The sequence below is a fragment of the Pleurodeles waltl genome, chromosome 9 (genome assembly GCF_031143425.1).
Source record: "Pleurodeles waltl isolate 20211129_DDA chromosome 9, aPleWal1.hap1.20221129, whole genome shotgun sequence".
Taxonomy (NCBI): Eukaryota; Metazoa; Chordata; class Amphibia; order Caudata; family Salamandridae; genus Pleurodeles; species Pleurodeles waltl.
This window is the reverse complement of record NC_090448.1, coordinates 843,884,532-844,172,889: the sequence shown is the minus strand read 5'-3', so window position 1 is coordinate 844,172,889 and position 288,358 is coordinate 843,884,532.

Sequence of the window (288,358 nt, the reverse complement as noted above, 5' to 3'; positions counted from 1 at the left end):
ATGTACAATCCAGAGACCCAGCCTAAGCAGATGAATTACTAGAAGGTATAAAAAAGGGCGACACTGCGCTGGTTACGCTGGGGAGCTCAAAGGGGCAACCACCTGTCATATGGAGGCACCGGAACCTGGCCTTCAGGAGGCCTAAGGTCCGCTCTATAATCCTCCTAGTCTGCCCATGGGACTCATTGTAGCGTTCCTCTGCCCTTGTGCTGGGATTCCTCACTGGGGTCAGTAGCCATGACAGTTTGGGGAAGCCAGAGTCATCTGCAAATGGCGAGGGACAACTGTTAGACATACACTAACTCATAGGGACATCCACAGACCCAGACAACTATTCCCACTGTAATGGGTCCATGTGCTCACCTAATAGCCACACCCGGTGCCTCTGGAGTTGCCCCATCACAAATGGATGCTGCTATTCCGCAGGATGTAAGCGTGATGCACTGAGCCAGGGAATTTGGCATTAACATGGGAGATGTTCTGGTCTGCCAAACACACCATCTGCACATTCATGGAATGGTAACTCTTCCGGTTTCTGTACACCTGTTCACTTGTGCCGGGGGTACCAAGGCCACATGTGTCTCATCACTGGCACCTATGATGTTGGGGATATGTCCCAGGGCATAGAAATCACCTTTAGGCAAATCCTCCACCTGAGGGAAAACGATGTAGCTCCGCATGTGTTTCAGCAGGGCAGACAACACTCTGGACAACACATTGGAAAACATAGGCTGGGACATCCCTGATGCTATGGCCACTGTAGTTTGAAAAGACCCACTTGCTAGGAAATGGAGTACTGACAGCACCTGCACTTGAGGGGGGATTCCTGTGGGATGGTGGATAGCTGACATCAGGTCTGGCTCCAAGTGTGCACACAGTTCCAGGATTGTGGCTCGATCAAGCCTGTAGATGATGATCACATGTCGCTCCTCCATTGTCGACAGGTCCACCAGCGGTCTGTGCACCGGAGGATGCCGCCACCTCCTCACATGCCCCAGCGGACGGTGCCTATGGAGGAGAACAGCGAGCAGAGAGTCAACCAACTCTGAGTTATGTAGACACAGCTTACTCTGAAAATACTAGCAATTCGAAATTTGCCTGTATGAGTGTTTAGGCAAGGCCTACATATGTGTGACACAGTCAAAAATAATGCCATTTGGGCCCATGAAATGGCGGCTGCCTGACCTGTAAAGTGGGACAAGGGCATATGAGGTTACTGCGCTGGTGTTGTACACCATCGCGGTAGGCAGTCGAAGACCGCGGCACAATTCTGCATTGGTTAACATTGGACCGTATGGGTCCCAGGAGACAATGACGATGTACACCGGCGGTGACGGTACGCACCCCCGCGGACGTGACCACCATTTTCTCTCTGTTTAATCACTTGATACCTGATCTTCGACAGGAGAGGAACTACACTGCAAGTGCTGCTGTGACCTCAGTCTGGAAGAGACAATGGCTTGTGTGTCTGGGGAAAGGGCCCCTGCCTTCAGCACAGAGAAGTTGGAGAAACTCATGGATGGGGTCCTCCCCCAGTACACGCTACTCTACGGTCCTCCAGACAAACAGGTAAGTACACTGTGAGCATGCTGTATGGGCAATTCCTGTGTGGAGTGGGGTGGATGAAAGATAGGGGGGTGAGAATGAGGCGTGCATGAAAAGACGGTGAGTGCATGTGCGTCATGGCAAGGGTAGGGATGCGGGCCAATGACTGTGACGGTGCGGACGGTAATATTTTCTCCTTTTCCCCTGTACTACTCCTGTAGGTCAGCGCCCACCAGAAGAAGGATATTTGGCGTGCCATCGCCAAGGAAGTCCAGACCCTAGGGGTCTACCACAGACGGAGCACCCACTGCCGGAAAAGATGGGAGGACATTCGCCTCTGGAGCAAGAAGACGGCGGAGGCCCAGCTGGGGATGGCCTCCTAAAGTGGGAGGGGTGCCCGTCGCACCATGACCCCCCTGATGTTCAGGATCCTGGTGGTGGCGTACCCGGAGTTGGATGGGCACTTGAGGGCATCACAGCAGCAACAAGGGGGTGATTACACTTTCATTCTGCTCATTCAGCACTCATTGGAGGTGTCTGGGTGGAGGAGGTGGGTTGTGGGTTCCCTAGGCCAGGGTGAGTTTAGTAGGCAAGGAACCTACTTAAGGCAGGCCCTGTGGCACCCCACCCCACCTGTGTACAGTGCCAACTACCCCTAGTCAGGCTCCTGTGACATCCATGTGTGGAGAAATCACCCATAGCCTTGTAATCCATGTCCCTGGGATTGAATAGTGGACTCCAAGTGCGCAGCGTAGTGCAGGGGCCTTCTGTGTGTGTCGTGTCTGCCAACGGTAGCGGTACTGCATGCATTCAACATGTCATTCTTCTGTCTTCCCCCCCCTTTTTGTTGTCTCCCTGTTCTTGTGTGCATTAGCATCATCAGGCGGAGGAGCAGTGGCACCGGAGCAGGATGGAGCTGCATCCCACATAACACTGGAGCGCGAAACTACGGAGTCTGAATTCAACAGTGGGACGGAGGGCGAGGGGAGCTCCACGGCGGGGACAGGAGCTGACACCAGCGAAACGGACTCCTCCTGTGATGGGAACTCCCTTGCGGTGCCGGGCCCATCTCTGCCCCACGCATCTGCAGGTACAGCCGCCACGCCCCCTACCAGCACCGCCTTCCCAGCAGCCCCTCAGCTTTTGCCCCGTGCCCGCTCACCCAGGAGGGTGGGCATCACCTTCGCCCCAGGCACCTCAGCCCCTGCCCCAGTCACCCCTGCTGCCCTCAGTGAGGAGGTCATTGACCTCCTCAGATCCCTCACTGTTGGCAGTCTACCATTTTGAATGCCATCCAGGGTGTAGAGTGGCAGTTGCAACAAACCAATGCATTCCTGGAGGGCATTCACTCTGGTCAGGCAGCCTTTCAGGGAGCATTTCAGACTGATGGCACCCATTGTCCCTGTCTCTAGCCTCCCCCCTCCAACTTCCTCCACCCAGACCCACACCCCTGTACCTCAGCCTATCCCAAGCACACCATCAGACCAGCATGCACACACCTCAACACACAAGGGAAGCTCAGGCAAACATGAGCACCACATATCCCACAGGCACTCACACAAGCATCAGACCCCTGCAGCCACACCAACATCCACTGCCTCCACTGTGTCCCCCTCCTCCTCGTCTCCCTCCTCCCTCCCTGTCTCGTCTCCACTCAAACCTGCATTCACTACATCCTCAGCCACTACGTCCATCACCAGCACTCCCACCACCACACCCCGTTCACATGCAGTCACCACCCCCACTTCCAATCACACGTCCTCTCCCAGTGTGTCTGTGAGGCCACCTCCCAAGGTACACAAACGCAGCCACACACCCACCCAACAGCCATCCACCTCACGACAGCCTCCAGCCCATGCACCTTCACCCAAAGTTACCAAACGTACACCTCCTACTACCACTACCTCTTCCTCCACTCCCAAACCCTCTCAAGCTCTCCGTCCCAGTGTTCCGAAGAAACTTTTCCTGGCCAACCTTGACCTCTTTCCCTCACCTCCCCCACCCCTTGAGTCTCCTAGGGCCCGACTTTCCAGGCCCCAACCTAGCACCTCAGCCACAACATCGGCGGGACCAGTGGTGCCAGTAGTCACCGGATTATGGAGTGCACCAGGCAGCAGGGCAGCCAGTATGGCAAGGAGCCAGAGTACAGACAGTCCCCCACCTGTCAAGCATAAAAAGTTGGCCAGTGCCTGGCGGGAGAGGGGAAAGAAATCAGCCACCAAAGCCGGTCCCAGGGGTACAGTTGGGAGTGTGGAGACAGCTGCGACACCATCCAAGCTGGGGAAGGGGCACATTAAAACCGGCAAGTCTGGGAAGATCAGCACAGCGGCCAAGACCGCCAGCAGCCCCGCTTCCAAAGGCAGGATTGCCAGCAGCAGCTCCGCTGCCCAAGAGAGACCGCAAGCAGCAGCCCCGCTGCCCAAGAGAGGACCGCCAGCAGCAGCCCCACTGTCCAAGACAGAACCGGCAGCAGCAGCCCCGCTGCCCAAGACAGGACCACCAGCAGCAGCCCAGCTGCCCAAACAGGACCTCCAGCAGCAGCTCCGCTGCCCAGGACAAGAACACCAGCACCAGCGCAGGACAGTGAGCGCCAATGATTACTACGGTACTGAAGCCGCCACGGGCAGGATGAAGCACTCTGGGCACCAAGCCCCCTCCAGAACCAGTGGAGATTCACATCCACTACCCCAGTCCTTGGTAGGATGAAGCACTCTGGGCACCAAGCCCCCTCCAGAACCAGTGGACAAAAGCATCCACTACCTCAGTCCTTGGCACGATGAAGCACTCTGGGCACCAAGCCCCCTCCAGAACCAGTGGAGATTCACATCCACTACCTCAGTCCTTGGCAGGATGAAGCACTCTGGGCACAAAGCCCCCTCCAGAACCAGTGGAGATTCACATCCACTACCTCAGTGCTTGGCAGGATGAAGCACTCCAGAACCAGTGGAGAAAAGCATCCACTACCTCAGTCCTTGGCAGGATGAAGCACACTGGGCACAAAGCCCCCTCCAGAACCAGTGGAGACTGTTATCCACTTGAGAGACTGTGGCTTTGCACTCCCCAGGATTGAACAGTGGGCAACCCACCCACTGTTATCTACTTGAGAGACTGTGGCTTTGCACTCCCCAGGATTGAACAGTGGGCAAACCACCCACTGTAGAGACTTGAGAGACTGTGGCTTTGCACTTCCCAGGATTGCACAGTGGGCAACCCACCCACTGTAGAGACTTGAGAGACTGTGGCTTTGCACTCCCCAGTATTGAACAGTGGCAAACCACCCACTGTAGAGTCTTGAGAGACTGTGAGTTGCACTCCCCAGGATTGAACAGTGTGCAACCCACCCACTTAGAGACTTGAGAGACTGTGGCTTTGCACTCCCCCGGATTGAACAGTGGGCAACCGAACCACTGTAGAGACTTGAGAGACTGTGGTTTGCACTCCCCAGGATTGAACAGTGGGCAACCCACCCATGGTAGAGACTTGAGAGACTGTGGCTTTGCACTCCCCAGGATACATCAATGGGCATGGAGCCCCCTCGTGGATCTGGCGTCGTGCACTCATCCGGCTGAGGTGCCCCCCTCTTCCCTTCCCGCTGAGGTGCCTGTTTTATTTCTATCTGATGCCCCTCCAGTGTTCTCTCCATCTTGTTCGGGTATTGAGTGTGGGCCTCGCCCATGCCTTTTGGGCCCAGTGGTGCACGGACTATGATGGTGGAATCCCTTGGACTTGTGTTCTTGGTGTATATAATTCACTGTTCATAGTGTAAATGTGTATATATGTAAATATTTTTGATTACTATATTTTAATATATTACAATCATTCAACTCATTTCCTTTTGTCCTTGCATTCTTCCAGGGGGGGTTGGGAGGTGTAACTGTAATGTATCATGATGTATTTGTGTGTGTGTTGTCGTGGGTGAGGGTGGGAGTGGGGGTGTTGCGTATTGCGTGTGTGTGTCACTGTTTTTTACCTCCCCCCTCCCCTGTGTCGTAGGTGCAGTACTCACTGTGGTCTTCGCCGCCGGCGTTCGTGCTCCTGGTAGAGGAGCAGGAAGATAAAGGCTGGGAGAATCTGAAGTTCCGGCTCCATGGTGTCCTGATTCCTCGTGGGGTGTGAAGAGGTGAGCGTTTTCCCTTCGAAGTCCTGTTTCCGTTGTGTTTTTGTTAGCGGTGAATCCGCCCCCGAAAAGGTGGCGGATTGGACTGTTGTAATAAAGTGGGTGGAACCTTGTCTTCCGCCTGTCTGTTGGCGGTTACCGCCGCGGTGTTTGTTTGTACCGCCGTGGCGGTCGGAGTGTTAAAGTGGCTGTCTATGTTGGTGGTTTCCGCCACGGTCATAATTCCATTTTTTTTTACCACCGGCTTGTTGGCGGTTTTACCCCGCTTTAACACCGACCACCAGGGTTGTAATGACCACCTATGTGTGTACAGGTCATAATTTTAATACAAGAGGGGTGGCGATTTTATTTAAGCGGCAGGTAAATGTATCGTTGATAGGAGCCAAAACGGCAGGCAGATAGCTTTTGGTCACCCTCCAGTTGGGAGGAAAGAAATTCACATTGGTAGGGTTTTATGGCCCTAACTGTGATGATATAGAACCTCTGCAGAGGGTTTTTTCTAATCTCTTGGATTACATGGATCTGGTTATTATGGTTGGGGATTTTAATGTGGTCCTGGATAATAAGTTGGACAGATCAACCAGTTCTAGGTCAGTGGGTACACCAAGATCTCAACAATAGCTTAAATTAACAATGAAAGGGTTCCACTTATGTGACTTATGGAGGCTAAAATCAGGGAAAGACTGGCAATTTTCTTTTCACAAAAGAAAGTACGGCCATGCGTCACAAATTGATTATTTTTTTAGTAGATAAATCTGGGTGCACCCTAGTAAAGGGTATTACTTATTCTCCCTCACATTTGTCTGATCATGCTGCAGTGATTTTAAGAATTAATTGCCCTAGGGAGATGAGCGGGAGAAGGTGGACTCTTGATAGGACTCTGCTGTTAGAAGAAGATATTATAGGCCAGCTTCGGAAGGACACCAAGGAGTTTTTCAGAATTAATTATGGTTCAGCTCCTATAGGGGTAGTGTGGGATACTTATAAGGCAGTAATGAGGGGAAGGATTATATGCATTGCTAGCTATAGAAGAAGGCAGTATAGGGATCAGTTGGAGGGTATTGAGAGGCAAATACTGTTGTGCAATTTGGATTTAGAGAAGAGAGGAGACGAGGAGTTCTTGAATAACAAGAGAAGGGACTTGCGGCAGCAGTTGGAGTCGGTCTTACAAGCTAAAATTGAGAAGAGATGGGAGGTAAACAAGCAGACTCAGTTTGAGATTGGAGATAACATGGGGGAAGCTACTGGTCTGGAAAATTAAGAAAGATCAGGTCCGGGGCAATATAGAGGAGCTTGTGGATAGTTATTTGGGGGTCAGATTGACATCCCCTGATAAGACAAAAGAGGCCTTCCAAAAGTTTTTTGTATCTCTATATAGGGAGGATGGGGAAGTAGAACTTGAGGCAGCTGAGAATTGGTTAGGTATAGACGTCCTCCCCAGTCTTACGCAGGACAAGCAGTCATATTTAAGTGGACCTATCATGGAGGGAGAGATAAGGGAAATTCTTATAAAAGAGTAGTAAGGGGAAGGCGGCAGGACTGGATGGTATCCCAGTTGAATTCTATCAGATATTGGGTGTCTCTATAATCCCTCAGGTGGTCCAATTATTTTTGGGGATTTTTGAGGAGGGCGTTTCACCACCAGCTTCATGCCGTGAAGCTACTATCTCTCTTATTTTAAAACCAGGAAAATCTCCAGTGAGGTGTGAATCATATAGACCAATATTTCTGTTGAACACTGACTATAAAATCTATGCTAAGGTTTTAGCAAATAGGCTGAGTTGCGTAATTGGTGAACTAAATCACCCAGATAAGAAAGGCTTTATACGGAATAGGTTTATGTATGAGCAAACATTTAACCTAATTGGTGCTATTGACTAGGTATCAAGAACCGTTAGCAGTTATAGCCTTGGATGCTGTGAAAGCGTTTGATAGGGTTACCTGGAATTACTTAAACTTAGTTCTTGAACGGAACAACTTGGGTACTAAATTTTGTTGAGCAATTTGGTTGATTTACCAGGCACCAGAGGCAAGGGTGTTGGTGGATGGGGGACTTACGGATCCGTTTGAGAATACTAGAGGTACTAGACATGGTTGTCCTCTTTCCCCTTTGTGATTCAATCTGTATGGAGAGCCCTTTGCAGGAAGGATTAGGCAAGATCCAAGAATTTCACCCTTTAGCAGTAAAGGATGGGTGAAGAAAGCTTTGTTCGCTGATGACCTTTTAGTTTACATTTCAAATTTATCCGATTCTTTTCCGGCATTATTGAGTTTGGCGGAGGGTTTTGGGAGGGTTTCATGTTACTATATTAATCCCGATAAAACAGAAATAATGGTATGGAACCTGGAGGCTGACAATTGCAGCACAACAAAATCTATGAGATACTTAGGTTTGGTAATAGACCAGGAGGTGGAGCCAAATGCAGAGGTCAATGTTAGGTCTGTAGTATCAGAATGTAGTAAGTTAATGTTAAGATGGGCACACTTGCCTCTTACATTGATTGGGAGGGTAAATTTGGTCATAATGATGATCCTGCCTAAGTTGAATTTTCTTTTCAACTCTATCCCATTATTAATAGATAGTAGGCTCTTGAGTATGTTTGAAAAAAGTTTAATTTGTTTATTTGGGCACAAGAAGATTTACAGATTGCATGGAAGAAACTGCGCAGAAGAAAGGAGAAAGGATGCCCTACACTTCCTGATTTACAATAATATGCATGGCCATTCCTTCTTAGGAATGTTATAATGGTATTTTCTGATCCAGATCACTCAGCGGTTGGAGAAATGTTTAATTGTATGGTAGCAATAGTAAAAGGGGCAGCCACTGACTTCCTGTATAAGTTTGGGGATCCCAAGTTTTTTACGAAAGTGAGACTGAAGATTTTGCAGGATGCAGCTAAAGTGTGGTATAGGGTATGGCAAGTGGCAAGAATTGAGTGTTATAGATTTTGGGCACCGGTTTGGGAGTCCCCAGGGACGCCTGAATGTCTTATGGATGAGTTAGCTGTGCCTCTCAAGAGAGCGGAGATCCAATAACTGGGGGAAGCTAGTCAGTAGTTTTTTGTTAATATCTTGGCAAGATCTTATGGAACGGACTGGGCGAAATTTGTCAAGGTTGAAGTACATACAATTGAAGAATTGGTCCTATAAGGTTATAACTAATTTGGGGGCCGAAAACCAGTTTGTAGGCAATATAATAAACAATCAGGCGAGTATAGGGAAGGTCTCTAGTTGGTATAGGGCCCTGGTGGAGGCGCAGGATGGGGACTTTAATTTGCCGTACTCTCTTTGGGGGGAAGTTATGCCTGCAGTTCAAATACAAAGATGGTGGGGAGATTCAATGCTTATTGTATATAAAGAAGTCAAATTAGCATCACAATTGAGGAACCACCTCTTTACTTTGCATATTTTTGTTTTTGTGTTTTACTAATTGCGAATCTTTGTGATTCACAATAAAGAAATCACAAACAGCTATGTACTACAGTGTGTTTTACACTGTTCCGATTCCCAGTGGGTCGCAATTGACCTACCTTGTTAATATTCATGAGGTAGGTCGCAAATTGCGACCCATTGGGAATCACTAAAAAAACATGGATGGTGGCCTGCAAAGAACAGCAGACCACTATGCCTGTGTTTGCTTTTAAATAAAGCAAAAAAAAATTAAAATACAACCCATGTTCCCTAAAAGGAAAATGGGATTTGTTTCAAAAAGAAAAATGAAAGATTTCTGTTTCATTTTTTAAGATTTGGCAGTGGTGGGTGTGGCTTGATGACGTTTGAAGATGGCTGCCTTCCGCTGAGCTCCGTGACCGCGATGAGAGTCGGAAGAGCCAGCTGATATTCTTGGGCACTTTTTCATACTCCTGCAGTGAGGGAAAGTTAGGGGAACATGCATGGAATGCATTGTTCCCCTTAAAAGGACTTAAAAGGTATTTTTTATGCCCTATTTGCTGATTTTCATGGCGGTCGTGTGAGGAATTCATTGCAACCGCCATTTTGTTTTCTGTTTTTACCTTACAATTTTCTTTTTTACTTATGCTTTGCTGCCTGAGGGAAACTTTTTGCACTTTTTGACCTAAAAGTGTATGTTTATGCTCTCAGCTCACTGTACCTTGCCTTTCAGAAGATTTTGTCCAGCTTTATTTTGTTTTTCGCTCTACTCTCTTTTCTGAGGTGCACTCTTGTTTCATAAAGTATATATTTTACTGCATTTTGGGCAGAATTATATATTTTTGCTTATGGGCATATCAAGGAACCTTCAGTTGACTACTAACAAAGTACAGAGCATTAAAAGTTCCGATAATATTCCTTTATCAAACTCTTTTGCTCCTTTATCACATATAAAGACTTCTCTTGATGCTACATCTTCAACACCTTTTTCTCCTACTACTCTTGTTAATAAAGTTTCATCCAAGCTTCCGTGTGAGAAAACAGGGCTGATTGCAGAGGCCCCCTAACTTTTTGCCCCCATTTTCTACTTTTTGCTGGTGTTTTCCTGACTCTGATGGTGCCCTGGTGTAGCAGTGGGCCAGGTGATAATAAGGACTCGGATGCTTGAGTGGGTGTGAAACTGTGAATTTATTTATACGTCTTTATAGTCTTTTGTTTTGTCAACAGTGTAAGGGGGTTGTGCTTCTTCCCATAGAGTGTCTCTTCGCTTTCTTTTCCCAGGTCCCCTCTGGACCGGCAAAGATGTTCTGTCGTACTCCCAGACGCACCGGAAAAGAGGAACGAAAATGAAGGTAAGTCAGGGTTATATAGGTTAACAGTTTGTAGATAGGAGGGGGAGAGAGAGAGAAAGAGAGAGAGAAAGAGAGAGAGAGAGAGAGATAGAGAGAGAGAGAGAGAGAGAGAGAGAGATAGCTACCAGGTGCATAAGTGTTATTATATAAGCAAGTATGTGCAAAGTCACCTCCTTGTGCTTTTCCCCGTGAATATGACTTTTGTTTCACGTGCTCTTTAGGGTTTTTAAATGAAGGAAGTCTTGTAGTTTACATCCCCTTTCTGTAGTCTTTCTCATCTCCTCTCTGTTCCCTCCAAGCCTCTCCCTTCCCTCCTCCCGTACCGTTCCTCCCTTCTCCCCTCCTGCCGTAACTCTCCCGTTTCGTAAGTATACTGTCCTTTAAAAAGGACCGTACCTTCGTTAGCCACGTCCCTCCTGGGGTGTGGCGGTATGCGCGTGTGTCACCGTTCCTTTCTGTTCCCCGCTGGTCGGCTGCTTCCGAGGGAACCGCGCTGTTCCCGTTCCTCCTGCCGTCGTCGTCCTCCTTCCTTTCCTCATTCTCGGTGTTTTCTTCGGTCTCCTTCCTTTCTGTTTTCTCCGCCTTCTCCGCGTCCTCCACCTTCCTCAAGTGTAGTCCGTCCTCTCTTTTAGTTCTGTCGGGAACCCGGATATCTGGGTTCCCAAGGGAGGTTCCGGCGTCTCCGTTGCCCAGGGAACAGGGCAAGCCGTCTTTCTCGCAGCGAACGCCGCGCGGCAGCCGCCACTCTGGGGCGTCATGAGCCAGGTCCACCAACAACCGGCTACACACCCCATCCCAAGATCGGGACTGATACAGTACCGAAGGATCCGGAAAACGAGACAGAAAGTCCGCAGGACCTTGGAGAGCACCTGGAATATGCCGGATCTGAAAGGAAAAGGGCTGAAGTTCCATAAACCATCGAAGTATTCGGGAGTTGGAATCCTTATGAGAAGCTAACCAAGTCAAAGGAGCATGGTCTGTAAACAGCACGAAAGGGCGGCCCAGTAAATAATATTTCAGGTTGTCCACAGCCCATTTAATAGCTAAGCATTCCCTGGGAAGCAATTTTCTACTAATGTAAACAATAGGGTGGTCCCGTCCCTCCTTGTCGGGTTGTGAGAGTACAGCCCCTAAACCCACATCCGAAGCATCCGTGTGGAGATGCAAAATCTTGGAAAAGTCAGGACACTGTAGGACCGGCTCTGAAGTGAGGCATGTTTTCAATTGGTGCAAACTAGATAATTGTGTATCTGATAGGGATGGCAATTTTGATGGGAAGTTTTTCTTGAGGAGATCAGTGAGGGGGGCGGCTAAGGTAGAATATTGTGGTATAAAGCGACGATAATACCCAACTAACCCCAGGAAGGAGCAAAGCCCCTTTTTGGTAGTGGGTATGGGGACCTGTTGGATGGCCTCAACCTTGTTTTTCTGTGGGCGTAGCTGGCCTTTCCCTATGAAATATCCTAGGTATGCAATGTGATCGTATCCTAGATTGCATTTCTTTGGATTGGCTGTGAGACCGGCCTGGTGCAAAGTGCGGAATATTTCATGGAGGTGCTTCAGATGGTCATCCCATGTGTTGCTGAATACTACAATATTGTCTAAATATGCGGCAGCGAAAGTTTGGAATGGTTTCAAAAGGTGGTCTATTAATCTTTGGAATGTGGCTAGGGCCCTGTGTAGACCGAAAGGGAGTACTGTAAAGTGGTACAATCCTGACTGTGTGGAAAAAGCTGTTTTTTCTTTATCAGCTGGCGCGAGTGGTATTTGTCAGTATCCCTTTGTTAGGTCTAGGGTTGACATATAACGGGCTTTTCCCAATTTTTCAAGTAAGTCATCAACTCTGGGTATGGGATAGGTGTCAAATAGTGATATTTCATTCAGTCGGCGGAAGTCAATAAAAAAACAGATTGACCCGTCAGGTTTTGGCACTATGACCACTGGGGAGCACCACGGGCTCGTTGATGGTTCTATTACTTTCAGTTTTAGCATATTTTGTACTTCTTCTTCAATTAAGTGTTTACGGGCTTCGGAAATACGGTAGGGTCGTAATCTTATTACTTTTCCTTCAGGGGTTCTTATGTGATGCTGGATTAAATTGTTTTTTCCAGGACTTCCTGAGAAGAACTGTTGCTGATTTTTTAATAAGTCCTTTAGTTGGGTCTTCTGACCCTCTGTAAGATCGATATTGATATGGGGAGTCTTAACTGTTTCCTCTGTGTTTGCAGGATATAATTCTATGCCTAGGGGTTCTTCAGGGGTTACTAAGAAACCTGTAGCTGATTGCGTTGGGGTCCCAGTAGGTTCTTCCCATTTTTTTAACAGGTTAACATGGTAAATCTGTATTCTTTTGGGGTGTTGGGACAGTTCTATCAGGTAAGTAACTTGGGATATGACTTTTAAGATGGTGTACGGACCCTGCCACCTGGCTAAGAGTTTATTATCAGAGCAGGGTCTTAATATCAGGACTTTATCATTCGGTTGAAAAGACCGGGTTTTCGTTCCTTGATCATAATATCTCTTTTAGTTAATTTGGGACTTTTCTAGATGTTTACAAACGTCTTCCCATACGGACTGTATGTGAGTTTTCAATTTATGTACATATTCTAACAGAGGCTTTTCCTCCCCGCCCTCTTCTTCCCATAATTCCGCTGCCATGTCTAATAGACTGCGGGGTTGTCTCCCGAAGACCAGTTCAAAGGGGCTGTGTCCTGTTGAAGCCTGCTCGTGTGTCCTTATGGCATATAGGACTAAAGGGAGCTTTTGATCCCAATCACGTCCCGATTCAGAGACTGTTTTCCGTACTAGTGTTTTTATAGTACGGTTATATCGCTCAACCAACCCATCCGTCTGGGGGTGATAAACCGAGGTTTTTAGTTGCTTGATCCCAAGGATCTTACAGATATTATTCATCAGTGAGGACATAAAGGGCGTTCCCTGATCAGTCAGGGTTTCCTGGGGAGATCCAACCCTAGAAAAGAAAGTGATCATAGCTTGGGCCACTGTTTTAGAGGTCATGCTAGAAAGGGGTATAGCCTCGGGATACCTCGTAGCATAATCGACTAACACTAAAATATAGGTGTATCCCTTTGTGGAGGGCAAAAGGGGACCTACCAAGTCCATACCGATCGGGGAGAAGGAAACCTCAATGATAGGAAGGGGTTGAAGTGGCGCTTTTCTGTGGGGTCCCGGATCTATTAGTTGACACCATGAGCACTGCGCACAGTATTGTCTGAGTTGAGCATACACCCCGGGCCAATACAATCTCCTCAATAGGTATTCCTCGGTCTTTTCCCTACCATAATGTCCCCCTCCTGGTTGGTTGTGTGCCAAAAAAAGGACCTGTAAGTGATATGGTTCTGGTACAACTAGTTGTCTTTTTTCTATGTTGTTGTACTTTATGACCCTATAAAGGAGATTATTTTGGATAATAAAGTAGGGACCCACCTCATTAGTGGACTCGGATTTTGCTGTGCTGTCCTCCAAGCATGACATAATGTCGGGTCTTCTCGCTGACCGACTCGAAACGACGGAGGAGGGACTGTAGCATTGGCCACCACTCTCTCTACGACCCTTCCCTTTCCAGTGGCCTGATATGTCTGTTTTACTTGTCTCTTTTCTCGTCTAGTAAGTCTTGTGCGACATGGGTTGTTTTCGGTGTGACTATCATGAAATGGCGCTTCTGTCCACCAGTCTTCGGACAGGGTCTGCGATTTTACCCTGTTTAAGAGCTCAGGGAACCGTATATAGTCCGTTCCAAGAATACACTCTTCCACTAACCGGTCCATAACCCCAACAGGTAGTAAATCCTGGTTCTCTTCCCATTCTATGTGTACGAGTGACAGGGGGTAGTTGTTTTTGTCCCTATGTATGCAACAGATTGATACCCATTCACTGGTGTTTTGGTCTGTAGGGTTTAGCACATCTGCTCGCACCACAGATTGGCTACATCCTGAATCTATGAGAGCCAGGAGTACCTTTCCATTCACTTTAATTGTTTGTTTGTACTTGGGATTACCCCCACCGGTACACAAGACCCTCCCTCTGGTGACCCCGATTTCCATGGGTTCCGCTCTTTCCCCTTTTCTAGGGCACAATCTCGCTATGTGGCCCCACTCGCCACAGCTATTACACTGTGGTTGCTGCAGAGGTGGGTTTTCTCCAGTTCTGGGAGGTCCTGCCTCTTCTGGGGGTTTTCGAATAAAGTTCCTGAAAGGTACAAAGGTCGGTTTTGGTGATATCTTAGGGATAGGGTTCTTGAAGTCGACCGACCAATGGTAGGCACAAGCTAAGTCCACAGCCATATCGGTATTAACATTTGGGTGCTGCCTTATCCAACTTCGAGTGGATGAGGGAAGAGATTCCAAATATTGCTCCAATATTACGGCCTTTATGATATCCTCCCTCCCAGTCCCTAGAGGTCCCAACCATTTCAAACCGAGGTCTTTGACTTTAAAATAAAAGATCCTCTGTCTGTCCCCACTTGATCTTCCGGAAGCGTAGATGGTAATATTCAGAATCATGGCCTACTCGCTCCAATATACTTTGTTTGATCTCTTTGTAGGGTGTGGTACCACCCGGGTTGGCGGCTTGATATGCCGTTTGGAGGATACCGGTTAATAGCGGTGCGATATACTGACCCCAACGCTCTTCTGGCCATTGGGCAGAGGAGGCCACTCGTTCAAAATTAGTGAACAAAGCGTCAGGATCCTCACCGTCCTGGAATTTCTGCAGCACTGAGCTAGGTACATTGGGGTGGACCTTACTAGCTGCTATGGTATCCGTAAGCTTTTGGAGGGCCGTCTCATGCACTAATTGGTTATTGGTCATGATGGTGGCTTGGCTCTTTAGTGCACTCTGTAATGCTTCCCGGTCCTCCTTCGCCTCTCTCTGATGTGCCTCCCATACTAGCTGAAGGTGTCGTTGTCCTTCAGCTAGCTGTTGTATCATGTCCTCCAGTGTAGGTTTTTCCCCCATGGTTTCCTGTTTATGTTTATCCTTTTATCGCCTTTCACAATCCCACTTCTGACACCATTGTAGCAGTGGGCCAGGTGATAATAAGGACTCGGATGCTTGAGTGGGTGTGAAACCGTGAATTTATTTATACGTCTTTATAGTCTTTTGTTTTGTCAACAGTGTAAGGGTGGTGTGCTTCTTCCCACAGAGTGTCTCTTCTCTTTCTTTTCCCAGGTCCCCTCTTGACCGGAGAAGATGTTCTGTCGTACTCCCAGACGCACCGGAAAAGAGGAATGAAAATTAAGGTAAGTCAGGGTTATATAGGTTAACAGTTCATAGCAGGAGTAGATAGGAGGGGGGGAGAGAGAGAAAGAGAGATAGAGTGAGAGAGAGAGAGAGAGAGAGAGAGAGATAGCTCCCGGGTGCGTAAGTGTTATTATATAAGCGAGTATGTGCAAAGTCACCTCCTTGTGCTTTTCCCCGTGAATATGACTTTTATTTCACGTGCCTTTTAGGGTTTTTAAATGAAGGAAGTCTTGTAGTTTACATCCCCTTTCTTTAGTCCTCCACGTCTCCTCTCTGTTCCCTCCAAGCCTCTCCCTCCCCTCCTTCCGTACCATTCCTCCCCTCTCCCCTCCTGCCGTAACTCTCCCGTTTTGTAAGTATACTGTCCTTTAAAAAGGACCGTACCTTCGTTAGCCACGTCCCTCCTGGGGCGTGGCGGTATGCGCGTGTGTCACCGTTCCTTTCTGTTCCTCGCTGGTCGGCTGCATCCGAGGGAACCACGCTGTTCCCGTTCCTCCTGCCGTCGTCGTCCTCCTTCCTTTCCTCGTTCTCTGTGTTTTCTTCGGTCTCCTTCCTTTCTGTTTTCTCCGCCTTCTCCGCGTCCTCCACCTTCCTCAAGTGTAGTCCGTCCTCTCTTTTAGTTCTGTCGGGAACCCGGATATCCGGGTTCCTGAGGGAGGTTCCGGCGTCTCCGTTGCCTAGGGAACAGGGCAAGCCGTCTTTCTCGCCGCGGACGCCGCGCGGCAACTGCCACTCTGGGGCGTCATGAGCCGGGTCCACCGACAACCGGCTACACCTGGGTACTGCTAACCAGTCCCAGGGCCTTTGCTCTGTGTAAAATCAATTTGCACATTAGGCTAATTATAATTGGCTAAGTCAACCTACCTATAAGTCCCTAGTATATGGTAGGGCATGTAGGTTTTGGGACCACAGCATAGGTGGTGCACCCATAGGTGCACTGCTGAGGTGCGCAGTGTCATTTTAAAGGCAGACCTGCTTTGCTCGCTGCTTTTAAATTAAAGTTATATGCAAATTCGACTTTGGAATTAAAAGTAGTTCCAAAGTCTTAAACTATCTTATTTTTACATATAAGTCACCCCTAAGGTGTGCCCTATGTGCCCCTAGGGCTGCGTGCCATGTAACTATAAGCAGGGACCTTATAAAAGTAGTTTTATAAGCCCTGGTGAGGTAAAAACAGCCAAATTTGTTTTTCCCTCATTGTAGTGAAAGGCCTTCATAGGCTAGAATGGGGAGACTTTATTTAAATTTTGAAGGCCCCTTAAGTAATGGATACCAAGAGTTTGGTATCAAAATAATTGTTATAATAAATCCCAGAAATTCCAGTATTTGGATTTAATATAACTTGTTCAGGTAAAGAGTTTTAAACTTTACCTGAAAAGTTGCCAATTTCAGCCCTCCATTGTTTTTGCTGCTGTGTCCTGATTGGCCAGCCTCTGGCAGCCTGCCCAGGCTGCCTTGATGAGGTGTGAAGTGGCCTGGCTTCACACAAAGAGATGTGCCTGTGGGAGGGAATTTCCCCTCAGCAGATGGTGAGGCAGGAAGGGGGAGGGCTGCCAAACTGGTCTTCAAAGGCAGAGAAGGACATTTGGAGCACCCCAGCAACTCCCCCACATCCTGCAACCCCAGACAACTAGGTGCCCCCTTTATTAGATTAGGAGAGGGCAGGAGAGGGCAGGAGAGGGGTGTGTTTATGATTTTTAGCCACACCAGTGGGTGGGCTCAGCCAGATGTAACCTCCAAAAATCAGATTCAGCCATGATGGATTTTTGAAGAATGTTGCCTCCTGGGATTGATTTTTGCCACACTTCCCAGGAAGTGGTCATCACAGGGGGAAGGACCCTGCACCTGATTGGAGAATCAGGACCCCCCTGTTTTATACCCAGGAGCAAGGATAAAACTGGCAGACCTGCACCCACACCTCAGTTCCCTACCACATCCAACAAGGAAAAACCAAAGGAGAAGAAGGACTGCCCTGCTGGACCCCTGGCCTGCACCTGGAACCTGCACTCAGAAGGACTACACCAGCTGCACACTTGGGCTTCACCACAAGAAGGACTTTGCCTGGCTTCAACTGGTTCAAGGAGGGACTCCCTGTTTGCTACAGGTGAAAAATTGCTAACCAGAGTCCCCTGCACCAACTCCTGAAGAAACCGACCAGCTGACCACTGTCCAGTGTCCAAAAAGTAGTTTGTGCCAGGTGCATTCTGGGAGTTGTAGTCCGCACCCCCAGAGATCATCTCAGCGCTTCTGGACCCTTGGGGTGAGATGTGGACCCCAAAAGAACCTTAAAAGAACATCTGGGAGAAGCCCCAGAAGTTTGGAGAAGTTTGGAGTACTTTTGAAAAACAAGTTCCATAGAGGGACCGACCCGCCACAGCAACTCTAGCCGGCTTGCCTCAACCACGACCCGGCCTGATTTGCAGGTTCATCCCGGTAAAGAAAATCTCCGAAAAAGAGACTAAGGGGGTCATTCCGACCCCGGCGGGTGGCGGGCGATCTGCAAAAGATCGCCCGCCGGCCCAGCGGGAAAGTCCCAGCAAAGATGAAGCTGTCTCCGAATGGAGCCGGCGGATTTGCTGAGGTGCGACGGGTGCAGTGGCACCCGTCGCGATTTTCAGTGTCTGCCAAGCAGACACTGAAAATCTTGCTGGGGCCCTGTTAGGGGGCCCCTGCACTGCCCATGCCAGTGGCATGGGCAGTGCAGGGGCCCCCAGGGGCCCCACGACACCCGTTCCCGCCACCCTCTTCCTGGCGGTGTAAACCGCCAGGAACAGGCTGGCGGGAAGGGGGTCGGAATCCCCATGGCGGCGCTGCTTGCAGCGCCGCCATGGAGGATTCCATTGGCCAGGGGAAAACCGGCGGGAAACCGCCGGTTTCCCTTTTCTGACCGTGGCTTTACCGCCGCGGTCAGAATTGGCCAGGAAGCACCACCAGCCTGTTGGCGGTGCTTCCGTGGTCGTTGGCCCTGGCGGTCAATGACCGCCAGGGTCAGAATGACCCCCTAAGTCCGAAGGTAAAAAGATTACCGGGACCATCCAGCCAGCGTATCCGAGGAGGGCTCCAAGGACGTCGGATCAAGATCCAGGTTTACTGCGGTCGAAGGATTTTCACCTGAAGTCCGAGGGTAAAAATCTCCACCGAGGATTCCTGCGACGCATATCCTGAGAAGAGTTCCTGGAGGACGGATTGGACTGGCAGGTTCGTCCCGCTGAAGAAAATCTTCAGAAAAGAGACTAGGGGCCAGATGTAGCAAAATCCGATTTTGCGACTTGCAAATTGCGAGTCTCAGCGACTCGCAATTTGCAAGTCGCAAAATCGGATGCAGAATGGTGTCTCAGACACCTACTGCGACTCGCTATGGGGTCGCAAAGACCCACCTCATCAATATTCATGAGGTGGGTCGCATTTTGCAACCCCATAGCGAGTCCCTGCACTCACAGGGATGTTGGCCTGCTGTAGTCAGCAGACCTCCATGTCTGTGACTGCTTTTTAAATAAAGCAGTTTTTTTTTTTCTTCATTTTGCAGCCCGTTTTCCTTTAAGGAAAACGAGTTGCAAAATGAAAAAAATACCAAAACCATTTGGTTTCGTTTTTTTCAGAGTAGGCAGTGGTCCATAGGACCACTGCCTGCTCTGAATTTTTTTTTTTTTCGACATTCACAAAGGTGAAGGGGTCCCCTGGGGACCCCTTCCTTTTTGCGAATGAGTTATCACCAGTGTGACACTGGTGGTAACTGCGAGTTGGTTTGCGACCGCATTCGCGGTCACAAAGCAACTCTGAATTGCGATGCGAGTCGCAAATAGGAAGGGAACACCCCTTCCTATTTGCGAGTCGCATTCCCAAATTGCGAGTCGGTACCGACTCACAATTTGGGAATGAGCATCGCGTGAGGCCGTTTGCATGGCGCAAACTGCGTTTTTCGCAGTTTGCGCCATGCAAACGGCTTGCTACATCTGGCCCTAAGTCCGAAGGTAAACTTTTGACCGAGGCCTCCCGCAAGCTGTAGCCATGCAGGGCTCCATCGAGGTCGGCCTTAAACTTTGACTTTGCCCCGGTCGAGGTGCAACCAGGTGACCCGATTGACACTTTTAGTTTTTAGGTGCTAAAAAAACAATAATTCTTTAAAAATTAATATCTCTGGTTCCCCTTATCCGATTTTATTTGTTTTTGTGTCATTTTAAAGATAATAATATAATCTATTGTTATAAATTTGTTTCGGATTTTTAAACTGTTTCCTGTGTTTAATTTTATTACTGTTTTGTGATGTTTGAATGCTTTACACTCTGTCTCCTAAGTTAAGCCTTGTCGCTCGTTGCCAGGCTACCAAGCGTTGAGCTGGGTTTAATTTACTGAGACCTAAGTGGACCTAAGTGGAGGTTAGTGGCCTTTTGCTAAGTGTAGGTACCTACCTGCCCTTACCAATCACCCATTTTCCAACATTCCGGTAACCGTTTTGACGTCCACGAAAATAGAGCTAAAAAGGATCCTCCATCTCCTATTAAAGTTGCAGATACCATATCTATGGAGTTACTCCTTGAGAAATAACAGTGTTTAAACCATAAATGGAAGATACAAATGAACAATTACAAATATTGGACGACAAATGGTATCTTGTGGAAAAGAGAGTCTCTTCTGTGGAACGAAGAGTGAAAGTGCTTGAGGATTCAGTTGCATCTATTCAATCTCTAAAATATGAAGTTACTATTTTGAAAAAGCATGCAGAGGATATAGAAAATCAGGAATAATCTACGTATTTACGGTGTACATGAAGGAATTGAAGGTTCAGACTCTATGTCTTTCATTTATGCATTTATGCCCAATATTCTGGACCTGCCTACTTCTCCTGCGTTGAATATACAAAGAGCACACATACTTGCTGATCCTTCACATTTGGCTTTGACTTCAAAGAAACCAAGAGGAATAATACTTTATTTTTTGGAGTATGTAGACTTGCTAAAGGTTCTCAGAGCAGCAAGAGCTAAATGTCGGATGACATGGTCAGGTTCAAATCTCTTTTTTGCTCAGGATTATGCTAAGTCAACAGCAGACAAACAAAATAAATTTCTGGATATGCGTCCGGCATTAAAGTCGGTTAATGCTCGGTATGGTCTCTTCCATCCATGTTTGTTCAAGATGACTTACAATAATAAGGCCACAGCATATGAAGATCTAGTATTACTTTAATCAAATCATTAACATTTATAAAGCGCGCTACTCACCCGTGCGGGTCTCAAGGCGCTAGGGGGAAGGGGGTTACTGCTGCTCGAAGAGCCAGGTCTTGAGGAGTCTCCGGAATGCGGAGTGGTCCTGGGTGGTCCTGAGGCTGGTGGGGAGGGTGTTCCAGGTCTTGGCTGCCAGGTAGGAGAAAGACCTCCCACCCGCCGTGGAGCGGCGGATGTGAGGGACGGCAGCGAGCGCGAGGCCGGTGGAACGGAGGAGATGGGTGGGGGCGTAGAAGCTGAGGCGTCGGTTGAGGTATTCAGGTCCCTTGTCGTGGAGGGCTTTGTGTGCGTGGGTTAGAAGTCGGAAGGTGATCCTTTTGCTGACTGGGAGCCAATGCAGGTGTCTCAGGTGTGCGGAGATGTGGCTGTTGCGGGGTACGTCGAGGATGAGGCGGGCGGAGGCGTTTTGAATACGTTGCAGACGTTTTTGGAGTTTTACGGTGGTCCCAGCATAAAGGGTGTTGCCGTAGTCCAGGCGGCTCGTGACTAGGGCGTGGGTCACGGTTTTTCTGGTGTCGGTGGGGATCCAGCAGAAGATCTTGCGGAGCATGCGGAGGGTGAGGAAGCAGGAGGAGGACACGGCGTTGACTTGTTTGGTCATGGTGAGCAGAGGGTCCAAGATGGAGCCGAGGTTGCGGGCGTGGTCTGAGGGGTTTTGTGCAGTGCCAAGGGCCGTGGGCCACCAGGAGTCGTCCCATGCGGTCGGGGTGTTGCCGAGGATGAGGACTTCCGTTTTGTCTGAGTTCAGTTTTAGACGGCTGAGCCTCATCCAATCAGCGACGTCCTTCATGCCATCTTGTAGGTTGGTCTTAGCGCTGGCGGGGTCCTTGGTGAGGGAAAGTATAAGTTGAGTGTCGTTGGCGTAGGAGGTGATGATGAGGTTGTGCTTGCGTACGATGTCGGTGAGGGGGCTCATGTAGACATTGAAGAGTGTCAGGTTGAGCGAGGAGCCTTGAGGGATGCCGCAGATGATCTCAGTGGGGTCTGGGCGGAACGGTGGGAGGTAGACTCTTTGAGAGCGGTTGGAGAGGAAGGAGGCGATCCAGTCCAGGGCCTAGCCTTGGATCCCGGTGGAGCGGAGGCGGGTTGTTAGGGTGCGGTGACAGACGGTGTCGAAGGCAGCTGAGAGGTCGAGGAGGATGAGGGCGACTGTTTCACCGTTGTCCATCAGGGTTCTGATGTCGTCTGTGACTGAGATGAGGGCGGTTTCAGTGCTGTGGAAGGTTCAGAAACCGGATTTGGAAGGGTCGAGAAGGTTGTTGTCTTCCAGGAAGTTGGTAAGCTGTTTGTTGACGGTCTTCTCTATTACCTTGGCAGGGAAGGGGAGGAGCGAGATGGGGCGGAAGTTCTTCAGGTCGCTTGGGTCAGCCGTAGGTTTCTTTAGTAGGGCGTTGACTTTGGCGTGTTTCCAGCTTTCGGGGAAGGTAGCAGATGAAAAAGAGGAGTTGATGATGGTCTGGAGGTGCGGGGCGATGATGTTGTTGGCTTTATTGAAGATGAAGTGAGGGCAGGAGTCCGAGGGGGCACCGGAGTGGATAGAGTTCATGGTGGTTTTGGTCTCTTCAGTGTTGATGTGGGTCCAGGCGTTGAGGGTGATGGCAGGGGGTGTGGGTTCGGTGTTACTTGGCTGGGTCTGGTGTCCGAAGCTGTTGTGGAGGTCGGTGATCTTGCGATGGAAGAAGGTGGCGAGGGAGTTGCACAGGTCTTGTGAGGGCGTGATGGCGTTGGCGTTGGGGTTGGAGAACTCTTTAACGATGCTGAAGAGTTCTCTGCTGTTGTGGCTGTTTTTGTCCAGTCTGTCGGTGAAGAAATTCCTTTTGGCTGCGCGGATCAGGTGGTGGTGTTCGCGGGTCGCGTTCTTGAGGGCGGTCATGTTGTCAGCGGTGTGGTCCTTGAGCCAGGCTTTCTCGAGGGCGCGACAGGTTTTCTTCGATTCCTTAAGGGTGTCAGAGAACCAGAGAGGTTTTTTGGTGTTGGCCTGTCGATGCGTGCGTCTGAGGGGAGCAAGGTTGTCTGTGCAGTTGGTGATCCAGTTCGTGAGGCTGAGGGCTGCGTCGTTGGGGTCGTCGGTGGTGAGGGTAGGTTGGTTGACAGTGAGGGCGGAGAAGAGCTGTTCTTCGGGGATTTTGTTCCACTGTCGACGAGGGATGGGTTGAGTGCGGAGGAGGCGGGTCTCGCGTCGGAATGTGAAGTGGACACAGCTGTGGTCGGTCCAGTGTAGAGCAGAGGTGTGGCTGAAGGAGACGTGTTTGCTGGGGGAGAAGATGGGGTCAAGCGTGTGTCCGGCGATGTGGGTGGGGGTGTTCACCATTTGCTTGAGGCCGAGGTTGGCGAGGTTGGCGAGCAGGGCGGTGGTGTTGGGGTCGTTGTTGTGTTCCAGATGGAAGTTGAGGTCGCCTAGGAGGATGTAGTCCGGCGAGGCGAGGGCGTGCGGGGAGACGAAGTCGGTGATGGAGTCGCTGAAAGGGGCGCGCGGTCCGGGGGGACGGTAAATGAAGGATCCTCTGAGGGTGGTCCTGGGGTCGGTGCGAAACTGGAAATGCAGGTGTTCTGCGGCGAGGGGGGTGTCTTCGGTGGTGACGCTGATGGAGTCTTTGAAGACGATGGCGATTCCTCCTCCTACTTGGTTGGTGCGGACTTTCCTGGAAATCTTGTAGCCTTCGGGATGGCTATGGCGATGTCTGGGGCCGAGGAGGCGTTCATCCAGGTCTCCGTGATGAAGGCGACGTCCGGTGCTGTGGAGTCCAGGAGGTCCCAGAGTTCAACGGTGTGCTTGTGGACGGAACGAGCGTTGACCACGATGCATTTGAGGTGGTTGATGGCGCGTGGGCTGGTGGTCATAGTAGTTGCGTGGTGGAAGATACGTTTGCAGGAGTGGCAGGCGAAAGGTCTATGGGTACGTTTTGGGTTAGCTTGGAAGCAGGTGTTGGAACGTCCTGGGTTGAGGGCGTGGAGGGTGGTGGGGTCGTAGCGAAGCAGTGGGGTTTGGGAGTGCTGAGGACCAGGGGTCGTGGCGCTGGGCGCGGGCCAGGCCGGGACGGGCGCAGACGGGCTTGCATCTGGCGCGGCAGCGGCGCGGTCGCGCAGCGGCCGCCATAAGAGGGAGGAGGGGGGGGTCAGCTGGGGGCGAATGGGAGCTGGGGGTGGGGCGCGCAGGAGGTGGCGGCGGGAAAGCAGAGGGAGGGGGTGACAGGTAGAGGGGAGAAGAGCTGGGGGAGGGGGGTTTAAGGGTGGCGGGGGTGAGTTTTAGGAAGTTTAGGAGTTTAGGGAGAGAGATAGGAGTGAGGTTGGGAAGATAGGGGAGGGAGGTTGTAGAGGTGGGTGAGGGTGAGAGGTAGAGTGAAAGGATAGGAAGATAGGGGTGGTAACAGAGGGGGTGGCGAGTGGGGGGGAAAGATAGAGAGATAGGTAGATAGGAGGAGGTGGTGAGTGAGGGAGATAGATAGAGAGATAGAGAGATAGGTGGATAGGTAGATGGGAGGAGTGAGGGAGGCAGATAGCGTTAGGGGTAGATAGGGGTGATACAGAAGGGGAGGCGAGTGAGGGAGAGAGACGAGACAGGAGCAGGAGGACAGGCGCGGGAAGAACAGAAGACGAAGAACAGAAGACCACAGAAGAAGATAAATAAGAAGAGGGGCGCAGAAGACAGAAAAATACAGAAGAAGGTGAAGAAGAGGAGCGCAGAAGACAGAAGAATACAGAAGAAGGTGAAGAAGAAGAGGGGCGACGAGCAGCAGAGGAGAGAGCCAAGAAGAGGGACAGAGGAGAAGAGGCACACGCAGGTCACGGTGCGAAGGAGAGAGAGAGAAGCACACAGATGAAGAGAGAAGACGGGGAGCAGGAGGGACAGAAGAGTACAGAAGAAGACTACAGAGGAAGAGCGCAGAGGAAGAACAGAGAAGAAGAAAAGAAGCAGGAGAGAGGGTGAGTAGCGCGGGGCAGGGCGAGGGGCTGGGAGGTGGGGGGGGGTACTTACTGCGAGGTAGCTGGGCTTGCTAGGAGGTCTCAGGGACCTGGGCTGGAGGAGCTGGAGGAGCTGCAGCGGCAGGGGGAGCGACCTACCCTTGGGTCAAGGGTGGCTACCACTGTCGCGCAGCGGCCGCCATAAGAGGGAGGAGGGGGGGAGGGATCAGCTGGGGGCGAATGGGAGCTGGGGGCGGGGGCGTTCAGGAGGTGGCGGCGGGAAAGCGGAGGGAGGGGGGACAGGTAGAGGGGAGAAGAGCTGGGGGAGGGGGGTTTATGGGTGGTGGGGGGTGAGTTTTAGGAAGTTTAGGAGTTTAGGGAGAGAGATAGGAGTGAGGTTGGGAAGATAGGGGAGGGGGGGTCGGAGAGGTGGGTGAGGGTGAGAGGTAGAGTGAAAGGATAGGAAGATAGGGGTGGTAACAGAGGGGGTGGCGAGTGGGGGGAAAGATAGAGAGATAGGTAGATAGGAGGAGGGGGTGAGTGAGGGAGATAGATAGAGAGATAGAGAGATAGGTGGATAGGTAGATAGGAGGAGTGAGGGAAGCAGATAGCGATAGGGGTAGATAGGGGTGATACAGAGGGGGAGGCAAGTGAGGGAGAGAGACAAGACAGGAGCAGGAGGACAGGCGCGGGAAGAACAGAAGACAGAAGACGAAGAACAGAAGACAGAAGAGCTCAGAAGAAGATAAAGAAGAAGAGGGGCGCAGAAGACAGAAAAATACAGAAGAAGGTGAAGAAGAGGAGCGCAGAAGACAGAAGAATACAGAAGAAGGTGAAGAAGAAGAGGGGCGACGAGCAGCAGAGGAGAGAGCCAAGAAGAGGGACAGAGAAGAAGAGGCACACGCAGGTCGCGGTGCGAAGTAGAGAGAGAGAAGCACACAGATGAAGAGAGAAGACGGGGAGCAGGAGGGACAGAAGAGTACAGAAGAAGACTACAGAGGAAGAGCGCAGAGGAAGAACAGAGAAGAAGAAAAGAAGCAGGAGAGAGGGTGAGTAGCGCGGGGCAGGGCGAGGGGCTGGGAGGTGGAGGGTACTTACTGCGAGGTAGCTGGGCTTGCTAGGAGGTCTCAGGAACCTGGGCTGGAGGAGCTGGAGGAGCTGCAGCGGCAGGGGGAGCGACCTACCCTTGGGTCAAGGGTCGCTACCACTGTCGCGCAGCGGCCGCCATAAGAGGGAGGAGGGGTCCGCTGGGGGCGAATGGGAGCTGGGGGCGTGCAGGAGGTGGCAGCGGGAAAGCGGAGGGAGGGGGGGACAGGTAGAGGGGAGAAGAGCTGGGGGAGGGGGTTTAAGGGTGGTGGGGGTTAGTTTTAGGAAGTTTAGGGAGAGAGATAGGAGTGAGGTTGGGAAGATAGGGGAGGGGGGGTTGTAGAGGTGGGTGAGGGTGAGAGGTAGAGTGAAAGGATAGGAAGATAGGGGTGGTAACAGAGGGGGTGGCGAGTGGGGGGGAAGATAGAGAGATAGGTAGAAAGTAGGAGGTGGTGAGTGAGGGAGATAGATAGAGAGATAGAGAGATAGGTGGAAAGGTAGATAGGAGGAGTGAGGGAGGCAGATAGCAATAGGGGTAGATAGGGGTGATACAGAGGGGGAAGCGAGTGAGGGAGAGAGACGAGACAGGAGCAGGAGGACAGGCGCGGGAAGAACAGAAGACAGAAGACGAAGAACAGAAGACAGAAGACGAAGAACAGAAGACAGAAGACAGAAGACGAAGAACAGAAGACAGAGGACCACAGAAAAAGGTACAGAAGACGAAGAACAGAAGACAGAAGACCACAGAAGAAGATAAAGAAGAAGAGGGGCGCAGAAGACATAAAAATACAGAAGAAGGTGAAGAAGAAGAGGGGCGACGAGCAGCAGAGGAGAGAGCCAAGAAGAGGGACAGAGAAGAAGAGGCACACGCAGGTCGCGGTGCGAAGGAGAGAGAGAGAAGCACACAGATGAAGAGAGAAGACGGGGAGCAGGAGGGACAGAAGAGTACAGAAGAAGACTACAGAGGAAGAGCGCAGAGGAAGAACAGAGAAGAAGAAAAGAAGAGGGAGAGAGGGAGAGTAGCGCGGGGCAGGGCGAGGGGCTGGGAGGTGGGGGGGGTACTTACGGCGAGGTAGCTGGGCTTGCTAGGAGGTCTCAGGAACCTGGGCTGGAGGAGCTGCATCGGCAGGGGGAGCGACCTACCCTTGGGTCAAGGGTCGCTACCACTGTCGCGCAGCGGCCGCCATAAGAGGGAGGAGGGGTCAGCTGGGGGCAAATGGGAGCTGGGGGGCGGGGGCGTGCAGGAGGTGGCGGCCGGAAAGCGGAGGGAGGGGGGGACAGGTAGAGGGGAGAAGAGCTGGGGGAGGGGGGTTTAAGGGTGGTGGGGGGTGAGTTTTAGGAAGTTTAGGAGTTTAGGGAGAGAGATAGGAGTGAGGTTGGGAAGATAGGGGAGGGGGGGTTGTAGAGGTGGGTGAGGGTGAGAGGTAGAGTGAAAGGATAGGAAGATAGGGGTGGTAACAGAGGGGGTGGCGAGTGGGTGGAAAGATAGAGAGATAGGTAGATAGGAGGAGGTGGTGAGTGAGGGAGATAGATAGAGAGATAGAGAGATAGGTGGATAGGTAGATAGGAGGAGTGAGGGAGGCAGATAGCGATAGGGGTAGATAGGGGTGATACAGAGGGGGAGGCGAGTGAGGGAGAGAGACGAGACAGGAGCAGGAGGACAGGCGCGGGAAGAACAGAAGACAGAAGATGAAGAACAGAAGACAGAAGACCATAGAAGAAGATAAAGAAGAAGAGGGGCGCAGAAGACAGAAAAATACAGAAGAAGGTGAAGAAGAGGAGCGCAGAAAACAGAAGAATACAGAAGAAGGTGAAGAAGAAGAGGGGCGACGAGCAGCAGAGGAGAGAGCCAAGAAGAGGGACAGAGAAGAAGAGGCACACGCAGGTCGCGGTGCGAAGGAGAGAGAGAGAAGCACACAGATGAAGAGAGAAGACGGGGAGCAGGAGGGACAGAAGAGTACAGAAGAAGACTACAGAGGAAGAGCGCAGAGGAAGAACAGAGAAGAAGAAAAGAAGCAGGAGAGAGGGTGAGTAGCGTGGGGCAGGGCGAGGGGCTGGGTGGTGGGGGGGCTACTTACTGCGAGGTAGCTGGGCTTGCTAGGAGGTCTCCGGAACCTGGGCTGGAGCAGCTGGAGGAGCTGCAGCGGCAGGGGGAGCGACCTACCTTAGGGATTTATTGATCCTTGTAGAGGTGAAACAATGGACACTTCCAAAATATCAGAGACCTGACTATTGTGTTGGTTTTTTGTTTTTAAATTTTGCTCTTATTTAATGCATATGCCCATTATTGGTTCATGGAATCTTAAGTGTGTTCGATTATCTAAGGGATTTGAATGTTTCCTATGTTCCTCTCGTTTTAGATCTTCATGCATTAATGTACCTGTCTTTTGTGGGACCAACCTGTGTGGCTGGGTCTCTCTTCCCTTCTACAGTATATCTGCAGTCGTGGAGTGAAGGTTGCGTCGTCTTCCCTTTGTGGTTTCACCACCTTCACGTTGTTTTTGTCTTATAGGTATGTTTTTATTATTTGTTCTGTGATTTTTCTGTAGTTTTCATGTTTCCTTCTCTATTATATTCTGTTTTTTTCTTTAACTTCATCTCCTCTGCTTTTACTATTTTTTCCTCCTTTTATTTTCTTATTTCTATTTTCTCATGGTCATAGTTCTATTTTTCTCTTTCTGTACACCAAATGTTTTCTTTTGGTTCTATTTCTCCATACTCATTTGTGGTTTATGTGCATTAATTTCATGGTCATATTACATATTCTTTATATTAAATGACAATTAGATTTCTTTCATGGAATGTTAAAGGTTTGGGATCCCCAATAAAGTGTTAAAGTGTTTTAACACATATTTTAAAATTGAAAGCTTATACTGCTCTGTTGCAAGAGACTCATATAACAGGTGATGAGGTGGCCAAACTTAAAAGACAACCTGTAGGTCATGTTTTTGCATCTCCAGGTACGGGGAAAAGAAATGGGGTTACTGTGCTGTATCATAAAGCTTTGAACATTTCTGATTTTTCTCAAGATTCTGATGAGCAGGGTAGATGGGTTATAGTTTCAATGAATATTAATAAAGTACCTTTTCCTATATTTAATGTTTATGCTCCAACCCATGCTGATAAATCCTTTTGGAAGGAAATATTAGCTAAGTTAATGACTCTTTCAGATGAATATTTGATTTTTGCAGGAGACTGCAATATGGTTATGAATCCTTTTCTTGATCATAAATCCAATTGTAGATTTGTACTATCCACCATATTTTCACAGTTTACCTCCATGATTAAACAAAGAGCATTAACGGATGTTTGGAGATTGTATAACCCCACATTAGTGGAATTTTCCTTTTATTCTCCAGCACATTCTTCCCAATCGAAGAGTGATTATTTATTTGTCTCAAACATCTTTTACAACACATTTTGAGTTCGGAAATTGGTTCCACATTAATCTCGGATCATGTTCCAGTGAGTTTGGATCTTGATCTTATGGCACATAATCAGCCAAGTAATAGATGGAGATTTAATAATTCATTACTTCTTAATACTAATTCTGCTCAGCTTTTTTAGAAGTTTGCTACACAATTCTTTGTAGAAAACAATACCCCTCAGCTTTCTCTTCAGATTATTTGGGATGCATTCAAAGCGGCCTCTAGGGATTTTATTATTTCTTATGTTGCCAATAAAAGGAAAACGGCTAATAAAAAATTGCTAAATTTAATGGATCGTATTAAACAGTTAGGAAACCTATATTACTCTTCCAAGTCTGCAAGTTGTCTTAATTGATTACTTCAAGTTAAATTTACTTTCAATAAAAACTCGACTGATATTGATAATTCTTATCTTCTTAAGTCCAGTGCTATTCATTGCAGGGGCCAAAATAAATCAGGGAAACTGCTAGAAAATTATCTTAAAATTACAAAAGATAGAACAAAGATAGAATCTATTTATAACTCTTCCCACTTTTTACTATACAAGAATGAAGACATTTTGATTGAATTTGTTAATTTCTTCATGCAGTTATATACTTCTGATTCTGTTCCCATGCAGGACCTTATTGATCAATACTTGTCTACCCTTAATCCACCTGTACTTCCCTCTTCTGAATTTACTGCTCTTGATAATATCTCTGTTAAAGATATTCTCAATGCACTAAATCTGATTAAAAAAGGTAAAGCTCCAGGCCCGGATGGTTTTACTATTGCATTATATTTAAATTTTTCTAAATTATTAGTTCCAAGATTATTTAAACTTTTTACTTATTTTGTTAACGCAAAATCCTCTGGACGGCCTTTTCAAGAGGCTTTAATAGTTCTTATACCAAAAGATAATAAAGATCCAAAGTTTTGTAAGAATTATAGACCTATATCTTTAGTAAATTTGGATTATAACATTTTTGCAAAAATTATTGTTATGTGTTTGGAATTGATTCTCCCAAGGTTAATTGGTAAAGAACAGTCTGGCTTTATTAAAGGGCACTTATTATTTCATATTTTAAGTAAGTCTGTGACGTATAGGGATTCTCTCTCTGCAATTGTTCTAGATGCTGAAAAAGCTTTTGATCGTGTTAATTGGTTCTTTATTTTTTCAACACTTTCATTGTTTGGCTTTGGAACTAAATTCATAAATCTTATCTTATTATTATATTCTTCTACTGAGACTGCTATTTTTCAAAATGGTCTCATCTCTCCCTCGTTCTCACTTCATAGAGGTGTTCATCAGGGATGTCCATTGTCACCGCTTTTGTTTGTTCTTGCCTTAGAACCTTTTTTATTGAAACGTAGTGCTAATCCAAATTGACATGGTTTCCGGTTTAGGGAGGGACAGATACAATTTTGGGCTTTCGCTCATGATATCTTACTTTTTTTGTCAAATCTGAAATCTTCACTTCCTTCTTTTCTTTTCAAAGTACAAAATGGTGCTTCTATTCCAGGGTATAAGTTAAATAAAGAAAAGTGTGAAATTCTCCCTTTAAATACATTTTGCCTTCCTGATGATTTTAAATCTTCAAACTTTCACTGGAACGATGATAAAATTAAATATCTAGGTCTTTGGTTTAAACCTTATTTTAAAGATACAATTTCTTGCAATTTTTTGCAATTATTTTCTATCCTTGATTCTCTTATATCTAAATGGAACCCTTACATTTTATCCCGGTGGGGTAGATTAGATTCTCTAAAGATGATGTTACTTCTTGTCATTCTCTTTTATTCATCAAATATTCTAATTAATATTCCAAATATTTACTTTAAGAGGCTGAACTCTATTCTAACTAAACTCTTATGGAATAATAAGAGACCCAGAATGTCCCTCCAAAAATTGACCTAAAACCCGCAGAGGGGTTAATTTTCTGAATCTTTGCTCCTATCATATGGCTTTTTCTCTTAAGCAAGCTTCATGTCTCTTGACTGAAGATGTTTCTGTTTTTTTACCTTTATGGGTTGAAGTTGAAAAGTTTTCGTTGTTTCTTTTACGTTTCTGGAGGTATTAACTCTGTCAAATAAACCATCATCTATATCCTTCTCGATTTTGAGAAATTCATGCAGAATTCTGCAGCCTATTATTGCTTCATACAATGGAGACAGAATGCAATTTCTAAATTCATCAGTTCGGTACAACAAACCCATCAAGTTGAATAATAGAACCATCTACTGGAAATCGTGGCATTTGAGGGGGTTAAGATGGGTACATCAACTATTTGAAAATGATTCCCCTCTTTCGTTTGAACAAGCACAATTTCTTTTTTCGTTTCCATCCTCTTTTAATAAGAAATGTGATGCTCTAATACATGTTGTAAATAATTCTTATCAATCTTTTTCAGTTCTGCAAACACCTTCGGTCCGCCCTTCTCCAATTAAGAGTCAGCATCAGCTTCTTGTATTTATCAAACATTTACAGCTCTTCCTGAAGATAGACCTAAATGATTAATAGAAATATTTGGATATTTCACTTTCATCTTCTTTGTGGAATAAAGTGTGAATTAAAATACGAAAATCCTCAAGAGCAGCTAATGAAATTCAAACATTATTTTTTTATATATAATAGGTTATTAATTACACCTTCATCTTTACATAAAATTAATTCTGATCTTTCGTCCTTTTGTTGGTCCTGTAATAAGCCGGTTTCAGATCTTAAACACATGCTTTTTTCGTGTCCATATACATTTCAATTTTGGGTTAAAGTATGGAATCAAATTAATACTATTTTTAAAACTCAAATTACCTTAACCTTTCCAAATATATTTTTAGGTAGCCTTTCCTCTGACTGGTTACATCTTCCAAAAAATTCTATTGTTGGCTGTTGCTTTTCAACAAATTACAAAAACTTGGAATGACTCTTCTTAATTATCCTTTCTGACTTGATGGTATAGTATATGTTATAATCATCGGTTGGATAGAGCTTATGTTTATCCTGTATCCCTGGGTATTAAAGGAGACATGTTATGGTTACCTATTACCTAACTCTTTGGCTTATTCTTCATGAAATCATTTTCCTAGAAATGAGGAGGTTTCTAAACCACCATGAAATGTTTCTCTTTACCTTTTTTATTGTACTTAATTCTACTGTTTATAACTATTTCTCCTAATATATTTAATATGACCATATATACTTATGATTTAAAGTATTAATATATTTATTGTGCTCCTCGCTAATGTGCTTCTTAGGAACTTGATCTGCTATTGTATTATATCTTTCCTGTTATTAAATGTATTTATGTCATTTAAATATTGTACTAATCTTCAATAAACTTTCTCTTTAAACTTAAAAAAAGTTTAGGCAGTGGTCCAGGGCACCACTGCCTGCCCTTAAAAAAAAAAATGTGCACTCATTCACTAAGGCAAGGGGTCCCATGGGGACCCCTTCTCAATTTCAAACTGAATTTGGAGGTAAGCAGCAAATGTTTTGCACCCACAATTCTGTTGCAAACCATTCATACATACCACTGTGAGTCGATAATAGGAAGGGATGCCGTTAACACACTCCGTCCTAATACCATATCGCTAACCTATTTTGTGATTTGGTAATAGGTTGCCAAATCGCAAAATAGCATTTAGTACATAGGAAAATGCTGTTTTCTGGTCGCAAATGGGTCAATTAAGCAAATCGGGCTGTTTGCGATCTGAAGAATGCTATGCATATCTGCCCCTTTGTCTCTTATCAAGGGACAAGCATCTTGGAGCGTGAACATGCCTGTAAATGATTTAGCTCTGCATCTGTGTTGTGCAAAAAGAAAGAAATAGTCATGCAATAGCCCACCACATGAAGATAACCATCTCTCTGTCATACAAAGCATTGATATTCATACATTGGTCAGAACAAGTGACACATATCTATATTTCATTTAACCCAAATGAATTGTGAATTTGGCTTGGTATATTCAGCCCTGCACAGTTGTTCCCCATTTGGCAGGGTTTAACTCATAACACGTGGATAAGTGTGTGGAGACACCAAGTAGTAACTGGAATTTTCGCACATATAACCATCTAACTTGTAATCAGGGCCTAAGTGGTTATCCTGAAAATGCATCATGGTTGCCTCCCATGGACCAACAGAGAACTATCCTGATTTAGGTAAAGTTGCCATCTATAGAAAACACAGAAGAGGGAAGAAAAACATATCACACCCTATCCAGTTCACCATTTCTGTCAGTTCCCCACAGAGCCCAAGAATGTGCATGCCCTTATCTACCTAAACAAATTTCACATTGGAATACACAATCCTATAGTATAACTACAGCAACAAGAAGGATAAACACCTCAAGTAAAATTAACCTATAGGTAATTATGGGCAAAATGTAGCATGCAATCCAGTTTTAATTATATTGAGATGGAAGATATTCTACCTTTACCCTATTTTGACAGATAAGAATGTCCACTCACTCTAGAATCTCCGTATGATTAGTGAATTTCATCAACATTGGTCTAAAAGTATTCTAGCATGGATGGCTTGTGAATGAGACATCGGTAGGAGGAAGTTTAACTGCAAAGGTTTATGATATAGTTTTTCAGTTGATAACTGTATAAACAGAAGAAACAAGTTATAATTTTGCATTCAACGCTTCACCAAATTCCATTCAAATAACCTAATCTTCATTTACCTTCCATATGTAGAAGTGGATTCAAGTGATTCAGTCCGTAATGTATTTTATACAAAAAAAACACTGACAATTAAAAACAACAGTTCAGAGAATCTGTTGAATTCGAAAAAAATTCCTACTTTGTAGACAGTCAAAATATTAACCCCTTAGCTGCTGGGCCTCCTAGTGCCTAGTGCCCATGACAGGAAATGTCCCGAAACGCAACATGGACACATCACATTTTTCCATTGAAAACTGACGTGTTTCTTTACAAAGTGCCTAGCTGGGGATTTTGGGCTGTAGCTCGGCCGGCAGTTACGAAGTCTAGAAAACTCGTACATTTTAGGAAAGTAGACACCTAGGGAAATCCAGGATGGGTAACTTGTGGGGCTCTCACTGGGTTCTGTCACTTAGAATCCTTTGCAAACCTCAAAATGTGTCTAAAAACTATTTTTCCTCATATTTCAGTGATGCAAAGTTCTGGGATCTGAGGGGAGCCATAAACCTCACTCCACCTAGCTTTCCCCCAAGTCTCCCAATAAAAATGGTACCTCACTTGTGTGGGTAGGCCTAGTGCTGTCAACAGGAAATACCCCAAAACACAATGTGGACACTTCACATTTATCCAATGAAAACGGATGATTTTTTTGCAAAGTGTCTAGCTGTGGATTTTGCCTTCGAGGTCAGCTGGCACCTAGGGAAACCTACCAAGCATGTATATTTTGGAAAACTAGAGTGAAGTATAAAAATGTTTCCCCTTGGAAAGTAGTCTCACACTACCAATACCATTTCACACCAGAAAATTCCTGCCACCCTTCTTTAACACTCAAAAATGATAGTAATAATAAAGGAATACCAAAATTAAATTGCTTATTTAATAAATTATTAGACCATACAATACTATCACATAAAACAACAATATAGTACAAAAATCCAGAGAGCCACAATGGTACCTTTATAGTGACTCCCCACAGTATATAAAGACAGAAATATCTAGGAGACAAAATATCTAGGAGACAAAACAAGAGACACCCTCCCTAGTCTTGCCCCCAATCACTGTCCCGCATATGATGTCAACATGCCAAGTGACTTAAACATCAATTTTCCAGTCTCATCCTGGCAAGTCCCAGTGGATCCAGTCTTCCAATTGCGCCAATGCATTTCGGCGGCTTTCACAATTCACTCACCACCTTCCTCAGGACAATCATGTAGTCTCCAAACAAAATTAAAACATATCCGTATAAAACACAAATTAGAATGAAATGTAATATAGCAATCCATGTAGTAATCAATAACACAATAAATTGCCTTAAAAATGACAATATATAACCTCTCATATACCCAATAGCCAAAAATGATTTATGAGAATAAAAATAGTTTTTTGTCACAAAGTGATAACCACCTGGTAAAAAACCATTGTATTCCTTTATTAAAACATCACATGATCAAACTTCACAAGACTGGTCACTGTTCTCAAACAATCACCCATATGTACTCCCAAATCTATCAAACCAAACCAAATTACCATCTCATTAATTTAACACTCAATCCCATTCACTCTCTGAAATCCATAGATACCATACAACACATAACTTTCCAACCAGTTTTCGCAGATTCATGTCCAAGGAGAGTTCCACACTTCTCTTCTTATAGTAGAATAGTCTTTCTATCAAAAACAAAAATAGATTCTGTCCAATGATCACCCCCTGGTTAGGATAGGTCGATAGGTCACCAAAATAAAAGTTGCTAAAAACATTCTCCCTCTTAATTATAATCTTGTATGGGGATAAATTAATTATGATAAAATATCCTCTAAAATCTATAATATCCATCATCATTATACTTTTGTGGAGGACCCAACGTAGACGGTGAAACATAACTACAACACAATCTCTTTCTTGAAAGCTAAAGAAAAACCCCATTGGGGCCCCCCAACCAATACTACTAAATATCTACTGTGCTCTTCCCTCGTGCAATCCCCCGACATTTGCCAACCCATCGAGAAGCGAACAGAGGTATCAATAACCACCTTCGTGCATCAAAGGGAGCAATCAATCATTCCCAAGGGTAGGTTGCTCCCCCTGCTGCTGCAGCTCCACCAGCCCAGGCTCCTGAAACCTCCAAGCAAGTCCTGCGAAAATACAGTAAGTACTCCCCCCGCCCAGCCCCTCGCCCTGCCCCGCGCTACTCACCTCTTCTCCTGTGCCTCTGTCTTCTGCCTTCCGCTCTCCCCTCCTACCTCTCTCCGCTCCTCCACCGTCCTTCTTCCCTTCGCTCTCTGCTCCTCTTCTGCAGCCCTCTTGCTGCGTGTTCTGCTCTTCCTCGGCCCCGCTCCTCTTCCTCGCCACGTTATCTTCCTACTTCTTTCTTCATCTTTGGTCTTCTTCTGTGTTCTTCATCTGTATTCTTCATCTGTGTTCTTCTTTCTTCCCTGCACCCCGTCCTGCGTGTTCTTTCTTCTTTCTTCATCTGTGCTCTTCATCTGTGTTCTTCTTTCCTCCCTGCACCCCGTCTTGTGTGTTCTTTCTTCTTCTTTGTCCTTCTTCTGTGTTCTTCATCTGTATTCTTCATCTGTGTTCTTCTTCTGTGTACTTCATCTGTGTTTCTTCCTTCTCTTCTGCACCGTGACCTGCGTGTGCTTTCTTCTTTCTTCATCTGTGTTCTTCTTTCTTCCCTGCACCCCGTCCTGCGTGTTCTCTCTTCTTGCCTGGTCCTTCTTCTGTGTTCTTCATCTTTGTTCTTCGTGTCCTCTGCTTCTCAGGTCTCTCCTCTTCTGCCTGACTCCTCTTCCTTGACTCTTCTCTCCTCCTCTTCTTTACCCTTCTTCTTGGCTCTTCTCTCCTCTGTTCTTCTGTTCTTGACTCCTCGCTCCTCTTCTTCTTTACCTTTCTTTCTTCTTGGCTCTTCTCTCTTCTGTTCTTCTGCTCCTGACTCCTCGCTCCTCTTCTTCTTTACCTTTCTTTCTTCTTGGCTCTTCTCTCTTCTGTTCTTCTGCTCCTGACTCCTCGCTCCTCTTCTTCTTTACCTTTATTTCTTCTTGGCTCTTCTCTCTTCTGTTCTTCTGCTCCTGACTCCTCGCTCCTCTTCTTCTTTACCTTCTTCTTGGCTCTTCTCTCTTCTGTTCTTCTGCTCCTGACCCTTCTCTCTGTCCTTCCTTACTCCCCTCCACCTCTGTAACCCCCCCTCCCCTATCTTCCTATCTTTCTTCCCTACTCCCCTCCACCTCTGTAAGCCCCACTCCCCTATCTTCCTATCTTTCTTCCCTACTCCCCTCCACCTCTGTAACCACCTCCCCTATCTTCCTATCTTTCTTCCTTACTCCCCTCCACCTTTAACCCCCCCTCCCCTATCTTTTCTCCCCTCCCCTCTACCTGACCCCCCCACCCTCCGCTTTTCCGCCGCCACCTCCTGCTCGCCCCGCCCCCCCTGCTCCCATTCGTCGCCCCCCCTCCTGCCCCCCGCCCCCAGCTGACCCCTCCCTCCCCTCCTCCCTCTTATGGCGGCCGCTGCGCGACAGAGTTAGCGACCCTTGACCCAAGGGTAGGTCGCTCCCCCTGCCGCTACAGCTCCACCAGCCCAGGCTCCTGACACCCCCCAGCAAGACCTGCTAAAAACAGTAAGTACTCCCCCCGCCCAGCCCCTCGCCCAGCCCCGCGCTACTCACCTCTCTTCTCCTCCTGTACCCCTGTCTTCTGCCTTCCGCTCTCTCCTCCAACCTCTCTCCGCACCTCCGCTGTCCTTCTTCCCTTTGCTCTCTGCCCTCTTCTGCAGCCCTGTTGCTGCGTGTTCTGCTCTTCCTCGGCCCCGCTCCTCTTCCTCACCGCGTTCTCTTCCTGCTTCTTTCTTCATCTGTGGTTTTCTTCTGTGTCCTTCTTCTGTGTCCTTCTTCTGTGTTCTTCATCTGTGTTCTTCATCTGTGTTTCTTTTTTCTCCTCTGCACCACGACCTGAGTGTCCTTTCTGCTAACTTCATCTGTGTTCTTCATCTGTGTTTCTTCTTTCTCCTCTGCACCGCGACCTGCGTGTCCTTTCTTCTATCTTCATCTGTGTTCTTTATCTGTGTTCTTCATCTGTGTTCTTCATCTGTGTTTCTTCTTTCTCCTCTGCACCGCGACCTGCGTGTCCTTTCTTCTATCTTCATCTGTGTTCTTCATCTGTGTTTCTTCTTTCTCCTCTGCACCGCGACCTGCGTGTCCTTTCTTCTATCTTCATCTGTGTTCTTCATCTGTGTTCTTCATCTGTGTTCTTCATCTGTGTTTCTTCTTTCTCCTCTGCACCGCGACCTGCATGTTCTTTCTCCTCCTCTGTACTTTTCTCTGCGTGTTCCTTCTCTTCCTCTGTGGCCTCTCCTCATATTCTGGACGCTTCCCCTCTGCTTCTCAGGTCTCTCCTCTTCTGCCTGATTCTTCTTCTTCTTGACTCTTCTCTCTTCTCTCCGGACCCTTCTCCTCTTCTTCTTCACTCTTCTGTTCTTGACTCTTCTCCTCTTCTTAACTCTTCTTCTTGACTCTTCTCTCTTCGGTTCTTGACTCTTCTCTTCTTCTTTACTCTTCTTCTTGACTCTTCCCTCTTCGGTTCTTGACTCTTCTCTTCTTCTTTACTCTTCATCTTGACTCTTCCCTCTTCGGTTCTTGACTCTTCTCTTCTTCTTTACTCTTCCCCTCTTCTGTTTTTCCTTACTCCCCTCCACCTCTGTAACCCCCCCTCCCCTATCTTTTCTCCCCTCCCCTCTACCTGACCCCCCACCCTCCGCTTTCCCGCCACCACCTCCTGCTCGGCCCGCCCCCCGCTCCCATTCGTCGCCCCCCACCCGCCCCCAGCTGACCCCTCATCCCCCCTTCTCCCTCTTATGGCGGCTGCTGCGCGGCTGCGCCACTGGCGCGCCAAAGGCACGCCAAAGGCAAGCCCGTCTGCGCCCGTCCGCACCTGGACCGCGCCCAGCGCCACGACCCCTGGCCCCCAGCACTCCCAATCCCCACAGCACCGCTACAACCCCAACACCCTCCATGCCCTCAACCCGGGGCGCTCCAGTACCTACTTCCATGCCAACCCTAAACGCACCCATGGACCCTTCGCATGCCTCACCTGCAAGCTCACCTTCCACCGCGAAACCACCCCGTCCGCAAGCCATCGCGCCAACAACCACCTCAAATGCATCCTGATCAATGCACGCTCCGTCCACAAGCACGCCGTTGAACTATGGGACCTCCTGGACTCCGCCGCACCGGACGTCGCCTTCATCACTGAGACCTGGATGAACGCCTCTTCGGCCCCCGACATCGCCATAGCCATCCCCGACGGCTACAAGATCTCCAGGAGAGACCACACCAACCAAGTAGGGGGAGGAATCACCATCATCTTCAAGGACTCCATCAACGTCACCACCTCCACTGAAGACACCCCCCTCGCCGCCCAACACCTGCACTTCCAGATCCACACCGACCCCAGGACCAACCTCAGAGGAACTCTCATCTACAGACCCCCTGGACCACGCGCCCTCTTCAGCGACTCTATCACTGACTTCATCTCCCCGCACGCCCTTGCCTCGCCGGACTACATCCTCCTTGGTGACCTCAACTTCCACCTGGAACAAAACAACAACCCCAACACCACCGCCCTGCTCGACAACCTCGCCGACCTCGGTCTCAAGCAACTGGTGAACCCCCCCACCCACATCGCCGGACACACGCTCGACCCCATCTTCTCCGCCAGCAACCACGTATCCTTCAGCCACTCCTCCGTAATACGCTGGACCGACCACAGATGTGTCCACTTCACCTTCCAAAGCGAGACTCGCCACCTCCGCACACAATCCATCCCACGCCGACATTGGAACAAAATCCCCGTGGAACAGCTTCTCTCCACTCTCAGCGATAACCAACCCACCTTCTCCACCGACCCTAACGACGCAGCCCTCAGCCTCACGCATTGGATCACCAACTGCGCAGACAACCTCACTCCCCTCACTCCCCTCAGACGCCTCCCAAGACAGACCAACACCAAAAAACTTCTCTGGTTCACAGACACCCTCAAGGAATAAAAAAAAAACTGCCGCACCCTCGAGAAAGCCTGGCGCAAGGACCACACCGCAGATAACTTGACTGCCCTCAAGAACGCTACCTGCGAACACCACCAACTGATCCGCGCCACCAAAAGAAATTTCTTCACAGACAGACTGGACAAAAACACTCACAGCAAAGAACTCTTCAACATCGTCAAAGAGCTCTCCAACCCTAACGCCAACGCCATCACGCCCTCACAAGACCTCTGCAACTCCCTCGCCACCTTCTTCCATCGTAAGATCACCGACCTACACGACAGCTTTGAACACCAGACCCAGCCAACCACCACAGAACCCACAACCCCAGCCATCACCCTCAACGCCTGGACTCACATCAACACGGAAGAGACCAAAGCCAGCATGAACTCCATCCACTCCGGTGCCCCCTCGGACCCCTGCCCACACTTCATCTTCAACAAAGCCGACGACATCATCGCCCCGCATCTCCAGACCATCATCAACAGCTCGTTTTCTTCTGCCACCTTCCCCGAGAGCTGGAAACACGCTGAAGTCAACGCCCTACTGAAGAAACCTACGGCGGACCCCAGGGACCTGAAGAACTTCCGCCTCATCTCGCTCCTCCCCTTCCCTGCCAAAGTCATAGAGAAAACCGTCAACAAGCAACTTACCAACTTCCTTGAAGACAACAACCTACTCGACCCCTCTCAGTCCGGATTCCGAGCCAACCACAGCACAGAAACCGCCCTCATCTCAGTCACAGACGACATCAAAACTTTGATGGACAACGGAGAAACAGCTGCCCTCATCCTCCTCGACCTCTCGGCTGCCTTTGACACCGTCTGCCACCGAACCCTAATATCCTGCCTCCGCTCCATCAGGATCCAAGGACTGGCCCTGGACTGAATCACCTCCTTCCTCTCCAACCGCTCCCAAAGAGTCTACCTCCCACCTTTCCGCTCAGACCCCACCGAGATCATCTGTGGCATCCCACAAGGCTCCTCGCTCAGCCCGACTCTCTTCAATGTCTACATGAGCCCCCTCGCCGACATCATACGCAAACACAGCATCATCATCACCTCCTACGCCGATGACACTCAGCTGACTTTCCCTCACCAAGGACCCCACCAGCACCAAGACCAACCTGCAAGATGGAATGAAAGACGTTGCAGATTGGATGAAACTCAGCCGTCTGAAACTGAACTCAGACAAAACGGAAGTCCTCATCCTCGGAAACACCCCGACCGGCTGGGACGACTCCTGGTGGCCCATGGCCCTTGGCACCGCACCAACCCCATCAGACCACGCACGCAACCTCGGTTTCATCCTGGACCCACTTCTCACCATGACCAAACAAGTCAACGCCGTATCATCCTCCTGCTTCCTCACCCTCCGCATGCTCCGAAAGATCTTCCGTTGGATCCCCGCCGACACCAGAAAGACCGTGACCCACGCCCTCGTCACGAGCCGCCTGGACTACGGCAACACCCTATACGTAGGAACCACTGCTAAACTCCAGAAACGTCTGCAACTAATTCAAAACGCCTCCGCCCGCCTCATCCTCGACATACCCCGCAACAGCCACATCTTCGCCCACCTGAGACACCTGCACTGGCTTCCCGTCAACAAAAGGGTCACCTTCCGAATCCTCACCCACGCCCACAAAGCCCTCCACAACAAGGGACCCGAATACCTCAACCGTCGCCTCAGTTTCTACACACCCACCCGTCAACTTCGCTCCGCCAACCTCGCTCTCGCCGCCGTCCCTTGCATCCGCCGCACCACGGCAGGTGGGAAATCCTTCTCCTACCTGGCGGCCAAGACATGGAATTCCCTCCCCACCAACCTCAGGACCACCCAGGACCACTCCGCATTCCGGAGGCAACTCAAGACCTGGCTCTTCGAGCAGCAGTAACCCCTTCCCCCTAGCGCCTTGAGACCCGCACGGGTGAGTAGCGCGCTTTATAAATGTTTATGATTTGATTTGATTTGATTTGATTCCCTGAGCGTCACCCCAGATTTCTAAAAATGAAAAATATACAGCACAGAATGCCCATGGAAATACATTAAACCCCAATACATTAATTCACACCCCAGTGAATTGCATAAGCTTCTAACTGCAGTGTAAAATAACACTCAGATATCTTGATATCAATGGTCACACATCCAAGGGAGCATCCAATCATCACCAAGCATCACCCAAACTCTCTGAAGGCAGTAAACAGACAACAAAAAATAGCCCATTGGTATGAGATAGAGTCCCCACATATCAATGCCTCCTCTGTAAACCCATATGGGCTTCCTACAGTGTTCTGGAACGGAATTCTCGTCTCAACTTTTTTCAAATCTTTTATCAAATGACACACTACCACAGCGCACTTCCTTATATGCAACTATAACCCCTGATCGGAATGCAATGTAGCCAATTCGCTGTCACGTTTATTGGGCCCCTATATCCACCCACCACTCTGACCTAATCTTCTGTGCTCTCTGAGCCAAAACCACGATACCGCTCAACAAATCTCACCAAGTAACTAACTCAGCGCCATAATAAAGTTACCTCCCTGCCATGATAGTTTTTACATGTCATGCATGACTCATATGGCTTCCGATATAAGAACCATCCAGGCATTTGCAATGCTACTGCTCTTCTTATCTCAGGCTAATCATGGCGCCACAATCTACACGCTCACCTCAGTATTATAGTTGATACTCACAAGTGCCTTCAGTATTATAGTTGTTACACCCCAGGCATAAAAATATCCCCTCTAATATTTCAACCATTCAAACCTTAGGGTACCTTTACCATAGATCTAACACATGCTATGTTCTTATTTTTCTTTTCTTCCCTTTTTTACTCCATTACTAAATCATACAATAGTCCCTCAGAACAACTACTTGCTGCAGCAACATCTACAAAATGTATCACACTTATGGCTCATAGTTTCCCACTCATGAGATCACCTTTCTTGGGGCCACTACCTGTGGCTTTACAAACTGGGCATAAAACCTTTAATGATGTACAGTTCCTCCTAAGTCCTAAACATTGCACAAAAAAGAATGCTATTCTTCTGCGCTTTGAAGTGGAAACTAGAATAGTGGAAAAGAGTATTTGAGTGAACAACTCTACTACACGGTTCCCTTCATTGTCCTTATTAGAAATATCTAAAAAATCAACCATGGTATTGCTCACATGGGCTGTAAATTTCAGGTTGATGTCACCCAAATTTTGCCATTCAAGAAACTCATCCAATCCCTGATTCAAAAAGGTATTTTCAATAAAACAATACCAAACTTTCAGATTTTCTAAAAAGAGGGTCATCTCATTGTATATATGCTTTCTCTCAAATTCCCATACATAGAGGCAGGCCAGATTCGGGGCAGAGGTGGATCCCATACTGGTCCCCTTCAATTGCAAATATTTATCATTTTTAAACAAAAAAATGATTTTCTTGAGGACCATAGTGACACACTTAACAATAAATTCCCTATTTGTTCCTCCTATGTCAGTACCATCCAGGACACATTTCACCAGTTTGATAGTATTGTCCTGTGGGATATTCGTTTAGAGTGCTTCTATATCAAGGGTAACCAGCAGTTGCCTATTGCTATCAAACACCCTCCTTCAGCTTTAGATATCATATGGGCTGAGTTACTAGTGTTAGATTTCTGTTCTTTAACCAATGGTTTTAGAAATCTGTATATATATTCAGTCAAAGGTTTTAGCATCAATCTTACGCAGGATATTATTGGTCTTAAGAGAGGATCGCTCATATTTTTGTGTATTTTGGGAAGCCATAAAATATGGGGGTAATATGGTTCTCGCTCATAAGGAACCTCCCCTCCTCCTCACAAATCCATCCCCCTCTAAATGCTTCCTCTATTACAGTCCCTACTTCCCTTTTGAGAGTTTCTAATTTAGACATAGGTACCCTTAAGTAATGTTCCTTAACTGACAAAGATTTCTCAGCCCGTTTTTCATAGTCCAAAGTATCAAAGATCACCACCCCACCCCCTTTATCAGCATGTTTAATGGTGACCCTGGAATCCTGCCAGAGGGCTTGAAGAGCACTTCTATTTTCTTGAGAAAAAATATTTGGAGGAGTGAAAGGATCCTGAAGGATTTTCTGAATGTCCATCTCAACCTTACTCTCAAATGTCTCAACCTCTTTTCCTACCTGAGCAATAGAGGGAGTAAACATTGATTTAGATCTGAGACCTGAGCTATTGCACCCCTCTCTATTGAATTCCTGACCTGCAAAAAAAGTATTCAGTCTAACTTGTCTAAAGAAAGCCCGTAAATCCCTCTGCAACCTTTGGGGCAAAATTAAGGGCACGCCGAATTACAATTCCTTTTTATCCTATGGAACTTTTAATACAGGGCGGGATATCTGTCACATTTGAGATGTAGTAATCCATCCGCCAAGGTCGTAATCAGGCCCTAAGTCTCTTTCCTAAAACCTCTTTTTCTGCATTGGTCAGAATCTTTTGGGATAGATTGACAATAGGAGCTCTATCTACCACCAATATCTCTAGCTCCTTGTCCTCAAATATTCTTGTGGGGGTTTATTTCTCTGAAATGAAACCCTTCCTCAGCTCCTTCCATTCCTCTGTCCTTGTTGACGTGACTTTCAAAAATTACTTTGTTCACTGGTGCCCGGGAATTTCTTTTTCCCTCATGTACCTGATCTTCTTCATCACTACTTGAACTTGAGGACTCGGAGAAGGTAACATGTATTTTCACTTCTCCTCTCGAGTACACCGATCTATTCCTGAGTGTCATCTCCCAACCCTGATCTCTCCTCCATTGATGACAGTCCTTCTATAGATAGGGATATGTTGCTTCATGATTAAATCTACTTATATCCTTCCTCAATTTCACAGTTTTCTTATTTCTGAGATATTACCTATTGCCATCCACCTTCTGATTCAACTCTTCCAAGATTTCTTTCGCATCATCAAGGGCCATACTATCTTTCAGGGCTTTCTCTAATTCCTCTATTTCCTGTTTCTCTATAATCATCATTTCCTGTGCAGTTTCAATAATTAACAACATCCAATCATAGCTGCATTGATTTGCTATTAGAGTCCAGTTTTCAATAAATGTTATATTCTCAACAAATAGACCCGGTTCATTTCTTACCTGGAGTCCTACAGGGATTGTACCCTACTTCACATATTCAATCAAGAAATTGGCACATAACTCTGCACTAATCATCTTTTTCTTTAGATTTAACATCGTATTCCTTTTATCACTATCATTAGGAATGATCATTACTTTACTGCCAATCCTTCCATTGCTCCTGATAGTCTTATTCTGTTGATCTTTATTAAAACCAAAAGTTTTAAAAGCATCCATAGATGTCTTCTAGGTCACACAAATCTCTTCAATGAACCAGTTGGACCACACTCTGGAAACAGAGAAAGAGAGGGTCCCCCAACAACAAGGGGACAGAGCACTGTACCACAGAGAAGTATAAAAATGTTTCCCCTTGGAAAGTAGACTCACACGACCAATACCATATCACACCAGAAAATTCCTTGCACCCTTCTTTCAGACTCAAAAATGATCAGTAATAATAAAGGAATACCAAAATCAAATTACTTATTTAATAAATTACTAGACCATACAAACTAATGGTGGATACCATCACACAAAACCACAATACAGAAAATAACCCCAGAGAGCCACAATGCTACCCTTATAGTGACTCCCCAGAGAATATAAAGACAGAAATATCTAGGAGACAAAACAAAAGGAACCCTCCCTAGTCTATTACCCAATTACTGTCCTGCATATGATGTAAACATGCCAAGTGACTGATACATCAATTTTCCAGTCTAATCCTCACAAGTACCGGTGGATCCAGGCTTCCAAGTGCATCAACGTGTTTTGGTGGCCTTCATAATTCTCTCACCACCTTCATCAGGAAATCAGATAATCTCCCAACAAAATGAAAACAGATCTGTATAAAAAACAAATTAGAATCAAATGTAATATACCAATCCATGCAGTAATCAATAGCAGTCAGTGTGACAATCATTTTTTGTGCTCCCCCTCCCATGACCTCCTTCTCGAATTCCCTCACAACCACCGAGCAAAAGTACCTCTCATCTCTCCAGATAACGCCTGGCTTTACTAATCCACTCAGCTAAATGCATATCCTTTGCAGAAGGCATATAAACTATCTGCACTACTTTATGGTGTCAAAACTGACCCTAGACAAAAGTCAGATCTATATAGAGAGAATCTATCTCTAGAAAAAAAATCTATAAATACATAGACATATACAGACACACACACATGCACACACACACACACACATACATATATATACCTATATGTATATATATATATATATATATATATATATATATGTGTGGTTTGCCTGCGGCTGATCATGGCTCCAGAAAAACAACACATGTAAAAAGTGGTATATATATTTATAGAGAGATTTCTATATAATATATATATAAGTGTGTAGAGAGAGATAATCTCTCTCTATATCACTTTTTTTATACATGTGAAATGGGGCTGCTCACGACCCGAGGCAAACTACACATGAGTAAACAAATATGCCCCCATAGGGGGTCAGCCTGTCAGGAGTGACGAGCCCAACTTTTTCAATTATTTATAATTTTTTTAATATCCCCTGGGGGGTCATGATTGCCCTCCAGGGGAAACCATTCTTTTTTAAATAAAATTAGGATCCGCTAGGGGGACTGCCCATGTCAGAGGGGTTAACACTGCCATTTTTTTAATTTTTTAATTTATTTGTTTTTATTCCCGGGGGGTGCGATCGCTACCCCGAGGGAAAACCGGTGTTTAAAAATAAAACAGCCTACTTACATGAGGGCTAGCCCCACCAAACAAGATCTCTGGGGCCTAGGGCCATTTCCAGGGCCATGGATCGCAACCATGCTGTGGTCCATGGCAAGGAAACAGTGCCCGGAAGGCAGCGATGGAAAGGGGAGATTCTACCTTTCCATCGATGCCTCCTTGGAATCTAGGAAGCCCGTTTGGCTTTTTTTCCCCACCGGAGAGGGGAGAGGAGACTTATCTCTTCCACTCAGCTGCTCCAGTGGGGAAGTGTGACGTTAGCGTGCCTCGCGGTGCGCTGACATCACAGATGGGTGGGGGAGATATGGAAGCTCTTCTGCTTCTCCCAAGGGGATAAAAAAAACTTACCTGGCATCGGCCAGTGATCGCAGCCCACAACAAGGACAGTGTGCTTGTGTGGGCTCATTGGCAGACACACACACTGATATGGTTAAGGAGCTCTAAACTGGTGTATGAGTGTAAACACTGCTACTGCTCTTTGTGTATCTCAAACTTGTAATACTCTCACTCTATGACATAATCTCACGTTTGGCCACCATTAGCCCCACACAAACAAATAGCCTCACTTTCTTAATGCTCATTTAAGATGTGCATACTAAACATCGAAATCAGAATATCGACGGTACTAAATATCGAGGACAGAATATTGCCAAAAATATCAGCAGATAATGAGTCTAGATTTTCTATACTTAACTTGACATATGTACCTATGTGGTATAAATATCTTTAGAGTATGTAGAGGTGAAGTTAGGAAGAGTAAATCTATACCTCTCTACATGCACTTACTTTTCGACATTTTGTCCCTCAATATTCTATTCTTTATTTTCTTGTATGTTGATTTTCTTCATGTCGATATTTAGTAGTACAATTCTCAGCTGTGATAGATTTGCACAATAACAGCACTTCTTATAACACTTGCAAGAACAAATGAATCTCTGTTGTCGAATAGGGGAAGTACTCTATTTTTAAATAAAATGGTTAGAAGACAAGCATTCAGATTTGATTATGTTGATAATGATTTACGTGGTATATGTAGTAATACATACCTCAGCTTCAGCTGCTATCTTTGTTGCATGAATGTGGAGGTATCAGGTCCACAGTGGTCACTCTGCTACTTTGATATCTCCCTGGTCGGTTTCAGGCCAGAAGACTACTGCTTTCATTGCAGGCTGGGGTGTCATAACTCAAACATTCTTCAAGGGCCCCAGCTAGTCATGGGCCTTTGGAGTGCAGGGCTGGTTTGAACAATTTAGGGCCAGATGTAGCAACCGGTTTGCATGTCGCAAACTGTGAAAAACGCAGTTTGCGACCTGCAAAACGGCCATCGCGATGCTCATCCTCAAATTGCGAGTCGGTACCTCCTCGCAATTTGAGGATGCGACTCGCAAATAGGAAGGGGTGTTCCCTTCCTATTTGCGAGTCGCACAGTGATGTAGAATTGCTTTGTGACCGCGAAAGCGGTCGCAAAGCAATTTGCAGTTAACACCCACTTGAAGTGGGTGGTAACTCATTCGCAAACGGGGAGGGTCCCCATGGGACCCCTTCCCCTTTGTGAATGTCGCTGAAAATATATTTTCAGAGCAGGCAGTGGTCCAATGGACCACTGCCTACTCTGAAAAAATGAAACTGAATGGTTTCATTATTTTTTTGAATTGCAACTCGTTTTCCTTTAAGGAAAACGGGCTGCAATTTAAAAAAAAAAAACTGCTTTATCAAAAAAGCAGTCACAGACATGGAGGTCTGCTGTCTTCAGCAGGCCACCATCCTTGTGAATGCAAGGACTCGCTATGGGGTCGCAAAATGCAACCCACCTCATTAATATTCATGAGGTGGGTCTTTGCGACCCCACAGCGAGTCGCAGATGGTGTCTGAGTCACCTTTCTGCATACAATTTTGCGAGTTGCAAATTGCGAGTCGGTATGACTCGCAATTTGTAACTCGCAAAATTGTTTTTTTGCCACATCTGGCCCATAGTCACGACTGAGTTTGGGTTCCAGTCTGACCCTGAGAGGCTTCCTTTTAGAGAGAATGGATCAGCACACTTAAATCTGATGAAGTAATGGAAAGTAGATTTAGGGAAACTTGAAACAAAATGTACGTTTGAGACCTCATTAGGAGTGCCTGACTGGGAAGGCGATCATTATCGCATCTTTTAAAATCCAATACGCCGGGTATCGGAATGTAATGGTGCAATAAGTATTACCTATTACAAGTGTGCCCTTTAAAATGAGGCATAACATGCGGAACTGGTATTTAGCACACCGAATTCTGCATGTTTTGACCTTTTATGTACCTTGTTCATCAGTTTGCAGGTTTGACCTGCCGGAATGTATCATGAGACAACTCCGAGAGTGCGATTATCACAAAGCTCAAAATTGGGATTTTTGTGCAAACCCGCGTTTGCACCAGTATCAGAATTTAGCCCTGTCCTTGTAATCAGGGCCAAAGTGTAAACGAAGAAAATGAGCAGTCGTGAGGGGAGTAAAGGTGCAGCTGTAGTTGTTTATTTATGAATTACGAAATGGAGACAACTCAGGCTTGGCCATAGGCATGAGCAGTTTGGGCAGCTGCCCGGGGCCCCACACTCAGCCCACCATCACGGAGCACAGTCTCAGACCAACACAGCCTGGCCCCAGCACACTAGTCCAATTCAAGTAAGAGTGTGGTGTCTGATAGCAGTTGGGTCCAAAGGGCCTCCCCCGGACCTTTCAGCCATGGCATAGCGCAGTGACAAGTAAGGGAGGGGAACCCCCTCCTATGGTTCCCCTGGCACGGAGCCACATTCTGCAGATCTGTCCTGCAATCAGTCGCCATGCTGCCTCACAGAGGCACCACTGGAAACCCATAGTGCTGCGGTTTAGCACTCCACCAGTTTTAACCCTTTAAGATGACAGACAATTCTCACAACTTCAGTTCTTTTTGAGCTGTAAAAGAGACGCTACTAGGTGGCTAAGAGAGAGGAGCCTGAAGCACAGGAGGGGTCTACACAAAACAACCTCTGGAGTAGGGTCATCCACCGAGGTGCAAATAGCCCAGAATGTGTCATGTATGTACATCAGAGAGGCCTCGCACATTGTCGATCTGCCCTGAGCCACAAAAATCTTGAAACCGTCCCTGAGGCAAGCCCTCGTTTCTTGTCACATTTCATCATTTTGTAGCCACAGTTCTAAATCTCCTCACAGTCGGTTTTGAGTTCTGATCCATTGACTGACAGCCCCAAAAATCGGAGGAAATTACTAACAGAAATCGCATTCTATTTTTTGGCAAAACTGTAAACGAAAGTTTGGATTAAATTACTTGGCAATGTTTGATAGAAAGAACAGTGTAGAGCATTCCTGAGCCTGCTTATTAGATCTTCGAGCCGTGGATTAGTCTGCACTTAAACCCCATGCTAAACCGTGAATAAACTGCCTGTCTTTTGTTTTGGTTGCTCTGGGCAGGCAAGTCAAAGCAGGTACACTACATCCCGCTTACTTTCCATAAACAAATTCCCCAGTCTTCGTCAAGCAACACGCCTTTTACGGAAACCACTTTCATGGTCTGTCTGCTCAGCCAGGTAAATGCCATGTGGTTTTCCGACCGGTGGCTCTGACACAGAACCAGCGACCAGTACAAACACGACAGGGCATATTTGGTGAATGAAGAGACAGGAACACTAAACAAGTCACTGGCTGCTACCACTGTGAGCAGGTCACTCCCGTGCTGGGAGATGCAACACTAGACATCCTGCAGCACAACTCTGCTATGTGACTATTAATTAACGCGGATAGTTTTGCCTTTTATATGTCGCTTTATAATTTGCTGTCTCTCTGACATAAAAATCTCTAATGCACTACGTCTAGAGTTCGTTCTGGTTTATTTTATTAATCGCATTTGACCCTCTTGGTATGTATTGCGCACGCTTTACGTATGAATGAAAATTCTGATCGAAATGTTCTCTCACTCTAAAAATAAATTATATTGATTTAAATAATTGCTGTTTTAGGAAACAACTGCGCGGTGCAATAATTATCACGTGAGCAAAACGTTCCTAAATCAAGGCTCAAATTATGAACACTTTTACTTGAAAGATTAACAGCAGAAAGAAGTCTCTTATTTTTTTTTTACTTTTCTCTCTCCCAAAGAATGGCATAATTAAGAATGTTGCGTGCTTCAGAAGTAAATAGAAAATAGCATAGCAGCACATTCACATGAAATAAGATTATCGCACGAAAGACAGACCTTGTAATAACAAAGATGCAGTATTTCCAAGAAGATTGGAAATGTGTGAAACATGTCATTAATGTGAGTATTTGATACTTGAGACATCTGTCAGATAATTCACTTGCTTCTTAGACATATTGCTGAGCAGAACGTTTTAAGCTATTTGAAGAAAATGGGTCATGGTTAAAAACTAGTCCCTTCTTCATTTTATGTCACCGTTGAAGGCAAACAGAATTGCCTAGAGAGTTAAAGAAGTAAGAACAGAAGGTATGTTTGGTGGTGGGGTCAAAAGTGGACCTGTTGAGTTTTATCGACCCTTCAGCAGGGAGGCATTAAGGGAGGGTAGTCAATGGGGTCCCTCAGACAGATAAGAAATCATGCTGAGCGTCTTGTGCTGTGTGTCATGTCTGTGTCTTGTCTGATTGTGGCTTTAGTGTGCACTGACTTCTAATGTGTGCTGCATACGTTTGCTGTTTGGTGCTCCCACTATATAGAAGGCTCTTACACTCTCTGCTTGGAGTAGGCAGGGTCTCCCAAGACACATCCTACCATGTTTCGGGGACATCTACCATGGCTCCCTGTACACAAGAATACTCTGGTGCACTTGGCAGTGTTGGTTGTTCAGCGCTGGAACTTTCAAGTCAGATAGGTGCAAGGGGAGAGGACTCATCTGGATGAAACACACACGATCATTCAAATAAATATCATTGACCATTAATGACAGTTGCTATTAGGAGATTTCTCAACAGGAGAAGAAACTACTGTTCGGAATGCATTGAGAAATGTGTGATGCAGTACTGCTGGGTTAACAGAGAGATTACGCTTGAATAATTAATTGGGGGCATAGATGTAGCGTATGGCGGCTAATAAACATGCATTTTGAAAGCTTAACAGAGAAACATTATGTAGAAACTAAAACGTGTAAGTTTAAATTGTGGTGGGCAAATTGTGCCTTACCTTTTTATTTCTGACACCACATTTAACACAAAAATATTTTACCTTCATAAGTGCGTGAATTAACAATGAATATTAACACAAGAGTATTATTTCTAGGTAGAAACAGTGGAAATGAAATGTATTTTTAATAAATAAATGGATTTCGTCATTAATTTTGTGTTTAGAAAATAATGTACACTTTTAAAATTGCTTGACATAACATAAATAATGCTTCAATAATAATAATTTGCTATTGCATATTTGATTTCAATTGAAAGGTGAGCAATAGGTTTGTAATGTAATAACTGTATTAAATGTATTAAATGTGCTTCAGCTTTCTTATCTTGACTAGGACCGAAAGTTAATTTTGCAAGCAGTCGTGGAAAAGTTTATTTGTCCACTTTATCCTTTAACATGATTTTTTTTCTCTCTGCAGCAAAAGTGATGTTGAATGTGCTGGTGTATTCCAGGTGAAGAGCATGTTTCAAGTTTAGCTAATGTAACAATATTTGTTCTAACTGCTGAGTTACACAGGAAAGTTCATGAAGCTTATGTGAAAGAATATTAGCTTGGTTTATTGTGTGCCATGGGAAAGGAAATGTTAGTTGTCGATTATTAGAAATTTTAATATTTTAGTGGAACCATCTGAAGTCGTAATAGAAACAATATTTGTTGAGAGAATTTCATAATATATAAAAAATTAGTGGTGCCATCAGCAACAATTGGATGCTGAAATCAACGCCCAGTGTGTTTATTGGATTTTGGCTATTTTAATTAGCGAAGAACTTTGGAATAGAAGTCACATCCCCCAATGAACTTGCTTGATGTCGGTCCACTATTGTCTTGGAGCTGTCCTGATCTCTCTCTTAAGACTGCTCTTTCACATTTCTACTCTGAGTTTCCTGATGAGTTTTCTCATCATAGTCTTAACTGACCTATTCTGTTATGTGGTTCAGTACTAATAGCCTCAACTAATTCTGAACTACTGCTCTGTCCATTGTGCAGCTTGTGTTCTGCTCTGTCTTGATGCTGCTGCCAACTGACACCAGAAGATGGTGAATATTCTTCTTATGAATCAATGCTTACTGTTGTATCATGAGGAGAGGTATAACTAAACGTGGCTTCTTGTTTCCCTGTTTCAGTTAGTAACTTACACCAGCATATTTTTGTAGTGAGTTATTCTAGTTAGATGATTTCCAAATTATTTTTGTCTTCTTTTATTTTTGATATATCCCGCATGTGTTAGCACGTTTAAATGTGGCACAGGAACCAGTGATTTATCCTACAGTTCCAAATGTTAATACAGTTCAGAATGTTCCAGTTCAGGTTATGCCACAGCAAATTGAGGATGCAGGAATAATTAAATTTAAGTCCACACCTAATGTACAGACACAGGCACAATTTGTGAATCGGAAACAGACCATGCCGATGTATTCCCCATTGATGGCACCGCAGAATGTTGCCCAGAAGCAGTCAAATCAGATGTTTGGTACAGTATTGACAGGACAAGGTAAAGGATTAATGTTCCCACAAAATCAGACAAATCTGTCATGTCCAAAAGCATTAACGGTTCATGTAACTATAGGTCCATTAGTCCTGCTGTATGCCCAGGGTAATAACAAGAGCAGTCCCCAGACTTCAAATCCAGTATCTGCGATGAATTCCTTTTTGGCCAACCACAGAAATGGAGAGACAGAGCACCATGGTGCTGGCCATGACCAATATGAATTCCTTCAGTTCAAACCAGACACATAATGGAGTTGGTCCACTGATTGATGTGAAATGTCCCCCAGGCACAATGGAATCATCTGTGATGGCTCAAGAGCAGGCTATAAGAGCCACATGTAATGTATCTCAGTTTGTTTCCTGAGGTAATGGTAATACCATTAGTTTACAAGGATTGACAGCCCAACAATTCTCTGAATAGTTAGACAATTTGAGTGGAACGCAAGTTTCAGGAAATATGCCTGAGGGAGAAAGGACATTACAAATGGCTAGATTAAGATTGGAATTAAATGAAATCTTTGAGGGACCCCTTGAATTAGACAGATTGGATTCTTACAATGAGAATTAATTGCCCTTCATGTGCAAGGATGTTACTTTTAGAGCAGGACCTGATTATGAGAAATTAGCTAATTTGGATGAGAAATATGAAATCAAAATGGAGAAATACAAACCATTGAAGAGGAGTTACAGATTAGAATATTGACTTGAGAGACATTGCAAACAAGAGAACACCTGGAATGAAAATTCACATTAAGGTATTAATTCAAAGCATTTAAACATGGGACACAATAGTTAAATGGGAAGGCAGATGTGCAAAGAAAAGAGATCAAAAAGAAATAGCCGACTGCATCTTCAAATGATGCACAGCAGGCTGAGTTAGTTGTAAAAATGGTGCCAATGAGAGAAATTCTGGGAAGGAATTTTGCTCATGTTCCTTGGAGTAGAAGTGACATATTGTCATTTACAAATGATTACAAAAAGTTGAGGGATAAACCAGTGGAATGGTACCAGCAAACAGAGAGGTTTGGTAAACTTGTGAAGTGCCTGTGTGAAGATTTGAATACTTTATTTGAGATTGTGGCTCCAGCAGATTTGTGGGTTGAATGTAAGAGGAGTGTTGATTGGCCAATGCATGAACCGCTGAGCGATCCAGTAACAGGTGCGCTGTCTGAAGAGGTGATTAAGGCTTGTTACAAAGTTATTGAGTTTTTGAAAACTAGGGTTTCCCATAAAGACATTGATTGGCAGAGAACTCACAGGACATCTCAGGAGGTAAATAAGTCTGCTCATGCCTACTATGAGAGACTGCTGAAAGCATACAGACAATACAGTGGCACTGAAATTATTGAGCCGAGAGACATGATTAATTTTGTGTTTAGATTTGTTCAAGAATTGAAGCTTGAAATTAGCTACATGATTAAGAGTCATTTGATTTGCTGGCAGGGAAAGCCAATTGATGAAGTGCTGCACTATGCAAAATACTGAAATTGATATGAACAAGAAACATAATGGTGCTGTAGATAAAATCTGTTCAACAGCAGTAATGCAGATATCGCAAGGTATGGTGAATGTAGGAGGAACGCAAAGCAATATTGTGCCTCAGTTCAGAGGTAGAGGTCATGGAGTTCAAGTAGATCCAAATGCGAATAGGGATGATATTCAGAACATGAAACAAATGCTGCCTTGCATGTGTGTGGTGGCGTCAGACATTGGAAGTGGGAGTGTCCCTATAAAAATGTAAATAATTTGGTGCAAGGTGATGGTCTTGCGCAGATAGTTGACAATAGTCACTTTAAAAAAAAAAGAGTTCAAAGTCCCCAAAATCAAAGCATTTGGACTGTGCCTAATGGACCAGTCCAAATGCAGGTTCCCCGGGAACAACTACAATCTCACCAACAGCAAATTCATGTCCCTCAGCAGATGCAGATTCCACATACTCCGATGTCAAAGCAACATGTGATGGCTCCTCAGCAGAACGTAAACCAAAGAGTAAACACAAACTCCAATAAGTTAATAACACAGTATCCATTGATTGTTTTAAGTGGTGATGAAGCAAGTGAGGAATGCATGAGTGAGAGTTCAGAAGAGGAAGAATGTGTGTTGGCTGCCTCATTGGAGGTAGATCAGCGGGGTCCTTATGTCAATGTGAGTGTGATGAGTCATGATGTTTCATGCCTGGTTGACACAGGAGCAACACGTTCCACTGTTAGATCTGCAGAAGTCCCTGATGTGTCCCTTTCAGGAAGAACAGTTCAGGTTATAGGAGTAGCAGATGAACATTTGGTAAACCCCATTACGGAGCCCATTCCAGTCAAGATAGGTACCTTAGAAGGTTTACACCGATTTGAAGTTTGCGATTCAAGTCCTCGGAGTCTGTTAGGATGAGACTTGTTATGCCAAATAAAGGGCCTTATTATGAGGCTGGCAGTCATGAGACTGCCAGCCTCGCCGTAGCTGTCCTTCTGCTGCGGACCCAGCGGAAAGGACCACCACATCACGTGTGGTGGGGCTTGGCAGATGCCAAGCCTTCACAAAATCACTTGGCCCGTCAGTGTGGTCGCACTGCCGCGGCTGTCGGCTAGCACCTCCAACCCAGTGGCAGGCCTCAGCCTGCCGGCTGGATTACGAGGCTACAAACCTCCAGGCTTTCCATGGGGGTCACCCCACCACGAAAACTCTGGCAGTCACGCACCCAGTGACTGGAATCTCATTTCCTGTCACTGGCACACACATGCACACATGTCCCCACACATGCACATACCCCCCCACCTGTCCATACACCCACAAACACCCGTCCACCCCTTCTCGCACTCATGCATTCACATACACACCCCTCAGCATATGTATATATTCACACAGACACCCCCCACTCATGCGCAAACATGCACACAGACACCCGCACTCATGCGCAAACATACACTCAGACACCCCATACATGCACACATACACACACACACATTCACATTCACTCACATACACGCATGCATTCACCACCCACTTTTCCAGACACACAAACACCTACCCACAAACACAGACACCCTCCCCACCTTTCAGACGCGCACTTACCTTAACCATTGAGGAGGACATCTGGGAGGGGATGGGTCCTGGAGGTCTTACACCACCAGCACCACCACGCCAGCAGGACTCCGCCACGCCGTATTACGGCTTGAAATACGGCAGGTGGAGTCCTGCTGCAGTGATGGTGCTGGCGATGCAACTGCCACTTTGGAGTCAGACGTCCGCCCAGAAATGGGCGGAAGTCCTCCAAGGACTCCTGATATTGTGGCCAACAGACAGCCAGCACTGGAAAAGGACCACCAAAGTCGTAATGAGTCCCAAAATATTCCATTCATTTTACATAAGAAGAGATAGAAATTCAAACTAATAGCGCCAAATCCAGCAGAGGTTTTATTTCAGATTTCATGTGAAGTGGAGTGGTTTTCTGTGATTGATTTGGCACAAGCATTTTTCTCAGTGCCATTGCACGAGGATAGACAGTTTCTCTTTTGTTTCAGATTCAGCAACCGTGTAAATTCATGGTGCCATACTCCACATGGGTTTTTGGAATCACAATCCATTTTCAATCAGATCCTGAAGAAGAATGTAGAGTCTTTGAACATGTCATTGAAGTCTGCTTTAGTGCAGTACATTGATGACCTGATGGTTACATCCAATACACATGAAGCTTGCAGACAAAATACCGTAGTGTTATTGAATCATTTGGGTGAAAACCAACATAAGGTTTCCCCAGCTAAGTTACAGTATTGACAGAAGGAAATTAAGCATTTGGGTCACCAAATTGGGAAAGGTGCAAGGAAAGTGTCTAGAGAGAGAGATTGCAGTAATCATGCAAATGAATCCCCAGTCACCCAGAGAGAAGTCAGAATGTTTTTGGGAATGGTGAGCTATTGTTGCCAATAGATCCAGAATTTTTCTGTAATTTCCAAACCTTTGCAGAATCTGACACACAAACAAGTCACAGATCCAGCCCCTTCAGGTGATGAGTGCATGAACGCTTTTACTGAATTGAGAGAGAGTGTGTGCAAAGCTTTAGCTTTGGGCATGCCCAATTACATAATAGGTTATGCATTGTCTGCTGCTTTGCCCGGCTATCTGAAAGCAATGGCCAGTGCTGGTGTAAGCATCAGCCAATGCGGAGGCATTGTGGTGGGACATCCTTTGACTGGCTTTGTCCCTCACTCTGTCAAGATCCTTTTGACTCGATCGAAGACCCAATATTTGACCAGTGCCCACTAGGCATGTTACTAGGTATGAACTAGTGATTCTTAGTTCACCTAAAATGATGATCAAAAGATGTTTGAGTTTGAACCCAGCTATCTTAATGCCTGTAAAAGTTAATGATACGGTTGATGTTAATGAAATGGAACATGACTGCCTCAATGTTACTTAATTGTGCACCAAACCCAGACCTGATATTCAGGTTACTCCTCTAAAAGAAAGTGACCAAGTTGTCTTTGTTGATGGCTTCTGTTTAAGAGACAGAAAAGGTGCTCTGAGAGCTGCCTCTGCAGTTTGCACACTCTCAGGAGTTATCGAAGCTTCATGGTTTCAAGGAGTCGTTTCAGCCAAGTACCCGAATTGGTTGCTGTTATAAGAGCATGACTACAGCTGTGAAGTGTGCTGGTCTTCCAAACTAGATCCATGCAAGCCACGCACGGAAAGTTCTGTGTTCTTTTAAAAACACAGGATCTGATTTTGGAAGAGCAAATGCTGTTGAGGAAGGTGTTTGGCTTGACCAATCTGTGAGGATAGTACCAGTGGCTGTAGAAGAAAACATGCAAAGTGGTGAAGACACATGTGGTCTGCATGAAGAGAAAAATACAGACCAAGGTGCAGAAATGGCAGACAAAGAGGCAGACAAAAGCAGAGATAAAGGCGCAGACAAAGATGCAGGCAGTCTGCAAAAGTGCAGAACAGAATCAAAGTCAAAATCAACTGACTCTTGTCAGTGCAACAACCATTTTGAAAGCAGTTGCATCTGGAAAAAGAGCTGTGAAAGATGACAAATGGCCTGCAGCTGCACATGAACAGGTTGCTGATAAACTCCCTTCAGCAACAGAAGCAGTTGAAGAGTAAAATCAGAGTGAAGATGAAGATGGTGCTGTAAGGAGAACAAAAAGGAAAACAGTGCCAAGTTGCAGATGCTTGTCACTTGAATGGATCTATCTTGTCATAAATGAATGGGAGAACACGTTTATGGCCTTTTTTTGACCGTGAGAATTCATCTGAAAATTTTGACACTTGAAATTGCATTTGGACTGTGTTTTGAAATAACCTTGCCAATTGATCAAAAAAGACATCACACTCTGGAAATAACAATCAATGATCATCAAACTGTGTTCGATTGAAAGAAACATTTGAACTGATTTTGACGATTTTTGCTGAGCTCTAGAACTTTCTTGAAGATTGAGAAGTGCTGTAAATAATGCAAAGAGGCTTTGACAGAAAATTTATGTTTTTGATTTTGTTCGCTCTTGCTTTTTTATATTTTTCTTTTCTTTCCTTCTCTGATCTATAGAAGCTATGAATCCTAGGCAGGGCAAACACAGTAGGTGTCAATATGTGTGCATTGGTTTGTTAAAAGCATGTGTGATTGCATGCATTTTTATTGATTGAAGGAATTAGAGTTTCAGTGAAAGGAGAGGTTCAGAGTACAGCAACACCAGTGTTGAGTATGACAACATCTAAGCAGGATACTTTTTTTTTAAAGATGAGTGATTGCTTCATTTAGATGACACGAAGGGAGATTTATTTTCCAATGTGTATAATAGTTTGCTGTATGAGTATGTGGACACAAGGAATTTGTGGGATTGTTATATGTGTGCACAAATTCCTTCGTAAGCACAAGAAGGAATCACTTATCACAGCGTACCACTAACGTATGGGATTAGTTGCAGTCTATTGTTAACACTTTTTTACAACCAGGAGTACATCTAATATTTCTACTCAAAATTTGACTTAGTCTTCTCTTTTGTTCCCATTAATCAGCATTTGAGCAGCATTGCAAAGGCTAGAAACATAGACGTAATAGGAGGTTTCTTTCAGCCTACATTGACCTTTGGCACAGTGTATGCAAATTGGAATAACCTGACATGTATTCTCACACAGGTAGAAAAGGAGTTTATTAATCAGATAAATGGCAGAAGAAAATCAATGAAAGAAAGGATATAAAAGGGAATAGCTAAATAATTTCACAACACACATGATACATAAGGGTGCTTAGCTTTAGATAACCAACATATCGGAAAGCTTTGTATATATAGGCTACAATCAAAAGCTGATAATAGCTTTGTAGGAATGAGTGAATGTAGACGTGTTCCTGTTCAAGAGTGTATAGGATTTTATGGTAACTGGACAAGCACCCTGCTGTACCTGGTGTTTATTATATTTGTAGTAAGAACGCTTATTCCAAACTGCTGAAAGGCTGGAATGGTACCAATATTTACCAAGTGGACAACATTGACAATCCAGAGATACCTAAAATGAGATTTAGAAGAGGAGCATGTGGTTCAGAAATTTCAGGAGATATTTTTGGAGTTATTATTCCATCAGTGGGTGTGATTTTGAACAACATAAGAATATGGAAGTTATCAACGATTGTAGATAAGATGTCAACTGATTTTTCAGGAGAATTGTTCCTAATGGACACAGAAATGGTTGCTGCTAGATCTGTGATTCTTCAGAATCGCCTTGCTTTAGACATTCTTTTAGCAAAAGAGGGCAGAGTCTGCAGAGTTTTAAAGTCACAGCACTGCTGCACTTATATTCCTGACAACAGCAAGGAAATAAGGAGATACTTATCTAAATGGACCACTGCCTACTCTGAAAAAACAAAACCAAATGGTTTCATTTTTTATTTTATATTGCAACTCGTTTTCCTTCAAGCAAAACGGGCTGCAATAAAAAAAAAACACTTTATTGAAAAAGCAGTCACAGACATGGAGGTCTGCTGTCTCCAGCAGGCCACCATCCCTGTGAGTGCAGGGAATTGCAAAGGGGTCACAAATTGTGCTTTGCGACCCCCTTGCGATTCGCAGAAGGTGTCTGAGACATATGATTTTGCGAATCGGAAATTGCGAGTCGCACCGGCTCGCAAATTTCCAATTCGCAAATTCGTATATTGCTACATCTGGCACTTGGTTTGGTAACTTGGAGAATGGTTTTGTGAAGATGATCCTGAAACCTTTACTTATTGTGACACTGTGCATAATTTGTGAACTTAGATTTTACAAAGCATACAATTTCTGGAGGAAACAAAGAGCAAAGAATAAACAGAGGAGGGTAGAAATGCAAATGGAAAATAGATACTATCAGTCAATGAAGAGATTTGACAAAGATCACAAACCTAGATCAATGCGTTATCAAACTACACGGTTTTGACTTGTCTCATTGTGAATGAGAAATGTTTCTTACTAATGGCATAGATTTCCTCCAGGGGAGGGACTGAGAGACATTACATTTTAATATTAGAAGTAGCTTATAGCAGCTAGTAAACCTGGATGTTTGTAATGCTTCACAGAGAAAAATAATGTAGAAACTAAAATGTGCAAGTTTAAATTGTGCCGGACAAATTGTGCCTACCTTTTATATTTCTGAACATGTTTAACATGAAACTATTTTGCTTTTATAAGTGTGTGAATTAACAATGAGAATTAACATACAATTGTTATTTTTAGGTAGAAGCAGGAGAATAAATAAATTGATTTCCTTATGAATTTCGTGTTTAGAAAAATAATGTATATGTTTAAAATTGCTTAACTCAACATGACTAATGCTTCAATGAAAATAGTTTGCTATTGCATATTTGATTTCAATTTAAAGGTGCACAATAGGTTTGTAATGTATTAACTGTATTAAATGTGCTTCACCTTTCTTAACTTTACCAGGCCTGGAAGTTAATTTTGCAAGCATTCATGGAAAACTTTATTTTCTCTATGTTGTCCATTAACCTGAATTCTTTTCTCTAGGCAGCAAAAGTGACGTCAAATGCTCTATTGTATTTCAGGAGAATAGCATGTTTCAAGTTTAACTAATGTAACAATATTTGTTCTAACTGCTGAGTTGCACAGAAAGATTGATGAAGCTTATGTGAAAGAATATTAGCTTGGTTTATTGTGTGCCATGGGAAAGGAAATGTTAATTGCAGATTATTAGAAAATGTAATATTTTAGTGGAACTATATGAAATCATCATAGAAATAATGGACATTTGCTGAGAGAATTTCATAATGTATCAGAAATTGGTGGTGCCAACTGCAATGATTGGATGCTGAAATCAACGTCCAGTGGGGGCCCACCATGAGGGCCAATCAAATGGATTTTGGTTATTTTAATTAGTGAAGAACTTTTGAACATTAGTCAGATCCCCCTCTGAACTTGCTTGATGTCAGTCCACTCTTGTCTTAGAGCAGTCCAGAACTCTCTTCTTAAATCTGCCCTCTCACATTTCTACTCTGAGTTTCCTGATGAGTTTTCTCATCACAGTCTTAACTGCCCTATTCTGTTATGTGGTTCAGTACTAATAAGCCAAACTAGTTCTGAACTACTGATCTATCCTATGTGCACCTCGTGTCCTGCACTGTCTTGATGCTGCTGCCAAGTGACGCCAGAAGATGGTGAGTACTCTGCTGAGGAATCATTGCATACTGCTGTCCCATGAGGAGAGATAAAACTAAAAGTGGTTTCCTGTTTCCCTTTTTCAGTTAGTAACTAACACCAGCATATTTTTGTAGTGAGTTATTCTAGCTAGATGTTTTCCAAATCATTTTTGTCTTCTTTTATTTCTACTTTTGCCCGCATGTGTTAACTCATTCTCAAACATGTAAGTCACAATTCTGGTTAGTGTTAGGAATGGCCCAGCTCAGATACTTGAAATCTGATATTGAATTGTTAAAACTGTATTTTGAATGTTTTCTAATGTCACCATCATCTGCCGTCAAATCTGATTATAATGCGCATAATGCATGGTTGCTAATCTATATTATTCTTTTTGGGTGTTTAATAGTCCTGATGTTTAGTAGTTTGAATCTTTTCAGATGCTTTGGTCAGCCTATGATCTTCATGTTTTTAGTTTTGAGCACCATTTATGTGACATTGATTTTGAGATTGTAATAAAGCTTTGAAACTTCATTTGGTGTGGAGTTTGGATTATGTGTTGAATCATTTGTGGTGTTTAACAGTGTTTATTGGGTTTTATGTTTTCGATTTGTGATTGTTTTATCCTAACTACTGAATTTGTCATCAAGTCCAAAGTTTCAGTCGACCCCTGAGGGTGAGTATTTATGATGAAATCTCACCTGTGAAATGGCCCAACAGTTAAAACCTGGGTACTATCAGGTAACAGTGAAACATTGCACATCGTGGGAATGCTCAGTGGGCCAGACAGAAAAAATTGATGCTATTGACATTCTTCTAGTTGCCACACAATATTGACCAAAGGCTTTAGCGGTCTCTGGGTGGAAATGTTAATGCTAATGAGTTGGGCTGGGTGGCTCTGGTCCCTAAAGGCAGTGCCTTGAGTCACTTCTCTGGGGCTATGACGTAGGTCTACCTGGGATCCCCTAGTGACAATACATACCCCAGTTGGTCTCAAGGACCCAACCAAAGGCATTCACATAGTTCTCAGAATTAGACAACATAGATGCTCTTCTGATTCTGAACAGTTTTTATCTCTCCATCGTTAGCTTTACACATTCAGTATGGGTCACAGTCCCAGCAGTGGAGGTGTTGAATTTGCTGCCATGTAAATGTGGCTTTCCCTCTCGATGGAGGCTGCTGTTGGTGTCAGGAAAAGCATGACATTTTTGGCATTTTGTGTTTTATGGTTTTCAAGAGAGGCTCCATTACTGCTTTTCACATAATTGTGCCTACCCTAGCTTTGCTAAGCTTATTATGTACCTTTTGGAGGTATGTTGCACTCGCAAGAGGTAGTCCACCTGTCTATCATCAGACCAAAAGCTTGAGAGTTTACAAAGCGAAATTCAGGTTGTATATTTTGTATCATATTTCTTGGCCTTACTTAAACTTTGGCATATTGGCTATTCCATCACAAAGTTTTTAGGTGTTCTGTCTGCTATTATATGAGTGCATTATAGCCTGTGGCACTTGTAATACAGCAGGCAGGAGTGTCCCATCTGCCAAGTTCTAAATAAGGTCCTCTGTTTTCAGTTAATATGTACAATGCCACCATTTGGTAAATTAATGTGTTACAAGGAAAAATGTGTCTTAATACTTTTTCCGATGGTAAATGTTGATAGCATTGACAAAATGAGCTTAATTCATGCTGATACACAGATTGTTGACTTGGGAGGCTGCACATCACTTCCACCTTATTTCACCACTGGACATGACACTTTCCACCACTGGTATAGACCAATGCCTGCATGGACAGCACCAAAGAATTTGGTGGTCTCACTGCCTCTCTGGCAAGTTGGTTCATTGTGAGTCAGGGCATAGTAGGGAACAGGGTATGTTGTGTTTGTGTGTGTTTGTGTTTTTGTTCAGTTGTGTGCGTGCACTTGCATCTGAAGTTGTGTTTTAAGCTTGTCTAGAGTCTTAATTTTGAATTGCTAGTTGCGATAGCAGATTAACCCTTTTCCATAGCAGTCATAAATTAAAGAAAATGGTGCAAACAGTATGGTCAAGTAAACAGTGCAAAGATAATATGTTAAACCAGTTACAGCTGCTGGTGATCTTTCAAGGTGTTTCTGTGTACTACCTGACCTAGATTGTGGCAACTTGATCAAACTGAGCCCACCTTCCCCAGGGAGTTTCAGAAAATCCAGAGGCTCTGAAAGGGCAGTCATGCAAGATTCCAGCTCTTTCATGGTCCAATTTGGGTGGAGAGCAAGGGCTTGGGTTTGTGAAGGATCCTTTGCACTTATAATTTTAGTATAGGGTCTCTAATAATTTGCCACTAGTTAAAATGAAAGATAATGCTTTTACATATATTGTATGACAAAATAAACACACTCAGAACAATTACATTGAATTGAATCAAATAATACGCCTGAAGCAAACACTTGTCAGTGAGGATCTAGGGAGTATTTTGTTTGGTGTTTCAATATAGCCTTAGAGAAAACCATTGAATAGAATCAATTAAAAAGGAATAACGTTATTTGCCTATTGGACCTTTTGACTACTTAACTCCCAATGAACAACATTTGTGTAGTCATAAAAAATTCAGCAACAAACTAACCATTGACTTATTTTGCTTTTCCAAATGATATTTGAACTAGGTTATATAGATACACAATGTAGAGATATAAATAGGCACATGCTCATGCTATCACATTCAGAGGCATATTTATACTCTGTTGGCGCCGAATGTGCGTAAAAAAGTTTGACGCACAATCGGCGCAAACCGTGCACCATATTTAAACTTTGAAGCACGAGCCCGCGAATGCCAAAATACCGCCATGTGCGTCATTTTCTGGATGCGGGAAAGTGCCTTGCGTTAATGACATGCAAGGTAGGCGTTCCCGTCCAAAAAATGACTCAAACGCCTGTGAGCCTTATTTATGCTACAGGGAAAAATGACGCACGTTCGGGATGCAGAGTCGGAAAATGACGCACAACCCGATTTGCGTAAAAAAATAACGCCTGGGTCAGGGCAGGCGTTAAAATGGGGAAAACACACCACCACTTAAAGAAAACAGACTGAAGCAACAGCAGAGCTCCAAAAGGAAGACATGAAGGTGCTATTCATTCAGCATGCACGCAGATGCAGAGCACAGGAACAACAACAGCAGCTTCAACAACACCAGTCGGGACCCCAAAGGCAATGCAGAAGGCAGAAGAGGATATTCCGCACCAGGACAATCCTTATGGGACTCCGCCAACAAGACATCATCCAGAGGTACAGACTCAACTGGCAAGACATTCAGCAGCTGCTGCGCAACATAGAGCCACAGTTGGCACCCAGCTTGTAGACACCCCACACCATTCCACCAAAAACCAAGCTGCTAGCTGTACTACACATGTTGGCAAGTGGCTCCTTTCAAACCACTTGCGCCCTGGTTGCTGGGATCTCACAGCCATTATTCTCTGCCTTCCTACCCAAGGTACTGGATTCTATCATCTCCCTCACACCACACCACATCAGCTTCCCCAACACACAGCTGAAGCAGCAGTAGACTAAACAGGGGTTTTACCTAATTATTTGCATCCCACAAGTCCTTGGTGCCATTGACTGCACACATGTACGCATTGTGCCACCTACTGCAACTGAACATCTATACCGCAACAGGAAGCACACACACTCCATTAATGTGCAGGCCATTGTCGATACCTGGGGTTTGATCACCAACATCGTGGCAAATTATCCGGGGAGTGTACATGATTCATTCATCTTCCGTCACTGCACCATCAATCAACACTTCCAGGATGGACATCCGGGAAATGGACTAACTGTTGGTATGTACAGAAACCCAGTTATATACACACTGCACAGCAACCCTCTAGGACAAACAACACGCACACCATGACATCGACACGTGAACAGGAAGACAATGAGGTTGTGACACCGCTAGGCATGTTTGATATCGTCACCCAATGGGAGACTCACGTAGGGACAAATGACAGTTCCAAATAACAACTGATGCCACTCTACAGACACAAGGGAAACATTTAAAACAACACAATGACAAAGATATGGCGCAACTGGCAGTACATTTGGGAAGATTAATCTTTCAATATCACATCAATAACACTCAATCCAACACCCTTCAAAACAATACGTACTGTGTAAGAGGTGTGTAATGTGACACACATAGCATGATGATGACTACAATGAAGGTCACGTGCACTCATTGAGGCTGTACCAATATCGCACATCACTCCTGCTCTCACATTGCTCACTCCCAAGAAGCAAGTGGACTGTGCGAAGAACACATATTGATGGGACAGTATTGCAAGTGCACATTCCTACACATACGTATTGAGACAAATTAACACACACACAACAGATGTACTGGCATATGGACCTTCTGAAACACAAAATTACTACCTTGCAACCAAGTTATCCAGCTGAACTAGAACATGTTCAGTATTATAGGTACACGTTACAACCTGAGTCGACTTGGCAAGGGCAGAGAACTAGGTCTGTGCTCACAACGTACGGAGATGTTTTGCACATTGTCACCTTGCAAAATCTAAGGGTCTCACTGATGGTTAAATAATTGTATGGCATATGTGAAATTGGATGGGATGTCCAGGGTATATAGATGCAACCATGTTACCACCACTGTCAAATTGAATCAGTGTATAGGTACACTGTATGGAAGTATCATCTCAACCCCAGTTAAGACACAGGGACACCTATTTCACAAGTCACAGTGCAAGGGAGTACACACTGTACTGCAACTCTACAAACATACTGCTGACATCCGGTCAACAGCCAAACACCCGTTCAGATAAGGAAACAACCCAGTGCTGATGCCACATCCTAGAAGCCTAGGATTCCACACAATAACACAAACACAGATGAGTCACAGACAACACAAGAGAACAACTGCCATGCATAGTGATAATCATGGTGCAGGCAACATCAACATTTTCTCACTCATTTTCTCTTTCAGCTGATCAGCGGTATGGGATCCAGCCATGGATCATGACCCCATTTGCATACCCAAGCACTGCAGCAGATCATGCCTATAATGAAGCACATAGGAGGACACGCACCATAGTCAAGAGGACCTTTGGCATCCTGAAGTCAAGATTCAGGTGCCTCGACATCACTGGAGGCAGCCTCCTATACTCACCTGAAATGGTCTGCAAGATCATTTTGACCTGTACCATCCTGCACAACATATGTGTACGAAGGAACTTTCCCCTATATGAACCAGACCCACAAATGCCTGAAGAAGAGGAAGAGGAGGATGCTGTCCATCAACATGAGGGGGACCATCCAAACACAGCTGCAGGAGTGCGTCGGAGACAACATATTGTACAAAACTTCTTTTAACTCTACTCACCCATCACCACTGTCTTACCAAATGTAAATAAACACCTATACTAATCACTATATCATGGTCTGGATAATCATTTTTGCATACTATTATCTCTAGCTATCAGAATCAGAGTGTAGCCTCATGGAGCATTGCTGAAATACAGATTAGGACACAGAACATTCCCAAACTACTTTGATGCATACGAATGTACAGCCACATTCACTCACTCTGTAAATGACATATATCCTGCACATTTCACATTTAAAGGGCATTAGCAGAGGACCACACCTATTTCACACATATATGTTGGCAACATGGTTCATCGCAGCATATGGCACACAACTAAGACACCATCAGTCAATAAGGGAAAAAAATGTCTCATGCATGAGGCAGTGGATGTGCTATTGCATTGGTAACAGGAATGTATGACCAGACCCTTGACAGCAGTAAGTCTTACATCACCTATCGTTGCAAGGTGTCTGTGCGACTAGATTTCCATATAAGCAGCAAATTCATAGCACAAGTGCCCCAGGTATGACTAACATTGCTCACATGACATCCTCTGCACGTGGCAGCCCTTGTCCTAAGTCCAGACACACCCATGTTCCCGGTCTCACCCCACCCGTCTTCAGAGGTCCCTGGAATGGTAATATGTGTACCCAGACAATCCCTCCTCTACACACTCCCAGACTCACAATGTAAATCCAGTATGCTTCCCCCTTTAGTATGGTATGCCATAGTCATTGTACTTCTGTCTACATGGACGTCACGTTAAATAATGCACTGGCTTGTAGTTTCTAAGACCTGTTATCGCCTGTACAGTGATTCCCATGTGAAAGGTACTGTTGGGCCTTTGAAATTAAATCTCACATACAGGACTTGTGAGAGACTGATACTGCACACACCTGTGAGCACCTCCATGGAGACCAGCCATGTGAACATGCACAGCCCTTGCAGATGCTTGGAACAGCATAGAAGCTGCCATTTTATCTATAACACTGTTATGCCTTGCTGTTTAACTCAGCTGTTTAACACAGCCCTTGGTTTAATGTGTTACCTTCCAAAACACAGGACAAACACAGTTTTCCATTTCAACTGTCTTGTTCCTCCTTTGACCAGTCTCAGTCTGACCACTGTGTATTTACCTTGTGAAATGTCTGGGTTCTGATTGACCCTGCATCCTGTAAGCCTGACTGGCTCCTGTCTTTTCATTACCCTAAAGGTTCCTTGTGGCTACATTTGTATCATAGTTGCTTTCCCAACCCTCATATTCCTCCTGCGGTATTGTGTCAGGTGGGTCTACAATGCATACTCAAATACATTATATAGCATAATCAGTTTATTTATCGTACTATGGGTGGGAACTTGTCTCCAAATACCCGAATCATAGCCTATCACTTGTCTGGGTCTCATGTATGCATGAGTGACAAATTGTGACAGTGTACCATGGCTGTATGCAGGGATTCGGTATTGTGCCTCCAGCAGAACCAACAATGTCAGATGATGTGCATGAAATGTCTACACATGTTAGGACCCTGACAGTCCACATGCTGATTCACATTGCTCCCAACATATTGATGGGGTGTGCGTGGTGAATAGCTGTGAGATTAATCAGCAGAGAGGCAATGATGTTCCAAGATGCAGTGGGAATTTTAGAGGCCAACCTGTGTACAAATGTTGTGATGACACTTGCCGGTACAAGAATTCTGAGATATTAACTTTCTCAGCACACCAAGGTTGCCCTGTTGACAGTCTCATAACATGTCTGCAGTGACAGGGTTGGGCAATCCCCATGTGTGTACTCAAATCCTCATTGGCTTTACTTCTATTGATCTGTGAAGGATACTTTGAAGATACAGGAAATGGCGCCACAGACTCATGACTAGACCTGCACGTTACTGTGACAACATAGACCCCAATAATTATACAGGCTAAACATTGGCCCACACACATGAACCAGACACGTCTGAGCATTTGACCACTGGAAATATGTGAACACGTGCTGCTTGGTCTGCTGGTCCTCCACTGCCAGAGGAGAGACATGGCTCAGTTATATGACCTCAACTGTGGCGTAACATTACAAATGTGGTTTATCTTTGGGTCTCTGTGTCACAAGCACGGTACCGACATAGTATGTACCCGTGCCTGACTCATGGTGGGTTAACAAACAAGTGCCTAGGAAGTAGTATCCAACATTCCAGGACATGTGATGGACAAGTTTTGGACCATTGACATGAACAACTGCCTGCTATCTATCCAGTGCATGCTTTGTCATTTGTGGTGTTTATGTTACAAAAAAACTAGAAAGTGCACAAAGCAGTTGTTTCTACATGCCTGACTAACCAATGTCCTCTCTCATTTCCACACTGACTTGCATCTGAGGGTTGGACACAATGACTCCACATGCATACAAGCATATTTGCTAAAATGCACTTTGTGATGTTCACACAGTGGGTCAACAACAATAGTAGTAGCCAAATCACACACATTGACCCATAGGCATTGAGTTATTGTACTTATGTGCATCGCTATGCAATCCTCTCTTGACAATAAATATGCCCAAATTGGATAACACATATTTGTAGCCCATACGTTTGGCCATCTATTGGGTCAGTAAAGAGTGAAAATCCTGTACGCCAAGTAGCGGATCATGGTCCGCAGTAGTATGATCTGTCACAATTGCCCATACACCGTAATGCCCAAAGTGGGTGCAATCAGCCTATCTCTGTATTGTCACAACTGTCATGTACCATTAAAATGGAAAAATGACCCAAACCCAGTTAATGTCAGAAATTCGTGTCAAAAAATGACGCACATGTGTCTAAAAATGACGCTTATGCTTCGAAATATGACGCACAATGCTCTGAAACATCCATTGGCCCTGAGCGGTTATTCTCACATTGTACCCCCGGAAATTGGTTAAGTATGAAACATTTTTTTAACTTTATGGATGCAGGGTTAATTCTACTCATGTGCGTAAAAAAAGACGCACATGCGTCTAAAAACGACGCATATGTGTTGAAAAATGACGCACAATGCCCTGAAACATCCATTGGCCCTGAGCGGCAACTCCCACACTGTACCCCCGGAAATTGGTTAAGTTTGACATTTTTTTAACCATATGGGTGCAGGGTTAATTCTACTCGTGTGTAAAAAAAAAATGACGTGCAGACTGTAAGCGTCATAATATTTTGACGCATAGCAATAAAAATGCACCGCATTTCAGGCAGGAAGTGATGTAATAGGATATCCTGTTTACATAATTGGTACAGTGGGTGCACTTCCACTTTCACTTTGCAGTCTGTGATATTTCCTGACTGTGTAGCTGTGTCTAGAATTGTCTCTCTGTGCATTTTGTGATTTTGTCTCCAGTGTGGTCTTTAAATTGTCTTTTTGTGTTTCATAACTGTCTGTGGTATCCTGTCTGGGTGTTATTGTGGTCATTTGTGTTGTCAACATTTGTCTTTGTTGTGTTGGGAGTCTGTTGTGGGTAGTGGTAGTTTGGGTATAGTTGGGCTGTGTTTGTATTTTTTTTGCATTTTTCCTGTCCTACTTTCTCTTTATTCTCCTTTGTTCTCCTTTATCTCATCTTTATTTTTCTGAGATAATGTTGGGTAGGCCTCGTCTTGGCAGGATGGGAGGGGAGGAGCTGGGTGGGTTCATTTGGCTGGTGTGCCATTTCCTACCCCTGATGATTGAGGCAGGTGGTCGTGTGATCCAATGTTATCACACAGAGGCACGGAGGCTCCGGTGGGCAAAGGTGTTGCACCATCTGCAGAAGATATACAACACACCACGAAATGACCACCAGCTGAAGCACCGCTGGGCTGACCTTGTATTCAGGGAGCAAGATCAGCTGGACCACCTGGGGATTGTGATTGGTGGCCCTGTTGGTGAGTACAAATCAGGGTAATGTGCACGTTTAAATGCTCTTTAGTGACAGTAGCTGATTTTTTCATAATCTGCCGGCAAATGTTTTTGAACATGTGGAATGCTAGTGAAACATACAGGGCCATATTTCTACTTTGTTAGCACCGCAACTGCGACCTGTTTTGAAGCAAGAGCGGCGCAAACTTACAAAATACTATTGTATTTTGTACGTTTGCGCTGCCTTTTTGTCAAACAGCAACACAAATGTGGTGCAAAATATGTTTAGATATGAGACACAGTTGCCTGTGAGGTGTAGAAATGTCCAACACATTACTGTCATTTGTTGACGTGACAGCTAGACTAACTTTATAAACACAACAGGAGCCTGAAAATTAGTATAGGCTTCACGTCAAATGATGATGGCAATGTGGTGCAAACATGTTTCATGTGTGGTCGGTGAGTGTGTCAGGAAACATATCATGGAAATCCCGAAAATTTTCAGAACTATTGTGTCTCTCTATTGTTTTCAGATACATGTCTGAACTGCATTTGGACACATACGTAACAAGTTATGGCTGCACTCAGCTAACATCTTAGACTGATATTTGGAGTTTGTAGTGCCACATTTCAATTAGGGATGGCTGGCAAAAGGTATGCACTTGGGTTCATATCTCTATGGTTGGTGCAACTATCCATTGCTGTGGCACATCAAATGAAGAAAATGATACAAATTGAGGGCTAGCAACTGTCCCTGGCCCTCTGTACATTGTACCTGTGTGTCTAAAATTGGTCTTACTCACAATGTCTGGGTGACTGGTATTGCAGTCCTCACGGAAAGTGGCTTTGGATGTCTCTCATGGATACACATGATGAGAGGAATACACTTCATGATTTTGTCTGCTCACTAATGAAGGAGCATGTTTGCCACCACATGATAGTTAGGGCCACTGCATGTATTCAGGTATGTGTGTATCACTCACTGGAGTCCCCAGGTCTGTACATGTTTGCAGTGGTATGTAGGATGCAGTATAATCATGTCTAAGAGGCTTTACTTTCTGAGTTCATATTAGACATAGTATTTGTATTTTGAATTGCTGTACAGTGCACAGACATTGAGCACATTTCTCCCTTTCATGCCTTACAGGTGGACCGGCACCCTACACTATTGGAGAGGTGGCTCGATTTGCCTACCCAGACATCTCCAGTAAGAGTTGAAATTTATGTTATGTGTTGTGTTTGCTGATGATGTGTGATTGCCTCCTGTGTGTTGGACACATAGCAAGATGTGATGCGCTGGTCAATCATGTGTTTTGTTCCATGAGTGGAATATCATTTTATCACCATCTTTGAATTGGCCAATCCTTATCACATTGTCATATTTTGGAATTCTAGGTCAGTTCTGTAGGCACAGCAATGTGAATAGGGATGAGTCATATGGATAAAACTTGAATCTGAAAAAGGAGCAGTGGACCATATTAGTGAATTAGTCAGCTAGTCAGACCGTGATTCTCCCAGAATAGGGATGCTAAAGTCTTACCCACAGACTTCAGCTTCCCTATTCACTAATGAACTTGTTTGACTGTATGTTAATCTTTCTAGCAGCATTAACAGCTGCAAATATGACTACCCTCCAGATTCTGGAGATTCAGTGCCGGGCAATGCGATACCGCCACAATCTTGATGTTGAGTCTGGGTACCGCAATATGGCAAGAAGATATCACCATGAAAGAGCCTCCGGAGCATGGAGGGCACTTGCACAAGGGGGCCCTTCCATGTCTACCACAGCCACCACCACCAGCACCACCACTACCACCCAGGTGGCACCAACAGCAGCTGGGACCTTTGCGGGACCATCAACTGCAACAGCTCCAGGAGCAGTCACAGCACCACCTGCCCCGCAGCCTACAAACATTGCACCGACAAGGGTCCATACTTCCTCAGCTGGCACCCAGGCCACCCCTGCTGCAGCCATAGACCCTGAAGCTTTTGCAGAGATGCAAAGGAACTTAGACCGTGTCCTACGAAAGATGACCAGACTGCAGCAGGAGGTGGCACAAATCAACCAGCGGGTGCGTGCCATTAAAAAGACCCTGAGGAGGGCCAACCTGTAAGCATCAACACGGACATAATTCCCTGCCCTCCCTCCTCTTTCCTGGTTCTTAAACTTTGTGGGTTTAGGGGGCTTAGTGTTAGGTTGGTATAGGCTGTTAGTTTAGTTAGTAGTAGTGGGTGGGGGGTGGGGGTTTCAGAATATTTCTACAGTTTTTTTATTATGTGTGTGGGTGGGTGGGTGGGGGTCAATGTTGGGGTTTTGGTGTTTAAAAAAAAAAAAAAAAAAAAATACAAAAGAAGATTTACAAAAAAATATATATTTGTTTAGTATAGGATAGTATGTGTTTAGGTCAGTATCTGTTGTCCTCCATGTGTCCCATCTTTTAAGGGGGGTGAGGGGTTGATGTTTAGATTGTTTCGTTAAATGTGATAAGTAAGTTTAGCTTAGGTTAGTTAGGGACAGTTGTAGGTAATGTGTAGTTAGAGTAGATTAGGTTAGCTAAGGTTTTTTCCCTAGTTTTAACTTCTGTTTTCACTGTTTAATAAATAACTAGGTAACCCTTTACAGTATGTGTCAAATCCTTGTAGATCAGGGCCTTGCCATGAGTGAACAGTGTCTCTTTTGTATTAGCTTTGGTGTCCCAATGCTGCATATCCCAACTGAGCTGTTACATTGGAAGCTACCCCAAAGCTACTTAGCTAAGATTCGGCCATTCATTTCACCCATCACTCACGGTTACTATGGATACCAAAGTGTGGTTATTTTGTGATGTGTGTTTTCAATGCCACATACTGTGCTACCAGATTTGGTATTGGGGACACTGTGTTAAGTCTGCCTGCAGCCTGATGTCCAAGCAAATCCTAATAAGGTGAGTGGTAGTATGCTCTTTTGTAGTATAGTGTACATAACTCACACATATAATTTGTTACAATGTTCAGCATGGTTACTTATTTGTATGGAAACTCATACACATCCCTTCATGCAGTTTGGTGTGTATTAGGTTACATTTGGGGCAAATGTCAAATACGAAAGTTTTCACTTTCAGCAACAATTGAAGGCAGTATTTTCTGGCTTAGACATCCCTTGAGGAAGCGTTATTCTGTCCAACACAGCATTATTCTGTATAGTTTCTATTTCCCTTTGAATTAACCCTTAGGAAGGGCAGATGATGGTACAATCCAGGCCACTGTGCATAGTTATCAGCCCACATTATTTCAGGGCAGTTGTATTGACAATCTATAATCATTGACATGAGGCAAACATCACTGATCTACCGCACGGTTGATGTGTCACAGAGACAAAGTGGTTGTGTAAGTGCTATTTATTTTAAATGTGCTGTAGTGCTATATGTACATTATCTATGATTGTGAGTCCATTATTGTGACATCTTCCATTGTGATCCTACACAAGTGCAAAAGGACATGTCATTGGACATACTGGGGTGAAGTGTCAGACAGTGCAGAGGGACAGGATTTGCCAATGAGTTAGTAAGAAACAATCACAGGGCAGGCTGACACGATAAACAGTGGGTTGCAGAACATTGCTTGAGTACAGTTGTTGCAAGACTGGCATGTTACAAAGCACAGGACCTAGGTATTAGGTGGCCATGTGGCAGGGACTAGTGCTACCGGGTACTCTTACGTATGAAGGCGATCTGTTCCATGTTTTCATCTTCTGATGTGTGTGTAGTCTCATCGGCCCTTGGTGGTGGTTAAGGGGCAACACACACCTCAGTGTTTGAAGACGTGGAGTCAGACATCCCGGTAGCTGCTAACTGTGGGGCTATTAAAGGGCAGTACTGCAGCAAGGAGGATCTGCTGGTTCTTAAGAATAGCAGCCACATCACGGTGGAAGGCAGCCAGGTCGGCCCTGAGGGGTTCAATGTTGCATTCGTGTGCGCGTTGCCAGGATTGCTGTTGTAGGTGTTGGGTCAACTGTATTATGGCTGTGCTGATTTCCTTCAACCTTTTTTCTACTTCCTGCAAGATAGTTGTTCGCCCTTGCATAGTTGCTGCCTGTTCTTCAGTTGACATCATGCACAAACGCACCCCCTCTAGGCTGGCTGCCATATTTTCCATCGCCACCCGCACCTCCTTGGCCAGCTCCCGCTGTACTCCAACTACAGTTCGCTCAAAGCTGGTGCCAGTGTCTTCAGAGTCCTCAGCTGTGTTGGAGCTGGCAGGTCGTACAATTGGTGTTGTGGGTGGGTTCTCTGTGATGGCTGCTAGATCTGTGCTCCTCCTTGTGACTGAAGGTGGGGTCTGGAGGGTTTCAAGGACCTCTTGGAGGGTCTGCTGGCTGATGTTTGTCAGCTGCTCATCCATGTCATCAGGCTAGTCCTGGACAGGCATATCCGCAGGAGATCCATCATCCTCTGCAATGAAATACGGTACAATTAGTCTGTCTGTGTTATGGGCTTTGTAATGTGACATGCCTGCCTTCTGATTATTTTCACATTGTGAACTTGGTTCCTGTTCATTGTTCCTGTCTTTCAGATTGGCATTCTGCCAGGCCTATGCCCCACCTGCATGTCACATGTATTGTGGTCAGTTTGTGGACTTGTCAGCATCATATCCTCTAGGTGTTGGTTCTGGCCAAATTGTGAATTGCCACCTTCGTGTCCTACTCAACCCTCCGTCTACTTCCATTCTCATGGTGAGGCCTTTCACTGGCTGTGGGTGCTCTGATGGCACTAGCACCACACTTAACAATCTGGACCTGTCCCAGTCTCTGATCTTTCACATCCACCTATATGAAGCTGAGATGTAGCATATACTGTGTATAGCATTGTTATGGCACGATATGGATGTCAGCATTGGTAATGTGTACTGCTGATGTTGGGGAATGTGTGGTACATTGGATTGCACTCATAGTCGTAGCAGTGTCCTATTTCCTCCTCTGACTGTGCAGGTGTATTTCTGTGACCAGTTACATGTGTCCTCCCCCTCAATGCTGTTGTCTGAGCCGTATGACATTTGGGATGTTGCATGGTGTCATTGGAGCTATAGTGACCCAGGCACAGGGTGGACCCTGACATATGCAGCATGGTACATTGGATTGCACTCATAGTCATAGCAGTGACCTATTTCCTCCTCTGACTGTGCAGGTGTATTTCTGTGACCAGTTACATGTGTCCTCCCCATCAATGCTGTTGTCTGAGCAGTATGACATTTGGGATGTTGCATGGTGTCATTGGAGCTATAGTGACACAGGCACAGGGTGGACCCTGACATATTCAGCATGGGTATGACATTAGTGCTGTGTACCTACTAATGTTAATGACAATGGGTGAAGTTTGTGGCAACTTTTGGCAATCACATTTGACAGGATTGGACCCTTTGTCTTGATTTCAGGGGATTGATAACGTTGTCATCCTGAACCCTGTAATTTGAGTGTGTTTGATCCATGAGGACGGTACTGCCATTAGCTACTTAACCTGCACACACAGCAGAGGTGGTAGTGGCAACTGTTGTCAATGTTACATTCCACTTGCAGGTATGGCCAGAGGTTGTTAATTGGGACCTAGTTAATGTAGGGAGTATACTGGCTGACGTGTGATGGGCTGCCAGTTTTACGTTGCACCCTGCCCTCCTGGCCTGGCTTTACCTTTGCAACATCCTTGGCATGGCAGCATGCCCCCATGCAAAGGTTGTTGATGTTGTGTAATGGTGAGTCCCAGGTTTCCTCAGTATGGGCCATGCCCCCGTGCCGTGCCCCTTTACCCATTCCACTCCCTGAATATCATGAATTACATGCATTGTGTAGTAGGTATGTCCACCCCCTGGTTGCAGTTGACATTAGTGCATTTTTATTCCCCATGTGACTTACCCTGCATGTGTGTTATCTCCTGTAGTCTGTGCTGTCCTGTCCTTGAATCCCTGTGACGATCTCCTCAGGGATGACAGCTGTGACCATCTCCTCTCATTTGTGGTCCAAGGGCTCCTGTGGTGCTGGAATCCCACCTCCAGTCTGCAGTGCTACCTTCCTTTTCCTGGCCATCTTTTCCTTGGTCCTGAGTTTCTTGCACTCGCTGACTGTTCTGCGTACTTCTGCCACACTGTTGATCTTGTCAACTATGTGTTGCCATATTGCCTCTCTCCTACTGATTGGCAACTTTGAGGTGACAAACAGTTGGTGCTGGTGTTCCGTCACCTCTTTCATCAGAATGTCCTGCTCCTCTGCACTGAAGTGACACTTTCTTTTCTTCTTCTCCCTATCCTGGGTCTTGTGTGGGTCCTCCTGGCTGGTTCCTGGTCTGTTGTCATCTTCCTGGGGCCTGTCCCAGCATCTGGGATCCATTTTGGCTCTCCTCTGCACTATTTGCTGTGTTTGCAGTGATTTTTGACGCAATTGCGCCAAAAAACACTGCATATCCGGTTTGCGGTGTCGTAAACCGGCTCACAGTCATTTCTGCCGCGTTAACGTTGTTTTCCTTTCCGACGTGACGCAGTGGTATGCGTAAAAAAATGACGCACGCCAGTGGTTTGCGCCGCCGTGCGTCAAAGTATAAATTTGATGCCTGCATGGCGCAAAGAAATGGCGTTAGCCTGCGGTAATTTTTTTGCACAAAACTGCGTCAGCGCAGTTTTGCGTCAAAAAGTATAAATATGCCCCTCAATTTTTTAAACTTTTATATAAAAAAAAGTACTGAATATTGCCACCACCCAAAAGCAGTTCTATCACAAATCTCAAAATGATGAACTAGCTGGGTGGTATGACCTGATCTCAAGTTACATATCAGTACAAAGTGTGCACAGTGCATTACAAAGACAGAAAAAAAAAATACAGACATAGGGACTAATGCAAATAAACAGAAGATCAATGCACAGTATAAGTAAAACATATTAGAAAGGTAGAAAGTTTTGTAAGTACACAATATGTAGGCTTTATGACAAACATTAACAAAGCCAGTTGGTCTTGGTTTTCATATGTTATCACATGGAAAAACACATGGAAAAACAACATTGGCACATTAAAACCAGAATAAGCAAAGGAATGAAGACTGGAATACATTGAATGCTCCCTCGCCTTCATTAGAGTTTTATTTTTATTTCTTGCGAAATGAAGGTCAGATGTCAAGGAAGCCTTCATTATAGTAATTTTTCCATGAGACAGAAAGAAAGAAAGAATTGTTCTTAGGGTCTTCTTTCCAACCCCCATAATTTCAAATAGAAAAAAACAGAACTATAAAGATGGTAAGGAAGCCTTCATTAAAGCCCAGCCTTATGTTTTTTACAGATGATAACAAGCCACCAGGAAAGGGAGAAGGGTGGGTGGAGGATTGATAGGACGAGTAAGATTAGGCAGGAACAAGTAGAAGTTGGGGAAGATTAATTTGAAGTGACACAAAGAGGAAGGAGAACCTCACAAGAGAGAGGAAGGAAGAAGAGTGAGGTCTTGGTGGAAAAAGCAGCAGAAAGTGAGAGGGAGGGTGTATAAAGAGAGAGGGGTGAGATCAACCATTGTGTTTGCAATATTAGTACTAGGCCTGTCTGAAATTTCAATTATGCTGGAGTAATCCAAGTAGTTTTTGTAATTATGTCTTATTTTTAGACACAGAGGGCCTTATTTATACTTTTTGGTGCAAAACTGCACTAAGGCAGTTTTGCCCCAAAACGTTTTGCACCGGCTTGCACCATTTTTTAGCACCAGCTGGGCACCATATTTATGGAATGGTGCAAGCCGGTGCAAAGGGTAGGCTAGCTTAAAAAAAAATGACGTTAGGCAGTTTTGAGTCAAAATAAATGATTCTGACCAGATTAGCATAATTTTTTGACGCTAAGGGGCATATTTATACTCTGTTTGCACTGAATTAGCATCATTTTTTTAACTCTAATTCAGTGCAAAACTAACTCCATATTTATACTTTGGTGCTAGACCCGTCTAGCACCAAATTTATGGAGTTAAAGTCATTTTTTGGAAGTGGAAACCTACCTTGCCTTAATGAGATGCAAGGTAGGCGTTCCCATGCAAAAAAATGACTCTATGGCCTTAACACCATATGTATACTCCCATGTAAAAATGGTGCAAGGGAGGGAGGACGGGTCAAAAAATAGGGCAAAGCTTGCTTTGCCCCATTTTTTAAGACCTGGGTCAGGGCAGGTGTTAGAGGACCTGTGGCCCTATTTCCCTGGTGGAACACCATGGAATAAGCCCAGAGGTGCCCTCCCTAGGCCCTAGGGGCACCCCCACCCACACTAGAGGGACTGCGAGGATGGGGGACCCCATCCCAGGTAAGTACAGGTAAGTGCATTTTATTTTTGAAAGTGCCATAGGGGGCCCTGAAATGGACCCCCATACATGGCACCAGGTGCAATGGCCATGCCCAGGGGACCCCTGTCCTCTGTGCTGGCCAGTGGGGTGGTGGGCATGACTCCTGCCTTTTCTAAGGCAGGAGTCATGTGGCATGGTAGGTTTAGCACCATAAAATTACGCTAATCTGGTTAGAGTCATTTTATTTTACTCTAACCTGCCTAAAGCCATTTTTTGGTACTAAACCCTCTTCTTCTATACTGCCAGCCCCACCCGACTAAAGTCATTTTTTAAAACTCTAGCCTACCCTTTGCACCGGCTTGCACCATTCCATAAATATGGTGCCCGGCTGGTGCACAGAAATGGTGCAAGCCGGTGCTAAACTTTTTGGTGCAAAACTGAGTTAGTGCAGTTTTGCAGCAAAAAGTATAAATAAGGGCCAATATTTTGTAACTTGGCGCCACTTTTGTGTCATAAAATGACGTTAATGCGGTGCAAAAAAAGTTTAAATCAGGGCCTTGGTGCTAGATGGGTCTAGCACCAAAGTATAAATATGGAGTTAGTTTTGCACCGAATTAGAGTAAAAAGAAATGACGCTAATTCGGTGCTAACAGAGTATAAATATGCCACAGAGTATAAATATGCCCCTAAATATGGCGTTAAGGCCATAGAGTCATTTTTTGCACGGGAACGCCTACCTTGCATCTCATTAAGGCAAAGTAGGTCTCCACTTTCAAAAAATTACTTTAACTCCATACATTTGGTGCTAGAGGGGTCTAGCACCAAAGTATAAATATGGAGTTAGTTTTGCACCGAATTAGAATTAAAAAAAAATGACACAAATTCGATGCAAACAGAGTATAAATATGCCCCAGAATTGGCAATAATAACAAGATTATGCCTGCTCACATTGTTAATAGTACTTTTGAGGAAAAAAATCCAACCATAAGATCACATTTAGCAAACATGAGTGACTGCTTGCTCTGCTTTTTATGATCTGTTGCATTTAGGGCCATATTTATACTTTTTGACTCACAACTTCCACAACGCAGTTGCGTGTCAAAAATTTCACCGCCGGCTAACGCCATTCAAACGCGCCATGCTGGCGCCTTATTTATGGAATGACTTAGCCGGCGCTGCGGACTGGTCTGAGTAAAAAAAAATGACTCACACCAGGCACCGCCGGCGTATGGAAAAATGGGGGTTGTGTGTCAAAAAATGGTGCAAGTCAGGTCTGAGGCTAAAATCAGGCCTCAAACCGGACTTGCGCCATTTTTTTTGACGCACAATCCCCATTGACATGACTTCTATCTTATCAAAGACAGGAGTCATGGCCCCTTGCCCAGGGGACTTATCTCCCCTGGGCATGGTCATTGGGCATAGTGGCATGTGGGGGGGGGCAAATCAGGCCCCCCCATGCCACTTAAAAAAAAACATAAAAAAATACGTACCTGAACTTACCTCTACTTCCCTGGGATGGGTCCCCTCATCCATGGGTGTCCTCCAGGGGTGGGCGAGGGTGGCAGGGGGTGTCCTTTGGGCCAGGGGAGGGCACCTCTGGACTCCTTCCGAGCCCACAGATCCCTTTACGCCTGCCCTGACCCAGGCGTTAAGAAACGGTGCACATCATGCTGTGCGCTGTTTTTTAAGGCCCACCCCCTCCTGTGCGTCAAAATGACACTGGGGGATAAATAAGGCACACAGGCCTTAAGGTCATTTTTTGGAAGGGAACGCCTACCTTGCATATCATTAACGGAAGGCAGTTTCCCGCTTCCAAAAAATGGCGCACATGGTGGAATTTTGACGTCCGCGGGGTCTGGCGCCAAAGTATACATATGGAGCACGGTTTGCGCCGAATGTGCGTCAACATTTTTGATGCACATTCGCCGCAAACAGAGTTTAAATATGCCCCTTAGTTTCTTAGTGCAAAATGCATCCTCATGTCCTTTTTGGGTGTGCGGGTGCCATGAAACTTGCACTAAAGGTTGGGAGGAAGTGGCGAGAAATCCTTCCCCAGGTGCACATTTAGCAAGCATAAGCAGCTTTTCATGCTCGCTATTTGTTTTCTGTTGCATTTAGCCCTATTTCATAGTGCAAAATGCATCCTAGCATTCATTTTGGACACAAGAAAATAGCACTAAATGCAAAATAACTCTTTTTGTGTAAGTTCCTGTAATCTTGTTGATGTTTTGGGTAATTATGTGTGATTATGCTACACAGAATTACGTGAAGTATGGACACCATTAATCAGGACACCTTTTTCCAAGATGGATCCAAGCTTTCACGAGACCAGATGTCCATCTTGGGATCAGGTGTCTTGATATACCAAAATGAAAAGCCAATAGGCAACCACAAAAGGGTCAAGCAAAAACTCTAGCACTGACAAAAACAATAAACAAGAGTTTTCAATGCAATGGGTCTCGCGTTTGCGTGAGTTAGAGCTGTTAACATTGTGAATTCCTAACTGGACTTTTCTTGCCACTTACATTGAAAATAAAAAGTAAAACAATTGACTTTAGGGAAGTGCATGGCCACCATAAGCATGAGCGTGAAGGAGAAACACAAAAGGAAAAAGAAGTTTGCTCGCAGTTAAACGTATCAACAAACATGCAATTATCCATGTAACAGGGTCAATGGCCAAGGCAGTAACCAAACCACCCCAAGGAGGGACAAACGTAAATCATTTATCAATGATAAAAAATGTATTTTTGAAAGGCCAGCCCACGACCGAGTGATAGTAATGCGCGTGCGGAAGGCCTGGTTAAAAGCCCACAGATAGATTACAAAATGCCAGAGCGCTTGTGCGCGCAACCTGAAAAGCATTTCACACAACAGAATAATAAAAATGGATTGCTTTTTATAGAGAATGTCAGTATGACACAAATATTTCAATATGAAGCTGAGATGTGCTAAGTTTAGTTTTGAAATGAAAAATAGTTCCTCATGCTTCACACTGCTAGAACGCAGAAAGAAAGATTTACCAAAACAGCCAATTGTATTAGGGCAAGAGAGAACATCCCACTGGGCTAAGCAAAGAGATGTATCTGACAAAATCCGAGGCCAACAGGGAAAATCGGTTGGATCTAAAAGCCTATGTTTTAGGGACACAGACAAAATGCCCACTGTAAGTATATTAGAAAAAATAGGTCCATTTGACAGCTGCACTGTCAAACCCCAGATCTAAATAAGAAAAATAAGCATAGCATCCAAATTAATTTAAAAGCCTGCAGATGTAATTTTTAGTGCATTCAAAATATTGCAATGGCACCTGTTCTAGTAGATTGACTGAACTTGCATCTACCTTTTCAAAGGTACAACTATTGTCCACAGCTATCATAAGCTTCACATAGTGGCTTTTAATATCTTTCACTCTGGAATCCTTTTTTGATTTCAAAATATTTGATTGTTTTTTAGGCTACAAATACAAAGGAAAGGAGGGTAATACACATTTGCAGCATATATAATGGTCTTAACCTGTGGGATATGTTCATATAAAGAGCAAGATACATGTATAAGGTATGAACAAAGCTGTATCCAATTACACAAAGAGAATCATTGTTGATATTAAGCTCTAATTGTGAAAAGACAGAGAGCTAGAGTGAGGGAAAAATGGGGAGGAGAAAAGCAAAGAAAGCCCCAATAAGAGAGACAAATGAGAAAGGAGGTAGAGAAAGAGAGAGGTGTCAAAGGTATTGCAGTGTTAGTTCTCTAACTAGGATGAATTAGAGGATACTTTTATATTTGATGTTCATTTATTGTATTGTACTGAGAGGTGGTTCTATTCCCCCACTTAGGGTGTCAGTGTAGAAATGAGGGGTTCTCATAAGTAAGCTCAAGGAATCTTACTTTTGTGTATGTATAGATCTAGTTTATTCCAAAACCTCTGTGATTTCTGGCAATTGAAGATGTTGTTGAATAGTGTTTTGTCCTTGGTTCTTGCAAAATAAACCCACACTGATCATTTTCCATTCAGAAAGAATACTTTTTATTCCTACTGTCAGTAGGAGATCTAGGAGAATAATATATACTGTGTTTAGCTTCAGAGCTGGGATGTGGAACCAGGATCCTAAGGTAATTGTATGGAAGTTGAGGGAGCCCTCAATGTTACAGATAGCACTAAATATGTTTTGGATTTAATTCCATAAAGAGTGTAGTTTCTTGCAGTGAAATAACATGTGTCAGAGGTGCCTTGCGATTATTGGTAATTTCAGCATTTGTCTGATTCCGAGAGCCCAAGCTTAGAGATTGTTTGGAGGGTCTGGTATACTTTGCGTAGTGTACAGTATTAGCATTGTGGGGGGATGGGGGTTATTTTGTTTTTAAGGGCGTAAATCCATATTGTTTTCTAAGTTTCTCATTTAGAGTTGTATGGCTGGGAGAAAAGGGTATTTCTGACCATTTATTTTGCATTTCAGTAGTGATTTTGTTATTGTTATTGAGGGAGATTAGGATCTTGTATATATTGGCTGCTGCAGGTGGTAGAGTGAATAATTTTGAGAGTAAGAAGATAAGGTCCGATTTGAGTGGTGCTCAGCTCTTTTTCACAGTAACTCTCAGTTTAAGGAAATTGCAGAATTCTATATTTTTTAAGTTGTGAGAGTTTTTTTTAAACTCTGTGAATGTATTGGGATATGTCATTGAGCCAAGATCATTGAGGCATAGAATTTTATTCAAGGCCCAGAATGTCAGTTTAAATTTTAGAGTTGTTCCAATGGGATGCGTGAACTGTATTATTGATTCCATTTGGGAGTTTTTTTATAAAGTGTTTTAAGGGCAGAGATGGTATCATTGACAATTGTGTGGGAGTGTTGCAGTTCAATCAGTTTCATAGTTAACACAGATATTGGGGAGTATGGCTTAACAAGGAATTATTCAATATATTGCCATTATAGTTGTTTTTGGATGAGCATTGATCCACCAGGAAGCTTGTCTGATTAGAAAGGTGTTGGACCTGGGTCTTTTTACAGAGACATCCCCCCCACTTTCTGTCTTCTTCCCCCTACTTTATCTGACCTGTTTTGTTGGCTTTCTGACTGGTCTATCCATGATTGGCATATTTAATTTACGTGTAAGTCCCTAGTAAAGTGCACCATGTGTGCCCCGGACCTGTAAATCAAATTCTACTAGTGGGCCTGCAGCACTGATTGTGCCACCCATAAGAAGTGCCTTGTAAACAAGTTTCAGACCTGCCACTGCAGTGTCTGCAATTTTCAACCACCATTTCGATCTGGCAAGTGAACCCACTTGCCAGGTCCACACCATCCCTTTTACTACATGTAAGTCACCCCTAAGGTAGGCCCAAGACAGCCCCATCGGCAGGGTGCAGTGTATTTAAAAGGTAGGACATGTACTGATGTGTTTTACATGTCCTGATAGTAAAATACTGCTAAATTTGATTTTTACTATTGCAAGGTCTATCTTTCCAATAGATTAACATGGGGATTACCTTGAAGTATCTTTGAAGTGTAATTTCCCATTGGGAGTAGATAGGTGTATGGTGTTTGGGGTCTATGAACTCACAATGTAAAATACATATTTTGGTGAAGTTGTTTTTAAAGATTGTTAGTTTGAAAATGCCACTTTTAGAAAGTGGGCAATTTCTTAATTAACCATTCTGTGTCTCTGCCTCTCTGTGGAATTCATGACTGGGGCAGGATGACAGTTTAGCTGTTTGTGAATTTAGTCTAAACAGTCAAACAAAGGGAGCTAAGGCCCTGCATATGCTCATGGGTCCTCCTAAATATTTACTATTTTTCTAAACAGATGTGGGTACTTTTGTGGTGTTTTCACAGTGTTAGTGTGTTCGTGTGTATGTGTGTGTGCACAAATACTTTACACATTGCCTCTGAGATAAGCCTGACTGCTTGTGCCAAGCTACTAAGGGGTGAGCAGGGGTTACCTTAGGTATGTGACTCCCTTACCCAGACTAGAGTGAGGGTCCGTACTTGGACAGGACAAGCCACTGCCAACTAGATACCCCATTGTAACAAAAGGCAAGTTGGTATTTTTGAAAATTGGGGAAATTACAGCCTCCAAAGCTTTTATTTAGTTTTAACTTTTTAAGAGCACTTTTACCTTTCCCTTTCCATAGGAACTCAGAGATTATGGAGTCTATGTTGTTCACAAAATTGTTAGATAATTGTAGGAGTAGCATGGAGATGATGACATTTATTTGCGGAGCAATCATCATTTTGATACATGTCATGAATTTAGGCGACCAGATAGAAAGGATTTCTTTTAGAAGGTTGTATTCAGTTAATTTCCTTGTAATACCCAGATTATTTTGAAATATGTACCTAGGTATTTAATTTGTGATGATTGCCAGTGTAATTTGTGTTGTTCACAACCGATGGTAAGGTTATTTAGAGGGAAGCCTTCAGTTTTTTCGCGGTTTAAAGAATAGCCCGAGACCTGCACATAGGTGTTAATTGTTTTAAGGATTGCTAGGATGGAGGTTTCAGAACCTTGTGTGAAGATATGTACATCTGCGTAGGCTGCAGTTTTGTAGGAGTCATTCCCAATAGGTAGGCTTTAAAAAGAGTGTTAAATATAATGGCAGAAATGAGGAGTACTTTAGCAAGAAGATAAAGTAAGGAGGAGAGGGTGCAACCTTGCCTTGAGCCTTGTGCTAGGTTAATTTGGTCTGAAGGAGCCCATTGACTGGTTGAGAAGCCAGAGGCCTGACACAGAGCAGAGCCAGACATCTACAAATAAACACAATAGTGAGTAAATGAGACACACAACTCAAAAAGGAGATCCACATCACTATATAAAAATATCAAGTATCTTGATATATATTTAGGCACATGAGAAATATTGTTCAGGTAAGTACATTTTCAAATAGGAATTCTTTTCACTTTAAAAAGTGGATACAGTGCAATTTCTGAGTTCTGCAATGTTACCCCATGGGAGGAAAAACAAGTATTGCAAATAGGTACAGCGACATACAATACCAATCCCAGGAGTTAAGGTGTGTAGAGGGCAAGGTCTAAGGTGGCACCAGTAGTCCACCACCTCCAGACCTGGGTGGCCGGGTGCAAGGTGCTAAACAAGTTGGGTGCCAATGTGTTTCAATGGGGATTGGTCAATGCAAAAAGAGGCTGCAAGCTCCAGTCAGGAGGCCATTCGGGCTGAACCAACAGCAGGGCTTAGGCCTCACGATGCTTGAGTACAGGTACTTGGTCCACTTCTTCATGGCTCAAGTGCTGCAGAGGTGTCTTTAGGTATCAGGTTTTCCTTACTGGAGCGGCCGTGGTAAAGGGGGCCTGTGTGCAGAGGCTGGGATGTCAGGGAGTCCAGGAATGACTCAGACTCTGGAGGGCTGGGGAACCTTGCTGGCACCGGTGGTCCACTTCAACTTGGGTCGGAGACGGCAGGTGCAGTGGTGACTTCAGTTGTTGGGTTTTGGCAGTTCCACAGGCTTCAGAGTCCCTTCTTTTGGAGTTTGCTGGTGAACAGGTCCACTGTTCATGGGAGGTCTTAGGTCTTTTTCGAAGGCAGGCTGTCCTCCCAGGTGTCTGGAGCCACAGCTGCATGACAAGTCGACTTTGGTGCGATTTTAGTCAATAGATGGAGACAGGCCAGCAGGGTTGTTACTAGGTCAGCTGCTTCTTTTCTCCTGTTCCGCCTTCATGGCTATTCAGGGTCCTTGGACTTCTTCAGCCATCAAGATGTGCTTTTCAGGTGCCAGATAGTCTTCTAAATACTGAATTAAGGGGCTTTAGGAATGTGTAGGGTAGTAGCCAATGGGCTACTGACCCTTAGGGTCACTAAGCCCCCTATATGACCACTTCCTGTGGGAAGTGAGCATAACCCAGTCCCTGAATTCCTAGGTATGCCATCTCAAAGATGGCTACTTCTGAAAAATCGTATTAACCTAGGCTTCGCCCACCTTAGGGGTGGTACTAGCCTGGAGGTTGCATGCCTACCTGGCTAGCTAATTTCCCTGCCTGTCCAGGTGCCAAGTGGACTGTTATGGGGGGGGCTCTCCTGTGAGGGGAGCCAGATTCGCATTTCACAGGCAGCAGCCCTTTGAGTCCTGCCACCTTAGGAAGGCTAATCAGAAGGTCATCCTGTGGGAGGGGTGTTATGCCCTCTTCCCGGACAGGCTTTTGTTCTGGGCCTCCTGAGAGCAGAAGGCTCTCACCCTAAGGGGGCAGAACCTTGTGGTGCATGGCAGGCTGGAAGATGCCAGTTAGCAAGCACACCAGAAGCTGCCAGGTTTTTAAGGGGCACCTCTGAGGTTCCCTCTGGGTGCATGCATTGATAAATCCATCACTGAAAACAGTTTGAACTTATCAATAAGAGATACTTGATACCAAACATCACTATCTTCAGTCAAGCCATTATGTAGCCCGGGAAGTAGTATTGATCCGTGTCCATCATATGCATTTAAAATGGCTTCTGTGGCCACTTACTGTGTCTGAGATCTGACAAAGACATAGCAGGGGCATACCTGCTCTTGCAGCTATGTCTCACATATAATATCATGCACCCTGCTTTAGGACTGTCAGGCCTGCTGTAGGGGTGACTTACATATTGCGTGCAGTGTTAGGATACATTGCACACAGGGATGTATGACATGTCATGTTTTCATTTCGGTCTGCACCAAGACATGCAGCCTGCAATTACAGGCTGTCATGTGCTTAGTGAGGGAACCCTTAGCGTGGCACAATTCATGCTGCAGTCCTTAGGGACTCAGACTCTAGTTACCAGGGGTACCATTTACTAGGGACCTACAGATGGATTTGCCTTTTGGGGATACGACTGTACAGTTTAGGGAAAGAGATCTGGCACAGGGGACCAGGTTAGCAGGAACCCAGTGTACGTTCAGTCAAATTCATATCAGATACAGGCACAAAGTGGGGAGTAACCATGACAAAAAGAGGCACTTTTCTACATGACCCCCTCCCAAATGAAAGAGGATGAAATTAAACTTTCCCAAGAGAGTCTTCATCTTCTAAGTGGAAGAACCTGGAAAGGCCGTCTACATTGGCATGGTTAGTCCCAGGACTGTGTTCCACTGTAAAGTCCATTCCCTGTAGGAAGATGGACCACTTCAACAATTTGGGGTTTTCACTTTTCCTCTACATAAACCATCTGAGGGGACAGGGTTGAACAAGGAAGTGCGAGCCTAACAAGTTTGGCCTCAGATTCTTCAGGGACCAAACAACTGCAAAAGCTTTAATCTCAATGGCACTCCAACGCCGCTCTCTGGGGTGTAACGTCCTGCTAATTAATGCAACAGATTGGTCATAGCCGTTGTTGGAAATGAGATTTCTTGTTCACAGTGGTTTGCAACTTGTCCAAGGAGGGACTCTCACTCTAGTCAGGATAAGGTAGTTGTGCAACTAAGATCACAATTGCTCACCCCCTTGGTAGCTTGGCACAAGCAGTCTGGCTTGTCTCAGAGGTGATGTGTAATGTATTTGAACACACACACAGTACCTCAGTGAAAACACTACAGGAGGACTTCACACCAGTTTAGAAAAATAGCCAATAAATCCAACTTACACAAATCAAAATATCTCTTTTTAAAAGTTTAAGCAAGTCTTAATCCATAGGAATCAATAAATGTATCTCTTTGGCACAAAGCACCTGTGATGCTCCAAAAATGAAGACAATGTGGGTCACAGGGGAGGAGAGGTGCCGAAAAAGCAAAGCAATGAATAGGTACCTTACTGCGCTGGGGAGCTGTTGTGTCAATTCTTTACTCGCAGGTGAGATGATGCGCTGGTTCCTTACTTTGCAGGGGACGTGATGCCTTGATTCTTTCTTTGCAGGAAAGGTGATCCATCACTTTTCAGACACACAGCATTGGTTCCTTTTTGGAATGCATGGTCGATAAAATATTGGGGCCCTGGGACGATGCGTGGAAAATCCAGACATGTTGTGTTGATGAGACCGCTGTGAAATAGGCCCTGTGTCACATTTGCAGCTTTGAGACAGGTGCTGCATCAATTTTTTAGCTGTGGAGAAGTGTTGTGTTGATCTTTCAGCCACGAGGCAGGTGCTGCATTGATTCTTCTGTTGCAGTGGGTTGATGCATAGATTTTCTCCTTCAGACCACCAGCTTGCACTTCCAAGGGCCCACGGACTGGAGTTGGCACCTCTTGGCAAGTTAGGACTCTAAGCAGAAGAGCCCAGATACTGGCAGAAGAAGTCCTTGATGTTCCTGAGACTTCTTAACAGGAGTCAAGCTCAGTCCAAGCTCTTGGAGAACCCTTGGAACAAGATGTAGACAGCTAAGTCCAGTCCTTTCACTTCCAGTACAGAAGTAGCAAGCAGAAGGCCAGCACAACAATGCAACAGCCAGTCCCTCGTACAGCATCCAGCTCTTCTTCCTGGCAGAATTTCCTCACTCCAGAAGTATTCTAACTATGTGGTGTCAGAGGTCCAGTACTTATACTTATCTCTGCCTTTCAAATAGGCAAACTTCAAAGGCAAGTATTTGTAGTGCACAAAACCATTGCAGACAGGCAGAGGGGCAGAATCGTTAAGCACGAAAATGCCCACTCTCTATAAGTGGCATTTTCAAACTCAATTCATAAATGAACTTCACCAATAGATGTATTTTTAAATTGTGAGTTCAGAGACCCCAAACTCCACATCTGGATTTGCTTCCAATGGCAAAGAGTTAGACCTTGCAATAGTGAAACCCAAGTATAGCAGTATTTCTCTATCAGGTCATGTAAAGCTCACCAGTACATGTCCTTCCTTTTAAATGCACTGACCCTGCCCATGGGGCTGCCTTGGCCCTACTTTAGGATGACTTACATGTAGTAACAAGGAAAGTTTTTACCCCGCAAGTGGGTGCACTTGCTAGGTCGAAATGGCAGTTTAAAACTGCACACACATACACTGCAGTGGCAGGTCTGAGACATGTTTGCGGGGCTACTCATGTGGGTGGCACAATCAGTGCTGTAGCATTTGATTTAGGGGACCTAGTCACACATAGGTGGTCATTATGACCTTGGCGGACAGGTTACCAAATGACCATGGTGGTGATCCCTCCCATAGACAGCCAATTAACCACATCAACCACCAGCGCGGTACGAATACTGAACACAGCAGTAGCCATCTACAGCCTGCCCACCATAAAATGACATAGCACACCGCCAGGATTTCCGGGGCGGTAGCAATGAAACCAAAATCCTGGCGGAAACACATCATTTAAAAGGAGACACTCACCTCCAGGGACACAGAGGAGTCAGCGGCCACCATGGAACCAGAACTGCAAGTCTTCCTGATGCTGTACCATGCCATGGCTGTCCTGGAGTACCAACGCCGATGAAGACTACAACGGTGAGTACAGCCACCTAGCACACAAGGGAGGTAGAGAGGGGGGAGTGACACACACACACACAACACACATCATACACACACACACAGAACCCGCTGCAGAGTAAATCGACAGTAACAGGACCCACGAGCAAAGAAGGCTAGGGCACATACCTCTGTTCCAACCACTATAATCATGTTGAATGACAAATCAAATTCAAAGAACATACAAATGCATATGTACATGCAAGCCCAAAGGCCAGTTCAAAGTCATGAATGTCCACAGGGCAACGTCCAAGCCCCAACTTGACTCCTGACAACATCGTGACTCCACTGTTGAGGGGCAGCATGTTGGAAATCGGCAGGCACCTCATGGGCGGGGGTGGGGTGAGTGGGGGTGCATCTCATTATCAGGGTGCTCCTAGCCCACTGGTTATGAAGGGGCTCCTTGCCCACTGGTCCTGTAGGAGACCCTTGCCCACTGGATATTGAGGGGGCTCCTTTCCCACTGGATACTGAGGGGGCGCCTAGCCCACTGGTTCTGGAGGGCTGTCCTTGGCCACTGGTTCTGGAGGGCTGTCACTGGCCACTGGTTCTTGTGGGGTGTCCTTGCCCACTGGTCCTGTAGGGGACCCTTGCCCACTGGATATTGAGGGGGCTCCTTTCCCACTGGATACTGAGGGGGCGCCTAGCCCACTGGTTCTGGAGTGCTGTCCTTAGCCACTGGATCTGGAGGGCTGTCCTTGACCACTGGTTCTGGAGGGCTGTCCTTGGCCTTTGGTTCTGGAGGGATGTCCTTGGGCTTTGTGTTTGTTGGTGTCTCCTTGGGCTTTGTTTTTGTTGGGTCCTCCTTCGGTTTTGTCTTTGTTTGGGGCCTCCTTGGGCTTTGTCTTTGTTGTGCCTCCTGGGCTTTGTCTTTGTTGGGGCCTCCTTGCTCTTGGTCTTGGAAGGGGTCTCCTTGGTCCTAGGTTTTGGAGGTGGCTCCATGCTCTCGTTGTCTGTTTGGGAGGAGGCTGTACTTTAGCTCTTCATTTTGTGGGTGGAGGAGTGTCCTTGGGGCGGGGTGCTAGTGTCACACTCATGTGCCCCTTAGTGGCTGCTGAAGACTTTGTGGGTGGTACAATGTCAGACTGTGTGCTTGAGGTACTGTCCTAGGGGGGTGGGACCCTCCTCTTACAGGCAGGATGGGGAGGGAAGGAGGGAGGGAAGAGGTCAAGGCAGGCAAGGAAAAGCTTCTTAGGGCCAATGGGGTGGGATGAGGGAAGAGGGATGGGAGTGGAGGTAGAGGGAGTGGTTGTAGGAGGAGGAGGAGGTGTGCTGGACTTGGGTGCAGGTGCATGGACAGTGTGCGTGTGTGAGGTGGATGGCTGTTGGGAGTCTGAGTGTGAGCATTTGTGTGACTTTGGAGGGGGCAGACAGGGTAGGGGAGGACAAACAGGACGTGTGGACGGATGTTGTGGTAGTGTCTGCAAGTAAAGATGGTTGTGGTGGAGACTGCACATGTGCTGTGTGGGGTGCAAGTCTCAGGATCTGCAGTTGTGGTGACTGTGGGCAAGGCTGTGTAGGTGGCAGGTTCAGGGACAGTTGATGCAGTGCATGCAGGTGTGAGTGCTGTATCCCTGCATTAACACTGCCACCAGCCATACCCCCCATGGGACACTGCTGGCACACTCATACATCACCATGCATCCATGTCGCTTTCAGCATACCCATGACGTACTCACCTGTTGGTCTGGAAGCCCATACAACTGCCCATACAGGGGTAGGACCCCATCCATAAGCCTCTCCAACTCTTCCGATGTGAAGGCTGGGGCCCTTTCCGCTGTTGCATGTGCCATAGCAGGTTCCAGAAACTGGTCACAGCAGCACATGCAGTGGAGATGTCGTCCTGTGGAAAGTCTGGAATCAAGTGAAGTGGCAGAAAGAAAATGGCAGTCACGACCGCGCCGGTGAACACAGTCACCACCGGCGTTGATCATCATTGGGCCCCATACTCCATAGAGGGACATGTTAGCCAATAAGGAATTGCACGGCGGTGCAGACTGCCTCTCGCCATGACGCGAACGCCGGAGGAGTGAGGTCACTTCCACCTGTTCCTGCATACAGGACAGGCGGGTACCATTTTTTAATACTAGTACATATGTACAGATTTAATGTGTGTCAATGTAGTCAAATGTACTCACCTATATAATTCCAGTGTCCAACATACAAGCATGCACTGTGTACACTGCTGTAGTGAATGAATTGCTCCTGTTGTCACTTCCTTGTTATTTCTGGGTCATTTAGGTACCAACCACTGCAGAAGAATAGGATGAGAAGGCAAGCACCCATGTACAGACCCCTTGTGGACTTGGCTACACTGGAGGACAGGCATATCATCCTAACCTAATGTCTGGACAGGGCCACAATCACAGAGCTGTGTGTACAATTGGAGCCTGATCTGCCACCTGCTATCTTTTGCATCACAATAATACCCCCTCTTGTGCAGGCACTCTCGGTACTGCATTTCTTGGCAACTCGCTACTTCTAGGTGACATTAGGCTTGGCTGGAGGAATGTCACAGCCAATGTTCTCTATAGTGCTTGCAAGGGTTTTGTCTGCCATGCTCAAACACATGTGCAGGTACATCGCATTCCCCGAGGTAATTGATTTACCCACTGTGAAGGCTGTATTCTTCGTGATGGAACATATTACACATGTAATTGGGGCCATTAACGGGACCCATATTGCCTTATTCCCCCCTACCCGGGGCCAATGAACAGGTGTACAGGAATCAGAAGAGTCTCCTCTCACTCAATGTCCAGATGGTGTGCCTTGCTGACCAGTACATCTCCCACTTCACTGCCAAGTATCCTGGGTTGGTGCATGATGCCTTTGTCCGGAAGAATAGCAGCATCCCACTGCTGATGGCACAACTACAGCGGCACAGAGTGTGGCTTTTAGGTGAGCCTGAGTCCCCACCCAGTGCCTGTCAGTGTATGCCTTCTGGAGTCATACCCCATGCCATTGTGCAGGACTAATATGTGTCCTTCACTTCCTGCATGTGATTCCGGCTACCCAAACCTGTCCTGGCTTCTGATCCCTCTAACGAATCCGAGAACAGGGGCTGAGAACAGGTACAATGATGCTCATGGGCGTACCAGGAGGATGGTTGAATGGATCTTCGGGCTCCTGAAGGCTAGGTTCGGGTACCTCCATCCGACAGATGGATCCCTATGCTACTCCCCAGAGAAGGTCTGCAGGATTGTTGTTGTGTGCTGCATGTTGCACAATTTGGCCCTCAGACGGCATGTGTCCTATCTGCAGGAGGAGGGGGGTGACAATGCAGCTGTGGCAGCAGTGGACACTGAGGACAGTGAGGAGGAGGAAGAGGATGAGGATGTGGACAACAGGACACATATGATCCTGCAGTACTTCCAATGACACTCAGGTAATACTGTTGTACTAAACATTTCTCAATGTTTGTGTTGTGCTGTATGGCTCTAGCATTTTGCTAGTCATTACCTTTGCATCCCACTTGACTGTCACCTATGCTTTCCCTTATTGCAGATGTTGCTGTGGTTACAACAATGTAATGCTGTGATGTGTACAGACTGCTGAGACACACTTGTAGGATGGATCAACATGTAACTGGACATTTACACAGGTTCATGCAGTTCATAACAGTTCTATACATTGTACATTACCTTTAAATAAAGCACTATTACTAAAGTTGTGTCCAAGGATGTTTACTAAGAATTGGTATACTGGGCAAAGTGCAATGGAGTGGGGTGATGGTTGGGAAAGGTCCAGTGTAGTGGGCCAGTCTGTTTGTGGGACAGGTCAGGTGTCCAAGGGGCCATAGGAAGGGGAGTAATGGCAGTTCAAAGTGACCACTACTGGATTGTTGGAGATGTTCCTAAAGTTGGATAAAATGGTGGGTATAAGTTGGGTTATTATATTGAGAGTGCCAACTCTATCCCTCTTGAATGAAACTGATGCTACTATCTGACAAATGGACAAGATTACTTGTTTACAAACCAGTAGGCAGGGTACAGGGAAAGCAACCCTGTTTTTGTTTTTTCCCTTGTTTTTGGAGGGTTACCAGGTGAGTGAATGGATTTAAGTTTCTGTGTTTTAAGAAAACATGTAATACTTTTTCTTAGATTTTAATCAGTAGTTATTGCCATTAAGTAGTTTAGACTTGGCTAAGGAGTGTCTTGTACTCGGACCCTCCAAACATCTCCTTCAGTAATTTCATGTGGTTTATAACATGAATACTAGAAAGACCATGACATGTCTGACTCTGTGATATCAACAAGACACCCACTGTGAAGGGGGCAGATTTGGCTAGGGTGACAGAAGAAAGGTGCAGGTCTGGGTGATAGCTACAACTGCTTGTGACATGGTAGGCCTCCTGAAGTTCACCAGGGGGCTGGGCTCAGCCCTCAGGCATCCTGTGAAGGGTAAGACAACAGATCCACACACCCAAGGCCCTTTGGCACTATCCTAGGAGCAATTCACACTTCCCAATGGAGAGCCATCAGAACCCATGTGACAGTCGGAAGTCACAGCAAGTCTTCAGTGTCTAAAAGTAGGGAAAAGGTAATTTTGCTGATGTACATTTTCTTTAATAGTTAGACACAATTTGATTCTATCATTAAACTGCATTTTGTTTAACTATTACAAAGAGTCCGTGAAATATTTTTCAAGCCGCAAACAATCTAAAATTGTCATTATAAGGTGTACTAACATAATCCAGTGCTTTCCTATGGAAACAGCCATCTTTGCCACAGTGAAAATAGGTTTTAGTCTTTTCACTGTAAGGACATGTGGAACATTACACTTTGGTATACCATATATATATGTATGCTTTATGGGTGATTCAACCTTCATTAGGGGGGCTTATCAATATTTAAAAGGAAGGTTTAGGTCTGTCTAGAAGGTCTATTTTGGTCGAATTATGATTTTTTTAAACCTCTACAGCCAGACTATTGGTGGAAGGTCTACAGCACTGTGTACATTGTCACCGTAGTGGATGGTATAATAGGTGCATTAGTCCATTTCTGAAATGTAACTTACATGCCGAGTGTAGACCTAAGTACTATACCCTAGAGATATATATAGTAAGTTAAAATGCCAATCATGCACACTCATTGTAACTGACCCACCCAGCTGTTATCTCACATGTAACATTTTATTGCCAAAGATGTAGTCAATAGGTATCTGAAGACTAACAATGACCCTCCTTTGCGCTACTTCCCCCTCCCATTCCATGGATGCCAGGGGTGTAGGGCATAGAACATCATACCCATGGCTTGGGTTACCTTACACACCTGTCGTGGCAGTAATCCTTTCCCTCTAAACTCTTTAGGGGTCCTTTGAGGAACTTCTCTCTTTTATCCTGGACCTCCCCCATTCTCCTGCTGTGGGTGCCTAAACCACGCTTCTTTGGCCACTCCCAGCAACATTTCTGGACACTCTGGTGCTTATCCAGAGGTTTCTTCCAAGATCTCTGGGTACAGTGAGTTTAGAATCAGTTAAGTGCAGACACAACTCTGTAAAACAATTACTGGGTATATGCCACTTTACCATCAGACTATAATGCCAATCAGAATCATTCACTTTGCCACCCTTCTCCCAACCATCTAATGCATTACTGGAGTAATCAACAACATCAACCTATGACTAGTGTGACTGCTTCAGGCTATTACTGAACTTAAAATGAAGCTTAGTAATAAGGGCTTTGTTCATGGTGACATATCTCATTTGGTCAGATGCCTCTAGGGTCAATAGTTTATATCTTTCAGCAACAGGCATGATAACTAGTTGCAAAATTATCTCTGATTTGTTCAGACTGTGGGGGAACACACTACTCTTTGCTCTGGGCAATGCAGGTGGCCTCGCTGCAAGGGGCACCTCTTCTTCATCTGGCTCTGTAACGTCATTCTCTCATTCTCCCTCCATCTCTTCCACCTGCTCGTCTGGGGTACACTGAAGCATGCAAACGTCACACCAGGTTCTGAGGGCTATCCTGTAAACCTCCTTCTTGGATCCCTTGGTTAGCTTCAACCCTCTCTCTTTGTACAGCTGTTTTAGCTCTACTATACCCAAGCTCTCCATTTTGCTGAGATCCATCTCCATGCTTTAAACAATTACAGATGAAAAATAGGAAGGTTGGAATGATATTTACAAAAAATTAGAAATGCCAAATTATAAACAAAACAAGAACTAAAAAATTAAAAATCAATTTTGATGTCAGATTACAAAAATGGACTTATTGATTTAAGTTAAATCAGCGAGTGATACTGTAAAACACAAGTCCTGGATCCCACTGCTGAACACCAATGTAAGAAATTGGGTTATTAGTTGAGAAGGGAAAGTCACCACCTCAATTAATAACCACAGTTCTTATAGAGTGAACCCTTAAAGTCACCAAATTAACCTGAGCTCAACCCCTGGTAGCTTTGGCACAGATGAGGCAGGTTCAACTTATAGGCAATATGCAAAGTATTTATACAATACCAAAATATTAATTATGCCAAAATGCAAAATAATGAAAATCTCAAAATTAATTAGATAAATAGAAAACATGACTGAACAAAATCACACCAAAATGAGAAAATCTAATGAGGGGTATATGACTTTTTTAAATTTGTAACTAGAAATCATGCTAAGAAGCACAAAGTTCCAGTGATATTCAATGGTCAGGTGAGAACAGGACCGAGGCACAATTTGACGCAGACTGCAATGGAGCATGATTGAGTTAATCTAACCAGCCAGGGTGTGGTCAAAGTTGTTACCTTTTGACTTTAGTTCTTTAAGCCCCAATCTACTAGGTGGTGTGGCCTGACCATTCAGCATGATGGCTGAGTTTTAGAGTCACTCCACTAGGACTGTCTTGCTTTAAATTATTACATAGTGGATGCTAAGCCATCACCTGTCAGCTTGACTTGGGGTTTGTCAAAAGAGTGCTGTGACCTAGAGGATCCCTCACAGGAGAGGATCAGAACAGGATCCAACTCCTGTTGGCCATTTTGGATCATCCTGGCTCAGTTACATTGCAGCTGCTGCTCTGGGGAGAAGGGGCAGGTTGTACTCTTTGTTCACTCTGCTGGCCCTGCACCACTGAAGATGTTGTAGCAGACAGACCAAGGATTCCAACGAGGGCTGTGTAAGTGTTTCCTCCCCTCTGGCATATTACTGACATGGGGGGAGTGCACATTGACCCGGGCTATGCAGGGCCTGCTGGGACCCCATATCTGTCTCCTCGGACCACAATGGTGCAAGAGCAGCGAGCTGAGCGAGCACGTCTGGTGCTAGGTGTGAATGTTTGAGGTCTGGGTCTCCCCTTCGCTTTAATTCACAGAGGAGCATTAACAGTGGCTGGCAGGGGAAGCTGTTCTCTCACCTAGCTTGCTTTTTCAATTTAATTGCAATGTCCTCTGCCTGCTAAAATGATGACCGAGGGCATGCATACACATGAAACAAAGACACCTTCTGACCTGTATCTCCTCTAATGCCAAGATCTTGAGTTGGAAAAACATACCCTATAACACCTCTGTTCTTACATGTGACTCATGGCTACCTTTTGGGGGGGGTTGGATGCCTTGTTGGCCATGGAGAATTACTACAATGTAATTTCCTGCCCAGGCTGCTCATGCTCCCAATAACAGAGACTGGTATGATACCTACCAGCCTTTTCTGTATTTTGTGTGAGGCGGGCCTGTGCTCATTGGTCTCTGCTGTTTTATTGACCCTTGGTCACCTACTGACCAATCACCACTGGGCAAGCCATGCAGCGCTCGTGGTCCTGTCTTATCCAAGAATACTTGGCATATCTACCAGCAACAACCCACTGAAATGTAAGTGCTAGGGTCCTCAGTGGGCACAGACTCCTGAGACAATCAAGAAAGCACATCCAATCAATTGGCTATGATTTAGGGGCCAGAGCAGACACTTTCTCAGCTTTGGGGGCCAAGGTAGATGCCTTGAGCATCAACTTTGCTTTACTGCAGGACTACCAGCATACACTTTTGGAGAAAGTGACCTCTAACACCCAGGCTATTGCAGAGTTTACCCCTTGCACAATATATCAACCTCAAAATACTCAACTCACCCTTGACTGACTGTACATCATGGAGAATAACCTTGAAGATGCAGAGGGACAGTCCCATTGCAATAATGTCCATATCATTGGTCTTTCTGAAGGTATGGAGAGAAGCGACACAACCGGATTTGTTCCAAACTGGCTGAAAAAGAATGTAGTCCTGGACTCCTTGTCCCCACATGTCATATTGGAGTTTGCCCACAGATTCCCATCACACTAATCCTGCTGAGATCCCGGACTACACCAATGGTCATTAAAATCCTTAATTATCAGAATCGCAACTCTATCCTCCTAGAATCCGGGAAAAAAGAAGCAAAGGAAACCCTTGGGATAGACAATTCCATGATTATGCTGTTTCCATGTTACAGTCTGTCAGTGCAGCATAAATGCTTCGTCTTTATATTAGTTAAGAAATCGCTGCAAACTTTGGGCCTTAAATTAAATGCCTTATTATTTTGCACCACAGATGGTCAGCACTCGAGACTGCTTGGGACTTGTTTGAAACTTTTCTCGCCTAACATCTCACCGGAAGACTACTAACTATCTGCATCAGCAACCAGATGCATCCTCAACCTCCCACACAGAACTCACATCACACCACATGCCAGAGCACTCCACTGCCTCCCAACACACAAACACACTCATCTCAAACTTCTTATGCACACATGCAAGGCACGCAGTACATTTAGGTCCCACCTACCTGGACAGTTGTATCTCCTGCCACTGACCAACCAGACACCTCTGCTCTACAGGACCCCTACTTGAACACAACCCACGCATTTGCAGATCAGGAGAACAGGTGTTTTCTTTTATTGCTCATAAACCGTGGAACATCCTCATACTCCACTTCACAGCTTTTCCTCTCTTCTTGAATTCCACAAGAAGCTGAAGACCTTTGCTTCTCATTTAACCAACCAACCCTATACCTATAGCTAAATAAATGTGTCCTTTTGTAGGTGCACACATACGTGTTGAACACATGCTCCTATTAAATGATGTGTGAGCCACGTCACCACATCTTTTACCATGCTGCACAGCAGTTGTGATGCTGTACCACATGCTCACAAACAGTGGCAAAGCCAATAGGTCTTATAAGCGAAACCTATTGACTTTTCCTATGATTGCTATTTTGCATTTCAAAGTAAATTGTGAAATCCCATCTTGAGAGATAAAGCAGTATGAATGTATCCTACGCTCACATTTCCTGTATCCTTGCCCCGTCACCGAGTTCTGAATGTATTGAATGACATTTTTAACACTATAGTACTTTCATATTCATTTTTTGCTATTTTTGGAAGTCAATTATATAATACATATTAGGTGTATTTTTTATTTTTTTTATTTTATTTTAAATAAACCTGACTGGCACATCAGCTTGTATAAAGTGATCTTAATCAACTCAGCGCTTTATTGCTGGAGCATGAAAAAGTGCAAGTGTTAGTGTAAATGTTGCATTTGTTTAGTTCAACTGCGTCAATAAAAATACGCAGTCCATCATTGCTAACATCTGTTGTTCACGCTATTGACCCCAGACCTCCTTTACTTCGGCCTTGCTTTTAACCTCCTGCCTGGCACTCTCTCAATAAGAAATGCTATTTAGCGGATGTCCTTAACTTCCTATCGACATAGGCCCAGCACGCTGCAACTCTATCTACTTCTCCCCTGCCAACAAATGTTTCCTTCCTGCTTAGACGCTCTTTGTGTTCTTTGTGTTTGCTGGCAAGTGTACGATATTATTCATGCTTTAAATCACTCTCTCCTCTTCAAGTCTTAGGGCCCGAAGCTGTTGTAGGAAAACAATCTGATGAAAACAATTTTTTTCCAGAATCCGAAAACCATCAAATTTGAGTCAGAATACTAAGCAAGGTTTAACCTGAATTAATTATATTCCTAACAACCATGCTGCAATTTTCAGCTAAAAGGCATTATTTTTTTAAATATATTTAGAAGTCAAAATTAGATGTTTTTTCACAAAAAAGCTGCAAAGATGCTAGAGAGGTTTAAGGTCTGATTCATGCCACTACCTCACAGAAGACTTGACATTCCAACAACCACAGAGCCTCCAAAACGGATCTGTTCCACAGTTTCAACACTACTGGTCTTGAAGATGACTGAGCCAATTTGCCTGGTATAGGTCAGCATTTGATACTGTAACAAGTAGTGTTTTCAAATGTAGACAATTTTGAGATGCAATGTTCTATTGCTTTCAGGAGAAAAGTTCAAACATAGATATGCCGATTGTTCCAATATATATTGAGACAAGACTCTTTGTGGACTCGCCATAACAAAATCTAGAGACTAGTCCTTTTTGTTATGGTCAAATTAAATTGGTACATTGTAACACTCGGTTCCTCTAGGCTAATCAAGAAATACACCATTACACCTAAAAGTCATTAACTAGAGCAAGAGCCAAAAAGTTAGTTTTACAAAAATCAATCGACTATTTCAAAATAAATTCCTAAAATAAAAATCAGTTTCTTCAAAAGTGAATTGATTGGCGAACATTTATGTTAGTTGTTGAACTAAAAATAAACCATTTCCATGCACAACTCTGCCCATCCCTGAGGGACTCACCCATATTTATACTTTTTTAGCACCGCATTTGCGCCGCTTTTTGACGCAAAAACGGCGCTAAAAAAGTATAAAGGTGAGTCCCTTGTCACCATCGCACTGCAGTAACCGTCCTCTCTGGGAAGGTGGAGACCCCTGAATGCACTCACCTGCCTGGGTAATATCTGTGATGAAGCCACCCCTTAGATAAGAAGGACACCATGCACTTCTAATCTTACACTCCCACCCCTGTGAAATTAACTGCAGCACACATGGTAGACGCAATTGTTCACCACTGATCCTCCCAGGCTACTCCTTTCCCCTCCCTCCCGATCTGGTCTCAGACCGTTCCTGCTAATGTCTATAGTACCTGGATGAGGACCCCTGCAGATTCGGCTACGTGGTTGTTGTATTGAACTGCACTGTTGCACTGTATTTGTATCCCTTATTTGTGAAACTCAAAAATAGACTTAAAAATGTACTGTATGTTTGTTGAGAAATTGAATCTATGGGTGGGGAAGAAGTTTCAGAAAGGACGGTTAAAAATAATGTAAAAGTAGTGTTTGTGTATTATATCTCCACCATCGCACCTGAATAATAGTAATACGTTTATATTTGCTATGTTGATCATTAATGTGTGCCTATGTAAAAGTGTAACTCATATGGTCACACTGGACATTCTTTTTTTCATATTGTAAATGTCTCTTCCACACTCTCTATGGAAAGAATGGAACACTTTTGTTTCCTAGTCACCTGATGTCAATGATAAAAAGTATGGACCTGATTTAGATATTGGTAGTTGTGTCAAAAGTACTACAGGATGTAGTGTAATTGTAATAAGACTGCCGGGATATCAGCCACATCTTTGACGGACAAACCCATCCACCAACTTTAAATCAGGCCCTATATCTTTGAATACAATTTATTTCAAGCACTGATGACTTTGCTCAATAACTTTGATTAAAACACTTTAAACGGTTTAGTAAGTATATAGTACTAGACTATATTAGTGCACAAAAATCATATTCCTACTTCCCAAATATTAAATGCTTTTTGAGTGTTTTTCACCATGTGATATCGCACAGATACACACACACACACACACACACACACACACAAATAATTGCTATGTTATGAATCTTGAATAGCACTCCCGTTGGTTGAGAAAACCTGTTGGAAATATCCAAAGCCCCGACATCTGGCACTCCCTCAAAAGATATTAGACACAACGGTGTCGCTGATTTCCATGACAAATCTCTTATTCCTAAATATTTATTACTAGGCCATTCGTCAAACAACTTCAAAACTAAATCTACCTCCCAAACTGACTGATACTTAGGGCCTCATTTACAAGGAACTCGCACATTGGCTCTGAGGCGCCAGTTTCCTGGCATCTCCCTGCGCCCCCCGAATGACACCATGGTAGAGCTGTATTTATAATACAGTGCATCAGGGTGTTCGTTAGCTCAACTGTGTTGAAATTATTGATGCAGTTGTGGCGCTTTGCTGGTCTAGCGTTATAAATGTTGGCGCTAGTCCAGCAAAGCTCGAGGAGGCTCCTTGACAAGAGCCTAGCATCAGTTAAAAAAATTACGCTATAATGTCACAGTGAAATCTTGTAGATTCCACTGAGCCACTTTTTGGGCTTCCCTGTGGGGGAACACCTCCCATTATACCTGGGGCCGATATAGTGTGGTGCAAGCATTTTAAAAACTGACACAATGGTGACATTGTCTCAGTTTGTAAATACGGAGAAGTTGGCTGGGGGACTGTTTTGCGCCACCGTAGCGTAAAAAAACATGATGCTACAGCAGCGCAAGGGGATTGCAAAGGAGCCCCTTATTTTTTGGACATCTCTTCAACTTTATCCCTTTCATCACTCTACACATTAAATGACTTCTTCCTATTGAAACTCCCTGAATGAGAGAATGCCCTCCTGCCACCGTTGAACTATAAAAATTAACAGTTCTGTATGAAAAACCTTTGTCAAAGAGATCTGCTAAAGAATGTGCGACCTCTATCTTATCAGCTTCCACGAGATCCAAATCTCCGGCCAAGCACCAAGGTAACCATATTTCCCATGCACTCCTGTATCTTTTCTTAGTTCCTGGTACCCAAGATTCATTGAGCAATCCTGAAACTGTCTCTGAAAGTTTATAGAGTCTTCTTGATTCCCTGACACTTTCCAAAACAGAAGGTTGAGCAAACCTTCCAAAACTAACGTATGCTCCCTCTCTGCTGTTCCTGTTAGCAAACCTTTCCTTGAAATGATCAAATAAGGCAGCTCTACCGCCATTTCCAAAGCCGTCAGAAACCATGCCTGAGTTTTCCAAAAAGGTGTCACCAACACTACCTGACAACTCTGTCTCCTACAATGTAACAGAACTCTCTGTATCATTTAAAATGGAGGAAACGTATATGCCTTCTTCCCTGTGCAATCCTGCATAAATGCATCCACAGCCAGTGCCTCTAGATCGGGTCTCCATCTGTAATACTGTTGCAAATGAAAAGTTAGTATGGATGCAAAAGATCCACTTTTAATGGACCTAACAATTCCTGCTTTTTTGCTAAACAACCGCTTTCCAGATTCAAATCGCTGCAATCTACCTGATGCGTTGAATTCCAGTGTACAATCAGATTGTGGTTCCCCAAGAAATACTCTGCTTTCATACCAATATTGTGCTCCAAACAAAAAATCCACATCTGTAATGGTAGATCTGCCAAAGTCTTTGACCTGCTTCCCCCGACCTTGTTGATATGTTATGTTATGGTATGTTGTGAGGTCTTATATAGAGCATGGCTACCCAAAGGGCCTCCCAGCGCTAAAACGGAAGACTTCAAAATGCAGGCTACAGATGGAGATTAGAATAACCAGGTCTTAAGTAGGCGGCGGAAGGAAAGTTTATGGCCAGTTTGTCGTGAACTCATCAGCAGTGACTTCCACAACTTAGCTCCATGGAAGGCCATTGATCTTTCCCCCATTTGGCCTTTTTTGTTAAGGGGATTACGGCACAGGCCGCCCAGGAGGACCTAAGATGCCTAGCAGGAATATGGAAGGAGGCAAGGGTTTGTGAGAGTGGGGGACCTTTGTTGTTGAGAGCCCTGTGAAAGGAACACAGTGTTTTAAATGTTATCCACTTCTCAACTGGGAGCCAGTGCAAGGTAAAGAGAGCAGGTTTGGCCGAATCATGTCAAGGTACGTCGAAGAGAAGGCAGGCAGCAGTGTTCTGCACCACTTGTATTTTAATTTGAACATATTTTGGGGCCCCCATGTACAGGGCATTCCGTAGTCCAGGCGAGAGATAATGAGTGCCTGGATTATGAGTCTCTTCGCGATGAATGGAAGTATTTTCAATACCCTTCTGAGGAGCCTTAGCGTACCAAAGCAGGAGGAGGAGATTTTCTTAGCTTGATGATCCATTGTTAACAATGGGTCGAGCCATACTCCTAAACTTGTGATGTATTCCTTAGGTGGGGGCAGCTCTCCTAGGGAGTGGAGCAGAGGGGAAATAGAGATGGGCCGAGAGGGATGTCCTAGGACCATAACCTCTGTCTTATCCCCATGTTACTTAAGTTTGCATTCGGACATCCATTCAGATACTGCCCTTAGGCAGGGAGCAAGTGCTGTCTCTGATGAGTTTTTCTCAATCGTCAGGGAGACTACCAATTGGGTATCATCTGCATATGAAACTACTGATAGACAATATGGCTCTACTATCTTTGACAGAAGTGACATGTAGATGTTAAATAAAGTAGGGCTAAGTGAAGAGTTCTGAGGCACTCCCCAGTTGCTGTTAAAGCTTCTGGTGAGAAACAAACGATCTAGTACCTGAAATGATCTTGCCTCTAGGAAAGAGGATAGCCAATTGAGAGCATTGCCTGTGATTCCAATCTCCTTCATTCTTTGACAAAGGATTCTATGATCCACAGTGTCAAAGGCGGCACTGAGATCCAAAAGAATGATAGCTGAAGCCATCCCATGATCAAGGTGTTTCCTGACCTCTTCCGCAATGCCGATCAGTGCTGATTCAGTGCTCTGTAACGGTCTGAAGCCCATCTTCGAAGGATGGAGGATATTATTTTCCTCAAGAAAATTAGAAAGACAAGTGTTAACATGTCTGTCCAGTATCTTGGAGAGGGCGGGCAGCATGGAGATTGGGCTATAGTTATTAAGCACAGACGCGTCTAAGTGAGGTTTCTTAAGCAAAGGTTTCACTATTGCATGTGTCCACTGATAAGGGATACTACTACTGGTCGTCAACAAATTCAGTGTGTCAGTCAAAATAGGGGCTATGATGGATGACACCTGTGCTAGAATGGTAGGCGGTGCAGGGTCCAGTGGGGAACCAGATTTAAGGGTCTCCAGTAATTTTGATACCAGTTCTGGGGAAAGCGGTGGAAACTGCGAAAGCAAAGCTGTGTGGTCGGTATATTACTCCCTAGGGACCTGGATACTGGGGGTCCTCATCGGGAAGGTCATATACATGTCTAAGATTTTTTGCTGAAAGAATACACCCAGATTATTACTGTGTTTATAAGATGCTTGAGAGTATGAGAGTGTGAGTGAGTAATTTGTCTTAGAAGATGAAAAATCTCTTTAGGAGAGTTAGAACTCTGTTTTATTTTAGAGGAATAGTAGGTACTTTGTGCACATTTTATTGCTGCATGAAACAGCCTGATGGCTTTCCTATATTAATCTTTTAGTGAGATATCATAGGTTTTTCTCCAACTCCTTTCCAGGCGCCTACAATCCCTCTTTAGTGAACGTAAGTGGGGGGAGAACCAGGGCGCAGCTTTTTTCAAATGGCTTATCGCCCTCACCATGTATGGGAGGACAATATCCAGACTTTTAGTGATCCAGTCATTACATTGCTCCAAGGAACAGATCATATTTCCCCTTATGACAGGTTTTAGGGTCTCTAAGGTGCTTATCCAATCTCTGGTTTTAAGCAAATGCCAACACCTATAGGGCTGAGATGAAATTTGGGAGGGTTTACCTACAACCGGGGTGGCCAGGTTAAGAGCTATTATAAAGTGGTCTGACCAAGCCAAAGGGGTGGGAGACGTGGCCCTTAGACCAGTGGCATTACTAAAAACTAGGTCTACTGTATGACCCTCATTGTGTGTGGGTCTTTTGACCAATTGTATTAGGTCCAGGACGGCCATATCAGATAAAAAGCTTTTAGCACCAGCATTGTCTTGAATTTCAGCGTGGATGTTGAAGTCACCAAGAATAGTAACATTTGATTTGTTACAAATTAATTCAGCAATTTGCTCATGAAATGTTTGTAAGAAGTGATGCACTGAGCCAGGGGGACGATAAACTAAAGCCTCTGAAAAGCTACACTGAGGATTTTTAAAAAATGGTAAAAGTCATACTCTCACAGTCGGGTAGCTGAAGAGGGGTGAGAAATGATCTTCACTGAGTCCTTAAAGATAATAGCGATTCTGCCTCCTATGTCACCACTGTTATATTGTCTATCCTTAAGAGGACTGACTTCCCTTGCAGCTGTTGGAAACTGTGAAGTGCAAATAATCTGGCTATCATCTCTAAACAATTAATGTGCTGGTTCTTTTCCAACATACTCCAAACTCCCCTTGTCTCCTAATTGTGTCTGTCTCCAAAACAAATCTGGCTTTGTTCCAAAAATAGCATGGCCATTCCATGCTTCCAAATTTCCCAGCCACCACTTCAACTCCTCCATTGCCTCTACATTCACTGGTATCCTGTCCTCATACCAAAAGCCTTCTGCTAATGCAGTACTTTTTAACCTCTGCAATGCCCTGTAATGCAAAGAACCTGAAAAGACTGCCTGGACTAAAGATAAAAGTAGTCCAATCACATGAGCCAAGTTATATTTTTCTCTTTAAATACTTTCTTTGTTTCCTCTTTTATTTTCTATATTGTCTTTACAGGTAAGTGCAACTGGCATTCTTGTGTGTTTTCACTGTAAGACCTAGAAACTCCATAGACTGGTTTGGAATAAACACAGACGTTTCCAAATTCAGTATGATACCTATTCTTTCTAAAAGGTTTCTTACTAGATATTGCAAACCTTGATTCATCATCAAAAGTCATCCAAAAGATCATTCTTACACCTCTCTCTCTTAAATATCCTACTACATGCCACATCGCCTTTGTAAAACACAAGGGGGCTGACGACAAACCAAAAGGAAGACATTGAAACTCGTATAATTGACCTCTCAATCTGAATACCAGTAAAGTCTGGCTCACAGGATGAATTGGGATTTTAAAATAAGCATTTTTGAGATCTAATTTTGCAATCCAATCTTATTCCAACAACATGTTTCTAAACATGTATACCCTCCATCTTGCAATGCCTGTATGTTACAAACTGATTAAAGTCTCTCAAATTTATCACTGGTCTCCACCCTCTGTCCTTTTTCCTACCAGAAACAGGTTACTGACAAAGCCCACTTTGTCTTCTACTGTAACAACAGCATTCTTTGCCAACATTTGTCTCACTTCCTCTGTCGCAATCTCCTCCTAATCTTTCTGAAAAGTCAACTCTCTTGGTTCTCTGCTCTGATAACTCTACATGATAACTCTACATATCTAAATCTCTATGATAATGTCCCATGGTTGAAATGACCCATGGGTCATCTATGATCCTTTCCCATTGTTTTACAAACAATACTAATCTTCTGCCAAACCTTTTTCTTGGATAGAACCTAAATCTGTCCTCATACTCACCTTGGCCGGTGGATGTTTGACCTTACCCTCTAGCTCTCGAGGCCTTAGCTGGACCTCCTCTCCCTCTCTAGAGATAAAGGGCCAGATGTATCAAGATTCCAGGTTGTGATTTCCAAATTGCGAATTTTAAGAAATCGCAATATTTGAAATGCAAAATGAGGTGTATCAAATTTGCAAATCGCAAATAGCGGTTTCTTCAAATTCGCAAATGCTATTTGCGAGATGCAAATACCGAATTGCAAAAAAATGTGCGATTCGGTAACTGAAAATCGCAAATAGCGAAAACGGAAAACCGGAACAGCCTGATGACACCACAAGCAGGAAGTGAGTCAGCCCATGCTTTTTCCAGATGCCACACCCATAGGAGCAGTGAGAGAGACACAGTCAGCATTGTGAGGAAGCCAGGATCAAACTGCAACATGGCCAATGCAGGCAATGGGAAGGAGAAGGGAGACAGGAAGAGGAAGCTGAAATTCAGTGTGAAAGAATTGGAGGTGCTCATTGAGGAGGTTGTTGGGAACCATGATAGACTCTTTGGCAAAACCTCACTCCAAGTATCTGAGAGTGAGAAGCGGAAACTCTGGTCTGACATACAAACAAAAATATGCGCAGAGGGTTTTGTGCAGCGCTCTGTGGAGGAGATATGCAAGCAACAGTATGACTTGCGGTCCTGTGCCAGGGAGAGGGTGGCCAGCAGGCTAAGGGAGGCAAGGAGCACAGGAGGCGGACCATCCACCCACACACCGTCCACCCCTATGGAAGACCTGGTGGAGTCCACATTACTGCCAGAAGCCGTTAGTGGTGTAACTGATATTGACACCTCAGGGACACCCAGCACCAGCAAAGGTGAGGCCAGTGTTTATGTGTGTCCCCACATGTGCATGTACACATGCCCCTTAGGAAATAGAACATAGCTTGATGCACAATGAAAAGTAGTCCATGTCACATCTTACATACAACACAACAGTGCCTTATGGGAGTGGTAGTGCACAACCCTAGGTGAATACACAACATAAATAACAAAATAGTGGTCAGCCACATAGAGAAACATCAGAAACGACTCAGGGTGACACAATTTAATTGTACATTTAAAGCAACACTGTGGAAATCTGTGACAAATGCTAAAACTGACATGCTGCACACTGTCCTTGCAGATGACTCGGTCCCTGCTGCCGCAGGATCTGAAAAAGTGGGGGAAGCAGAAACACAGCCACAGTCAGACTCAAATACCAGTGAGTCCAACAGTATTGTTCCGACTAGACGCAGGGCAAGAGTGTTTCCACTGCCAGAGTACAACCTGGACTGATGAGATGCCATAACACAAACACACACCACCACCAAAGGCGAGTCCCACAGGAAGACAGCAGTCACTGCACCAGCGTCAGTCAACTCCCCTCAGGAGGTGCCATGATGCAGGCAGACAGGGCACAGAAGAAGGAGTGAGCCCATCAATCTTTGGCGGCCTGGAAGCTTTCATGCTAAAGGTGCAGAGCCTGTAATGCAAACATTTGAACTCACTGCAGAGAAAGTTTGTGTCTCACAATAGCAATATGAGGTTACAAAACAAGCACTTGGAGACCCTGATTGAGGGACAGCAAAGACTTGCTGAAAACACCAAGGAGTTGACACAGGCCATTGGCGAACTATGCACTGAGATACGGCAGGAGCGCATCAGCCAGCGCAGGCGCCATCACCAATATTTGGCAAAGTTTGATAGCTTCTGTAGATCAGTCAATCAGCTTGCAAGTTCAACAGCCTAGATCTCACGGTGTGCCGTTGCCATACAGGTGGAGATGGCACATTGCAGTCGGGACATTGCACAGGGACTGGTGCAAATTACCAACGTAGTGGATGCCATGCAAACAGCACGCTGTGTCACAACCAGCAAACTGGGTGTTGGTGACAGTGAGCAGTCCTCTAGTCTCAGCAGTCTGACAGTCCCTGTGATTGACCTGAGGCGTTGCAGTGCCAGACACAGTACTGCAGGTGAACCTGCTACTAGAGATACTCAAGTGGAGTGCATGGACGTAAGAAGTGATGTTGAGGGCTACAGGGGACCACCTCAACATGTAGAAATAAAGTCATGCTATGATGCTAATAGTGTGACCCTATTAATAGATCATGTCTGCCCATTGTGAATAGCTATGTCCTAATGACACATTGTTTACCTGAAGTCAAGGTAATAAAGATGTTAACTACTGAAATACATATTATTGAATTGGATTTGTCATTACTTAGATCAAAAATGGTTGCGTGTGATGTCAGCACGTCTTTGCCTACCTTCTGCTGCACTGGTCCTGTCAGCTGGTAGAAGGGGTGGTAAGGGTCCATCATCCTCATCTGAGTCTGGCTCCGTGAGTTCCACTGGTATGCTCCTGGTGGTTGCTATCTTGTGCAGGATAGCACATGTGGCCACAATTTTGCATGTTGTCTCAGGGCTGTACTGTAGTGCACATCCACTCCTATGGATGCACCTGAAACAGCTCTTCAGCAGCCCAAAAGTGCGCTCCACCACATTGCAGGTAGCCCTATGTGCAGCATTATACCGCCTCTCTGCTGGCGTGGCAGGGCTCTGGTAGGGCATTAGCATATAGGTGCGCACTACGTAGGCACTGTCTCCTGAATTTACAGAGAGTAAAATGAGTACATTTGCTGTCTGGCGTCATGCCTACATCAATTATTGTGAACTATCAAATTACCTAGTAGATATCCTTCCCCAAATTCCCCAGCTAGCAGGCTTGTGTGTATCCTGCTGTGGCAAAAGATGTAGGAGTCTGTGTGCTCCCTGGGTATCTGGCCACAAGATCGAGATCGGTAATGATGTAGGAAGCATTGCATATCACCTGTATGTTCATAGAATGATGGTTTTTACGGTTGTGATACACATACTCGGTGGCCGATGGTGAACATATTGCTACATGTGTCCCATCAATGACACCTAGCACATGTGGGAACTGTGCTAGCTGGTAACAATTAACTTTGGTTTGTTGTAATGCCTGTGGGGTGTTGGGGAATCTTATGTACAGTTGTATTCTGCTCAGCATGGCATTGAGAAATGCATTGAAAAATCTAGAGAGGACACTCTGTGATACCCCTCCAGCTGCTTCTATGACCCCTTGATGGCTCCCTGAGGCTAGTAGGTGCAGGGAGCATACCTGCACATGTGTCGGTATGCTATTGGTCCTGTGTGTTGTGCGCTGCAGGATGGGTTGTAGCTCAGCTATCAGGGCGAGTATCATGGCTGAGATAAACCTGTACTTATCATAAATGTCCTCCTCAGTCTGGTCAAAAAGGGTTATGCGCACTCTGAAAATGCACTCCTGTCTCCTCCTCTCTCTCCTCAAACCTGCCAATATCCTCATTCTCCTCGCCATGACGTAGAGTGCAGCCATTGTGGAAGAGGGGCTGGGGCATTCTGGGCCTCTTTATGTAGGTTGCACCAGGTTACCACCTGGTTTCAGTTCGTGGTAAATTGCATGTGCAAACGGCCATTCTGCAAATAATCGCAAATTGGGATTTTTTGCTACATCGCATTGCGAATCCGTTTTTGCATGTCACAATCTGCATCTCACAAAGAGTGGCACAATTTAGGAGATCGCTATCTGTGATTCGCTATTCTGTGTCGCAATTAGCGTTTTCTCAAAAAACGATTCGGTAAATCATATTGCTATTTGCGATACGCTGTTTGTGACACGCTAATTCGTGTCTCATTAGCAAAAAATTGCTATTTTTGCGATTTCTTATTTTCCCACTGTGAATGCCTTTCATCCATCGTAAAACGCATTTTTGCATTCGCAAACGGACATTCGCACAGTTTGCGAATGCAAAAACGCTTGATACATCTGGCCCAAAATTCTGTATTCTGTCTATAGTATCTTCCGCTTTGATATCCAGATTGATTTCCTGAATAATGGGTCTTATAATATCCCAAGCTGGGAGGTTTCCCTCTCCTTCCATCCCGTCCATAAAAACTGTTCCCTGAGAACTCTCTTTTCATATTAAACTGTGCTTTATCAAGGCTTGTAAAAGTCTGTAAATATTTGTCAATATTTGTAACCATTCCTTCCCTGAACAAGAGACCTTTTGCCTCTTCAGAGGATTCTCTGGCTCGAAAGTCTCCCAACTTAGGGTTAATCACCAGAATAGCTGAACACCTTTCAGCTAGTAAACCAGCATTGGCATTACCAATAAAACATACATCAAAAATTCTTGCCACCGGGCCAAGAATATCTAATACTTTCTCCTGACAGGACTTAATGGACTTTTCCAGCCCCTTTCATGGATATGTAGCTAGTTTGAATTAATATGTGATCATTCCGGGATCTATATTTAGTGTCATCATGACTTTCTCTACAATTATAGGGTGTGAACATTCTGCCCTCATGATATTCCTTTCATCCTTTTGTAAGGGTCTTCTCAACCACAACTTAATGTAGTCCACCACAGGTCCCAGTGGACACCACTCTTTGCTTCTTGGATGTTTTATCTCCATAAGTTCAAATAATTAATCACCCATGGGATCTAAAACTACATTTTTACAACCTTCCTTTTACTTAAATTTCTCATAAGTCTCCTCTTCAAAACCATCCTGATAATCCAAATCTAATGTATATTCATCAATATCTTGATGACCATAATTCTTGTGAAACTCATAAGATTTACTGTCATCATACGCAGAGCTTGACTGCCCATGCTGCATGCCTTTTCGTGCAACTATTTTTCTTGACTTGCTAAGGACTCCTTTCTGCGAGCCACTCATAGTATGCTTTCTCTTCTTGAAACATTTACCTTCTGGGCCACTTTGGCATTTTCCTTCTCCCTCTGAAATGGAGAAGTATTCATCCTCATCCTGTCTACCTGACCTTTTAGTCTTCAGCACTTCCTTTACAGTCCCCTTAACTACCATTTGTAATTCCTGTGAGACAATCTTCCTTATTGAATCTTCCTGAGACATCTGATCAGACTCTTTGTCTGTCATTTTGCCCCAATGTACTTACAATAGATCCTAAATATAAAATATCTTTCTTTTTTCAGTCAAATTTATTAATCAGCTATTCTTTTCCCTGTTTAAATATACTGTTGCTATAAATAATTTGTTTATTTTGAAAATAATGATCTCCTCACATAGCACTGTGCGATTCACTTGACTTCACCAGCAACAGCTGAGAGAGAAGAGGGATGCACAAGCTCGTCTCAAATGCATCTCTTGCACAACGCGCCCTAATAACTTAAGAAAGTTGCATGTCGAATGCATTCCCTGTTTGTGGTTAACTGCAAGCTCATGCGATGCGTTCCAGTCTCTCAAGATGCTGCTGGATCATGTGAGTCAGTCCAGTCATCTTTGCTCTGCAGCTCTGCTGGGTGGCTACCAAGCCTCTCAAAGCTGATGCGCAAACTCAGGTTACAATGGCAAGTAACCAGTTTTTTCAAATTTAATCAAAACCGGCTACCTTTAATGAATATTCATTACTGTTTGTACAGAATGTTTAATCAAAACATTTGGGATCTGTATTCAACATTAATTAACTATATTCCCATCATATAAATTGTAACAAAAATCTAAAATCAAACAATACCTTGCATTATACACTAATCATCCCTGTAAACTCATGAATTGGGTTTATCTAAGACTATGCATCTCAAAGAAATAACATCTTCACTCATAGACATCCGAATACATACAAAAGAAAAAGACTGAAATATACTTATCTGCTCAGAAGGAGCAAACAAAATAGGAAGACCATGGAGGACAAGTGGATTTATGTGGACTTGAAAGTTCTATTTTACTGTGATGTAATGGTGGTCTATTTATTGAAGCTTTGAATGTTATTGCTGATCAGAGAGAGTGAATAAAAGGTTTATGCATAATGCTAGTCTCCTGTCTTGCCATAAAGTCCTTACTGGATTTTTACCTGGCCTTGGCCTTGGACTTTCCCAGTCTCATTCTGCCATGTCTCAACTGTGCCAATTGTCTGCCAAGATACCTAATCAGCAAACAAAAATGAATCCAGAATGCCATAGTTAGACAAGTGCTCAGCCTGCAATAACATGTCCACATTGCCACAGCCCTCAATGCCTGCACTGGTTACCAGTTGCTGTAAGTAACAAATTTAAAGGACCTATTTTTCCAAAATTCAAACTCAGGCTCTAGTGTCACAGGAGGAACTTCAGGTCCAGAGTGACTTTGCTCTTGATTATACCACCTTTAAATTAATATGTTTGGGAGAGAGAATATTATCTGTACATTCAAGCACTATGGAACACGCTCCCAAGAAAATATGGATAATCAGCAGTCACCTGCAATTCATAAGAGAGCTCTTTCCTAAAAGATAATTTTCACTGTTCACAACTTCCAAGAACTACTGCTTTATATATAAAAACTACTATCCTGCCTATTTTACTTTCTTCACTCCACATCTTTGTAACATTGCACTACAATGTTTGTACTGCAACATGTTCTGAGTAGACTTCAAACTCTCAGGCTCAGGAGAGAGTAGTTCACACGTCTCATAGGCAACATCACCACCAACATTCTTTGACCATGCATAATACACATAACCTGTTGAAAAATCATTGTTGAATTGATTGCTGTGGACACTCGGTCATATGACTTTCTGTACAATTGATACTTCACTTGTCATTCTCCATTTAAGAGTGCATCAAAAATATTAGTGTCAAAGTATGAGCCTGTCCAATATCTATTTTCAACAAAGGCACAAATTGATCAAGCAGCCATGCTATTATTATCAATGAAAAGCACTTTTAAGAAGCATTAAAATAATTTCAAATAATCAATAAAATTGACAATATATATCTTCACATCTGCCGATTCCAAACTTATGGGCATATTTATACTCTGTTTCCGCTGAATTTGCATCACTTTTTTATGCAAATTTGGCACAAACTTAACTCCATATTTATATTTTGACGCTAGACCCGTCTAGCGTAAATATATTGGCATTAACGTAATTTTTTGGATGTGGGAACCCACCTTGCGTCAATGAGATGCAAGGTAGGCATTCCTGTCAAAAAATGACTTAAAGCCCCTCGTGCCTTATTTATCCTCACGTGCAAAAAAGGTGAACGGGTGGGAGGCAGGCCTAAATAATGGCACTAAGCCTGCTTAACGTCATTAGTTAACGCCTGGGTGAGAGCAGGCGTTAGGGGACCTGTGGACCCATTTCCATGGTCAAAAATTGGTAAGTATTTTTTTTTATTGTTTAAGTGCCATTGGGGCCCTGAAATGCCCACCCCCTGCATGGCACTGGATGCAATGGCCATGCCCAGGGGATACTGGTCCCCTGTGCTGGCCATTGGTGTGGGCGTGACTCTTGTCTTTTAAAATACAGGAGTCTTGTGGTATGGATGGTTTTGCATCAGGAAATGATGCTAGGCTGGTTAACGGCATTTTTTTGCCTCTAACCATGCTAGTGTCATTTTTTAATGCCAAACCCCTTTCCTCCGTACCGCCACCCCCACCAGGCTAACATCATTTTTCCTGACGCTAGCCCACTCTTAGCGCCGGCTTGCTGGATTCCATAAATTTGGTGCCCGGCTGGGGCTTTGGAATGAGGCAAGCCAGCGCTATACTTTTTGTCGCAAAGCTCCGTTTGCGCAGTTTTGCGGCAAAGAGTATAAATATGGGCCTCAGAGAGCTGGAGACTTGTCTACCAGATCAAAATGCATGTGGAAGATTTTAAAGAAGAATTCCCATAAGCATAACGTCGTTGTTTATTTATTACAAAACTGCAGCACCACTGTATTACCCTTTACACTTCTGCCAGGTAAATGAACATTCTAGCATGCACCATCGCCACCCTTCCATCGAGGAAAAAAACAAGAACAAATTCTTATTTAGACCGGATTTACTCCGCTGCTACATCTCTGAAATCATCCTTCAAGAGGGCTCCCTGCTGTGAACAAAGCTAGGTTGCTTCAAAGCCTTTTTACTGTGCTTTGTTGTACAGCAATTTCAATAAACATGACTTTCAGAAGCACTGTGGAATAACATTTTCCTGTCACTTTCCTTCCTTGTAGAAATATACTGAAGTTTTCTTTTTCATAGGAAGTACTGCATGTTTGGCATTAATATTTTTCCTCTTAGATGAGTGAGGTTAAATTTCACTCGATATTTCTGTAATTGAAGTTTGCATATTATATATATTCAAAGGCACATTTTGATAGCAGTGGATGAAGTCTAAAGTTCTAGACAGTGTATATGTACTTCAAAATGTACAGTATTTAAATGTGCATTAGGACCCATTCAGTGACCTAGTCTGTTTAGTGTAAAAGGCCATTTATTTAGGACAGGATTGCAACTTGTACATAACTTTTAACTTTCAACAAAATCCAACTTTAGGAACCCCACCCTTTTAATTTCTTCCTGATCTTCCTTTTCACTCATTCCTTCACTTTTCACTTCCATTCCCCCACACATTCACCTTTTCCTTTCATGCCCTACCTGCTTCGGGCATCCCCCACACTCTCATCCTTCACCTGCTTCTTTTTCCCCTTGGAAGGTTGGCCAGGCCCGCATCTGACTCTCCACCCTCCCCCATCTACTGCCTTGTGAATTGGTAACAACCTGCCCTAACTGGCGTTCAAAGACCCCAACACCTACACTCTCCTCCAACAGCTAAAAACCCACATCACACTCTCACCAAATCTTCTTCTTCCTGCAGGGTGGCTGGGTGGCAAACTTCCTAACCGCGCAATGAGCTAGCGCGGAAGAGGCTGGTCCCTCAGCCCTATAAACCCCCTCCCTATGTCCCACCCCCACTTACCCTGAGCCAATCCTGTCGGCCTCCGTCACTTCCTCTCTCGAGCGTTCCCGCAGAGAGACTAGACTGTGTCTCTTTCTCCGCGGGACCCTCAAGTAGGCACATCTGGAATTTGTATACATGAAAAACATGGATGTTCTCTTTTGCACAAAGGGTCTGCGCACATATTACTATAGATACGCAGGTCCACATTGCTGCAGAGCCTTTCCTCTATTGAATATGGGGTAGTTAGGATTGCATACTGCTTCTTCATGTTCATGTCTTTGGGACTCATTTAGAGTACAGTGGACAGGTTACTACGTCACAACAGTGATGGATATCCCATCCCCCTAAATTTAAATCCCATAGGATAGAATGGGATTAAGATTTTGCAGAACGGGATATCTGTCACCGCCATGATGGATTAATCCATTTACTGAATCTTAAATCAGGTCCTAAGTGGGGACAGTTGGCTACTGTGGAAAGCTGTCCCGCCACTTTGACAGCAAGTGTGGCACTGAATTCCTCATCTGGACAGATGCCTAAAAACAACTTTGCTTCTTCTACAATGCTCTCAAGACTGATGCACTTCAAGGTTCTGTAATCATATTTCTAATCCTGATGGCAAATATGTAACTAAGGGCCATATGTACGAACACATTTTCCCATTGACACAGAATGGGAAAAACCCTTTGCTACATCTGGCCCTAAATCCTTATTTAATCAAATGCTTAAGAACGGCTTCTCTTCTTAACACCTGACCTCTCACTACTCATGCCCTCTGCATTACGTTGTGAACATACTAAAAGGCAATCTATCTCCAGGTAATGTCCAATGCAGGTGGTTGATGGACTGGTTCTCCACCACAGGGTTCTGCCATATTTCTCCCCATACCCAAACCACAAATCACTTTGAGGTATCCAAATGGTGATTAATATAGCTTTACGAAGTAAGTAAGTCACTAAATAAAGAAATACATAAATAAATAAATAAATGTAAAATAAAATTATGATAAAATGTTAACCAATTTTAAAAAACCTCAAATACAGTTATATTTATTGTCATCTATGTTGTAGTGGCACAAGTCAATTTAGTCTGACTTTGCTAGTAAAGGGCAGAAAAGATGTTCAATAGGAGGGTTTTCACGCAGACAAGTTGGGACATACACTTGGGTTCTAAGATGCAATCCACTTGCTACATCCAGAAATCTGACCCACTGCATTTCATATATGGTGATCTGCAAATCACATACAGCTCATTGTTAATTATTATGCACTACTTTTGCCTGCATCACATACACACATTCTAAGATCCTAAAAGTGCCAAACAACATTGTTTAAGGGAGGTGAATAAGTTGTTCTCCACAAGGGATGTGTTCTACAGGCTGTACACATCATTATTGGTGTAGCGTTTAGAAGCTCACAACTGTGGGGCACATTTACAGAATCATATAAACTAAAGACCATCCAAAAAATGACTAGTATGATCTAATAAATAAATTTAGACTAATCCTAGTAAATTTTAGAGAATCAAAAGATGCATTCGCTAAAGTAAAAGCTATGTGGTAAAGTCAATCAACAAAAACAATTATCAGAAGAAGGACGTTTTGTCTAGTGTATGAGTACCCCCTAAGCAGTCACAATTTAGGAAACAGCAGGTTGAGAAGTAACTTTGAAAACGATTTCAAAAGTACAGATTGAGAAGGCATCAAACAAGCTCTCTGAATATAGGTGACGATGAAAATGTGAAATGATTTTCAAAACGGCCTGCTCAAAGTTAATGTCCACTCAATATAATGGGCACCTTGTCTGGAAATAGGATTCTCATAGCTGTACATCAAGGTTTTAAGCGGCCAGTTGCTTTACATGTGGGCATGCAACATCTTTTTTCACTGTTGCCTACACTCAACAGTTTTCTCCTTTAGTTCCTAAAGATGTAAAGTGATGGACAGAAGTGTACTGTGGATAAGAGTAATAGAGTGGTCAAACAGGGAATACAGCTAAGTTCATCCTAAACCAATGTATTGGTTTTCCATGTACCACTTAATGCATATATCTTCCAACAAGAATAGGAAATTAGAGGGAGAATGATGAAATGATGAGGAGTTTTCATTATCCACGGTAATGCATAACATCCCTGCTCAGAAGAGAGCATTAGGTGGAGCAGTAATAAAATGGATTATGGGCTGTTGGTGGACTTGAGAAAAATACATTTTGAAGGTGTTCTTAGCTGTATTATGCACAATTCATAGGGGAGGCACTAACAGTTAACAGTGCAAAAAAGGATGAGTCAACCCATTCAAGATCAATACACTTTATGTACAGAAATTAATTCATCCATATGGGAAATTATGTTATTGGTTGACCAGGGTGTGATCCCTGGTCAAGCAACAGCCACAATCCCTTGCAGAGTGAACCACCAAACGTCTTAGGTTGCTTGGCACCAGTGGCGTAGCATAAGCCCCCCGCAGCCCCTGTGGTGCAGGGGGACTCTGACCTCCAGGATAGGTGGTGGCTGAGGTGGGGGTCCCCCCTCCAAGTACTTTGCAGGGGGGGGGCTCACGTTTTGTCACGCCAAAGCTTGGCACAAAAAGTCAGTCATACTTAACTTAGAGGCACTGTGTAAAGTATTTATGCAGCACACAAACAGAATTAAAGTGGAAACACAAAACAAGAAAAATCCCAAAAACAATTAAGAGAAAAAGAGTGACTTTTAATCAATTATGTGACACCAAAACAACAAATTCGAATTAGTAGAACCTGAGTGATGATTTTTTTTAAAGCCTAAGGTTAAAAAAAGTGCCAAAAAGATGAAAGCACCATCCACAGACATCTGGTCGCACAAGAATGGATTAAAGTTTAAACTTAAGGCCGACTGGATGCCCGGTTTGTATATAAGAAGTGCAGTGGGTCCTGTGTGAAATGGAGTTGTTGATTGACTGGGTGTGAGCTCTTTTCAAGCAGCAACCACAGTTCTTGAACACGCAACCCTTAAATTAACCTGTGCTCACCCTATAGTAACTAGGCAAAAAGCAGTCAGGTCTAACTTGAAGGCAATGTGTAAAGTAATTGTGCAACACTTCAAACAGTAAAACAGTAAAAATACCACACAACAAGGATCCCACATCAGGTCAGAACAATAGAACTTAATTTATAAAATAAACCAAGACCAAAACAAGAAAAATCCAATAAGTAGAACTTGAGATATGATTTTTTAAAGGATAAACTGTAAAACAACACTTAGAAGCAAGGAGAGCAAACCCGAGATTTCTGGTCCTGCCAGACCAGGACAAAGTCAAATGTTCAGGCAAACATTGATGGGGCGTGGGCCAGCTACAGGGACCCAGTTATGCCAGCTGAACCAAAGTACCTAAAAATCCTGGTTGTCAGTTCCGAGATGTGGAAAGGCTACGATGCGAGATCCTGATGCATCAACATCGAGGATCCTGTCAACAGGGCTTGTGATGAGAAGACCGGCATCAAGGATGCATGGCGCAGTCAAGATAATCCGTTGGTTCAGGTCCACACAATATCGGTGATGTAGAGGTTTAGCATAGTCAGAGAAACTATTGTTGATGAGGGATGCGAGGAGCTTGTGCCGGAAAAATCATTGAGCAGTTGAGGTTCCGAAAGTGATGCGCCGGTCGCAAGATTTGGTGGTGCAAGTCTGTTGCATTGGTTCCGACCCATGCAGTAGTGATGATGCTCCGGTTTTGTTCCACACAAATGCAGCGATGTATTGTTTCTGCTTCTGCAGCAGAGGATGGAGCGGTTCCGCTGCAGCAAGCACTTTAGGCCCACTTCCAAGGGCCCAAGACTGGGGTGGCACCACTTGGCATGGCAGACTCACAGTTTGGAGAGTCCAGGTACATAAGCAGGGTGGTTGGAAATCTTCTACGTCCCTGAGACTTTAAATCAGGAGGCAAGACAACTAGCCCCTATAGTCACTATGGGTTGGAGAGATTCAGGTTGTGAGGACAGATCTCTTTTTGCATGTTAACCCCCACATTTTTGGACTGATGCTGCTGGTTTTTCAACTCTGAGAGTATAATGAAGCCTACTAACCAGACCTTAGTGCCAGTGTTTTAACCCTATAAAATGTGCATGACGAATTGGATACACCCAATAAGCAAGGCCTACTTATAAGACCTAGTATATGGTACCCAGGAATGTAAGACAGAAGGCCTGGTTTAGAATTTGGCAGATGGGGTTACTCCGTCACAGACATGACGGGTATCCCGTTCACCGTATTACAATGCCATTATATCCTATGGACATCGTAATACGTCAGACAGGAAATCCGTTGTGTTTGTGACGGAGTAACCTGTCTGCCAAACTCTAAATCAGGTCCAGAGTATTCACTCAGAACTGCAGCACTATTTGTGCCACCCTTCATGTGACAAGTTACAAAATGGCTCCCAAGCTGCGCTGCAGGCTGGAAGGACAGTGCTTTCACTACCAGTTCAACTTTGCCATTGAAACTAATGACAAATCCACCCTATTCCTTCACAGCATATGTAAGTCTCCCTTACAGAAGGCATACAGAGTCTTATGGCAGGGAGCTAAATTTAATTAAGCAAGACATATTTTTTACGATATGTCTTAGCAGCAACACTTCCAAATCATTTTGCTGTGGGTACATTTTGTAGCCCTATTGGCGAATACAGAATTACTGGGTGGCATCCTGAACCCGGCTAACGTTCGACTGGGACTACCAAACTGGGTCATGTAATGTATCAAAGTAGTTGTGGCATTATATACAACCTGATGCACAGGTCGAAAATAAGGTCACTATTAAAGGTAAGCAACTTTCAGAAAGTTGCCATTCTGTACTCTGCTCACAAAGGCATATGCACAGAGCATTCTGACCACCTTGGGAGACTTGTGAATGACTCACAGGCTTAGGAACAAAGGCAATGTCACAGCAGTGAGGTGTCACCTCCTCTGCCAGGATGGCCACTCTAGGGGTTAGACCAGAGGTGTGCTTTAAAGGGAAAACTGCCTTTGATGGGCCAGAGAGAGGAAACTTGCCCCCCAAACTGGTTTTACAGTGGGTATGTTATACTCAGTTAGCCACACCTATAGGGTGGGCTACTCTGCTCCTGATGACTGAGGAAGGGACATGCCATCTTGAAAAGGGCAAAAATATGGCATTCTGGGATAGCCAGATGTCACACATCATAGGAACTTCGTCAGTAGGTAGGAGGGGACCCAGTAGCCAATTGGCTAGTGACTGCATGGTCCCCTCAGGGCACTTTCCTGGGATAAATATGGCACCCTAGGCAAGTTGACCTTCAATTCTTGCACGCTAGGGCACCACTTTGCATATGTTGGGAGCATGCGAAAAGAGGCTGCAACGCCAGAGCGACTGCACTTGCTGCACTTTGGGCTAGTGGAGTTTGGACCCTGTTCAGCATGCCTGGCTCAGAGATAAGCTAATTCTTGGGCCGAGTCTGAAGCAGAGACTCCAAAGGTCAGTTGTCTGACCTCTCAGAACATCACTGGGGACATCAAAGCTGAAAGAGCCCAAATCGCATCTTTGGTTGCCATTGCATATGTTTTGCCACTACCGGGCACCCCAAAGGGCAATTTGGAGATAGCCAAAAGGTGCACTTTTATCTACTGGACCCATGGGTGTTGGTTGTGACCAGAGTCATTGATCAAGAGGGACACTAGACTCCACCAAAGATTTGCACAGTGACAACTGTGTTGCAAAAGGCCAAGGCCTGCATTGGCAGTCACTGGAACTCTGCATAGCAGACTTTGTGGGACCCCCAGATCCATGGATAGTCATCCCCACTCACCTGTGGACTGAGGAGTCAACTGGATTTCACTCTCATCAACCACACAGCTTCAGGAGCATACTTGAGCATCCTTGGGCATGTTTAACATGCATCCCTCAGCATCAGCACCACTCTATTGTCGTCTATGGCGTTCATCCTGTAAAGTTTCGATCTTGCTCTAAAAATGCTCTGGTAGCCAGGTAACTGTTCAAAGTATCCTTACTGGCCCTCTAGACTTCTGCTCTGCGAAACTTGGTCACCTGAATTGGGACAAAGTTGGCAAACTAACTTTTACAAACTTTTCAAAACTTTCCAAACTTTTTGTTGGCTAATGCTTGTTTGTGGTTGATATAAAAGTTATTTATGATTTATATCTGCATCTCCAGAACCCTCTGTTGGATTTTGATGATTAAGAGCTCTAAATATTTTGAAAAATCTACTCCATTTTTATAAATTGGTGTGTTGTTTCTTTAATGTCTTGTGACTTTCTTATTCCATTGTTTGGTGCTGTTAAATGATTTACACATTGTTAATTTGCTAAGTCTTACTGCTCGAAGCTATAGCTACCCAGGGTTGAGCTTAAGGTTAAGTAAAAATACCTTACTGGACCCAAGATGGTGTTTGTGAGTGTACTGCCCAACTATACCATATATATCACACCAAATCCTCACACAGGTCCTTTCCTCACTCCTAGGCAAGAGGGCAGAAGACAGCAGTTCAGCAGACTAGCAGTCCATTAGAGTGGAAGTTCTTTAGCAGCACAGCAGTCCTTCTTCCTGGCAGAGTATCCAGAGGTCCAGAAGTGTACTGAAGTGGTGGTGTCAGATCTCCAGTACTTATACCCAGAAAAGCCTCTGAAGGGGGGGACTTCAAAGACATGCCATGCCCTTCCTGCCCTGGCTTCAGACTTCCTACAGCGGGTTATGCAGCCCTTTGTGTGTGGACAGGACACAGCCTATTCAGGTGGAACTAAGGCTGTGAGCAGCTGCTTGCTCCCATCCTGCCCCGAATGGCCCATCAAGGACCATCAGGTCACACTTAAGTTCCCACTGTGTGTGGCTGTCTACGAAGAATTCAAAAAGCCCATCTGTCACCCCATTACAGACATGTGAGCAGAGGCAGGCAGCAGGCACCAAATGGCTAAAGTAAGAAAATGCCAACTTTCTAAAAATGCATTTTCAGAATTGTAATTGAAAATCCAACTGCACCATAAGTTGTGATTTTAAAATATGATTCCAGAGACACCAAACATGGAAAATCTATCTCTTAACAATTGGAAGTTATACTTATAAAAGGTTATAAGGCAAATCCAATGTTATCCTATAAGAGAGATAGGCCTTTAAGTAGTGTAAAACAAGTTCAAGGGTTTTTCACTCCCAGGACATGTAAAACATAAAAATACATTCCCAACTTTTTAAATACTCTGCACACTGCCGGTGGACTGCTTATGGCCTACCTTAGGGGTGGCTTATATGTATTATATAGGAAGCTTTGGGCCTGGCCAATGATTTATTTGGCCAGGTTGGCATAATAGTTTAAAACTGCACACACAGATTCTGCAATGGCAGGCCTGAGACATGTTTAAAGTATGCATGGGCGGAGAGCACTGACTAGCGCTACATGAAACAACGTAAAGTGGTAAAAAAAACTCTGCAGTGATATGCAGAGTTCCACCTGTGGGTGGCATTCTCTGTGGTGCCCATTCGTGTTGCGTTTGACAGCAAATGCAATGTGAAGTATGTACTTGCATTGAAAATCACACGTGAAGGACACCACGTGGGTCACAGGGGCACGGCCATTTTGTTTTTCACTCTGTTTATGGTGCTGGACCAGATTTTTTTAATCGCTATTTATCTCTGTAATTGCCCACCCTCCTAATTAATCTACCCCTCTTTTTTAGTTATTTCATTACAATTTCTTTTTCTGAATCTGTATTTTGATTTATTCTTACCTTATTTTCTTCATTCCTTTCCTCCCCTTTTGTTTTCTTCTCTTCCTTGTCCCACCCCACCCAAACCATGGCAGAATAGGGATGCAGCAGCAGCCGCCTACCTTGTGGGTGGCGGCACTGTCACGGGGTGCAGCCTCGGCCCATCATTAGCAAGAAGGAGGTGGCAGCACTAGTCTTTGTGCAGCTGCACTTCCCCTTCATGGTGGCAGCAGGCAGCACTCCTGGGAGTGGTCATGCCCTTCGGGAGCATAGACTCTTTTGTTGAACAGTGCACTGGTTAGTTCATCGCCACACTGGGGTCCAGAGCACCCAGCCGCAGTTGATGCACTGTTGGACGGACATAATTGAATGCAAACAAGACCTGCTGGACATTGAGGTGTCAGGGCTTGATGAGTAATAGTTATTTATTGTGGTGCATGTTGTTCCATAATGCTACGTATTTTCTAATAGCAGTGCTGACTCTCAGGGGTAATTTAGGGTTATGTTTACTTATTATGTGATGCAGTTTGAGGTAGCAAGGAGAGTCAGTGGCAGAGCTTCCTAATTGTACTCATGGGTGTGCATTTGGGCTGATTATTTAAGAAGCCATGCAGACAGAGACTCCTCCTGTTACCACCAAGAAGAATGAGATTCTGGTAGCAGTAATAAGTAATATCATTGAGTTAGCATTCCCTTCTCAGTGCATATCTTTTTGTAGCATATGTAGTCCCTCCCAATCGCAATCTCCCAGTGAATGTGCAGAATGATATCATAGTATGTAAGTATTTATGCATTTAAAAAAAAATAGGGGGGTGAGTCACTCCATCAAAGTTGGTTGAGAAGCAAAAATGAATTAATTGTTAGTGATACATAGTTTTAAATGTAGGGACATATTTATTTACAAGACCCTTTGCGCTGTTGGAAGTCATGTTTAGTGATGGTCTAGTGGTGCACACTACCAGGCCATATTTAAAGGGCCACCTAAAACCACCTTGTGGCTCTTCATGACCTTGTAAATGTGAACTGAGTCAATGCAGCGCAAGTTGCTGCATTGACTAACCCTGTAGCAGGGAGGGGTGCCATTAGTGTTACAGTGGGTGTTTCAATGTAACACCCATGGCATTTGACACAATGGCCCTCATTACAACCCTGGCGAAAATCCCACTTACCACCATGCTGACGGCCGCCAACATACCATGGCCGCAGCAGAAATCTGCTACAGGTATTACGACCCACATCTCGTACTCCGCCACAATACAGACACCCACACAAGTCTGCCACACCAAAGGTCAGTGATAAACTGGCGATAGCAAAACCTACACCGTTACGCCAACAGGAATACGCCCACACTATCACGACCCACGAATCACCGTGGTCATTCAACTGTGGTAAACCATTGACGGTACACACCGCCGTGCTCGAAATACACACACATTTACAAAACACAACCACATAGGACAATTAAAAATACACACACCTGATGCACATACAGACACCACACCCACACACTCACACCACTATAAAACACCCACCCACATTACCCACAACCCCTTACAATGACTTTTTTGGAAGAAGCAGGGATAGAGAGAATAGCAAACACAATACCAGCATCCACAGGTACACAACTCCATCAATCATACAACATCCATGCACCTCAAAGAACACACCCCAACACAACACATCACACAGCACAACAAACATCACCTCACACATCTCCCACACCACATTATGGTACCTCAAAGACACCCCAGGTTTTCTGAGGAGTAGCTCAGGGTCATGGTGGAGGAAATCATCCGGGTAGAGCCACAGCTATTCGGATCACAGGTGCAGCAGACATCCGTTGCAAGGAAGATGGAGCTATGGCGGAGAATTGTCGACAGGGCCAACGCAGTGGGACAGCATCCAAGAACACGGAATGACATCAGGAAGAGGTGGAACGACCTACAGGGGAAGGTGTGTTCCGTGGTATCCAGACACCAGGTAGCAGTACAGAGGACTGGAGGTGGACCCCCACCTCCTCCCCCACAACTAACTACATGGGAGGAGCAAGTCTTGGCGATCATGCATTCTGAGGGCCTCGCAGGAGTAGCAGAAGGACTGGACTCTGGTAAGGAATATCTTTACTACTATATCCCCCCACCCTACCTGCATGCCATCACAAACTCCTACGCGTACCCTCACACCCATCACCCCAACACCTCACAGATACCCAACTATCATAACCCACACATCTCAATACCAAGCCGCTCATGGAACACCAATGCATGGATACTCATTACAGACCTGCATGGACACCCATCACCAAAGCATGTCCAGTAGAGAGACTCACCAAGGCCACAAAACCACTCCTCACACAAGGGCCCAGGCAGTAATGCTAGCACAGGAGTAGAGGGAAACTCCCACATTGCACAAGATGGCACACACAGATGCAATAACTATGCATTTACACCCCAACAGGACCTCTACCCAATGTCACCGGGCAGGAGGTGCCAGCCACATCCAGTCCCCCCACAGAAGAGGCCCACAGTGACGAAAGCAGTTCTGCTCGCCTGAATCAAGATGACCAGCCCAGCCCATCAGGGACCTCTAGACAGTCGGTTCCCCTGCCACAGCCCCAAACCACCACTGAACCTCCCCCCTCAGGAAACACCAGCACAGCACCCACCCAGCAGGCCCATGCAACTGTCCCCAGGCATGTCAATCAGCAGTGTGTCCACCACTACAGGGACCCCAGGCAAACCCACTAATCCAAGACAATCAGGGACCTGGGGTCAGTGGCAGTGAGCACACAGTTCAGGGGACAGAGGCACAGGACAACCGGAAAAATGGGAGGACTGCTGTGCGATAGGGGGTGGACAGGCCCAGGGAACCCACTCTCCATGAGGCACTCTCCAACATCATGGGAGCATACCACCATTCCCAGTAGACCATGGGTAGTTGTTGGGCAGCAGTAAACATAGCAGAAGACAGAATGTGGTGCCCAGATCTGTGAAAAAAGAAAGCCAAAGTGAACTGTCAGGGTCCATACACAGAGGTAAAAAGGCAGAATTATGCAATGTACTACAGTAGACTGATATGAGAGGAGCAGTCCAAGTCTCTTACCTGTGTTTCACTGGAAGAATTGCATGATGACGTTGTTTCACTTGTCTATGTCTTCTTCTTCTGCCTCCTCTTCTTCACAGGCTACACAGCTGCCACAAGACCAACATCAGGCCCCTCCTCCTGCAGAAAAGGCACCTGGCGTCGCAAAGCCATGTTGTGCTACATACAGCATGCCACAATTATCTGGCACACCTTCTTCGGTGAGTAGAATAGGGAGCCACCTGTCAGATGGAAGCACCGGAACCTGGCCTTCAGGAGGCCGAAAGTCTGCTCTATAATCCTCCTAGTTCACCCATGCGCCTCATTGAAGCATTCCTCTTCCCTTGTCCTGGGATTCCTCACTGGGGTCAGTAACCATATTGGTTGGGATAACCATAGTCACCTGCAAATATCAAGGGGCATCCGTTAGACATACACAAACCCTTAGGGACTACCCCATACCCAGACACCTATTGAAACTGTGTGGGGAGCTTGGCCTCACCTATTAGCCACACACGGTGCCTCTGGAGTTGGCCCATCACATAGGGGATGCTGCTATTCCTCAAAATTTAAGCGTCATGCACTGAGCGAGGATACTTGGCATTCACATGGAAAATTTACTGGTCTGCCAAACACACCATCTGCACATTCATGGAATGGTAGCTTTTGCGGTTTCTGTACACCTGTTGATCCCTGCGGGGTGGGACAAATGCCACATATGTTCCATCAATGGCACCAATGATGTTGGGGATATGTCCCAGGGCATAGAAGTCACCTTTCACTGTGGGCAAATCCTTCACCTGGGGGAAAACGATGTAGCTGCGCATGTGTTTCAGCAGGGCAGACAAACCTCTGGACAACACATTAGAGAACATTGTATGAGACATCCCTGATGCCATGGCCACTGTTGTTTGAAAGGAACCACTGGCCAGGAAATGGAGCAGTGACAGGACCTGCACTAGAGGGGGGGTTCCTGTGGGCTGGCGGAAAGCTGACATCAGGTCTGGCTCCAATTGGGCCCACAGTTCATGGATTGTGGCACGATCAAGTCTGTAGGTGATAATGATGTGTCTGTCTTCCATTGTCGACAGGTCCACCAGGGGTCTGTACACCGGAGAATGACGCCATCTCATCATCTGCCCCAGCGGATGTGCCCTATGGAGGAGAAAAGTGAGCAGAGGGTCCTATACCACATAGGTAGCACAAGGATGTTTTGCACTATTGTGATTAAATCGGAGTATGACGCTGTCTGTCCGTATTCCTGCCCAAAAGTGCTGTGACACAGTTAGGTGCCTTGCCATGTGCCCCCCTGAATTGGCGGCTGTCTGACCTGTAAGGAGGGACAAGGGGAAATGAGGTAACTGCGCTGGCGTTGTGCCACGTCAAGGTAGGCAGTTGAAGACTGCTGCGCAATTCAGCATTGGTTATCATTGGGCCCTATGGGTTCCAGGAGCCAATGAGGATGTACGCCGGCAGTGGCGGTACGCACCGCCGCGGACGTGACCGACATTTTCTATCTCTTCACTCACTTGATAGCTGACCTTCAACAGGAGAGGACCTACACTGCAAGTGCTGCTGTGACCTGAGTCTGGAAGGTACAATGGCGACAGTGTCTGGGGAATGGGCCTCTACCTTCACCGCGGAGGAGTTGGACAACCTGGTGGATGGTGTACACACTACTATACTGTGTGCATGGTGGATGTGACATTAATGTATGGAGTGGAGTAGATGGAAGATAAAGGGGGGAGGGAGGGCGGCTGTGGCCTGCTTGTGAGGATGGCCAGTGTATGTGTTTCAGGGCATAGTTGGGAAGCTGTGGCAAATGAGTAAGAATAATCGGACAGGGGAGTAAAAAACATTCTTACTTTACCTTTCCTGTAGATCAGCGCCCACCAGAAGAAGGGTATTTGGCGTGCTATCACCGAGGAAGTGTGGACCCTGGGGGTCTATCATAGACTGAGCACCCACTGCTGCAAGAGATGGGAGACCTTCGCCGCTGGAGCAAGAAGATGGCGGAGGCCCAGCTAGGGATGGCCTCCCAACGTGGAAGGGGTGCCCGTCGCACCATGACCCCCCTGATGTACCGGATCCTGGCGGTGGCATATCTGGAGTTGGATGGGTGCTTGAGGGCATCACAGCAGCCACAAGGGGGTGAATACAGTCTCATTCAGCTGACTGTGTGCGCTTTACGAGGTGCCTAGGTGGGGGAATTTGGCTGTGGGTTTCCCTAGGCCATGGCGAACTTGGTAGGGTAGGTCCCTTGTTAGGCAGGCTCTGTGGCACTCCAACCCCAATAGTGGTAGTGGCCATCTACAACCAGTCAGCCTCCTGTGGGTTCCAGGTGTGCAGCAAATGGGCTTAGGCATAGTTCCCCCATAGACAGGTGATTTTCCGAAGAACTGTTAGTGCATGGCCTAGTGAATAGGGCTGCTCCATGTGTGTTGTGTCTGCCAACGGTGGTGTTGTTGCTGGCATTGACCATGTTTCTCCTCTGTATTTCCCCCCCTTTTTGTTTTGTCATCCTGTCCTTGTGTGCATTAGCATCATCTGGCGGAGCAGCAGTGGCACCGGAGCAGGAGGGAGCTGCAATGTACGGAGTCTGAAGGCACCAGTGGGACGGAGGGCAAGGGTAGCTCCACGACAGGGACAGAAGGGGACACCAGCGACAGCGACTCCTTCTCTGATGGGAGCTCCCTTGCGGTGGCGCGCACCTTTGTGCCCACCGCAACAACAGGTACAGCTGCCACCCCCCCACCAGCACCGCCCTCTGAGCAGCCCCTCAGTGTGTTTTCTGTGCCCGCTCACCCAGGAGGGTGGGAATCTCCTTCGCCCCAGGCACCTCAGGCCCTGCCCCAGTCTGCCCTGCTGCTCTCAGTGAGGAGGCTATTGACCTCCTGAGCTCCCTCACTGTTGGGCAGTCAACCGTTTTGAATGCCATCCAGGGTGTCAAGAGGCATTTGGAACAAACAAATGCATACCTGGAGGGCATTCACTCTGGCGTGGCGGCCCAACAGAGAGCATTTCAGGCTCTGGCCTCAGCACTGTTGGCAGCCATTGTCCCTGTGCCGAGCCTCCCCTCTCAAACTTCCACTACCCAGACCCAATCCCCTCTATCTCAGCCTATCCCAAGCACACCATCAGACCAGCAAGCACACACATCAACACACAAAAGCGGCTCAGGCAAACATAAGCACAACACATCCCACAGGCACTCACACAAGCACTATACCCATGCAGACACACGAACATCCACTCCCTCCACTGTGTCCCCCTCCTCCACGCCCTCCACCTCCCTCCCAGTATCATCTCCACTCACACCTGCATGCACTACATCCTCAACCACTTCCTCCATTACCAGCACGCCCATCACCATACACCGCTCACATGCAATCATCACCCCCACTACCATGCACACGTCCCCTGTGTCCTCTCCCACTGTGTCTGAGAGCCCTCCTCCCAAAGTACACAAACGCAGGCACACACCCACTCAACAGCCATCCACCTCACAACAGCCTCCAGCATATGCACCTTCACCCAAACTCAGCTGACGTACACCTCCTACAACCACTACCTCTTCCTCCACTCCCAAACCCCCTCCATCTTCCCATCCCAGTGTGTCTAAAAAACTTTTCCTAGCTTCCATTGACCTCTTCCCTACACCTCCCCCCGTCCTTCCCCTAGGGCCAGGATGTCCAGATCCCAGCCCAGCACCTCAGCCACAAAATCCTCATCCAGTGTGGTCCCTGCAAGTCCGGGAACATTGAAGGCAGCACCCATCAGGACTGCAAGTGTGCCACCTAGTGAGGCTAAGGACCACCCTATTCCGCCACCTGCCAAGGGAAAGAAGGGGCCCGCTTGCCGAAGAGAAAAGCCACACCAACCACCAAGCAGGGCCTCTTTCAGGACCAAAGAGGACAGTGGCAAGGTCCCAGCAGTGACTTCCAAGGTGGGGAAGGGACACAAGGGCAAAGGGAAGTCAGCTCAGGTCACGGAGCCCCGGTTGAGGGACTGGTGTCACCCCTTCTGCAAGACAGACCAGCAACCTGTACGGCGGTGGCCACTGCCACAACGACCGCCACCTGCACTGCCACCTGCACCGCCACCTGCATGTCTGCTGCCTCTACTACAGTCACCAGCATCATCCCCAGTGGGCACCCATCCAAGACAGCAGGAGACGGCCTGGTGTCTCCCTAAACAAGTGCAGACACCTGCACCACCGGCAGCATCTCCACTGCAGACACCGCCGCAGCTACCGCCACCTGCCCTGCGACGTGCCCAGACAGTGCTACTACAGCGGACATCAGCAGCATCCCCAGTAGGCAGCTGTCCGAGGCTGCTGGAGACATCCTGGACCCTGCACACACTACATGAGGCACCAGAACCAGCACTGGAACTACCAGCAGTTGGCAGGCTAAGTCGCCGCAGGGTGGAGTGTGTCTCTGCCTCCATGGAGTATCATGCTACCTGTTCCCTGAAAATCTCGTGACTCAGACACCCAGGTGAGGGAATGGGAGCTGCCACACCCCAGGTGCAGCATTACTGGGCACCAAGCCCCCTCCAGAACCAGTGGAGAACAGCATCCACAACCCCAGTCCTTGGCAGGATGAAGCACTCTGGGCACCAAGCCCCTCCAGAACCAGTGGAGAACAGCATCCACTACCACAGTCCTTGGCAGGATGAAACGCTCTGGGCACCAAGCCCCCTTCAGAACCAGTAGAGAACAGCATCCACTAGCAGTCCTTGGCAGGATAAAGCACTCTGGGCACCAGGCCCCCTCCAGAACCAGTGGGGAAAAACATCCACTCACCCTATCCTTGGCAGGATGAAGCACTCTGGGCACCAAGCGCCCTCCCGAACCAGTGGAGAACAGCATCCACTACCACAGTCCTTGGCAGGATGTAGCACTCTGGGCACCAAGCCCCCTCCAGAACCAGTGGAGAAAAGCATCCACTCACCCTATCCTTGGCAGGATGAAGCACTCTGGTCACCAAGCTCCCTTCAGAACCAGTGGAGAAGCCACCCACTTGAGAGACTGTGGCCTTGCACTCCCAGGACCAAGCTGTGGGCAAACCACCCGCTTGAGAGACTTTGGCCTTGCACTCCCCAAGAGCAAGCAGTGGGCAAACCACCCACTTGAGAGACTGTGGCCTTGCACTCCCCAGGACCAAGCAGTGGACAAACCACCAACTTGAGAGACGGTGGCCTTGCACTCCCCAGGATCAAGCAGTGGGCAAACCACCAACTTGAGAGACTGTGGCCTTGCACTCCCCAGGATCAAGCAGTGGACAAACCACCCACTTGAGAGACTGTGGCTTTGCACTCCCCTGGACCAAGCAGTGGGCAAACCACCCACTTGAGAGACTGTGGCTTTGCACTTCCCAGGACCAGGCAGTGGGCATGGAGCCCCCTCGAGGAGCAGTGGGGGCGTCCCATCATCCGGCTGAGGTGCCCCCCCTTCCCCCTGAGGTGCCTGTGTTTCTTTCGACCTGATGCCCCTGAAGTGATCTCTCCGTTTTGAGGCAGGTGTCATGTGTGGGCTTCGCCCATGCTTTTTGGGACCACTGGTCCACGGACATTTAATGAAACAATATACGGACTTGTGTACTTGCTGTAAATATTTGTATATACCAATCATTTCAAGTTATCTTGCCCTCTCTGAATTTTTGATTATTACACTCATTACAATCATTTCATTTGGTCCTTGTGTTCTTCCAGGGGGTTACAGGGTGTATCCGTAATGTTGTTGGATCTGTTAGTGTGTATGGTATTGTGGGTGAGGGTGGGGGTGTTGCATGTTGTGGGTGTGTGTCCCTCTCTTTTCCTTCCCCCCTCCCCTGTGTTCTAGGTGCAGTACTCACTGTGGTCGCGCCCGCCGTCTTTGATGTTCCTGGTAGATAAGGATGTAAACCAACATGGGCAGGACCTGTAACTCAGGCTCCATGACCTCCTGGTTCCTCGTTGGGTGTCGTGAGGTGAGTGGTTTCTGTTCCAAAGACTGTTTCCGCCGTGCTTTTGATGGCATTGGTACCGCTCCGGAAAAGCTGGCGGATTGGTGCCTTGTAACAGAGTGGGCGGTACATTGTCTTCAGCCTGTCTGTTGGTGGTTACCGCCGCAGTGTTTGTTTCTGCCGTCTTGGCAGTCGGAATGTTAAAGTGGCTGTGTTGGCGGTTTCCGCCATGGTCGTGATTCCATTTTTTTTACCGCTGGCGTGTTGGCGGTATTACCGCCGCTTTATCACCGACCGCCAGGGTTGTAATGAGGGCCAATGTTTTGTAAAACTGGGAATGCGTCCAAAGCCTATGCCTCCCCAGGGAAGGCATAATGGGGATGCTATGAGGAGAAATACCTTTATTTGTTCTTGTTTTTTCCTTTTTCTATGTGTGCTGAAATCTGCAACACACATTGATAAAGGAAAACTCCTCTTGTGAAGGTGTCCCTTCCTGCAAAAAAAACAATCATCCCCTCAAAGTAGGCACCCTTGCAGTATGGCGCTGGGGTGCATGCATTTGCTCATGGCTGCCCATTGTGTGCTAATGCAGGGGAAAAAGTCAGGAATGCACCATATCTGTTGTAGATACAGCATATTCCAGCCCTCTCGTTTTGATGCAGGGAGGTGCTGCAAGAAGGTTTGCGGTGCTGCCGTGTGTCAAAAGTTTTTTGAGTAGGGATTAGGTGTAGGAATTAGTAAAAGTAATAGGTCAACTCAAATTGTGTCCATCATACTAGGCAAACTGATTTCGAAAAGTACAACGTTTCTGCGTTTGCCTATGCTTGTCAAAAAACATTTTGGGCCTGATTCTAACTTTGGAGGACGGTGTTAAACCGTCCCAAAAGTGGCGGATATACCACCTACCGTATTACGAGTCCATTATATCCTATGGAACTCGTAATACGGTAGGTGGTATATCCGCCACTTTTGGGACGGTTTAACACCGTCCTCCAAAGTTAGAATCAGGCCCTTTATTTTTAGAGAATATGGTGGTCATTCTGACCTCGGCGGTAAAAGTCGCCTACCGCCGGTCAGAAATCCTCCATAATCCCGCCGCGGTCGCGGAAACCCGCCACGGTCATTCTGACCCGCAGCAGCCAAACCTCCGAAAATCCGACAGCCACAACAGACCGCCAGACCAGCGGTCGGCGGTAAAGTGGAGGTGACAAAACCTCCACCGTCACGCCAACAGAAATACGCCCATGCCATTACGACCCACGAATCCACGCGGCGGTCTTTCAAACGCGGTTTTCCATTGGCGGGACACACCGCCGCGGTCAGAATACACACAAACGAACAAAACTCAGCCACATTGGCCGATTTGAATTCCACACACCTGATACACATACACACACCACTCCCACACACACAATACAATATAAAACACACACCCACATCACCCACAAACCCCTACGACCAAAAATTCAGAAAGAAGGCCAGAGCAAGACACCACCATCCACAAACTAGCAGCCATTACAGGTACAGCCGCCACCCAGCGCACCATCACCGCCCTCCCAGCAGCCCCTCAGCGTTCGCCCCGTGCCCGCTCTGCCAGGAAGCCGGGCATCTCCTTCGCCCCAGGCACCTCAGGCCCTGCCCCTGTTACCCCCGCTGCCCTCAGTGAGGAGGTCATTGACCTCCTCCGAACGCTCATTGTTGGGCAGACTACCCTTTTGAATGCCATCCAGGGGGTGGAGAGGGAGGTTCATCGCAGCAATGCGTACCTGGAGGGCATTCATTCGGGTCAGGCTGCCCATCAGCGATCGTTCCAGGCTCTGGCCTCAGCACTGACGGCAGCCATTGTCCCTGTCTCCTGCCTCCCTCTACTAACTCCCTCCTCCCAGTCTCCTGTTCCTCTGCCTGTCCCACCCACACCATCAGACCAGCCTGCACACACCTCAACACCCAAGAGAAGCTCATCCAAACATAAGCACCACAGATCACGCAGACATTCACACACGCAACATTCCGATGCAGACATGCCAACAGTCACTACCACCTCTGTGACCCCCACCTCCTCGTCTCCCTCCTCCCTCCCTGTGACGTCTACACTCACACCTCCATTCACCTCACCATCAGCCAGTGTTTCCATCACCAGCACACCCTCCAGTCCAGTCCGCACACGTGCAGTCACCACCCCCACTGCCATTTACACGTCCCCTGTGTCCTCTCCCACTGTGTCTGTCACCCCCTCTTCCACACCACACAAACGCAGCCACCCACCCACCCAACAGCCATCCACCTCACGACAGCCTATCCCTCCTGCACCCAAAGACAGCAAACGTGACTCACCTACAACCACATCCTCTCCCTCCACTCCCATTCCCACTGTACCTACCACTCTCCATTGTCCCAAGAAACTCTTCCTCGCCACTGCTAACTTCTTTCCTGAGCCTGAGCCCCCCCCTCCTTCTCGTCGGGGTAAGAAGAGCACCTCAGCCACCACCAGCTCTGCAGCCCCCTTGACAAGGGTGCAGGGGTATTGGAGCCCACCAGCCCGCATGTCTGGATCTTCGCCCAGCAGCAAGGGGACAGCCAGCCCACCCCCTGGGAAGAGGAGCAGAAGGCGGAAGGGGCGCCGCAGGAGCCCGGCTTCTACATCCCCCCCGGACACCACCCAGACACAGTCACCAGCCACAGCTCCAAAGGGAGGAAAGGGCCACAGACTCCCGACTAAGGAGGGCAAGGGCAGCAAGTCGGAGAGGTCAGGCTGCAGGCCTGCTGCCCAGGAGGAGCCCACCACCCCCATAGCCGCTGGCCAGGGAGGACCCAGCCCAGCTGGCCAGGAGGGCCCCACCACCCACAGCCCAGGTGGGCATTGAAGGAGCACCATCCCCGCTGCCCAGGAGGGCACCACCAGGCAATGAGCAGTTGGCCATAGACCGCCCGCCGTCTCAAGAACCGCTGAACTGGGCCCCGCCGTCTCCAGCACCGCTGAACTGGGCCCCGCCGTCTCAAGAACCGCTGAACTGGGCCCCGCCGTCTCAAGAACCGCTGAACTGGGCCCCGCCGTCTCAAGAACCGCTGAACTGGGCCCCGCCGTCTCAAGCACCGCTGAACTGGGCCCCGCCGTCTCCAGCACCGCTCCGCTGGGGACCGCCGTCTCAAGAACCGCTGAACTGGGCCCCGCAGTCTCAAGCACCGCTGAACTGGGCCCCGCCGTCTCAAGAACCGCTGAACTGGGCCCCGCCGTCTCCAGCACCGCTCCGCTGGGGACCGCCGTCTCAAGAACCGCTGAACTGGGCCCCGCCGTCTCAAGCACCGCTGAACTGGGCCCCGCCGTCTCAAGAACCGCTGAACTGGGCCCCGCCGTCTCAAGCACCGCTGAACTGGGCCCCGCTGTCTCCAGCACTGCTCCGCTGGGGACCGCCGTCTCAAGAACCGCTGAACTGGGCCCCGCCGTCTCAAGCACCGCTGAACTGGGCCCCGCCGTCTCAAGAACCGCTGAACTGGGCCCCGCCGTCTCAAGCACCGCTCCGCTGGGGACCGCCGTCTCAAGAACCGCTGAACTGGGCCCTTCAAGGCAAGACCCGCTGAACTGGGCCCTTCAAGGCAAGAAGCGCTGAACTGGGCCCTTCAAGGCAAGACCCGCTGAACTGGGCCCTTCAAGGCAAGAAGCGCTGAACTGGGCCCTTCAAGGCAAGAAGCGCTGAACTGGGCCCTTCCAGGCAAGAACCGCTGGCCCTTTGGCAGACGTGGCAGGGCAGGATCTGTCTCGGGCAGGGCTGCAGGATGTCCTCTGGCCAACAGTGGCAGTGGAGTCTGTTATGGACTGTTTGGACTGTGGCTTTGCTCTCCCCAGGATGGCCCAGTGGGCAGGCCACCCACTGTATGGACTGTATGGACTGTGGCTTTGCTCTCCCCAGGATGGCCCAGTGGGCAGGCCACCCACTGTATGGACTGTATGGACTGTGGCTTTGCTCTCCCCAGGATGGCCCAGTGGGCAGGCCACCCACTGTATGGACTGTATGGACTGTGGCTTTGCTCTCCCCAGGATGGCCCAGTGGGCAGGCCACCCACTGTATGGACTGTATGGACGGTGGCTTTGCACTCCCCAGGATGGCCCAGTGGGCAGGCCACCCACTGTATGGACTGTATGGACTGTGGCTTTGCTCTCCCCAGGATGGCCCAGTGGGCAGGCCACCCACTGTATGGACTGTATGGACTGTGGCTTTGCACTCCCCAGGATGGCCCAGTGGGCAGGCCACCCACTGTATGGACTGTATGGACTGTGGCTTTGCTCTCCCCAGGATGGCCCAGTGGGCAGGCCACCCACTGTATGGACTGTATGGACTGTGGCTTTGCTCTCCCCAGGATGGCCCAGTGGTCATGGAGTCCCCTCGTGGATCTGGCGTCGTGTACTCAAGTGGCTGAGGTGCCCCCCCTTCCCTTCCCCCTGAGGTGCCTGTCCTATTTTCTTTCTGATGCCCCTGCAGTGTTCTCTCCGTGGAGTTCTTGTCGTGGGACTGGGCCTTGCCCCTTTGCACAGGACCCCTGTGGTCCACGGACAGTGGTTGGACTACATTTAGTAGCTGTATATATTTTGTACATAGTTTATTTATTTATTGGGATTACTGGTGTCCATATTTCAATATATCTGCCCGTTTATGATCTCTTCTTTTGGTCTTTGCATTATTTCGGAGGGGGGGGGTTTGTGGGTTGTGACAGTGATCTGTGGGAATGCATTGATGTGTGTGTTGTAGTGGGTGTGGGTGGGTGGGTGTGTGCCGGTAATCTTTTCCCTCCCCTGTGTCGTAGGTGCAGTACTCACCGATGTCTTCCGCGCCGCCGGGCGTGCTCCTGGTACAGGAGCAGGTATAGGAGTGCGGGGATGACCTGCAACTCGGGTTCCATACTGCCGGAATCTCGCGTGGAGTGCGTAGAGGTGAGCGTTTTCCCGTTCGTAGTCTGTTTCCGCCGTGTTTTTATCGGCGGTGCTCCCGCCCCGGAAAAGGTGGCGGATTGGTGGGTCGTGATAGGGTGGGCGGTACATTGTCTGCCGCCTGGCTGTTGGCGGGGACCGCCGCGCTGTTTGTTTGTTCCGCCGTGGCGGGCGGAGTGTTAATGCGGCGGGCTGTGTTGGCGGTTCCCGCCAGGGTCAGAATTGCATATTTTGGACCGCCGGCCTGTTGGCGGCTTGGCCGCCGCTTTATCACCAACCGCCAGGGTCAGAATGAGGGCCTATGTGTACAACTATTCTTTTTTAAAAATCTTTGTTTATTTCTCAACTCAGCATGCATGGGAAAAGGAGGGCAACATCGTCGGCGGTATAAGAAGAAGACAAGGGTACCAGTGCCACCACCAGTGCAGATGCTGGAAGATCTGCTGGCCCCAGTAGGTCTTCCTGTTATATTATTATTATTTCCCAAATTTTATTTTTCACCTCTCCTCATTTCATTTCAAATAATTTTCCTTTTAGTTTTACTGTGCCTGTCTACCTCTGTGTGTACTTATTTTCATTCTATGTAAGCTTTGTTAAATTCTTGTTATCCCTGCATTTACCTATTTTACATGTTCTTCTGTACCTGACTTCCTCCTATCTGTACTAACTTTCTTCTGCTTTGCTACTAAGCTTAGCTTTTCCTTTGTGAAGTTTTCTTTGCCTTGTTCATACCCATTGCATTTGACAACTATAAAAAACTGTAAACTTCGTACTTGTATAGCGCTCTTTTACCCTGAGGGCATCTTGGCGCTTTTACACATACCGCTGTGGAACCCTTCCTGGCTTTCCCTGTGAAGTGCCCACTCCTGGGCATCCCCAAGGTGAAGCCAGGCATCCCTAGTGCTGTTGGGGCCGTTGTGGAGATTAAGCAAGCTATTGCCCAGAGTTACAGAGTGGGACCCCATGATTAGATTGGCACCAACGCGAGAGTTATCAGGTCTGAGAAAAATGAGCCCAAGACCCGCTGAGGCGGTAATTGAACCCTGGTCCCAGGCCACACCTCTGCATCAGGGTCTGATGCTCTAACCATTGAGCCACACTTCTCCACAACTATGACCTCACCATAGGGTCTCCTGGATTAACCAAAGTATTCCACCCTTTATTGCACTTCAGTGTCTTAGCTTTCTCCCTCTATTATGAAACGTTTGCGGTTGACTTGTCTATCTTGCTTTTCTAGCAACCGACAAAATTCCTAAACTGAATGATGGGAGAAGAAAGAACTGTAGTGATCTATTGTGGTCGCATTAATTTTTTTGGGAACTAAATTGTGTAATGTTTTTTCCAGCCTCACCGACCACCAATGCCAGGACCAGCGGCAGCCCCAGTGTGCCGGATGCAGCAGCGGTCAGAGGGGGAGAACCGGAGGCAGCATTGGCGGGCGCTAGTAAATCATATTGCTCTTGCTCATTGACAATTACTAATATACTCACTGCAAGGGCGGTACATGTGAAGCCCCTGGTTTAGCAGCTGCTGCAGGGATTGAGTTCTCAATGGCCTCTTCTCTCTGCAAATCAGCAGACAAAAGCTCCTAATGGATGGATGCTACAAATGATGGCTTGATGGAAAACCAAACAAAGGATGGACGGCTAAAAGAAAGAATGGATGAAATGGTATGATTGAAAGGATGTGTGGGTGAAAGGAAAAGATGCGTAGGTCAGTGATAGGAGATGCATGGGTGGGTACAGATAGATGAAAGGGGTGAAATGGGTGAGAGAATTCCTCAGTGGGAGAAGGATGGATGCTCGGGTGAGGAATGTGTGGATGGATTGTAATGAATGATACCTGGGTAAATGGATGAATAGGTGAAAGCAGGGTGTTTGAAAGGATGGATACTGGATGGGTGGGTCTGTGGGTGGACGGGTAGATTAATACGGATGGCTCCATTGGAAGTGAATAGTGAAAGACTGGGCGAGAGAGTGTAAGCTTCAGTCAAATGGTGGTTTGCATGGTTAGCAAAGTTTCAGTTAAAAGTAAAGGAATTTTAATTTTATGTTGTCTCCCTTAACTCACTGTAGTTGAAGCAAGGCAGATATGTATACTCCTACCCATCATCATACCTCCCTACCCTTTGTTTACCAAAGCTACTATGAAATACCTTCAGCATGGCAGTGTCCAATATTGTTTTTTGTGCAATGTGTGCATCTGCTCCAGTTAATGCAGCATTTACAAAGTTGTCAATGCATCGCAAACTTAAGGTGTGTTTCGCTTCCACCCCATTCCACACTCTTTGACCTCCTTGTACATCAGACCTTTATTCTTTACAAACTTCTGTCCAAGCCACCCAAAAAAATAAAACATTTTGCATGTGCTACATTTCTGTATAATTTAATATTTCATGGTTTCCATAATGGATTCTTGCCAGTTCAAATTTTACCATTTTGACATTCATCAACTATAGTGAGGCACGTGTGGGTAATGGCCCTGTGACTTGTCCTAATCAGCCACATCAAATCCCAATAACCCAAAAGGACCAGCAACCTACTGCAACTCTGCCTCTCTAATTTTTACCAAATTACTTATTTTTATATTGTCATTTTCCTTTTTCTTCCCTGCTATAGCTGTTCTTGGTGGACATCATCCAACTTGCCTGGAGACTGCAGCCCAGTTGCAGCAGCAGAGGCTGGAGGGGATCCACAATGAATATTGGTGGCTGGTGGCCCTTCAGGAGGAAGAGCAGGATGAGGCTGAGGCAGCAGTGGCTGCCGGAGCCGACCCTTGCTCCTTCAACTGATTGCCAGAGCCTCCAACCTCCCAGCGGCACCACCATTACAGCCACCAGCCAGTATCAACAAGTCTGCATTCCACCACTACTGCACCCCTGCGCTTGAGCCGCATTTTCCAACACCTTGTGCGCCTGGACCGCTGGATGGCACACATTGAGGCAATACTCGAAGATCTCAAGACCAGTGTCAAGAATGCCCTATTTTGGCTCTTTCTTTTTTTAATTTGTTGTTTTGTGGGAGGGCACTTGTTGGTAGAGAGGGTAGGGAGGGAATTGGGACAGGATTTTTGAACATTACATATTGAACTTTTCGTTGGAGTTTTTGGGGATGGGCTATTTCTTTACTTGGGGAGGGGGTGGGCCTGTTGTGACTGGAAGGGGTGGAATTTTGTATTTGTTTAAAATAAAGGGGACAATTTATTTTACTTGAGGTATGCCTCAAATGTTTATTTTGGTGTTTTAGTTTGCACTGCTGTCTTTAGTGTAGCCTGTTTGTTAAATCTGCTAAAAAAAGTGTATTTCATTTACTTATAACCTTGCTCTTTTGCCCTCTCCAACTATATTGACCACTAGGGAATGATTGGCATTGCCTACAAAACCATAGATGCACATAGATAAGTAAAGCAACATCTTCTTTAGTAGGAGTTAATTACTACCTTAACAAGTTAACTTCGATCCATAGTTCTTCACTTACCTGAATAGATGAAGCGAGGGAGTCTTCTTACTGCAGGGATTTTCCCAAGATGGCATCTTAAGGAGGTGGTAGGTAGGCAGTAGAATTAGCAGGCTAGTGTGCCAACAGGGAAGACAAAACTTCACAGATGGTGCCACTCCCAACTATGTGAACTCCAACTACAGGATTAATGAAAGGGTTATCCATCTCTGCCAACTCAATGGATAGAAAACAGAGATTTAGTGGATCATCATCATATTATCGTAACTTTAAGAAGACTAAGACCAGACTACCACAATGACAATATTTGTCACAGAGCAAAGAAGACCTGATATGATAATAAAATCTAGTGATATCAATTTCTTCTGAGCAATGATGCAGAGCTACAGAACAAAACGTAGGAAATTAAATCATGGAGTCAGAAGAAGTGGGTTCAGACTCAAGTAGTTGGACCAGGTTATGTGTTTATGGAACACACACACAAGGCACAAATGATGATGTTGATGGGGCAGGTGTGGAATATTGCTCAGGTAATAGAAGGTTAAAGTCATGCAGTAAATTAGTGTCGCTTTCACCACATCTGCCCCAGGAAGTGTGTGATTAATTTATGGTGTAAAATTAAGTCACACCTCAATAAATCACATAGTCCAGGGGAAGAGGGTTAAGGGTTTGATGAATAGATGGGAAAGGGGTATTGGGGAAAGATGTGACTCAGACAAAAACTACACAAAATAAGCTACGGCATTATTCATTTGGGCACTGAGATGCACACCATCATCAATCTGCTGTGGACGGAAATGAAGGAATAAGTACATATGACACAGTTCAGTTAAATGCATTGCAAACATTCCTTCTGCCCCAGAGAGACCCCACATAGTATATCCTAAGTGTTATGTCTTCTAGTTTTGAAATATAGAAGACTGAATTTAACCCACCCAGTTCTAAAAAATATGATTGTTAAAAGGAAAATCATACTGTATTGCCAAATGGAGTGATGCATCTCCATTCTTCTATGAATGTCTGTCACTCAGGTGTCTGTCTGAAACTTTCTGGTAGGTAAGCTGGAGTCTTGAGCTTTCCTAATGTTTTGTTCATGCAGGAGAGGACCACGAGAAGGCCTGTGTGTTGAAAAAAAAACAGTAGCTGTATTATAGATAAAGGAGGAGGACAAAAGAAAGCAAGGTAAGCTTCATGAGTGTCCCACGAAGACTCAAAGGCAGAGAAAGGACATAAGAAGAGTATCATGTTTGAGCTAGCAATGCAGCAAACACATGCTCAGCAGCATTTCCAAATCAACACATCTCTCTCCAGTTCACAGAGCTGAGTGGATACTAGGCCTCGGAGTCTTTGCCATCATCATAGGTTCTCTTTGAAGTCAATAAATTTCTCCTTTCTTACTGTTGAGGACGTCCCTCCCTGAGTCCTTCCATCTTCCTCCTCCAGATTCTGAGTAACTATCCCAGTCACAAATCGAGGAAGGTAGACCTGTGAAGTGTACTGCTATTAAAAAATAAATAGAGAAACAGAACTGGAGTACTTTTTGTGCAGATTTGTGGTTGGGAACTAAAGTGGCTGAACTGTTCTGAGGAACCAGATAAAAGAGCTGGCCCCTACATGTAAATTCCGGTAAGTTTGAAAGGCCAATCACATCCAGGAATAAATGATCTGCTCCCAAACATTGCAAATCATTGGAAACACGTTTACAAATTTATTGAACTCACTGTCAGCCACTGCATACATCAGTCATCACTCACAAATTCAAAATCACTCAATATATCACCACTCATTGGTGCAATTGTTACTTAGTAATTACCTCTTCCAATCCATGCACTGTGGTTGAACAAAATGTCTCCTCTTTGATGCTATCCACACATTGGAATAAGGCATTGGCACTGGCAGTCTTTTAATCAATGATCTTTTAGAGCAGCATGGCAAGGTGATGTAAAAAAAATAGGATTGGCAATGGTATGTGAGAGAGGCAGGCATCGTCTCCAATGTCCTGAAGGGTATGTGGGGGCTTCTTCACTGCACATGGGTCCAACTACAATCTAGGCTTATATGTGACTATAAATGGTGGGGCAGCATAAATCTGATACAAACATAATTTTACACTAGCTTTTTTTTTCAAAAACAAAGAAAAAGAAGATGAACGACAAATAATTAAAAAGTTTTGTGGTGGCACTGACATACTAAGTTCAGGAAGTAGAGCTCGTCCTCAAACTGTGGTGGTTCACCCTGAAGTTGGCCAGCTAACATGCTTGATTCTCACAAATCATCCTCTTCCTTCTCCTGTGGTGTTTCAGGAATGGTGTAATCAGGTGATATACAATGCTGGTTCATTTTTTGATCATGGTCAATCTCTCCACATTTTGAGGTGCGTGACTGGTCCTTCTCACTGTAACAACTGCACCAGCTGCACTGAACACAAGTTCAGCAAACACCCTGGCTACAGGAAAAGCCGGAAGCTTTATTGCCAGACTACTGAGATCTAGCCATTGGTGTATCTTCCCATATCAATACACCAATGGGTTTTGATTCACATACACCTCTTTTGGGTCATCCAGATACTCCTAGAACACCCTCTAAATGGTCATTGGTGCTGCCACCTGGTCAACTGTTTTTTCATTTGCCTCTACCCTTGACTTAAGATCTGCCACTTGAACCCAAGCCACTGCAGAGATTGGGTCTGATTCTTCTGTTGCTATTGTCACCTGTTTTTGTGTTGGTGAGGTAGAAGCATGTGAGACAAGACTGCACTTTCTGGAAGTTGAAGGCGGCACCCCAGAGCTGCAGAGTGGGACTCTAAGTTCTAGCTGTTCTTCTTCTAGTTCTCATGCTTGCTCAACAATCCACTATCTTGTATCCCCTTCAGAAAAAGGAATGGAAATGGAAGGACTTTTTTTGGAGCATGGTTCAAGCAGGGTGGCATAGATGTACTCTTTGGATGAGATGATGTCTTTTTGCAGCGTTTCATTACAAGTCAAGCAATAGCTGAGGCTCTCAACCAAGGCATGTGCATCTGGGTTTTTGTTCATACCCCCCGAATGCGAACCTTTCAGACACCTTCTTTAGCTTCTCCTGTATCAGACGCAATAACGGGATAGCTTGGCCCATTGTACTGTCCTCCTTGCTAATTTCCCTCATGAAAACCTCAAAAGGGAGCAGCATCAGTGTGAGACATTTGACTAGGCCCCATTTGTCTGCATTCATGGTCATAGCTTTCCCAACACCATCAGCTCCTCTTTGAATGACATAGTCATTGATCTGTTTGAACTGCTCAATGTTGCAACATCTAATAGGTTGAGTTCCAATGTGCTGGCAGTTCCTGTATCAGGGCTTTAACTGGTACTCTGTTTACATGCTGAATAATTTGCAACTGTTTCAAAGCTTTAAAAGAATGGCTGAAATGAGTGCAGATGCATCTGCAGTTGGTCAGTATGTTGCTGACTATGGTGGTCATTCTGACCCTGGCGGTCTTTGACCGCCAGGGCGGAGGACCGCGGGAGCACCGCCGACAGGCCGGCGGTGCTCCAATGGGGATTCCGACCGCGGCGGTAAAGCCGCGGTCGGACCGGCACCACTGGCGGGGTCCCGCCAGTGTACCGCCGCCCCATTGAATCCTCCGCGGCGGCGCAGCTTGCTGCACCGCCGCGGGGATTCCGACCCCCCCTACCGCCATCCAGATCCCGGCGGTCGGACCGCCGAGATCCGGATGGCGGTAGGGGGGGTCGCGGGGCCCCTGGGGGCCCCTGCAGTGCCCATGCCACTGGCATGGGCATTGCAGGGGCCCCCGTAAGAGGGCCCCTACATGTATTTCACTGTCTGCTGCGCAGACAGTGAAATACGCGACGGGTGCAACTGCACCCGTCGCACAGCTTCCACTCCGCCGGCTCGATTCCGAGCCGGCTTCATCGTGGAAGCCTCTTTCCCGCTGGGCTGGCTGGCGGTCTGAAGGCGACCGCCCGCCAGCCCAGCGGGAAAGTCAGAATTACCGCTGCGGTCTTTCGACCGCGGAACGGTAACCTGACGGCGGGACTTTGGCGGGCGGCCTCCGCCGCCCGCCAAGGTCAGAATGAGGGCCTATGTCTTCTTTTTTAGTAAAATCCTGCACAACCAGGTTGATGCAGTGCACCAAACACAGGACCCTGAAATAGCCATTATCTGCCATGGCCTTGACTATGATACTGCCATTGTCCATGGCAATAAAACCAATTTGAAGATCTCTCGGTCGCAGCCATTCAGATACCTTTAGATTAAATTCCTCCAAGATGTTTTCAGCTATGTGCAATTTCTCCATGGCAAACATGACTACTGTTACATACTGCCGAACGCTCTCAAAACTGTCTTCAGAGCCACGACCTGTAGATAGCTTTTGCTTATCCCCACAAAAGAGATCCAGTGTGTCGTGATGCACATGTAATCAGTCACCTGACAACTGCCCAACGTCTGTCGTCAGGTGTAAAGTGTGGACAGCACTTTGCTGCAAAGCTTATCCAACCAATTGCAGCACATCATGATGCAATGCTAGAACAGCAACTCTAGTAAAATAGGTTGGGCTTGGAACCTTCCATTTCGGGCAGAGGGCTGCCACAAACTCTAAGAATCCTACTCCTTCCACAAAAGAAAAAGGGCTAACATTTTTGCCAGCTTTCCATTGTATATCCGTAGGGCGTTAATATAGACCAGGCACATCCTAAGTAATGCTGCAAAGTTCATCCAAGTGGTAAACAACTCAAAGTCCAAAGCCACGTAGTTGGTGATGATAAAGTTTTATTCTTATCAAGAAGGAATAGGTCCAGTATACAGTTTACAGCTGATACATGTTTTGTCACATTGACTTTCTGAAGGCTGTAGATTAAATGAGCATAGAGAAGCAATAATAAGAAAAAACAATTCTGAAGATATTCAGGGGTCATTACGTAGATGATAGGGTTGAGAGCATGAACAAACCACTGTGAGTGATCCAACCACCTGGGAGGAAGGATTGATAGTGTCTTTAGAAAATGAGCCGTGACAAACAGAGTCTATAATAAGGTGTAAACCCACTAGAAGAGATAAAAAAGAAAAGAAAAAAGAATTGTGCAAAGTTAAATACGAAAGGATAACTGTATTGTGAGTGTTTAAGGAAATCCCTTGTATAACCAACTATCATTTTGAAAGTGAGAAAGTAATCCAGAGCAGGATAATCATATAAACATATACAACTAAAACATTTATTTTATGCACTGATGGGCCTATTGGCTAAATGCCCCTCTGGAAATCTAGGCTATATTGTAAAATAATATTGCAAATGTTACAAACATGTAGAAAAGGACAGGTTCTGAGCTGTGCAACAAATTTCCTTTACGAAAGATGAAAAATAAATAAAATACAAAATAAATAAGGCCACCCACCAGTATATTAAAAAAAACAGTTCAAAGAAATATTGGTGCATGCCCAAGCAAACAACACTTTTCTTCAATAGTTTTGGAATTTAAATCCAAAAGTATATCCAGGAGACAAAGAGAGTGAATCGTCAACCTTGAAATCCATGTGAAAAATGAGCAGGAGATGGACAAAGCACTGGGAGAAGCCTGCTGGACAAAAACAGGAAATTGGAGTCTCTGCCGCACTTCCTTCCTGTTTGAAAAAAAAAGACTTCTCAAGCTGAAAAACAAATTGCTGGGTCCATCGGAGAATAAAATGTGTCAAAAATCTCTTTTTGACTAGATTTAGTGGCATCTGGAGGAGAAAATCTACTCCAGAGTTTGTGTTCATGAGCTGCGCTATTGTGGCCACCGGCACGACCAGAAGCAGCGCAAGTGAACGCGAAGTCTCAAGTGCACTTGCTAGCAACCTGGGAGTATTGTGGCGCTCATGAGAGAGCACCATAACCCAATCTCGTGATTGCAAACAAACCCTGCTCAGTGCCAGAATGCAGAATTTGGGAACTCAGTGCTACTCTACGTAGTGCAAAGTGCCCAGATTCCACCAACTCTCACAGCGGAGCGGGGTTTTACACCCAGACCGAGTTTAAAGGCCTACTGAAGTGGATATCACAATCAATGCTGCAGGCCCCCTAGCAGCATTTAATTTACAGGCCCTGGGCACATGTAGTTCACATTAGTAGGGACTTGTAAGTGAATTAAATATTCAAAATGGGCTTATGCCAATCTTACCCCTTTTAGTGAAAGAACACAAGCACTTTAGGACTGGTTAGCAGGGGTAAAGTGTGCAGAATCCTAAGGCCAGCAAAAAGAGGGAGTCTAAAGGCAAAAAGTTAGAGGAAACCACACCAACGATGCCAGTTTTAACACACCCAGTCAGTGCTTCCCTTTGGACTTAGTAAAAATTTGAAAAAAAATGTCTGAGAAGGTAGAATTCAGTGGGGCAAGGCTGCAAGAGTGTCTGAGAAGGAATTATTTTCATTGAATGGCCATGGAGTGAAGCCCCGATAAAGATTTTTACCTTTGGACTAATTTGTTGAAATGGAAGTCGAAGGTCTCCAGAGGGGTGAAGCAGAAGGCTGTAGCTGAAGACAGTTCCCTGAGGCTGGATACCCCTCTGAGGAAGGACCTCTGAAATGGATTTGCTTCTGCAGAGAAGAAAGTAGTGGGAGAAGCTGCAAAGTCAATCCTACCGGTGATGCACCTCAGGCAGATAGGCAAGCAGGTTAGTCCCGGTCTCCTCCTGGTTCTCAGAGCAACATTTGGCCAAATGTTGTCCAAGTGTTCACTTTTGGAAAAATGCCCATGTGTGGTGAACCTTTGGCACTACAAACAAGCATCCAGGAGTAGATGGAGGCCTCTTGGTGTTTCAGGACTCACTCAGGCTCGATTCAGATATGGGTTCAAGATGATGTGAGCCTGTTATACCCCTGTGGCTCTGAACAGGCAGTGAGAAAACTGTCCCTTGGAGTCCCTTCTGGTAGTCCTGGGTGCAGGTGTAGATGAAGGGCTCAATAGCAGGGCTGGCCTCTGAGGAGTCAAGGCAGGATCCAGGTAGCAAAACAGTCCTTCCAGATAGAGCAGCAGTCCTTCAGAGTGCACAGCAGGTCACAGCAGCAGGCAGTCCTTCTGAGAGTCTTTCTGCAGGTCTAGTAGTAAACTGAAGGGTAAGTCTGAAAGTCCAATTTTATACCCTGGTGCCCTGCTTCTAAAAGGTGAGAGAAGTTTCTAGAAAGGTTCTTTGAAGTTCTGGGAATCAGTGACAATACCGAGTTGTTAGGCCTGTCATAACAAGAAAGAACACAGCCTATTCAGGTGCAAGTGGGGGTGGGCTCAGTTCCGCCCCATCCTGCCAGTTGATGGCCCATGGAACCTCAGCTAATCCCACTACTGTGTGGTCATCTGGGATTGAATTCACAAAGTCTAACTGTCAGCTATGCCCAGCCATGTGACCCAAGACTGGCTACAGACTACAGGCACAAAGGTCTACGGCCAAAAAAAAATGCCAGCTTTCTAAAAGTGTCATTTTCAAAATTGTACCGTAAAATCTGGCTTTACTATTAAAGAGGAGTTATCATTACAATACCATGGGTACCAGGCAGGACATATCTACCTGCTCTCAATTAGACATTACAACTTATTAAATATGGGCTACCTTGGGCCTACCTTAGGGATGACTTATATGTAACAAAAGAGGAGTTTAAGGTTTGGTAATGGGATATGTGTCCAGTCAACATAGCAGTGTGACTCTGCATATTCAGGCTGCAATGGCAGGCATGGGAGCACTTTTAAGGTGCTACTTACATGGGTGGCACAATAAGTGCTGCAGGCCTTTGGTAGCATTTCATTTACAGACCCTGGGTGTATGATACACCACTCTACAATGGACTTACAAGTAAATTACATATGCCAATAGGGTATAAACCAATTTTACAATATTTTAGAGAGCGAGCACAAGCACTTTAGTACTGGATAGCAGTGGTAAAGTGCACAGTCTCAAGTCCAACAAAAATGAATGCAGAAAAAATGGACAGTAAAAGGTTAAACCTTTGGGGGTGACCCTTTAGAAAGGGCCAGGTCCAACAATCCTTCAATGATAGTCCACAGTACCACCTTCAACACATTCATACTAAAATAATTGATCTGCAAGTTGATCAGTAAACCATTCTCTAACTCTATCCAGATGGTACCAAAGGGATTGGGAACCTTTAGTACTGAGTTTGTTTTCTATTAGAATAGCCTGAATTTAAATGCAGAACACCTAAATATTTTATGCATAAGGGGTGAGAGTATCACAGTCAGATGACATTACGCTACTGGTCCCCTGCCTGGAGAAAAATATAAAAGCAAATTTGTGACTTTTTATTACCTTATTTGGCAAGGATTGACCTGATGAGTTTATAAAAGTTGCATTCACTTTAGGATTTGTCTCATATATTTTGATTTGTAAAACTAACTTGTTTATTTTCCTTGAAACTCACATCACTTCATTTGCAGGGCAAGCAAGAGAGTATCGCAGCTTTTGTCCAAAATCCAGTGATAAAATCTAAGGGATTTACTCTTGTTCTGAGATTTTGTAATGTTTTCTTGGTGGCTCGCACTATCACCAAGCTGTATTTCCAAGTTGCATGGGTAAGCCTTAGACGCCTTACACACAGTTGTAAGCATGTAAGAATGAGAGCAGGCCTCTTCTTAAAACAGGAGATGGAATTGCCATTGTACAGAGGCAGGAGCACCACAAACTAGCACTAGTGAATCACAATTGAAGTATAGGGAGGATCAAGCACTTGTACTCTCATTTTGGGAGCAACTTTGAGATCAAAAGAGAAATGGAGGGGGAATACATAAATCAACATATCAGCTCAGTTATTACTTAGACAGACATCAAAGTAGTTCAAATATCTACGGATCCACAATGAAATTCACAATGGAATTGTACATTCTGTTATGTAATAATCTACATGTTGTATTTTCAACCTTGTAATTACTTATAGCTGTATTGTCTATCTTAAACCATCTACAACTCCGATAGAATGAAATATTTCTTATGTAAAGCGTAGTAGCACCTCTGTGTAATATCTGCGCTATATAAATATGCATAAATAAATGAAATAAATAAATGCACCCAGCAGAGTAGCTTTTTAGCCAACGGGTGCTGCAGGAAGGCCTCCTCTGGGGGATGGAAGAGGCAGCCCTTGGTCTCTGAGGAGTAGACCTCTATCCACCCACCTCCCAGGGACCAACAAATTGTGGACACTACCTCTTATTCACATTCTGCACAATCACAATGGAAAGGACATGAATAAATGAGACATCCTGGACAATGGATACGAGAGGCATTACCATCATCCCTTTGAGGTTAAGGTGTCTCTTAGGGTGTTACATATATATTTCAATCAGAGACCAGCTTTATCAACACGTTGTAGCTGTGGATAGAACTGAGACAGCCTCAGGAAAGGGGAACACAGAACTTTAGTTAATGGAATCTCTTTATTTTGTCACTTCTAACTGTTTGACAGAGCCACTAACATCTCAAGATCCTCAGCTATCAGCAAGGATCACTAGAATGAGAGAGAAGAACAAGACCGTAAAAACAGATGGAATCTAGAGCAGGACATCTTTTTAGGTGTCTCATAAGACAAGGACGACTTCAAACATAGACTAACCCCCAGATAAGGACTAGTAACTGCCCTATTAATGGGCAGTTGCAATGGACCACGAAGTGGAAAGAAGCACATTGGAGGAGAGGGTGTTGGAATCCAAGAAGACGCTAGATCAGGAAAGTAGAGAATAAACACAAAACAGGGCCCCCATGAAAGCTACCTCCCCAAAGTCACGACCACACTAACATCAAGGCACGAAAAGTGACGCTCCGATGGCACTAGAGGCTCATAAATATGCCCCTAATTTTTGCACTGGTGCTTAACTGTCATTGTAGGGAGATTGCTGAGATCCATTTTAGCTCTGTTCTGAAGTATTAGGAAAGCATCAAAACATAGCCATAGTCTTCTCTTTTTAGTTGTAAGTATAATTCTGTGCATATTAAAGTTTGGCTTTGACACACCTCCAAAAGTTTGATTGAAATAAAGTCACCTCCAGGAGAATGTACATCAGAGGATGTACAAAGTTTGCTTTTTTGCTTTGGTGAAATTTCTGACATGCTGGCATATTCTTGCATAACTTCGAGAACTTTGAGACATGCTGGTTATGCAAAATTCCCAAAATTACATCATTCTGCCATGTGGCGTAATAAATTTTAGCGCTGGAGCGCAGGAGCAATGCAAACAACCACAAAATAAGCAGCTATTTGCTTCACTTGTGTTGTTTGCACTTTTTTTTTTAGAGCAAAATGCATTCCATTTCACTCTAAAATGTAGTGTAAAATGCTGGTTTCACATTTTACATAATTGTGCGTAATTATGCAAAAGCAAATTACCTGAATTTTAGACACCTGTTACCTTGACTTTAGCTCCATGTTACAGCACTTGATTGTACATAAATGCTGCACCAGCAGCTGATATCCACATAGCTGTATATAGGCTGTTGCCAACTGTCAGAAACTGCAAGGCATATCCTACCGGGCCACAGATCACTAATTTTTCCATCACACAGACAGTAAATCAGGTTTTGACACACATGCAAATAAGTTACAAGAGTGTCCTATATTATGAAAGAAGACATTTTACAGATTTTTCGTTATCTTTGAATAACATTAAATACGTTTTACTGTGCTGCCATATTCACACAGGAATGTGACAAGGGTAGTAAGCGCTATATAAATCCTATTACAATACAATACAATATTCAGATAAGTGAAAATTAGCTCAAAGTTAAATCCACCTACCACCACTTCCCACACCCCATTCACATTTCACACTGTGCTATAAGTGAATCAAAGTGTACAATAATATGTGAGGGTTTTTTGAAAATAAAAGAATTTGCTAGTGTCCTATGGGGAAAACCAAAGTAGAGGTTGATTGGCAAGTCCCTTGTGATTGTAAGAAGCCAGATTTTACCTTAATGGCTAAGGTGCTCCCTGTTGGGGTGTGCAGACCTTTATGTAGGGGACGGCGGGAGTGGGCCCATGCTGCTGGGCCGGTGGGTCAAAGCATGCTGTGGGGGCATGCCCCACTGCCACCCGAGGTTATTGGTGGTCTCATGTTGCTGAGCTGTGCGGGCGAGAGGCTGATCCCACTGCCTATCTCTTTTTAAGGGGAAGTGGAAAGGGAATCAACCTTTTTTTTTTACCTGCGCCACACATCTCCCAGCACTGTGATGCAACAAAAGGATGCCGGAGGACTTCACCCACATCTTGGCTCTTGGGTGGCATTGTTTCTTACTAAAGGAGGAGGGTCGGTTAGCCGCTTCTGGAAGGATGCACATGGTGGCCCTCTCTTTCTTTGCCAAACTGGACAGGAATAGGGACCCTTCCTCCTCATTTCCCATCGAAAAAGCCCTGATGGGTTGGCAGAGGTTGGAAGGGGTGCATGAGGATGCTAGAAGGCCGATTGACACTTAGAGGCTGGAAGTGTTGGTGCATGGATGCCATAAGTCTGTCATTTGCAGTTAGAGGCACAGCTGTTTAAAGCTGACTTTTGCCTTGCCTTCTATTGGGTCTTCAGAGTAGGAGAACTGGTGATGCAGTCTAAAAAATATAGCATTGGGGGAATTCAGCAGGGGCAGTTGAGTTGGCCTTGTGGGTCTCTAGCAGTGTTTTTCTGTCTTCCAAAACTGACCAGTTAAGTAGAGGGGAGCAAATAATCCTGCAGAGGGCTCTGGGCTCACCCTGTTGACCAGTCCGGTCCCTCCTAGACTATCTGGGGGGGGCACCTTTGGGGGGTAAGCATCATCCCTGTTCCTACATGCTGACAGATATCCCCTTTCGAAATACCAGTTTTCTCAGGTTTTGAGGCTTACCATAGCTGCAACTGGCAGCGACCCTTCAATTTTCAGCTCACACTCTTTCCGCATAGGGCAGCAACTGTGGTGGTGGGTACTGACCTGGACATGCCACACATGCAAAGGATCAGGAGGTGGTGTTCAGAATGCTATAGCCTGTACGTCTGCTTGCATTTGCTATGACTATTAACGTTGCTTCTTTTCCTCACTCTGTGCATGTAGGTTCTATGCTGGTCAAGGAGGTGTGGGTCTTCAGCCATTATTTCATCCAGAGGGCTTTAGATGCCTACTGGGCTGGTAATTATGCAGCACAAGCCAGGGCTGCCAGCTTCAACATGCGGTGTCTTGGTCAAGGAGGGCTCAGGGTAAGAAGCCTGCAGTCAGCATTGGAGAAGCTGGTTCACAAGGTGCTTCTGTCCCTAATTCTGGTAATACTGCATCTAGGAGGCAATGATTTGGCCCCGTTGGAGAATGGAGACTTATTTGATGCATTTGTCATTGAAGTTCTGTGGCTCTCCAGTGTTTTCCCGAGGTCTTCATTGCATGGTCTCACATAGTGCCCAGGCTGTCTTGGCATGGAGGGCAGTCTGTGCTGGCACTGAATGAGTCTGCATAACACCTGAACAGGCTCTGTTTGTTGGTAACCTATTTGCATTTTTTTGTAATTTCATGCGGTTGGGGGACCAGATGGTCAGTGAAACATACTGGCCTATGGTGGGGTGAATTCATGGTGGCCATGAATTTTTGCAGGTCCCTCTTGCAGGTCATTAACTAATGCATTCACAATAACTTTGTCTGAGGGACCTCAATGGGGTGTCTGGGCAGCATCAGTAGAGAAGCTGCCAGTGGAGGAGGTGAGATGGTCACTCCCACGGCCCCAGCCCTAACTTAACCTTTGCATGGTGGTGCTTTTGGTACACTGACCCTTTGGGGATTGCAGAGTGCAGTCTGTTGCCAGGGGATCAGAGCATGACTTGGATGCCCCAGGCTGGCTCCATGTTGGGTTTGTGGGGGCAGCAAGGGTGTAAGCGCCCTCGGGTGAGCAGACCTCCCGCACGTGGCAACAGGATCCACCAGTTTTGTTCTAGGAGGAGCATCTTGGTAAGGGATACCCAGGGCGGTTACATTTAGTGAGTGGGTCCTTGAAGGGACAGGGTGACCCAGGGTGAGTCAGCCACAAGCTCACTGAAAGATAATTTGTGGGGTGATAGAGGGGCTAGGAGACTCGATGTATAGCTGACTCTGTCACCTGATTGGATGTAAACTCATGTAAAACTTGTTAAAACAGTGCTGGTTGATTTTTCCTGACCACCATATTGACGATGAGGAACCGGAACACTAAAGACTTCATTCATAAGCAGAGGATAAGAATTGGTGACAAAATGTGCAACTAACATTTGTTGTGGGTATAAGAAGTGCTCATGCTTATGATTAATACCTTTGTGATTAAAAAATGGCCAAATACGAAAAACGTCTTCATGCTCAGATCTAGACAAAGTGTCACCCATATCTACTGCACCATTTTGCATCTTCAGGTTCCTGCAGGTGGTACTGGATGGCAACATCATGCCCAAAACACGAGTGATTCATAATGTATACATTTGCAGAGTCCACTTTGTGTCGCATTATACCTTTTGTGCCCTCCTCAGAGAGAGGCAAATTATATAGCTTCGATTACTGCATAAACAATTAATAAGTGTACCCAACATATGAGGTGCGCTTACAGGTCATCAACGAAGTAGAATAATTCTTATAAACTACTGCACGCCATTTCCTTCTCCTTAATACAATGGTTACACGCACATTGTATGGTTATGAGGAAAGCCCAAAACATCTTTGGGACGTAATAAAATTCACCGGTAAGTGCTTGCCATGAATCGGCTGCCGAAGACATAGATCATCTCGCAGAAACAGGGCTGGAATTTGTCGCGTTCTAGCCCTAGGATATGATTTATCTTAGACTGGGGCATGTTTTTGTCTCGCTGTATTCTATCATCCTCCAAGAAGCTTTCTTATGCCCCACGCCTGTTTGACAAATATTCCCAAATGACATAGCAGTGCATGCACATACAAGCAGGCCATAGCTCGGCAGGCAGTGCCGTGGAGCGGAAAGCAGGACGGCCTGAGTGAAAAATGCCAACAATGTCAAGCGGCGATGAATGCCTTCGACTGAAATACACTTGGGCAAAATCATCATACAGTAACGACGAGAGGCAGAAACAACTGAGCCACTGGGGTGTGAAGAGCGTTTGCGACAACCTATTGTCGAGATCAGCCTTGAAGAGGAAAACACTTAAACCGCGATAACACTTTCCCTTCTTTGTGTTCACACCCTGAGCAGGCACTAAACCCGTCCTCTTGCTTGATGACAGGTTGAGGTACTAGCGACCCTTAACAAGCACATCCGGTGCATTCCTTTCTTTGCAAATTCCAAGTCTTGAAAGATCGGTTGGGACACTGATTGAGACAGTATCAAAGTCTGACAATTCCATAGTTTGTTCAAAGGAGCATTCTATATAACATGAAATCTGTGTGGACTTAAACCTTTGCATGTTTAAATATTGTTGATGTATGTTATGTTTATAGGGTGTTTTCCATAATGGTGACGAGAAGAAACTTTACACTTGATGTATGTGAAAATACCCGTTTTCAAACATTTCTGCTATAGCTCACAATGTACCTGTCAGGAGGAGGAAAAGAAAGAGGTGGAAGAGGATGAGGTGGAATGAAAAATAATGATAAAGAAGACAAGGGAAAAGAAAAGGAGGCAGAGGAGAAAACGCAAAAAAAGTGAAAGTAGTAAAAGGTAAATGCATGGCAATGGACCCTTCCCCAAAGGCCCCAGGTGGAACGTGATAGTGATATGATACCTTGCCTGAAGCGTTGAGGTATGAGGAAAGGCCATATAGAGTCTATTTACTGGGGCTACATGTTAAAACCACAACGCAATATGTGCTATATTTTCTTGAGCAACACGGAATCAGCGTTGGCATGGCAATATGGCCCATACTGCAAGATGATCAGAGTGGAATTCAGCACTGCTCATTCATGTGTGGGTTGTTGATCCTGCACCCTAATTTCCTGGGCGTAGCAATGATTAACCAAATGTACTGGCTTAAAAATGTAGTTGGTGAAATTGCCTTGGGATTGGGCTGCAATGCAGCGGCGCCGTGCCCTGGCCCCCACTCAACCCTCTTTCCAGTCCCTGGAGGAGATTTGCTCCCCCAACCAAGCAAAGCCCTCTGCCACACTCCTCCCCCAATCCACCTCCCTTCGCCACTGCATGCCTTTTACTAGCCCCTCCGTGCACGTCATCGCTGAAAAGGGAATACAGTGTGCAATTCTGCATGGTAAAGTCAGGTTGGAACAGTTATTCTCCAGTCTGTGGATATTGACTCATAATTCTACAGTACTGATGGGTGTTACTGCACTGTACCAGTGTTTTGGTGTGCGGAGTTAGTGTAAAACTCATAATCGCTGCTTATATGCCTTGTTATTGTGTACTTTACATACTAAAACATGCCAATAATCTACCATTTGATGGGTAATTCTAGTGTCTGAGACCTGAGTCCAGCAAGATCAGTAAGCTGATTATAACAATACCTGTCCTTGTTCCCTTATTAACAGGCCAGGCATCCCTAACACTGCTTCACTCCATACAAAGAGGACAGACCTCTATTGCAATGAACACTCCTGGTCACCTTGAGCTTCGGGGATCACCCATGAGAGTCTGGCATGTTGACCACAACTCTAGAATGTTTCAACAGCACACTTAGGTAATTAACACATCATATTGTTATCAGCATTCTAGAATAGTTTTGCTGACTAAAAAAAATATTAGTTATCAGCATAAGATATTTCAGCAACACAATTATTTTCGATGCGCTCAGGCATTTGATGGCAGCTTCTTGTCAAGTAATGGAATCAAGTTTGTTGACATTGTATGGTCTAGACAACAAATTTGCAATAGATACAGTTAGAGGTTTTATGTCCAAGGACTTTCTTTATAGATGGTGTGATTGTCCCGACCGACGAATCTTTAACTTCCATTTATTCTGAAAGAGCAAATTGTATCAGACAAGATCTGTTTCTTTTGTAACATAAACAAATTAGCATGCTGTTGATTGTGTATTTTGTTCTGGATAAGCAATTATGACAACGGAGCATCCTTGACTTTGAGCCTGTTGAAGTCTCGTCCTACTGAGCACTGTAGAAGGTCGTAACACTGGAATGTTTTATTAGATCACCCTTCTGATGTGTCTATGCAACATTTGACCCTGTAACCAGCATGGTTAAAATTGTGGTAAGAAAAGGAACATTTGGCATAACATTTTCAAAGATCAAAAAGTTTGAGGGGCCACATGTACAAATGTTTGTTGCAGTTGCAAATGGTCCGATTTTCAGAATTGGGCCTTTTGTGACTGCTAAAAAACATCTAGGGATGTACACAGCCTATTTTGTGATTCAGGAACCAATTACCGAATCACAAAATAGGTTTGCACCTTGGTATTGGGAACGGGTGTGTAAAGGGCGTCCGTTCCTAATAGCGACTTGCAGGTGATATATGAATATTTTGCGACTGGAATGCGGTAGCAAAACATTCTCAGTTTACCACCCACTCCAAGCTGGTGGTAGCCCATTCGCAAATGTTAGTGGTTCCCCTAGGGACCCCTTACCCTTTACGAATGTGGGTGCAAAAATTTTTTAAGAGCAAGCAGAGGTCCCATGGATCACTGCCGCTCTTAAAAAATGAAAAGAACATTTTTCAGTTTTCGTTTTGAAATGCATCCCACTTTCCATTAAAGAAAACAGGCTGCATTAAAAAAAAACATTGTTTTATTTAAAAAAGCAATCACAGACATGGTAGACTGGTATGATTTTAAGCCATTCCCAATGGCTTGCAAATTGCAAGCTAACTCATGAATATTGATGAGGCAGGTCCATTCGCAACCAACTGGGAATTGCTAAATGTGTCTGAGGCACATTAGTGCATCTCTGTTTACAATTTCCTAATTGCAAATCGTAAAGGTTCACAATTAGGAAGTCACCAACAGAATTCTTTGTACATGTGGCCCAAGGATCTTTCTTACTTTGCTCACTTGCTTGGTGCAATATAGGGCTGCTGTGTCATTTTTTGAGGTTTTGCCTGCACCCCCTTTGTGCTGTGTTTGTGAAATCTATTGTATTCAATATAAATCTTAAAAGAGGATTACATCCCACCCCTTGCTTTTCATTGGTTCCTGTCACTTACTTTTCTTCTGTTTCTATTGGCTGCAGCATACTATTTCCTCTTGTTACTCATGTGTTTGCTTTTATCAGTGTCCCAGGGCCCAAATACTGTTTTCATCCACTTTTGTGGACCTTTTTAAATCTTTAACCTGTTATTTTTATGCTTACCCTACACATCGCTTGCACTATGCTAATTTACTTAATCTACCTGTGGTTGCACTCATTTCAAGTGTGCTTGTTACGCCTCACAGAGTGCCTTACAAAGCACATTTGAAATGTGAGCAGCCATGGGGAGATTAGGTAAATGAGCACAGCACTTGCGCTGTACTTAGTTTTATGTTTAGGCTGCCATGCTTGTTACGCCTCACAGATTGCCTTAAAAAGCACACTTGATATGTGAGCAGCCACAGGGAGATTAGGTAAACGAGCACAGCACTTGTGCTGTGCTTAGTTTTATGTCTAGGCTGACGTGCTTGTTACACCTCACAGATTGCCTTTAACATATTGCCTCTAACATGCGCGCTTGAAATGCGCTCAGCTATGGGGAGATTAGGTAAATAAGCACAGCGCTTGCGCTGTGCTTATTTTTATGTTTAGCTTGTGCTTGTGTACATAGTCTCTCCTTGGCTGTCCACATTTCAAGTGTGCTTGATTTTTTCAGAAAGTCTCTGAGCCACCCACATTTCCCTCACAATGAAGGATGCGACTCTGGCACTATAGTCATTATTCATTTACATTGAGGTATTCACAGGAGAAAACAATGGGGCACTCTATTATTAGCCACTAGGTAAAATGCATGTTTGAAATCCAAGTTTTGAATTCCTTTTATTTGGGGATTCCAACATGGCACAAGTTTTCTGGCACAGCATAGTCCTTTGTTGATGTCAGTGACACACATCACTTTGTCACTTTTGGACATAAATGATACAACATGGCGAATGGCAAACAAAGCGAGCTGCACTAGATATATCTCACGGTAAGAGAATTCACAAATTCTCAGCAGTATTTTCATTTGTACCACAGTGAAACCAATGGTCTACAGCCTTCGATTTGGGTTGTACTATTGCACTGAATTTTTCCTTCACCTATTGGCTATTCACTTGTCAGATGAGCACTGTCACCAGTAGTATACGCACTTTACACTGGTATTGCTTCGGCATTGACTTTTACCTACACTTGTCTCCAGTTCACTCACTGGAAAAGCACTGCCACTCTGTTCAAGCACATTACGTGGGGTCAATTGTTTAAAGTTTCCACTATACACCAGGGCTCCTACTAGCTCTGGCATGGTAATTGAGGGGCAAAATTATTATATAACACTAAATCACGTAATGCAAGAAATTTCTGGAAACTATAAACAGGCTACACGTTGTGTCTTGAACCTTAAATATCTCATCCCAGCATTAACCTTAATGTGGAGAAGTGTGGCACAATGGTTAGCGCAGCAGACCCTGATGCAGAGCTCTGTCCTGGGACCAAGGTTCAATTCCCACCTCGACCTGTCTGGGGCTCAATTCTCTTAGACCGGATAATTCTTACCTCAGTGCCTAATCTAAATAATGGGTCCCACTTGGGGCAATAGCTTGCTTAATCTCAGCAATGGGCCTGACAACACTTGAATGGCTTCACACTGGGGGTTGCCTCAGTGCCTAATCTAAATAATGGGTCCCACTTGGGGCAATAGCTTGCTTAATCTCTGCAATGTCCCTGACAACACTTGAATGCCTGGCTTCACACTGGGGGTTGCCCAGGAGTGGGTGCCTCACAGGGAAAAAAAAGCCAGGAAGGGTTCCACAGTGGTATGTGTACGGTGCCTTGAGACCCTAATGGGTGAGTAGTGTGCTATAAAAGTGTGAAGTTCACATTTAACATCCATTCCAGCATGGACAATTACTGGTTCAACACTGTGCAGGCACTGCAAAGACAACGAAGAAGATGTAATTTATCTGATCTGCATCGGCCCGCGTCTGAACCTGTTGTGGTCATTAAACATAAACAGCAGTTATAACAATACAAATTTTCGATCTGGCAGGGAAGCAATAATTGTGTGCTTTAATCCTAGTGGCTCACAACTAATTTGTAATTTTTTTAAATTTCTGGTTATAGTCTGTTGCTGAGTAGAAGAAAGGCCAACTCATGACATCAACTAGCCATAAAATGTCATCAGTGACCCTTCACACACAGCCTATAACAACCTTACATTATACCTAATGGCAGCGCGAACTGCCCTGCAATCAACAATAACTGTTAAGACGCTCCAGATATTCTAAATATTTAGTCATTCTTGACAACTAGAATGATAAAAGAAACCCCCTGCATTAGAAATATATTATAGACCTGGGATCAAAGGCAACTTGTAAGATGATCCAGACCTTTGAAGATTTTATCATTCTTGGCAATCGTTGGTGATTGTGAAGCCCTTAATGGCTTAGGAATCCATCAGAGTGCACAACTGATCCTACCCAGGAGCTTCCATTTAGAGGTCCTTAAAATGGGTAGGGCCTCCCTTGGTCCACCAGATTTGTACTCTCAAGGCATTATTTATTTTTGTCCTCTTCCACAAAGCTCTGGCTTGTGGCAGTATTCCCAATTTTCTTACTATAGAAGCTGCACCACGGTGATGATGCTATCCTCCTCCTATAAATTAGGTCCAGCAGGTCAGAAAAGCATAGTTAAATATGATTTTTCCAGATTTCTACACTACACAATGCCCAAATATTTGGTTGCCTTAACTTCCAATTTAAGTTTTAAGTGTGCATATTCATGTTTGTTAAACAGCTTCGATGTGAGCTTCAAGCTATAGTTGTCCAAATGTCCTGGCCAAACTGATCAACTGCCATAAACAAAGGCAATAATGAATTAATTGGTTAAGTTAATCTCAAGAGATAGTCACCAACCAACAATGATCATTTCATTCTCTTGAGCCTACTCTATTCCTTTAAATGCTTCTACTCCATCTTTCACAATAGCCGATGGTTCAAGTCTAAAACACCTGATACCCTGTGAGTTTAGAAGAAATATCACTTGTATAGGTCTAGACGGAGCCAGTGCTTTAAATGGGCTGGTTCTCACCACTTTATAGTTTCTGTAACTAATCTTGCACAACTGTTTACCAAGCTACAATTTACAACAAAAAGCAGCTTATTATTAATCACATAGGCAAAACCTAATGCAGTTACCAATGCTCGTTATGCAAGGGGTTGTTTGGTTCAGGGTCTAGTCCTGGTGTTCTAGCATGAGCAAGGAGTAGCATCCACTTGCTACATTATACAAGTCATTATAAGGAAGAATCGGGCAAGACAAATCATTTGTCTGGCAACATACACATTGAAGCTATAGCTGGTTGAGAAAACAGAAGCATCAGATAAACTTCATTACTCCCAGTCTGCTAAATACTGAAAATAAAAAAATCTCGTAAAGATCTAAATCCTGTGCCAGGGTTTATCCAAAGCTGATAATAGACGCACCCAATGTATAATGGGGCGATTATTTGAAGCTTGTCTAGTTCACAAGTTGATCTTTTGATTATAAAAGTAACTCATATTCAAAATTTAAGAATTAAGAGCCTTAATCCAATAAAGTATATTGTCTCTTAATCCAAAGTGAGCTCACACCTGAGAAAAACACACTACCTATTGAGGTAAGATAATGCATGTTTAAATTTAGAATGTAAATTTAATGACACCCTTGTATTTGGCTAATAGGATATTATGTCCTGTGCAGATGACAGAAGAAAGGGGATTACTACGTGTTTGATGCTGAAGCATGAAACAAAGCAATTAATTTAACAGGATCAGTTTTGAAGTGAATTCTTTAATCCCCCCACCCAGAGTCCAGCGCCTGCGGGCATGCTGTCTGATTCGGTCTGATTATTTACCAGCAATTAAACCAGCTAAACATATCCTATGATGGTTGTTGTAAAAAATTAAGAGGAACAAGAAACGTGGTTACTTTGGAAGATTTTTAGATTTCACAAAAGACAAGAAGTGTTTGTTGATTTCCAGCTTAGTTATCCATCACCTGGGAAGGCCGTGTTGACTGATGAGTGTCGAAATCTCCAACAACAAAATCTAAGTTTCAAAGTCCGTTTTGATAGACCACATCAATACCGAACCATTAGTACTGAAGAGAGCTCCTGCTGTTTAACTGGCGGCAAGGGTTTTTGTACAGTAGGGACACAGAACGTTTAATATTAAATACATTTTAGAATTATGCAATGAAAAAATAAAACAATTGAAAACAAGAAATATGAATGGTGTTTTACATGCAGTACCAAAAGGGGTTAAATGCACTGGTATGTAAACAACCCCCGTCATTAAAATAACATTGGAAATGAACAATGATAGGAAATAGATGGCATATTAAACATCTGACAATATTCTGAGTAGTCAGGTGTAACTTGAATACCATAGTCAGATGATCCACTTGGTGAGATCAGCATGTGCATCCATGGGTTAGTCCATAGTTACATCTATGTGTGAGGCATGCACTGAAAGTTGTTCTAGCTGAGGGACTCAGAAGAGTCTGGTTCTTCTTACATGAGTTTGGAGAATTAAGAAGGAGATACTCATGATGAAGCCAGAGTCATTCGCTAGACAGTTGTGGTGGTTTCTTGCAGTGTACTGGGTCTCAGAGACCTTCCTGGCATGGGTGCATGAGGAACTTTTGCATAATAAACATGTCATAGCTGTTGACTGATGCTAGTCCAACTGTATTTAGTCTCCTCTCCATTGCCTCCTTTTTTGCGTAACCTTGGTGATCCTAAAACCAGACCGCCAAAGCTGTGGGGAGGATGCCACAGTCATACTGGTGGCACCTCCTGAGGGTATTACAATGTTCCCCCCAGGCTGACCAGCGGTAACATTGTAGTACGCATTCCTGCCAGGCTGATCGGCAGGAAAACAGTGATAGGATGCCTTTAAGGGTGCCAAAGCCAATATCCTAGCACTTCAGCACCATTGGAATGTGCACTGTCTGCAGGGCAGATAGTGTGCATTTTGACAGTGCTGGTCAGAGGGGCCCCTGCGCTGTCCATTGCATGGGTGTTAGACTTGGCATCCTTGGCATGGTCTCCCCTAACTTTTTGCCTCTGTTTCCCAGGTTGTTGATGTGTGCTGGACTCTGTTTTTGCTGTTTTTGATACACTGGGCACTTTACCACTGCTATCCAGTGCTAAAGTGCAAGTGCCCCTATGTAAAATGTATGTGTAATTGGCCTTCCATGATTGGCATACTTGATTTACTAGTAAGTCCCCAGTACAGTGCACTAGAGGGGTCCAGGGTCTGTAAATCAATGCTACTAGTGGGCCTGCAGCCCTGGTTGTGCCACCCACATTAGTAGCCCTGTAAACATGGCTCAGACCTGTTACCACAGTGGATGTGTGTGTAGTTTTAAACTGTCTATTCGACTTGGCAAGTGTACCCACTTGGAAGGCCCAAACCTTCCCTTTTCTTACATGTAAGGTACCCCTAAGGTAGGCCCTAGGTAGCCCCATGGGCAGTGTGCAGTGTATGTTTAAGGTAGGACATATACTAATGTGTTTTATATGTCCTGACAGTGAAATACTGCCAAATTCGGGTTTCACAGTTGCACAGCCTATCTCTCTCATAGGTTAACATGAGGGCTGCCTTTAAATACTATTAAAGTGCAGATTCCCTTTGGGAGCATATAGAAATATGGACATTAGTGTCTCTGAACTTACAATTTGAAAATACATAAAATTACTAAAGTTTATTTTTATATTGAATGCCAGTTTTAGAAAGTAGGCAGATTCTTGCTTAAACCATTCTGTGACTCTGCCTGTTTGTGGATTCCTTGTCTGGGTCAGTTTGACAGTTGGGCTGTTTGCACCTCTCCTCTAGACAGTGACACAAAGGGAGTTGGGGTGTAGCCTGCATATCCTGATGAGACATCTGTGCTGGGAGGGAGGAGAGGAGTGGTCACTCACACCTGAAAGGGCTGTGCCTGCCCTCACACAATGCAGTTTCCAACCCTCTTGTGTATGTCTGAGGCTTGGCCTGGACAAGGCAGGATCTTACAAAAAAGAGAGACTTTTCTTTGAAGTTTGCCTACATCAAAGGCAGAAAGGAGTATAAGTAGTGGACCCAAAAGCCCTGAAAATTAGATCACTTCTGGAATCAAGAGGAAATTCTGCCAAGGAGAAGAGCTGAAGAGCTGAGGAGAAGTGCTGCCCCTTCCTGTGACTGCACTTTGCTGGGCTATCCTGCAGTTACTGCTTCTGTCTGTCAAAGGGGACAAATACTGGACTTTGTTGTGCATTCCTGCTTGAGAAGAATCTCCAAGGGCTTGAACTGAGCTTGCCTCCTGTTGATGAAGTCAGGGCACCAAAGGCTTTCCATGCCAGCACCTGGACTCTCTGCTGAGACTCCTACCCTGCCAAGTGGTGCCCTATCCAGTTCCTGGGTCCTTGAAAGGTGAAGCTGGCAGCCAAGAACTGAAAATCCATGCACAGAACCTGTGCAAGGAAATTTAGGACAGACCTCCAATGACTTGGCTGATAAACAATGCGTCGTCGGCTTTGCGGCTGAAATAGACACTCCACCTGCATCGCAGCTGAGAGATCGATGGCTGGAGAAACAACATGAAACACCCGCTTACGGAGGCTGATACCAATGCAAACCCAGATCAGTGTGGTTTTCTAAAACCGTATGACCGGATTTTCCATGCATCATCCCTGGGCATCCAAGTCAACCCGACTCAGTGCAGATCAGAGGTGCCCCATCCGAAAATCGACGCATCGGTCTATTGCGAGGGAGAAAAATGACGCATCTCTGATCCAAATGGATAAGGAAGCAACGTACGGGCTCACTTACGAGTGAGGAATCGATGCATCGCTAACTTTTCCGACGCATGCTCGCCCATGTGGCTTTATTTTTTATGCTAACCAGGTACTTTGTGTAACAACAGCATTGTCACTGTTTTGTAAGGATTAAGGGCCACATTACGACCCTGGCGGCCGGCGGTAAGCTGGCGGTAACAACGCCAACAGGCTGGCGGAGTTCCGCCAGTTATTATGACCGTGGCACAATAGCCACGGCCATACTGCAGGCTCCTCCAACATACCGCCAGGCTTCCTGGCGGTCATAAACCCCAGGGCAGCGGTGCAAGCACAGCAGCCCTGGGGATTATGACTTCCCAACCGCCAGCCTGTCCACGGCGGTAAACACCGCCATGGAAAGGCTGGCGATAAGGGGGACTTGGGGTGCCCCTGGTGGCCCCTGCACTGCCCATGCACTTAGCATGGGCAGTGCACGGGCCCCCAGGCACAGCCCCATCACGCATTTCCCTGCCCGAATTTCGGGCAGTGGAATTTGCGACGGGTGCTACTGCACCTGCTGCACATCAACATTTCCACCGGCTCTATTACAAGCAGGCTGCAATGCTGATGTGACTTTTCTACTGGGCCAGCGGACGGAAACACTGTTACTGTCTGCTGGCACAGTGGAAAAGTCATAATGGGGAGCCAGAAATACCCCCAGCACTGGCAGTGTACTGGCGCCCGCAGGTTTGGCTGTCTTTGAGAAAGACCACCGAAGTTGTAATGAGGCCCTAAGACTCTTAGGCCCTCATTACAACCGGTAAATGCCGCCTACCGCCGTGCTGACTGCTGCCAACATACTGTGACTGCAGCGGTATACTGCTATGGGTATTATGACCCACAAAGAGAAATCCGCCACTACACAGGCACCCACACAAGTCCGCCACACCAAAGGTCAGTGATAAACTAGCGGTACCAAAACCCACATCGTTACGCCAACAGAAATACACCCACAGTATCAGGACCCACGAATCACTGCAGCGGACTTTCAACTGCGGTAAACCATTAGCGTGATACACACCGCTGCGCTCAAAATACACACACACTTACAAAACTACACCACATTGGACAATTCAAACTACACACACCTGACACACATACACACACCACACCCACAACACTATAAGCACCCACCCACATTACCCACAACCCTTAACAAAAAAAGATTGCTAACAGAGAGAGAGATACCCCAGGAGGACCCACTCGATCTGAGCCACAGAACACCATCACCCATACACCATCCATGCACCTCACAGCACACTCCCCAACACATCAACCCACACACCCTCACACATACCACTCACAAAACATCCATGGCACCCCAAAGACACCCCAGATTTTCAGAGGAGGAGCTAAGGGTCATGGTGGAGGAAATCATCCTGGTAGAGCCACAGCTGTTCGGGTCACAGGTGCAGCAGACGTCCATTGCAAGGAAGATGGAGCTATGGCGGAGGATCGTGGGCAGGGTCAACACCATGGGACAGCACCCCAGAACAAGGGATGACATCCAGGAAGAGGTGGAACGACCTACGGGGGAAGGTGTGTTCCGTGGTTGCAAGACACCAGGTAGCCGTACAGAGGACTGGCGGTGGACCCCACAACTAACAACATGGGAGGAGCAAGTCTTGGCAATCATGCATCCTGAGGGCCTCGCAAGAGTAGCAGGAGGACTGGACTCTGGTAAGTCAAATTTGTACTACTTTATCCCCCCCCTCTACCTGCACGCCATCACAAACTCCTACCCCTACCCTCACCCCATCACTCTACCACCTCACATATCCTCCACTGTCACAACCCACCCATCCTAGTACCAAGCCCTGCAAGCAACAACAATGCATGGACACCCATCACAGACCTACATGGACACACATCACCACAGCATGCCCATTAGAGAGAATCACCTAGCCCACAAAATCACCACGCACACAAGGCAAAGCTGACAAGGCAATCACAACCATACAAGGAAACACACCCATGCACAAGATGGCACACGCAGATACAATAACACTGCACTTTCATCCCCACAGGACACCCATTCAACGTCACCGGAGAGGAGGTGCCACCAACATCCAGTCCCCCCACAGAAGCCCACAGTGATGACAGCAGCTCTGCATGTCTGGATCAAGATGACCAACCTGGCCCATCAGGGACCTCTGGACAGTCGGTTACCATGCCACAGTCCCATGCCACCACACACCCTCCCCCCTCAGGAAACACCAGCACAGCATCCACCCAGCGGGTCCATACCACTGTCCCCAGTACACATCAATCAGCAGGGTATGTCCACCACTATAGGGACCCCAGGCAACCCCACAAAACCAAGAAAATCAGGGACCTGGGGTCAGTGGCAGTGGGCACACGGTTCAGGGAACAGAGGCACAGGACAACAGGGAAGCCTGGAGGACTGCTCTGCGACAGGGAGAGGACAGGCCCACGGAACCCTCTCTCCACGAGGCACTTGCAGGGATCCTGGGAGCATACCAACATTCCCAGGAGACCTTAGGCCAGATACTGGCCAAGTCGCAGGAGACCCAGCTTCTGCAGGAGGGACAGTACCTGGGTATCAGGGAGGACCTCAAACACATCCACACCATCCTGGTCACCATTGCAGGGGTGCTGGCTGACATGGCCAACACCATGAGGGAGGCAGAGACACAACAATGGGCCCCTGACACTAGCCACACTGATGAACAGCCCTCCACCTCTGCTGGCACTAGTGGACAGGAGGCCCCGTCACTGGACCAACAGGCCACCACCACCCCACCCCCTGCAATAGGAGAACCACCACGCAAACGGTCCCTGCAATTGAGGCAGAAACCAAAGAACATTGCCAAGACCCCCACCAGGAAATAAGACTCTCCTGATTGTCACCCTTCTGTCCCACACTGTCACCCTGTCCACCTTGAACTGCCATTGCTCCCCTCCCTATTCCCCATTGGACAATGCACCTGTGATACCAAGAGACTGGACTCTAACTGGACATTCCTCCACCATCACCCCAGCCCATTGCATACCCCCCTCTACTTATTAGTACTTAATTAAACACCCCTGGAACAAATACAAATCTGGAGCCTGTCAATTGTTTGAAATAAGTATTAGTAGAACAATCTGAAAACATTGCAATTCATATGTACAGTTATATATACATTGGTACGACCTGTAGTGGGCAGCAGTGAACACACCTGGAGCCAGAATGGGGCACAGAGATCTGAAAATAGAGACGTCAAAGGGTACAGTAAGTGCCAATAGACATAGGGAAATCATGCTGCCATGTCCAACAGAAAATTTAAATGCAAAGTGAAGTTACAGTGTCTTACCTGTGTGTCCATGGAAGTACTGCTGTATGACAGAGCTTCTGTTGTCCACATCTTCATCCTCTGCCTCCTCTTCCTCACTGTCCACAGGAAACACCACTGCCACAAGACCATCTCCAGGCTCATCCTCCTGCAGAAAAGGCACCTGGTGTCTCAAGGCCAGGTTAAGCAACATGCAACATGCAACGATGACCTGGCACACCTTCTTGGGTGGGTAGTATAGGGATCCAGCTGTCAGATGGAGGCACCGGAACCTGGCCTTCAGCAGGCCGAAGGTTCTCTCAATTATCCTCCTTGTACGCCCATGTGCCTCATTGTACCGTTCCTCTGCCCTTGTCCTGGCATTATTCACTGGGGTCAGTAGCCATGAGAGGTTGGGGTAACTAGAGTCATCTGCAAATATCGAGGGACAACTGTTAGATGCACACTAACCCTTAGGGACAACCCCATACCCAGACACCAACATATACTGGGTGGGGACCTTGAGCTCACCTATTAGCCACACCCGGTGCCTCTGGAGTTGAGCCATCACATATGGGATGCTGCTATTCCTCAAGATAAAGACATCATGCACTGAGCCTGGATACTTGGCATTCACATGGGAGATGTACTGGTCCGCCAAACACACCATCTGCACATTCAGCGAGTGATAGCTTTTTCTATTCCTGAACACTTGTTCGTTTCTCCGGGGAGGGAGGGACAAATGCTACATGTGTACCATCAATGGCACCAATGATGTTGGGGATATGTCCCAGGGCATAAAAATCAGCTTTCACTGTGGCCAAATCCTCCACCTGGGGGAATACGATGTAGCTGCTCATGTGTTTCAGCAGGGCAGACAACACTCTGGTAAACACGTTAGAGAACATTGGCTGAGACATCCCTGATGCCATGGCCACTGTTGTTTGGAAGGAACTATTTGCCAGGAAATGGAGCACTGGCAGGACCTGCACTAGAGGGGGGATACCTGGGGGCTGGTGGATTGCTGACATCAGGTCTGGCTCCATTTGGCTACATAGTTCTTGGATTGTGGCCCGATCAAGTCTGTAGGTTTGGATAATGTGTCTGACCTCCATTGTCGCAAGGTCCACAAGGGGTCTGTACACTTGGGGATGTCTCCATCTCATGTTCATCCTCAGCGGTTGAAGCCTAGAGAGGAAAACGGTGAGCAGAGGGTCATATTCACACATCCATTGAAATAATGATGCATCTCTTCATTTACAGAACCAGTATGTGAATCCGAGAGTCAGTTGATGTGCCAATGTCTGCTGTGACACACTTAGGCGCCATGGCCTGTGCCCCCCTGAAATGGTGGCTGCCTGACCTGTAAGGAGGGACAAGTGGAAATGAACTAATTCCGCTGGTGTTGTGCGCCGCTGCTGTAGGCGGTCGACGATCGCCGTGCATCTTCGCATTGGTTATCATTAGGCCCTATGGGTTCCAGGAGCCAATGGTGATGTACACTGGCAGTGACGGTACGCACCGCCGCAGACGTGACCGCCATTTTCTATCTATTCACTCACTTGCTACAATACTCTCAACAGGAGAGGACTTACACTGCAAGTGCTGCTGTGACCTGTGTCTGGAAGCGAAAATGGGGAAAGGGCCCCTGCCTTCACTGTGGAGGAGTTGCAGAGACTGGTGGATGGGGTCCTACCCCAGTACAATTTTCTCTATGGTCTTCCAGACAAACAGGTGAGTACACCGTGAGCATGATGCGTGGGTCATGAATGTATGGAGTGCTGTGTGTGTAAGTAGGTGGGGATGAGGTGTCCTGGGCAGGGTGCTGCATGCATGGCGGTCAATATATATGCGTTACGGGATGTTAGGCACCTGGTGGGCTATGAGTGTGACGATCCGGACGGTATGAGTAATCCTTTTTCTGCTGTATTTTTCCTGAAGGTCAGCGCCTTTCAGAAAAAGGGTATTTGGCGTGCCATCGTCAAGGAGGTGCGGACTCTGGGGTTCTTTGACAGGTGGAACACCCACTGCTGCAAATTGTGGGAGGACCTGTGCCGCTGGGCAAGGAAGATGGCAGAGGCCCAGTTGGGGCTGGCCTCCCAACGAGGAAGGGGTGCCCGTCGCGCAATGACCCCCCTGATGTTCCACATCCTGGCAGTGGCCTATCCAGAGTTGGATGGGCGCTTGAAGGCATCACAGCAGCTACAAGGGGGTGAGTACAGATTCAGAATCCTGACTTTGCACACGTTAAGGGTTACCTGGGTGGAGGATGTGGGCTGTGGGTGCCCCTAGGCCAGGGCGAACATGGCAGGGTAGGTCCCTTGTTGGGCAGGCTCTGAAGCACTCCTACCCCAATAGTGTTAGTGGGTATCTACTACTGGGCAGGGTCCGGTGGCTTTCAGGTGTGCAGCTAATGGCGTTAGTCAATGTACCCCATGGGCTGGTGACTAGCTTTGTAACTGGTAGTGCATAGCCTAGTGCATAGGGTTGCTCCCTGTGTGTTGTGTACGCCAACGGTAATGTTGTTGCTGGCATTGACCAAGTGTATCCTCTGTGTCTCCCCCCTTTTTGTTTTGTCACCCTGTCCTTGTATGCATTAGCATCATCTGGCAGAGAAGCAGAGGCACCGGCGACGGAGGGAGCTGCATCCCACATGGGCCTGGAGGCCGAATCCACCGGTGGTGAGGGCACCGGTGGGACGGAGGGCGAGGGAAGCACCATGACAGAGACAGGAGGGGACAACACAGACAGTGACTCCTCCTCCGATGGAAGCTCCTTGGTGGTGGTGGACACCTCTGTGCCCACCCCAACAACAGGTACAGCTGCCATACCCCCTACCAGCAGCCCCTCAGTGTGTTTCCCGTGCCCGCTCACCCAGGAGGGTGGGCATCTCCTTCGCCCCAGGCACCTCAGGCCCTGCCCCAGTCAGCCGTGCTGCCCTCAGTGAGGAGGCTATTGACCTCCTGAGATCTCTCTCTTTTGAGCAGTCAACCATTCTGAATGCCATCCAGGGTGTCGAGAGGCATTTGCAACAAACAAATGCATATCTGGAGGGCATTCACTCTGGCGTGGCAGCCCAAAAGAGAGCATTTCATTCTCTGGCCTCAGCACTGATGGCAGCCATTGTCCCAGTCTCTATACTCCCCCCTCCAACTTCCTCTACCCAGTCCCAATCCCCTCAACCCCAGCCTACCCCAAGCACACCTTCAGACCAGCATTCACCCAAATCAACACACAGACGTGGCTCAGGCAAACACAAGCACCACACTTCATCTCACAGGCACTAACACAAGCACCATCCTCATGCAGACACACCAACATCCACTGCCTCCACTGTGTCCCCCTCCTCCTCGTCATCCACCTCCCTCCCAGTAGTGCCTCCACTCACACCTACATGCACTACATCCTCATCCACTACCTCCATCACCAGCACACCTATCACACCTATCACTACACGCCCCTCACTGGCAGTCACCACCCCCATATCCATGCACACGTCCCCTGTACCCTCTCCCACTGTGTCTGTGACCCCGCCTCCCAAATGACACAAATGCAAGCACACACCCACCCAACAGCCATCCACCTCACAACAGCATCCAGCCAATGCACCTGCACCCAAACACAGCAGACTGACACCTCCTACAAGCACTCCCTCTTACTCCACTCTCAAACCTTCACCCTCTTCCCGCCCCAATGTCCCTAAGAAGCTTTTCCTGGGAAACATTGACTTCTTCCCTACCCCTCCGTCCCCTCGGGGAGGATGGCCAAAACCCAGCTCAGCACCTCAGCCACCAAGTCCACGTCTGCTGTTGTTCCTGCGGCTGTCAGAGGCTCAAAGGGGGCACCCATCAGCCCAGTCAGTGTGGCACCAACCCCTGCCAAGGCAAAGAACATTCAATCACCTGGCAAGATGAAGGAGGGGACAGCATCCAGCAAGAGGAAGGTGCCACTACTGCCCAGCAAAGCCACCTGAAAGACTCCAGCTGCCAGACCCAAGGTGACACCACATCTGCCAAGGGCAGGAAGGGGCACAAACCACCAGCCAAGGCACTTCAGCGGTCCGAGCCTGCAGGTCAAGGCCTCGTGGCTACCAGCACAACCGCCAGCATCGGCACCTGCACTGCAGCCAGCACCGCCACCTGATCCGCTGCAAGCACTGCCACCAGCTGACTGTAGCACCACTGCCAGCAGCAGCAGCCCCAGTGGGCAGACGTGCGAGGCTGCAGAAGAAGGGTTGGAGCCTCCCCCCACCACTGGCAGCACCCCCACCAGCAACGGCCCTACCACCACTGTGCATCCATAGCCACCGGCGGATGGACTGTAGCCCTGCCTCCATGGACTATCATGCATCCTGGTCAATGCAACTCTCATGGGTCTGACACCCAGGTGAGGGACTGTGACCTGGCATCCCCCAAGTGCTGCATCACTGGGCACAAAGCCCCCTCCAGAACCAGTGGAGAAAGGCATCCACTCACCCTATCCTTGGCAGGATGAAGCACACTGGGCACAAAGCCCCCTCCAGAACCAGTGGAGAAAGGCATCCACTCTTCCTATCCTTAGCAGGATGAAACACACTGGGCACAAAGCCCCCTTCAGAACCAGTGGAGAAAGGCATCCACTCACCCTATCCTTGGCAGGGTGAAGCAATCTGGGCACAAAGCCCCCCTCCAAAAAACCCCCTCCAAAACCAGTGGAGAAGACATCTACTTGAGAGACAGTGGCCTTGCACTCCCAGGACATAAACAAACCAGTGGTGCACACCAAGCAAAACAATATCTCTACTTAAGAGATAGTCAAATATCTTGAAGAAACCAATTAACATATCATAATAAATTCCCCTAGAATGCTTGTTTGGTCCTCTCTCTTCCTTAAATGAACTAAACATTCATAAATCTGACCAGAACATACTGTAAACAAATATACAACTAACCAAAAGATGAATATGTCCATGCGAATATAAGTTTTAATAAAAAAGGAAAAATCTTCTTAAATACATAAACATATACATATATATACAAAACATGAAGAAAATAAATGAATAGCCATCAGCCGACACGTGTTTCGTCCTGACTGGACTTCTTCAAGGCTGAGAAAATCACAACAGACAACAATCAATACACGACAAACATATATATACAATTTTACACAAAAGTTAAAACATATTTACATTTTATCCTATTGTTTTCCAAAATCACCAAACAAAGGTATTCTTTTGGTCAGTTAGGTGTCCAACATATTCTATACAAATCATATTTATAATATTGATTTGAATCTAAACCAGAAACTACACAGGAAGAGAAGAGAACCACCACCACATAGTTTTAGTGGCAAAGTGTTATTTAATGTCCAAAGATATAGCATAGAATACTCCCCACGTCTCAAAAAATTGGTATATCAAAGCCATATCCAAAGTTCAACATGCCACATGCACACCCAAGTGTAAAAAGACTTCTTTTGTTGGCATTCTAACAGTTCATATCTAGAATTCATATTTAGTTAATATTAGACCGCTCAATGCCTCAAGTGACCCCTCCTTATACCATGGTGTAGAATAATTATGTACCTTTGCTCACTTCTATGTCCGTTATATTCATATCACATCTACCATACTCTATAACAAGAGGGGGGAAAGAAAGACCATTTCATTAACCTCCTTTTGCTTTGTCCAAAATACTCCTAAAAAATGTGGAAGTTACTCATTATAATGCCATTACTGACCTGTTTCAAAACCACAATCAATCACATCTTTTCCTTCTTCATAATCAATTTAAATACTGGACATTGCTAGTTTGGTCTATTGGTGAGTCAACTGGAATAAAGACAAATAAAATATCTCTAGAAACCTTTCTACAAAACCAAATAGCCTTTAGTTTCTATCTACGTCCATTCACCTAACAGAATTTATATCAGTGTCTCCATAGTTTCCAACAATGAAACAAACACATTAATATGGCTCAATTTTTCCATTACTTACACTAAATACCATTACCAACTAACGTGCTATTAACTTACCTATTCACCCCTCTTTCTATTCTTTTTGTTTACTCTCCAAGCCCGTCTGCTGATAAATCTCGGCAAAGAAACGTCGAGGGAAGTATGTGCCTCCTGTAAGTCTTCTGTGGGCCCGAAAATCAATATGAGCCCTTCGCCGGCATTAGTGCATGCCGCGTTTTTTCTTCAAAACGCAATCATATATAGCAATGACGGAGGGAATCGTGTGCCCTCCGTTAGTCCTCTGGCTATTATGTCCTGCCTGTAACCCCCGTGCCGGCATTTAAAATGCCGCGTTCAATTTCAAAGCAGGCTAATGAACAGCAAAGCCGGACTTCCGCCTGTCCGACAGGACTATGGCGGCCATCTTAAAAAGGGTTCATTACTGAAAATAGAATTACTAAACAGCAAGGAAGGACTTGCCGTCTATTTATGTGTATATATGGCGGCCATTTTGATGTGGCAATTCCAGTCTATGGACATATTAAGTCCAAGGCATACAAGTACGGCGGCCATTATTATATGGCAATTATAGTACATTGTGTTATTCAACAAGTACCCCAGCCACAATGACAGGAGAGATTTCGATACAAAGATCATATGTATCTCCAAACAATCGCCGTTTTTACTAAGCCGGCAATCCACTTAAAGTATATGGAAGAATGCCAATTAGATCTATTTGCCAACAAAAGAGATCAATTTTCCCTTAGCTTTCGGACATCAAGTTCCATAATTACAACAAAATAAATGCCCCAAATGTATATAGAAGTGTCAAAATTAATGCACATGCAGAGTGAGGAAGTAAAGAGTCCCCCCAGTATATAGGGAAACTAGGGTGAAAGAAGGAAAAATCCCCCCAAAAATATGGTAGTACAATGTATATCACCAGAGTAAGTTGCTCATACATATGTATGTTATTCTTCATCAGTAGTATACCCAGTGAATACATTCAGAGGAAATGATACAATTCATCATCCAAGTTCATGCCCATTTCGATCGTTCTCAATTTAATGATCAATTTTGCCTCATTTTTTCGCAAATCCAATGTTCTATTGCCACCCCTAACATTTGTTGGGATGTGATTTATACCCATGTATTTTACTAATGGGACCTCAGTTCCTGGATGTTTATCATTGACATGCCGTACTAGTGGTGATGCTGTATCATAATTTCTTAAGGCTCTGATATGTTCTTGGATTCGTTCCTTTAAGGGCCTGATTGTACTGCCCACATATATCTGGCCACATATACATTCCAATATATATACCACAAATTTTGTATTGCAGTTGATAAAGGTGGATATTTTGTATTTGTCACTACCATTGTAACTGAATTCAGAAGTTTTATGCAGTGCCATGTTGCACATATTGCAATTCCCACACCTATAGAAACCCACAATTTTTTTGGGAAGCCATGTTGCTTTGCTTTCCATTATCGGTGGTAAGAAACTTTTGCAGACTTCATTTCTAATAGTTTTGCCTCTTCTGTGGACCATTTTTAGTTTCTTAGGAAGTAGAGCAGCAAGTGTCTCATCTGTCTGTAGTACGTTCCAATGTTTACATAGAATTCGGTGTATATTGTGACTATTCTGACTATACGCCGTACAAAAACGTATTGCTTTGTATGCTGAGTTATCTCGCATTTTCATATTTTGACCCAAGAGAGTGGATCTACATGTTTGATCAATCTTTTTTCTTGATGTTTTAATGATATGCTTTGAATAGCCTCTCTGTGTAAACCTATCCTCCAATTTATTTAATTCCATGTTACATACATTTGGATCACTACAATTTCTTTTTAATCTTGTCATTTCCCCAAAGGGAATGGCTGAAATTTGACTTTTGGGGTGCGCACTTTCTGCATGTAGTACAGAATTGCAGGCTGTTGGTTTGCGATAGATTTTTGTATGGATCTTGTTGTCTGTGATGGATATCTCTAGATCCAAAAAACAAACTTTATTCTTACTAAAATCATACGTCATTTGAATGTTAAAGATATTGCAGTTGATATATTCATAGAATTCCATTAATAGTTGTTCAGATCCAGTCCAAATCATTAAGACATCATCAATAAATCTTCCCCAGAAGAAAATGTTATCAGTGAATACAGAAGGGCACTTTTTCCAAATATGTATTGCCTCAAAGAAATCCATATACATATTTGCATACGATGGAGAGAATCGTGAGCCCATAGCTACTCCTTGTGCTTGCTTAAACCATTGTCCCTCATGTAAAAATACATTATTTTCCAATGTAAATTCAATCATATACAGTATCATTTCAGTGTGTTCCATGTGAGATGCCGATCTCCCAGACAAAAAGTGTCGCACTGCTTGTAAACCTTTGTCTTTGGGGATACATGTATATAGAGAAGATACATCTAGAGTGACCAACATCATATCTGGAGTCCAATTCACGTCCTCCAGTTTACGTAGAACATCCTTCGTATCCTGTAGATATGAAGGAATGTTTTTGACAATCGGCTGCAAGTAGCTATCAATGAACTCAGAAAGTCTTTCCGTAGGCGATCCGATTCCTGATATTATAGGTCTGCCTGGCGGTGAAGTCGCACTTTTATGCAATTTAGGTAAAATATATATACATGGTGATGTAGGATAAGGATTAAAAATATATTTTAATTCTAGATCGGAAATCAAACCCTGATCACACCATAAAGATAACAATTTCTCCAATTCATCGACAATCTTTTTAATGGGATTACCTTGCAATTTCAAATATGCACTACTATCAGCCAATTGTCTATCAATTTCTTGAACATAGTTCGCTCTATCTAAAATCACAATATTACCCCCCTTGTCTGCCTCTTTGATCACTATGTCTTGGTTGCTCCCCAGTTCCTTCAAGGCCAATCTCTGTTTGTTAGTTATATTAAATGATTTATGAAAGTTGCCACATTTGATCTGTTTTTGAAGTTTAAACAGATCTTCTTTTACTAATCTCCCAAACACTTCTATGGCGTTATTACCAGGTAACTTGGGGGTAAACATAGATTTTGGTTTGAGGCCACTATTTATAGATGTATCCTGAACAATTTTAAGGTCATTTAGTAAGTCTAGCCTATCCATGTTATTGTAATCCATATTTTCCAAAGTCAGTAAAAGTTCAATGTCTGCAATATCTTTGATAGTATAATTACTCATTGTAGTACTCGTTGTAGTGTCAGGTGTTGCTTCTGTATGTATTTCTGTCTTATCTGCAAAATATTTTTTAAGTTTCAATTGTCGAAGAAATTTAAAAAAATCGATATGTACTTGTGTCATATCACAAAGATTAGACACACAGTAGCCCAATCCTTTACCTAACACTTTTAGTTGATCTTCAGTAAGAATATGTTTAGATAGATTTACAATCGAGATGCTGCTACAATCCTGTACGACATCTACCATGTTTTTACTGGATGTGGATATCAATTGTTCTTGATTTTGTTCCTTGCTGCTCTGGTCTGCATCCCCGTCACTGGCTGATTTTTGGCTTCCTCTTCTCCTTTTGCCTCTACGTGTTTTGGCCTTACATTTTGAAAAGGTTGGTTGTAAGCATACCTCTTGTTTCCTAATCTGTACCTTCTTGCTTCCTGTAAAAAACTGGTGGTGGGCATTTGGTCATCATTGAGATTTGGGTTAGTATTGTCACTAGAAACACTAGTGCTGTCTGATTCATCTGACGTAATTGAAAAGTCAGATTCGTTGGTTATAGTTCCCAAAGTGCCCTTCACACTTGCAGTTTGTCCTTTATGGATGAAGTTATCAAATCTCCTGGCAAACGTGTATACCCTACCACTTTCATAGTCTCTATCATCTCTTCGTAATTTTGACATTTTTTTATTCTTGATATATATTTGATGTTTGTCAAGCATTTCTTTCAAAATCTTATCATTTTTTATTTTAACATCTGGCAAGTTTAGGGCCTTAATTTCATTCTCTAATTCCTGTATGTCTCTTAGTAGTTTTTCCATTTTTTCCTCCGCATGTTGTATTAAGATTGTCATCATGCCCTTCGAAGTCTCGAAGAGCAGTTGTTCCCACTCCAGCATGTGTTTGACTGACAGATCGTCGAAAGTAGGGAAAATAATTACCCTAAGGCCTCGGGGGACCTTTTTTTCAGTAATGTATTTTTTTAGAACCGTGGCATCCCACCATCGGGATAATTCCTGTTTCCTCAGTTTTTCTAAACGTAGGTATTTAGATTTCATACCTTCTGGATGGTTACCTATACCTTGGGAAGTGTTACTAGTATTTGGAGTATGTAAGAACATTTCATGAAAAATTTTATCTCTCTCATCTTCAAACATCGCCATTTTATGGATTGCCTATTTAGCAACCCTTACAACATTGATCTAGTACTTTTTGAAGTGCAAGGATTCAATATGAACATATATAATCAAAAACAAATGGCAACTCATTAGTTGAAATCAATGCACATTCGAATTATGTAAGAAGAAACTTATGGGTGCTCATACACTGAAACACATCGTTGCCCTGATGTGTAAAACCGAGTTTCTAAGTAAACCCGTTCTAATACTACAAAAACAAACCAGTGGTGCACACCAAGCAAAACAATATCTCTACTTAAGAGATAGTCAAATATCTTGAAGAAACCAATTAACATATCATAATAAATTCCCCTAGAATGCTTGTTTGGTCCTCTCTCTTCCTTAAATGAACTAAACATTCATAAATCTGACCAGAACATACTGTAAACAAATATACAACTAACCAAAAGATGAATATGTCCATGCGAATATAAGTTTTAATACAAAAAGGAAAAATCTTCTTAAATACATAAACATATACATATATATACAAAACATGAAGAAAATAAATGAATAGCCATCAGCCGACACGTGTTTCGTCCTGACTGGACTTCTTCAAGGCTGAGAAAATCACAACAGACAACAATCAATACACGACAAACATATATATACAATTTTACACAAAAGTTAAAACATATTTACATTTTATCCTATTGTTTTCCAAAATCACCAAACAAAGGTATTCTTTTGGTCAGTTAGGTGTCCAACATATTCTATACAAATCATATTTATAATATTGATTTGAATCTAAACCAGAAACTACACAGGAAGAGAAGAGAACCACCACCACATAGTTTTAGTGGCAAAGTGTTATTTAATGTCCAAAGATATAGCATAGAATACTCCCCACGTCTCAAAAAATTGGTATATCAAAGCCATATCCAAAGTTCAACATGCCACATGCACACCCAAGTGTAAAAAGACTTCTTTTGTTGGCATTCTAACAGTTCATATCTAGAATTCATATTTAGTTAATATTAGACCGCTCAATGCCTCAAGTGACCCCTCCTTATACCATGGTGTAGAATAATTATGTACCTTTGCTCACTTCTATGTCCGTTATATTCATATCACATCTACCATACTCTATAACAAGAGGGGGGAAAGAAAGACCATTTCATTAACCTCCTTTTGCTTTGTCCAAAATACTCCTAAAAAATGTGGAAGTTACTCATTATAATGCCATTACTGACCTGTTTCAAAACCACAATCAATCACATCTTTTCCTTCTTCATAATCAATTTAAATACTGGACATTGCTAGTTTGGTCTATTGGTGAGTCAACTGGAATAAAGACAAATAAAATATCTCTAGAAACCTTTCTACAAAACCAAATAGCCTTTAGTTTCTATCTACGTCCATTCACCTAACAGAATTTATATCAGTGTCTCCATAGTTTCCAACAATGAAACAAACACATTAATATGGCTCAATTTTTCCATTACTTACACTAAATACCATTACCAACTAACGTGCTATTAACTTACCTATTCACCCCTCTTTCTATTCTTTTTGTTTACTCTCCAAGCCCGTCTGCTGATAAATCTCGGCAAAGAAACGTCGAGGGAAGTATGTGCCTCCTGTAAGTCTTCTGTGGGCCCGAAAATCAATATGAGCCCTTCGCCGGCATTAGTGCATGCCGCGTTTTTTCTTCAACACGCGATCATATATAGCAATGACGGAGGGAATCGTGTGCCCTCCGTTAGTCCTCTGGCTATTATGTCCTGCCTGTAACCCCCGTGCCGGCATTTAAAATGCCGCGTTCAATTTCAAAGCAGGCTAATGAACAGCAAAGCCGGACTTCCGCCTGTCCGACAGGACTATGGCGGCCATCTTAAAAAGGGTTCATTACTGAAAATAGAATTACTAAACAGCAAGGAAGGACTTGCCGTCTATTTATGTGTATATATGGCGGCCATTTTGATGTGGCAATTCCAGTCTATGGACATATTAAGTCCAAGGCATACAAGTACGGCGGCCATTATTATATGGCAATTATAGTACATTGTGTTATTCAACAAGTACCCCAGCCACAATGACAGGAGAGATTTCGATACAAAGATCATATGTATCTCCAAACAATCGCCGTTTTTACTAAGCCGGCAATCCACTTAAAGTATATGGAAGAATGCCAATTAGATCTATTTGCCAACAAAAGAGATCAATTTTCCCTTAGCTTTCGGACATCAAGTTCCATAATTACAACAAAATAAATGCCCCAAATGTATATAGAAGTGTCAAAATTAATGCACATGCAGAGTGAGGAAGTAAAGAGTCCCCCCAGTATATAGGGAAACTAGGGTGAAAGAAGGAAAAATCCCCCCAAAAATATGGTAGTACAATGTATATCACCAGAGTAAGTTGCTCATACATATGTATGTTATTCTTCATCAGTAGTATACCCAGTGAATACATTCAGAGGAAATGATACAATTCATCATCCAAGTTCATGCCCATTTCGATCGTTCTCAATTTAATGATCCATTTTGCCTCATTTTTTCGCAAATCCAATGTTCTATTGCCACCCCTAACATTTGTTGGGATGTGATTTATACCCATGTATTTTACTAATGGGACCTCAGTTCCTGGATGTTTATCATTGACATGCCGTACTAGTGGTGATGCTGTATCATAATTTCTTAAGGCTCTGATATGTTCTTGGATTCGTTCCTTTAAGGGCCTGATTGTACTGCCCACATATATCTGGCCACATATACATTCCAATATATATACCACAAATTTTGTATTGCAGTTGATAAAGGTGGATATTTTGTATTTGTCACTACCATTGTAACTGAATTCAGAAGTTTTATGCAGTGCCATGTTGCACATATTGCAATTCCCACACCTATAGAAACCCACAATTTTTTTGGGAAGCCATGTTGCTTTGCTTTCCATTATCGGTGGTAAGAAACTTTTGCAGACTTCATTTCTAATAGTTTTGCCTCTTCTGTGGACCATTTTTAGTTTCTTAGGAAGTAGAGCAGCAAGTGTCTCATCTGTCTGTAGTACGTTCCAATGTTTACATAGAATACGGTGTATATTGTGACTATTCTGACTATACGCCGTACAAAAACGTATTGCTTTGTATGCTGAGTTATCTCGCATTTTCATATTTTGACCCAAGAGAGTGGATCTACATGTTTGATCAATCTTTTTTCTTGATGTTTTAATGATATGCTTTGAATAGCCTCTCTGTGTAAACCTATCCTCCAATTTATTTAATTCCATGTTACATACATTTGGATCACTACAATTTCTTTTTAATCTTGTCATTTCCCCAAAGGGAATGGCTGAAATTTGACTTTTGGGGTGCGCACTTTCTGCATGTAGTACAGAATTGCAGGCTGTTGGTTTGCGATAGATTTTTGTATGGATCTTGTTGTCTGTGATGGATATCTCTAGATCCAAAAAACAAACTTTATTCTTACTAAAATCATACGTCATTTGAATGTTAAAGATATTGCAGTTGATATATTCATAGAATTCCATTAATAGTTGTTCAGATCCAGTCCAAATCATTAAGACATCATCAATAAATCTTCCCCAGAAGAAAATGTTATCAGTGAATACAGAAGGGCACTTTTTCCAAATATGTATTGCCTCAAAGAAACCCATATACATATTTGCATACGATGGAGAGAATCGTGAGCCCATAGCTACTCCTTGTGCTTGCTTAAACCATTGTCCCTCATGTAAAAATACATTATTTTCCAATGTAAATTCAATCATATACAGTATCATTTCAGTGTGTTCCATGTGAGATGCCGATCTCCCAGACAAAAAGTGTCGCACTGCTTGTAAACCTTTGTCTTTGGGGATACATGTATATAGAGAAGATACATCTAGAGTGACCAACATCATATCTGGAGTCCAATTCACGTCCTCCAGTTTACGTAGAACATCCTTCGTATCCTGTAGATATGAAGGAATGTTTTTGACAATCGGCTGCAAGTAGCTATCAATGAACTCAGAAAGTCTTTCCGTAGGCGATCCGATTCCTGATATTATAGGTCTGCCTGGCGGTGAAGTCGCACTTTTATGCAATTTAGGTAAAATATATATACATGGTGATGTAGGATAAGGATTAAAAATATATTTTAATTCTAGATCGGAAATCAAACCCTGATCACACCATAAAGATAACAATTTCTCCAATTCATCGACAATCTTTTTAATGGGATTACCTTGCAATTTCAAATATGCACTACTATCAGCCAATTGTCTATCAATTTCTTGAACATAGTTCGCTCTATCTAAAATCACAATATTACCCCCCTTGTCTGCCTCTTTGATCACTATGTCTTGGTTGCTCCCCAGTTCCTTCAAGGCCAATCTCTGTTTGTTAGTTATATTAAATGATTTATGAAAGTTGCCACATTTGATCTGTTTTTGAAGTTTAAACAGATCTTCTTTTACTAATCTCCCAAACACTTCTATGGCGTTATTACCAGGTAACTTGGGGGTAAACATAGATTTTGGTTTGAGGCCACTATTTATAGATGTATCCTGAACAATTTTAAGGTCATTTAGTAAGTCTAGCCTATCCATGTTATTGTAATCCATATTTTCCAAAGTCAGTAAAAGTTCAATGTCTGCAATATCTTTGATAGTATAATTATTCATTGTAGTACTCGTTGTAGTGTCAGGTGTTGCTTCTGTATGTATTTCTGTCTTATCTGCAAAATATTTTTTAAGTTTCAATTGTCGAAGAAATTTAAAAAAATCGATATGTACTTGTGTCATATCACAAAGATTAGACACACAGTAGCCCAATCCTTTACCTAACACTTTTAGTTGATCTTCAGTAAGAATATGTTTAGATAGATTTACAATCGAGATGCTGCTACAATCCTGTACGACATCTACCATGTTTTTACTGGATGTGGATATCAATTGTTCTTGATTTTGTTCCTTGCTGCTCTGGTCTGCATCCCCGTCACTGGCTGATTTTTGGCTTCCTCTTCTCCTTTTGCCTCTACGTGTTTTGGCCTTACATTTTGAAAAGGTTGGTTGTAAGCATACCTCTTGTTTCCTAATCTGTACCTTCTTGCTTCCTGTAAAAAACTGGTGGTGGGCATTTGGTCATCATTGAGATTTGGGTTAGTATTGTCACTAGAAACACTAGTGCTGTCTGATTCATCTGACGTAATTGAAAAGTCAGATTCGTTGGTTATAGTTCCCAAAGTGCCCTTCACACTTGCAGTTTGTCCTTTATGGATGAAGTTATCAAATCTCCTGGCAAACGTGTATACCCTACCACTTTCATAGTCTCTATCATCTCTTCGTAATTTTGACATTTTTTTATTCTTGATATATATTTGATGTTTGTCAAGCATTTCTTTCAAAATCTTATCATTTTTTATTTTAACATCTGGCAAGTTTAGGGCCTTAATTTCATTCTCTAATTCCTGTATGTCTCTTAGTAGTTTTTCCATTTTTTCCTCCGCATGTTGTATTAAGATTGTCATCATGCCCTTCGAAGTCTCGAAGAGCAGTTGTTCCCACTCCAGCATGTGTTTGACTGACAGATCGTCGAAAGTAGGGAAAATAATTACCCTAAGGCCTCGGGGGACCTTTTTTTCAGTAATGTATTTTTTTAGAACCGTGGCATCCCACCATCGGGATAATTCCTGTTTCCTCAGTTTTTCTAAACGTAGGTATTTAGATTTCATACCTTCTGGATGGTTACCTATACCTTGGGAAGTGTTACTAGTATTTGGAGTATGTAAGAACATTTCATGAAAATTTTTATCTCTCTCATCTTCAAACATCGCCATTTTATGGATTGCCTATTTAGCAACCCTTACAACATTGATCTAGTACTTTTTGAAGTGCAAGGATTCAATATGAACATATATAATCAAAAACAAATGGCAACTCATTAGTTGAAATCAATGCACATTCGAATTATGTAAGAAGAAACTTATGGGTGCTCATACACTGAAACACATCGTTGCCCTGATGTGTAAAACCGAGTTTCTAAGTAAACCCGTTCTAATACTACAAAAACAAACCAGTGGTGCACACCAAGCAAAACAATATCTCTACTTAAGAGATAGTCAAATATCTTGAAGAAACCAATTAACATATCATAATAAATTCCCCTAGAATGCTTGTTTGGTCCTCTCTCTTCCTTAAATGAACTAAACATTCATAAATCTGACCAGAACATACTGTAAACAAATATACAACTAACCAAAAGATGAATATGTCCATGCGAATATAAGTTTTAATACAAAAAGGAAAAATCTTCTTAAATACATAAACATATACATATATATACAAAACATGAAGAAAATAAATGAATAGCCATCAGCCGACACGTGTTTCGTCCTGACTGGACTTCTTCAAGGCTGAGAAAATCACAACAGACAACAATCAATACACGACAAACATATATATACAATTTTACACAAAAGTTAAAACATATTTACATTTTATCCTATTGTTTTCCAAAATCACCAAACAAAGGTATTCTTTTGGTCAGTTAGGTGTCCAACATATTCTATACAAATCATATTTATAATATTGATTTGAATCTAAACCAGAAACTACACAGGAAGAGAAGAGAACCACCACCACATAGTTTTAGTGGCAAAGTGTTATTTAATGTCCAAAGATATAGCATAGAATACTCCCCACGTCTCAAAAAATTGGTATATCAAAGCCATATCCAAAGTTCAACATGCCACATGCACACCCAAGTGTAAAAAGACTTCTTTTGTTGGCATTCTAACAGTTCATATCTAGAATTCATATTTAGTTAATATTAGACCGCTCAATGCCTCAAGTGACCCCTCCTTATACCATGGTGTAGAATAATTATGTACCTTTGCTCACTTCTATGTCCGTTATATTCATATCACATCTACCATACTCTATAACAAGAGGGGGGAAAGAAAGACCATTTCATCAACCTCCTTTTGCTTTGTCCAAAATACTCCTAAAAAATGTGGAAGTTACTCATTATAATGCCATTACTGACCTGTTTCAAAACCACAATCAATCACATCTTTTCCTTCTTCATAATCAATTTAAATACTGGACATTGCTAGTTTGGTCTATTGGTGAGTCAACTGGAATAAAGACAAATAAAATATCTCTAGAAACCTTTCTACAAAACCAAATAGCCTTTAGTTTCTATCTACGTCCATTCACCTAACAGAATTTATATCAGTGTCTCCATAGTTTCCAACAATGAAACAAACACATTAATATGGCTCAATTTTTCCATTACTTACACTAAATACCATTACCAACTAACGTGCTATTAACTTACCTATTCACCCCTCTTTCTATTCTTTTTGTTTACTCTCCAAGCCCGTCTGCTGATAAATCTCGGCAAAGAAACGTCGAGGGAAGTATGTGCCTCCTGTAAGTCTTCTGTGGGCCCGAAAATCAATATGAGCCCTTCGCCGGCATTAGTGCATGCCGCGTTTTTTCTTCAACACGCGATCATATATAGCAATGACGGAGGGAATCGTGTGCCCTCCGTTAGTCCTCTGGCTATTATGTCCTGCCTGTAACCCCCATGCCGGCATTTAAAATGCCGCGTTCAGTTTCAAAGCAGGCTAATGAACAGCAAAGCCGGACTTCCGCCTGTCCGACAGGACTATGGCGGCCATCTTAAAAAGGGTTCATTACTGAAAATAGAATTACTAAACAGCAAGGAAGGACTTGCCGTCTATTTATGTGTATATATGGCGGCCATTTTGATGTGGCAATTCCAGTCTATGGACATATTAAGTCCAAGGCATACAAGTACGGCGGCCATTATTATATGGCAATTATAGTACATTGTGTTATTCAACAAGTACCCCAGCCACAATGACAGGAGAGATTTCGATACAAAGATCATATGTATCTCCAAACAATCGCCGTTTTTACTAAGCCGGCAATCCACTTAAAGTATATGGAAGAATGCCAATTAGATCTATTTGCCAACAAAAGAGATCAATTTTCCCTTAGCTTTCAGACATCAAGTTCCATAATTACAACAAAATAAATGCCCCAAATGTATATAGAAGTGTCAAAATTAATGCACATGCAGAGTGAGGAAGTAAAGAGTCCCCCCAGTATATAGGGAAACTAGGGTGAAAGAAGGAAAAATCCCCCAAAAAATATGGTAGTACAATGTATATCACCAGAGTAAGTTGCTCATACATATGTATGTTATTCTTCATCAGTAGTATACCCAGTGAATACATTCAGAGGAAATGATACAATTCATCATCCAAGTTCATGCCCATTTCGATCGTTCTCAATTTAATGATCCATTTTGCCTCATTTTTTCGCAAATCCAATGTTCTATTGCCACCCCTAACATTTGTTGGGATGTGATTTATACCCATGTATTTTACTAATGGGACCTCAGTTCCTGGATGTTTATCATTGACATGCCGTACTAGTGGTGATGCTGTATCATAATTTCTTAAGGCTCTGATATGTTCTTGGATTCGTTCCTTTAAGGGCCTGATTGTACTGCCCACATATATCTGGCCACATATACATTCCAATATATATACCACAAATTTTGTATTGCAGTTGATAAAGGTGGATATTTTGTATTTGTCACTACCATTGTAACTGAATTCAGAAGTTTTATGCAGTGCCATGTTGCACATATTGCAATTCCCACACCTATAGAAACCCACAATTTTTTTGGGAAGCCATGTTGCTTTGCTTTCCATTATCGGTGGTAAGAAACTTTTGCAGACTTCATTTCTAATAGTTTTGCCTCTTCTGTGGACCATTTTTGGTTTCTTAGGAAGTAGAGCAGCAAGTGTCTCATCTGTCTGTAGTACGTTCCAATGTTTACATAGAATACGGTGTATATTGTGACTATTCTGACTATACGCCGTACAAAAACGTATTGCTTTGTATGCTGAGTTATCTCGCATTTTCATATTTTGACCCAAGAGAGTGGATCTACATGTTTGATCAATCTTTTTTCTTGATGTTTTAATGATATGCTTTGAATAGCCTCTCTGTGTAAACCTATCCTCCAATTTATTTAATTCCATGTTACATACATTTGGATCACTACAATTTCTTTTTAATCTTGTCATTTCCCCAAAGGGAATGGCTGAAATTTGACTTTTGGGGTGCGCACTTTCTGCATGTAGTACAGAATTGCAGGCTGTTGGTTTGCGATAGATTTTTGTATGGATCTTGTTGTCTGTGATGGATATCTCTAGATCCAAAAAACAAACTTTATTCTTACTAAAATCATACGTCATTTGAATGTTAAAGATATTGCAGTTGATATATTCATAGAATTCCATTAATAGTTGTTCAGATCCAGTCCAAATCATTAAGACATCATCAATAAATCTTCCCCAGAAGAAAATGTTATCAGTGAATACAGAAGGGCACTTTTTCCAAATATGTATTGCCTCAAAGAAACCCATATACATATTTGCATACGATGGAGAGAATCGTGAGCCCATAGCTACTCCTTGTGCTTGCTTAAACCATTGTCCCTCATGTAAAAATACATTATTTTCCAATGTAAATTCAATCATATACAGTATCATTTCAGTGTGTTCCATGTGAGATGCCGATCTCCCAGACAAAAAGTGTCGCACTGCTTGTAAACCTTTGTCTTTGGGGATACATGTATATAGAGAAGATACATCTAGAGTGACCAACATCATATCTGGAGTCCAATTCACGTCCTCCAGTTTACGTAGAACATCCTTCGTATCCTGTAGATATGAAGGAATGTTTTTGACAATCGGCTGCAAGTAGCTATCAATGAACTCAGAAAGTCTTTCCGTAGGCGATCCGATTCCTGATATTATAGGTCTGCCTGGCGGTGAAGTCGCACTTTTATGCAATTTAGGTAAAATATATATACATGGTGATGTAGGATAAGGATTAAAAATATATTTTAATTCTAGATCGGAAATCAAACCCTGATCACACCATAAAGATAACAATTTCTCCAATTCATCGACAATCTTTTTAATGGGATTACCTTGCAATTTCAAATATGCACTACTATCAGCCAATTGTCTATCAATTTCTTGAACATAGTTCGCTCTATCTAAAATCACAATATTACCCCCCTTGTCTGCCTCTTTGATCACTATGTCTTGGTTGCTCCCCAGTTCCTTCAAGGCCAATCTCTGTTTGTTAGTTATATTAAATGATTTATGAAAGTTGCCACATTTGATCTGTTTTTGAAGTTTAAACAGATCTTCTTTTACTAATCTCCCAAACACTTCTATGGCGTTATTACCAGGTAACTTGGGGGTAAACATAGATTTTGGTTTGAGGCCACTATTTATAGATGTATCCTGAACAATTTTAAGGTCATTTAGTAAGTCTAGCCTATCCATGTTATTGTAATCCATATTTTCCAAAGTCAGTAAAAGTTCAATGTCTGCAATATCTTTGATAGTATAATTACTCATTGTAGTACTCGTTGTAGTGTCAGGTGTTGCTTCTGTATGTATTTCTGTCTTATCTGCAAAATATTTTTTAAGTTTCAATTGTCGAAGAAATTTAAAAAAATCGATATGTACTTGTGTCATATCACAAAGATTAGACACACAGTAGCCCAATCCTTTACCTAACACTTTTAGTTGATCTTCAGTAAGAATATGTTTAGATAGATTTACAATCGAGATGCTGCTACAATCCTGTACGACATCTACCATGTTTTTACTGGATGTGGATATCAATTGTTCTTGATTTTGTTCCTTGCTGCTCTGGTCTGCATCCCCGTCACTGGCTGATTTTTGGCTTCCTCTTCTCCTTTTGCCTCTACGTGTTTTGGCCTTACATTTTGAAAAGGTTGGTTGTAAGCATACTTCTTGTTTCCTAATCTGTACCTTCTTGCTTCCTGTAAAAAACTGGTGGTGGGCATTTGGTCATCATTGAGATTTGGGTTAGTATTGTCACTAGAAACACTAGTGCTGTCTGATTCATCTGACGTAATTGAAAAGTCAGATTCGTTGGTTATAGTTCCCAAAGTGCCCTTCACACTTGCAGTTTGTCCTTTATGGATGAAGTTATCAAATCTCCTGGCAAACGTGTATACCCTACCACTTTCATAGTCTCTATCATCTCTTCGTAATTTTGACATTTTTTTATTCTTGATATATATTTGATGTTTGTCAAGCATTTCTTTCAAAATCTTATCATTTTTTATTTTAACATCTGGCAAGTTTAGGGCCTTAATTTCATTCTCTAATTCCTGTATGTCTCTTAGTAGTTTTTCCATTTTTTCCTCCGCATGTTGTATTAAGATTGTCATCATGCCCTTCGAAGTCTCGAAGAGCAGTTGTTCCCACTCCAGCATGTGTTTGACTGACAGATCGTCGAAAGTAGGGAAAATAATTACCCTAAGGCCTCGGGGGACCTTTTTTTCAGTAATGTATTTTTTTAGAACCGTGGCATCCCACCATCGGGATAATTCCTGTTTCCTCAGTTTTTCTAAACGTAGGTATTTAGATTTCATACCTTCTGGATGGTTACCTATACCTTGGGAAGTGTTACTAGTATTTGGAGTATGTAAGAACATTTCATGAAAAATTTTATCTCTCTCATCTTCAAACATCGCCATTTTATGGATTGCCTATTTAGCAACCCTTACAACATTGATCTAGTACTTTTTGAAGTGCAAGGATTCAATATGAACATATATAATCAAAAACAAATGGCAACTCATTAGTTGAAATCAATGCACATTCGAATTATGTAAGAAGAAACTTATGGGTGCTCATACACTGAAACACATTGTTGCCCTGATGTGTAAAACCGAGTTTCTAAGTAAACCCGTTCTAATACTACAAAAACAAACCAGTGGTGCACACCAAGCAAAACAATATCTCTACTTAAGAGATAGTCAAATATCTTGAAGAAACCAATTAACATATCATAATAAATTCCCCTATATATGCTATATCTTTGGACATTAAATAACACTTTGCCACTAAAACTAATGAGTTGCCATTTGTTTTTGATTATATACACTCCCAGGACATGCCTGACATGTGTCCTGTGTTCACTGTGCCTCTGGATTCAAGCTAACCTCGCTGATGAGGGGTGATACCCCAAAACGGGTCCCAGGATGCTTGTCCCCGGTCCAGGGAAGACCTGGCCTTGCTGTTCAGGCTGTACTGTTCCCATGAGGAAAAGGGTCAAGACAAACATGCATATGAGTGGGCTCAAACTGGGGTGCTGTGGTGAGTAAAAAAATGATTGATTAAACCTGGATTTGTGACTGGGGGCAACTGCTAGTCCAGAAACAAGCATCCTGGGACCGGTTTTGGGGGTATATCCCCTCATTAGCCAGGTTAGGTTGAACCCAGTGGCACAGTGAAAACAGGACACGTCAGGCATGCCCTTCCCACTTAGATGGACAAAAGCAAAAAGAACAGATGGTGAATGGAATGCTGAACAATGCAAGCATTCGCTCTCAGTCACAGATCTAGGTTTAATCCGTTGTTTATTTGCTCACCACGCCATCCCAGTTTGGACCCAGCCATATACAAATCAGTCTTGACACTGCTCCTCATGGGAACAGTCCAGCCAGAATTGACGAGTCAGGTTGTCTCTGGACTGGAAATAAGCATCCTGGGGCCAGTTTGGGGGTATCTCCCTCACACACCAGGTTAACTTGAACATAGTGGCACAGTGAACACGGGAACCATGTCTGGGCATGCCCTTCCTTCTTAGGGTGACAAAAGCAGAATGAACATATGGTGAATGGAATGCTGAACAATGCAAGTATTCATCCTCAGTCACAGTTCTAGGTTTAATCCATTGTTTGTTTGCTCACCACGCCATCCCAGTTTAGACCCAGCCATATGCAAATCAATCTTGATCCTGCTCCTCATGGGAACAGGGTTCAGCATTCTATTCACCAACTGATCTTTTTGCTTCTTTCCACCTCTGGCACAAAATCACATAACATCTGCCCTCAGATCACTGCACTGATTTCAATCATATAACGATTACAATAAAAGACTGTTTCTATAGACCACAAGGCTCTCCATAAGAAATCCCTAAGGGTATTAAGTCAATGCTTCAGCCCTAGCAAACAAAGCAGCACATGAGATGAACATCCATGAGATTAGTGGCCACCCACCCACTATGCTGAAAAACCAAGGGGCGTATATAAGAGCCCCTAGAGCCACTGGAGCGTCACTTTTCACGATGGTCTGGTGGCGATATGCCCTGCACAATTTTGACAAGGTGGCATTGAGCCATTTTTTGCGGCTTAACGCCACCTTGTAAATATGGCCCCTTCACACACAGCAGCTACCGTGGAAATAGCGTGCAATGGATGTTGCTGTGGGCGTACCACAGCAACACCCATTGCATTTTGATGCTGCCTGAGATTTATGAGTTTTTGGAAACCTGAGGCAGCGCCAGAATCTAACACCACCCCAGGGGTGGCGTTAGCAGGGCACAACGAGGAGAAATACTTTTATTTCTCCATGTTTTTTGCTCTTTCTATGTGTGCGGTATTCTGCAGCACACATAGGAAGAGCAAATCGCCATTTAAGATTGTTTTTGTGTAGGAAGGTGTCTCTTACTGCACAAAATCTCCCCCTCAACGCAGCCATCCTTGCACCATGGCGCAATGGTGGTTGCGCTGGCGCTCAGCTACAAATTTAGCACCGGTGCAAGGGACAACAAAGGGGTGCACCGTATTCAATTAAATACAGTGCATCCCTGCATTGTGAAAATGACAGAGCACGGCGCTGCCAGTTTTGGGGCAGCGTCGCACTCCGCCATTTTCTGTTAAATATGGGCCTCATTAACTTCTGGAACACCCCTACTTCAAATATGCGACTCGAATAATATATCTTAAAATTCTAAAGTAATCTGAAAATATATTTTTTCTGTTCAACATTCGGGCAGGTTCCTTAAATATATACGTCCAGACACTTGGCTCCATGAAGGCTCATTTCCTCCTTATTACCCCATAGCTAAGCTACTGAGGTGCCTGTGAGTGATACTTTTAAAATGGACGTCAACTTATAAAGTCACTAACATCAAACAGGACATGAAAGCTTTGCGATCAATGGAGACACCAAAAATCACCAATGTCATTTTTGTGACAGCAACTGTCCCATGCCAAATAAAATAGTAAAGACGACAATAGTGTCTTCTGTATCATTTTAGAAAAGATGACGTGCATCTGGGAAAAGAAAAGAACTGCAATTTGTTATCTTGGCATTTCCAAGGAAATTCGTTCAGGCTTTGGGGGAGGCATACTATAGATAAAAGGTGTGTAAGCCAGCTAAGGAATGGCTTGGTTAAGTAGCTTACAGGCTTGAAATTTGAAACAGTTAAAGGTTAAGACCATCCAGCGTGTAGAAATGATTTTCGATTAATAAACATTCCTCTATCTTTTGTCAAAAAACAGAATGGCTGATTTCAGAAGCATCAGTATCTAACCTGTCCTAAAGATTTCTATTAGAGAGGCAGAAACCCGACTTGACTGGAATAGAGGAATCGTTACTGTTTTTAGCACTTTGCCTCCTTACCGTGGATTCCAAAACGTCAGTTCCTGGATGCCTATGTCTTATCAGCTGTGATGTCGTTGTGAAAAATGTGAACCGGCAGAGGGATCCCTGTCAAGAGCCTGCCTTGTGTAAACATTATGATGCAAATGTAGAGGATGAATGTGACACTGACATCAAATGGCTCTTGGTCGAAAAGCCTGTATTCCTGTTTCAGTAACACCTAATGTGTAGGATACACAGCTTGCAAGAGATTCCTGTGACCACTGTTCCCAACACCAACAGTAAAACTTTACCACACAAGAGATTTTACATTTTCTGAGTGATTCATTGGAATTCTAGGAAGAAGTGTAAACCCCAGTCCAGACAAGAACTACTATCTCCTGACTCCCTGATTGTACACACTGTGAACTTTCTGGACCCGTAGAAGCTCCATAGCACTAAGGTAAGTTACCACATTGGGGCCCCTGACAAATATCTCCATAACACATCCACCGCAGGAGATGATTAGTCCATGGGTACATCTATGTGTGAGGCAAACATACTTAGTAGGTCAAGTGGCATTATCTTATGAGTCTAGAGGACTTTGTCCCGAGTATATTTGAAAAAGCCCATATTTTGTTAGATTCACATTTCACCATTTCCATCAGATTTTCATTGTGGCTCATTAAAAGGTCCTGTTATGAATAAGTCCCACACAGTTCACAGTTCAAATGGTTAAAGATTGTTTCTCAAATGTCTGTCAAGTTTCTCAGAGTAAGGCTAATGGTCTGCTCACACAACCTTAGGGAGAGAGAGATGGATACTTTTAGTAGATTTCATGGTTTCATATTTTGACAGCAAGAATAAGAGGGAATGGCAGCTGTTATTGCAATATTCACGTAATAATGTACATATGTTCGAATAGATTTTTTGTGATAAACCAAACTGGTTGACTAAACAAGGTATTCTATTTGAAAGACATTGTGGTGCATTAAAAACTTGCTTACAAGGTGCCCATTGCAGGAATCTTCTCAGCTCCGAATTCCACGACATAACTTTTGAAACAGAGCTTGAATAGGAAGCGTAAAAGAGCCGCATTGTCCACGTGTGTTTGCTTTTCAGTACAACTATGTTGTTTTGCACAAACTACTTTAATCATGCAGGTCGGAAGGGCAGTAGTAATAAATTAATGTTTCTCTCATGGTTCCAAGCAAGACAAAATCATAAACAAAATAATGTCATAATGTCAAATAAATATTAAGCTGCATGAAGTTTTATTAAAAAAATGTAATATGCCCCATGACATGCCATTTCTCCCTACACAGTTCAGTCAACCCTGGTACATAATTTAATAATACTTTGTAACATAATTTCATTGGCACATACAATCATGCAGCGTGGCAATTGTAATATAGACTTTACAGGTTTACCAATAAAAACTAACCCTACAGGCTTTAACACATTAAGGAGCAGGTGGTCAGGTGCAAGGTAAACCTGAAAGATGCAATCATAGGAATCCATTCTTAGAGCCAGACCACTGCTCAAGATGGTGAGAAAATGTAGTTGTGTCCTATGAAACATGCACACGAACTACTGCAACAAGGACCTAGGCCTTCCTACAGAAGCTGGTTCTTATCTGTATGCCCGAAGGCCTCATATATAACAACTTGTATACAATCTGTCAACCAAAGTTTAGGGCACAAGCATTAACATCATGAGGGGCGATTTCTCAGTATGCGGCTCTGCATTGTATTCAAACAAGCTCTCAGAGAGTACATTTACAGAATAAAACATTTCACTGCATCATTCTACAACTTCACTGCATCGGCAGGTTCTAGAAATGTGACATATCATTGAAGGTACGTCAGTTTCTTGTAAATGAGGCTCAGAGTGTTTTGCTAGGGCTATAAGAAGATAATGTTAGAACTGTATGCAATGAAGAAAATAAATAAAATATACAATGTTGATGCTTATATGAACAGAAAACAACGCCAAAGAATTTTGCACTGTATCTTGTTGAGTACAAATTTTTTATAAGCCCTTAACTGCAGAGCAGTGAAACTTTAAAGCTGAAAATTAAAGCATCTGTTGGTGTGAGCCATAGACAATATTGCAGAGGGATCTGCAGGCCACCACTTATCAACAGCAACTGGCGATAACTCTAGTTGTCCTTTTACTTTCTTATCAACCAGTTTCAATCCTCCTCTTTGGGGACTCTGGGGGTACAACGGGATGAATAGAGTCTCCATGCCAATTACACCGTGCGCTCTCTGCAGAGGCACGCGAAGCGAGTGAACAATTAGCGCCGCTTGCTACAGTGTAGATTGTGATGCAGGCAGCTTGCCTTTAGGAATTCATGCAGCACACTGGACCTTGACAGGAGTGACAAGCGCCAGGAGTACTTTGTTGTGTTTACAGACATTTTTGAAAATATCATAAGTAGTAAATTCTCAGATTAGGAACATAATAACTAAACAGTAATTTAATCATCATGTATAACAGAGGAGTAAAACCTCATAATGGACATTTACAAATAGAAGTAAATGGTATAGTAAAGCTACATAATAAATAAGCCTATTCATATTTCTAATATAGGCATAGATAACGGGGTATCTTTTTCTTATCTTTAGTGTACCATTCAGGCATACAATTCTTCTCAGTATATTCCCTGCAAGATAACCATATCTACATTTTGCTTTCAGTGGAGCAGAAAACAAACACAGCTTTATTGTTGGTGGGTCATTACTCTTTTCTGTAGCGAACATCCTTTTTGATCAGTTCTTGAGCAAAACAGCCTTCCATGTTTGACAGGAAGTCTTTAATTGGCCAGCGTGGGAGTCCAGACTTTTCTAAAGCCAGTTCCATCATCCACTGAGATGACTAAAGTAAAAAAAATAACGTCTCTTTAGTAGATAAATTCCCAGTTCAGACTTTTAATACAATTCTCACATGTCCTTCTCTATTCATTACTATCCATGAATAACCTTGGGTGAAGGGTCAGAGACTCAAAGGAACAGACATCAGGGATAAAAAGAAAGTTATCTGTGCATAGTACTACTGTGTTGAATAATGGGCCCAACAAAACCAGACGAATAGCCAAAATCTTTCACGCTTTAGAAATGTTTCAAGAAGTTTATTCTTTCTTAAAATAATCAAGTTATTTTTTTCATAATTGTGATTCACTAAGTACTGTGTGTGAACAGAGCTGGTTTGGTGTATCTCGGTCCTCTTGCATGTATGCTGCAAGTGTATCTTCGGCCTTGGTTTGGCGTGGTAAAATATTAAAATAATATAAAATAAAACAGAATAAAATCACGTTGAACGTGCACTGGGGGCTGGCTAGCATGCTGATGAAACGATTGTAGCCGGAGTCAAAGGTCTTGAAACAGGAGAGGATTAAGCGTTCAGGAAGGAAAATCTGAAATACCTTTGCTGGCTTGACTTTTGTAGTGAAATGATTGAAAGGAGTCTGCATAGCCATTACAGCTTGAGACAGATGAACTCTAGGGTCCTAAAGATTTATGACACTGCTGAACTGATTCATTTTAATGAACATGCTTGCAGCCTTGCACCGTCACAAACTGCGGCCTCAAATTTACTGAGGCTATGCACCTTAGCAAAGGGAAGCAAAGCGATTCATTGGTTCTCAGTGCAAAAACACATTTACAAAGGCTGTGCACCTTAGCAAAGGGAAGCAACGCGATTCATTGGTTCTCAGTGCAAAAACAATTTACTGTCTTTTGCTCAGCTTTGTATCAAGGGGGCATTACTGGGGCATTAGTTGCTTGGAACAGAGCACTCAGAGACTAGAGCTGCTAACCTTGGAATGAGAACCAGGTTCGAATCACAGTTTTAGCTCAGCATCCTTTCATTCTGGGAATTTACTCAATCTTCCCCGTGCCTTAAAATATGTACCTAATCTGTTTGTATTGTAAATAACTCAAAAGCCCTCAGACCAAGACAGTATTATATGAAATGCAAAATAAAAAAACACCCATAGAAGTTGCTGCAAAGCCCGGTCAACAAATAAAGCCAGACTGACCTTTACATCAAATACTAATGCATCGTTAAAGCAGGCATTAACAAGTGAAAATGTTTTTTTTTTTTTTTTTTAAACTCTCACATTGCATGTATGTTGCAGCGGACAGTACATAGGCAATGCATGAGATCCTTTTGAGATGTGTCCAGGCGTAGGGATTTATACTGGAAGGATATCCTTCCAGTTCAAATCTTATGCTAGACAGTGCACATGCACTTCTGCACCATGGGATGAGCTGGTGCGCTGTGCAAGGCAGCCTGTTTCTGTACCAGAGACGGGGGTGGCAGCATCAGCAGGCCATACTTAGTAGATATAGCTCCCTACTCTCTTTTACCCTTTGCACAATGCATCACAATTGGTATACTTCCTTCCAAATTGTAAAATTCATTGTAATTCACAAACTGGTCCTACGGACTCAAAATACAAAATTGAAGTATGTCCTCCGTTCTAATCGTGCAAGAAAAAATAAATAAAAGTGATTTTCAATCATTCATCTACCTGCAAACAGGCCACTGTCTAGTACAGAAACCATATCTGTTTTGTGAGGATTTGTGCCAGAGTAAGGATGGGGGTCAACAGTCAGTGAATAGTTGAGTTAGTTGCGATCTTCTCTGGTTAGTCATTAGAAACCTCCCTTCTTCATAATGTGGCTGAAGCACTGCTATGTTACTCGCCTTTATTCAGGAATGAGAGTAGGGTGGTGGGTCTCACACAAACCTTCATTTTTCAGCAAAAAGACCCCTGCCCGAGCGAGTTAAGAGAAAGAATATGCCAGGGTGGATCTACATTTTGGTATACGTCATTTGGTCAGTATCAGGTGTATACAAATCCTTATGGTAGCTATAGATATTCACAGCAAAATGCTGTACAGTTAATGTTGGGCTGTGAGTGGGTGTTTGTTAACACCAGTGTCTCACACATGTGGTATACACCATCAGTGAGAACAAAGGAAGTCCAGGTAGCACAAAGGTGATGATTTACTACCATTTTGCGCTTGTTTGCTCATAATATTGATGCAAACCAGCACAATTATGTTTATTATTTACTTTCCAGCGCAAAAGTTGTTTTCCTCTGGAAATGGACTAAGAGTAGCACACAGTAGTGCAAAGGACTGCTTTGCATCACTTAGCATCAAATGGGCATTACATGAGTGTTCCCATGCAATCACCCACCCTTTTTAATGCAAACCTCTATCTACCAAAAATGTGAGACAGGGTTTTGCTTAAAAGAATAACACCTTTTCAAACTAGGGGGCATATTTACAAACTCTGTGGTGCTGTGCAACAAGGCAAGTGACCTTGCTGCGATGCCCTGAACCTGAGGGGAAGGGCAGAAATGCACTGTATTAACAATATACTGTGCATTTCTTTTCTTTCCCCCTGCAGTGGTGCACAAATTGCTGCCTTGCACCAAGACAGGCACGCTTGTACCATGTTGTAGAGGTGTCTGCATTGTCAGCAGGATTGTTTTTGTGCAGGAAAGGACACAAAAACAATACAGAGTGACATTTTCCTCTGTACAACAAGGAGAAATAAAAATATTTCTCACTGTTGAGCCTGCCCTGTGGAGGCTCACCATTTTGATGCATTCCCTGGTTTACAGATTCTTGAGAATCTGGGAAGACGTCAAAATCCATGGGTGTTGCATGGGAACACCCACCGCAACACCCATGGTACGCCTGCCTGCCTGACGCCGTGTAAGGCAACGCAGTGACTTATGCTGCATTGCCTTACAATATACCTACAAGGCTGTGGGAAGTCACACAAAGTGCCTTCACAAAAAGTGACATTTCGGTGGTGCACAGGGCTTATAAAAATGCCCCCGGACATTAAAGAGAAATGTTTACATTTCTCTTTTCTTTTCTGACTTTGTATGTGTGCTGCACTGTATGGCACACATACAAAGTAGGAAACATTTTAAACGTTGTCTAGCCATAGTATTTCACACTGGAAGGAAACCCTTTCAGTACAAAACCTATGCTAGACTCTCACACACCTATGCACTATGGCTCAAAGATGTGTGCGTGGCACACAGCAGCAAAATTCTGGGCCACCGCTAGGGAGATGAGACGAGAGTGTCATATCTCATAGTAGGATTATCTGTAAAATCTCCTGAAATACCCATAAGGCACTCATCGAAAAGGGCCCTCGGTAATAATCTTCATTATTGTCCAGGAAAAACTGTTGCTTATTGTCCCCAGAATGAAAAAGACCAGGTCAGGAGGAAGATCTTTCTGCTACCTGGCCCCTACGTCCTTCCCTAACAATTATGACAGTGCCCTGACCATCTTACATTTAGAAAGCTACTTAAAACAAAGCTCTTTTAAGGCAATACTCTTAATTGCCATCTACTGTTTAGTAAGCTCCACTCGCTGCGAAATCCCTTTTGGGGTGAGTCATGAAAGATATACATTATTTTAACATAACATAACATCTCAAGGCCTCTCACCACCTATCATATTTCCTATTGCCAATGCTCAGCAAGAGAGCATAAATGTAGCTAACTTTGAAGAGGTGTTGTTTGGATAGACCCACTAGCACAAGCATTCACTCCATTTACCCACTTTTATTATAAAAAGGTCCACTGGGAACGGAAGCTGTAACATTAATCATCATAGGTTAAACTGGTAATTTAGCGAGAGATTTGTTTACGACATAGCAAAAATCTTTTTAGGATTAGACATTTCCATTCCGTGATTTTATTGTATGCATTCCTTTAGCAAAAATGTACCATACTAGACTCACTAAAACTCAGAGTTGCCCTGGTGTCTATGATCTTTGTAAATCCTTGCATTCCGGAAAATTGGTTGCCAGTTTTTTAGTAAATCTTTAACTTTTATATTTTTTCCACATTTCATCTATTCTGTGGTAGAAACCATTAATGACTTTTGTTTCACCAGTGCCACACATCCCTTTAATGTGGCACTCCACTTCAATTGAACAAACAATCCAGGTAAAGCAAATCTCATAGATGGTTGTTTTTCAGTTCAGTATTTATTCCTAAACAAGAAAAGTAACAACATTTAAAAACCTTCAGCTCTTCCAGGTATGCAAAATGATTCAATTTTCAATTCTGATCAAAGGACAATCCAGTTCCATACCTACTATAATATAACCCAGGCAGGACTCTTCCCTGAATATATATACAATTAAGAGCAGTCCAAAACAGGGCACTGAAACACCGATGTTGAAATTGCCCTTCGGTTCCTTATCTGACTGCAAGAAAACAGAGCATTGTCTTTAAACCACCATGCTTAAGAACAAGGCCCATTTTAGAGAAGGAGTCAACTGCTAATGCAAATCTTTCACTTATTAATCCCCTTAAATGTTTGCAGGAGTGATTGGCTGGACACATATTCACAAAAGTCTAAAGCAAATATTTATGCCTAGGTTCAGAAACTGCATATCTTCACCTCCCACATGAGTCCTTGACTACGGGCTGCTGGTTAAGTTCTGATCTCTATCAATTATCACACCCTACTGTAGTCCCCTGACAAATTCCGTAAGATATAAGCTGTCTAAATATATTGAGTGAAAAGGGCCAGGAAATAGAATAAGGGAAAACATGGAACTTTGGCCCAGATTTAAGCGGGCCTAGCACCTCCTTGCGACACACTGGCATAATTTTTTTTACGCAAATGTGGCCCAATGAAGCTCTGTATAGTAAATAAAGCGCTAGCATGGCATTTTTAGGGGGGGCGCAGGGCAGTGCATGAAATCTGATGCATTGATGGTGATGCATCAGATTCTTGTAAATAAGCCCCTTGGTGGCAGATTTAACGAAAGTGCCACTTTCCATGCGCTCCCCCTTAGCACCACCTACGTCACCATTAGTGTGCTAAATTTAAAATACGGAGCATCATGGTGCACGGTAGGGGGCAATAATTTCATTTTTTCACACTATTGATGTACTCTGCAGTAGCAGTGCCAACATTTTGGCGCTACTCCTGCGGAGTACATAGGAGCCCATTATAAATATTGAGATGCCCCCTTTTAATGCCTTCTTTGAGCAGGGTTTAAACGTGCCTAATAAAATGGCGCAAGGAAATCTTTAAGATTTCCTTGCACTATTTTATCGGTCCCTCCTAACATGGGAACACCCCTCTTGCATACATTATGCCAGGTGCAGGCATAATGTGGAGCAGGGGTTTACAAAGTGGCGCCTTGCATGCATTGCACCACTTTGTAAATATGGCGCGGGGAAAACGCCACTTTAGCGCCGCCTTAGTGTAAAAAAAAAATGATGCTATGGCAGCACTAAAGTGATGCTAGGAGTTCTTAAATGTGTCCCTGGATGTTTTAAATACTTGTTAAATCTCGTTTCACAGACAATGATTTGAAAAAAAGAGATATTTATTGAACCATTGCCTGTTGAATTGTATTTGCTGAATGAAGTAAATACCTCACCCATCCGGCCCAATTGTTAATGGTGTCTTAAAGTGTACCCATTGGATTTTAAACAAGAAATGGAACATAATGCTTGTGCTTAGAATTCAGTGACTAAACATCCCCTGCTGCGTTCAGGTCCAAATGGCAAACTCATTATGAAGGTATGTTTTTTGCCTATATGGTTAAAATGTATTTATACTTTTTATCTGTAACACCGGAGCTTTAATCTACCAGCATGATAGAAAATGATTTTTAGAAACTTGCATGCATCTGTTATCAAAAAGGTGCACCTTAAATATGTTAAAGCTATCTCCCACTTGGATACCACATTTTGCCCCAGTTATTAAACGTTATATGTGAGTATTATTTACATCCAAAACTTTGAAAATAAGAATCTTAAATATTCGGCAAAGTTAAGATATATGTTTGAATTTTTTTGATCAATTGTATTCCAACAAAAGCATTGCATGCTAACATTGGTAATCTTAGGACTGTTATTGCTTTCAATTCACACTATAATCAAATATGGGACTACTTTTGTTCACTGTGTATGTAAATCTTTTGGACTATGTAGTTCGAACAATTTGTTGCGTGGATTTTATTATGGCACGCAACTTTTCCAAAATTGGACTTCCCCTGATATTACCACAGGTCTACTATTAGCAATCTAATTACTTTTTAGAACTTACAGGTTCTTTAGATTCCTTAGTATACTAGCGTTTTTTAACGAGGTTTTCTGTGAGACTTGCTCTATTTTCAGTATCTTCAAGATGATGGAGACTCCTTGTGAATATTCAGGGTATGAATGGACTGTCTATTCAATCTGTCTATCAGTTATTCCTCCTCAACTGATTGATAAGGTCTCATTCGTTTGCAGGCATAACTCTTTTACATATCTTACTTATCACTTTTGTTTCTTGATGAAGAGATGACCATATACCTCTTCTCATTTTCAATTGCCATTTACTTATCCTCTGTCACAAAGCCCCTTCTGGGAAATTGCTGAAAGTGTATCATGACCACTGTCATTGTTCTCGCCTCCTTAGCAATTGTGCTTAAATTCTGAACTTACGTATACTGGCACATCCTTAACTTAATTCATGGACAAAAGAAACATGTTTTCTACCGCTCCATGATTACTCTTACCCAATTGCTTGAAACTTGAAACACATCTCTTTAAGGGCTTTCAGCATTCCATCCTGTGAATTCAAATTTCTTGACAATCTTTGAGCCATGAAATCTTCCAATATGCCAGTGTACCATTTGGTCCTTAGTACTGATAAGTGCCCAACCCCTGCCTTACAGAAGTCCTTTAGCTCCTATGTAAAGTTGAGTGCATTGTACTGTTCAAGGCTAAAGATTTATGTATGAACAAGTGTGAAGATCCTTAAAGTGATCTATATTTTACCTACTGGCTATCACCAGTAGGTAGTTATAGTTAGGGCCATGTTTCCACAGAAAAGGTGTTTTTTCCATATAACCTTGGCACTGTTTGACAAATCACAATATTTTACAAAAAAAAGTGATTTTTACAACTTGAGCCCTCACCATGGCCATTGTTTAATAAATTATTTTACAGAAAATGTTACGGTGATATTTTCAATGGTGTTATATAAGATGGCATGGGTACTGTAATATCTGGGGTACTTAGTAGTGCGAGTTCTAGTTACCTTAGAGCACAAGTTATAGTTACTTGAAATAACTCTAACTATAGAAGGTGAATTTCTATGGTTTTATATATTTAAAATTGAGCCTATCCTAAATGTCCCTGTAACCTTTGTTTTTTTCAGTGAATTTCTATTTTGTTTTAATGTAAAGTAATTTTAACTACTATACGTCAATCCAACCACCGTCGTACACTGCCGGAGGTTGGCTGCAGGACCTAGCCGGCACCCTGGCCCTGTGGCCAACCTCCTCTAACTGCCCAACCCTGTGCCACTTACAATGAGAAATGTTCTGCATGGCTCCCTTCCTTATATTTGTTTAGGAATAGGCCTGGGCATAGAACTCTTCTCCTCCAGTGGAGTTTGCGGAATTTGGGCACTTCGAGCTACGTGGATTAGTCCGGTGTTGCCAAATTCTGCACTCCAGTGCAGAGCGGGGATAGTTTGTGCTTCCAAGACTGGGTTTCGACACTCTCTCGTGAGCGCCACAATACTCCCAGGCAGCTAGTGAGCGCGAGGTAAACTTTGTGTTCGCTCGCACTGCTTCTGGCCACGCTGGCGGCCAAAACAGTGCCGCTCGCGAGCACACACTCTTTCTGGAGTAGATTTTCTACTACAGATGCCTCTAAATCTAGTAAAAAATAGATTTTTGACTATGAATTTAATCAAAAAAAGACTTGTGACTAGATTTAATTCTCCAATGGACCTTGCAATTTGTTTTTCAGATTGAGAAGCCTTTTTTTTTTAAATAGGAAGGAAGTTCACCAGAGGCTCCAAATTTCTGTTCCTGTCCAGCAGGCTCCTCCCAGTGCTTTGTCCATCTACTGGTCACTTCTCACTTGGATTTCGATGTGGAAAGATCACTCCCTTTGTCTCCTGGATATACCTTTGGATTTAAGGATTTTGTTTTTATTGGATCACACAAGTAAGTTTAAAAACTATTGTGTAAAGGTGTTGTTTGTTTGTTTGGGCATGCACCAATAGTGCTTTGTACCTTAATTTACATTTCATTATGATAGGTGGCCTGGAGCTTTAGTATAAGCCTAGTTATTGTTTATTTTGCATTTCATTGAGTGTTCACCTTTTGTAAAGGAACATTGATGGACAGCTCAGTACTTTTTCTACGTGTTTGTAACATTTGCAATATTATTTTAATATGTTGCCTAGATTTCCAAAGGGCCATCTAGCCAGTAGGAGTCATCACTAGTAGCCATTATTGTATGAAATAGATGTTACAGTGGTATATGTGTTTAAAACATTTTTTAGTGCAGAGTTGTATCGAATTAATAAAAAATGTTGGCTATTGTTTGCATTTCATGAGGTTTTTTCAAATTGTGTATGTTCTAGGGTAATATTTGATGGTATAGGAGGATGTCTGTTGTTGTGAAATCTCTACAGCTCAGTTAAATTTCATGTTTTGCATTGCTGAATTAATGTTGGTCACTGTTCTTCTGTGTTACCTCCACCATGCCTCTTTATGGCCAGTGTGTGTGTATGTGTGTGTGTTTGTCATCGTTCATCATTTCTCTTTGTTCTCCATGCAGTGTGGAGAGCCCAGGGACCATTTTCTGGCCATGGGCTTGCATGTTTTCTTTGTTCTCTATGCCTCCTTTTTTGCAGTTGTTCTTTGACCATGTGGCTGGTGGCCATTTTGTCCATCCAGTGAGTGTCTCTTTGCAAAATCTTGCATTTGTTCTTTGTTCCCCATGCCTCGTTGTTCACAGTTGTTGCTTGACAATGTGGCTGGTGGCCATTTTGTCCATCCAGTCAGTGTTCCTTGCCATAGGCTTGCATGTGTCCTTTGTTTGACATGCCTCCTTGCTCCTTGTTGTTGTTGTCTGACTATGTGGCTGGTTGGCAGCCATTTTACCCATCCAGCCAGTGTCCATTTGCCATAGGCTTTCATGTGCCCTTTGTTTGCCATGCCTCCTTGCTCCTTGTTTTTTGACCATGTGGCTGGTTGGCAGTCATTTTGTGCTTACAGCCAGAGTGCCTTTGACATAGGCTTACATACAAACATCGTTAATTATTGATCATTTGTTTTTTAAGTTTCTATTTTTGTTTTTTTATTTTTTTCTATTTTAATTTTAATTTTCTATTTTAATTGTTTATTTCATTTTTTAATGGATTTGTTTTTATTTCTTTTATAATGTAATTTTTATATTTTAGTTGTTTTTATTTTTTAAATATATATATATTTAAAACTTTTTTTTTTTTGTAATTTCTTTTTAATTTTCAATTGTATACTTTAATTTTTTTAATGTTCTTATCATTTTTTGTTTTTATTTAATTCAGCATTTTGCCTTGATCCATCCACCTACATCCATCCATTCATCCATCCATCCACCAAAGACACAGCTGCAGTACAGCATTCACTTTCTTTATGTGTACTTCCATTTAGTCCAGGACACCCTAGCTGAGGAACCCTGCAGACAAATCAAGAGCAGAATTCATTTTGTTGATGATTATTCAGATTCCCCTGCACCACCTTGCAGGCATAGGTAATTTAAAGGATTATTCCATTTAACCAAGCACCTCTCTCTGACTACCCACGTGTCTCTTTAAAACAGATGGAGATAAAGCAAAGAGCTAGATCTGCCAAAGTGCTGTCTGATTTGAATTTTTTTTTTTTCTATGCTGTGATGGTGTGGTTTGCCTTTACAATGTCTGATTAAATTAGTATTTATTACGTAAGTAACGCAATGAACTAAGATTGCATTTATCTGTACTATTTCAACCAGCAACAATGCCATGTTTCACTAACTACATATTTTTCTTGCTTGGTGGTTTTTAGCTGCACAAGAGAAGAGACCACACATCAGCCGCAGTACTGCCAACAAGAAGGCCTTGTTATTTCGGTACTCCAAACTCCCTTGTGAAGCTTAGTGCCACTGCCAATCTAGAGCTTAAGATGGCTCCAAAGAAAGTTGCTCTCAAGAAAGTGGCCAGTTAGAAGAAAAAGTAACTCTCTGCTATTGGTGTGCCAACTGCAACCTTTTTGCTGTCGAGGAAGAACCTCCTCTTTTAGAATCAATGGCTCCAAGATCTCCAGCAAGAAAAAGAAATGGTACCACTCCACCACCTTCTCCAAACACCACTTCTGATGACGATGCAAGGGACATGGAGTGGACTCCGGCAGAGTCTGGGAGACGCCATAAGAGGGAAGGAAAAAGAAACGTTCCAAAAAGCTTTAGAATTAAGGAAGGGGATGATGATGATAAAGAGGATGATGACAAAGAGATTGTGATTGTGGAAGCAGGCACAGAAGAGTCTGACATTATAAAACCTGCTCTGAGGGATGTGGCACAGGCAGCAGCAGCAGCTCCTATATTTGTAAGGACTCAGCAGAGACCAGCACCAACCCTTATCTCAATAGAAGTATGTACTGCAGAGAGGCAATTGAAACACCCACCTATCTCCATTTCTTCTTGAGGTATTGGCAGTGGCCCATTGCGAAATACTTCTCCCTGGTTTGGGCCTTTTTTAAGATTAGCCAAAAGGAGGAGAACATTGTAATTTGCTCTATTTGTCACACAAGTGTTTGTCGAGATAAGCCTGGTTCATAATATGGTACTGGAGGCCAGACGACCCATATGAAAAAGCATCATGCAATCCAGTGGAGAAGCACCTTAAAAAAATGGCGGAACTTGGTCACAGTAGTGAAGGTGAGGAAAAGCTGGAAACATCAGCTACAACTGGTCAAATTTCAGTGGAAGATGAAGAAGATGAGGGTGACATCATCCTCATGCAAAGCAGCCCAGTCCCCAGAAGTGCACAGAATCATCCGCCTCAGCGGCCTAACAATAGCACAAGAAGATTCATGTCTCAGATGGAGAATAAGACACTACACCATATAACAACTACCCCACAATGCACATTGAGTCTACCACCACCTATTACTTTTTTAAAGTTGCCTGCATCAGTGGCCCCAGAAAAGAAGAAAATTCAGGTTACAATTATGGGCATGTTTAGGCAGGTGGGGCCCTACAACTAAAACCACCCAATGGCACGTTTGTAGAATGGGAAGACGACAAAAATGTTAGCACTGGACCTCCCTTTTTCTTTTGTGATGGATTTGGATTCTCAAAGTTTGTGGCAGCCATCTGCCTGAAATGGAAGGTTCCAAGTCGGACCTATTTTGCCAGAGTTTCTGTTCCAGCACTGCATCATGATGTGCTGCAGTTGCTTAGACAAGCTTTACAGCAAAGTGTTGTCCACACTATCTACCTAATGACAGACATGTGGACCAGTTGTCAGGTGACTGATTACATGTGCATCACTGCACACTGGATCTCTTTTATAGGGGTAAAACAAAAGCTACCTACAGGCCTTGTCCCTGAAGAAAATTTTAAGAGCGTTTGGCGGCATGAAACATTAGCTATTTTCGCCATGGAGAAATCACGCACAGCTGCAAACATTTTGGACACATTTAATAGCAAGGTGTCTGAATGGCTGTGACCCAGAGGTCTTTGAATTGGACTTGTTACCATTGACAATGGCAGGAGCATAGTCATAGTGTTTGGAGCACTGCATCACTGTGGTTCTGCAAGATTTCTTAAAAAAGAGGACATAGTCAGCAACATACTGACCACCTGCAGATACATCTGCACCCATTCCAGCCATTCTTTTAAAACCCGGAAACAGTTGCTGATTATTTAGCATGATAACAAACATATCAATGACTATATTGTTCATAGTGGACGGAATGAAATTGAGAAAGCTTTGACCATGGATGCAGACAAATGGAGCCTGTAGCCTGAGGTGTATGTGGATCAAAACCTATTGGTGTATTGGTTTGAGAAAATGCACCAATGACAAGAGCTCAACAGGTTGGCAATAAAGTTTCTGGCTTGTCCTGCAGCTGGTACAGTTGTTACAATAAGAAGGACCAGTCTCTCACCTCAAAATGTGGAGATTTTTACCATGATCAAAATTGACCAGTATTTTATACTACCTGCATACACTATTCCCGAAACACCACAGGAGGAGAAAGAGCATGATTGGTCATAATCAAGTGTGTTAGCTGACTAACTTTTGGGTGAATCACCTAAGTTTGAGAATTAACTCTACTCCCTGAACTGAGTATGCCAGTGCCACCATTGAACATTTTAATTATTTCTCATTGGCCTTTCAAATGTAGTGAAATTTACCTGCAGGGCCCACTCCTTCTTTCTGGTTCCTCAGAACAGACCAGCCACTTAGTTATTGAACACAAATCTACACAAAATATGCCAATTCTGTTTCTCTATTTGTTTTTCAGCAGCAGTGCACTTCACAGGTTTACCTAGCTCAGTTTGGGACTGGACGGTGTTGCTCAAAATCTGGAAGAAGAGGAGGATGGAAGGACTCAGGGCTTGACTACCTCAACAGCTAGAAGGAGAAAGTTATCGACATCAAAGAGAAACCATGCTGATGGCGAAGGCTCTGAGGCCTAGTACTCTCTCGGCTCCGTGAATTGGAGAGTGGTACATTGATTTGGAAATGTTGCTGAGTATGTGTTTGCTGCATTGCTAGCTCAAACGTCAAACTCCTCTAATGTTCTGACTCTGAGTCTTCTGGCCACACTCCCGACTCCTCATGAAGCTTACCTTGCTTCCTTTTGTCCTTCTCCTTTACTCTATAATGCAGCTACTGCGTTCTTTAGGTTGAGAGTAAGCGTTTGACCTTGTTTATAGTTTTAGTATAGTATACATTTTATGGCTTAAAGCGATTTCATTTGTTGATCGAAGTGTCCTTTAAAAATTCTTGCTTGCCAGTGGTCAGTTCTGCATTTTTCTCTCTTCTTTTTCTGTTTCAGAGCAGTGATCAACTACTGTATTATTTCACTTTGGTTTCTTTATCTGTTGCTGTGACGGACTATTTTTGTTATTTCTTTGGTGCTCCCCTTTCACTGTGGGTGTTTGGGCTGGTAGTTGTCTGCCTTTTATTGCAGCATTCCATTCCTCCCATATCCTCCTATGTGGCTGACATTTGTTTTGGCTTTATTCCACTGCTGTCCTTGCTTACCTCAGGATCCTAAAATAAGCTAATTTTACAAAAAAAACACCTGGTCATTTAGCTCACTGCTCACGAAAGCCACAATATGCACTTTCTGGTAGAATGTAGCTAAACCTCGAAGCAATAATGTGAAACTTGCATAGCCTTGCGTCACATCTCAAATCTCTATCTCCAGGGCCCCTCCCTGCCAGAACGCACAACATTGCATACAGGGCATTGCTTATGTTCTTTATTGGGGCCATAAATCTTCTCAGACTGCTCTGCTTGTTGAAATGCAAGACAGGAATACTTGCAAGACCTTTCATTCTGTTAAAATAAAAAGGAAATACTTTTCAAGCCTTATTTTCCAATTTCTATTCAGCCATTTAAACAATTGGAGGTAGTGCAGTCATCCTCTCTTCTCTTCTTTCTGATGTCAGTAGCCACCAGTGACCACCAAAACGTGGCAGGAAAAGACAAAATTATGAGACAGGGTTGACCAAATTATCTGGCAAGAAAAGTCCAGATCTGAATTTACAATGCCAATATCTCTAACTCAAGAAAATGTGAGACCTATTGAATTGCAAATGCTTTTTGTCAATATGCAGGCCTTCTCCTAGTCCACTCCTCTCCTACACAAAGAAAACTTGGGGAAAGCTCAAGACTCCAGCTTACCTACCAGACAAGTTCAGACAGGCACCCAAGACTGAAGGACATTCCAAGAATAATGGTGATGGATCGCCCAATTTGGCAATATGCAGTATCATTTTCCTTTCAACAATCATAATTTTAGAACTGTGTGGGTTAACTTCAATCTTCCATAATTTGTATTTTCCCAAACTAGAAGACATAACATTTAGGATATACTATCTGGGGTCTCTCTGGAACAGAAGAACTGTTTACAATGCATTTAACTGAACTGTATCATACTTATCTCTTTGTTTCCTAACACAACAGATTGATGATGGTGTGCTGCTCAGTGCCCAAATGAATATTGCTGTGGTTTCTATTGTGTAGTGTTTGTCTTTGTCACACCTTTCCCCAAATCCATTTTCTCATCTGTTCATTGAGCACCTAATGCTCTACCACCGGGCTGAGTGATTTATTGAGGTGTGACTTAATTGTACACCATAAATTAATCAAACACTTGCTACAGCGGATATCGTGAAAGTGACACCAACTCACTGACTTACCTTAACCTTCTATTACCTGAGCAATATTTCACACCAGCCTCATCAACATCATCATTCATATCTTGTGTGTGTGTTCTGTGAATGCTTAACCTGGTTCCACCATTCGATTTTGAACCCACTTCTCCTGACTCTATGATTTAATTTCCTAAGTTTAGTTTTGTGGCTCCCCACAATTGCTCAAAAGAGGTTGATTTTGCTAGCTTTTCTTATCCTAGATGGTCTTCTTTGCTGTGTGTCAAATGCTGTCTTGTGGTAGCCTTGTCTCAGTCTTCCAAAAGTTATGACAATATAATGATGATGCACTAACTCTGTTTTCTTTCAATTGAGTGACAGTGTTGGATAACCCATTGATTAATCCTATAGTTGGAATTCCCATAGGTGAGATTGGCACCTTCTTGTTAGCACGCTAGCCTGCCAATACTACTACCTACCTACCACCCTCTTAAGATGCTAAAATCCCTGCAGTAAGAAGTCTCCCTCACTTCATCTATTCAGATAAGAGAAGGGCTATGGATTTAGGTTAAAGTGTTTAGTTAGTAATTGACTTCTACTAAAGAAGATGTTGTCTTACTTGTTTATGTGTATCTAGGTTTTGGAGGCAAAATTGGCAATCATCCATTAGCAGTCAATATAGTTGCAAAGTGCAATAGAGAAAATGTATAAGTAAATGAGATATACTTTTTTAGCAACTTTACAAAACAGGCTAGACTAAAAGACAGCAGGGCAAACTAAAACATCAAAATAAACATTTGAGGAATAGATCAAGTACAATAAATGATCCCCTTTATTTTAAACAAATACAAAAAACACACTTTCCACCCACAACAGGCCCACCCCTGTCCCTAAACAAACAGCCTCTTCAGCAAAAAGTCCAACAAAAAGTTCAGTATGTAAAGATCAAACCCCGTCCCAACTCCATCTCCACCCTCTCTACGCACATCATGTCCCTTCCACCAAAACAAAAAATTAAAAAAATAGTCATAAGAAGGTGTTGTTCACAGTTGTGTCTGGAGATCGTTGAAGGTCGCTTCTATATGTGCCACCCAGGGGTCCAGGTGCACAAGGTGTTGCAGGATGTGGTGTTGGAAGATGTGGTCCTGGTGCGAGGGGGGTCAGCAGTGGTGGAACTGGGATGGGCTGATGCGGTGCGGTCCTGCTGGGAGGTTGGTGGCACTGGCAGCTAGTAGGAGGAGCTAGGGCTGGCAACCATGACTGCTGCCTCAACCTCATTCTCCTCCTACTGGAGGGCTACCAGCCACCAATATTTGTTGCGGTCGGCCTCTAGCCTTTGCTGCTGGAGCTGGGCTGCTATCACCTGACAAATTAAATGATGATGACCACCAGGAGTATCTATAGCAGGAAAGAAAAAGGGAAATGACAAATTATAAACCATGTTCCGTGCAAACAATTTTCTAAAAACTAGAGTGGCACAGTAGCAGTAGATTGCTGATCCCTTAGGGCCGTTAGAATTTGGTGTGGCTGATTACGTTGATTCAGAGGGCCATTACCCATTCATGCCACACTGTAGTTGATGAATGCAAAAGGGTAAAGTTTAAATTGGCATGAATCCATTATGGAAGCCATGAAATATTAAACTATTCATAAATGTGGCGCATGTCAAAAGGATTTTTTTTTGGAGTGGCTGGGACAAAACTTTGGAAAGAATAAAGGACCTGAAATACTAGGAAGTGACAGAGTGGGCACTGAGATGGAAGGGAAAACACCTTTTTAAGTTTGCAATGCATTGACAACTTTGTGAATGCTGCATTAACTGAATCAGATGCACACATTGAACAGAAAACACTATTGTACACTTCCAAGCAGCAGTTACTTCATAATAGCATTGGTGACTAATGGGGAGGAAGGTATGATGATGGGTGGGAGGAAATATATCTGCCTTGCTTCAACTACAGTGAGTCAAGGCAGAAGACAGGAAATTAAACTACCCCCAATTTGAACCAAAGCTTTGATAACCATGCAAATCAAGCGAATTACGTGAACAGCAGATATGTTCCTCTCCACAACAGCTCCCTTATTTCTCGATCCAAGCAATTATACATTCATATTTTCAATCATCTTTCTATTCACCCTTTGATACCCACCATTTGATTGAAGCGTGCACTCTCTGATCCAGCCTTTCACTATTCCAATCCGGCCATTCAAATTTATCCACCCTTCCATCCATAGCCTCACGTAACCAGTACCCACCCTTTCTAACACCCTGCTTTTACTTATCCATCCATTTACCACATATCATGTGTTACCATTCACCCATTCCTCACAACAGCACTGGCTTTAACCCATCCACCCTTCAACCACTGAGGCATTCCTTCATCCCTTTCACCCCTTTCATCTATCATTTCACCCACCCATGCATCTCCTATCACTCACCTATACATCTTTTCCATTCACCCACACATCCTTTCACTCATATTCCATTTCACCCACTCTTCCTTTTAGTCGCCCATCCTTTGTTTGCTTTTCCAACAATCCATTATTTGTAGCATCCATCCATTATGAGCTTTTGTCTGCTGATTTGCAGAGAGGAGAGGCATTTAAGATCTCAATCCCCACTGCAGCTACTAAACCAGTGACATCATGAGAGACACCCATGCAGTGAGCATATTAGTAATTGTCAATGAGCAAAAGCAAAATGACATACCGGCACCCCTTCCTGCTGCTGCCAGTTCTCCCCCTCCGACCGCTGCTGCATCTGGCGGACTGGTGCTGCAGCTCACACCGGCACTGATGGTTGGTGTAGCTTGAAAAAAGTTACACAATTTAATTCCAACAAAATGAATTCAAGCATGGTAGATCATTACCGTTTTATCTTCTTCTATTATTAACTTTAGGACTTTTGTCAGTTGTTAGAAAAGCAAGGTAGACAAATCAACAGCAAACATTTCTTAACGGAGAAGCAGAGTTAAGTCACTGAAGTGCAATAAAAGGGTGGAATACTTTTGTTAATCCGGGAGAACATATGGCAAAGTCTTGGTTGGCAAATGCAATGGGCATGAGCAAGGCAAAGAATACCTTCACCAACATGCATGGAAAAGCTGACTTGGGCATGCAATCTTGTCGGTAGAGCATCTTTTCTAAACAATCTGTCCTCTTAGTATTAAGTACCAGTCCAAAAGATATATAAGGGGAGAAGTGAAAGCTAAGCTTAGCAACAAAGCAGAAGAAAGCTACTACAGATAGCAGGAAGTCAGGTAGCTTACATAGAACAAAAATAAATACAAAAAATGCACAGTAAAACTAAAGAAAAATTATTTGAAATGAGGCGAGGTGAACAATAAATATAGGGAAATATTAATAATATAACAGGAAGACTTAATGGGGCCAGCAGATCTGCGAGCATCCACACTGGTGGTGGCACTGGCACCCTCATTTCCTCCTGGATCCGCTGACGATGTTGCCCTCTTCATTCCCTTGAATGCTAAACTAAGAAATAAAGAAGAAGATAAACAAAACATATTAATGCTACAGTTACAGTTAATCTCCCAAACAATTTATTTTTGACAAGAAGAGACAAACACATTAAAGTTGCACTTTTCTAAATCATATTGCCTGATACGATGGGCTCAACTTGAGTTGACCTATTACTTTTACTTCCCTAATTCCTACACCTAAGCCCTACTCCAAAATTTCCTAAACTACGGGCCATATTTACAAACTTTTTGATTAAGGGAAGTGCTGCAAGTCTTCTTGCAGCACTGTCCTGCTTCAAAAGAAGAGGGCAGGAATGTGCTGTATCTACAAATAGATATGGGGCATTCCTGTCCTTTTCCCATGCATTGGCACAAATGGGCTGCCATAAGCCAATGCAGGCACCCCTGTACCATGCTAGAAGGGTGGCTGTGTTGAGGAGATGATTGTTTTTGTGCAGGAAGGGACACCTTATGCCTCCCAGGAGAGGATTAGACTTTTGTCACATTCCCGGGTTTGCAAAACCTTGTAGTTCTGGGAATGTGTCAAATGCCATGGGTGTTAAATGAGAACACCCACCATAACACCCACGGCACACTTCCTTGTCGCAGGGTGAGTCAACACAGCAACTTGCACTGCAATGACTCAGTCCACATTTACAAGGCCATGAGGAGCCACACAGCATGGCTTTACATGACTTTGTAAACATGGCCCTCCAGTGTGTGCCACCAGACCATCACTAAATGTGACTTCCAGTGGTGCACAGGGCCTAGTAAATAAATATGGCCCTACATTTACAACTACGTATCATTAAAAGTGCATTCAGATTGCAACAAATGATATTTGCTTCTCAACCACTTTTGATGGGGCAACTCGGCCTCCAGTCTTTTTCAATGAATTGATATGTACATACTATGATGATATATACTATACATTGCCAGGAGATTGCGAATGGGAGGTACTACATAGGCTACCAAAAGAAAGGCACAGAGAAGGGAATGCTAACTCACTGATATTTCTTATTACTACTACCACTATCTTAATCTTGGTAACAAGAGGAGTCTCTGTCTGCATGGTTTCTTAAATAATCAGCCCAAACGTGCACCCACAAGTACGATTACGGAGCCAACGATGCTGCCTCACCTTGCTAGCTCACACTGGATCACATAATAAATAAATGTTACATTAACTTAGCACTAAGAGCCTGCACTGCTATTAGAAAAAATATAGCATTGTGGAACAACCCAAACAATAATAAGTAACTATTAAGCACCAAGCCATGGCACCTCAACACACAGAAGGTCGAGCAGGTCCTCGCGGTCGATTATATCCCCCCAGTGTTGCATCAACTGCTGCTGGGTACGCAGGCTCCCAGAGGGCTGATGAACCAACAAGCGCATCCTCCCCTCCAGAATGTTATAACTATTACTCACCAAGCCCCAACACTTCGATGCCCAGCAGGTACTGTCTGTGGTTGATTATGTGCATACAATTGAGCATCAACTGCTGCTTGGTGTGCTGGCCCCACTGTAGTGATGAACCAACCTGTGTACCCTCACCTACCGCAGTCTATGCTCCCAAAGGGTGTAACCACTCCCAGGCCTGCCACCTGCTTCCAGCATTCAGGGGCGTTGGCGCTGCACATTAAACATTAATGCTGCCACCTCCTCTCTAAAGATGGGCCAAGGCTGAACCTCTTGACGGTGCTGCAACCCACAAGGTAGGCGGCTGCTGCTGCTACCCTGCTCTGCCATGGTGCTGGGAGGGGTGGGGTTAAGAAGAGAAGAAAAACAAGTGGACAATGAAGGAAGGATGAAATAAGGGAAAAATAAGCAAAATTGCAAAAAGTCACAAAAACACAATTAAAAAAAATTATGTAAAAATGCAGATTCAGAAAAAGAAACTGTAATAAAATAAATTACAAAGAGGGGTAGATTAATTAGGAGAGTGGAGGATAACAAAAATAAATAGGGATAAAAAAACAGGCACAGTACCATGAACAAAGTGAAAAATGAGATGGCCACACCCTTGTGAACCGCATGGTGCGGTTTACGTGTGATTTTTAATGCAAGAATGTACTTTGTCTGGCATTTGGCATCAACCACAATTCGAACCGGTGCCACAGAGAACTCTGCCAGCTGGAGGAACCCTGCAAAGCACTGCAGAGTTTTGTTTACAACTTCATGGAGTTCCACGTAGTGCGACTTTGTGCACTTCACCCACCCACTCCTATTTAGGATTTTGCTCTGGGGAGTTGGCGGTCCCTGGGGTCTTGTGGGGTCTGCATGACCCCTCTGTATATTTATTTACTAGTTTGCCCAGGGGAGGTGGTGGTCCCTGGGGCACAGGGGTATGCAGCCCCACTGGATACTTTGTCTACTTTGCCCCAGGGAGGTGGCGGTCCTGGGCGCTTTAGTAAGCTTTAGGAGGGGGGCGCTGTGTGCCTCCCTCCCTAATATAACTATTATAATATACCCCAGGGCCTGGCCCAACCTGGGGTAAAAATAAAAGCAAGCGCAGTAGACCGTGTTTGCTTTTTTTTAAATCATGGCAAAAGTCACATATGTCAAGTCTTGAAATGGCTTCCTACGCTTCCTGGTTTAATTGTTGACAGCCAATCAGATCTCTGCACGATATCGGCAGTATTCACTAATTGTTTGTGACCCTACATATACAAATTTGGATTTCCCTTTTTACTTCTAAAATACTGAACAGATTTACACCAAACAAAAAAGGCTCATATGTGGAAAAAAGCTACCTTTCTGCCAAATTTGGTGTAATTCCATCCAGTGGTTCGGGCTGCAGAAGTGTTCGAAATTTATATAGGAATTAACATTGGAAACACACTTTTTGGACCCTCCCTTTTTCCTTGATGGATCATCCCGAATCTTTCCATGCACAACATGACCCTAGAGAGCACTTTTTTAGGAAAAGTTTGTGAAGATTCATCAGACGGTGCCAAAGGTAAGAAAATACGCTTTTTCTGTGGAACTAGAGGCCTGATTATGACTTTGGCAGTCTGTGGACCGCCATGGCGGCAGCGGCAGACTGACCACCATATGGTTGGCAGTCAGATCACCATATCAGGATGCATGCGGTTCCATAGAACAAAGACTGCTGTGGTCCTGTTAGCACTGCCAGGCAGCGCAGACCACCACGTCCCCGAGACAGGCCAATAAAGCAGTTGGAGCCACTGTTTCTGCCAGAGAGATTATGATGTTTCCTTCCACCGACATGACTGTGGCAGTTCAACAACCCCGTCCCAGCTGACTGAAGCAGAGGCGTAAAAGGTAAGATCCCACCTGTAGGCAGCGTCACACATCCTGTGCTACCATGGAGCTGATCATTCACGTTCTTCCATTGCTGCTGATGATAGATGAGTCCAAAATTAAGGGTGTGGTGGATGCAATTGACGGAAAGGCAAAACGCCTAACGGTGTCCCCAAGCTCAATAGCAAATCAATGCATCGCTATCGTCCTGGTATAGGGGCTGTACTCTGTGAACCTACTATGATTTTGTGTCTCCCGGTTCGGAGTTGAACACAATGTGTGACCCAATCACAGCAACATGAAGTCCCCTTTGGGCTGGTCACTGACACTGCATGGCCACATTCCACAAAACCAGATATATGCACATCCTAGTTTCAAGGACAGTGAAGTGTACATTACATTGTGTCACACAACAGCAAAAACACATCAATATCACATCCTACTATTTCAGCTGACACCCTTAGATTGCACACATGCCATGGATTGTCAACATGTTGAAAACACATATTTATGGATGTATCACTTAACCCTAACACCCCTTCCATGCAAAATCCCTGTAATGGACTAACACGTCTCACCCACATTGCAAGAGAATGTAAGATAAATGGGACGCACAATATTTTGGGAAAACATTATCCAAAGCTCACAATGTAAACAATACCTTTAGAATAGGGGTGGCAGCATCAGGGGGACCCCAGGAAGAATGCATCCCTGCGACACATGTCACTTTTCATATCCCCATAAGACACTATTTGCACAGGAACTGGGCCTTCCTGTATCACAGGGGCAACCAATTCTAGAACCAAGTGCCGTGCCTATGCTTCAAATGTGTAAGTGCAAGTCAAGAAAATAAATACAACAGTAACAGCATGGGTCACACAAGTAGATGAAGTAACTTAAAGCTACATACATGAAAATGGACACATGATCAGTCAAATATATAGGAAGGTAGCATGATTGTACATCCTCCATGCTTGGACAAAAAACCCTCTAACTTACACACATGATACAAATGTCCAATCGACATTAGGGAAACAAGTCTAACAGCATACATGTTGACATTGGCCAAGCCAATATGAAATTCTCACCATATCAAACAAAACACAATGCAATGACACACCAATTGGATTATACCCCACACATCCATCCAGTGAACATCTACCCTTGTTCTGGTCGTCACCAGCACTGCCCTCAAAGTCATATCTTGCCAACCAGAGCAAATGAAACAGCAATCAGGTAAATTATACACAACTGTAGGCATACATCAAAAATGACTCCAGAATAGCAAAAAGGTAGAAAAGTAATGACAGGACAAATGTGTACCCCAAAAAAACACCTTGGGTTTATTACCTCAAGAGTAATGAGAATTAAAGGCCATTGGCTAGTCCATTAGAAAGTCTCTGCACAGTGCTATGCACCAGCTTCACTCTGATCACTACCAAAGAACCTCCACAGGAAGGAGCATCAAGTGGCCATGCAGGCACCCCAGGTATCATCCTTCGATGGGGTCGGATTTGGGATGTTTGAGTTTGGGAGGGGTGGGCTTCACTTTGGGAAGGGACGGCCTAAAATTGGGAGGGCTGTGTTTAACTTTTGATGAGGAGGGCTTCTTCTTTGAGGTGGGAGGGGGTATGGTTGGTTTCAGGGGGCGCAGGTACAATAGGGAAGGACTTAGATGTGGAAGGGATAGGTCGGGATGTTGGTGGTGTCCTTTTGGTTTTGGGAGGGGGTTGGGATCACAGGGGTAAGGGCAAGGTCATAAAGGGAACTTTCTTGGGGAAAACAAGTAGGGACTTCAGAAGGAATTAGGGGTTGGGAGGTTGAGGTAATGGTTGTGTAGGCTGTGGGTGTTGATGTTGCTTGTGTGTGCATGTCTGAGGCATGCTTGCGTTTGGGTGGTGTCTGTTGCGTGTGTGAGTGTGGGCATTTGCATTTGGAGCTGTGAGGTGGAGGTTGTGGGTAATGTGCGAGTGGTGGCTGTGCTTGTGGGTGTTGGGGTGGTGTCTGGGGGTGTGGTGTATGTGGTGGCTGTTTCTGTGGGTGTTGGGGTGGTACCTTGGGGTCTGGTGTGTGTGGTAGCTGTGTCTGTTGGTGTTGGGGTGGTGTCTTGGGGTATGGTGTCTGTGGTATCTGGGTCTGTCGGTGTTGGGGTCGTGCCTGGGGGTATGGTGGGTATAGTGGCTGTGTCTGTGGGTATTGGGGTAGTATCTGTAAGTATGATGGAGGTGGTGTGTGGGTTGGTGGGGGGGTGTCTGTGGGAATGACGTTGGTTGTGGTATGTGTGAGTGACTGTTGAGTGCTTGTGTGCCAGTGTGTCTTGTGGTGCTTTTGTTTATGCTTGCTGCTGGTGTGTGTTGAGGTGGGTGTGTGGATATGTCTGATTGCTTGGGACAGGTAGGGGAATATGGAAATTGGATGGGGAAGAGGTAGGTGGAGGGGTGAGGATTGTGGTGGGGGGGGTAGAAGGCTACCATCAGTGAGGATGCTAGAAGCTGAAAAGATCTCTGTAGGTCAGACATAAAACTATGAATACCTTCCAGGTACACAACCATATGCTGGAGCTGGCTTCCCTGCACTTGGATGACATTCAAAATGGCAGTCTGACCCTCAGAGATACTCCTCAGGAAGTCAATAGCCTCTTCACTCAGTGCAGCAGGGATAACAGGGGCAGTGTGATGAGGTGCCTGGGGTGAAGGAGACACCCACCCTCTTGGGTGAGGAGGCACGGCCAACTGGGTGGGGAACAACAGGGAAGGTGGAGATGGAACTAGGAATGGCGGACAAGAATGGAACAGAGCAGGTCCTGATGGGTCCATCACCACTAGGGAGTGGCCACTGGAGAGAGAATCTGAAGATGATGATGTGGATCCTGTGATCTCCGTAGCACTCCCCTCACCCTTCGGGCCACCAGGTGCCTCCGTGTCAGATGTCTCATGACTGGAGGTACTGTGGCTAGCTGCTTCCACACTTGGTTCTGCCCTGCCTCCTTTGCTTGCTGTGCTGATACTGAAATTACAAAGAGAAATAGGGTCATTACATGTGCCTGATCATACTTGAACAACAGCTGTGATTAACAAAAATTGCCATAATGTACAGTAGCTTCAGCCACAAGCTCCAGCAAAGTGGCTCCAACATTTGCAACATCATATGTATGCATGCTACATGAACTGTGAACAATTGCCCACAGGAAATTCAGAATCACAGACAACTCCAATTGCATTGGTGAAGATGTGAAATCACAATACCCATGGAGAAAGTAGGAGACCTTATCACCTCAAATGGTTTGCCTTATGTAGCATCCCTCAGTAACCTGTTGTCACAAAATAGTATGGCAGTGCCAAGTTCAATCTCCCAGAACCCAAACAAGGTCATGCAACCAGTCAATCTTCATATACCCAATACCACATCAAGATGAAATGATGGACAAATAACCCTGCCATGTTGCTGAAAGAAGTACAGTAGCCGGAAAAAGGTGACATGGAAAGACCCATGTCGCACTAGAAAAAATCCCCAAAGGTCACTTCACTATATGTACATTGTCTAAATAGACTCATGGTGGTTGTACTAATGTTGTTCAGACAGATTACTCATCTTGCACAGAAATGGACACTAGAGACACATTGGGCAAAATGCCTGGGAGATTTGTCTACAAATATCCACATCACAATGAATTAGCTATCCCCAGGGAAATTATCTCTGTTTATTGGTACTCCTGGGAGTAAAAGCCAATAGTCCTTTCAATGTTATAGAGGCCCAGAAATACTCAAGTACCTGTAGAAGGCCCTTAACATGTTGCTCAATGGGAAGGCACATCACTGTCCCTTTCTGTCATGGAAACACAGATTTCCTGGGATGAATGATTACTGCAAGTCACTACCTGAAGCATGTCAGCAATTAGGCAATTAACCTTCACCATTTATCATGTGCTAAGCACTTTGCTAAATGATTCTACATCAATGGCATGGAAATGCACATTGAGAGTAAAAACTGATGTTCTAACTGTCATGTCTTTCATTGCTTCTTTAATTGTACATGCCAAATTACATGGAATGATGGGTGAGGGTATGAGTGAGCCACCAGTCAATGGCGACACACTCCTGTCTGCGGCACCACATGAACTGTAGCCTCATCACAAATATCCAAAACACGTTGGCATGCACACGTATGTGAGGAAACCAGACATCATCCCATGAAGACAAGTAGACCATGCATGAAACAACAGCAAAATTGATATGGCAAAAGTAAAAGCTACACATGGTAACATGTAGACACAAAGAATGATGGCAACAGTGATGTCTACAAAATCTTGCCACTGGGCATTCACTACTTACCAAGGAAAATATTGATCTGTGACTGCACCCAAAGAGCAATATATGCTTTGTCACATGTATGATGGCCACCTTCACATAACAGACAGAAGTGAAGCACCAGCACTCGTGACACACTGAAGACGAGTGGCCTGTTAGGAACAGATGCCAATATACTCACTTGAGCAGACACATGGCTGAGTACAGTGATCTGTTACTTCATGTTGTTTGGGTTGACACACTGAATACAAGTGGACTATTGAGTACAATTGACACCCACAACAACAAATAACATGACCTGAGTGATCACTGTACCCAGCCATGTGTTGTCCCTGGAGAGTTAATTGGTTGTGGACTGTACTCTGTTGTGTCTAGGTCACTGGGACAGTAGTCAAGGCACATCAGCATGCACCAACTACCATACCTACACAAGCAGTTGCTCATCTTGTGAGTCACACATGACCCATCTCCAATCTTCAGGGGGAGATCAACCTGGCAATGTAACAGGCAGAAATATGCACAACACTCACCCCTTGTAGTTGCTGTGCTCACCTCAAATGCCCATCAAGCTCGGGGTAGGACACCGCTAGAATGCTGGCCATCAGGGGGGGGACAGGCTTCGATGTGCACCTCACCCAGGTTGGGAGAACAGCCCTGGATGAACCTCTGCGATTTTCCTAGCCCAGCATATCATGTCCTCCCACCTCTTCTGACAGAAGGCGCTCCACTGGACCCCCAGGTTCTGCACCTTCCGGACGATGGCTCTCTAAATCCTTTTCTTCCAATGGGCATTGACCTTTATGGATGCAAGAAACAAATCTAAAGGTTACGAATCCATTTTTTTGGCCAAATGGTTGTGGCACACTCATTTCAGAAGCACCAAGCACAACAAGTATTGTAATTGTCAGCACACCACAATTGTAAAACACTCATGCTGATAAGTAGAGGGACATGACTACACACTTTTGGAGTAATCTGCAAACTAAGCCATTACACTGCTTATGGCCTACACTGACTAAACAAGCCTACTGACATCAGGTAGCCCAGGCTCAAGCAAAATGTACTGTGGTGTGAGCCACAAGGAAACACCACACACCATTGTGGCCTTCTGAAGGGTAAACTCCTTGGGCCTAACTGGACAGACACATTTACATCCAGCCACATTGACTCAATGCATACAGTCCCTACAGGCAACAACCATAGGACAGACTTCACCCTAAGACTGAAATGGCAATGAAAGGGATGCCATGGGTGGCATGTAAAGTCTCTTTCCTGTGCATGTGTTGACAAGTGGGCTATCCAATGTAAACTCATACCACTTCAGGGTGGGTTCATGTGGGTTGCACTTGAAGCATTAAATACACCTTTTACCATATGTGGCAATCCTGCAGAGATGGCATCCAACATACTAAGGTATGTTTGGTATATTGGTTGCATGTAACCAAGTTAATGAATCACATGTCATGCCCCTTCAGAATTAACTAATTATCTGCACCATTGGTTTGTCACTTGTGCAAAATGCTGGACTGGAGACATATGACTTATGTAAAGGTGACAACAGAGCTGTGGGAGTAAAGGAGTAAGGAGATCTGTCATAAGTCAATGACACACATTGACAAAGAGGCAAAATGCACATTTGTACTATGTCAGGAAGTTACCTCAGTACCCATTCCTAATGTAGTCAATTGACAAAGTCCTACAAGGCCAAGTCTTGCCACTGGAGACTTACTTTGGCCCAATGCTAGCATCTGCAGGTCTACAGGGAGTGGGCCCGGTGCCTCAGTTGCATAGCCACAGTAACCACCCCAGCCTAAGCTATGTCCCATAATGGGAGATCAAATTGACAGGCCTTGGCCTGCAGGCTGAGAATACATTTCACTCCCATTTCCATAACGTCCATGCACAACAGTACATCATGTGCCCAGCCTCTATATGGGTTTTGGCTTGTGTGGCACTCTGAAGGGCACAGTTAATTTTATATGGTTCTCATACAACTTTTTGGCAAGGCTATATGTGGGCTGAGTGATCTGTGGCACTGTACGCATTGCTTACCAGATCCTCAAATGACTTAAACAGTATACATACACAGCTCGTGCTGTGATACACATATCATCTGTTTGACATGTAAAACCATCATATCCAAAGATATATCATTGTATGGCTGTAAAGTCTCCTTGCCTAGTTATATGAATGCAACACAAGGAGGATCTAGGCCTTATCACATATCACACAAGACAATGTTAATGTGAAATACATAAAATACTTTTCTAAACTACTGGTACCATGTAGATCCCATGTGTGACAACAGGCACCCAAAAAGTCAAACTGGCACACAAAGGCACATTGTAGCCTATTAGGAAGGAAAGGATGTTGTTGAACAGAGACAAATATGCCTATGAGGTTCTTACCTGCTCCTCTGGTGACCCACAGAGCTGACCATAGAGGGGAAGGACCTCTGAAACAAGCCTCTCCAGCTCCTGACAAGAGAAGGGAGTGGCCCTTTCACCTGCTTGGCGTGGCATGACTGCTCCCGGAGAGAAGTGATGTAGGTGTTGATGGTAGGAGTGTCAGGAGTCAAGTGACTGAGGCCCATATTTATACTTTTTTAGCGCCGCATTTGCGTTGTTTTTTTACGCAAAATCAACACAAACTTCCAAAATTCCATTGTATTTTGGAAGTTTGTGCTGCTTTTGCGTCAATAAATGACGCAAATGCAGCGCTAAAAAAGTGTAAATATGGGCCTGAATTTGCAAAATGTGATGTACATATACGTCACATACACAGTCATCACTGCCTACGGCTGTGTCCACCACAGCTGAAACCTCTCACTGTGCAGTCAAATTCCGCTGGAGGTTGTGGGCGGTTCCTAATGTCCAGTGAAGTAGGTCAGGCATCAGCCATTTTGGCTGTTGGAAGTACAGTATTGGGCCCTGATAAATGTGCCACAACACCAATATATGTGTCAGATCATCACAAACATTCTAAAGCAACCTTGTTGTGTAGGTTCTACTACACAATCCTCAGTGTAGTGTGTTGCTGTGCACAAATGGCATTTTAGGTGGTGCACTGTTCACCGCTGCTGACGGTATTTTTGTCTGTCAGAACAGACTGTTAAATTTCAAGGGGCATTTGAAGAGCAGATAGATGGGTATTGGCCAAATCCATGTTGTGGACACATGCAGAGAGAACTATGGGGCTCACATTTGGCCCTTATGCAGTTGACAGCTATGATGTGTAATAGGTGTTACATATTTCCAGTCATAAATGCTTTGGCACATGATTTTGGTGCTATACATAGTGTATGTTGGTGTGGACACAGGAACTAATACTCATTCTCATGTAATTTCACTAATAGTTACACTGGGGGAGGGAGGAGGTGACAACCTCCAGTGTACTGTCTATTGCCAAACCTTGAAACAATGGAAGAAGGTCACATCATCAAACAGTACCATCTGAATAGGCAAACAATTATGGATCTATGCCGTCAGTTGGAGCCAGATCTGATGCCCGAAAACACCAATCCAACATACAAACCACCCATTGTTCAACTCATCCCACCATTACACTTCCTGACCACAGGGCCCTTACAATATACAGTGGCCATATCTGGTGGTATGTTCCAACCTTTGTTCTGGGGTGCATTAAGAGACATCCTATCAGCAATGATGAAACACATTGACAGCTACATCAGGTTTCCCAGCCGTGAGGTGGGAGCCATTGATGGCATACATGTTGCCTTGGTGCCACCGGAGGCCAGTGAACAAGTCTATCACAACAGAAAGCACTTACATTTTATCAACATGCAAGTTGTCTGCTTGTCAGAGCTCTACACCTACTTGCATTTCCGTAGTTAAGAATCTCTGGGTCATTTGTGACTCTGCTCTAACCTTTGATGTCCAGGTAAATAGAGGTACTATTGCCTGCCTTTGGATGGTTAAAATTAAAAAAAAAGTCCTGCCATTTATACCTCAAGAACTAAGAGTGACAGTGCTTCTGGTCCTCATCATATCCAGACTGGACTATTGGAAGGCCCTATTTCTAAATATAAACAATCATCCCTGAACAAGCTGCAGCTCATTCAAAATTCAGCCATCCGGCTGGAGCTCGGGCTATCCAAGCTTACATCCATCAAGGAGGGCATGAGAGAACTGCACTGGCTACCCATCAGGAAGCATATAATTTTTAAGACACTATGCTTCACCCATAAAGACCTCCATTCTTAGAATTCAGGATAGTTGCAAGTAGCGATCAATTGGTACACTCCAAGTTGCGCACTAAGATCGTCAAATCTCAGGTTGGGACACACTCTGAGAAGTAAAAGAGTAAAATGGGGAGACAGAGCCTTCTCAGTGGCAGCTGTTAACTTATGGAACTCGCTACCAATTAAAATCAGGGGTATTTCACCCCTTCTTCCATTCCGAAAGCAACTTAAGACTTGGTTGTTTTCACTGCAGTTCTTTGATTCACATCAGCCTCTCTTATCTGTCTAGCACTTCAATATCTCTGGCCTGAATGCGCTCTATAAGTAACATAAATACAAATACAAATGCATTTCAAACGTCTGTGACCAGTTCCCAGGTTCAGCTCATGGTTCCTTTGTACTGCAGAACAGCACCATACCCCTGCTGATGTCACAACTGCAACCAGAGAAGGCTTGGTTTGTTGGTAAGTCACATCTGTCATGAATTTGTGTGTGCAGTGTCAGGTGCTACAATCATGAAGTGAGTGACTTATTGTGGCACTTATGGCTCATTCCTAAACAGAAGACTAAACCATCCTTGATTATTGACGCCGCTGAAGACTCCAACTACACCAGGGGAAGTACGCTTCACTGAGGTCCATAGAAAAACACACCAGGCAATGGAGCAGGCTTTTGGGTTTCTGAAGGCCAGATTTCGCTGTCTGGACAGGACTTGGGGAGTCTTCCTCGACTCACCCTGGAAAGTGGCTCCGATCAGTGTGGCATGCTGCATGCTTTATAACATCGCCCTGAGGAGCAATATCCCTTATATCCCAGAGGACGGGGAACTTGCGGTACTACTGGGTGAGACTCCTGAAATTCCAAATGAAGATGATAGTGGTAAAGAGGAAGGCGCTGACTTGTGACAAGATCTCACCGACAGCTACTTCTCATGAGTGTAAGTATGTCATGAGATGCCATAACTTTGACTGTACAATGAACTGTAGTTGCAATAATTTGTGGATTTCACTATTGGAAATATTTAGGGAGCTGATGCTCAGGCAAAATCAGCCAAAGGGTGTTTGATGAGGTAGCTTTTGACACATTCAAATCTTGATGATGTGTTTTTTTTTCTGTCAGATTTATTATAATGTACTTTGTTCTCCAGATGCTTGCTATGTTACTTGTGACATATATATATGGTTTCGTAACTATACTCCTTGTTTTGTACTTTGTTCAGGTACCTTCACCATGACATCTTCAAGTGGACATTTTAGAGTGGTGGCATTGGCAAGTATATGATGTGGTTCGGACATGCAAAGTTGACATTGATTGTTCCTGGGAATATACGTCATAGACTTTAGGTGTACAAGACCTGTGCCAAGACAGCTTGCACAGTGACAGGATGGAGGCTTGGAAGACTCCATTGGACTTGTCCCTTGTCATGGGGTGGCCCTGAATCATCATGTGTGTCATCATGTGGTTGGAAAATATGTAGTCCTAGGCCAAATTCCTGTTAGTTTCCCTTCACATTGGGTAAACACTCTTTTTGTATGAACTGTATGTAGCTGTAGATGTGTTTCATCATTGTAGGCCAAGGTGCCTGTAACACGTCACTGGCATTTGTGTCCTATAATCAGATGCCAAAGCACTGGATTGTAATGATCCTGTGATCAGAAGCTGTTGTACTGCCATCTGTCTGCGACTTGCATTGTTTGGTGTTGGTTTACTTTTGTGTGGTAACCTACATCACTCCAGCTGATGACATTAGCCACTTTAATGTTTGTCTATTCTATATGACAATGTCTAATAAATCTATTCCTTCTATGGTCTGGAAGTTTGTACCTGGATAAATTTGATCGTTTACCAAGGATGATTCAATAATGTATGATTTGTTATGTTTCAGACATATTGACAGCCTATGCGCTAAATGAAGTAATAAAACTTCTTCTTTGACTACACTCTTGTATGTATGTGTTTGAGTGGAATGGTTGTAATCCTAAACTGGACACTGTGTACATGCAACATATCTTGGCTTGCACAAGTGCCTTGGATCTTCAATGTATGATTCATATGGTGTGATATATCTACATGGCTTGTGGTTGATTGGAGTGGGGTGAATTGGGATGAGTGGGGTGGACTGAATTGAGGTTAGGTGAGGTAGTCTAGATTGTAGCTGGCGGTGTGGAGTAGAGCAAACTGGAGTGGGACAGATTGATCTGGACTGGAGTGGGGCAGATTGTTCTGGTTTGTAGTACATCAGATTGTTTTGGATTGGAGTAGGTCAGATTGTTTTGGATTGATGTGGGACAGATTGGAGGGGGCAGGTTATTTTGGATTAGAGTGGGGCAGATTTTTTGGGATTGGAGTGGGGAAGATTGTTTTGACTTGGAGGGGGACAAAGTGTTTTGGATTACAGTGTGGCAGATTGTTTTGGATTCGAGTGGAGCAGATTGATTTGGGGCAGACTGATCTGGATATGAGAGGGGCAGACTGGAGTGGGGCAGATTATTATGGATTGGAATGGGGCAGATTGTTTTGGATTGGACTGGGGAAGATGGTTTTGGAATGAAGTGGGGAAGTTTGCTTTGGATTGAAGTGAGGCAGATTGGAGTGGTGCAGATTGCTTTGGATTAGAGTAGGCAGATCGGAGTGGGGCAAATTGAAGTGAGGCGGATTGGATTGGAGTGGGGCAGATTGTTTTGAATTAGAGTGGGGCAAATTTGTTTGGATTGGAGTGGGGCAGATTGGAGTGGGATGGATTGGGAGGATTGGTGTCTGGTGGGATTGGGTTGGATTAGGGTGAGTGGTTGGATTGGAGTGGGATGAATTGGGTGCACTGCATGATTATGTCTTAAAACATAATTTCACACATCACACATAAGAAAGAAACAATGTTGCTTTTCAATATTTAGGAAAAGATAAAAGTCATCTTTTGAGAACAGTATCCACGAGAAAAATAAAAATAAAAACATGAGTGCAAAGGGAGTAAAGAAGGCTTGGCAAAAGAAGAAAGTTAACTATAGAAAATACAACTTTGCAGCTTTGTTTGTCCTGCTGTGCATGTTTTTGCCAGTCACACACCTTCTGGTTGCAGGGCACTAGAGTTTAAAAAGAACAAAATAATACTTCAATCATGTCTGGAGCAGCGGACGGGCATTAATTAAGTTGAATCAATCAGCGCTTGGTCCTTGCTCCAGGGACAGGTACAGAAATGATGATATGCCTGCCATGGTCAATTAAGAGGCTGTAAAGAAGAGTGCCACACAATCCAGCAAAACTGTGGGCGGGCTCCAAGTCCTTTTCTAAATACAACAATGTCTCACAAGCAATACACATGCAGTAACACATACTATTGCAGGCTCTACCCTAAAATGGATTCCCAATCTGGTGATTTGCATGCTCTACAAGTCATAATTTCATAACATTATAACATCACAAAGGAAAGTGTCACATAGGGGACCCTACTTTTATTATAAATCCCCAAGTTATGTTTAAGAGCACAATGTATAACTCATGCATCAGCCATGCAATCTATAAATTCTTATACCAAATGCAGTGTTTATGACCTCAGAATACTTATACCAGTACATAACTACACATAAACGTGAAATGTAATGAAAAAAACAGAAAACAGAAAATGATACTATAATAAAGGTTAGCTGCATTCATGGTCATACGTTCAAAGTAATATAATGTGATTTTTAAGATGATTTGTGACATTTGTAGTTGCTTCTGTTTCTGTTTTAACATATGTTGATGTTTCATAACTACAGTTAACCATAACTTCACTTGGACATTTCAGTGAATTGTTAGTTTACCAATACAGGACTTTCCTGCATCCAACCCTCCACTATTGACCGACCAAATAGTGCACAGCTTTGGCTATGAGTAAATGGGTGTTCCAGAACTTGTGCCCAACACTATATAGGTTGCCTGCACCCAACCATCAACTGATAGCAAATCCCAGCTGCACATGCCCTTTAAGATATGCAATGTATAGCTGGCTGGGGTGGCTACAGGGCCTGGCTTCTGTTCTTTGGCTAATCCCTGCCTTAATACTACATGGGCAGATCTTGTCATGTACAGTAAGGATTGGCCTCCTGCCAGTCCTTCAATATATGGATTCAATGCATCCAAGCCTTCTGCCCAGCCTCTGCAGTCATCCATCCCCAACTATGCATGACCTTTGGCCATGCACCGCAGGGTTGGTTACAGGGCTTCGTCTTGCTCCAGGCCAGAGTGCCCAACTCTCAATACGTAGCCAATGCCCACAACACAAGACTTACATCCATGTGCTGCAGTGGTTAGCCGAAGGGCCTGATCTCTGTGTAGGCATTGCACCCAACACTCTGCTGGTGGCCAGCCACCACTGTGCACCCTTACCCAGGTCTTGCAGACCTCAGAGAGCCACTGTGGGCTCTCAAACCTAGCTTCAGGGTCCACAAACCCTTCAGCAAAATGTGAGTCCATAATATAGTTTCTTGAATTCCAGTCCTCAGGCCTGGGTCTTAGAACTCCTTGAGTAAACTGAGTGTATTTTTTGAGTCCCCAACTTTCTGTCTGGGTAATAGGATGCTGGCCTCAGGCCTGTCACATACTGACCTCAAACTAACAGTCAGATATAGAGAAATTAACCTTTCAAACTTACCCATCCTGTTTTTGTGAGACAAACCCAGGTTTGGCAATTAAGGCTGGACTGCTTCTATTGGAGAAGGAGCAAGACATATTCACATCGGCCTGGCCTTTTAGAGTGGCACAAAGGGAAAAAAGGATGGGTGGATTGTGGCCTGACAATTATCACTGGCTGCAATAATTTTAAAGATTCCATCCATCACCTTATTTCAAAGTGAGACTCACTAATTGAGAAGGGTATTTCCAGAAGTGGGCCACATGCCCACTGTGCCATTGAACATCAGCTACATCTTACTGATAAGGCCCAAAAAGGCTAAAGTCAGTTTGAGGTTGTTTTTGTTTACATCTGGAAATGACCTGGGTTGCCACCTTGCACTGGACTTTTCTTGTTCATGCAGCACCAAGAATTTGCATATTCCTGGTATTTCCCTGAAGTGGCTTTGTGGGCAAATGGAGTGTGGTCCCAGCAATTGCAAGTGTCTGAATCTTTTGCAAGTATTGTGTGCATCAACTTTGTAATTTGGTCAATGTAATGTAAATAAAGCAAGAAATTAAAGCATAATATCGGCCTCTGATCTGGTCATAAAACCAGTTCTACAGCCCCACCAGACATCGACGATTCGCTCAACTTTCCCTCGCCCTCATGCCCAGAATCAGGAAGAGCACAGCAGGAGGCAGATCCATTTCTTACATTGCAGCTTGGACCTAGAACACGCTCAAACTCAACCTCAGACAGGTCACCTTGCTGAAGCAGTTCAAGAAGGATCTCAAGACCTGGCTCTTCAATTGATTGGTACGCCCATGACAGCGCCTTGAGACCCCACTGGTGATAAGCCACACTACACAGTTATTTGATTGACTTTGGTTTGAAAACAGTTTCATTGTTTTTCTAAATGCTAACACAATATTGCTACCACTTTGATATCTCTGTGATACCAGTTAGGAATGGTCTAACTCCATCAACAGGATTTCTGTACACAAATGGTGACTATCAATGCAGCCTTGACATGAGAGCCCACTGGGACCCCTACCACTTGCAAATTGCCTGCCTGGACTATTATAATGTAGCAGGCCATATCTGATGTCAGAGGGTGAATGCTGAGGTGCAACACCCTTCACATGCAACATAGTTCACATCTAATTCACCTTTTGGGAAGACATAGGGGCTCATTCCTACCCTGGCGGTCTATGACCGCCAGGGTAGGTGACGGAGGAAGCACCGCCAACAGGCTGGCGGTGCTTCCGGGGGCATTCTGACCGCGGCGGTAAAGCCGCGGTCAGAAAAGGCCTTCCCACTGCCCCAGGGAATCCTCCATGGCGGCGCTGCAAGCAGCGCCGCCATGGGGATTCCGACCCCCTTCCCGCCAGCCTGGTTCTGGCGGTTTTCACCGCCAGAACCTGGCTGGCGGGAACGGGTGTCGTGGGGCCCCTGGTGGCCCCTGCAGTGCAGACACTGAAAACCGCGACGGGTGCAACTGCACCCGTCGCACCCCTTCCACTCCGCCGGCTCCATTCGGAGCCGGCATCCTCGTGAAAGGGGGTTTCCCGCTGGGCGGGCGGGCGGCCTTCTGGCGGTCGCCCACCAGCCCAGCGGGAAACTCAGAATGACCGCCGCGGTCTTTTGACCGCGGTACGGTCTTCTGGCGGTTCCCGCTTGGCCGGGCGGCGACCGCCGCCCGCCAATCTAGGAATGACCCCCATAATGATACGCAATATGACAATGAATAAGAGACTGATGCTCAAAAGCTGCTAAGTTCAGGACAGTCATCCTACATGGATGTATAACAAACAAATAAAGTGTTGTGCCACATGTCCTCCAGGTCCAAAGCTGGTGTGCGTATTTACACCATACACATAAATGAAACACATAAACGAGCCTTGTTGTGGCATGAAAGGCAAACTGCCCATCACAGGCCATAGAGTAGAGGAGATGCTGAAATATATAATACAATCTTCAAAACCTGTCATCATGAGCTGGGCACCCACAAACTCCCTTAACCCCTACTGTGCCTGGGACGAGGTGATCTCGTCCAAGGCGCCAGTTCCCTGGTGCCCCTATGGGCCCCCGGGTGGAGTGCTAGCGATCCCCCCGATGGCCAGGCAAACCCCTCCCCTGGGCAGGGATGAAAGGGGAATCGTTCCCCTTCCACCCTGCCCCCCTGTAACCCTCCTGTGGCGTCTGATGACGTCAGCACACTTTCGCGTGCTGACCTCATCAGAGGCCTTCCCCCAGTGCTGGAAGCTCAGCTTCCAGCACCTGATCGGAGGAGAAATGCAAAGCATTTAATTTCTCCGATCACGTGGAGGGGGCAGAGAAGCCTGAAAGGAGAGGAAAGGCCTTTCCTGTCCTTTCAGGCATCTCTGAGCATTTCTGCTGCCCGATCGCAATGCGATCGGGCAGCAGAAATGCCACTAGACACCAGGGATTTTTTTTTTGTTTGTTTATTGGATAAGGAGAGTGCCCCTTGGGCAAGGGCCGCTCTCCAGGGGGGCAATTTGTTTTTTGGCTGTTTCTGCCCCCAGGGGGGGCAGAAACCCCCCTAGACACCAGGGATTGTATTTTTTTTGTTTTTGTGTTTTTTTTATTTGTGGGCAGCGACCCCTTAGACAAGGGTCGCTCCCCTGGGGGCAAAATATTTTCTAGGCCATTTCTGCCCCCCCTTGGGGGCAGATCGGCTTATTTTTATTAGGCCAATCTGCCCCCAAGGGGGGCAGAAACCACTAGACACCAGGGATTTTATTTTTTTATATGTACACATAAGGGGAGCGGCCCCTTGGGCAAGGGCCGCTCTACGGGGGGAATCTGTTTTTTGGCTGTTTCTGCCCCCCCGGTGGCAGATCGGCCTAATTCAATTAGGCCAATCTGCCCCAAGGGGGGGCAGAAACCCCCCTAGACACCAGGGATTGTTTTTTTGTGTTTTTTTATTTGTGGGGAGCGACCCCTTAGGCAAGGGTCGCTCCCCTGGGGGTAAAACAAATTCTAGACCATTTCTGCCCCCCTTGGGGGCAGATCGGCCTATATTTATTAGGCCAATCTGCCCCCATGGGGGGGCAGAAACCATTAGACACCAGGGATTTTTTTTTTTATCTGTACACATAAGGGGAGCGGCCCTGGGCAAGGGTCACTCCCCTGGGGGCAAAATTAATTCTAGGCCGTTTTTGCGCCCCTTGGGGGCAGATCGGCCTATTTCCATTAGGCTAATCTGCCCAAAGGGGGGCAGAAACCACTAGACACCAGGGATTTTTTTCTGTCAGTTTCACTTGAGGGGAGCGACCCCTTAGGCAAGGGTCGCTCTCCTGGGGGGGCAAATTTGTTTTAGGTAATTTCTGCTCCCCTTGGGGGCAGATCGGCCTATTTCTAGTAGGCCGATCTGCCCCCGGGGGACAGAAACCACTCAGGCACCATGGATTGGTGTGTGTGTTTTGTTTTGGGGGCAGCCCCTTGGGCAAGGGTCGCTCCCCATGGTGGCACATTACTGTTGGCCATATCTACCTCCTTGGGGGCAGATCGGCTTATTTTTGGAAGGCCCATCTGCCCCAAGGGGGGGCAGAAAGCCTACCAGAGACCAGGGAAGATTTTTTTTCAAAATAAGAGGGTGGGGGTATGGCCATACCCCGACCGCAAATAAATAGGGCCAAAGTTGTTCTGCCCACCAGTGGGCAGATGGGGCAATTATCCCCGATTCACACCCCAGGGGGCAGGAAGACTACTAAATCCCAGGAAATAAAAATAATAATAATAATAGTGGGGTGGTGGCTACCAACCAGTATGGACATGGTTATGCCCCCACCCCAACTGAAGGGGGTAACAGTCTTTCAGCTCTCCCCTGCACACTAAAACATCTTATCCCACGGCAAGCAAGTGGACATTTGATTATTTGGGGTTTTGGTTTTACATTTGGGCCATGAGAGCTTGGCTAACTCTCAAAATCGTCCCACTTGGAATGGTGAGGGCTGCACTTTTTGGACTTTGGGACGCTGCCATATAGAAAAATCCACAAGACCTAGACACATATGAAAACTAAACATCTGGGTGAGTCCAGGGTGGTGTGCTTCACATGCACCCCGCACCATTTTCTTACCCACAATGCCCTGAAAACCTCCAACTTTGCTGGAAATCAAAAAATGTTCCAACATTTTTGTGATGGAACCTACCGGAATCTGCAGGAATCCACAAAATTCCTACCATCCAGCATTGTCTCATCTATACCGATAGAAATTCAGCCCCACTTGTCAGTCTAAAAATGTTTTTTTCCAAACTGCCCTGTTAGACCCGCTTTGGTTCCCCCTCAATTTTGACATGTTTTTGGCTCTTCCCTGTCACAGGCACTCGGCCCACTTACACAAGTGAGGTATCATTTTTACCGGGAGACTGAGGGGAACGCTGGGTGGAAGGAAAGTTGTGGTTCCTCTCAGATTCCAGAACTCTCTGTCAACGAAATGTGAGGAAAAAGTGTTTTTTTAGCCAAATTTTGAGGTTTGCAAAGGATTCTGGGTAACAGAACCTGATGAGAGCCCCACAAGTCACCCCGTCTTGGATTCCCCTAGGTCTCTAGTTTTAAAAAATGCACAGGTTTGGTAGGTTTCCCTAGGTGCCGGCTGAGCTAGACCCAAAATCCACAGGTAGGCACTTTGCAAAAAACACCTCTGTTTTCTGTAGAAAAATGTGATATGTCCACGTTGTGTTATGGAGCATTTCCTGTTGTGGGCACTATGCCTACCCACACTAGTGAGGTACCATTTTTATCAGGAGACTTGGGGGAACATAGAATAGCAAAACAAGTGTTACTGCCCCTTGTCTTTCTCTACATTTTTTCCTTCCAAATATAAGACAGTGTGTAAAAAAGACATCTACTTGAGAAATGCCCAGTAATTCACATGCTACTATGGACACCCCAGAATTCAGAGATATGCAAATAACCACTGCTCCTCAACACCTTATCTTGTGCCCATTTTGGAAATACAAAGGTTTTCTTGATACCTATTTTTGACTCTTTATATTTCAGCAAATGAATTGCTGTATACCAGGTATAGAATGAAAACCCACTGCAAGGTGCAGCTCATTTATTGGCTCTGGGTACCTAGGGTTCTTGATGAACCTTCAAGCCCTATATATCCCCGCAACCAGAAGTGTCCAGCGGACGTAACAGTATATTACTTTCAAAAATCTGACATTACAGGGAAAAGCTACAGAGTAAAACGTAGAGAAAAATTGCTGTTTTTTTCACCTCAATTTCAATATTTGTTTATTTCAGTTGTTATTTTCTGCAGGAAACCGATGTAGGATCTACACAAATTACCCATTACTGAATTAAGAATTTTGTCTACTTTTCAGAAATGTTTAGGTTTCTGGGATCCAGCCTTGGTTTCACACCCATTTCTGTCACTGACTGGAAGGAGGCTGAAAGTACAAAAAATCGTAAAAATGGGGTATGTCCCAGTAAAATGCCAAAATTGTGTTTAAAAATTGGGTTTTCTGATTCAAGTCTGCCTGTTCCTAAAAGCTGGGAAGCTGGTGATTTTAGCACCGCAAACCCTTTGTTGATGCCATTTTCAAGGATAAAACCACAAGCCTTCTTCTGCAGCCCCTTTTTCCCATTTTATTTTAAAAAACAAACTTTTACTGTATTTTGGCTAGTTTCTAGGCCTCCTTCAGGGGAACCCACAAAGTCTGGGTACCTCTAGAATCCCTAGGATGTTGGAAAAAAAGGACGCAAATTTGTCATGGGTAGCTTACGTGGACAAAAAGTTATGAGGGCCAAAGCGAGAACTATTCAAAATAGGCAAAAAAAGGGCTGGCACAGGAGGGGGAAAAGGCATGGCAGCGAAGGGGTTAAAATTCACATACCTGCGCATCATTCTTTAAAAAAATGATGTATTTCTTGTCCTTTGTATCAACCATGCTTAACAGTGGTTTCTCTAATTAGAGAGAAGACAACTTTTTGGTCAAGGGTGTCTTTTTCTTGGATCATCAGAAGTATGTATATCTCATCAGCATTTGGTCATATTTTTGCATGAAAGAACTGAAGTCCTGTGAACTATTTAATGAATGTTTTCTCACAATCAGTCTGAAATTTAAGTGGAAACTTATATGGAAAAAGAAACATTGTTTGACTTTGTCCAGCAATCTCGAAAAACCCATGTATCACTTTGGGGAGCTTCTTGCTTCATTTTACAGTATGTGTTTCTCATCTCTGTATGACAGCATCTTTTTTTCAGGCTGACCCACTTGTGAAGATTTATCTTTTAAATTACTGGAAAAACATCTGTTTATTCCATGCCTGGGGGACTGTAAGAGCTACTAGTTATCTGAACCGACTACAATGATTGAGGACCCTGCCTACTTCATGAAGATTGAAAGCGAAGAAATTGAATCGTTAAAATAGACTCATTCATACAACTTCAACTCTTCCTTTGTCTGAATAATAGTTTAAGGCTATTGATCATCAGAGAGAGATTAAATAAGGTATCCTCCATGTAGTCATTACGTTCAGTCTTGAGAAATATTAAAACTTAATCCGAGATTGAAGATGCACTTGTCTCAGTCTAGTTTATACAGAGTCATGCATTGAGGGATGATATCTAAGGTACTTTCCAGTTAGAACTGTTGCTGCAATGGTTTGTAAAACAAAAAAAAAAAGGGGTACATTTATTTTTTCAAATTCTATCTTTTTGCAGAAAATGGTTCTAAACTTTTGCAGAAAAGGTCTCTAAACTGTGAGTCGGAAAGTGGGTTTATTTTAATGCCAGATTGATTTTTTTTCTTTTTATGTACCGTCAAAGAGTTTGATTTAAAGCGAAATTCGAGAATTAAATATAAATACATATCTATATTTTCCTGTGTCAAAATAAATAAACAAAGGTAGGTAAAGCAACCGGAAGGTTTCGTTTTAAACTATCAAATGATGTTAAATATGCTCTATATGTTATAGTTAAATATTAATACAAGCTGGGTGTGGATGTAGCACTAGGCTTTCAGTTGAACTTCTTTATATTCAATTAGTATTGTCTGTGGAACCTAAGCGTAATTTTATCATGCCCACAAGGTCCTTAACAAGAGCTGAACTTGCTATGGAGATCAGTCTATAGATGGTCTATCAGTCCGGCTCACTCCCAAGTAGTCTACTGTTTATGACATCACCTGGCTTCGCAGGAGCTATGAAATGCTACCTAATCATTACTTATTAATGACTTCGAAAATTACATTATGAATGATTTGCCATTATTATTGTTAGTGAACACGGAGGCCGGTGGTGTGTCCGCTAAAGCTACCTGGTATCACTTTGGTAGTGTGTATGTCAGAACATCGTTAGACATAAATATGGTGAGCTAAATATCGTTAAAAAAAATATTGTTTTATTGGATGCAGATCTGTTATTATTAACTGAAGTGTGGTGATCGTAAACAATGTTTAGGACACCAAAGAGTTGACTTAGAGTTTGGTGGAGAGGGCACTCCATAACAACAGCGACGGAGTACTCTCTCAGCTAGACTCTTGTTCTGCCAGCCTAATTTAGAAGTGGGTGGACAGACAATATGTCGGTAATGTAGCATTCTCTGGGTCCATCACGAACTTACTCCTCCGACGGTCGATGAAGTATGGACCGTTGGAGGTTAGCCATCTCACCATCCACCCAATTTATAGTGCGTGGCTAGATGGCTTCTTTTTTGCTGTCTGTCACCACCTGGTGGTGAGGAACAATTACAATAAAAAATATATATATATATATATATTCCCACATCCTGGGAGAAATCTCCTATGGTGCTGGAGGTTATTAGGTTCGCTTTTTTTTTTAAAAAGCAAACTCCAACTTCGTGAATTTGACTTTGGAAACAGTAAAACTATCTAAAGGTTTGTTGGATGGCTGTCATGCTTGGAGCCTTCCATCAAACGTTGACAGAAACTGCCCTGATGACATTTCCTGCCACTGTTAAGAGATACCCCCGGTGGAGGGTCTGGGTATGCCTAACTTCGAACTATATTATGCTGCTGCTCAATTGCAGTGGCCAACTTGCTGGCTGGGGGGTCACTGCTTAGCTGAGAGGGAGGTGCTGATGGACTTGCATGCCTCGAGTCCGCCGTTGGCTTGGTTATTGGATAGAAGATGTCGTGCACCTCAGAGTCATGTCATATTAGACGCTGCTAAAATATACTGATATGTACAAGGTAAGGGCCCTCACATACCATACTCACCCTTGATCCCACTGCTGCAATTGCTTAGAGCCCGCGACTTACTGATGCACCACAACATTGCCCCTTGGCGGGAGACGGGGCTCGAGAATGTGGGCGACTTCTATTTGGAGGCTATACTGCTGACGTTCAATGAACTGGTTGAAACCACAGGGATACCTTTGGGAGCCTTTTTGACATAGTGTTCGATACGTCACTTACTGCGCCTCACTAGTTACTCAGGGGATGATGAACCGCGAACGTCACAAATCCTCACAGTGATTCTTTCCTTCAAGGGCACCAAAAAAGTGATCACACAGATATACAACAGGCTACTGCCGAAGGCCTGTCCAAGCTTGGAGAGCGAGAGTGCCCTCTGGGATGCAGCCCTCCCTTCTCCCCTGTCGCAAGCAGCCTGGAGCGCTGTACTTGCTTCTGTTAGGCATGTCTCACGCAATTCCAGACTTCGCTATACCCAGTTTAATTATCTACACCACACTTATTTGTCTCCCTCTTGCATCAAATGCATGTTCCCCGCTTTGGACCCTTCATTCCCCCGATGTGCCAAACCATTAGCAGACTTTTACCACATGGTCTGGGACTACTCGGCGCTTGCGGAGGTGTGCGGTCATATCACCACTACAATAGCGGAAATCACTGAGCATGCCTTGTCTCCATCCCCGGAGTCCTTCTTGCTGGGGCTGCGTTGTCATGCGAAGGGAGACAAACATCTCCATAGATTTGTGGCATCACGTTTAAATGCCTTATAGCAACTCATTGGAAGGCTCCACATGCCCCCGCACATACAATGTGGCTGCGGGACTTGCTTCAGTGGTCCCAGGCAGAAGCACAAACCTTACAACTCCTACACTCAAGGGGTCTATCAGATGGTGGTTATGAAACTTGGGATGCACTCATTGAAGCCAAAAATGACACACGCCCCTTCTGAAGGCATTGAGACTACCTCCATCTCCTTTTGAATAGTTACTAGGCCCCCTCTGCACTCTGGTCCACCACCCCCCACCTGGGTGCCCACGCTGGCGTTCCCTGAGTGTGCCTCCCGGCAATGAACGTGTCCTCCCCACATGCACCGATACCTGGTCTCACACAATGGCCCCGTTCGCACATGGTGTGAGCCACTTTGTCCACCACAGGTACGATTCCCCGGGAGTGTTTAGGCTCCTCTTGGGGGTCAAGTCCTTACGCTGTCTCACTATAGCACATTAGACTCTGATTATTGGGTTGTTGCTCCCCCTGATTTATTTGTCATTAATTTGTCATTTACATGCGTCTGCATCTCCTGTAGGTCTATTGATTTATGATACGTGGCACAGTTATATGTTGTATCTGATATTGTTTTGCCTTTGTTGTTTTTTCCCCTTTTTATCTATTGCTGTATGTGGTTATTTCTAGGCTGCGCTACTCTCAATAAACAGATATATGAAAAAAGAAAAAAGAGATACCCCATGGTCCAGCGGACATCGTTTGATTTGGCTGATGAGGTGTCCATCAGGGCGAAAGATTGATTTACTTTGTCACTCTGACAGACATTACACCTTCCTCCAGACTCTAAATCAGACCCTATATTTTGTCAGGTGATATGTAGACTATAAAGTGTGCGTGTGGTAGATTGCATGGATAAGATCCTACAAAGGAAGTCGATGAGCTATGTGAGATGCTGATAGATGATCATCCCATTTCCCTACAAACATGAGACTGTGCATTTAAGTGTCTGAATCTAGAGAAGTGTAGTAGCTATCTGGGGCAGAGTTCTCTGTTTAGTTGAATCAATGGCTGGCAGTGTGTGCAGGCTCTACTGCTCTTATGGAGGAAAAGTTGGTAAAGTGTGTGAGTTTCCAAGAGGTGAATCAAATCTGCTGCTGTAATGTTGATCCTACAGGTAGGCTTGATAGAGTGGTGGCAAGTTTTATGACTTAGAACATGAGCATCCACACAGGCCTCTTTTGATCAGATGACTGCAGTGGTTAGTGATCTATTGTTGGAAACAGCCTTTCTGCAGGGTCACCTCCAAATCCTCCTTCTCTTTTTCTAACCTCATTTTTGCTGGCTTTAGGACTCTGCACACTTTACCACTGCTAATCAGTGCTAAAGTACATATGCTCTCACCTTAAAATATAGTGACATTGGCGCATACCCAATTGGCATATTTAATTTACTCACAAGTCCCTAGTAAAGTGCACTACATGTGCCCAGGGTCTGTAAATTAAATGCTACTAGTGGGCTGCAGCACTGGTTGTGCCACCCACATAAGTAGCCCTCTAACCATGACTCAGGCCTGCCAATGCAGGTCCTATGTGTACAGTTTCACTGCCAAATTCGAGTTGACATTTAAAAATAATTGCCAAGCCTTAAACTCCCCTTTTTTCTACATATAAGTCACCCCTAAGGTAGGCCTTAGGTAGCCTAGAGGGCAGGGTGCTATGTAGGTAAAAGGCAGGACATGAACATGTGTGTTCTATATGTCCTGGTAGTGTAAAACTCCTAAATTCGTTTTACACTGCTGTGAGGCCTGCTCCTTTCATCGGATAGCATTAGGGCTACCCTCCTATACTGTTTGAGTGGTAGATTCTGATCTGAAAGGAGTAACAAGGTCATATTTAGTATGGCCAGAATGGTAATAGGAACTCCTGCTTATTGGTGAAGTTGAATTTAATATACCTATCTTAGAAATACCCCTTTTAGAAAGGGAGCATTTCCCTGCACTGAAATCCTCCTGTGCCTTACAATCCACGCCTGGCTGGGTTAGTTGACAGCTCCCTTGTGAATTTCACTCAGACAACCCCAAACACAAGATGCTCAGTCACACCTGCACACATCTGCCTACTGAATGGGTCTTTCTGGGCTGGGAGAATGGCGGGCCTGACACTTACATGTCAAAGGACGGTGGCCTGCCCTCATACAATGGACTGCCAAACCCCCTACTGGGACCGTCGAAGACAGGATGGAATTGAAAGGGACCGTGTGCACTTCTAAGCCACTCCTTGAAGACTCACCCACTTCAAAGGCACATTTCGGTATTTAAGCAGGGTCCCTGACCCTACCAACTCAGACACTTCTGGACCTGAACCTGAAACCTGTCAAGAGGAACTGCCTGGCTGCCCAAAGCACTCATCTGGACTGCTTTGCTGTGAAGGAGTGCTGCCCTGCTGCCCTCTGACTTGGCTGAGAAGTGCTCTCCAAGGGCTTGGATTGAGCTTGCCTCCTGTTTTCTGAAGTCTTAGTGCCAAAAAAACTTAATCTCTGCAAGGAACTCCTTGTGTGCTGAAATCGACGCACAGCCTGCTAGAAATGCTGCACAACCGTGGTGTGACCGAGAAATCACTGCACAGCCGAAGAGGAACAACGTCCCCTGACTTCTTGAGTGAAGATTCGATGCAGCACCTGCCTTGCGAAAGAAGATTCACAGCACAATCCTACCGGATCAACGCACAGCCGAACCAGAAGGACGCAGCCTGATTCCCTGAGTGGAAAATGATGCAGCGTCAGTCGTGCAACAGAAAATTCGATGCATCGCCACACTGGATCGACGCAACTCCTTTGACTTTGTCCTGCATGCCCAGGATTTCTCTGCATCATCCCCGGGGCATCCAAATACCCCACAATATGAAGAGTGTGCAAGCCTGCATGCCGGAAATCAACGAAAATCCCTTGCCGTGTGGAAAAACATCGATGCATCGTCTGTGTGCACCCGGGAAACTGATGCACACCTCCCCGTTTTCCACGCATCTCCTCCTCTGCAGTTCCTTGCTGATAATTTAGATGCAAACCACGTACTTTGTGCTTGCAAGAGACACTTATTGCTTTTTAAGAACTTAAGACTCTTTTTATATTTTTTTTAAGTGATATTTCAATGTGTACTTATCAAATCTAGATCGTTTTGACCTGGATTTAACCAGATACATATTCTATATTTTTAAAAACCTGTGTGGTGTACTTTTGTGGTGTTTATACACTGTTATTGCATGATTTATTGCACAAATAACTTACACATTGCCTTCTAAGTTAAACCTGACTGCTCAGTGCCAAGTTACCAGATAGTAGGCACAGAATAATTTGAATAGTGTGTGACTTACCCCGACTAGAGAGAGGGTCCTTGCTTGCACAGGAGGTAACCTGACAAACCAAAGACACAATTTCTAACATCTACAATATGAAAGTAAATCAAGCAGCCTGAATTCATTGCGGGTGTCATATTTAGTTTTCTCTGAGGAATACAATATGTTCCATATCTTTTCTGATTCAGACAGGTAAGTCTGTTCCAAACCTTGGTGGTCTGTACCGGGAATGCCCCGTATCCATGTAACGTTCAGGGTATATGGAAGTGATAGTTAGAATACTACTTTTGACCTTAGGTCCCTCCTGCATTTGTACAAAAGGGACTGTGGTTGATGGAAGAGCAGAACTAAAATATTGACTGCCAGGTGTATGATACAGAGTACTCTGAGGTAGTTTATTCAGATTACCGGTACGTATAAGGTGATCCCAAAAATGGAGCAGCTTGAGCTTTGAGTTCTTAATCTTTTGTAACCCATGAAGAAGAAACAGGAGTAGGGGTTGCAGGCTGAGCCACTGGTGTTGTTTTTGTCAAAGAAGGTATGAGAGTTACAGTTTTTTAGACACTTGGAAGGAACACCTGGAATGATTGGGTGCAACTGAGAGCACCAAGAGTAACACAAAATCATTTACAACTTTATCTACCTGATGTATTAAAGAGCCCTTGATGTCCATGATGGCTCTGAGGTTTGCCATCCTCCTAGCTGCAACTAGGCCAGGCCACAAGCTCCTACAGAAGCTGAACATATAATTAGGAGGAGAAAAACTCTGCACATCTGAGTATTTGGTTCTACTTGCACTGATTTTAAGGTGGCTATCCTTCTTTCAAATTTCTGATGATAGTAGGATGTTTTCAAGATGTGATCTGAGTGTTGTCAGCATATTGGCAGGTTGATAGCCAAAATATGTAAATGTTTGAGGACGTTGTCTGAGACAAGAATAGAAAAGCATGGGCATGATGGTGGTACCTTGTGGAGCCTTCTTTGATGTTGAAAGATGATGAAAGCAGTGTGTTAGCAAGCTGATCTGAGAGGGCTGAAATAGTGCTAGTGATGACTACTGCCATGTGACATTGAGCATAAATATGAATAGGATATGGAGTCACCAGCACATCAGGTTCATGTGTCCTCAATCACAGTATAAGCCACAAAGGGACACTTTCCATCAGGACTGGCCATAGGTCAGCTGTAAACAGTTTATTACCTGTACAGATGCTCCAAATGATTGCAGCACAAATATTTGAGATCAATAAAAGTTTAAACCAGAAAATATTCATATACTGCCTACTGAATGTACCACTGTATATAACCAATTATCCCACATTTAAATGAAAACTGTTGACACACCATGGAATTCTGGAATATGTTCCCTAGAACCTGCACTAGGCTTTTTGTGTGAACCCATTCATGAATAAACATATTTTTTCAGTGTAACATCAAATTCACCTAATCTTAAGTGACAGATTGTATTGATCCTTTGTTTTTTCATTAATAATATGCTATTAAACAATATCTCCATTTTATTAGTATCCACTACATGAATCTTCAGTGTGAGTGCCATGTCTATTCATTAGACATGCCCCCTTTTTCCAGTCAGTTATGTGTTGCTGTGTTCATCATGTGTAAGTACATACATGGTTGTGTTATGTGTTCCCTCTCTATTTGACTGAGCTTTCCAAAATCCATTTTCTCTGTCAATGTAATTGCTTGCAGTCCATCGTAAAATGCTATAACATTCTAGTCACTAGTTTGGTTCATAAATGTTCCACTTATGCATGTTTTCGTGTATGTCTTGTGTATTGTATTTTTTCTGTCTATGCTGAGCCTTTCTCCGATATGTTTTTTATGCCTTTGGTCTGCCATGCACAGTGAATTGAAAGTTGGATGCCATTTTGGTATTTCTGATCAGTGCAGGAGAACTGCTATTGTTTTACTGGTGAAATAATTTTTGAGTGCAGCATTTTGGTATTTTGTAGGTGAGTTTTTGGAACTGCGAGTCTGAATTTTTCAGGTTCAGAAAAAAAGGAAACGATTTTTGTGATTACGTATTCTCAGCTTTAAAGAATACGTTTCTTTACTGGTACTGTGAGCGTTTCTGACGACCAATTCATTTTGTATGATGGGCTTACTGGAACAATTATAATAAATGTGATCAGGGCTGGTTCTAGGATTTTTGGTACCCGGGCAGAAAGGAATGTGCGAGGCCCCACTAATTTACATACACATTCAGGGCTGATTTCATTTCAATAGATGCCTCTGCTCCTGAAGCTGCTTTGTGTAGACCTCTTCTTGACTGTAACCCCCTCCCTCTCAGCCGCCTAAAAGCACCTGTTAACAGCTCATAAAGGGCTGATGGTGGGAGGGTTGCTTATCACAAGAGAGGGTTAATACTGTCAGAGAGCTAAATAGCAAGACAATAGTCATCCTGTGATGCCTCTGTGTGGGTAAAAAGCAAGGATGATTTTGGGGGGCTGCAGATGCCAATTTGCAGGAAAAACCTGCAGACTGTGTCTCTTTGTAACTGGGAGGCCCCCCTCCCCTGAGGTTCACCTCGCTACACCATAGCAGGTGGCCAGGGGAGGGGGTACCCTCTCGAGGGTCCAGTTGCAAGGAGACTTGGCTGTAGCACACTGGTGTGGGCCCCAAGTTAGTCAGTGTGTGACATTGGGCAGCTGCCAATGCTAGCGCAGGTGTATTAATATAATTATTAATGAGTGTTCATGTATTCTGAATAAGTGATTTGTGTAGAAAAAATAATAATGTAGAAAAATAATGCACTCATTTGAAAATGTGATTACGATGAGTGGCCGCCAATGTTCACAAAGTGTACTTACTAGTAAATTAATATTGTGAAATGTTGAATATATGTTTGACTAATGTAGTAATATGTCATATTAAGGGTTATGCATAATGCTTTAGTTTTATTAATTGTAGACCTTAACTTAGTGAGTGTCTTGGCCTAGTTGCCTGGTCTCATGTCAAAGCTGTATTTCTTCATGTTTAAAAAAAATGGCTGTCCTAGAGAGTTAAACTGTGATTTTTATGGCATTGTTTAAACATGCTCACAACGGAAGCTTTCTCATGAGAACAGACTGCTAGAAGATGCTGTTCTTGTTAATGTAACATTTTGTGTGTAATACGTGTGAGACTGACTTTCTCAGGAGGAGAACAACGGAGATACTGACTGGAGTAGAAGTTGCAACAATATTGTTACCTGACAAGCCAGATGATGAGGATGTTGCAGGACAATCAATCAACGACATGTGAACAGAGTAGAGGTATAATTCATAGATTTGGAATTTTAGTTTTATTGGACAAAATTTGAACATGCGATTAACTGACCAATAGGGATATGGGAAGTAGTTTCAGTAGTTTTGATTTAACAACATCGCACTGAGAAAAACTGAGCAATCTTCATTTTACTATTACCATTATTGCTCATTTTCTTGCTGGTCGAAAGGTCAATATTTCTTGTTCGTCTTGACAAGAGATGTGTTTAACTTTAATGCTTAAAGACTTTGCATTTTCTGATCTTTGATGCTGAATCCTGAATGCCTTGCTGATCGAGTGATGTCCTGAGAATGAAGACTGACTCTGCTCGCTGATCCACATTGAGGATAGGTATTATGAATTAAACTGTTGACTATCATGTGTATTTGCTTTTCCTTTCTAGGTACCAACTGCACTGTTTTGATAGAGCCATAGTTAGATGTTTTTCCAAATGGGTGTTAGTAAATTGTTTTGCATGAACCCCAACATGCTGATGCTAATCTGGTGTTAGTTAAGGGTCCTCACTAATGAAGTTATGCTAAGAGGGCATAATGCTTGATGAATTTCTCTGCTGAATTTGAATGTATGTAATTACTTTGATGCAGTTAACTTTGTTATTAATTTGCACCATAACCTTAGAATATGTTGTAGTTCAAGCTTTGATTAGATTACGTTTCTTCCGCCACTTTGGACAGCCAGTATTGTTTCTGTATGTGTTTCATTTGATATTGAGATTAATCTACATGACCTTAGCATTGTTAATATAGGGACATAAATATTCTAACTTTTACTAAAGGTGTGGTTATTCATAACTGAAAGGTCATGGGTGTGACAATTACTGACTCCATTGATTTTTGATGTTATTGATTGTTGTTGATTATTGATATTGTGTATTGATTATTGATTATGTACTGGAGCTATGGTAAGAACATCTTAATTGTGAGTCAAAAGGTTCATCGACCTATTCACGTCCCCTTGTAAGTTTTCTTATTAGGGTCAGACGCGCTAACACCCACACTGCCCTTGCCTAGCGTCGGACCTGAATGTGATTTCTCACGCTTTGGAAAAAGCTGTAAGCCACCTTACATTATTAAGTTTCCTTAGTATTATTAAAAGGACAGATAGATAAGAACGTTTTTACTGGGATTTTGAAGTGCAGCTCACTGCCAACCTCAATACTTACCGTGGAGTGGCACACTGTGCAAGTCAGAATTACCTTGAAAAGCCTTTGCATTACATTCAGAGAATGAGACTTCATGGGGCTTCATCAAGAGTATATTCTTCACCTGGCACTGGTAATTAAGCAGGAGGGGACCATTTACAGAAGTGGCCCTTACACCGGTGTCTCACAAGCAGCATTATAAAGAGGTTGATTGAGGCCTCTTCACATTATGTGAGCGCAGTCTTGACTACACAAGAGTCAGAAGACTATTTTGTTGGTCAAGTACCACCTTTCTTTTATTTCTACATATTTGGACATCATTGGTACAGAGCTAAAAAAAACTTTTATTGGTCCTGAAGGAACACAACCTGTATCTTTTCACTAGGACTTAGTATAGGGCTGAACGATGCCGACCTCTTTATCAGGTGATTGTTTTTTTAATATACCTATTAGGAGACAGTAATAAAGGATACCCAGTCCACCTATTAGGCAATTTTAACAGTGATTTTTAATCTCTGTGCATTCCAGACATTATTGCACGCCATTTTTACACTTTCATCACAGCCACACAAATCCTGATCCATAGTGATTACTTGCACAACATATTAAGAGCTCTCCTACTTTGCAGAGTTACAGCCCATGCTTTTGGGTGTCAGAGGGAACCCTATGAGGAAGCATGCCACCAGGTCGGTGGTTGAGGGCTTTTTTCCATAATTTAGGAAATCCCTTGGACAATTTGTAGATCTGCAGTGTTAGAACATTACCAACCTTGGACACCATGTGGCTTATTTACAAGCCAAGTGTACCACTGGAACAACTTTTAATGATGGTCTGGAGGTGCACACTACAGAGCCATATCTACGAGGCCCCTTAAAAGCAACACTGCAAGACTTTTCATGGCCTTGTAAATATGGAGTGAGGCAACGTAGCAGAAATCGCTGAGGGGCCTCACACGGCTGTGGCGGGACGAGCCAAGGACGTCACGGTAGGTGAACCCATGGCATTTGACTCATTCCCAGATTTACAACATGCTGCAAACCTGGGAATGCATCAAAAGCCTACACCTCCCCAGGGAAGGCGTAAGGGAGACTCAACGAGGAGACATTATTTCTCCTCATTTTTTCCTCTTTCTATGTGTGCTGCATTCAACAGTGTGTATATAGTAAGAGGGAAAGGGTTCCGGCTTTAGAGCATGGCGGCCAATTTGTGGCAGCACTGTGGAAGAGGACAGACATGCGCCATTTTTATATATACGGCACATTCCTGCCCTTTTCTTTTGACGCAGGGCAGAGGGGCAAGAAGGTCCCTGCGCCAAAAAAATTATATGTGCCCCCGGTTCTCAGTACATTCACCTCCACTTGCGGGACCAAGTACCAAGGTAGAGGGGAACAGAAGCTTCTTGTCCATTCTTCGACACCTCAGAAATCGCCGCCCCACATGTGTCTTCAATATCACTGCCTCAGAAAATTTAAAAAGCACTTTTCCTAAATCTTCCCATTGTGCCGTTACTCCCTGCCCAGAGACTGGAACGGGAGTCGATTGAGGCAGGTCACTACTGTAGATTGCACCTCCAAGCACGGTTCCAAACCATGCCTGTGTATCTGTTGCACCATCAAAGAGAAATATAGTATGCTCATTTGTATTATTCAGCATATTAAGTTAACTATAATGCATTCTTTGTATAGCGCCACGAAGCAATTACGTTTAATGCTTAAACAATAGTGTACCATAAACAAAAGCTGTTAGTTCTAGAAATTAAAACAAAGTATGTATTTTCCTGTAAACAGTAGTGCAGTATTGGCCACCAATGTATATTGCATTTTCTTTGCAATAAATCATAGAAAGGAAACATAGACAGTTAGAATCATGCCTCACATGAAATTCATGGCATGAATGCCGTGAAGCGAGTGTCATAAACACAATAACACAGGGCTTACTTTCCAACCAGTCAGACGAGATATTTTACTGTAATGGTTGTGAAATATAACAAACCTATCTCGTGAGTCAGTTCCTGTTGGATCAGATAAAAATATACTGAGTGTCAAAAGGCACACAGCTGCAGCCCACACACTGATGAACGGCAAACATTCTTGGTGTAAATCACTCGTCAGTCATGGGATGATATGCTGTCAATATCTGGAAGCCATTTCGAGGCCTGTGAAAACACATGGGTGGCCCAGGTTTTGGCTGGGAGGGATGGTACAAAGATCAGTTTGTATCAATAACAGGTGATAGTATGAAAGGCCCCTCCAGAAAAAAGTTAGGCTAAAGAATCTCATGTTTTGAATTTTGTAGAAGAATCTCATCACAGACTGGACAAATCGAAATCTCGCTACTGTGTCCAAGGCATTAATGACAGCGTTAAAGAGAAAGCATGAAGAAAAGCATAGACCCAAATAATACACACGGCCCTCGATCCTCAATACATTATTTTCCACTTGTCCATCCCAGTCTTTTCAAAATGAGATGTGAACCTCTCAGAGAAGCCCCCACCTCTCTAACTTGAAGAAAAATAGTATCTACCCCCAAGATTCCAAAGAGCCAGGCTTTCCTCATCCTTCTCCTCCCAGTAATATAGAGAGCTCCACCCCAGCGACATCTCAGCCATAAGTGCACATATAGAAAACACCGGGACGAGAAAGATGGAATAAGAGTATTTGGATTACTGGTAAGTAATCAGACCATTACCTTCTCATCCACTTCTTCCTACCAGTACCTAAGAAATGAGATATACTAGAGGACAATTATGAGCTGACAAAACCAAAAAACACAAGAACAAAGTAAGGCCAGTACACATGTGCAATGTTTTAATTGCTGAAAACAAAAACATTATTGAACATTAAGCAGTAATATGGAGATAACGCAAAGGAGCCAAAAAACACCTAACCATCTGAGGGTGTTTAAACAGATTATCTGACCAAAAATATTGTGGGACTTAATGTGTCAAGAATATCGAGGACAAAATAATTGTGAAGGTAAGTTTCTATGGGAAAGTACATTTTTACTATGTATATCTCCACATGTATGTATTTTGACAATATATATGTATTTTCAAGGTAGATAGAAGTGGAGTTAGGAATAGTAAATATATGGTTACCTATTTTTGACACGACATTCTGTCCACATAATATTTTTGGTTCCGATATTCTGTCAGTGATCCCTATCTGAGCCCACCTCCAGTTGGTAGTGAGACAGAAAGACAGGCCCAGGTGGCAGAACCACAGATATCATTAAACATAATGAGTCCTCTCCTCAGGAGGAAGCAATAACCACAGTATATAAACCAAGCTTGTGCCAGTTGTAGTTTTCTAACTTATCTCCATAAATATTCAGTGCCCTTCTTGAGGGAACCTCTGAGAATCTTTAATGCTTCTGTTTGGCAAAGTTGAGAGCAACCCGGAGTTGAGCAAGAAGAGTCAGAAATGTAGTCACTGTAGAACATGGATGGCAGTGGCAGCAGTCCTCATTCTTCATGATGAAAATGATACAAATGCTAGTGAACACATTGAATTCAAACGTGTGACCCCGATACCAAGGGCTATATTTGGAGTTTGGCAGAAGAAATACTTAGGCATGGAGGCATGGCAGAACATAAATAAGAAAATTAAGGACCAAGTTTGGGTCACATTGAGATAACACAATGGCCCAGATTTAAGGGGGCCTAGTGCCATCTAACGACACATTAGCGTAATTTGTTTACACTAATGTGGGGTTAGATGGCCAAAAATGCCACATCATATTTACAAAGTAGCGCAATGCATGCATTTCACCACTTTGTAACCCCTTGCGCCACATTATGCCTGTGCCAGGCATATTATATGCAAGGGGGAAGTTCCCCTGTTAGGAAGGCAGCAAAAATGGTGCAAAGAAATCTAAGAGATTTGTTTCCGTCATTTTGTTTTTGCCATTTTCAATGCCTGCTCAGAGCAATAGGGGGCATGCCATTGTTTTCAATAGGCCCCTATGTACTGTTCAGGGTTAGCTCCAAAATTCTGGCGCTAACCCTGAACAGTAGATTAATAGCATCAGAAATTTGACTCTATTGCCCCTTACCATGCACCTTGGTGCACCTTATTTTAAATACTGCGCACACATGGTGGCAGAAGGGGGGCGCAAGAGGCCACAAGAAAAGTGGCGCTGCATGTAATGTAGCACAGCTTTTCTAAAATCTGTCCCATTATGTCCAAACAGCACTCCAGAGCAAGGTGGTTTATTTTCTTCCTCAATAAATTGGTCACCTCTGAAGTCAAGGTAATACGTTTTTGAGTTTTACAGAGACAGCAGTACAGAGGGACTGAGTAAATTCAAAGCTGTTATTGCTCTTTGGGGCTGGAGGCAAGGGACAGTAAGTGTGAATAGTGTGAATGCCATTAGTTTTACATTTTTCAAAAACAAACTCCCGCTTTGGGAGTTTGCTTTTGAAAAATGTAAAATCTTAAATAATTTAGTGCAATCTTCTGTCACCAATGATCATCGCTTCTCAAACCACTGGACATACGTGTCTCTTCTATCTATCATGTTGTAGCGTGCGCAACCTAGTGGTCTTTCCCGCGTTATACCTTTGACATTATGTGGTAAAATAGAAGATGCTGGTCTCACTTTCAGAAGAAAATAGGCTACGACGATTTTAGATACCCTTAATCCGGGAAAACGATATATACAGGAAAAATATACTTTCACCTTTTGTTGATTCGAAAGCCTAGCACCTCCACTTTGTCTTTATTTGGCTGAAATATATTCGCTAGTGAAATGCAAAGATGTCTTTGACCATAGCTATAGTGTATATTACAGATAATACAGAAATACTGCTGAACAGAATTTGTCCAAATTTGGTAAAAAGTTAGCACTTTACTTAGCCAGGTTGTGGGGAGTTTGTGGGGAGTTTGCCTGCCCGCAGGGGGGGGGGGGTGTTAATGCAGTACATACAGTCAAATGCTGGTCTCTTCCTATGGTGCTTTGCTGTCCTGCTGAAACACATTTTCTATAAATGTAGAAGAGTGCTTGTGCTCATAGAGGTATTTTTGTCTTGCTGCAGGGTGGCTGCAGCTTGAGGAGGAGCACTATCACCAGTCTAAATGGTTTGGTCTGGAGTAGCAAATGCAGAGGCATCCTCATCCTCCTTCTTTTTCTTCCTCTCAGCATTGAACTGCCTGTTTGCCATGTCCTGAAACGTTTCACCATCCCAGAGAAACAGTGTGAATTATTTTTTTCAGTACCCATAGAAAATGTATTTTCACACAAAGTGCAAGGCATTATTTTTGCAGAGACATTTGTTTCACCGGGTTGTATCTGGAAAAAGTTCCAGGGAGGTAGATTGTGAGTCTTCCTCCAAGAGCTGCTCTGACTTTTGCCCTCCAGACGACATTGCTTTTGGCAAAATCACCCCCCAAAAATTTGTGATGTCATCAGTGGTATTATAAATTATGTCAATAAACATGTCATGACTGATGTAATATGTGAGGTCATAAGCAGAACATGGAGGAGATGCAAGTTATAAACTGCTCAGTAAACTATAACTGGTGAAGTTAATTTTTTATTTTTATTTCAACACCTAACTATAACACTGTACTCCTGCTTTAAACTTCTGTTTATTTTTTATCAAAGTTGCAGGGTTGTTACAAAAAAACTTTTGTAATCGTTTCAATCTTATTACCATACATAACTATAAATTGTGTGTGTGTATATAGTCAATGAAAAAAAACAAAGGTTAGCACTTAGGGGGTCATTACAACCCCGGCGGTCTTAAGACTGCTAGGGCCCCGGTGGCACCACCAGTTTTCCTCCACTGGAGGGTCTAGTGGTGTTGGCGGTCCTAATCCAACAGGGCAGCGCTGCAAGCAGCGCCACCCTGGGGATTACGACCCCCCTCTTCGCCATTGGTTGCATGACAGTAGCACCATCATTTAAAGGCTGGCGGAGATGGGATGCAGGGGGCCCCAAGGGGGCCCTGTCACGATGTTCACTGTCTGCTTTGCAGACAGTGAACATCGTGACAGGTGCTGGTGCACTCTATGCACTACAGCATTACCGCCGGCTCTATTATGAGCTGGCAATAATGTTGTAGGCTGTTTCCCGCTGGACCAGTGGGCAGTAACATTGTTTCCGCCAGGTGACCCAGCGAGAAACTTGTAATGGGGTCCGCAGGAAGGCAGCCGCACTGGCGTCAATCTGCCCGTCCGGACTTCAGCAGATGGGCATTTCCATTAGCCAAAGTCGTAATGACCCCCTTAGTTATAATTAGGAGCATTTTATTTACTCTTTTTATACAATCCAAACTACACAAACATTAAAAAATTTAATGTTATAGTTATACCTTAAATTTATAATTTATGCACCACCTCCGACTCGCGCACCTTCGTACACAGTGTTTTCAACTCACTAGCCACACTACATCAATTATAACTCATGCCCTAAAGTAAAAACAACTCACGTCTCCACCATGCACAATTTTAGTATTAATGATGTCATTTTAAATGTTGCAGTGATGCTATCAGTGATGTTGTAGAACATGATATGAGTGATGTAAAATGCAGATTAATTAGTGTAGTACAGTCAATTTTTTTACATAGTTATGTTTCTTTAAAAAAAATTAAGCAACGCAGTACTTCCTAGGTAGTACTGCATTACTCTGTAAAATTGTTTTTCAATATATAAAAACTTATAATTAATTTTCCCTAACTATTAAACCTATGAAAGAGTGGTAATAGATAGGGAAAAATGTAAAATCCTAATATTTGCATACATTTAAGGTCCTCAGCCAGTAAATAGCCGAAATGTACTTAAAACAACATGGCTGCTTTTAACTTTTGTAAAGGCAGTCTTTAGCCAATTACATAATGCCTTGTCACCTCTATGCACCATTGTACTTTGACAAAAGAACACAGAATTTCCTGAAACTACAGCAGCCACAGATATCAGAAGATAAAGGGGGTTATTCCAACTTTGGAGGAAGTGGTAATCCGTCCCAAAAGTGACGGTAAAGTGACGGATATACCACCAGCCGTATTACGAGTCCATTATATCCTATGGAACTCGTAATACGGCTGGTGGTAAATCCGTCACATTTGGGACGGATTACCACCTCCTCCAAAGTTGGAATAACCCCCAAAATGCCTTATAATTAAAAAACAAAATACATACCCTACTTACCTGTCCTACCAAAAAGGATCATCTCATCTGCACACCACAATGCATAACCCTGCCAAATGTTATGTAAAACCAACTGTCTGTTTTGATGCTATTTGTAATACCAAATATATATATATATATATATATATATATATATAGTAAGGTGTAATAAAATATCTGTCTTCTTTAAAAAATACCTTGGTCATGAGATCTCTCTCCCACGCGCGCAGCTCCACCTGGTGCTCCTGTGCCCCTGACCCCCGCCCAGGCTGCTTCGCCTGTTCGAGACTTTCTCATCCCTGGTGTCTAGCGGTAAGTACTAGGCCTGTGCTCTGTATCTGTAATTGTATTTTCTTTCATTTTATTGTGTGCCGTATTTTCTCCTTTTTTGCCGCTTCTGCCCCTTAGCGCTCTCTGCCCCCCACCGCTGCCCTCTCGGTTCCCCCGAGCCGCTCAGGTTCCCGCCGCTGCGTCTCTGCATCCCTGCCCCCCTCGCGCCCCATTTGCCGTTCCCTCCCGCCTCCCAGCTGCTCCTCCCTCCCTCCTTCCCTTCTAAATGCCGGTCGCTGCGCGACACGGGTGAGTGACCTCTGACCTGCTTTTGGTCATGAGATCTCTCCCCCACGCGCGCAGCTCCACCTGGTGCACCCATTCCCCTGATCCCCGCCCAGGCTGCTTCGCCTGTTCGAGGCTTCCTCATCCCTGGGGTCTAGCGGTAAGCGCTAGGCCTGTGCTCTGTATCTGTAATTGTATTTTCTTTCATTTTATTGTTTGCCGTATTTTCTCCTTTTTTGCCACTTCTGCCCCTTAGCGCTCTCTGCCGCCCCCACCGCTGCCTTCTCCCCTCCCCCGAGCCGCTCAGGTTCCCGTCGCTGCATCCCTGCGGCCCGCCCCCTCATGCCCCATTTGCCGTTCCCTTCCGCCTCCCAGCTGCTCCTCCCTCCCTCCTCCCCTTCTTAATGGCGGTCGCTGTGCGACTGCGCTGCTCCGGCATGCCAGAGGCAAGCCCGTCTGTGCCCGTCCGTGCCTGGACCCCACCCAGTGCCTGGACCCCTGGCCCGCAGGGCCACCGCTCCACCAGATGCCTCTACACTACCAACGAGCTCCTCCACCTGCTTCCAGTCCACCCCAAAAAACACCAAAGGACCCTTCGCCTGCCAAGCCTGCACCCATAAGCACCACGACAGACCTGCTGACAGCCACCTCAACTGCATTCTACTCAACACCCGCTCCATCCACAAACACGCTGTCGAACTCTGGGACCTGCTGACCTCCACTTCACCGGACATCAACTTCCTCACCGAAACCTGGACAAACTCAGCCTCTGGACCCCACATAGCCATTGCCATCCCTGATGGCTACAAGATCACCAGGAGAGACCGCACCAATAAACCAGGAGGAGGGATCGCCGTAGTCCACAAAAGCACCATCAAAGTCTCAGCCAGCACCCACAACACCCTCAACCTCGCCGAACTCCTCCACTTCAACATCTACGTCAACGTCAACACCACCCTCAAGGGAACACTGATCTACAGACCCCCGGGCCCCCAAGCTCAGTTCTGCGACACCATCGCCGACATCGTCAGCACCCAGGCCCTCGCCGCAACAGACTACATCCTCCTCGGCGATCTGAACTTCCATCTAGAAAACAGCAACGACGTCAACACCAACCACCTGCTGGACAACCTCGCTAACCTCGGCCTCAAACAACTCGTCACATTGCCCACTCACACCGCAGGCCCCACTCACGACCCCATCTTCTCTGCCAGCAGCCACATCTCCTTCAGCCACACCACCAAACTCGACTGGACAGACCACCACTGCATCCACTTCTCCTGCCAGAAACCAGCCATTCACCACCACCGCACACAACCCACACAACGCAACTGGAGCAAAACTCAACAGAACAACTGATCTCCACCCTCGCCCAGACTCCACCGCCAGAAACCCCGGACCCTGACACAGCCGCCACCAACCTGCATCACTGGATAGAAGACTGCGCCAACACCCTTGCACCGCTCAAAAAACCCTCAAACACATTTTCACAGCTCCAAGGCCAGCTGGTCCACACCAAACCTACAGAACTCCAAACGAGAATGCCGTAGAATGGAGAAGACCTGGCACCTAGACCGCACTGAATCCAACCACATCGCACTAAAAGAGTTCATCCGCAAGGACCACTAGCTGATCCGCACCACCAAAATAACTCACTGCATAGACAACAACGCTAACAACAGTAAAGAACTATTCGGCATCGTCAAAGAGCTCTCTAACCCCAGGACCTGCTCCAATGAACCCCGCCTTCACAGGAGTTCTGCAACTCCCTCGCCACCCACTTCCGCCGCAAGATAGAAGAAATCCACAACAGCTTCAACCCCAAGACCCACCAGCAGGCCACAGACACCCACGAACCCAACACACCAAGCAATACCAACCTCCTTTACACCTGGACCCTTGTCAACAAAGAAGACATCGCCAACACCATGGCCTCCATCCACTCCAGATCCCCATCGGACCCATGCCCTCACCACATATTCAATAAAGGAAGTAACATCATTGCTCCCCACGTCTGCGACACCATCAACAGCTCTTTCGAGTCAGCCACCTTACCGGAAATCTGGAAACACGCAGAAGTCAATGCCCTACTGAAGAAGCCCAAGGCGGACCCAGATGGCCTGAAGAACTACCGGCCGATCTCCCTTCTCCCCTTCCCAGCCAAGGTCATTGAAAAAGTCGTCAACGCCCAACTCTCCCTCTTCCTGGAAGACAGCAAGGAGCTCGACTCCTCCCAATCCGGATTCCAAAAACATCACAGCACCGAGACCGCTCTCATCGCTGCCACAGAAGACATCAGGACCATGCTCGACAAAGGCGAAACCGCAGCACTCATCCTCTTGGACCTCTCCGCAGCCTTCAACACAGTATGTCATCGCACTCTCCGTATTCAACTCTACCACGCCAGAATCCGCGACAAGGCTCTTGACTGGATCTCATCATTTCTCACCAGCAGAACCCATAGAATCCGCCTTCCGCCGTTCCTGTCAGAGGCCTCCGAGATCATCTGCGGCATCCCCCAGGGATCCTCCCTCAGCCCAACGCTCTTCAATGTCTACATGGCCCCACTCACCAACATCGCACGGACCCACCACATCAACATAGTATCCTACGCAGACGACACCCAGCTGATCCTCTCCCTCACAAAAGACCCTCCAACTGCAAAAAACAACTTTCACAACGGACTCCACGCCATCTCCAACTGGATGGAATCAAGCCACCTCAAGCTTACCACCGATAAAACAGAGATCCTTATCTTCGGCTCCGACCCCTCAGCATGGAATGACTCCTGGTGGTCCAGCTCCCTAGGTACCGCACCCCCGCCCACTACCCACGCACGCAACTTGGGTTTCATCCTGGACTCCACTCTCAGCATGACGCAGCAGGTCAACACAATCTCCTCTTCCTGCTACAAAACTCGGCGCATTCTCTGCAAGATCTTCAAGTGGATCCCCGTCGAGACCAGGAAAACCGTCACCCACGCCTTGGTCAGCAGAAGATTGGACTACGGCAACGCTCTATGCGCAGGGACAACAGCCAAGCTGCAAACAAAGCTGCAACTGATCCAGAACGCATCCGCCAGCCTGACCTTTCATGTCCCACTGTTCAGCCACATCTCACCCCACCTCAGAGACCTGCACTGGCTACCCGTATCAAAGAGGATCACCTTCAAGCTCCTGACCCACGCACACAAAGCCCCCCACATTACAGGCCCTGCCTACCTCAATGACAGATTCACTATCCACGCTCCCACTCTCCATCTTCATTCGGCCAGCCTCACCCTCGCCACCGTCCCCCGCATCTGCCGCATCACTGCCAGAGGAAGATCCTTTTCTCACCTCGCCGCCAAGACCTGGAACTCCGTACCACTCCACCTTCGCCAGACCCAGGACCTCCTGACGTTCAGGAAACACCTCAAGACGTGGCTCTTCCACCTGTAGCCTCCCCCCCATCCAGCGCCTGAGACCCTAACGGGTGAGTAGTGTGCTTTATAAATTAACTGATTGATTGATTGATTGATTGAATGTCTCAGTAACAACATTAATGTTTTGAACTTAAAAATCCCCCAGAGATTAACCAGTTATAGTTAGCAGCACTAACTATAATTTATACCCCATGGACTGCTTATGACCTCATGTATGGCATCATCCATGACATGTTCTATAATATCATTCATGATGTCACTGATGACCTCTCAAATGACATAATTGATGACATCACTGATGACAACAGTCAATGTATTTACTAGTTTGTTTTACAGATTCAGCCACCATACTAATTCTACTTAATTTTTTACATAACCGTGTACAGTTATAGAACATGTTCCAAATGTTTGCATTAATCAGTAGCTCTATCTCTGTGCAAGTGACAGTTGACTTGTATGCATTATACTCCACAGAACCCTTTGGCTCCACGGAAACTTTTTCCAACAAAAGCAAAATTGTGCATTGAAGATACTAACTTTTGTGAGCAATCTTGAGCTATTAGACAACATTGTGTCAGCATGAAAATATTTACATTACATAGAAGAGTTGTGCACCAGGTACTAACCAATTTACGCATGCTTGTTTTGCTTTAGAAGTTTGGCTTTCTGAAAAGGTTTCACCCCAGCATGAATGTTGTAGGTAGTATGATCTTTAGCACCTTGGTTATTTTTATCAAATAGTGTCTTCTTTGAAAACTTTTGCACAGAATGTATACTGTTGTTAGTAGTTTCTTTTCAGTACTCAATGGTGTTTTTTTTATGAATCCTTCCCTGTTTGGAAACAGTGTGGTATAGCATGAGCCTTCTCCACTTACCAAACATTGTTTATAGTTCTCTACTGATAGCATCTTCATTTCTTAATGCAGTTTTGGTGTGTGTTAGGGGTTTGTTAAAGGTAAAAGCTGTCTGTACTAGGGCAGTTGTTTTGGAATTGGCATTCACTATATTGGGATTCTCTGAACAGTTGTATACAGATTGAACACTATATTTAATGAGGGTTTCACATATATATGTTGTTGATTGTTAAAGTGAATTATGCTACGTGTAATGCCATAGCAAATTATATAGCAATATGGGAGAAAACCAAGCTTGGATGATGTCATCAGTGAAGTAATGAACAATGTCATAAATGATGTCATTTGAGTTGATTTTTTTTTTACACTTTATTAAACCTAACTATAATATTATTTTAACCTTTGTTTTTTTACAGTGAACTTCTGGGGCATTCTTAAAAGTATTTTTTTTTCTGAGTGTATGTATGATAGAATGACTGTATAATATATGTTGTGTTTAGACATTATTTTAGTAAAAGATTTGTTTTCATTTTAACAAAATAGCATTTGTTTGACAGTTTGAAAAGTTCTTTGTAGAGTCTGTGCAAGCAGTAAACAGCAAAATATTTATTAGATTTTATTTATTTGCTCAGTTATTGCAAATCTGATTACAAAAGATCTCACCAGCAATCTGCTTTTTCAAGTGTCAATGCTCTGAAGAGAGGGTGGCGAGAAGTTCATGGGAGACTTGTGAGGTTATATACTTCTAAATGTTATTGTCATCTATTTTTTTTGGTTCTTTATCAATTTTTCAGTTACTATTTAATGCTAATTTATAATAGTGTAGTGAATGAAAGGTGATTGGATTTTGCTTTATATTTTTTAAAGTGATAGCTCCTGCGCGACGTTTATGGGAGCTAGACACACAATCCCCTGTGTGCAGTCCGTGGGTACTGTACTTTCTGTTTGGCTCTCACGTCCCACTCTCAAGATCGTATCATTAGAATGAAGTTAATTACAGTGGACTTGCCTCCCCTGTCAGACCTCACTCTCACATAATGGGTGTGCGTAGTAGGGTGTGTACATGGACTAGCATATCCTTCCAGAACTCCCAGATGACAGGTTTGCAAAGTATGCTGTGTGGAAAAAGACTGCCCTCCCCAGAAAATCCTCTCTCCCAGATGACAGGTGTGTGTATTAGGCTTCTGCCATAACTCTGTCTCAGTTGATGGGTGTGAGCAGTAGTTTGTGTGGAGAGAGACCGACTTCTCCGCTGAGACCTCTCTCTTTAATTGCAGTTGTGCATAGTATGCTCTGTCCAGGGACTGTTCTCGCAGTTTACACCCCTCTCTCTGATAATTGATGTGCATAGTAGGGTGTGGGAAGAGACTATGCTCCACTCACAACTCTTACAAAGCTGTTGGGTGTAAAGAGTACACTCTGACAAACACTAAACTCCAGTAATACTCCTTCTTATACTGGCAACTGTGCATACTACAGTGCATTTAAAGATCACCTCCTTTATACTGTTCACAATCCCATGAGAGCCTAGCAAGATCGTAACATTTTTGAAAACAAGGATTAACCATCTTCTCCTCACAGTATTTATCTCTTGCACACTTCCTCTCACAATCAATGACCACAATATGCATTCCTAGCAATGGAGTGTATTCAGAACGCAAACCAATTTTTACTATTCACGTTTCTGCAAGAACCCCAGAAGATAGTAAAAACTAGTTAAAAGCAATATACATTTAGGTGGTCATTCTGACCCTGGCGGTCTTTGACCGCCAGGGCGGAGGACCGCGGGAGCACCGCCGACAGGCCGGCGGTGCTCCAATGGGGATTCCGACCGCGGCGGTAAAGCCGCGGTCGGACCGGCACCACTGGCGGGGTCCCGCCAGTGTACCGCGGCCCCATTGAATCCTCCGCGGCGGCGCAGCTTGCTGCACCGCCGCGGGGATTCCGACCCCCCCTACCGCCATCCAGATCCCGGCGGTCGGACCGCCGAGATCCGGATGGCGGTAGGGGGGGTCGCGGGGCCCCTGGGGGCCCCTGCAGTGCCCATGCCACTGGCATGGGCATTGCAGGGGCCCCCGTAAGAGGGCCCCTACATGTATTTCACTGTCTGCTGCGCAGACAGTGAAATACGCGACGGGTGCAACTGCACCCGTCGCACAGCTTCCACTCCGCCGGCTCGATTCCGAGCCGGCTTCATCGTGGAAGCCTCTTTCCCGCTGGGCTGGCTGGCGGTCTGAAGGCGACCGCCCGCCAGCCCAGCGGGAAAGTCAGAATTACCGCCGCGGTCTTTCGACCGCGGAACGGTAACCTGACGGCGGGACTTTGGCGGGCGGCCTCCGCCGCCCGCCAAGGTCAGAATGAGGGCCTTAATTTCTTCACAGTAGTGATCCCTTGGATACTTAGGAAACCAGCATGCCTTTCTGCTGCCTCTTTATATAACTTATTTATTTTCATAGTTTTCATAGTAAACTGTAATGTCAGCCATTTAATTTCTAACACTCCAACCAATCAGAGTACTCGCTCTCGCCAGGCTTGCAGGATTCTCTTGCTCCTATGAGAGCCTGAAGGCTCACAGGAAAAACAGGCTTTTTGACCAATCACAGGCCATCATTTTTTAATTTGTGCTCTTGCGAGAGGATAGCAGGACTTTCGTGAGCCATTCCATCCAAATACACAATTATTTTTGATCTTTAATTTCTCAAAAACTACTGATTGATTTTAACACAAATTCTCAAAATGCACTATGGACCAAGATCTAGCTTCTTGTGAATTTGGTGTAATTCTGTTAAGCAATTTTTGCTCTGGCTGTGTCTAAGTTAGTCTATATTAAATGTATGGAGATTTCATGTTTTGGGACCCCCCCTTTTTTCTCGGCCCCCACATGACAGATCAACCCAAAAGTTTCTTGGAAGGAGCTGAGGTAAGATTTGTCAAACAGGGCCAAAAATAGCAAAGATTAGCAAAAAAAGAAATATAGTAGGTAATTATAGTTGGGACCATGTTTCTATTGGGAAAGCGTTTTTTTACTTGCCTATATCTTTGACGCCATTTGACAAATCTTCATGAAATATTCCCCTAAAAGTGATCTAGTGAATCTTGTTGCACATGGAAAGTTTTGAGGTGATCCGCAAGCGGGGGGGGGCGGGATTGGGGGGCAGAGAAAAAGGGAGGTGTGGAAAAAAGTGCTTTTCCCATTACAATTCCCATAGGAATTTTAGACAGTACTACAGCCTGAACCGCTGGATGAAATTTGGCAGAAAGGTAGCTTTTGGCCCAGAAAGAGTGCTTTTTGTTAATTGGTGTAAATCCATTCAGTACTTTTTGAAATATTAAAAGATAACAAATGTAGGTATCTAGAGGCAGGAGGGGTTCGCGACTAATAATGAGCTTGTGCAGGGAAATGTAGAGATCTGATTGGCTGCTAACACTTCATGCCAGGAAGTGTCGGCAGCCATATTGGGACTTGGTTTCAACTGAGTCCCACAAAAACCAATAAAAATAGAAAAGGGGCATGGTAGGGTGCTTGGGTCCCCATCCCAGGAAAATAAAAAAAGTAAAACGTTTGACTGCAAATTCAAGGTGGATCTGCAAAGTTGCAGCAAGAAAAAAAACAAGCATGGGCTACTGTACTTGTTTTAAAGAATCCCCTGGGTGGGCCAGGTCAGGGGGGTATTTTGAAATAAAGAAGGATGGCACACTGGGCCTCACTCCTAGGGCATTGTGATGACCCTCGGACCGCCACCTCACCAGGGTGTTTATTTATAATTAATGTGGGGGGGTGTCTGCAGCCCTGGGGACCGTCACCTCCCTGGGGCTTCAGCTACATTCAATGCAAGGGGACTGCATGACCCCTCTGCAGCCTCAGGGAGCACCACCTCCCCAGGGCCTCAATCAAATGTAATACGGGGGCTGTGTAGCCCCCCCTGCTCCGGGGACCACCATCTCCCCGGGGCTCTAATAAAATGTAGTGCCTTCAAACACCCTGCTTCCCTCTGGGCTGCCACCCCCTGGGGCTCCAATAAAATGTAATGTGGGGTGGGTGCCGAGGCCCCTGCAGCCCCAAGGACCACCATCTCTCTGGAGCTATTTTATGTCATAGGGTATCCATGTGGCTCCCCTCGAGGAGCCATATATGGCACCGGGCCAACCCCCCTCCCAAGGCCTTCTCCTGCTATGTCCCAGGGTGCCCACTCCCGCGACATAGCTATTTGCTCTGACTTAGTGGGAGCTTTAACACCTCCCTCCAAGTAAGATCAAAAACTTCACTTTCTGCAAGTGAGAGCTGTCAAATAGCTCTCACTTTCAGAAAGTGAAGTTTTCATCTGTTTCCTTGCACCCAAATATGTGAACAGGGAAACAGATGAAAACATTACTCCCGCAAGAAGGGAGCTGCCATTTAAAGCAGCTTTCTGCTTGTGGAAGCAATGCCAGCTCCCGCAGGACATGGAAAGCAGGCTAGGACCGCAGGGCCTTGAGGCTCCCTCTGCGGTTCTGTCATTTGCAATGGTCTCCCCACACAATGACGTCACAGAGTCAGACTAGCAAGATGGTTGGTACGAATGTTATAGTTATTTTGGATGACCCCCAGAAGAGGGTTGCTTCTGGCCTAATGGTCAAGGTCTTGTGCTGTCACTAAGTAGGCTGAAGGTTCAAATCTTAGTGTTTCTTGGAAGTGTCTTTGAATATTCACTAGTGTTTTGATTGTTCAACCTTCCTAGTGATGGAACATTCATGTCACTTTCCCATCACATACCTGTGGTGTAATGATTAAGGTCACAGACCCTCACACTGAAAGTTGAGGCTGCTACTCCAGGACTGTCTGTGGTCTTTTTCCTTCTTTAACTTATTTTAAAAGTAAAAAGTGAAAGGTTCAAACTGAAAGATGATCATTTTAAATGGCAAATACACTTTTCTTTTTAATATGTCCTAACATATCCTGTTGTATGTATGTCATTCATCAAGGCCTAAAAACATTTTATCCCACTCTCTCTCTCAAGTTCTCTGTTAAACTCTTACTCTTAATTTCTTTCCCTCTCTCTCAATCTCTCATTTCATTTTCTGTCTGTCTGTCTCTCTCTCTCTCTCTCTCGCTTCCATCCCATAAAGGGATGCAAGGGAGACAGAGAGAGACAGAGAGAAAGAGAGAGAGAGAGAAAGAGAGATTGTTATTTCAATTGTCTCTTCATACAAAGGGCCTGATTCTAACTTTGGAGGACGGTGTTAAACCGTCCCAAAAGTGGCGGATATACCACCTACCGTATTACGAGTCCATTATATCCTATGGAACTCATAATACGGTAGGTGGTATATCCGCCACTTTTGGGACGGTTTAACACCGTCCTCCAAAGTTAGAATCAGGCCCAAAGGCTTCAAAGAGTCAGACTAGCAAGATGTTAGGCACACATGCCATAGTTACGTTTGGACGCAAAGCAAAACAGAGTCACTTCTAGCCTGACAGTCAAGGTCTTGTGTTGTCACTCAGTAGGTTGAAGGTTCAAATCCTAGTATTGGTTGGCAGTGAAGTATTTTTCCCCTCAAAATATGTGGGTTGAATATCATAGTGAAGTCTGGACACTTTACAGTAAGGAGTCACCTCTGGCCTAGTGGTTAACGTCTCAAATGTACACACTAAAGGTTAAGGGTTGTAGTCTAGGTGAGTGGATGGTCATTTCATGCTATAGTTTCTTTTCAACTATACATTTTTAAGTTACGTACTGAAAGGTGATGTCACCCTTTTTAATTGACAAAAACATTTTTCTTTTCAATTTGTCTGAAATATATTATTCTTTAGGGCATATTTATGAGCCCCTAGCACCACAGGAGTGCCACTTTTCATGACGCTCTGGTGGCGCTATGCACAGCGCCATATTTACAAGGTCGCATTAAGCCACTATACACAGCCCTTTGTGTGGAAGTGGCATGCAATAGGTATTGCTGTGGGTGTGCCACAGCAAAACCCTTTGCATTTTGACACTGCCTCAGATTGACGAGTTTTCATTAACCTGAGGCAGTGGCAAAATCTAACGCCACCCCAGGGGTGGTGTTAGCAAGGTGCAACGAGGAGGAATACTTTTATTCCTTCTTGTTTTTTCCATTTTCTAAGTATGCTGCATTCTGCAGCATGCATACAAAGAGCAAAATACCAGAAATGATTCTTTATGGGCAGGAAGGTGTCCCCTCCTGCACATAAACAATCATTTGAAAATTACACTTTGGCATTTCTGTGTGTGTTGCGTGGTGCAGCACACAGAGAAGTGCAAAATCACCATTAATGATTGTTTATGTGCAGGAAGGGACACCTTCCTGCACTTAAACAATCACACCCCTCAATGCAGACATCCTTGCACAATGGTGCAGGGATGCCTGCATTGGTGGTGGCAGCTAAATTTAGTGCCAGCGCAGGGATTAACACAGGGGTGTACCGTATTCAATTAAATCCCTGCATTGTGAAACTGACGGAGAGTGGCGCAGCCAATTTTGGCACAGCATCGCGATCCGTTATTTTCCTATAAATATGGGCCTAAGTATATTATTCAAAAAGCCTAACTTGCTCTCTTTCTTTCAAATTCTCACTTTCTCCCTCTCTCTCAGGGTTGGATGGTTAAGGGGTGTTGGCAGCAGGCACTGGCCATAGGCAAGGCCTTGTAGCCAACTGCCGGGACACATGGCCAGAGGCCATGCGCAGAGGTAGTTGGATTAATGTATAGTAATGAAAATTACTTTATGTTAAAAAAAAACCTAGAAATTCACTGAAAAAAACAAAGGTTATGGGGACATATAGTTCGAAATAGAAATAAATAAACCATAGAACTTCACTTAAAAAAACAAAGGTTACAGGAAAGTTATAATTAGGTTCTGAATTTACTCATTAACCCATAGAAATTCACCAGTTATAATTATAGTTATTTCAAGTACATATAACTTGTGCTCTAAGATAACTATATCTCGTACCTTCCCCATGCACTACTAATTACCCCAGATGTTCCAGCACTCATGACATCTTTTACAACATCATTGATAATATCACTGTAACATTTGGTATAAAATTATTCATAAAAAAACTTTGCATGATGGGGGCACGAGTTATAGTAACCTTAGGGCACAAGTTATAGTTACTTGAAATAGTTATCTCTATAACTGGTGATTTTCTAAGTTTTTGTGTGAGTTTTTGGACTTGCCTATAGCTTTGGCACAGTTTGACAAATCATCAAGAAATTTTTCAAAAAAGTGTGCCAGTGATTCTTGTTGTGCACAGAAAGTTTCGGGATGATCCATCAAGTGGGGGTGGAAAAAAATAGGGGGGTCAAAAAAGTTGAATTTTCCATGTTAATTCCTACAGGACCTCTAGACACGACTACAGCCCGAACCACTGGGGGGAATTACACCGAATTTGACAGAAAGCAAGCTCTCAGTAAGCAGATTGCACTTTCTCTTATTTGGTTTAAATTTGTTCAGTAGTTTTTAAGAAATTGAAGGGAAAATAAATGTGTATATCTAGGAACGCAGACCCTTCGGGATGTATTTGTGAATAATGATGAGCTTGTGCAGTGAATGCACAGCTCTGATTGACTGCAAACACTTTAAACCAGGAAGTGTTTTTTAAAATATTGCGACTCATCTTCAGCCGAGTCCAACAAAAAATGTGAAACAAAGGAAAAGTGGCCAGGGTAGAGACATCCTGATCCCTTAGCTCTAGTGGTGGGGTCCCAGGGTGACCCCCACAGGTAAAAAGCATTTTTAATTTTATTTTTGCCACAAATTTGTGAAATTATTGACTTTTTTTTTTTTTAAGTGCAGACTTGCATGCTTGTTTATGTGAGGCCCTTGGGGGGCCAGGTCACATGGGCATTTTTAATGCAAGGGTGCCCTGCAGTCCCCCCACATACCCGTGGACTGCCACCTTCCCGGGGCTTTAAAAATATGAAATGCGGGGGTTGCCTGGCTCCCCACAGCCAGGACCACCAGCTCCTTGTGGCTCAAACATTTGTAACAGAGGGTCCCCTACCCCCGCAGTCCCATGAACCACCACCCCCTGGGACTTTAAATCAACATAAGGTGGGGGCCTCACCCCCCCCGCAGCCCACGGCACTGCCACCTCCCCAAGGCACATTTCTGTGATTATGTGTGAGGCACCATGTGGCCCCTCTGCAGCCCGTCGGACCACCACCTTCATAGAGTGTATTTCTGTGATTATGTGCAGGGGGCACTTGGCCCCTCTGCAGACCCTAGGACCATCACCTCCCAAGGGCATTTCTGTGATTCTGTGCAGGGTACTGTGTGCTCCCCCTCCCCCGCAGTTCAGGGACCAACACCTCCAGGGACAAATATTAAAAAAAGAAAAGGTGGTCCATTGCAGAGCCTTCTTGTGGGAGACCACAAACTCCCTGGGGCTAAATAGATTGTTGGAGTGGAGTGGTGTAGTCCCCTTCAAGGAGCCAATTATGGGAGCCACCATCCCTAAGGGCCATCACCTGCTATGTCCCAGGGTGCCCACTCCCGGGACATAGCTGTTTGCTGTGGCTTGGCTGCAAATTTGACAGCTGCTGTTAAAGCCACAGCAAACACTCTGCGTGCAGCGAAGAGAGCTTTCACAGCTTTCTCTCACTGCAAGAAGAGGTTTTCTCTTTCTCCCTGCTCACAGAGATGCAGGCAGAGAGACAGAGGAAACTGCTTTAACAGAGAGGGTGCTGCTTTAGAACCCAGGTCACATGACCAGACCCCGGAGGATGGGGTCCCTGGGGCCGAGATCGCCTCTTGGGAGGGGGCCGTGCGGCCACCCTCCCCCCAAAAAATAATTAGGCCATGCACCAGGGGATGGGGTCTCTGGGGCTCATATAGGCCCTGTGTAAAGTGGGCCAGGCAGCCTCACCTCCCCCCAAAACTATAATTAGGCCTCGCCCAGGGGGATGGGGACTTTTGAGCCAAGATTGGCCTGGAGAGGGGGGCCATGGTCCCCTCCCCCCAAAAAAACAATAATTAATCTGGTCCCTGGGGGAGGGGGTTCCTGGGGACAAGTGGCCCCCCTCCCCCAAATAAATAAAAGATTAGGTCGCACACAGGGGGATAAGGTCCCCGGGCTGAGATCGACCGGGGAGGCGAGCTGTGCTGCCCTCCCCCCCCCAAAAAAAATAGTTAGGCCATACCCCAGTGGATGGGGTCCATGGGGCCGAGATTGGCCTGGGGAGGTGGGCCCACAAAAAAATTAATGCGGCCAAGCCTCGAGGATGGGGTCTCTGAGGATAATATCAGCCTATGGAAAGGGGCCGCATGGCCGTCCTCCCCCAAAAAGATTAAGGCCCTCATTAATACCGTGGCGGTCAGTGATAAAGTGGAGGTAATGCCCCCAACAGGCTGGCGGTAAGTACCCCCAAATTATGACCATGGCGGTGATATCTCTGAAAGACAGCCAACATACCACACCGACTGCCAGGGCGGAAACAACAACCACCATGGCAGTAGCCGCCAACAGCAAGGCGGAAGACAAAGTACCACCCACCATATTATGACATGCCAAACTGCCACCTTTTCCGGGGCAGTAACAGTGCCATCAAAAGCCTGGCGGAAACAGAGCTCAGAGGTGAAAGGACTCACCATTGGAGACACAGGGAAGAACCATGCTGCCATGGAACCAGAACTGCAAGTCTTTCCGATGATCTTCTACGTTATGCTCCACCAGGAACACCAACGCCGGCGAAGACGACAACGGTAAGTACATCCGCCTAGCACACAAGGGAGGGGGAAAGGAAAACGAGAGTGGCACCCACATGCACCATACACACCCCAGCCATACACACCATACACACAACCAGCATCACCAAAAAAACAATTTATCCCTGTAAATCGGTTGAATAATGCAAGGACAGCAGGAATTTACTAAAGTGATTGTAATAAGATCAACATCAAAATTAATAAGTCAATTTTGCAATCCAACAGATATGTACAAATGTACAAAAACAGGACACTGTCCAGTCCTCAGTTCACAGGGGCCACACGGCCACAGGGCAAAGTCCAAGGCTCCACTCGTTCCCTGCACCAATACGGAGAGAAAACTGCAGGGGCATCAGCTGGCAAATAGGTAGGCCCCTCAGGGAGAGGGGGGCACCTCAGCCAGATGTGGAAACAGGACCAATGGTTCTGGAGGGGGCAACATGCTCTGTGCCCTTTGTCCTGGGAAGTGCAAGGCCACAGTCTCTCGTGGGTGACTTGCCCGCTGGTTCTGGAGGGGGCAACATGCCCTCTGTTTGGTCCTGGGGAATTCAAGGCCACAGTCTCTCAGGTGGGTGACTTGCCCACTGGTTCTGGAGGGGGAACTTTTCCCTGTGCTCTTTGTCCTGGGGAGTGCAAGGCCACAGCCTCTTGGGCGGGTGAATACCCACTGGTTCTAGTGGGCAGGCTGCACAGCAGCCCATGGAGGCTGGATCATATGGCGCCTGCTGGAGGTGACGGCAACACTGTGGTGGTGGTAGTGGGAGGCTCCTGCTCAGCCCGTGTACCCTCTGATGGCTGCAGTGTGATGGTGGTGGTTGTGGGAGGCTCATGCTCAGACCCTGCATCCTCTTATGGCTGCACTGTGGTGGTGGTAGTTGTGGGAGGCTCCTGCTCAGCCCCTTTACCCTCCGATATGCACTGTGGTGGTTGTGGGAGGCTCCTGCCCAGCCGCTGCACCCTCTGCTGGCTGCACTGTGTTGGTGGTGGTTGTGAGAGGCTCATGCTCAGCCCCTTCACCCTCTGATGGCTGCACTGTGGTGGTGGTGGTTGTGGAAGGCTCATGCTCAGCCCCTGCACTCAGTGATAGCTGCACAACCACGTCAGGTGGTGGGGACTTTGTGACAGCTACTAGTGTAGACTCTGTTCCCTTCTTGCTGGCTGGTGCAGGCTCCTTCCCCTTCTTGCTGGTTGTGCAGGCTCCTTCTCCTTTCTGCTGGCTGGTACAGGCTCCTTCTCCTTTCTGCTCGCTTGTGCAGGCTCCTCCCCCTTTTTGATGGCTGGTGCAGGCTCCTTGCCCTTTCTGCTGGCTAGTACAGGCTCCTTCCACTTCAGTATGTGTGGGCTGGAATCCTTTACACTATGAGTATGTGCTGAGGAAACTGGGGCCATGGAGTGTTTTGCTGAGGTGCTTGGCTGTGTTCTTGATACCCTGGCCATACGTGAGGACGGGGGTAAGGGGTAGGGAAGAGGTCAATGGTGGAAAGGAAAAGCTTTTTAGGGACATTGGGGCGGAAAGAGGGAGAAGGAATGGGAGTGGAGGATGAAGGAGTTATTGTTGGAGGTGTTTGTCTGCTGGATTTGGGTGCAGGTGCATGGATTGTTTGCTGTTGTGAGGTGGATGGCTGTTGGGTGTCTGAGTGCTTCCGTTGGTGTACTTTAGGAGGGGGGCCAGACACTGTGGGTGAGGACACAGGAGACTTGTGCATGGATGTTGGGTAGCTGTCTGCCAGTAAGGAGTGTGTTCTGCTGGTGTGGTGATAATGCAGGTAGTGGATGGTGATGTAGTGCATGCAGGTGTGAGTGTGGGCATAACTGGCTGGGAGGTGAGGAGGAGGAGGAGGAAGGCGAGACAGTGGAGATAGTGGATGTTGTTGTGTCTGCAAATGAATGGTGTTTGTGTGAGTGCCTGTGGGATGAAGTGTGGTGCTTGTGTTTGCCTGTGATACCCTTAGGTGTTGTCCTGGGTGCATGCTCGTCTGGCTGTGTGTTTGGGATGAGTTGGGGTTGAGGAGACTGGGACTGGGAAGTTGGAGGGGGGACGGTTGAAACAGGGACAATGGCTGCCATCAGAGTGGAGGCCAGAGCCTGGATTGATCTCTGTTGGGCCGCTAATCCAGTGTGAACGCCCTCCAGGAATGCTTAAGATTGTTGCATCTGGGCTGCCAGCCTCTAGATGGCATTCACAATGAATGATTGCCTTACAGAGATGGATCTCAGGAGGTCAATAGCTTCCTCACTCAGGGCAGCAGGGCTGACTGGGGCAGGGCCTGAGGTGCCTGGGGCGAAGGAGATACCTACCCTCCTGTTTGAGGAGGTAAGGGCAACTCGCTGAGGAGCTGCTGGGACGGCAGTGCTGGTACAGGGGTGGCGGCTGTACCTGTAGCTGAGGTGGTCAAAGAGGTGTCTGCCACCACCAGGCAGCTCTCATGGGAGGAGGTATCAGAGTCTGTACTGTCCCCTCCAGTCTCCGCCGTGGTGCTCCTCTCACCCTCCATTCCACGGGTGCCTTCAGCGTTGGTGGACTCTGCCTCCAGGGTCCTGTGTGATACAGCTCCCTCCGTCTCCGGTGACTCTGCTCCTCTGCCAGATGATGCTAATGCACATAAGGACAGGAGGAAAAAACAAGAAAGGAGAGACAGAGACAAAGGATACACTGGGTCAGTGACTGCACCAACACCACAGTTGGGCTACACAGCACGCTCACACACAGGGAACAGGCCTACGCACTATGCATTGCACTACCAGTGATTATTGCTAGCCCCCAAGGCATGAGGAGTTGGCACACACTGCCAACTGCAGCACACCTGGGACCCACGCAGCCCTGACCAGTAGTGGATGCTTACAAGCTAGGTAGGCAGTATTTCCCACTCAGACACTTAACCACCAGAGGACCTACATTGCTATGTCTGGCCTGGCCTAGGAGCACCCACTGACACACACCCACCTCCCGGATACCATCCCTCCAGCTGTTTCCCTTAGTTATGGCCACTGTAGTCACCCCCTTGTGGTTGCTGTGATGCCCTCAAGTGCCCCTCCAGCTCTGGATAGGCCACCACCAGTATGCGGGCTATCAGGGGGGGTCAGGGTTCGACGGGCACCCCTTCCTTGTTGGGAGGCCATCCCCAGCTGGGCCACCGCAGTCTTCCGTACCCAGCATCTCAGGTCCTCCCACCGTTTGTGACAATGGGTGCTCTGCCTGCCATAGACCCCCAGGGTCCGCACCTCCTTCGCGATAGCACACCATATACCCTTCTTTTGATGGGCACTGACCTACAAAGGCAATACAGACAGGAGAACACCATTAGACAAACAGTCCAGCCTGTCACACAAATGGTCCTCCATACCCATTTTCATCACTATGGGCACACATATAGCCCAGCACTCAATGTGTACCCAGTCAAGAGGACATCCTTCCCCCATTACATGATGCCTTCACACACACCTCCATACATTAATGCCACATGCATCATGCAGACAGTGTACTCACCTGTTGGTCTGGAGGCCCACACAGCAGTCCGTATTGGGGCAGCACCCCATCCACCAGTCTCTCCAACTCCTCTGAACTGAAGGCTGGGGCCCTTTCCACGGTCACAATGGCCCTGGTAGGTTCCAGGCACAGGTCACAGCAGCACATTCTGTATAAGTCCTCTACTATGGAAGGTCAGGAAACAAGTGAGGAGTTAAATAGAAAATGGTGGTCACATTTGCGGCGGTACATACCATCACCGCCGGCGTAGATCACCATTGACCACTGTACCCCATAGGGCCCAATTTTAACCAATGATGAATTGCACGGAGGTTCCCGACCGCCTCCCGCTACGCATCAGCAGCATTACCTCACTTCCACCTGTCCCTCCACAAAGGCCAGGAGGACACCATTTCAGGGGGGGTCGGCCTATGGAATAATGCTGCGTCACAGGAGAAATTGGCACTTACTGGACAAATCACACTGACCCATTACATGTTTACAGATTGCAGACTACTGTTGTGGCTCCATTGTTCAGTTTGTGGCAGCCACCTCACTCTTTTGTCCCTTAGATTCTTACTGCTGCAGATGAATAGGAGATGGAGACATACCCCGTGTACAGACCCCAGGTGGACTTGGCTACACTGGAGGACAGGCACATAATACTCACCTATAGACTGGACAAGGCCACAATAGCAGAGCTGTGTGCTCAATTGCTCCCACTGGGATCCCCACTCTTGTGCAAGTGCTATCAGTTCTCCATTTCCTGCCAACTGGCTCTTTCCAAGTGACAGTGGGCTTGGCAGCAGGAATGTCACAGCCAATGTTCTCAACAGTGCTGACAAGAGTGTTGTCTGCCCTGATGAAACACATGTGCAGCTACATTGCATTTCCCCAGGTTGAGGATTTGGCCACTGTGAAGGCAGAGTTTTATGCAATTGGACATATTCCCAATATAAATGGGGCAATTGACGGTACACATATTGCATTTGCCCCCCCCCCTGCCAGAATGAACAGGTGTTCAGGAATCGTAAAAGTTTCCACTCTATGAATGTGCAGATGGTGTACTTGGTGGGCCAGTATATCTCCCACGTCAATGCTAAGAATCCTGGGTCGGTGCATGATGCCTTTGTCCTGAGGAATATCAGCATCCCAAATGTGATGGCCCAACTACAGAGGCACAGTGTGTGGCTAATAGCTGAGTCCTGGTTCCCACCCAGTATATGTTGGTGTATGGCTATGGTGTTGGCCATATAGGATAGTGTGTGGCTAAATGTTGTCCCTCAAAATTTGCAGGTGACTCTTGTTACCCAAAACTATCATGGCTGCTGACCCCTGTGAGGAATGCCAGGAAAAGGGCAGAAGAACATTATAATTGGGCAAATGGGTGAACCAAAAAGGTAATTGAGAGAACCTTTGGCCTCCTAAAGGCCAGGTTCCTGTGCCTCCATCTGACAGGTGGATCCCTGTGCTACTCACCCAAGAAGGTCTGCCAGATAGTAGTGGCATGCTGCATGTTGCACAACCTGGCCCTCAGACGACATGTCCCTTTTCTGCAGGAGGAGGAGTCTGGAGATGCCCCGGTGGCAGCGGTGGACCCTGTGGACAGTGAGGATGAGGAGGCAGAGGATGAGGATGTGGACAACAGAACATCTGGAATCTGTCATTACTTCCAATGACACACAGGTGAGACAGTACAACTTTACATTTCAATGACTTGGTTGTATTCTCTGTAGCATTGGCATGCTGGCATTTCCCTCTTCTATTCCCACTTACTGTTCCCTCTGGCTATTCATTTTGCAGATGATGGTGATTTGATAAATACTCCTGGTGTGATCACAACAGCCAGCTTTAGGTCATTAATTCTATGCTCATTCTATGTACAGTTAATTTGCAATGGTTGTACTTGTTTCAAACAATACATATTTGAAATGCATGACATACTTGAAATCGATTTTTATCAAAGAGTGTTTATTGAAGTGCTAATATAGAGAGGGTAAAGTGCAATAGGAATGGGGTGATGATGGAGGAAAGTCCAGGGTATTGTTCCATTCTGTGCGTAGCACAGGTGCATTGCCCAAGGGGACATAGGAAGGGGAGCAATGGCAGTTGAAGTGGACAGGGTGACTGAGTGGGACACAAGGGGGACAATCAGGAGAGTCTCATTTCCTGTGGAGGTCTTGGCAAGTGTCTCTGGCTTCTGTCTGGATGCAGGGAACGTTTGCGGGGTGTTTCACCTTCTGCAGGAGGAGGGGTGCTGGTGGCCTGTGAGTCCTGTGACGGGGCCTCCTGGCCACTAGCGGGAGCAGAAGTGGAAGGCTGTTCAGATAACTGGCTAGTGGCAGAGGCCCTCTGGTGTGACACTGCCTCCTTCATATTGTTGGCCATGTCTGCCAGCACCCCTGCTATGGAGATCAGGGTGTTGTTAATGGCCTGCAAGTCCTCCCTGATCCCCCTGGTACTGTCCCTCCCGCAGCCGCCTGTTCTCCTGCAAATTGTCTATGATCTGGCCCATCGTGTACTGGGAATGTTGGTAAGCTCCCAGAATCTCGGAGAGTGCCTCCTGGAGAGTCGGTTCCCTGGGCCTATCCTCCCCCTGGTGCACAGCAGTCTTTCCAGTGTCCCTGTTGGCCTGTGCCCCTGTCCCTGAACGGTGTGCCCACTGCCACTGACCTCAGGTCCCTGATTGTCTTGGGCATGAGGTGTGGACTGGGTTCCCTGTACAGGTAGGCACACTGCTGATTGACGTGTCCTGGGGACAGAGGTTTGGGTACACTGGGTGGGAGCTGTGGTGTTGGATCCTGATGGGGAGACTCTCTGGTAGTCTGTGAGTGGGCTTGGGTGACCGGCCGTCCAGTGGTCCCTAATGAGCCAGGTAGGTCCTCCAGATCCATAAGTCCAGAGTTACTGTCATCACTGGGGGCCTCTTCTGTTGGGGGACTGGATAGTGGTGGCACCTCCTCTCCACTGACATTGGCTGGGGTACATGTGGGTATGTAAGTGATGTATTATGCTTCAAATGTATGAAATGTGTACTTCCCTAGCTTCCCCTCTATGGTTGGTGTTGCCCTGTCAGCTTTTGCTTGACCATGGTGATGTATTGTGGGATTGTTAGTTTCCCCATGCTGTGCATGCTTTAGTGATGGGTGTCCATGCAGTGCTGGGAGGGGTATCCATGCATTGGTATGGCATGCAGGGCTTGGCATTTGGGTCAGTGAGATGTGTAGGTGCAGTGCGTGGGATGTAGTGTAGTGATGGGAGTGAGGGTGTGGGTGTGAGCTGGCATGGAGGTATTGGGGGATGATAGGTAGTAAATATTGACTTACTAGTGTCCAATCCTCCGGCTACTCCAGCGAGTCCCTCAGGATGCAGTATTGCCAGTACTTGCTCCTCCCATGCTGTGAGGGGAGGAGGTGGGGGTCCACTGCCAGTTTTCTGTATGGCGAGCTGGTGTCTTGCTGCTGTGGAACGTACCTTCCCCCGTAGGTTATTCCACCTCTTCCTGATGTCGTCCCTTGTTCTTGGGTGCTGTCCCACGCTGTTGACCCTGTCCACGATTCTCCGCCATAGCTCCATCTTCCTCGCTATAGATATCTGCTGTACCTGTGCTACAAAGAGCTGTGGCTCTACCCTGACAATTTCGTCCACCATGACCCTTAACTCCTTCTCAGTGAAAAGGGGGTGCCTTTGTGGTGCCATGGGTGTTGTGTGATGTGTGTTGGTGAGGGTGTGTTGGGTAATGTGGTGGGGTGTGTGATGTGGAGTGCGTGAGGGGTGTATGGGTGTAAGCGGTGCGTGTGTCTAGTTGTCAATGTGCTCCTCTTCTCAGTCTCCTGGTGCAATTGTTATTTGTAAGGGATTGTGGATAATGTGTGTGTTTGTTTTATAGTGGTGGGGGTGTGGTATGTGTATGGGTGTCAGGTGTGTGTGTTTGGTATAGGCCAATGTAACGTTGTATTGTATGTTGGTGTCCATTCTGTGCGTGGTGGTATGTACTGCCAATGGTTTACCACCATTGAATATCCACTGTGGTGATTCATGGGTCATTATGTGATAGGAGTTGTTTTGTTGGCGTAACGGTGTGGGTTTTGGGACCACCACTTTATTACTGACCTTTGGTCTGGCAGATTTGTGTATGTGGCTGTATTCTGTCAGATTGGTGTGTTTGTGTTTCATAAGATGGTGAATGGATAGCCGCCACCGCGGCGGTATGTTGGCGGTCATCAGCGTGGCAGTAAGTGGGGTTTACCGCCAATGTCATAATGAGGGCCTGAATGACTAGTAGAGAGGACTTCCATTTATTGAAGGTGGCATTTGTACCAGAATGTGGCCTGTGTGCCATTCTTCATTAAACACAAATTTCTATGCATCATAAAAACTTAGGGGCTTATTTACAAGCCGCTTGCCCTGTTATTGCATCATCTTTTTTTACACAACGGTAGCGCTAAGCAGTGCTTTACACTGCTCCATATTTACAAACTTATTCATTGGGCCCAATGGGTCAGTTTATAAAGCCTTGCGCCACATTATACCTGCACCAGGCGTTCCCTCAGTAAAAGTCAAGTAGAATTGACGCAGTGAAATTTACACCATTTCATAGCGTCGTTCTGCGACTTCACTATATCAGAATGTTAACTCCTGCTCAGAGCAGGCGTTAAACTGACATGACACAGAGCTTTTTCCAATGGGAGCCATCCTCACATTGCTGGAGTAGTGTCATTGTTTTATGCTAGTCCAGCAATGTGTCAGTTTTGTGCCACAGATGCATCAAAATTTCTGACACATCCGTGAAAACTTGTGCCATGGAGTGCTGTTTCACTAGGGAATCTTCATGCAGTGCAAGAAAACTGACGCATCAAAGTTGATGCTTCAGTTTCTTGTAAGTGAGGCCCTTAGCTTCAAAAGCAACACTAATATACATGTGTATACATGCAACAAAGAGTGTGAGAATACATTCTGCATATTTTTCATAATACATAAAAATATATTGCTCATAATGCATAAAAATATAAAATTATAAAAATCTTTAACAATATCAGTAACTCCGTGAGGGGCAGAGGTGGAATTTGAAGGAAGTTTAAGAGGCCACTTGTAATGAGACTCTTATTTTTCTGCAGCTGGCAAGAATGGTTCTCTGATGGGGCTTGTCCTTATCCATGGGCTCTTTTGGCTATCTTTTCATGGTCCAAAATCTGCGCTACCTGAGGGGGTCCATCACACCACTGTTGCTTGGTACGTGATTTCAAATTTGCTGACTTCCATAATTCACTAAAATTGTCATGTCCTGTAAGGCTATTTTAATAATTCCAAAATGCTTTTGTAGCAAACAAGGAACAACATTTGTGCAACGGAGAGTTAAATCTCATGTTTATCTCAGCTCATTTTCTGAGCAAGACACTAGGGTCCAAATTCAAGATAATCTCGAAAGCTTGTCATCCACCTTGATTTAGAGTTAACTTCCCATAGATGTGCAGTAATGTATTAATAATTTAGGCTTAATCCTGATCAATGTTAACTGTTATCTTCTTACTCCTTTCATCATCCCGTAAATAATAGAATATTATCCCGGGCGAGTTCATTGTTTATTCAGTGACACGAGTTCCTGGCTGTGTTTCTCCATCAATTGTCATATATAACATGATTTGCTAGATCCCTCTGTGCTGCACATATGAGAAAGCCCTCTTGCAAAATCTTTTTTTGTACTATATGGGAAAATTTTGACTAATACTACAAAAATCTTGTGTTCCTTTAAAATTACTTTTGAATTCAAAATGGTTGGAAAACTTACTTATCAGCTGAGCATCAAAACTACTGTTTGAAATCACAGGTTTAACTAACAATCGACAAACTATTCTCTTGGAGTAGACACTGTCAACCATGGAAAACCAAGGCAGGAGACACAGGATTAGCATTACGTTTCTCACAGCTATGCCCTTGTATGACTGTTACTCAGTTAATTGGCCAAAAAATATAATAGCACAAAGTAGCTAAGCACTCGGTTTTGTAACTTTAGTGTGACTTGCCACTGAAGCAGGGGCTGAGGGGAAAGTGATGGTGGAGCGAGACAGGAGGAAAGGAGGCTTGAGAATCAGGGCTTCAATACGAGCCTGGCAGTCCAAGAACCGCCAGACTTGCGGTGGAAATTGGACAGCCACACTCCAGGTGGTTCGACTGCCACATTACGATGACCTCCGTGCCCACCAGGAACATGGTTCCTGACAGGTTGATGGTGGTCAGAGTCATGGTCAGCCATGGTGGCCCTGAGTTCATCAGCGCCACGCTGACCACGAGTCCAGTTTCCATAAGCCTTTTCATGGCAAGACTCCACCATGAAAAGGCTGACAGAAACCCATTTCAGGGGCCCAGCTGCCCAGCACCCTTGGAATGCTCACTGTCTGCTTTGCAGATAGTGAGCATTGCGATTGTGCTGTAGTGCGCCGAGACCGATATCGTAGCACTGTTCACGGTAGGCTGACTGGCAGAAATGTCATAACAAGATGTTCCCACCGGTCAGCCCGGTGGTAACATCGTAATACAGCTGGGTTGTGGCAGCCGGGTTGACGGCCACCTCATACCCGCAAATTTACCAGTCAGCTTGTCCGACGGGCAAACTAGTAATGAACCCCTCAGACAGATGTGAGTAATGAAGGCAGGCAGCCTTTCTAGTGGGAAAAAGTAGCAACAGAAATTGCAACTGAGGTGTTAGAATGACTAGACACGTGCTGTTGATTTGGAAAGCAAAAATACTAGTGATTTTCCCTTGGGTTGTTTCACCATACACATATGAAAGCCATACAGAGGGAGGTGGGCATATAGAGAATTGCCAGTGTAATGTAATTGTTTTTAGTTAGTCGCCGATTTCAAATGTCTAAAGTCGCTGGCATTATAGTCTCTAGCAGAATATTAGCTTATGTCTGAAGGTTTGTTGATGTATGTTTCTCTTTTGATCAATTACATATGAGCAGAAGGGCTACAACATCACTTGGGTGTTGACAGATTTCAAAGCACATTTTCCAACTTGCGAAAAAACAGAACCAAGTAAATGTATTTTGCATTTACTTGGTATCTGATAATTACAGGCGATGCTTTCTCAGAGTTTGACATTTCCCTATCGGAAAAAAATGCGGTCTGTCTACCTGGGTTTGACAGTCTGTAGAGGATGATCGTATGATAAAACTTTTTTGGCAATTTATAAAGAAGGAAGATGGTATGCGTACAAAGTTCCCCATTCATATCAGTGGACACACGCGCTATTCTTTGTGTAAACTTTGTATGTAGTAAAAACCACAGACACGTTTGTAAGGAACCAATAGAAGCTATCATGTAAACTATTTATGTAAGCTATTTCAGGAAAATGCAGTAGCAAGAGGTATATGTTTATAAAAACTACTGAAAACACAGTTTGATCATTTTTAAGTGCACCGGTGTACAAATACAGACAAATCATGTATAGCTATTTGGGCATCCATAAATATCTAACCAAAATTGACCCTATTTTCATGAACTTCAATCTCAGTATATAAACTTTTCCATAGTGAATTAGATCAACATAATACAGCATCTAAAATAAGTGCTTTTAACGTTTTCACAATCTCTGTCCTTTACAAAGGTTGTAAAATTTAATGGTTTACCTTTGCCTTCATAAAGTTTTTTTTCTCCTTTATAAGAAAAACAAAATGTATAGTAGGAGCTGTGTTAGATGAGGCCGTCTTTCTGAACGAGTTCTGAAGTATTGGATGATTTTCCAGTAAGGTGTTTTACTTTAGCTCTGTACGGTTGGTAGTATTATGGCCGATAGAAAGTAGATAGAGGATGCTGATATTCATCATTTTGTAATGAAAGGGTTTGAAACTCTCTGTACATAATGCAAAATAGGTGTAGCTCTCACTTTATTATTGTGCTTAAGACTAAACGTTCCTATTTAGTCCTTAAAGTTCTGCGTACATGAAGAAGGAGGAAGACAAGGTAACATGGAGTACTTGGTGTCAGGAGAGGTATAATTGAATGATTTGATTGATTCTCTGTTTGAATGAATTGCCAATTTGGATAGCATACTCTTGTGGGTGGGTGCCCTGCTGCTTGGATCAGCAGACAGACAAATGAAAGAAAGCTGGAAAGGTTGAAGTTTGAAAAGATCAATCTTAATTGCTTTTTGAATTCAGGCTCAAAAGAGCGGCAACCAAGCCTGGTTCTCCAAATATAAGAGATAGAGAGCAGAGAGAATCAAAAAGAGTTGAACATGAGGGCTTATATATCTGAAATAAAGACTGCGGGTCGGATGGACCTAGTGTGTGAACCATCCAATGACAAAGACATGAGGATTTAAAAAAACTATTTTCAAAGGGTAGTCTGTTGAACTGAGGGATAAAAGAAGAATATGCGGCGTCAAACTTTGTAAAGCTTTGCAACATGCGTGCTGGGGCATTTTGAACCAGATGCTGGCAGCTGGTCTATTGTTTCATGGGCCTGCAAAAGATGGAATTAAATTATTCCAGGCTTGTCATGATAGTAGCTTGAATTATGTTTTTTCTAATGCTCAAGTGTGAGGAGAGGAAGGATTTTCGTTAGCACTTTCATTAAGAAAAACAATTGCCTATTTTTTTAGATCCGTCTCAAAAGGATGTGAAAAATGATGACAAATTGTTTTGCAGTTTAAGTAGGGAGAGGGTTACCAACTGGAATCCAAGATCATAGTTACCAAGAAGCACTTGTCTGCTTTTGATGAGTTCCGTCTCAGAGAGTTATTAGACATTGACACAGCAATGGATGTCATACCATTGTTGAAGGAAGGTTAGATAGCAGTGCGTCTCCCCTTAACTTAAAGACAAATTGAGTGTCATCCGCAAATGAATAGAAAAAGCTTCTTACTTATTAAAGATGGTAAGACTCAGAGCTGATCCCTAGGGTACACCATAGTTGCTGGGCCTAAATTCAAATTGATAGTGAGGTAGGAGAACAGCCTGAGAATGGTCTATTAGGAATGCTTTGAGCCAATCAAGGAGGCGGGCTCTCACTACATTTTCCACAAGGCAGGATACTACAATGTGGTGAGAGACCACATGAAAAGCGATCTAAATCAATAATAAAGAGAGAATGGACCATATCATCTAGTGAAGAAAGGCTAATATCATTCAGTGTGGTATAATGGAGAGAAGTTGAGCAGCAATCAAGGGTGCCTAAAATCTAGGCTAATTAGCCTGGCAGCGGTCAAGAGGTAAACCAGAACTGATTGTGGAGATTCTAGAAATGGTCCGGGATACATTGATAGGACGAAGGTATGTATGAACATTTTGAGGGGAAGATGAAACTGGTACATTATATGGGTTGGTTGAAGTAGAACGTAATTGGAATTGTTAAACAATATCCTGACTCATGACATGGAAGAAATTAGAGAGCTCATGGCAGAGGGCTTGCAAGGGAATGTATATTTACTTGCAACAGTGTGGGTTGTAGAAGCTATGGAAGATATTAAAGATCTCTTTCATTTTATTAGAGTCCTGAAGAATGCATGAGTCATAACACGTAAACCTGGTGCAGCAAATGATTTTTTTGCTTTGACAAATAGACGTACAGTAGCAGTCTTAGTAGAATCTTTATTGTGTGAGAGCCATTTCCACTCCAGATGTGTACCAAGGTGCTGATGGACTGGTACAGCAATACTGTGTAATTCTAAATGGGATTGGTTTATTAAGGATGCCCGTGATCCAGACATTGAATGTGGTCACATTATTGTTAGGTCAATGTAAAAAGTGTCAAGGTTAGCAGTAAGGTTAATGAGCTGGGAGTCAGTTTGTAGCAAGTTCTACCTACCTGCAGCGGGTAGACTTAGCATGTGAGAGAGGCCTGAGACATGCGTAAAGATGAAAAATGATGGGGAAGGAATCAGACCAATTTGGTTTGTGGAGGAAAAAAAAGTGAGGTAATTATAATAAGACCCTCATTTTAAAAAATAACGGAGGGGAAAGAATTGATTGACCCAAGAGCGAGGTCAATATTGAAGAAAGACCCAAGTTATAAGAAGGTTGAACAGTGGTGAAACTCTTGGTAGTGGTGCATGGAGCGATTTCCAAGATGGTTCTCTTTTGGAATCTGTTAGAAATGGGGTTTCTGAGAAGCCAAACATGTGATGGTCTAAACGCAATCCTTGTAGTGAAATAATGAGTCACAACGGTATTGTGCAAGCGCAAGTCCTATCCTCACCGCTGACGACCAATGTTAGAAATGGGGTTTCTGGTTGGCCAGGGTATGCACCTCAGCCAGGCAGAACCTACCCACTCTAGTCAGGGCAAGGGAGTTACACGTCCAAGATAACCCCTGCTCACCCCCTTGGTAGCTTGGCACGAGCAGTCAGGCTTAACCCGGAGGCAATGTGTAAAGCGTTTGCACAACACACACAACACACGTGACGCAATATCCCCACCACAAAGGAAACACAACACCAGATTATATGAAAATATACTGTATTGTACCCAAGGCAATTATCAGAAGTTGTCAGAACGTTACACATTAGTTACTCTGCAACCTAGCAGTAGTCACACATTACAAACAAAAGTCTGTAGAAAGAACTTTGGATTGCAACTATATTGGTCCTTTAAACAGTACCTGGTTGGATGAAGGCACCTCCAGTGCCTAGAAGGCGAACAATGGGGCCCCTGACGCTCCTATGCGCAAAACGAGGGCCTCCCTTATACTCTGGGGTCAGAGGAGGGCGACATGCACCGCCTCTCTTTTATAGACAGACCCCTCTGGGGACTGTGATTACTGGGGGCCCCCCAGGGCCTCAACCGGCCCTCACGAGGGGGGCCAAAGCCAGCAAAAACAACTTAGGGCAGGAGGGGGGCACCACGCACCCCCTCCGGTTTAATGACAGGCCCCTCCTGGGACCCGTGATCTCTGGGGGCCCCCCCGGGCCTCCACTGGCCCTTCCACTAAGCTGGGGGGGGGCACAATAATGCCCGTTTTACCTAACAGCAGAAAAGGAGCGTCCTACTCCTAACGCAGAGGTCAGGGGGAAGGGGGCACTCCCCGCGCCTTCCCCTTGTCCTGCCGTGAAGCCACAAGAATATCAGACCCCTCCTGGGGCCCGAGCAGACACTCGCCTGCACCCGATGTAGTGCGCGAGTGTTCTTCCAGCTTCCCGGGCTGCTGCAGTGATCTTATTTAAAGGGGCACAATGCAGCAAGGAGCCTACGAGCTCCCAAGGCTCCATAAGCGCGCTGCAATCAGCGCTATGGCAGCCGCAACCACGGAGAAGCACCCCTCGTGAAGAAATGGATGCAGGGGTCGGGGCCACAGCACCCTGCCCCTGGGGAGCAGAATCTTAAGACAAGGTCCTCAGGTGGAGGGCCCAGCTACAGGCCAGCACAAGGGAAAGGCAGCAAATGGCAAGTCCTTCACAGTGACCAGGCAGGTCACAGGTCAGCACAGCAGCAGCATTCCATGGTGGTTCCTGGTGAGTCCTTTCAGCCTTTGGTGTCCAGTTCCAAGATGATTCCAAGAGTCTCCAAATTGTGGGGAAAATTCCCCTGTACTTATAGTCAGTTCTTACAGTGTTTTACAATGGTAGGGAGAGGAGGTTCCAGTCAGTTACAACTGGTTCTGGGAGTGCCACCTCTCTCCTTTCAGCACAGGCTCCAAACATCAGTGGGGGGTTAACGACCCTATTGTGTGAGGCCAGGGCACAGTCTTTACAAATGCAGGTGTGCCCCGCCTCTCCCTTCTCTCAGCCCAGGAAGACTATTCAGTATGCAGATGCACCTCTGTGACACCTCCACCCTCCCTGTGTACAGGCTGTCTGAAAAGTATGCACAAAGCCCCAACTGTCACTCTGCCCAGACGTGGATTGGAGTCAAGCTGCTAAACACCAGAGTCATAAGCACAGATAAATGCGCACTTTCTAGAAGTGGCATTTCTGTGATAGTAATAAAAAATACACCCACACCAGTAAGCAGCATTTATTATCACCATCACAACCATCCCAAACACGCCTACGCTACCCCTCATAAATCAGACAATACCCCTTACACATAAGGCAGGGCATTTCTAATGCAATCCTATGAGAAGGCAGCACTCACAGCAGGGAGACACCAAGTTAGGCTGTTTGTCACTACTAGGACAGGCCATGCAATATGGCACATGTCCTGCCTTTCTACATACATGGCACCCTGCCCATAGGGCTAGCTACGGCGTACCTTAGGGGTGACTTACATGTAGTAAAAAGGGAGTTCTGCGCCTGGCAAGTAAATTTAAATGCCAGGTCCCTGTGGCAGAAAACTGTGCGCACAGGCCCTGCGCTAGCAGGCCTGAGACAGGTTTTGAAAGTCTACTTCAGTGGGTGGCACAAGCAGAGTTGCAGGCCCACTAGTAGTATTTAATTTACAGGCCCTGGGTATAGAGATACCACTGTACAATGGACTTATAGGTAAATTAAATATGCCAATTAGGTATAAGCCAATCATACCAACTTTAGATGGGAGAGCACCTGCACTTTAGCACTGGTCAGCAGTGATAAAGTGCTCAGAGTCCTAGAGCCAACAGCAAGAGGTCAGAAAAACCAGGAGGCAAAAAGACTGGGGATGACCCTGCGTAAGGCAAAAAGTCCAACAGAATCCTATACTAATGTTGCATTAAATAATGGCTTTTACTGGGAGAATGATTAGCAGTCAGAAATCCTGCTTGCTGGGGGGAGGGGGTGTGTGTGCGTGTTTGTGTGTGTAAGATGTGTCGAGTTCTGAGTGTGTTTTTATGTGGTAGGAGTATTTACCAGGAACTGAGATTAATTCAAGCCTTTCAGATATCACTTTTTTGTTTTTCTCCTAAGACCGAGAAAGATATGCCCGTGGGAGGTAGGGGTTGTAGAAAATGACAACATCTACTTCTCCTATTCTGTGGCTATTCAAATCTGTAAAAAGGCGGCCGCCTTAAATGGCATATTGATATATAAGATTTTTTTTAAATGGTTATTATTATATTTTATTTGTATTTCATATACATTATATTTAATTTGAATTTATTTTTGGTATGAAAGGCCAGGGTAGAACGTACATTAGAATTGATAGGCTTAAAAGACTTGGAGGGTAGTTTGGACCCGAGAAACGTTAGCAAATGCAAGCATTCCAGCAGAAATAACGTTTGTGGCGAAATTACTGTAACGTGAAAGAATGGTAAAATGTGCGCAAATACAACTTGCACCAGTTTGAGCACTAATCACGGTTGCAAAGCAAACCGTTTGTATTTCAGTTGGGGCACAAATGCACCAAACTGAAAGCTCTGCCCACCAGCTGCATTTTATAAACAAATTATTCGTTTAGCACTATTTGAGTAGAACTATTTGTTTTTATGAACATGTCAGTTTTAAAAAATCGTTTCATAAAAAAGATGTCAACATAAAGGCAAGCTAACGCGCACCTCTGTTTTTCACACGGCCGCCGGCCACGCTGTGAGAGAAAACAGCCTCTTGCTTCGGTTCAAGGCTCATTCAGCACTCATGGAAGACAAAGTTCTTTCAAAGCATAAACATGTCTTGTGGTAATTGAAATAGCAAAATGATAAAATGATTAACTCATCAGATAAGAGGTGAGTCACAAACAGCTCAAGAGAAGAATGCGGTTTATGTTGGTGGTGCTGAGCTCATTGTGGAGAGTTATGGCCCCACCTGTCAGGTGGCATTCCAGCGAGAGTTGGTGGGAGGCCTGATCGTCTCCTTCGGACGGAAGTCTGAGCGCCTGCTGGGACTTGTTCACCACAGGTGAAGGTCTTCACCAGGTGCGCTTATTGGCCTTGGGACACAACATCATACCTAAAGCTCATACCACACCAGTCTCATCCCACTTAGTCCATCTTGTGTGCTGTGAAGTGAATTCCCTCTAGGCAATCATTTGAAGATGATTGGGCTAAAGAGTAATGTTTCTGAAATGTATTTTGCAATAAAACAAGTGCAAACTGATGTACGGGTACAGGCATACTTGACTCATGCTACCCACATGTACATCAACCAACCTAGATTGTGTACAAACTAGCGGATTAAATACTTTGCCAACATTCAAACTATCAGCAGAGTGCAACCGTGGTAAGAACTGGGAAACTGTCTGAGCTCACCATGTCATGTAGATAGAGTACTTCAAAAACCCACACGCTATAAAATGAGATCTCATTCTGGCGTCAGACTTGAGAAGACAAGTAGAGTTCAAAGTTATCGTAATCCTGGACCGACCACAGATGCATCAGCCAACCTCTGCATGGGAAATACACCACTAAATGAATATCTCACAAAAGACATTTTAAATATTATTATCGGATAAGCTGCCCCTGAAAGTAAAGCTTAAATTAATGAAAAGAATGATAAAACGAAAACAGGTGCTCCAACAGGAGTGTCCCTGTGCTAGTTGCAGGTACAAGAAAACAGAATGACCTGTCTATAAGGAGCAGGAATAAAACTCACAATTCTTTAAATAGATACGTTTTTCGATGGGCTTTGAACATTTTGGCCCGTCAGACCTTAATAAGTAAACTTACAAGGGGAGGTGAATAGGTCGATAAACCTTTTGACCAATGCATGAGATGTTCCCACCATAAACACCCGTATCAACAAAAACAATGTCCAAATGTCAATTATTAACATCAATTATCAACAATAATCAATAACATTAGTAATCAATAGGAGTCAGTAATTGACACACCATGACCTTTCAATCATGAATAAACACACCTTTGTAAAATTTAAAATATTTATTTCCCTACATTAACAACACTAATGTCACGTGGGTTAATCTCTATATGAAATGATAAACATACAGAAACAACACTGGCTGTCCAAAGCGATGAAAGAAACACAATCTAATCAAAGCTTGGGCTAATACACATTCCAAAATTACAGTGCAAATCAATAGCAAGAATAATTGCACAAACAATATTACATACATTCACTTTCAGCAAAGAAAAACCTCAAATGTTATTCCATATAGTGGACTTCATCAGTGAGCTCCCTAACTAACATCAGATTAGAATTGGCATGTTGGGATTTATACACAATGATTCAGTCAACACAAATTTGGAAAAACATCTAAGTAAGGCTCTGTCAAAATAGCGCGGTTGGTACCTAGAGACAAAAACAAATAAACATAACAATCAACATTCTAATTCATAATACCTATCCTCAGTATGGATCAGCAAGCAGTGTCAGTCTTTGTCCTCAGGACATCAGTCTGGTCAGCGAGGTTTCAGGATTCAGCATCAAAGTTTAGAAAAGGCAAAGTCTTTAAGCATGTTAGCACGTCTCTTCTCAGAAGCTCAGAAAATAATGGCGGTCGAATGGCGGATGGGTTGATTCTCCTCAGTGCAGTCCCATTAAGTTATATTTCTGAAAACTACTTCCCAAGTCCCTATTGGTCAAGGGATCGCAT